The 288,358-nt window shown below is 45.8% G+C and overlaps 1 protein-coding gene across 1 annotated transcript; it reads right to left on the bottom strand.

Annotated features, from left to right (window-relative positions):
• Positions 1 to 76,568: 76,568 nt before the first annotated feature.
• DHX58 (DExH-box helicase 58) lies at positions 76,569 to 188,629 on the bottom strand. Its single transcript, XM_082271563.1, has 12 exons — positions 188,437 to 188,629; positions 178,808 to 179,012; positions 172,818 to 173,008; positions 161,501 to 161,617; positions 159,733 to 159,862; positions 154,939 to 155,130; positions 134,164 to 134,420; positions 127,752 to 127,901; positions 114,644 to 114,805; positions 92,043 to 92,230; positions 86,073 to 86,166; positions 76,569 to 76,781 (listed from the first exon to the last, which is right to left on the bottom strand). Exons 1-12 carry the CDS (start codon positions 188,602 to 188,604, stop codon positions 76,584 to 76,586), a joined length of 2,052 nt encoding a protein of 683 aa, XP_082127689.1. The 5' UTR covers positions 188,605 to 188,629; the 3' UTR covers positions 76,569 to 76,583.
• Positions 188,630 to 288,358: the final 99,729 nt, after the last annotated feature.

The following is a 288,358-nucleotide window of genomic DNA, read 5'->3' as shown; positions in this document are numbered from 1 at the left end:
GGTGGAACGCATATACCTTTAAGCCGCATGACATCATCACTGAGCGCCGCTCTGAGCGGCTATTTCAATCGCCGGCTTTCTCTCACAGGTTGTTCGTTCAAACCGCATGCTTAACAGCCTTGTCTTATGCTGCCGGAGCCTCCAGCTATTCTCTTTACCTGGAACAGACCGGAACCTCGCTACTGATCCCGTATCTCGCTACCGGATCACTCCCTTACTACCGGACCCTTCTACTTACTAACCTCACTAGTGATAAGTACCCCACAGGAGATTCCTTCATAACAAACTTACACTATCTACTTCTGCACATTAAGGACTGTTACTATCTATGTATTACTAATCCTATCATCTACACTGTTACATAGATTGCTAGCTCTTGAGTCTACTACCATCTATCCTTGCACTGGGTTAGTCTCTCCTGTATATGTCATCTGCTGTCCTTACCACCTGTTACTATGCATAATTACTAACCTATCTGCATTCTACCTATTACCATCTACCACTCTCCTGAACATTACTATCAAGTGCTTATCATTGCTATCACTGCTCACGCCTGTCCCTTCAGCACATCACCACTATACTGTCATATACATCCTATCACTCCAGGAACATCTTATAGAGTGTATGTGTATTTGTATGCTGAAGCAGGCAGGTCCACAGTGATGAGTCTGAAGAGTTGGATCTGGTAATTCAACACATCTCTACATGACTACTGAGTGGAGATTCTGCAGCTGCAAATCCAGCTCACTATAATAAAAACGCAGGAGCGTTACAGTGAGGAGCATTATCGGTTTATAGCGTGCACCTTTTGCTCTTGCCTCCACTCCTCGGGTCTTCACAAAACTGTTGGCCCTGGTGCTGGCATTGTTCAGCGGGGGATCGTGGTACTGGGGTACCTGGCCGATCTTCTTCTTACTGCTCTGATGGACAACATTGAGATTGCTCTGCCAGCTTGTTTTTGGTTGGATTCTGAACCTTCAGGAGTCTGCTTTGGTTCTGTCCATAAAAAAACTGGACTATCTGGGTCTTACTCTGGACTCAACCTCAGCCAGAGAGTTTTCTTCCTCTGGAAAAACTCCAGACATTGCAGGAGGCAATTCAGCTTCTGTTGTTCAGCAGACGGTCATCCCTCTGGGTTTGCATGCGGGTGCTGGGCCTGGTCTCTGCTAAAGAGATTCTGGTGAAATGGGACAAGGATCCACAGTCTCTAAAGGTGGCTTCATTCTCTGGCACTTCGACAGGGAAAATCCTTTCTCCCCCTGTACTGGACAGTTGTCCCCATGGATGCCAGCCTGTCCGGGTGGGGAGGCGCTCTCAGCACAGATGTGCTCAGGGGGTCTGGGGTCTGGACTCTGGCAGAGTCCAGACTGCCGATTTATGTTCTGGAACTATGAGCAGTCAGCCTTTGTCTGGGTCATTGGACAATTTGTCTTCAGGGGTGTCCGGTATGAATTAATTTGGACAATTGCACAGCTCACCTAGGTCACCAAGGGGGCACAATTAGTGTCCTGGTGGCTTGGTAAGTAGCAGGCATTCTAAGGTGGGCTGACCGATTTCGTTCCAGCCCTCTCAAACTTCTGCCACGACTTCTGTGCAGGAACAAAGCAGAAGGGATTCCGTCCAGACTGACCTCGCCAGCCTTGGTATGTTGATCGGGTACGGCTGGTCACCGATGCTCCTTGGGGACTTCTTCTCAGGGAGGATCTGCTGTCCCAAGGTCAATCTTCTATCCTGCTTTACAGTCGCTGGCTTTGACAGCTTGGCTGAGTTGGTGATTCTACGCTGTTGAAAGCTAGTAAATCTACTTCTAGGAAGATCTACCATCGCACGTGGAAGACGTACATTGCGTGGTGTGAGTCTCTTGGGATTTATCCTTGCTCCTTCTTGGTGGATTGGATCTTAACCTCCCTTATGGGGGGGGGGGGGGGGGGTTGAACAGTATTTGACCTTAAGTACCATTAAGGGCCAGGTATCGGCTTTGGCAGTCTTTTTCCAATGACCTTTGGCCTCACACTCTCTTGTGCGTACCTTTCTTCAGGGTGACATTTGGTTCTTTCAGTACGGGCTCTGTTGCGGCCCTGGGATCCTAATGTGGTGTAAAGACGCCTCCCTTTGAAAATATGGGGAAGGTTTTCCTGCTTGCGCTGCCTGGAAGGTAGCCTTTTTTGGTGGCTATCACCTCTGTGTGCAGGGTGTTGGAACTGGTGGTATAACCCTGTCGTTCACCTTATCTGGGTATTCACAAGGATAAGGTAGTGCTTCGCCCCTGTCCGTCACTGCTTCCTAAGGTGGTCTTTGACTGTTATTTGAATGAAGACAGTGTGTTGCCTTCCCTGTGTCCCAGGCTAAACATCCGAAGGAAATGACCTTGCATGCCTTGGATGTGGTCCGAGCAATTAGGGTGTACCTGGCAGCTATGGAGTCTTTTAGGAAGTCAGACTCTCTATTTGTGCTCACGGACAGACCTCACAAAGGGTTGTCCGCTTCTTCTTCGACCATTTCCATGTGGATCAGACAGACGGTGGTTCAGGCCTATGGCATCAGGGGTCAGGTTCCTCGTCTCCCTGTCAAGGAGCACTCTACTAAGGCGCTTAGTGTCTCCTGGGCTTTCTGTCGTCAAACGTCAGTGACACAGGTTTGCAAGGCGGCCACCTGGTCGTTGGTGCACACTTTTACAAAACTTTTATAAGGTGGATGTGTTGCCATCTGCGGATGCTTCTTTTAGCTGCTGTTTAGAGGACCTGGTCCTCTATTAGGGTGTATTGTTTTTTTCAGGTGAGATCCAGTTGTTTATGGTTGAGCTCCATGTTATCTGGTTGGCTATAGTTAGCCTTAGGAACTTTTTTTTCTGCTTTTTTTTTCCACCCCTCATGTTTAACACTGCTTTTGGATGTCCCAATGGTTAATAAGAATTAGGAGCTGTGCCCATCAATGAACGAAAGAGAAAATAGGATTTTTTATTTACTGTAAAATCCATTTCTTTGATGTTCATTGACAGACACAGCACCCACCCCTCTGTGGAGTTAACTTTCTTCTGACACTGCTTGTAACAAAACTGAGTGCCTATAGCTGAGAGTGGGTGTATACCCCCTGGGACTGCCCATAGGCGTAGTCAAGCTTTTTCCTACCTAGTGTCCTACTCCTGTAGGGGGAAGTATAACCCAATGGTTCAGAAGAATCAGGAGCTGTGTCCATCAATGAACATCAGAGAAATCAATTCTACGGTAAGTCAAAAATCCCATTTCTCCATTTACATGAAGGTCAGGTTAATATAACCCAACACAGAGTTTCCCCTCCATCAGAGTCTGCAGGGTATTATTTTACAGTACAAACAAGTGGTTACTGCCCTCACCTGTAACTGGTCTCTGCAGCAAGGAGCATTGGAAAGGCAAAGCATATGACAAGACACAAAAAAATTCCAAGCTCTCCTTACCGACCTGTCTGCGACCAACCAAATTGACCTGTCCAACAGTATGCGTCAAAAACAGGGGTTTAGTTGCACACATTTGCAAATACATGCATAAGCCACAGAGCCCGGACAAGGCACCCCATTTTCTGTAGTCCTAACTCAAAATTCTGTGAGTCTCCAACAATGGAAGCACATGCATTTAAATCAGGGGTGGGGAACCTACGTCCCGAGGGCCGTATGCGGCCCTCAAAGTCATTTGGTCAGGCCCCCCGTGCAGCTGAGTCTGTATCTCTCAGCTATCTGTCAGAACGGAGCCAATGCTTCCTGTATAGTTCCAGCTCCGTTCTGACAGTCTGAGTGAGTCACAGGTGGAGTGATATCAAATGCCCTCCGCCTGTCACCAATACAGGAAACATCGCCTTTTCCTCCAGCGTGGCACCGCTGCTAGCCAGCATTTCCTGCCAGCAGCACACACACAGCAGTACCAGCCAGAGCCAGCAGTACTCACAGCAGTATAAGCCAGAGCCAGCAGTACCCACAGCAGTACCAGCCAGAGCCAGCAGTACCCACAGCAGTACCAGCCAGAGCCAGCAGTACCAGCCAGAGCCAGCAGAACCAGCAGTACCCACAGCAGTACCAGCCAGAGCCAGTAGTACCCACAGCAGTACCAGCCAGAGTCAGCAGTACCCACAATAGTACCAACCAGCAGTACCTACAGCACAGTACCATCCAGCAGTACCCACAGCAATACCAGCCAGCAGTACCCACAACAATACCAGCCAGCAGTACCAGCCGTAGCCAGCAGTACCAGCCAGCAGTACCCACAGAACAGTACCAGCCAGCAGTATCAGCCTGAGCCAGCAGTACCCAAGGCAGTACCTACAGCACAGTACCAGCCTGAATCAGCAATACCCACAGCAGTACCAGCCTGAGCCAGCAGTACTAGCCAGCAGTACCCACAGCACAGTACAAGCCAGCAGTACCAGCCTGAGCCAGCAGTACCAGCCAGCAGTACCCACAGCACAGTACAAGCCAGCAGTACCAGCCTGAGCCAGCAGTACCCACAGCAGTACCAGCCTGCTGTACCCACCAGCAGTACCAGCCAGCTATACCCACCAGCATTTCCCGCCAGCAGTTCTTTTCAAAACTTACCATCACAAAGTCGACTGCGCTCCAGACTGATCGACGCAAACCTGGAAAACCAGTTGCGAGTAGCAACATCATCAATACCAGCTAACATCACACACCTCACCAAAGAGAAGCAGTTGCAGCCATCACATTAGGGGTGAGTTAATTACATTTTTGACCAAATATAACAGGCAAATTTTTAAGTTGATAATTTTGTACGGCCCCCGAATGATTTTATAAATGCCCAAATGGCCTTTGGCAGAAAAAAGGTTCCCCACCCCTGATTTAAATGGACAGGTGTAGGGCAGATATACCTGAAGGGAGCCCACCCCTTCTTAACGGCACAGGGGCACACTGAACACCAAGCCTATAGCACCATGGCAGCAAAGGTGTCAGTGCATTGCCTGGCCAATATAATCCATAGCACAAGCAAGTGTTTACTGCCCTCACCTGTAACTGGTCTCTGCAGCAAGGAGCATTGGAAAGGCAAAGCATATGACAAGCCACAAAAAAATTCCAAACTCTTCTTACCGACCATTTTTTTCCCCTTTGTTTTCACCTTATTTATAATTTTTGGTACATCTGTGTTTATTTTACTTGTCATCCTTTCACCTTGTCCCTCTCTAGGACCCACTAAACATATGTTTGAGACTTACTACCAATATTTTATTACGTTATATACCCTAATACACACTTCTCTTTTAGTATTGTTCAGTCTATATGTGTTTACACACTTCACGTACTGCATCTGATGTCCTGGGTTGCCCGTGGCTGCTTCCCCCTTTGACTGGACCTGGGCGGTTTATTCCCACCTCAGCCCCACGATGGACCTCTGTCTCGGCGCCTCCACTTCCCCTCGCAGACGCTGGGTCCACTCTTTGAGCCTACATGTAGGCAGTAAGGCTACTCATTTGACATCCTCCCTTTTATTTGTGGAGTACCATACATTACATCTCCTTTCTACATCTCAAACTTACATGGGATTATTTTTACTTGCTTATAGACACCTTGTTGCATCAAACTCCTGATGAGTGAACCTTACTAGGATTCACGAAATGCGTAGAGCGCCAAAGATGCCAAGATATATCTGTTCATTTGCAGACCAACTGTGGATTTTACTACAGAATTGTATAAACATTATTATACATGTGGTGTTTTATCATATATGTATTTCCCTATGTTAATTTTTACTGTATATGGTTGCATTATCAATGCAAATCACTCTAATGCATAATTGTTTATTATGGAATTTGTAAAAAATCATTATTTGTTCTTAAGTTGTATCTATCTAGTGACCTACCTCATTTAAAGTCCCATGACCATTGTCTTGTTTTTTTATATGTATTTGCAAATTTGTGCAACTAAACCCCTGTTTTTAACGCATAATGTTGGACAGGTCAATTTGGTTGGTTGCAGACTGGTCGGTAAGGAGAGCTTGGAATTTTTTGTGTCTTGTCATTTCCCTTTACTGTGCAAGGGAGAACTCTTCAGACCTGATGTAAAAACTGAACTTTGAGGACTCTGATGTAGAGGGGAACTATGGGGACTCTGAAGTAGGGGGAATGTTGTAGACTCTGGTGTAGAGGGGAACGCTGATTTAAGGGGGTCTCTAGTCATCAGAGTCATCCCCCACCTTAAATAAGGGTTCACAGAGCTTCCCTTAACATCAGGCTCCACAGAGTTCCCCTTTACATCACAGTCCACAAAGTTCTCTCTTACATCACAGTCCACAGAGTTCCCCTTTACATCAGGGTCTGCAGAGTTCCACCATGCATTGTAAAGGGGAGTCCTGCAGAGTCTGATGTAAGGGGGAATTTGGGGAACAGACCACCTTCTGCAGAGTGAATACACTAAGGTAAGGAAGACTTACTGATATAAGGGGGGACCTTTAGTTCAGCGTACCCTCCCCTTATCTTAGTGTATTCATTCCCCCTTACATCAGTGACCACCTCACAGACTCTGTGTTGCCACTGCAGGTTGGAGCTGCCTGTCACTTATCTCCTCCATTGCTGGCTCATGTGCAGAGCAGTCAGTCACGTCCTCTGGGCGGCTCCTCTCATCACCACCTCTGTCCTCTTCTCCAAGTTCTCCTCCTGAGTCCATGTCCAGTCCTCCAAAGAGTGACACAGCCCCAGCTGGGCAGGGAGCCTTACCTTACTCTCTGTACTCCCCATTCCACCGCCCACCTCCTCTCCCAACCATCAGTGTCCCCTCATCAGAGCAGCAGTGTAGTTTTATCATTAGTGGGTTTTTTATTTTTTGCTAAATAAACAAAAAAAGCCAGAAAAATTTGATAAAACACTTGTTTTTTAATTGAATTTTTTAATATTTATTGCAATTCTTTTTTTTTTTTTTTTCATTAGCCCTGTTGGGGGGCTTTGGTGAGATTTCAGGGGTCTGAACAAAGATCTCCCCTTTGAGATGGTCCCTTTCTCTGCAGCCCCAGCTGCAGTGAAAATGAATGAACAGAGACAGAGGCTCCTGTTCATTCATAAACCTGAAGCGTCGTAAACAGTTTACGATGCTTCAGTTCAGTTATAAATAGACAGAGCCTGTAATCACTGACTCTGTTCATTCAGAAAAGGAAGGGCTGGTAAACTACATATTTACTGGACCTTTCCTCCACTCTCAATTCCACCGCAGAAGCTGGTGGGATCTGAGAGGAGGGAAGCCGGCAGCGCTGCGGGGGGACGAGCGTGGACCAGAGGAGGACACAGGAGGACACCGGGGGGCCGGAGGACACAGGAGCACACAGGGCATCATAGGGGGACACAGGGGGACATACATGGGGTGATCGGTGTGGTGGTAGGGGCAGTTAAAAGCACCAATCTCCCTTTATGGCTTGCAATTAAGCAGCTGATGGCCACGGGAGAGAGAGAGGAGGAGAAGCAGGGACAGATCATCCATGGGAGCAGTGTGGGTAAGAGTACAGCACTGGCCATCACCCCATAGCAGATATCTTGATACCGCAGTTCCAGCATGCCCGGACAGACGTGCCGCTGATCTATTCCATCGGGAATTCGTTTTACAGATGAGCTGTTTTATTATGTGAGTGTTCCATCGTTGTTTCAGTCAAATAAATTTCCCATCAAATACTGCCCTTAGAGGCACTTTTCTGTTTTTTCTTAAGCATATTACTAAGGGTTAGGGTTTTCATAGTTCTAGCGTTAAGGGTGGCATGCTGCTAGGGATAGCATAGTGCTAGGGTTCCATTCTTGCTTTAGTTTTTTCCCTTTAAAGCATTTCTTCACCCTCAGAATAAACTTTCCTCCAATCCACCCCTCTTTCCCTCCTCTACTTGAATAGAGCTGTTTTTTTAATCTATATCTTTCATGAAAAATGTGTGCCCCTGTCCCCTATGATCTCTGGGCCTCCTAGGATATGCACATCACATATCCCAGGAGGCAAAGCTCTTCCATGAGGAACTTCATTACAGTCAAGCTGTTTTATCATGTCCATCATGTGAGTTTTGCATTGTTGTTTCTGCCAAATAAATGTCCCATAAAATACTGCACTTAGAGACACTTTTTTTTTTTTTTTACTTATGGATCAGCCTCACAGAGTCAACTCCACTCTCGAGAAGAGGTTCTGCCCTAAGTGCCTCACTGTTTTAGACATTCTCCTGGTCTACCCCCTCTGTCAGGACCCGGACTTGAACCTGGGACCTCCATGGTGTCTGGCAATGACTCTACTCACTGAGCTACCTGGAATGCTGGACAGCTCCCTGGACAAATCCTTGAATGATCCTGCTGTGAATCTTTATTGCCTTGAACCTTTGTCTTTGTACTTCCTGGTTGCCAGAATATTGTGCCTTCAACAGCCGATATCTCGCTTGTCTCTCCTGCCGCCGTCCATATCTTTGCTACCATCCGTTATCGACACTTGGCTTGTTCCTCAACTACTCTTCTGCTTGATCCCAACTGCAACTACTGGTTACCGACCTTTGGCTACTCCTTGACTAGGCTTCAGCTTAATCCCTATCTGCTACTGGATTCTGACTTGCTCACCTCCTGGTGGGGCGATCTTGAGGACCGCGACCTGGTGCTAACACGCAGCAAAATCCATCTCCACCTTCAGGAGCCCTGGTGAAGACCGGTTAGTACTTAGACTCCGCACCTCAGGTGAGCCTGCGTCATCTGCCTGGGTGACCTGCCAGTGTTCCTATCCTGCTGGTTCCTGTGTGACCAGTGACTACCATAGCTACTGGTCTTTGAGCCTGACCCCGGATCGTGACAGAATATTCTGGCCCAAAACATGGAGGCCGCTATAGCAAGCATCGTGACTCCTCTTAGGCAACAAATTGCTGAGCTGCAAGAATTTGGTGTTACCTGCCAAGAAAAAGTTACTAAACTAGAAAGTCTATTGGAAAGACAACAGGAGGAGATTCATGCTCTGCAGAGACTACTACTGGACCGAGGTGATACTATCACACATATGCCTCAGCCTTTACCATCCAAGTTTAATGGAGACCGCCATCATTACAGAGGTTTCCTAAATCAGTGTCGTTTATATTTTCAAACACACCCTGCTGCATTTCCTTCTGAGAAAAGGAAGGTAACCTTGATTCTCGAACTTCTGACTGGAGAAACTCTAGCTTGGGCCTCCCCATATATTGAACAGGACAGTGCCATTTTAAATAATCTGCAGACCTTTTTGACCGCAATGAATCAGGTTTTTGATGATCCCAACCGCTGTGCTACTGCTGAAGCAAAGCTGCATAGCCTGAGGCAGGGAAAACGTTCTGTCGCTGAGTACACAGCAGAATTCAGATGTTGGGTTGCAGATACTACTTGGAACCCTGCTGCGCAAAAGAGTCAGTTCCGCCGAGGGCTTTCTGAACAGGTAAAGGATGAGCTCGCTAGAGTTGAGACTCCTGATGATCTTGATGTCTTCATCCAATTATGTATCAGAATTGATCAGAGACTTACAGAAAGGAGGAAGGAGAGGCTGGGAATGTTTGCAAGTAAGAGTGGCATGTGTTTCTCTGCTACTCCATTTGTTCAGCAGGATTTCAAAGTTGCTCCTAATTCTAACACTCCTAAACCAATGCAGGTAGATGCAATTAAGAGATCCATTTCCATTCAGGAGAAAGAAAGAAGACGTTCTGAGAACCTATGTCTTTACCGTGGAGATTCTGGTCATTACGCAATTAACTGCCCTAACAAGGTTAGAAGAACAATTGCATCGGTTGATGTGATCACGCCTGAACAAATAAACTCCATTAGCCAGTCCATCTCCCCATTGGTCCAGGAAGAAAATAAAGTAAATTCTTCACTACCTCATTTTGTCCTCCCTATTAAACTTATCTCTGAGGGCATTGAGATTCCTTGCTCTGCTATGCTGGACTCTGGTGCAGGGGGGAACTTTATGGACATAGACTTTGCCAAAAACAATAAGATTCAGACAAGAAATAAATTAGCCCCAGTCGATATGGAGACAGTGGATGGTTCACCCTTAACTTCAGGACCTGTTACCCATGAAACAGTCCCTTTGGTTCTCCAATTTGAGGCTGACCATCGTGAGACCATCAGTTTTCAGCTAATTACGTCACCTAAATTTCCTGTGATCTTGGGCATCCCTTGGTTTTCCACCCATAATCCCTCAATCAATTGGGAAGCACGAGTTATAAATTTTACATCCCCCCCCATTGTGAGGAATACTGTAGAGAACCATGTCCAACTAGTTCTCCACAGATTAAGTAAACGCAGTTGGATGTGGTTTCAGCACAGTCATATCCCAAACTGCCTCCACAATATCATGAGTTTCAGGATGTCTGTGATAAGAAGAACGCCGACCAGTTACCTCCTCATCGCCCATATGATTGCCCCATTGAGCTACTCCCAGGTGCAGAAATACCTTTCGGTTTTCAATTTATCAGAACCTGAATTAAAGGTGCTCAGGGCTTGATGAGAATTTAGAGAAGGGGTTTATTAGACACTCAACATCCCCTGCTGGAGCAGCCTTGTTCTTTGTTGAAAAGAAAGACTCTACCTTACGTCCATGCATTGATTACAGGCACATGAATAAAATTACTATTAAAAACCGTTATCCTCTCCCGTTGATCTCTGAAATGTTGGAAAGACTTCGTTCTGCCAAGATTTTCACAAAGCTTGACTTGCGGGGGGCTTATAACCTTGTTCGCATCCGCCAAGGAGATGAATGGAAAACCGCCTTTAGAACCAGATACGGACACTTTGAGTCCTTGGTTATGCCTTTTGGTCTTTGTAATGCCCCTGCAACCTTTCAACACTTCATCAACAATGTTTTTCGAGATCTGTTGGACAAATTTTTAGTTGCTTATTTGGATGACATCCTCATTTTTTTCAATAACCTAGAGGAGCATCGCAAGCATGTTTGCACTGTCCCTGAAAGATTAAGGCAGAATCGACTTTATATCAAATTGGAGAAATGTGAGTTTGAACAAACCCAGATCCAGTTTCTGGGGTATATTATTTCACCAGATGGAGTAAGCATGGATCCTGAGAAGATTAGAGCAGTAGTAGATTGGCCTGTCCCTGGAAACATTAAGGAAATTCAAAGATTCATCGGGTTTGCCAATTTCTACAGGAAATTCATAAGAAATTTCTCTAAGGTGATAGCACCGATTACACAGCTGACAAAGAAAGGGGTGTCCTTTGTGTGGTCATCTAATGCTCAGGCTGCTTTCGCTAAGTTAAAGACTCTGTTCACTTGTGCACCAGTATTGGTACATCCCAATCCTGAGCTACCTTTTGTAGTGGAAGTGGATGCTTCTGACTCTGCTGTGGGTGCTATCCTTTCTCAACTAAGCGGTGAAAAGATGCAGCTTCATCCTTGTGCTTACTTCTCTCATGTCTTAATGTCTCATGTCTTCAGCCGAGAGGAATTACAACATAGGGAATAAGGAGTTACTGGCAATTAAGGAAGCCTTTTCCGAATGGAGGCATTTGCTGGAAGGTACTAAGCATCCTGTGACCGTTCTCACTGATCACAGAAATCTGGAATTCATTTGTTCGGCCAAAAGATTGTCTTCTAGACAAGCACGTTGGTCGCTGTTCTTTTCTAGATTTAATTGTATTATCTCGTATAGACCTGGGTCAAGAAATGGTAAGGCTGAGGCCTTATCACGGATGTTGTCGGGGCCTTCCCAGGAGAACAATGCTGAATGCACAATCCTGCCTCAAAAGAACTTCCTAGGTGTCACAAGTTCAAAGGCATTCTTGAGTCTCCTCAAAGAAGGGTACGAGAATGACTCACTCCTCAATAATCCTCCTACGGACATCGATCTTGAGTTCAAGAATGGCTTTTGGATTAAAACGCATCGCCTCTATGTACCTGAGTCTGCTCGGGTTGAAGTCCTCCTATTGAGTCATGACTCAAAACTTGCCGGACATTTTGGAGTTTCTAAAACAGAGGAACTTTTATCACGTTCCTTTTGGTGGCCTGGGTACAAGGAAGATGTTAAAAGGTATGTAGCCTCGTGCCTGACCTGTGCACGCAATAAGACACCGCGAGCTTCTCCTTTGGGGTTGCTCCAACCACTCCCTATCCCATCAACCTTGGGGGTCAATTTCTATGGACTTTGTGGTTGATTTACCTCCCTCAAAAGGAATGACCACTATCTTGGTGGTCGTTGACCGCCTCACCAAGATGGCTCACTTTATACCAGTTAAGTGGGTACCCTCTTCGGAACAAACTGCAGAGTTGATGGTTCGAGAAGTCTTCAGACTACATGGAATTCCTGAAGACGTTGTGTCAGATCGAGGAGTACAGTTTACTTCAAAGTTTTGGAAAAGCTTTTGCTCAGCTTTAGGAGTAGCAATCAACCTGTCTTCTGCTTTTCATCCTCAGTCTAATGGTCAGACTGAGAGGACCAATCAAACTTTAGAACAGTACCTTCGATGTTTTGTTAATTATCTTCAGGATGACTGGGTGGACTATCTTCCCACGGCAGAGTTTTCTTACAACAATTCTAGACATACACTCAACCTCTCAAAGCCCGTTTTTCTTAAACAATGGTTATCATCCAGTTTTTATTCCTGATCTCTCCCTATCTCAACTCCAATTCCTGCTGTAGCCAACAGATTAACTATGTTGCAAGAGATTCAGGAGAAATTAATTGAGACTTTGAAGGAGGCTCAGGAATGTTACAAGAAGGCTGCTGATAGACATCGCCGATCACTTCCTACCTTTCAAGTGGGGGACAAGGTTTGGTTATCAACCAAAAATTTGAAGGTCCATGTTCCATCTGCAAAGTTGGGACAAAAGTTTGTGGGACCTTTCCAGATTTCTGCTCAGGTCAACCCAGTCACTTTCCGTTTAAAACTTCCCGACAGTATGAGAATTCACCCGGTTTTTCACATATGACTGCTCAAGCCATTTAAGGAAAATCCTTTTCCTGGAAGAATTCTTCCGCCTCCTCCACCTGTTGAAGAACAGGGTGAAGAAGAATTTGTAGTGGAGAGAATTCTTGATTCCAGGATCTTTAGGAATAAATTACAATATCTGGTTCAATGGGAAGGATATGGACCAGAAGAAAATTCCTGGGAGCCAGAAGAAAATGTTCATGCCCCTAGATTAACAAGGGAGTTCCACCAGAGGTTTCCTCTTAAACCTGGTCCTAAGACGTCCAGCAGACGTCCTGGGAGGAGGGGAGTACTGTCAGGACCCAGACTTGAACCTGGGACCTCCATGATGTCTGGCAATGACTCTACTCGCTGAGCTACCTGGAATGCTGGACAGCTCCCTGGACAAATCCTTGAATGATCCTGCTGTGAATCTTTATTGCCTTGAACCTTGAACCCTTTGCTCCTCCCAGGAACTTCCTGATATAAGCCATGTCTTTGCACTTCCTGCTGCCAGAATATTGTGCCTTCAACAGCCGATATCTCGCTAGTCTCTCCTGCCGCCGTCCATATCTTTGCTACCATCCGTTATCGACACTTGGCTTGTTCCTCGACTACTCTTCTGCTTGATCCCAAACTGCAACTACTGGTTACCGACCTTTGGCTACTCCTTGACTACGCTTCAGCTTAATCCCTATCTGCTACTAGGCTATGACTTGCTCACCTCCTGGTGGGGCGATCTTGAGGACCGCGACCTGGTGCTAACACGCAGCAAAATCCATCCCCACCTTCAGGAGCCCTGGTGAAGACCGGTTAGTACATAGACTCCGCACCTCAGGTGAGCCTGCGTCATCTGCCTGGGTGACCTGCCAGTGTTCCTATCCTACCCCGGATCGTGACACCATGGCTTTTTCCCCATTACTATGAAGGATTTTTTCCTTGAACTCTTTATAGGAATATTGGACTGGCCCTCTAGTGGCATTGCAGGGGTTATCTACCTTGTGGGCTTGCATTGTATACTTGTTTGTCTTAGTAATATGCTAACCCTAGCCTAAATCTTAGAATTATGCTAACCCTAGCTCATATCCTAGAAGTATGATAACCTTAACCTTAGCAGAATGCTAAACCTAATCATAAAAAATAGCTCTATGCTAACCCTAAACCTATTCCAGTTGCATGCTAACCCTAACCCTAGCACTATGCCTATCTTAGCAGTATGCAAACCCTAACCCTAATCTCAGCAGTATGCTAATCTTAATGTCAGGAAAGGAATTACCATTCAGCAACAATAGAACGCTGGAGGCAGATCAGGTGTGTCACCACGCCCATCTCCCCAGCCCTGGCCCTATATAAAGCACTCTCTGGCTGTGCTTCAGTGCTGGTTTATCATCAGCTCTAGTACCTGTGACCTGTTTGTTTATCTGCGTTCCTGCTTTTGACCCGGCTTGCTCCTTGACCCATCTGCACTTCTCCTTGTTTGACCTCGGCTTGCCTGACGACTCTTTGCCTGAACCATACCTCTGCTGGATATTCTGTGTACCTACCTCGGCCTGGATTCCACGGACTCTCTCCTTGTCTTACCCCTCTGTACCTCCATTTCCTCGGACTGATTCACTGTGTATGACCCTCGGCCTGGCATTAACCTTTTGTCTCTTGTTTCAAGCAATGTTCCCTCTAATTTTTTACTGGGCTGAGCAAATAAAAAAATTTCTGAGCGCAGTGCTCCCCAACCTTTTTATCGCCGCGGACCGGTCAACGTTTGATCATTTTTCTGTGGCCCCCAATCAATGCAGAGTGCCCACAGCATTGCCCCCAATCAATGCAGAGTGCCCACAGCATTGCCCCCAATCAATGCAGAGTGCCATAGCATTGCCCCCAATCAATGCAGAGTACTACAGCATTGCCCCCAATCAATGCAGAGTACTACAGCATTGCCCCCAATCAATGTAGAGATGCCAGCGTGCCCCTTTTCAATGTAGAGGTGCCAGTGTGCCCCCTTTCAATGTAGAGATGCCAGTGTGCCACCTTTCAATGTAGAGATGCCAGTGTGCCACCTTTCAATGTAGAGATGCCAGTGTGCCCCCTTTCAATGTAGAGATGCCAGTGTGCCCCCTTTCAATGTAGAGATGCCAGTGTGCCACCTTTCAATGTAGAGATGCCAGTGTGCCCCCTTTCAATGTAGAGATGCCAGTGTGCCCCCTTTCAATGTAGAGATGCCAGTGTGCCACCTTTCAATGTAGAGATGCCAGCGTGCCCCCTTTCAATGTAGAGATGCCAGTGTGCCACCTTTCAATGTAGAGATGCCAGTGTGCCCCCTTTCAATGTAGAGATGCCAGTGTGCCCCCTTTCAATGTAGAGATGCCAGTGTGCCCCCTTTCAATGTAGAGATGCCAGCGTGCCACCTTTCAATATAGAGATGCCAGCGTGCCCCCTTTCAATGTAGAGATGCCAGTGTGCCCCCTTTCAATGTAGAGATGCCAGTGTGCCACCTTTTAATGTAGAGATGCCAGTGTGCCCCCTTTCAATGTAGAGATGCCAGTGTGCCCCCTTTCAATGTAGAGATGCCAGTGTGCCCCCTTTCAATGTAGAGATGCCAGTGTGCCACCTTTCAATGTAGAGATGCCAGTGTGCCCCCTTTCAATGTAGAGATGCCAGTGTGCCACCTTTCAATGTAGAGATGCCAGTGTGCCCCCTTTCAATGTAGAGATGCCAGCGTGCCCCCTTTCAATGTAGAGACTCTTCAGTCCCGAGTCTAGTAATGGTTCTGCCATTTTTTCAGTTTTTAATTAATGCAGAGTGCCCACAGCATTGTCCCCAAATCAATGTAGAGATGCCAGTGTTCCCCCCCCCCCCCGTGCACTTACCTCATGGTCACGGGCGGCAGCTTCTCTTCAGTTCATTCCCCGGCTTCCTGCCTCTCCTCAGTCCTCCTGACTCCCGAGTCCCGGCGCCTCTTCCTCGGCCAATGGCATGAAGTTGGCCTTTCGGCCAATCAGGAAGCGGGAGGACCCGCTCCCTGATTGGCCAGGAGGAGGATCCGTGTGACAATAGCGAATTTTCATTCGCTATTGTCACACAATGGGCGTGCTCTCGCGGCGCACGCTCTGCTACACGGCCGCCACGTCTGCGGCTGCGCGGTTTGAATAGGTGCTTGCGCGGGACCTTCATTCACACTGCGCGCCCGCGCATGCGCGCAGGCTAAAGGGAACACTGGTTTCAAGCATCTTTAGATCCTCTGGAAACGGTCCTGTGAGTCCACACCATACCATTCATCATACGGAATCCACCCGCATCCAGTGCTCCTTGGGACGTATCTCCTGTTCCACCTCCAGGGGTGATCCGCACTGAGCTGCAAAGGAAGCCCTCTCAGCACTTCGGCCTCCACCAAGGTAACTGACACTTAACCTTACACTATGCTAACCCTAACCTTCATCCTATGGAATTAAAAGGACAAAGGGGAAAAAGGGGAGGGAAGGGGATGATGGGAGGAAGGGAAAAAAAGGGGGAAGATGGGACTTTCATCCTAGCAGTATGCTAGCCATAACCCTAGCTCTATGCTAAACCAAACCCTAATCCTAACAGCATGCTAACCTTAAACCTGAAAGTATAGAGTAGGATATGGGACTTTTTAGATGCACAAACAGAATATTTTTTCATAAAAAAAAGTAATATTTATTTAGACATAATTGAGCTAAAAACCTTTGTACAAACATTTGGTATCATTGATTGAGTATATAGCATTTAAATAAACACAATGCTTATACTTTTGACATGTTTCGCTGTATTCGGCTTCTTCAAAAGAAAGCGTGATGGATTCACTGATGAAGCAAAAAAAAACAGAATCAGTAATGAACAAAAAGTATAAAGTACAATAAATTCATATTAAATTAGTTGGTAACATACATTAAATGAAAAACAGCAAAAACAAACACAAACAGAATAGCTGCAACCTTCAGACAGACATCAGTTCCCCCAATAAGCTCTCTACCTCCAAATGTTGCACCTCGTGGTGGGGCTAAAAACAGGTAGAAATGAGAGAAGTATGTCCACATAGGCCAAACGCATCAAACACCAGAGGAATCCCCCCATAAGACAGGATCTCCCACAGAGAGAGATAAATGGCTCCAAACAACCTGATAATGAACATACATCAGTGATACATAATAGGTGCACCGGTAATTCAAAGAACATTTTCTAACATTTATTTTAGAGTTTGTATTCTCAATGTTTACTCACTTATCCTAAATCAGATTCCAGTGTTGGGAGCCTCAATGTCCAGTAGATGGCAGGCCAGGCACTAGAGTAACCTATGTGAATTACACAGTACATTTAAGGGCATGTATTACAGCAAAGCAGCTGAAATGGAAATTTAGTATATTAACCCTTGCACTATGCTAACCCTAGCACTATTCTTTCCTTAACCATACAATTATACTAACCCTAACCATAGCAGAATGTTAACCCTACCACTATTCCTACCCTAGCAGTATGCAAACTGTAACCCTAGCACTATGCAAACCCTAGCAGCAGGCTAAACCTAACCCTAATCCTAGCAGTATACTAACCATAGCCCTAGCACTATGCAAACCCTAACCCTAGTACTATGCTAACTCTAACCTTGATCTTTGCAGTATGCCAACTTTAACCCTAGTGCTATGCTAAGCCTAACCTAATGCTAGCAGTATACTACCATAACCCTATCACTATTCTAATCTTAACCCTAATCCTAGCAGTATGCTATACCTTTACTGAAGCACTTTTCTAACCCGGAAGTAGTATACTAACCCTATACCTAGCAAATTTCTAACCCTAGCTCTACGCTAAAACTAACCCTAATCCTAGCAAAATGCTAACCTAAACCCTAGCAGTATGCTAAATCTAACCTTAATCCTAGCAGTAGGCTAACATATTCCGAGCACTATGCTAGCAGTATGCTAACCATGACCCCAGCACTATGCAAATCCTAACCCTAGTACTATGCTAACTCTAACCTTGATCTTTGCAGTATGCTAACTTTAACCCTAGTGCTATGCTATGCCTAAACCTAATGCTAGCAGTATACTACCATAACCCTAGAACTGTTCCAACCCTAACACTAATCCTAGCAGTATGCTAAACCCTTTGTCAGGATTCAGCAGCAGCAGATAGGGAGACCAGACACATATAGCTACACATGGAAACTGAGACCAAACAATGTCAATATCCTTAGGCCTCTTTCACACGGGCGTTCCGTATGTCCGTATATCACCCCATCCGTTTGCGGATGATATACGGACATAATGCATGTCAATGGGATTGCGGATGTCAGCGGATGACCATCCGCTGACATCTGATTTGCGTCCTTTCAGTTCTGTTCCATTTTTTGGAATAGAACAGAACCCTATTTTTTCTTCCATTTAAAAAACGGAACAGAAGCAAAATCGGATGTCAGCGGTGTCATCCGCTGACATCCGCAATCCCATAGACATACATTATGTCCATATATCATCCGCAAACGGATGGGATGATATGCGGACATACGGACCGGATGACACAAATGTCATCTGTGTCCGTGAAAAAAAAAAAAAAGTGCCGCAGCGGACTAAATAAACTGAGCGGCCGTGTGAAAGAAGCCTTAAAGTGAGATTTATTTACAGTTATACACACAAACAAGCATACACAGCAAACAGTGAACATAGGTAACTCCAGCAAACAAGAACCAACCCCAAAGACAAAAATAAATTATGAACCTAACAACTGACTATCTACAATATCTACAATATAAGGGACAAGGGTAACAGGGAAGCAAGGAAAAGGAGAATTCTTAAAAGCAGCCTGTGTCCCATTGTTGGAACACTGAAAGATACCTGAACGCCTAATGCCAAAGTCCCTGGTCCGTGCAGGTACCTGGATGCCAGAGTGTGCCATCACAACTGGACCTTCTCTCTCTCTCTTATTAGAGTCTGCTCTGTACTTTACCTGCCACTCCAGTCTACCCAGGGCATAGGTTACCCCACTTGGGTCCCCAAATAAACCAGGGATCACAGAGATGACGAATGTAATGATAAAATACACAGACCTAAACCCACTCAGATCTAAATTTGAGTAATGGAAAAATCGGTATATAGCATCTCACTGTTTCGTCACATTTGGACTGGGTACCTCCATGTAATATTTATGTACCACCCTCCTATACAGGTGCTAGGTAAAAGCATTGAATGCTCCTGCTGCTTATCAGGGGAGCCTGATCGTTAGTTAGGCCTGCTCTCTGTGCTCAGTGTGTATTCATCTGGTCTGAGGGAGTGTCCCTGCTGTGGCCAATGGGGAGGCTTGTTGGACAGTGGAGGAAGCCTGGCCAATGATACACAAGTTTTTGGATCTGTTCCAGTGGGTTGGCACCTGGAGAGGTACATCGTGGGATTGGGGATAAAAACGGAGAGCACATGAGGCAGGGGGTCTTTTGGCAGGAGCAAAGTCCCAGGAGGAGGTGGACGGCTGTCTCTCCTCCTGCAGGTGTGAGGAAGGTGGTTCAGGTGGTCGGCCTAGTGAACCAGGTGTGGAGCTGAGCTGCAGAGGACCCAGAGTGCTGACAATTGGAGCTGCTGGCAGAGTTATCCTGGGAAAAACAGTATCATGAGTACCAGGAGATCTGCCTAGGGGTCCGCCTAAGAGAGGGGACCACTCCAGAGAAGTCAGGGGATCAAGGAGCTAGCTCACACAAGGAGTGTATCAGTAAAGGGGGTGCCGTGAAGTTGACCCTGAAGATTAGGAACAAAGGGGGTGCCAGGAAGGGCCCTGAAGTTGTTCAGCAGTACAGTTCAGTTGCCTCAGAGTACAGATTACCTCAGGGAATTCATTCAGTTCTGCATCACAGTCCGTAACAAACTGAAACAGCGGCCTAGCTCTGACTAGCGTTCCTCTGCATTACCCTATTCAGCATTTTCCAGTTGTCCCAGTATATTGTGCATAGTGTATAAAGTTGGAGTATCCCACTCATTCCCTTCTCCCATCCAACTTCCAAATAAAACATAAAAACCAAAGCTACTGGACTGTTTCCTGACAGAGCCATAATCACTTGGAAAATGCCTAATTGTTATGCTGTTGCTAATGGTAACCCAGGGGAACCCATAACCAGCAGTTCTCATGGGAGTAGTGCTACATATACATGGAACAAAAATCTAGGGAAAACCACAAGAGGATACCCAGAAAAGATAGTTCTTAGAGGAGAACCATTAACGGTGACAGATGCAAACAATTTTATTGATTGAAAAAAATCTAATTACAGAATACAATATAAAATATTCCACCCAGACACCACATGTAAACCACACAGGCAATGTTGTCTAGGTAAGCACATTAAAAAGGGCTCCATTCACTTTCTCTCATATTCCACCGGTGTGCCTCATTGATATTCATATTAGGTATTTGGATGTGTGGGGGGGTCATTCAATTGTTCTAAGTGAAGGAGAAACCCCTTCTAACGTGGAACCCATTCCTCAAAGTCTAGAGATCCAAAAACAAAAATTAAAAGAGGCACCAAAAAGGATGGTATCAATAATGGAAAAAGCCTATGGCCAGTTTTTAACCTCCCTGGCGGTCTGATTATGTCCGAATCTTTGTGCTAAAAGCAATACATTGTTTTGCATGGAAATATGTTTTATATTTTAGGCCTGTAATTATTAGGAATAACCCACTTAAATCTGTCCAAACAAGAGTCTAGTAGATATCCCAGGTATGATAAAGTTTGAAACACGAAATCATAAATTATTATAACCTCCCTAGCGGTATTCCCGAGTATGGCTCTGGGTTAATATAGAGTACCGAAAGCGGTAACCCCGAGCCAGACTCAAGATTACCCTACAATAAAATTTACCTTCCACTGCGATCTCCTGCCGTCCTTCCCCGCCATCCTCCAGCCATCTTCGAGCCATTCTCCTGCTGTGTGCTCGGCCGATGCCGACACTTGTCTTCCGGTTCCCTTCCCTGCGAGCGTTGCGATGCAGGGGGGTGGAACTGGTGGCAATTTCAAAAATATAAATAAACCAAATGACATAACACAAAGCTGTGATCCTAACGGATTACACTGTATCATGCCATTTCACCACAGGATTTCACCTGGTGACTTTTCCAGTGCCCTGCCTGTGCTTTTCCAGTTCTTTGTTCCTGGAAAATTGAGAACGACCATGGCGTCCAAAAAGCATTCTTTTTGCGCTAAAGAGCTTTTAGACAAACTGCAAAACAACGACAGCGAAACTGAGTTACTTGAAGAACTGAGCGATAGCAATTTGTGGGAAAATTCGTCATCAGGGACGGAAAGTGATGTCAGCGACGATTCTGATGTCTCTTTCTGGCTCATAGCTCCTTTGGAAATTCTGAAGAATCTTTTGATATACTTCCCAAATTTTTTTCATTTTGTTGCAGAATGAATAGTTTCATCAAATTCTTCATTATTTTCAAACTACTCATTCTGCACCAAAACTAAAAAAAATGTGGGAAGTATATCAAATGATTCTTCAGAATTTCCAACGGAGCTATGTACCAGAAAGAGACATCAGAATCGTCAATATTGTCACTTTCCGTGGACAACGGGAGAATGGCTGGAGGACGGCGAGGAGGACGGCGGGGGATCGCAGGGGAAGAAGAGTTTTATTGTGGGGTAATCCCGAGTGTGGCTCGAGGTTACCGCTTTTGGTATATTGACCCCGAGCCACACTCGGGAATACCGCTAGGGAGGTTAATGATGAAAAAATATTGGGTAAATTGCCTGCAAAAGATTTAGTCATCAATTGTTGAAACCCAGATATTAAAGTTCAAATCTGTCCATAGTGCAGTGAACTTGATGGGCCTTATCACATTAATATGCCCCCAGCTTTAAGTGCGGTGACCGACCTGCTAAGATGATAGTTTACAGATACACTCTGAATTCCAGAGGAAAACTAACAGGAATTGTCTCATAGATCTCCCTGAGCTGAAAGGAATGTTTGCCTGTGGCCATTGTAATATGTGCAAATATGTGGATAGATCTAGTGTTTTTTCCGATTCTAGTGGCCTAAACAACTTTTTAGATAAAACAATTTATTAATTGTGCCACTTCAAGGGTTCTTTATATTTTAGAGTGCCCTTGTAAAAAACTGTATGTTGGGAAAACAAAACGCCAGCTGCGAGTGCGATTTGGTCTCACAAGTATTAGACTTAAAGAGGAAACCCCTATTGGCCTACATTTTGCTGAAGTACATGGAGGGCAGTGTTGTCAACCGCCTGTATATTTACAGGCAGCCTGTAAAAACAGGGCACTTTTCTCCTGCTACAGGCATTTACAGGCAGGGAGAAAAGTGCCTGTAAATGCCTGCAGCAGGAGAAAAGTGCCAGTGAAAAATGGCTGCAAACGGCTCAGTTCGGAAGTGCAGTTCCTGGAAATGCCGAGACGACCCGATCCTTTCCTGTATTCGGCCGGGCGGGCAGGGCTCTGGCCGGGGGGTGCGTCTGGCTGCTATCAGAAGCACGCCTACTCGTGACATGGCGCGAGTACTGAATGTCATGGCGCATTTCCCCCGCCACACCACCGCCAGCATTTAAAAAAACAGGAGCCAAGCAAAAGCAAGCTGAGCAGGCGGAATATGGAGCCTTGTGTCGTGGTGGAATGTTCAGTGTGACTCAGTGGCGGCTGGTGCTCAAAATTTTTTTGGGGGGGGGGGGCGCAAAAAGAAAAATGTAGTAGGTATTGCTTCGCGGCAAAAAACGCAGTAAAAAATTGTGTGACTTTGAGGTCATGGTACAGGCATGGCACAGATGATGGTATAGGCATGGCACAGGTCATGGCACAGGTGATGGTACAGGCATGGCACAGATGATGGTATAGGCATGTCACAGGTGATGGTACAGGCATGTCACAGGTCATGGTACAGGCATGTCACAGGTCATAGTACAGGCATGGCACAGATGATGGTATAGGCATGGTACAGGCATGTCACAGGTCATGGTACAGGCATGTCACAGGTCATGTCACAGGTCATGTCACGGTATCAAAAAATGGGGATAATGGGATGAGAGAGACCTCAAATTCCCCAATTATAGAGGTACTCAATGGGATGGGGGGAAGGGATAGAGTGCAAGCATTCTGGATTTCTGAAGTACCAATATCTAAAGGTTATGAAGTTATGATAACATTGTTTAAAAAGAAAACTCTTTATTAGTAAAAACAAAGCCAACAGGTATACAGAATAGCATTGATTGCCAATAATTACCCGCTTGCCGACTGCGCACATGATTAGGGTATTCCTAAGGCTTACTCCCTGTTAGCCCCAACCATATACTTAAACTAAACAAAATACCAGTGACGCCAGTTTGGAGAAAATTGGCCCGGTGGGCCATTTATTAACAACTAACCAAAAACACATATTAACATAACCATAAATATTCCAGTACCATAAATAAGTTGTTGGTCTTGGGAGGCACAGATTCCAATTAACCTGGTATCAGCGTAATCCGTTAAACGGTCCCCAGCCGCGCAACACCAGCTCAGGGACAACCCACTTGACCACTGATACCTCCTACACTTCCGGTTAATATCCACTCTTAACCGGGATACCAGAGGGCTCCATACCTAGATGGGTCACCCTAAACACTTTTATACCAACACTGTTTTATACCGCCTCCAAAGACCCCCAACCGCCACCGCTCGCAGGCGTGACACCTTACAACTGCGAGCCCCTCCACAAACGCAAGGCACGCTGGACACCCTCCTGAATGCCGAGTGACCACAAATCCGTGCCCACAGCATTAAGGTGAACCCCATCCCCCCGCAGATACCGCCAGGTATCCACCTCCAACTCCCGATGCCTGACCACCAACCCCCCGTTCCTAACGACAAAACGGCTAACCGCCGCATTAACCTTGATGCGGGCCTTGTTCAATTTGGCGACCGACCTGGCAAAACGCCAAGCCGTGCGGCCGACAATCTCCGACCAGATCACAACCGTGTCAGGAAATGCCAATCGCAAACGAAGAAAATCGTATTTTTTGTCCCGGATAAGGTGGCGCATGGACCTGACCCCCAAATCATTGCCCCCCGCATGCAACACCAAAATCCCAGGGGCTCTGTCCAACTGTACAAAACGGTTAATCTCCGGCAGGACCCTGCACCAAAGCAACCCCGGGACGCCAATCCACCGGACGGTGGCCTCCTCTTTTGTAAAACCCAACTGCCTCCCGTCATGCCTGACCTCAGCCCTCCTGGCCCCCCAATACACATACGAGTGTCCTAAGATCCACACGAGGCATGCAGCTCCCCCTGTAAAGAAAAGAAACAGCACCACGGCAATGAAACAGCAAAACAACCAGCCACCCCCCAAACCACACAAGTACCTAAACCAAATGAGGACGAACATACAAACGAAAACGAGAAGATTCCCACCTGCCTATCCGCCTCAACGTCGCTTCATCCACACCCCACCTGGCCGCCTCCGTAGCCGCCCCGATGCGGAAGGAGTGAGAAGCGTAACGACCGGCATCACGACCCAGCTCGGACAAGCACCTCCGAAACACAGCCACAAATTGGAACCTCGACAGAGCCGAACCATCCCTGTGCATCAAAAAGGAACCCGCCACCGACGGACGCACCCGCCTGAACTCCTCCACCACCGCAACCGGGCAAAGAGAGGAACCCCCCACCCGATACAGGCGCACATACACACCCCTGCCATCCTGGTCCGTCTTGGAACGTCTCAGAAAAATCACCACAGCCGAGGCAGAACAACTCACCTCCCCGTCCTGCAGTCCGCCATGCACATTCCTAGAAGGGCTAACCAATTCCCCAATGCGAAATGCCCCGTAAAAAGCCAAAACAAAAGCCGCTGTAAACAAAAGCGACTCATATACCGAGGAGCAGATGCTCCCCAACCTGCCCACCAACTCCCCCAGCAGGTGAAAGGAGACCGGCCTACGCCCATCCGGGCGCCTCACACCCCTCCTGTACCCCTTCAACGCCTGCCGTACCGCAAAATCCTTTGTAAAATCTTCCAACCCAGACATTTTGAACAAGAACGCCAAGCCAGCCAACTTCCGAGTGATGGCCGCCGCTGACACCCCTTGTTCAAAATTCAAGCAAACGAAATACAATAAAAGAGAACGAGATCCCATACTCACCCCCTCCACTCCTGTCCGAGTCAACAAGGCCCGCCATTCCCCCCATACCTTTGAATACGCCGCCCAAGTGCCGGCGCTCAAGGACCGTCTGATCAAGTCGGTGGCGATCCCAAAGCAATCGTCCAGAGCTCCGATGGACAAGGCTCCCCCCGTTGCTCCGCAGCCGGCGCCAACTCCCGAAACCTGTCCATCTGAAAACGAGACAAAGAATCCGCCACCGAGTTGGTAACACCTGGGACATGCACGGCGTACAAGTAAACATTTAACTGCAAGCAACGCAAGACAAGATGGCGCAACAGCCGAATCACCGGCGGGGAAGCACCCGACAAGCTGTTAATGACCTGCACCACCCCCATGTTATCGCAGTGCAAACGCACCTTTTTGTCACAGAAGACCTCCCCCCACAACTCCACCGCGACCACCACGGGGAACAGTTCCAACAGAACCAAGTTCCGCAAGAAACCTTCCACCCGCCAAGTCGCCGGCCAGCGCTCGGCGCTCCAACGGCCCCCCAAGTAGGCACCATACCCAGCGGATCCCGCAGCATCCGTGAACAAATCAATGTCCCAATTACTGACCGGACCCCGCAGCCAAAGCGAACGACCGTTGTAGGCTGACAGAAAAACGTGCCAGACCCGTAAGTCGTCAACCAGGTCCGCCGATAGCGTGACAAAATGATGCGGAGAGCGGATCCCCGCCGTAGCGGCCGACAAACGACGACTGAAGACCCGACCCATAGGCATGATCCGACATGCAAACGCCAACTTGCCGAGAAGCGACTGCAACCGCCGAAGTTGCACTTTTCAAGTTGCATCTCCGCTTTTATGTCCCGCAACTTGTCATCCGGCAAGCGACATTCCATTGCCAACGAGTCAATGACAATGCCCAAAAAACTGATCGTGGTCTTTGGACCTTCCGTTTTATCAGCCGCCAAAGGAATACCGAAACGCTCCGCCACATGTTGCATAGAAGCCAACAAGACACCACACAAGGGAGAAGACGGGGGGCCAATAAACAGAAAATCATCCAGGTAATGGATAACCGAATTGACCCCCGACACTTCCCGTACCACCCACTCCACGAATGAACTAAAGGTCTCAAAAAACGCACAAGAGATAGAGCAGCCCATGGGCAAGCAGCGATCGACATAAAAGGCATCCAACCACCTGCAACCCAACAACCGAAAGCTGCTCGGATGCACCGGCAACAAACGAAACGCAGCCTCAACATCCGTTTTGGCCAGCAACGCACCCCGCCCATAACGGCGAACCCAACAAATGGCAGCGTCAAAAGACGTGTATGACACCGCACAAGCACCCGGATCAATCCCATCATTGACCGAACCCCCTTTCGGAAAGGACAGATGGTGGATCATCCGAAACTTGTTCGGCTCCTTCTTCGGCACCAAACCCAACGGGGAAACCACCAAATCAGCCAAGGGCGGCGCAGCAAAAGGACCCGCCATGCGGCCCAAGGCCACCTCCTTCGCCAACTTATCGGACACCACCCCGGGGTTCAGCCGAGTCGAACGCAAATTATCCGCCAAAGGGGGAACACCATCAAGAGAACAAGGGATGCGGAAACCGACCGAAAAACCCTCCTCCAGCAAGCGGGCCGCCGCCCGGTCCGGATACCTACTTAGGAAAGGCCGCATCCTTTCCACCATCACCGGCGTCGTCCCTCTTGTGCTGAGCGTCCCCGGTACGGGGCTTACCCTGCTTAAAACAACGGGAGAAGGGGTGAGCGCCCCCACAACCGGAGCACTCATGCTTGAACTTGCAGGCAGTGCCAAAGCGGCACGTCCCTTCGTTATACTGCCAACAGAAACCCCGGCGTTTCGCGGCCGGCTGTCCTGGGGAAGAGGGACCGCCGACCCCGCTCGGAAAGGAAGACGGCACCGCCCGTGCAGAAGTCATGAGGCGCATCCACAAACTAATGTCCTTATGATCCCACCGTAACGACGGGCGGACCGCCTTCCGTTGACGGAACTGCTCGTCATACCGGAGCCACGCCACCCCCCCATACACCCTGTGGGCCTCCCCGATCGCATCCAGATAGCAAAACAAAGCGGAGCAATGCTCCGGATGCTTCTCGCCCACCACACTCGCAAAAATAGCAAACGCCTGCAGCCAATTGCTAAACGTGCGCGGAATTAAACGAAAACGCCGCCGTTCCTCATCTTCCTTCTTCGACTCCTCCGGCTTCACCCTATCCAGGTTAAACTTCTCCAACGGAAGCAACGTGAATATCTCGACGTACTCATCCTTCCAGATCTTCTCCCGTACCTCTGCCTTGAGGTGCGCCCCCAAGGGGCCCTCAAAACAGACGTACACCTCACACTTCGCGGAATCCGCCAAGCGAATCGCATCATCCTTACCTGACGCCTTGGGCTCCGCAACCTTGTCCACCGCCGGCACCGCAGGAGGCGATTCCACCGGCGCCACCACCCTGTCCCCCGAAGCCGCCGGGGCCGACCCAGCCCCCGCAGGTCCCGTGCCAGACGCCGCCGCGACCGGAGCCCCCACCGAGCCCCACGCTGCCACCGGCGCCGAACACCCCACACTCCCATCAAAACGCTGGACCAAGGACCGCAGGCCCGCCAGCAAGTCCCCCAGGCCCCCCGCCGCAACCGGCGCAGCAGGCCCCGGGACCCTCCCCTCCGCGACCTGCGGAGAGCCCATCCCCCCTGGAGCCCCCCCCACCACCGCGGGCCCCCCCCGGTTCCGCTCCACCCCCAACGCCCCCACCAACGCAGACAAAGCAGACCGGACAGACAAAGGGTGCAAAGATAAAGGCTCACCTGACTGGGACCCCGCGGCCGCGGGTCCCGCAGCCACAGCAGATGACGGACCAGGAGCACTTCCCTCCTCGGAACTGGACAGCTCGCCCTCCGACCGGACCTCCGGATCTTCCTCCACCACGACCGACCTGGAAACAGCAAGCGCAGGGGGGGCACTCCGCTCCACCTCCCCCCCCCGCCGATGACCGGAACTGACGTCTCCCGCCGACTTCCGCTGACGTTTTCTGCCGGGACCAGCATCCACATCCACTTCCGGGGCCACCGCCGCACCGGACGTGCGCGGTGTAGCAGTGCCGGCCGCTCCACCCGACTGGCCAGGGCGACTGCTGGTTCCTCTCCCCCGCCGAGCCGACCCGGGCGGCCGGTCATCACCGCCACGGGCAGCCGCTGCACTTCCTGCATCCGGACGAGCGGGCGGGGCCGGAGGCCCTGCACGAGAATGGCCCCGCCCACTGGAGCTCCGCCGACGCCGAGGATTCCTCCCAGAGGCCCCGCCGCCCACAGCAAGCGAACGCTGGGACGGCGGCCCTGGAGGGTCCCCACCGGGGCTCCCATCGTGGCGCTGAGCTCCAGGGGAGAAATCCGGGCTGTAGCGCTCCGGCGGCCGTGACCGCCGAGCGCGGGAATGCCGCTCCCCCACCTCCGCAATGTCCTCCTCCATGGCCGCCTCCAGGTGACGTTCCAGCCACCGGGTCCCACGAGACGCCGCCGCCTCCCGCAGCCGGGAGATAAAAGCCTCCAAGTCCCCCATCAAAGCCGGTAACCGCAGCAAGCCAGGGAGAAAACAGGGGATCCGATCCTTTCTACTTGCTGCCTACAGGGAATGTGCTGGAAGACCGTAAGTCCCCCCCACTTACCCTACTGTAGACCCCACCTATGAACTGCTCTGACCAATCCCTGACCTGACCTACATGGCCTGATGTCCTTAACCCCTGACTGCCCGTGGCCCAGTAAACCCCCTCATGAGGCCCTTCGCTTATTTTTTTTTTTTTTTTTTTTACTTCGGGCCTTGCTGTATATTTACTGCGGCAGTCGGCCCCGGCCAGGCAGAGTGACGTAGGTCTACGTCGCTCGCCTGTCACTCCTTCCAGAGCCAATAGCGGGCGGGCGCGCGCCCGCTGAGGCGCGCGCCCGCTGAGGCTCGTTCACGGAGGAGTGCGGGAGTGTGACTGGCGGACCCGATGTCCGCCGGTCACACTACGATCGCCGCTACAGCGGGAGAAAGACAGAGCGGCTTGTGTAAACAAGCCACCTGTCAGTTCTCCCTGTGTAAAAGTGAAGATCAAACAGTTCTACTATGTAGAACTGTTGATCTTTGTTTTTACACTAGTAGACCTGTCCCTGCACAGTTAGAATCACGCCCCTAGGACACACTTAACCCCTCCCTGTCAAATACTGTTAACCCCTTCCCTGCCAGTGTCATTTTTGCAGTAACAGTGCATATATATAGCACTGATTACTGCAGTAATGTCACTGGTACCCCCAAAAGTGTCAAAAATGTCAGTCAAGAGTCCGATCTGTCCGCCGCAATGTCGCAGTACCGCAAAAAAAAAATCGCAGATCGCCGCCATTACTCGTTAAAAAAAAAAACACCAAAAATGACAAAAATCTTTCCCTTTGTTAGTAAACGCGATAACTTTTGCACAAACCAATCAAAATACGCTTTTTGCGATTTTTTTTTACCAAACATAGGTAGCGTAAAACAAATTGGCCGAAAATTTTAAAAAATTTGATTTTTACATTTTTTTTTGGGGGAATTTCATATAAAAAAAAGTGAAAAATATTGTTGTTTTTGCAAAAATTACGCTCTTTTTTTGTTTATAGCGCGTGATCAAAAAAATCGCACAGGTGATCAAATACCACCAAAAGAAAGCTCTGTTTGTGGGAAAAAAAGGACGTGAAATTCGTTTAGGTACAGCGTCGCACGACCGCGCGATTGTCCGTTAAAGTCACGCAGTAAAAAATCGCAAAATAACCCCTGGTCTTTTAGCAGGAAAATCCTCCGGTGGTAAAGTGGTTACAAACAATCAAAGACACTGATAATGGTTTAAAATCCCCCCTTTCCCCCTTCCTCCCTGTCTTTCCCCTCCCTGTGTCTTTTCCTCTCCCCTTCCCTTCTTCCCTCCTTCCCCCCTTTTTCCCCTTCCCCCCTTCCTTCTTTTCTCTCTCTCCCCTTTCTTCTTTCTCTTCCCTCTCCCCCCCCCCCTCCCCTCTCACCCCCCTTCTCTTTTACCTATTCCTCTCCACTTCTCAGTTTCCTTTCCCACCCTTATATCTACACAATGACACTTTGAATTGTCATACTCATCCTTTTTTAAAGTTCTAATTATGTTATACTATGATTAAGGTCTCCCATACTCGCCGGTGAGACATGTTTCATCTTATAGAATCGGTCTAAAACTGTTGTTTCTCCTGAAGAAGCGGCTTAGCCCGCGAAACATGTAGAGAGAAAAACACAGTGGAGTCATTCCGACTACCCTCCACAGCGTTTGTCAATTTTAAACCATTATCAGTGTCTTTGATTGTTTGTAATTATTGGCAATCAATGCTATTCTGTATACCTGTTGGCTTTGTTTTTACTAATAAAGAGTTTGCTTTTTAAACAATGTTATCATAACTTCATAACCTTTAGATATTGGTACTTCAGAAATCCAGAATGCTTCCACTCTATCCCTTCCCCCCATCCCATTGAGTACCTCTGTAATTGGGGAATTTGAGGTCTCTCTCATCCCATTATCCCCATTTTTTGATATTGTCTAATGTCTGGAAGTAGGTACCGCCTTTATGTAGATTATTATAGGCATCTACTACCAGGTCATGTCACAGGTCATGGTACAGGTCATGATACAGGTATGTCACAGTCATGTCACTTACCTGCTCTTGGGCTGGCTCACTCGACCGGACCAACTGCTGTGCTGTGGGCTGCTGAAGACGGGAGACACATCGCTCCTGGGTCTGGAGGGACAGTACTGATGGTAGTAGGGAGTAGGTAGGGACTCCTGGTCTGGAGGGACAGTACTTATGGAAGTAAGGAGTAGGTAGGGGCTCCTGGTCCGGAGGGACAGCACTTATGGTAGTAGGGACTAGGGAGTAGGTAGGTGCTCATGGGTCCTGGTGGAACAGTACTTATGGTAGTAGGGAGTAGGTAGGTTCTCCTGGGGGTAAGTAATTACTGAATAGTCAGGACAGTTGGAGTAAGTAGCAGAAAGCAGACTCACGTGTCGGGTGGGATGGTGGAAGGGGCCCCGGGCCCCGCACAGCCGGGCAGGAGGATGTAGAGAATAGCCCATCTCCCTCACATGGTGCTCCCCCCGCAGGTTCAGGCCATGAGGGGGCAACACTGGACACCCCGACTTCTCCAGGCAGCTCCTCTTCTGCCGATCCCTCTCTGATTGCAGATTATCTCTGCATGATCCGATCCCTGATTACAGACGACCAATCATAACGTGAGGCCGCCCGGAAAATACTGGAAGTCTGCGCTCTGCAGGATCACATCCTGTCACTTCACCTCCTCTGTACTGCGCTCTGCTCTCTGCGTGCGACAACACTTTACTGCTCCCTTCTATTCTCAGCGGCGGCTTCTCCGGCGTGGCTGTGAGTCCTCAGTCCTCCGGCTCCCGCCTCCGTCCTCCCCAGCCAATGGCATGGGGTTTGCCTTTCGGCCAATCAGGAAGCGCGTATTAGACGCGCTTACTGATTGGCCAGGAGGAGGATCCATGTGACAATAGTGAATTTTCATTCACTATTGTCACACAATGGGTGGGCTCGGAGCGCACTGCTCTGCGCCCCGGGTCCACCCTCTTCTGAAGCCTATTAGAGCCTCTCAGGTGACAAAAAAATCCCATTGAACTCCATGCGTCCGGCACCCCGCATGAAGATTAGGGGGCTGGACGCATGCATAGGGGGGGCGGCGCCCCCAACACATAGGCCGCCACTGGTGTGAGTGCTGCAGGACAGACCGGACGGCATCTATCCACAATCACAGAGGGAATCACGCCACGGACACCAGCTCAGGCAGGCACAGGTCGGTCAGATAAAGACAAATTCTTTGTTCAGCTGCCTGTTAACACATATTGCAGCAGTAGATAGATTTATTTTGTGTAGATGGACCTGGGTTAATGTATATTTCAGTAATTTTACTAAAAAGAATGTTCGCTCTGCCAAAGACAAATATCAGAGTTAAAGACAGTATTAGAAATTAGTTTTTAAGCTACAATGTAAAACCATTTTTCATCAAACTTTAGGCTTTTAAATTAAAGCCCTTCTCTAGGTAATCTTAATCCACTCTCCCAAATGCTCCTTTCCACTCCCTGTACTAAAAAAAAAAAAAAAAAAAAAGAACTTTTTTTTTCTTATTTTTTTTTACCTACATCCAATGCCATACATTCCTCACTGGTACCTATACCAGGAGTGAAGACCAGCCACCCAGCACTGCTGTCTGTGTGCAGGCCAACTGGACCACTTGCAGTACTGTTTTTCCCAGCGAATAGGTAGGTACCCCCCCCCCCCCCCCCTTTCTGGGTCACCCTTGTAATCCAGCACTGCATTCTGCCTGTGCCCAGGCCACCTTGACCACTTGCAGTATGTTTTTTTTTTTCTTAATAGAATAGGTGCAGGTACCACCCCCCCCCCCCACTCCAACCTCCCCAGGCCAGATTGACCAGCAGGTGATTGGTTGCTAGGAAGTTGGGGCGATCCATCCTAGCAACCAATCACCAGCTTGTTCATGTAAAAAGTAATTCTGGCAGCTCCTACCCTCCATCCAGTACTGTGCAGTGTTGTCCGTATTTTTACTGGCAGAATAAAATATGTCTGTGACACTTGGCTTGGAACTGTGCATGCACATTTCTGGTCCGTAGTCGGCTGAGACCATCTGAGTGCCTGCTACAGTGTGTTCGGGCAGGGGGTGGGTCTGGTGGAGGGGGTGCCTGAGAGTGTCATGGTGCAAGGGAGCAGGACTGTCAGTGCTGTTTAGACTGGAGTGGACTGAAGGGACCACCTGGAATAAAAACTTGACTGTGCCAGTAAATTTTGGGTGTCGTGCCAGTAAATTTCAATCTGGTAGGTTGGTAACACTAATGGAGGGAATCCCAGGGGACCTAAAGTAAAAGGCTTCCTTGCCCTACATTTGCCGAGTCACAGGGGCGACTTTGATACGGTCCTGTTGAAAAAGGAAAAATCATGATTTTTAGACTTGATACTTTGACCCTTAAAGGGTTAAATATTGAAATGAGTCTAAAGATCTTTCTAGACCCCTAATATGCATCACTCCCCTTTGCTCTATAGTATTGGGAAATTTGTTGAACTTCGAATGGTATGTCTCTTTAATGCCACAGTGTAAGTTGAATGAATGCGCCCGCTGTGATTGGGGTAAGTTTGCCATGAATCACTAATAGGTATTATTTTCATTCTGCAGCTCTCTGTTTGTACCACTAGATAGTGCTATCTGACATTATAATTTCTTGATTAGATAAATGTGGGCTTCCCACTATAAATAGAGGTGAAGGAACAACGTCATCACGTCCTGACGATGCATATGTGACGTATGCGAAACGCGTTAACGTAAGCAGCACAGAGGACCCTGCGCTCCAAATCTACATTCCACCTACCAAACCCAGCCAGTTCCAGATCACGTCCAGCGCCGGCCGCGGACTTTAAACTAGCAGCTGAGTAACCAGACAGGACAGTACTGCCACGCCACTCACGGGACTCTTAATTCTCTCGGCAATTCATCCGAACCTGCATTCACGCACAGTCGGTACTGGAGAGGGGTTTGGATTACTTGGCAGAGATATGAGATCAGTCGGGTGCGAAAGAGTGGTAAGAAATCCCTAGACACTCTTGACGGCGCCATACCCTACGGCCTCCGGCTGCCATTGCCTACCTGCTATATTACAGCTTCGAGTAGTCAGCAATCACAGTGCTAGCATGCCTGTGTCACTATTCAGCCTTTGGGTATTCCCTAAACTATCATTTTAGCAGGTCAGTCACCGCACTTAAAGCCGGGGGCATATTGATGTGATAAGGCCTATCAAGTTCACTGCACTACTGACAGTTTTGAACTTTAATATCTGGGTTTCAGCAATTGATAATTAAACCTGTTGGAGGCACTTTACCCAATATTTTTTCATCATTAAAGACTGGCCATAGGCTTTTTCCATTATTTCCACATATGATGCCTCTTTTCATTTTTGTTTTTGGATCTCTAGACTTTATTTGGGGAACCAGTTCCGTATTAGAAGGGGTTTCTCCTTCACTTGGAATAATTGAATGACCCCCCCATACATCCAACTACCTAATATGATTATCAATGAGGCACACCGGTGGAATGTGAGAGAGAGTGAATGGGGCCCTTTTTAATGTGCTCACCTAGACAATGTTGTCTGTGTGAATTTGATGAGGTGTTTGGGTGGAATATTTTATATTGTATTCTGTAATTAGATTTTTTCAATCAATAAAAAATTGTTTGCATCTTACACCGTTGATGGTTCTCCTTTGACAACTATCTTTTCTGAGTATCCCCTTGTAGTTTTCCCATGCTTTTTGTTCCATCGCAGAGATGACCCCTGGGTCAGGACAAAGTTAAAATGGAACACTGTATTTTTCCCATAGGACCTCTACTACATGAGCTGTAACAACAGATGCAGTTCTTATGTTAACAGTGGATATCTGGACCTCCTAACCTAAGCATAACAGGATCAGCTGGCTGCGAAAAGAATGTAGGACGAGCAACAGTAGGGATCTTAACCCACACAGGCCACCCATTTAGGCCACATAACACTGGAACATCAGAAGCCTCAGACACATCAGCAGGTGGGAGTTTAACCCAGTCAACAGAGTCTGGCTTAACAGCACTTAGTGAATTGGCATAGTCCAGCTGGGCAGCGGCCCGGGTATCAGCATAGTCCAGCTGGGCAGCAGGCTGCACGTCACTCGTGGCAGGCTTGCCAACAGGTGGGAGGTCACCCGCAGCAGGCCTGCCAACAGCATAGAGGAGGGATGGACCCAATCAGCAGGCGGCAGCATGGAGGAGGGATGGACCCCATCAGCACGCAGCAGCATGAGGGAGGGATGGACCCCATCAGCAGGCGGCAGCATGGCAGAGGGATGGACCCAATCAGCAAGTGGCAGCATGGAGGAGGGATGGACCCTATCAGCAGGCAGCAGCATGAGGAAGGGATGGACCCCATCAGCAGGCAGCAGCATGAGGAAGGGATGGACCCCATCAGCAGGCAGCAGCACGGAGGAGGGATGGACCCCATCAGCAGGCAGCAGCACGGAGGAGGGATGGACCCCATCAGCAGGCGGCAGCATGGAGGAGGGATGGACCCCATCAGCAGGCGGCAGCATGGAGGAGGGAGGGACCCCATCAGCAGGTGGCAGCATGGAGGAGGGATGGACCCCCATCAGCAGACGGCAGCATGGAGGAGGGATGGATATATATATTATATTATCTCAAAATAAGGGTAGACTATTCTTACCTGCTAGAAGCACGACTGCTGCATCAAAAGACAGAAACAGGTAACATCTAAGCCCCGGGCTGCTCACTCCTCCTCATCCGCATTAAAGATGCAGGGAGGCTCCTCCAGTGTCCCCGGCCAGGCCTGGCCCATCACTCAGGCCCTCGGTAGAGGCCAGCGATGAAGAAAGATGTCGGCAGTCCGACTTCCATTAACTCTGCCACTGCCAATCCCCTCGGCCCTTAAAACAGCGCGGCCTACCTCCCCCCCCCCCCCTTTCAGGGCCGCTGTTAGAAATCATGGGGTACTGTACAGCCTATCTGGCAGGGCCCCCTCTTGGGCACCCAAAAGAGAATTATGAGGTGACACGTGGGTGTGACAAAATTGTGTTAAACCTGGTAAGAGCTTAAAATGTAGGCCTACGTATAGCCTGTGGGTGTCAGGTGCATGTAATGTACATAGTGCAGAATCATATAATGTACAGAGTGCAGGGCTCATGAGTAGGTAACACACAGAGTGCAAGGGTCAAGAATGCAGGTATTTGGTTTTTATTCATGGGTTCTCAGGGGGCTGGTGCCCGCCACCAAAGCAGCGCTCCCCCTGTGATCAGACACAGCGGGAGCCAATCATGACCGCCGGTAACGATGGCCGCCGGCCACCTGCGATTGTGCAGGAGCATGACAGAACGGCCGTCTGCCTATGCAAACAAGGCAGACCACTATTCTGTCGCAGAGGAAGAGTGAAATCTTGAGTCTCAGCTAAGCTGAAACACTCCCTAAGAGCACACTTAACCCCTTGATCACCCTTGGTGTTAACCTCTTCCCCGCCAGTGTCATTTATACAGGAACAGTGCATCTTTTAGCATTGATCACTGTATTGGTGCCACTGGTCCCCAAAAAGTGTAATTTAGAGTCAGATTTGTCCGCCTCAATGTTGCAGTCCCGCTAAATATCGCTGATCGCTGCCATTACTGTTAAAAACAATTAAAAAAATAAAAAGTTCCATAGTTTGTAGACGTAATAACTTTTTTGCAAACCAATCAAAATACACTTATTAGGACTTTTTACAAAAAATATGTGGCAGAATACATATTGGCCTAAATATATGAAAAAATTAGATTTTTTTTTCATTTTTTTTATTGGGATTGTTTTATAGCAGAAAGTAAAAAAAGATTTGTCGCTATTTTTATGTTTATAGTGCAAAATATAAAAACCGCAGAGGTGATCAAATACCACCAAAAGAAAGCTCTATTTGTGTGAAAAAAATACATGTATTTGGGTACAGCGTCGCCCAACCTCGCAATTGTCAGTTAAAGCAACGCAGTGCCGAATCGCAGAAAATGGTCTGGTCATTAAGGGGGAGCTGAAGTAGTTAAAGCGTCAGTTTTTTCAGATAATTTTGCCCATTTAATACTTTTTTCTGAGTGGTCAGGGGATAGTAAAAACAGGCAACTCAAAGTCTAGATCACAGGTGGAATCCCTCAAAATCACTTGTTCCCTCCAAACACTTGGCTTGCTGTTGTGGCTTATTAGCCCCATAAAAAATCTGCCACTCAGCTAAAAAAAAAAGCAGGATTTAGTAGAAATCTAATAAATACTTTTGCCCCTTTTAATAAATCATTGTAATGCCACCCATATTCCTGTCCTTTTAAACAGGGTGACTGACAGTAAGCTGACACTAATGCTGCACAGGTGTTAGGTTACATTCACCCTGGTAAAAGGGCAAGAATATGGGTGGCATTACAATGACTTATTAAAAGGGGGAAACATTTTTGGTAAGGAGCATAGACTGTACAGGAACAGGCGCTTCTACTACTTGGGCAAAACCGTCCCTCACCTCAGTCACTGCAGGTTGCCCAGGAACTCTGTTCAGAGCTGATCCATCCCACACCAAGACCGCGGGATGAAGATTTAAGGCATGTGATGGACAGCGCTTCCGATGCACCCATTGGCTGTGTTAGCAGCAGGAGGCGGTGCAGCCTGCAAGATTTAGCTGCGCTGACTCCTGCTGCCTCCCCAGCCAATGGGTATTTGAGGTTCTCTCTTTAGTCCCTCCCTCATGACATCACCCAGAATTGGGAGGACACAAAGTAAGATACAGGACGATTGTCCGGTCTTCCTGTCTTGGTGTGGGATGAATCGGCGCTCCCCTGTGATTCCTCCGCTCCTCCTCCCTCCCTTTGACCTAACAGCTCTCCATCCGCATCCCTCCGCAGCTCCCGTACGGCGATCCTCTGATTCCTCCGCTGCCATAGAATCTTAAAGCGCTGTGGCGCCAGGCCCAGGGAGGCTGAGTGCCTCGGTGCCCCCCATTCTGCCTAAGCTTGCAGCGCCTAGGGTTTTCCATCCGTCTGGATTTGACGGACAGGATCGGATCGGATCTCCGCTGGCGCGCTCCCACCCCCACTCAGCAGCGGGGATGCCGATGCACGGGGAAGGCGGCTCCGATTGCCACCTGACATCCACGATCGCTCCCCAATGAGAGAGAAGGACGAGCAGCTGTTGTAAACACAGCTGACCGTTCTTCTCTCTGCAGTGATTACAGAGCGCCTGTGATCCTGCTATATAGAAACACAGGTCTCTGTGATCATTTCACAAGCCACGCCCCCCACAGTTAGAAGCACGCACCTAGGTACACATTTAACCCCTTGATCACTGATTACAGTAGTAATGTCACTGGTCCCCCCAAAAGTGTCAAAAATGTCAGTCAGAGGTCCGATCTGTCCGCCGCAATGTCGCAGTCCCGCAAAAAATTGCAGATCGCCACCATTACTAGTAAAAACAAAAAAAACAATAAAAATGATATAAATCTTTCCCGTAGTTAGTAGACGCGATAACTTTTGCTCAAACTAATCAAAATATGCTTATTTCAATTTTTTTACCAAGAATATGTAACAAAAAACAAATTGGCCTAAAATAAAACATTTTGATTTTAAAAAAATTTTTGGGGGAATGTTATATAGCAGAATGTGAAAAATATTGTTTTTTTTTTTCAGAATTGTCGCAATTTTTTTGTTTATAGCGCAAAAAATAAAAATTGCACAGGTGATCAAATACCACCAAAAAAAGCTCTATTTGTGGAAAAAAAGAGACATCAATTTTATTTGGGTACAATGTCGCACGACCGAGCAATTGTCCATTAAAGTAACGCAGTGCCGAATCGCAAAATATGGCCTGGTCATTAAGGGGGAAAATCTTCTGGTCCAGAAAAGGTTAATGCAGTGGGGAAAGGAGAAGTGTCTCTGCTCGCCTACATAACCCTTATTTTAAAGGAAGGGAAAGACCCCACGACACCAACAAGTTATAGACCAATCTCCCTCTTAAATACAAATTTAAAATCTTCGCTAAAATTATAGCAGAAAGACCAAAACCTTTATTGCCAAGATGGGTACATAATGATCAGGTAGGGTATAGGAAAAAAAGGGTATCCTGGCCGTGCTACTGTCGGTAGATGCGGAAAAGACCTTCTACAGGGTAGATTGGAGCTTCATGAAAGAAACCTTGAGACAGCTGAGCTTTGGAGACAGGATGATGAAATGAATATCCACCTTCTATCTGCACCTAATGGCAAGAATTATGCCCCATACACACGTGCAGATTATCTGCAGACTTACCAAAACCATATAATATGAGGTCAAACCTAAACACTTTCAATTTGTATGCAATCCGGCAGGCCCTTACACTACATAGAAAAGGTAAGTCTGCAGACAAAAGTCTGCAGATAATCTGCACGTGTGTATGGGGCATAAGAGTGAATGGCAGTTTGTCTCTTCCCTTCGAGCTACACAATGGAACTAGACAAGGGTGTCTCACTCCCCAAAGCTGTTTTGGCCCTAGAACCCCTACTGGCAGCAATCCGTAATAATCCAGGCAGTAAAGAAGTGCAAGTGGAGAATAGAGAATATAAAGTGGCTGCATATGCAGATGATGTACTATTTTCTTGTCTCCAACACCAGGCTAACACTCCCGATAGTACTGGGGGAATTGGGGAGATATAGGAAGTTGTCAAATTTTAAAGTGAACATGGTCAAATCTGAGATATTGAATATTACAATACCAAAGAGAGAATAGGCAATCCAGCCTAATTTCCCCTTTGTATGGTGTCGAGAAGAATTGGGTTATCCTGGAGTTAAATTAGCTAGGTCATTAGCGACTTTATATCAGGCTAATTATATACGCATATTGAATAAGGTCAAGGAACAACTGAATTTCCTGAGGTTTAGACTCCTATCATGGCTGGGTAGAATAAATGTGGTTAAAATGAATATCCTCCCCAAGCTTATATGTTTGTTGGATCTGATCCAATGCATAATGTATGTTGGATCAGAGCGGCTGTAGGGAGAGCAGTGATCGGAGTGGGAGCCCCCAGACCTCTGTATTCCCCAGCCAGTTTAGAGGGGGGCGGGGGGCAGAGCATCGGTGGAGCTCCCAGTCTCGCTCCCTTGCTGTATCCTGTCTGTCTGTTAGCATTAGAAGTGCTGCCTGTGGGAGAGCAATGATCGGAGTGGGAGCCCCACCCCCAGACCTCTATTCTCCAGCCAGTTTAGAGGGGGCAGGGCCAGGAGCTCCACTGATCCTCTGACCCCGCCCCCTGCAGCCTACATGCTCGGGACTCGAGTTAGCAAGCAAGATCAGAGTGGGAGTCCCATCCAGATCCAGTGACCTCTGACATTGTATAATGAGCCCAGGTATGTCCTTACACTAATAGAATGCTTGCTTTTCTAAAACCCTGAGCTGTGTTATTTATAAACTGTAAAGGTGTTCATTGTTGAAAATTTTCTGACCCTCTCCTGTACCATGTCCGCAGCCTCTGACCCCCCTCCTGTACCATGTCCGCAGCCTCTGACCCCCTCCTGTATCATGTCCACAGCCTCTGACCCCCCTCTTGTACCATGTCCGCAGCCTCTGACCCCCCTCCTGTACCATGTCCGCAGCCTCTGACCCCCCTCCTGTACCATGTCCGCAGCCTCTGACCCCCCTCCTGTACCATGTCCGCAGCCTCTGACCCCCCTCCTGTACCATGTCCGCAGCCTCTGACCCCCCTCCTGTACCATGTCCGCAGCCTCTGACCCCCCTCCTGTACCATGTCCGCAGCCTCTGACCCTCTCCTGTACCATGTCCGCGGTCTCTGACCATCGTTTGTACCATATCTGCAGTCCCTCACTGTCTCCTGTAGTATGTCTGCAGTCTCTGACCATCTTCTGTAGTATGTCTGCAGTCTCTGAGGCTATCCTGTAGTACGTTTGCAATCTCTGACCCTCTCCTGTAGTAGGTGTATTAATGTGCCGCTTTACTTGCGCAATTATTTGGGATTGCTCCACTGCTCAGCCAGTGGTAATATTGTGCAATTAGCTGTAGCAATCAATAATCAGTGGACAGAGGTGATCCGCTGTAATCTCTAGCAACCAATCAGTGAGCAGCAATAATGTGCAGTAACCTTTAGCAACCAATTGGCAAGCAGAAATTATGTATTGTAACCTTTAGCAACCAGTCTGTGAGCAGTAAGGATAGACTGTAACCTCTGGCAACCAACTGTAATCACTGCATAATCTGCTGCAGTAAACTAATTTTGAGTCTACCTTCTATTTTTATGTATGTCCGAAGAACGGAGGTGGGGGGGGCCCCCCAAGAACATTTTTGCCCAGGACCCAATCAATATTAAAGATGGCCCTGCCATAGAGGATGCAAAGGTTGAGCACAGAGATATCCAGAACAGGTCAGAAGCACAGAGGTTAAGAAATGATAAGCTCAGAGTCCTGTCTACAAATGCTCGCAGTTTAGGTAAAAAAAAAATCAATGAACTTGGGTCAATAATGGCATCTGAGAATGTAGATTTAGTGGCTGTTATGGAGACATGGTTTAATGAAAGAAATGACTGGGACATAACCATACCAGGGTACTCTTTATACAGAAGAGACAAGAAGGCAAGAAAGATAGGCCCGGAGCAAAAAAAAAAATAGGCGCAGGGCCTCATGATAGGGTTGATAGGGGACACAGGAAAAGGAGGTAAGATAGGGTTAAATGGTGGGCTGTGGCTGGTGGTGCAGGAAGGGGATTGGATTAGGCCAGGTAGGGGTGGGGGCTCAGTGTGGCTGCATGGGGTGGGGCTCTTTCCGGTCAAGCAGAATCGTAGGATCAGCAGAGGAAGAAGGAGGAATCTGGGGAATCTGCTGTGCTGCCCCTGTTTTCGCTTAAGATGTCGGACTTGGACTCTTTGTTTGGGAGGCTGAGGGAGGCTGCCGCTTCGCGCGGCTCCTCCTGGCTGCAGGCGCAGGTCTCCTCCATGCTTGGCGGGGAGCCTGCGGCGGCCGGGGATGGGCGTTCCCGCGCTCGGAGGTCACGGCCTCCGGAGCGTTACAGCCCGCCGGTGTCCCCACGTGCTGAGCGCCTTTCCGGGAGCCCCCCTGTGGACCCTCCAGGCCCGCCGGCCCGGCGCTCTCCTGCCAGGACCGGCGGAGCGGCTGGGAGGAATCCCCCTCGTCGGCGGAGCATGTCCGGGCGGGGCCCTGCCCGTTCTTCCTCGCCGGCCCCGCCCGTTCGCCGGAATGCTGCTGGATCGGCGGCCGCCCCGACTGGTGAGGACCGATCGGTGGGGGCGGCTCAGCGTGGGAGAAGGACGTCGGCGGCCATCAGCCAGTCGGGCCGAGCGGCTGGTGGCTCCAGTCTGCGATCGCCCCCGTCGGGGGTGGAGGCGGGAGTGGCGGACGTGGATGGCGGAGGATCGGGGCCTAGCGGGAAGAGGCCCAGGCGCGACGAGGCTGGACGGTCGTCAGGTCTGCGGCTGGGGGGGTCTGGCGGTCGGCCTGGCCCCTCTGTGCTGGCTGCTCCTGCACCTGTGGAGGATCGGGACGATCGGGAGGAGCGATCAGAAGGGGAGCTGTCGGGCTCGGATGTCGGGGAGGTGCCGGTTCCTGTTCCAGCGGGGGATGCCGGATCTGCGGCGGCGGGGCCTAGCCCTGCCCGGCCTGGTGAGTCCTTTAATGTTCAGTCTTCCTTGTTGTCTGTGTTGCAGGCTTTGTCTGGGGGGTTGGGGACTGGGCCTGGACGGGGGGGGGGTCGGGGGGACGCCTCTGGGGCCGGGGGTCCCATCTGCCCCGGGGGGTGCGCCCGCAGTTGCGGGCGCCGAGGTCGGGCTGGAGGGTTTGCTGGCGGGGCTGCGGTCTCTGGTGCAGCGCTTTGACGGGGTGTCGGCCGGCGGTTCCCCGACCGCGGCTTGGGGTCGGGGGACGGCCCCTCGCTCGGCTCCGGCGGGCGCAGGTGTGCTGGGGGCGGCGGCTGCGGCTGCCGCCCCGGAGGTGCCTGTCTCGGCGCCGGTGGTGGCGCCGCCCGCGCAGGTGGGGGGGGATAAGGCTGCGGATCCCAAGTCCACAGGTAAGGATGCGGATGCGGTTCGGCTCGCGGATGCGGCGAAGTGTGAGGTTTATGTCTGCTTTGAGGGGCCCTTAGGGGCTCACCTCAAGCCCGAGGTCAGGGAGAAGATCTGGAAGGACGAATACGTGGAGATCTTCACGCTGCTTCCGTTGGAGAAGTTCAACCTGGATCGGGTGAAGCCGGAGGAATCCAAGAAGGAGGATGAGGAGCGGCGGCGCTACAGGTTGATTCCGCGCACGTTTAGCAATTGGCTGCAGGCTTTCGCCATCTTTGCGAGTGTGGTGGGGGAGAAGAGGCCGGAGCATTGCTCCGCCTTGTTCTGTTATTTGGACGCCATTGGCGAGGCGTACCGGGTTTATGGCGGGGCTGCTTGGCTTCGGTATGACGAGCAATTCCGCCAGCGCAAGGCGGTCCGCCCTGCTCTGCGTTGGGACCATAAGGACATTAGCCTGTGGATGCGCCTCATGACGTCAGCGCGGGCGTCGTCTTCCTTTTTTCCAGGGACGGCCGGACGTCAGAGTGCCCCGGGACAGCCGGCCGCAAAACGTCGAGGGTTTTGTTGGCAATTTAACGAGGGGACTTGCAAGTTCGGGTCCTCATGCCGCTTTAAGCACGAGTGCTCCGGCTGTGGGGGTGCGCACCCCCTCTCCCGTTGTTTCAAGCAGGGCAAGTCACGCTCCGGAGATGCTCAGCAGAAGAGGGATGACGCCGGTGATGGTGGAAAGGATGCGTCCTTTTCTAGGTAGGTATCCGGATCGGGCGGCTGCTCGCTTGCTGGAGGCTGGGTTTTCGGGGGGTTTTGTTATTCCTTGTGCCATGTCCGCCGTTCCCCCGGTGGCGGACAATTTGCGATCGACCCGGCTTAACCCCGGGGTGGTGTCGGACAAACTGGCTAGGGAGGTTGCGTTGGGCCGCATGGCGGGGCCTTTTCCTTGGCCCCCTTTGGCCGATTTGGTGGTCTCCCCTTTGGGGTTGGTACCCAAGAAGGAACCTGGCAAGTTCCGCTTGATTCATCACCTGTCCTTTCCCAAAGGGGGGTCGGTTAATGACGGCATTGATCCTGAGGCCTGTGCGGTGTCTTACACCTCTTTCGATGCGGCCATATTTTGGGTGCGTCAGTATGGGCGGGGTGCGCTGATGGCAAAGACGGACATCGAGGCCGCTTTTCGGCTGCTTCCCGTCCATCCCCAAAGCTTTCGTCTGTTGGGCTGCCGGTGGCTGGGTTCCTTCTACGTGGACTTGTGCTTGCCCATGGGCTGTTCGATCTCGTGCGCTTTCTTTGAACAGTTCAGCTCGTTTGTGGAATGGGTTGTGCGTGAAGTGGCGGGGGTAAATTCTGTCATCCACTATCTGGATGACTTCCTGTGTGTGGGCCCTCCTTCGTCTTCGTTGTGCGGGGTTCTGCTGGCCACTGTGCAACACGTGGCGGAGCGCTTTGGCATTCCGCTGGCGGCGGATAAAACGGAGGGCCCTATGACGGTGATTAGTTTTTTGGGGATCGTGATTGATTCCGAGAACATGGAATGTCGCTTGCCCGAGGACAAGCTGCTGGATCTTAAGTCGGAAATTTGCTTGCTGGTGGGGAAACGGAAGGTACAGCTTAGGCGGCTGCAGTCTCTCCTTGGGAAGCTGGCCTTCGCGTGTAGGATTATGCCGATGGGCCGGGTTTTCAGCCGACGTAGGTCGGCGGCCACGGCGGGAGTGCGGTCGCCGCATCACTTTGTGACGTTGTCCGCGGATCATGTGGATGATCTGCGAGTTTGGCATGTCTTCCTGACGTCATTCAATGGGCGGTCACTTTGGCAACAAGGCCCGGTCAGCAGCTGCGATCTCGAGTTGTACACGGATGCGGCTGGCTCTACGGGTTTTGGCGCCTTCCTCGGTGGTCGGTGGTGTGCGGAGCGGTGGCCGGCGGCGTGGAGCGAGGCTGGATTGTTGCGGAATTTGGTTCTGTTGGAACTTTTTCCGGTGGTGGTGGCGGTGGAACTATGGGGGGCGGAGTTCAGGGACAAGAAGGTCCGGCTGCATTGTGATAACTTGGGCGTGGTGCAGGTTATCAATCGGCTTTCCGGTTCGTCTGCGCCGGTAATCAGGTTGTTGCGCCACTTGGTCTTGCGTTGTCTACAGTTTAATGTTTTCTTGTATGCTGTTCACTTGCCCGGGGTGGAGAATTCGGTGGCTGATGCTTAGTCTCGGTTTCAGCAGGTCCGTTTTCGGGAATTGGCGCCGGAGGCGGACCGCCAGGGGGAACCTTGCCCGCCGGAGCTGTGGCACATTGTGTCGGGATCGCCGCTGGTTTGCTCCGGAGGTCGCTGAGTGATGTCACGTGGGTTGCGTATTCCAAGGTATGGAGGGAGTGGTCTGTCCTGCTGGATTGGGTCGGGGCGGATGCGGTGAGTATGTCTTCTCCGTCTCTTGTGCTGTATTTTCTGTGCTTGAATTTAGAGCGGGGGGTGTCGGCGTCGGCCATCGGCCGTAAGCTGGCGGGTTTGGCCTTCCTGTTTAAGGTTTGGGGCCTTCCGGATGTTACAAAAGACTTTGTGGTCCGCCAGGCTTTGAGGGGTTATAGTCAGGGTTCGCGTCGGCCGGACGGCCGTCGCCCGATATCGTTCGGGATGCTGGGGGAGTTGGCGCGGCAGGTGGGCTGCTCCTGCTCCTCTCCGTACAAGGCATTGTTGTTCAGGACGGCCTTCGTTCTGGCCTTTTTTGGGGCGTTCTGCATTGGGGAACTGGTGAGTGCTAATAGGAAGTCTCCTGGGGGCCTTTTGGTGGGAGAGGTGAGTTGCTCCGCTGATGCGGTGGTGATTTTTCTTCGGAGGTCCAAGACCGACCAGGCAGGCAGAGGTACGTATGTTCGTTTGTACGGGGTGGGGGGTTCTCCCCTCTGCCCGGTGGCGGTGGTTCGGGAGTTTCTGGGGGCACGCCCCCCGGTTGGGGGGTCTTTCCTAGTACACCTGGACGGGTCGTCTTTGTCTAGGTTCCAGTTCAGGGCGGTTTTGAATAAATGTTTGGCTGTGTTGGGCTACCGGCCCGGGGATTATTCTTCGCACTCCTTCCGCATCGGGGCGGCTACGGAGGCTGCCAGGTGGGGTGTGGACGATTCTGTGTTGAGGCGTATTGGTCGATGGGAGTCTAACCGTTTCAAGTTGTACGTTCGTCCTCATTTGTTGTGATTTGTGGTACGTCGGGGGGCTCTGTTGTGTGTCTGGTTTTGTCATGTTTTCTTGCTGTTTCATTACAGAGGGAGCTGCATGCCTGATCTGGATCGTGGGGCATTCTTATGTGTTCTGGGGGGCCAGGAGGGCTGAGGTGCGGCCCAACGGGCGCCAATTGGGTTTTTCTCGGGAGGAGGCTGTTGTCCGCTGGATTGGCGTGCCGGGTTTGCTCTGGGGTAAGGTCCTTCCGGAAGTGCATCGTTTTGCGCAGCTGGACCGAGCCCCGGGCGTCCTGGTTCTGCACACGGGGGGCAACGATCTGGGGGTCCGCTCCATGCGCCTGCTCATACGAGATATCAAGTTTGATTTTCTCAGGCTGCGCACCTCCTTTCCCGACTTAGTTATAGTTTGGTCGGACATTGTGGGGCGGTCCTCTTGGCGTTTTGCCAGGTCCGCTGCGAGTCTGAACAAGGCCCGCATTAAGGTGAACAAGGCTGTTGGTCGTTTTGTTTGCCGTAATGGGGGAGTGGTGGTTAGGCATGAGGAGCTGGAAGTGGACACGTGGCGTTACCTGCGGAGTGACGGTGTGCACCTGAATGCTGTGGGTACCGACTTGTGGACTCTTGGGATTCAGGACGGAGTTCAACGGGCTCTGCGAGTGTGGCGGGGCTCACAGGTGTAAGGGGTCACACCTGTGAGCTGTGGCGGTTGGGGGTCTTTGGAGGCGGTAACAGGTTTTTTGGTCAGTGCATAGGGTGACCCATCTACGGTATGGAGCCCTATAGGGTATCCCGGTTAAGAGGGGTTTAACCGGGATGTGTTAACAAAGGGTATCAGTGGAAAATGTGTTTGTTCCTGAGCTGGTGTCTCGCGGCTGGGGACCGTTGGGTTTTTGGATACTGATACCATTTTTGAATTGGATTTTGGTGCCTCCCAAGACCAACAACCCCTGATTCTCTTATGTGTACTGGAGTATTTATGGTTTACTGTTTACAATGTTTTAAATTGGTTGTTAATAAAATGGCCTAACAGGCCACAATTTTATCCAAAGTCGTTGTCAGTATCATTTGTTTAGAAGGATTAAGAAAGGGGTGGTTTATGATAAGATCAGGAGTGGGCATCGGTCATACCCTAATCAAGGAGGAGGAGTGGCCCTGTATGTGAAAGATAGCATTAAATCTAACCTAATACAAGTTGGTGAGGCCAACATAGAGTCAGTTTGGGTTACGTTGCAGTTTGCTAATCATGCAGTAACTCGTGTAGGTGTGATATATAGACCACCTGGTCAAGTTAAAGAACTAGATGATCTACTAGTTGAAGAAATAGCTAAAATGACAATGAAAGGAGAAGTTATCATTATGGGAGATTTCAATCTTCCAGATATAAACTGGAAAACCAAAATAGCAAGTTCTACCAGGAGTACAGATATTCTAAATTCCCTACTGGGAACCCAGAGGGAGGCCATTTTGGATTTGGTATTCACAAATGGGGATTCGGTATATGTCGTCATTGTAGGCGAAACCTTGGGATCTAGTGATCACCAGTCAGTGTGGTTTAATATAAGAACTGTGAAAGAGTCACACCACACAAAAACAAAAGTTTTAGATTTTAGAAAAACAGACTTTTCAAAAATGAAATTAGTCATAAATGAGTCCTTATCAGACTGGAACGGATTACATGGAGTCCAGGAGAAATGGGACTACTTAAAGGTGCATTATTGAAGGCAACAGAAAATTGCATTAGACTTGTCAGTAAAAGCAAAAAAAGGAAGAGACCACTGCGGCCCAAATCATTAAAAATAAAAAGCTAGCATTTTGTAATTATAAAAAAAACCCAGAGCAATGAAGATAAGGAAATCTACAAGATTAGGCAGAAAGAGGCCAAGCAAGTTATAAGAACTTCTAAAGCCCAGGCAGAAGAAAAACTAGCTCAGTCTATGAAAAAGGGGGATAAGACATTCTTCAGATATATAAATGAAAAAAGGAAATTAGAACAAGGAATAACTAAATTAAAAACAAAGGACGGAAGGTATGTAGAAGAGAATAAAGGGCTAGCCGACTGCCTTAATGAATACTTCTGTTCAGTTTTTACAGAAGAAAAAGAAGGAGAAGGCCCTCCACTTGAAAGGATGACTAATGAATTGTTTGCATGTGTCTTTACAGAGGAAGACATTCTAAGATTGCTGTCTAAAGTGAAGACAAATAAGTCACAGGGTCCTGATGAGATACACCCAAAATTATTAAAAGAGCTTAGTGGTGAGCTGGCAAAACCATTAACAGATTTATTTAACCAATCATTAGTAACAGGAGTAGTCCCGGAAGATTGGAAATTGGCAAATGTCGTGCCCATTCACAAGAAAGGTAGTAGGGAGGAATCGAGCAACTATAGACCAGTGAGTCTGACATCAATAGTAGGCAAATTAATGGAAACCCTATTAAAGGATAGGATTGTGGAACATCTTAAATCCCATGGATTGCAAGATGAAAAACAACATGGGTTTACTTCAGGGAGATCATGTCAAACAAATCTTATGGAGGTGCAGTAGACATTGCATATCTAGATTTTAGTAAGGCTTTTGACACTGTCCCACATAGAAGACTTATCAATAAACTGCAGTCATTGAGCATGGACTCCCATATTGTTGAGTGGATTAGGCAGTGGCTGAGTGACAGACAACAGAGGGTTGTAGTCAATGGAGAACATTCAGAACAAGGTCATGTTACCAGTGGGGTACCTCAGGGATCTGTACTGGGACCAATTTTGTTTAATATCTTCATAAGTGATATTGCAAAAGGCCTCGATGGTAAGGTTTGTCTTTCTGCTGATGACACAAAGATATGTAACAGGGTTGATGTTCCTGGAGGGAAACGCCAAATGGAAAAGGATTTAGGAAAACTAGAAGAATGGTCAGAACTCTGGCAACTGAAATTTAATGTGGATAAGTGCAAGATAATGCACCTGGGGCGTAAAAACCCAAGGGCAGAATATAGAATATTTGACACAGTCCTGACCTCAGTATCTGAGGAAAGGGATTTAGGAGTAATTATTTCAGAAGACTTAAAGGTGGGAAGACAATGTAATAGAGCAGCACGAAATGCCAGCAGAATGCTTGGATGTATAGGGAGAGGTATAAGCAGTACAAAGAGAGAAGTGCTTATGCTGCTGTACAGAACACTGGTGAGACCTCACTTGGAGTATTGTGCGCAGTACTGGAGGCTATATCTCCAGAAGGATATAGATACTCTAGAGAGAGTTCAGAGAAGAGCTACTAAACTAGTACATGGATTGCAGGAAAAAAAAAAAAAAACTTACCAGGAAAGGTTAAAGGACCTTAACATGTATAGCTTGGAAGAAAGAAGAGACAGAGGGGATATGATAGAAACTTTTAAATACATAAAGGGAATCAACTCGGTAAAGGAGGAGAGCATATTTAAAAGAAGAAAAACTACCACAAGAGGACACAGTTTTAAATTAGAGGGGCAAAGGTTTAAAAGTAATATGAGGAAGTATTACTTTACTGAGAGAGTAGTGGATGCATGGAATAACCTTCCTGCAGAAGTGGTAGCTGCAAATACAGTGAAGGAGTTTAAGCATGCATGGGATAGGCATAAGGCTATCCTTCATATAAGATAGGGCCAGGGACTATTCATAGGATTCAGATATATTGGGCAGACTAGATGGGCCAAATGGTTCTTATCTGCCGACACATTCTATGTTTCTATCCCCTACTTGCTGGAGGGGATGTAAAGCCCACGGAACATTTGCACACTTGTGGTGGGAGAGATTACTAAGACAATCCACCAGGTTACAGGAGTCCTGAGGTTGTCACGTGTCTGTAACGTAACGTGTAGGAGGAGCTAGTGACGCGAAGCATTTCTACACAGTCTGTCATCACCCACAAGCTATCTCTCCGGCGAGGGGAGAGATCAGAAGCATCGGCTGCATCTTGTTAATAGTAGCCGCGGTGAGAGTACTGGCTGTTTTTGGAAACTTGGACTGCAATTTACCTACTGACCTGTCAGGGGAACAATGCACCAGAAGGTTAACCCTTACCTAGTGAGAAGTGTTTTTAAGGAAATAAAGTCTTTGATACTTTAATTTGGACATTTCTTCTTTCTTGTAAACATTGAGCTGATTGCTATATGAAGACATCCAAGGAGATATAGGATATTTAAAGGCTTTGTCTTATACTGAAGGTGAGCGCGCATTTTAGCCACACACTTTGGTGGAAGATAATTCACCAATTTTTTTTTGGATGGATTTTGTGGAACACTGCACAGGGTTTTTTTACAGAGGTGGATTCGTTTTTTCCACCTGATATCACTTCACTTGCACAATTACACATGTCACAGCATGTTGGTTCATATGCACTGCACTGATTGATGAACCTTCTATGTCACTTATTATAAAGATAATTTACTTTTCTTGACAATATTACACTATATGTTTTTTTTTTTTTTTAGATACCTGGGGAAAATACGTCGAGAGGAGAAGTCTCCCCACAGAGAGGAATCACATAACAGTTTGTTACAAGCATTGACTCTAAGTGCCGGTTCACATATGTGCGGCTGCGGCGATCGCATGTAATGTCGGAGCGCACTGATCCTTCATTACATGCGATCGGCTGTGCGGTGCGAGTTCAGCCATACACTTTGTATGGCTAAATTCGCACTGCACCCGCATCAGTGCAATGCGATCCGATCCTGTGCGAACTGTAAAGATCGCACTGCGATATGCGATCAAACTGGGGGTGTCGTTAACATTTCATTGACACCCCCAGCGTATCGCATATGGCAGTGTGAACTGCCAGGGGTGCGTTTGCGATGCGGGAACAGGCTGCGAATTTGCAGCCTTCCCGCATCGCATAAGTGTGAACCGGCACTAATTGTTAGAGCTGCCAGCACCAGATTATCCAATCAATTAGTGGATGAACTTTTCACTGACCTTTTTCTTGAACTTTCCTTTTTGGACTTTCAATATTATTTATATTTTTTATCTTTGGACTTACATCTCTCAATTCGTTTTTTTATGCACTTTTTGGCATAGTTTGCACGTTTAGAAATTCACTGCAATTGGGAAGATTATATATATTTGTGCTTTATAAGTATTCAGCATTTGATTTTTCATATATATTTTGGATTATTATATTGTTTTTTTTATCTATTACACTTTCTGGTTTATCTTAATTTTATTTTAGCTTCATCACACCTATGAATAGCGCACTACCCTTTGCTTTTAGATTTCGCTTTGCAAGCTCTTAAGTACTTGTGTTGGTGAGTGCTGCAGTTCATTTATAGGTGTGGTATTAGCCATCCCAGCAGCGCACCTGTTCTCATACTTTATTCGAAAAAACGGAAGACTATATAAAGTTGCTGGATGGCTGAGTAGATCGGTGTATTGGCCTAGGAATATAAATAACCTAGACATTAGAGGTCCAGGCCAGGGCAAAAGGAGATAAAGTATAAGTGAGAGGGTTTTGGAAATGGTAGGAGAATTGGAGGGCATTTGGTTAAGAAATAGTTTTTTTATTTATAGTTTCTTCGAGAAGGGATGGAGGGGGTATTATGATGGTTATATTTATATATGCAATATTTATAGGCGATGTTAAATGTGAACGTGGTTGGAATGAATTGGAAATGTATATGCTAAAGGATAAACCAAAAAAAATATGAATATACAACAAAAGTATTGCACCCAAGCACCATATTCCCTTCCCACACTCTATAATAAAAAGTTAAAAAAATCCCACCCAAAAATTCAAAAACAATAATAAAACAGTTTATAGTGCACCAAGCACAATAGTATTGCACCCAAGCACCATATTTCTATTCCACACTCTATAATAAAAAGTTATAAAAATCCCCGCAAAAATCCCCCTCATGTCTGAAAGGCCAACAAGGAGAGGCAGACGCTAACAGGCCACTAAAAGAAGGCAAGCAGCCCGTGTCCACAGTTAAAAAAAGAGGTGGACACGGGACACATGGTGCATCCTCTGCAGGCGGGGCACGCTTGTCCTTTTTTTCCAGTGCTGGCCATTTTATTGAGATCGCCGTGCATTAAGTGCTGGTGATTGGCCAAAGCATGCACCTGACCTGCATGCTTTAGCCAATCACAGCATAATGTCCTGTCAGAGCCATGATTGGCCAAAGGTAGGGTGCCTTTGGCCAATCATGGCTCAGGGGCTAAGTCCACACCCCACACACACACACTATATAAGGCTGCTGCTTAAACGGCAGCTGTGTATATGTTAGGAGTGGAGATTAGGCAGGTAGTTAGGGGATTGTGTGTGTTCATTCAGTTTCATACAGTCAGTGTAGTGTAGTGTTGTGCTGATTCTTGTGTAATAAAAAAAAAAAAAAGAAGTATAGTGGTGCCACTGAAGTGTTGGTGTATACAACATGTATGTGTCACCACACTGATCCCATTTTTTTTTTCATTTTTATATTATATATATATAATTTTTTTTTTTTTTTTTCAGCTTTAGGTTCGGTTACTGCTCTATTAGTACTCCCCCTTCTGTGTCGTAGGGGCTATTCCTTCTGTGTCCGCAGTTATTTATTTTTTTGTGGCACAGCAGCACTAACAATGTTTAGGGCATAATTGCTGTCCCCCCTTCTCCGTCGCAGGTGCTATTCCTTCTGCATCAGCAGTGGTTTCCTTTTTTATTTTTTGTGGAGCAGCAGCACTAATATTTAGGGCATGATTGCTGTCCCCCCTTCTGCGTTGCCGGTGCTTTTCCTTCTGCGTCAGCAGTGGGTTTTTTTTTTATTTTTTTTGTGGGTAATAATTATATTATTAAATTATAATATATATAATATTAATATAATATAACTATTAATATTTAGGGCAAAATTGCTGTCCCCCTTCTGCGTCAGAAGTGCTATTCCTTCTGTGTCAGCAGTGGGTTTTTTTGTGGTTCAGTACGAATAATATTTAAGGCATAATTGCTGTACCCCCTTCTTTGCTATTCCTTATGCATCAGCAGTGGTTTTCTTTTTTTTTTTTTTGGCTTTATTAATTTTTTCTTCATAAAAAAAAAAAAAAAAAAAAAACCTATAATAAAATGGTTTATAGTGCACAAAGCACAAAAGTATTGCACCCAAACACCATATTTCCGTCCCACACTCTACAATAAAAAGTTACAAAAATCCCCCCCAAAAAAAATCGCCATCATGTCCGAAAGGCCAACAAGGAGAGGCAGACGCACACAGGCCATTAAAAGAAGGCTAGCAGCCCCTGTGTCCACAGTGAAAGTGGTGGTTGTGGACATGGTGCATCCTCTGCAAGCAGGTACGCTTGTCCTTTTTGTCCAGGTGCTGTCCGTTTTATTGAGCCACAACATACAGAAGAGTTGGTGGAGTGGATAACTAAGCCTCTCTTATCCTCCTCATCCTCTGTCACCCAGACTCATACTAGTTTGCCTTCCACTGCAGCTACCAAAGGGGTCTATTCCACAGGCTTCTTGCCCTCAGCTACTTCTTCAATAGCCCCACCATCATGCATGGAGCAGTCACCTGAATTATTCGATCATAGTGTCAGTTACATGCTGCTGGAGAATGCACAACAATTTTAATACTCCGCTGTTGGTTCCCAGGTTGAAGAATGGAGTAACGTGAGCCTAGAGAGAAGGGGTGCCAATAACAGACAAGAAATTAGCAGTCATGTTCCCCCCGGCAGCAGCATACTGCCAAGTTTGCTCCAGTGACGAGGAGGGAGGGGTGATGAGGTCACTGGCTGTACTTAGGTGCCTGAGAGAACAGAGGAGGAAAGTGAGGAGGAGGCACAACTCTAACGAGTCAGGATGTCCTCCAGGAGTCGGTTTAAGGGCAGCCACCCTATTGCATTACAACACAGAGCTCCACAGGTGCAGGGCACTTCTAACTCCCCGCTGACTTCTAAAAGTTAATTGATGTGGGCTTTTTTCAAAACGTGCAGCAGACTACAGCATTGCTGTTTACAATCTGTCTGAAGCGGATCAAGCATGGCCAGAACACCAGCAGCTTGGGCACTACATGCTTGACAGGACACATGACTACCTGCCATGCAGTCCGTTGACAACAGGACCTGAAAGACCCACATCATAAAGAAATGCAGACTTTTCCTTGCTCCTCATCTGGAATCTCTACCCCTACTATATCTAAGGTCTTCTCAAAAACCTGCACTGAGAAGGAATGATGGTATAGCAATGGGTGCCACGGGTACTTGCACCCAATCTGCTAGCAGTACACCACCAGGTAAATTTCTCTTACGTCCTCTGACAGTCGCCGCCCACTCATACAGTCTGCACTTCTGGGTATTGGTCTTATCCACAGGAGTAAACTAGGCATAAGATTTTGTTAAGAAAACATTCACAAAACCTTTGTATAGACACACCTACAGGGGGCTGCCCCTCTGGTCCAATACCTCCAGCTAGCAGTATTCCCAAATCAGTTTGTCTTTGCCTAGCATAGGAGTAGGCTGGCTTTTCCCGGCTAGGGCTGCAGTCTCAGCCTTTTTACTTCTTATTTTTTCTCTCTGAGAAAGTGTTTTTTTCTTTTATAATAATAGCTTTTTATTTGTTCCTGCGCTTAGTTAGTCAGACTTCGGAAGACTACAGCGTTTGCGGGCTGGGAATCACACTGGTATGCTAGGGCCTTATGGAATCCCAGCCTGCCATCGGGCGTTAGCAGGCTATGCGTACACCCAGGCCTCACAAATGACCATGTCCCTGTCCTCAGGGCAGAGCCTGCGAAGTGGCTACTTCGCCTGGGATGTCTCAACTGCGGTACGCCGCGTGTTGCTAGCATCCTTTTCGGCTGACGGCACCCCCACCCAGAGTGGGAGGCTTCCTGTCACAGAGCGGTACCCACGTTTCGCTGGACCGGTGAGTACCATGCTGCCCCTCTGTCTATGGCAATTGTCTGTCGGGGTGTGTATGTGGGCCCTCTGTTTATGGGGATTGCAGTGCACAGGGATCTGTGATATCCCCCTCATGTCTGTCAGTGCAGTCCCTGTGTGTCCCTTCCCGGTCCCTGAGGGCACTATGGCAGTTCTACCACTGTGTGGGGGGTTGCGGGGGTCCCTGAGGTGCTTCGGCAATGTTTTGGGGGTACAGACATGGTGTGTGGGGGCCGCAATCGGTGTAAAACCGCGGGGCCACCATTTTAGGTGTGGGCAGGCTGTTTGGCCTCATTGTGAGGGCAGCAGCCATTTTCTGCTATTCTTTTGGCGCCCTTCGGGCACCATCTTTAGTGTGGGCGCTATGCTTCTTTATGTGAACAGCGGCCATTTTCCTGGAGCCTTCTCCATAGACTTGTATTGGCAACCATTTTCTTGTGGCTCAGAGCTGTGTTCTGCCTCTAGTAGCGTGAGGTCACTTCCTTTCTTCTCACAGGCAGATCGATCTGACAGCGTGTGACAAGGTATAGGCACAATTTAGGGGATTTTATGGTGTTTCCTGGGCTGCATTCCTGCTGGCTTTCATTCTTTTGCAGTTTTTAGTAGCACGGGCATAGTTCCTCATTGTGGTGCATTTGCGGTGGGAACTGCGGTAATCGCCGATTCAAAGGGCCAGCGCCTTTTAAATTCTGAAGTGCTATGATGGAGTCCAAGGATAGCAAATTCCCCCCTGCTCTGGTGGAGGGTTCAGGTACTCCTGAATCCTCTGCTATAGTCTCACTTACTGCTGCACTTGCGACTTTAGCGTCAAAAGTGGATTTGTTAATGTCTGACCGGGCTTCTAGGAAAAGGCCCAGGTTTTCTCAGTCTTCTGATTCAGAGCCAGATATGGTTGCCACGGACAGTGTACCTCCTGAGGGGTCTCAGTCCTCTCGGTCGGATGTGGAGGAGGAGGATGAGGATTCCACCTCCGGTTCAGCAAGAGAACGCGCAGCAATGTCTGCAAAGCCCAGAAGTCGGGTCAGGTTTTTCCCTGCCCCGCTGAGTTTCACGAGACCGTGAATGAACAATGGCGCAATTTAAAGCGCAATTTTGTGGTGCCCAAGCGTTTTCAGTACCGTTATCCCCTTTGCGGTTCCGGTGCATTCGCGCTGGACTGTGGCTCCTAAGGTGGACCACACTGTTTCCAGGTTAAATAAAGCCACTTTAATAATGCCCGCAGAGGATTCTCCGGTGTTTAAAGACACGGCGGATAGGCGGGGGGAAAATCCTACCCGCCACATCTACATGGTTGCGGGTTCCTTAATGAAACCCGTGTTCGCTTCCGTAATGGTCTCTCAGGCTGTTGTGGAGTGGGCCAAGGTGCTTAAACACACACTTATTACTGACTCCGCCCCTCCTGCTACTCTGGAGATGGTGGATCAAATTATTCAGGCTATTTTATACGTATGCGACGCGGCCCTGGATGAGGCCCCTTTAGTCTCACGCCTGTCTGCAGTTGCTGTGATGATTCGTCGCATCGTTTGGTTGAAAAGCTGGTCGGCCGACCAGTCTTCCAAGAAGACGGTGTCTGACATCCATTATGCAAGGAATCGCCTTTTTGGGGACTCTCTGGATGAACTAGTGAAGGGGGGGGGGGGTCACTGGGGGTAAGAGCACGCTGCTGCCCCAGGTGTTCAGGGGGAAGATCCTTCCACGGTAAGCGGGGCCCTTAATTTAAACCTAACCAGGGGTCCTTTCGTGCCTTCAAGGCACAAGACAAGGGTAAGTCCTTCAAGGCCTCTGGTGGCCAGAAGAAGCCTTGGGCGGGCAAGCCTAAAGCCTCCCACACGGGCACGGCGGCCCAGTCCGCCTCGACCTGAAGTGGCGCCCTCACCCTTTTCAGGGGTGGGGGGACATCTGCGCTGTTTTCCCAAACCTTGGCTGGCCAAGATTCAGGACAGGTGGGTTCAAGAACTCATTCAGTCAGGGTACAAGATCAAGTTTCGATCACGCCCAGCAGACAGATTCTTTCCCTCAAATCTTCATTTTACCCCATATCGTTTCCAAGATCTCCATCGGGCAGTTCAGGATCTTCTCGCCCAGGGGGGTGGTTGTCCCGGTGCCACATCGGGACGGGTTTCGGGGTTTTTACTCAAATCTGTTCACAGTGCCCAGAAAAGAGGGCAAGATGCTTCCGATTCTATGTAACTATGATTCTGGACTTAAAGTTTCTGAACCGATTTGTGCGGGTCCAGAAATTCCAGATGGAGTCCCTCCGGTCAGTGGTGGCATCCCTTAAGTCCAGGGGATTTCCTGGCTTCCATCAAACTCAAGGAGGTATATCTACACATCCCTATATACGAGGGTCATCAGAGGTACCTCCGATTCGCAGTTGCGGAGGAGCATTATCAGTTTGTGGCGTTGCCTTTCGGCCTCGCTTCGGCTCCAAGGGTTTTTACCAAAGTGTTGGCTCCTGTTCTTACCTTGTTGCGGGTACAGGGGATTGCCATCCTGGGGTACCTGGATGATCTCCTTTTAAGGTCGAGTTCCAGTGCCACTATGTTGCGTGATCTGTCAACCACGGTTCAGACGCTCCAGGAGTTCGGGTGGACCATCAATTTTCAGAAGTCGACATTGTCCCCTTCTGTTCGTCTCCTTTACCTGGGGATGATTCTGGACTCCGCCCAGGTGAAGGTCTTTCTTCCGGAGGACAAACACCGGACTCTGCAAGACAAGGTCAAATCCCTCAGGGACAACGAGTTCTCCTCGCTCCGGACCTGCATGCGGTCCCTGGGCTTGATGGTGTCGGCTTTCGAGGTGGTACCATTTGCACAGTTTCACACACGATCTCTGCAAGCAGAGATCCTGACCAGGTGGGACAGGCTTCCTCACTCCTTGGAAATGAGGATCTCTTTGGGCCCTCAATTCAGATCGGATCTTCTGTGGTGGCTTCAGTCTCCGGCTCTGCGGGAAGGAAAGTCCTTTTGACCGTTGCTATGGACTGTGGTAACCACGGACACCAGCTGGGGTGGTGTTCTGGGCAATCTGTCTGCCCAGGGAACTTGGAACTTGGTTGGAGGGGGGAGTCCTCCCTTCCGATGAATGTCTTGGAACTGCGAGCGATCAGGCTCTGTTTGCTCCGTTGGTCGGGTCGTCTGCGGGGCTGCCCGGTGCAGACGGACAACGCCACTGCGGTGGCTTACATCAATCACCAAGGGGGCACCAGGAGTGCCTGGGCGGCCAAGGAAGTGGCAGAGATTCTGTCTTGGGCCGAGACGCAGGTCCCGGCAGTTCACATTCCAGGTGTGGAGAGCTGGCAGGAGGACTATGAGTCGCCAGACCCTGGACCAGGGGGAATGGTCCCTACCCCCGGAGATGCTGTGTGTGCGGTGGGGATCCCCGGATGTGGATCTGTTCGCGTCTTGGCTAAAAAACACAGTGGGAAGGTTCGTGGCAAGAACACGCGACCCTCTGGCGGACGCGTTGGTAGTGTCTTGGAATCGGTATCGCCTGATTTATGCCTTTCCCGTGATTCAGTTGTTGTCCAGGTTCCTTTGGAGGTTGGTCTCGGAACCGAGGTTGGTGATTCTAGTGGCCCCAGACTGGCCCCGTCGGTCTTGGTACGCGGACATCATGCAACTGGTCGTCGAGCCTCCCTGGCGGCTCCCACTACGGGACGATCTTCTGTCTCAGGGGCCGATCTTCCATCCTGCTTTACCGTCGCTGGCTTTGACGGTGTGGCTTTTGAAAGCCAGGTCTTGAGAGACAGGGGTCTCTCGTCGGCGGTCATTCCTACCTTACTCAAGGCTAGGAAGGCCTCGTCCGTAAGATTTATTATCGTACCTGGAAGGCTTATTTTGCCTGGTGTGAATCCCAGGGGTTCCATCCCCGCTCCTTTTCGGTGGCGAGGGTGTTAGCCTTCTTTCAAACTGGTGTGAAGGAGCGTCTGGCGCTGACCACTATTAAGGGCCAGTTATCTACCCTGGCCATTCTTTTTCAACACCCTCTGGCGTCGAATTCCTTGATCCGCACTTTCATTCAAGGTATGCGTCATCTGGCTCCCCCTAGGAGGGCACCCTTGCCTCCTTGGGACCTGAATTTGGTTTTGTCCGTTTTGCGACATCCTCCCTTTGAGAACCTCAGAAAATTAGGTTTAATGTTAAATATAAGGTAATACTTTTGGGTGCTAATGATGTGAACACAAGTTACTCACTAGGGGGAGAACCTCTAGGGGGGTCCTAGTAGATGACAGGCTCAGCAATGGCATGCAATGCTAAACTGCTGCAAGCAAAGCCAACAGAATATGAGTATGCATTAAAAAGGGGATTTACTCCAGAAATAAAACGATAATTCTCCCCTCTACAGACTCTGGTCTGGCCGCATCTGGAGTATGCCTTCCAGTTCTGGGCACCGGTCTTCAAGAAGTATGCGCTGGACCTGGAAAGAGTTCAGAAAAGGGCAACAAAGCTAATAAAGGGACTGGAGGACCTCAGCTATTGGGAAAGACTTGGAACTTATTCCCTCTGTAGAGGAGGCGCTTGAGAGTGGATATGATAGCGATATACAAATACCTTACTGGTGACTCTAGCATAGGGAAAAAACGTTTCAGTTAAAGGGAGTTTAAAAATACACGTGGCCATTCACTGAAATTGAAAGAGAAGCGGTTTAACCTTAATCTGCGTAGAGGGTTCTTTACTTTCAGAGCAGTAAGGATGTGGAATTCTCTTCCACAAGCACTGGTATCAGCAGAGAGCCTGGATAGTTTAAAAACTATTAGATGGGCATCTGAATGATCAAAACATACAGGGATATACGATTTACTATTGACATAAACACATGCACTCACACACACCACAGGTTAAACTGGATGGACTGGTGTCTATTATCAACCTTACCGACTATGTAACTATGTAAAGTGCCCCTTTACATTGGTTGTCAGAGGCAAAAACCTAATATAAGTGTCACGGAGCTTACCTTTGTCGAAGTCTGCAACGCAGAGATGTACGCTCACCCTTGCAGATATCCACAGTCCAAGGTGACCAGGTAAGAAAGCCACCTGGGCTGTGAATTTGTGCACGGGAGCTTAGCAGGGACGGTGCTCCAATAGGCAGGACCGGCAGGAATACAATGGGAAGGGAAGTCCAGGAATAATTGTAGTCACTGGATGACACAAGTCCGGATAAGGATCACAGGAACAACAAGGAGCAAAGATAAGGATGGAAGCCGGAGTCAGTCTGGAACACACGCTTGGGAAACAGGAACACAGGAACTATCTGGAACATAGATCAGCAATGAACTGACACTGCTCTAAGCGAGAGACAGTGTTTTATAGCTTGCTTAATTGAGCAATTAGCTTCAGGTGGACAATGATAGACAAGAGCACACTCAGGTGAAGTCCAGCCCCCTAGTGCTACAGGCAATACCGAATTAACAGGAGTGGATCCATATGAGCTGAAGTGTGGCTCAGGGGTAGGATAACAGCACAGAATGTCAAAGTACACAGGTTCAAATCCCATGTCAGGTACTTAACGGTGACCACGCCTGGCTGTCTGTAAACCATGGCGAAAACAGTGACAATAAGTGTCCCTGGCTAGCCACCTGACAACTGATCCCATGCTGCTGGCTCTGCCAGTAACATCCATGCTGGAGTGTGAAAGAATGCAGTCACTGTCAGCAGCTAGTATGCATGGCATTTCTTTTTTCTTGACCAAAAGTGTTGCTTACTATACTGTTACAGAGGATACAATATAAAATACACTTGTAGCAATATTTCCAGGCCTGGGGCCTGAAGTGGGTCTGCCATCGTTACCGGTAACACTTCCAACAATGACCACTCCGGCATCTTTGGTTCTTTGGTTTTATTGTATTTAGGGGATGGGAGAAGGGAATGAGTGGGATACTCCTCTGGCTCTTCTAGGCTTAACTGGGACTTTGTACAAAAAATGCTCACTAACGCTGTCTTGGTGCCAGCTGAATGCCGACCAGCGCTTCCTGACGCTTCAAATGCTGCTTGACTGAATTTGTGCTGAAACCTCGACTTTAACTTGGATTGTTAGCTCAGAAGCTCCAGGACTTTAGAACTCTTGACTCCTGATACTTAGTGTAGCTCAAAAGTCACTGAACAGCTCCCTTTAACTCTTCACTGGCTGAGGTAGCTCCTTGTCACCACTTGTGCTGCTGAAACTCTTAACTTTGTACACTTCACACTGTACACTGACTCTTCAGGGCCCAAACTGCAGGTACCCCCTCAAATACTTCAGGGTCCTCTGACTAGGTACCCCCTCTAATACTTCAGGGTCCTCTACCTAGGTACCCCCTATATAAGGGGTTGCTGGTGCCTCAGACCAGATCGAGTGGGACTTTATGGGCAAGTAAGAGGTATATAGAGCAATTAGCATTATATCACTCGAAAAGAATAGGTAGATAAATATTAAAATACAATAGTATTTAATCTGTAAATACCAGTAGTATATACAACAAGCATTAAGTGACAGTAGTGCTTGGAACAGAGGCCCAAGTGTGAGGAAAAGAAAGATGATTCCGTGGAATCAGTGACAATGGTGTTATCGGGTGACTAAACCAATGGATTTTTTCGTTGTCCCTTGAATGTTGAAATGGGACATAATCCCAGAAAAAATCCTAAATTGCTGACGCGTTTCGGCTCTCTTGTGGGCCACTCAGTCACTCAGTCTGTGGTCTATAGAAGTAATATAAAGTATAATATGTAAGGATAATTTAAAACAAATCCTTGAGATAATTTATTCTTAGTATTGAAAATAATAATTACATACATGGGTGCAGCCATTACTTCCGCGCAGAGGCCCCTGTATCCGTTCACAGTCACAGCGGGAATCGTGTAATGCAGGGCCTAGGATTATAATTGTATTGTTTCTTACAGTATAATTCAGATGGATCATGTAAATATATATGTATGTATTTTTATATATATATTCCTCCACTTACAGTTTGAATGCACTGGTGGGAGGTTGTTCTCTCCGGAATCCAGGGGGTTAATTCCCCTCTTTTTTGCCGGGCTCTGATCTAGAGTGTAATAAATAAATATTGTGGATAGTATTTGGGGATGAATCCAGACAGGAGCAAAACTGTCCAGTAAACCCCCTCTAATACTTCAGGGTCCTCTACCTAGGTACCCCCTCTAATACTTCAGGGTACTCTGACTTGGTACCCCCTCTAATACTTCAGGGTCCTCTGACCAGGCACCCCCTTTAACAGTTAGCTGACTCCTGGATCCCTAGAACCTTCTCCGGAGTGGTCCCCTCTGACACTAGGCAGACCCCCAGGGACAGTCCACAGCACTCACGACCTTTGTAGGCTTTCCTGGAACTGGAAACCCCTCTCTCTCTGCTGGTTCTCGGCACACCGGATCCCCTCTGCAGCTCAGCTCCACACTCTTTGGATTCCCAGGCCGCCACCCAGGACACCCGTCGCTTCCTCTGACAGGAGGAGAGACAGCTGTACTCTCCCTCCTGGGACTCTGCTTCCCACCAAAGATGCTGCGTCATGCGCCCCTTCATAACTTATACCCACTCCCAGAATCCTTTGCTGCAGAATCTGCTTTCTGGGGTATATACAGGCCTGAGTGTGTCTCTGGTTGGGTTTCCTCCACTGTCCAATGAGAATCCTCTCATGGAGCCAGTGGGGAGACCCCCCTCTCAGCAGACACACCTGGGAGACATGACAGCCAGCTGAAATCCTGGCCCTGCTGTTAGGCAGCCAAGGCCCACTGGACTTTACCTACTTACCTACTAGCACCTACCTTTAGGGTGCTACACACTGCTTAAAAAAAATAAAGGAATACTTTGAAAACACATCAGCTCTCAATGGGGAAAAACTCATGCTGGATATCTATACTGATATGAACTGGGTAATGTGTTAGGAATGAAAGGATGCCAAATCCTTTGATGGAAATGAAAATTATCAACCTAGAGAGAGCTGAATTCAAAGACAATTTGAAAATCAAAGAAGAAAAAATGATGCAGCAGGCTAGGCCATTTTGCTGAAATTTCATTGCAGCAACTCAAAATGGTACTCAGTAGTTTGTATGCTTGTATGTATGTCTAACAAGGTAGGGGCATGCTCCTAATGAGATGACGGATGGTGTCCTGGGGTATTTCTGCCTAGATCTGGACCAGGGCATCACTAAGCTCCTGAACAGACTGAGGTGTAATCTGGCAGCATCGGATGGACCGAAACATAATGTTCCAGAGTTGTTCTATTGGATTTAGGTCAGGTGAGCATGGGGGCCATCAATTCCTTCACCCTCCAGGAACTGGCTGCATACTCTCACCACATGAGGCCAGGCACTGTCGTGCACCAGGAGAAACCCAGGACCCACTGCACCAGTGTAGGGTCTGACAATAGATCCAAGGAATTCATCCCGATACCTAATGGCAGTCAGGGTGCCATTGTCTAGCCAGTAGAGGTCTGTGCGTCCCTGCATGGATATGCCTCCCCAGACAATCACTGACCCACCACCAAACCGATCTTACTGACTGATGTTACAGGCAGGATACGTTCTCCACGGCTTCCCCGGACCCTTTCACATCTGTCACATGTGCTCAGGGTGAACCTGCTCTCATCTGTGTATAGAAGGGGGGGAGGGCGGGACTTTAACCACTTGCCGACCGCTCACTCGAGCTCTACTGCGGCAAAGTGGTTAGTTATCGTTCAGCGACGTAGACCTAAGTAGCTGGACTCCTCCCCTTGTGGGCGGCACTCGCGCGCCGCCGGAGGCTCGCTCTCGCTGTATTCAGTCACAGCGGGAGTCGGGCCAGGGGAGGAGCAGCGGCGATCGCCGCTGCTCTTCCCCGATCGTCAGGGAATCGAGTTTGGAGATCCGCCCGCTTGTGTAAACAAAGCGGGCGGATCTCCTAAGTGACAGACAGTGACAGATTGCAGGGTTCAGCAGAGCTGAACATGCGATCTGTACCTGTGTCACTTAGTCACCTCCCCCCAAACACGTTAGTAAGCACCAGGCATACATTAACCCCTCCCTCTCCAATAAAATTAACCCCTTCCCTGCCAGTGTCATTTTTACAGTAACAGTGCATATGTATAACACTGATTACTGTATTAATGTCACTGGTACCCCCAAAAGTGTCTAATATGTCAGTCAAGGGTCCGATCTGTCCGCCGCAATGTCGCAGTCCCGCAAAAAAAAAAATCGCAGATCGCTGCCATTACTCGTTAAAAAAAAACCACCAAAAATGACAGAAATCTTTCCCTTAGTTAGTAAACGCAACAACTTATGCGCAAACCAATCAAAATACGCTTATTGTGATTTTTTTTACCAAACATAGGTAGCAGAAAACAAATTGGCCAAAAATTTAAAAAAATTTTGATTTTTAAATTTTTTTGGGGGGGAATTTCATATAAAAAAATGTGAAAAATATTGTTATTTTTTCAAAATTTACGTTCTTTTTTTGTTTATAGCACAAAAAGTAAAAATCACACAGGTGATCAAATACCACCAAAAGAAAGCTCTGTTTGTGGGAAAAAAGGACGTAAATTTAGTTTGGGTACGGCATCGCACGACCGCGCAATTGTCAGTTAAAGTCGCACAGTGCCGAAATCGCAAAAAGTGGCCTGGACGTAAGACAGCAAAATCCTCTGGTGGTAAAGTGGTTAAATGAAGCGCACGGTGGGATTGGCTGTGCGCCCCCATCCCTAATATCAATTGAAAAATAAAAAGAGGTTGGGACTTTGAATGAGAGACATGACGTAACGAAGCTAGTAAAGCAAAAATATCACATTTATTGATACATATAGAAGGAGTAAACATGATGTATTACAAGTATGAACTGGGATGATATGATAATGGAATGATAAAAAAATAATAATATAAATATAATAATTGACCCCAACAAAACCAGATTCAAGAGAACCAGCAAGACAATAAAACAATGGTAACAAAGTTGTAAAATGACATCATAACATCCATAGACTGATGCGTTTCGTGGACTATATTCACCACTTTTTCAGAGTCGGTGTATGATCCATATCTATAAAAGTAAATAAGTATATGCGTTTAGGTACATTGTATTGAATGGTGGTTATTGAGAATTGGAAGAGAAGGGGAGGGAAGGGGATGGGAAATAAAGTCCCCATAATCCCAAAACTTACACAGTGGCTCCAACAGTAACTGGTACTGGAGGTGGGGGCATAGACCCAGGCGCCTCCCACGGGAGGCTCTCATCTGTGAAAAGCACAGGGCGCCAGTGGTGGACCTTCCAATTCTGGTGTTAAATGGCAAATGCCAGTCAAGCTTCACGATGCCGGGCAGTGAGCACAGGGCCCACTAGAGGACGTCCAGCCCTCAGGTCACCTTCATGAAGTCTGTTTCTGATTGTTTGGCCAGAGACTTTCACACCTGTGGCCTGCTGGAGGTCATTTTGTAGGGCTCTGGCAGTGCTCATCCTATTGCTTCTTGCACAAAGGGGCAGATATCTGTCCTGCTGCTCCTAGAATAACTGCCTGTCTCCTGGAATCTCCTCCATGCACTTGAGACTGTGCTGGGAGAGACACAGCAAACCTTCTGGCAATTTAACCTTCTGGCTGTATTGATTTGCCATCATTAAAGGAATTGGACTGTCTGTGCAAACTCTATAGGGTCCAGGTATCGCCTCATGCTACCAGTAGTGACACTGACCCTAGCCAAATGAAAAACTTGTGAAAAACAGTCAGAAAAGATGAGTAGGGAACAAAATGCCATTCCTGTTTTGGAGTTTGTCTCATTGTTGCCCATCGAGTGCACCTTTTGTTAATTTCATTAACACCAAAGCAGCTGAAACTGATTAACAACCCCCTCTGCTACTAAACTAACCAAATCAATATCCCAGGAGTTTAATTGACTTGCCATACCCTGATTAAAAAGTGTTCCTTTGATTTTTTTGAGTAGTGTATATTGTGTCCTCAGCAACATGGCTATTAACAACACTTTTTATAGAAAACCATCAATTGTGAATGTCTGTTTGTGCCACTCAGACATGTGTCCCTCTGCTGATAAATTGGTAAAGAGACTCTTCATACTCTCATACTCTTCTTCACACTCTCAGTTACTAGGTTTTCATTTCAGTAAATCTACATTTATTCTTTCTTTGATTTGCCAATCTAAGGGAAAACACCTTTATTAGTTGCTCTCTGATTTGTATAGGTGTGCCCCCTTTTAAAAAGCCTGATTCAATAACCTATCTAGCTGTCTATTCAGCTTTGGCTGAGCGTTACAACTTACAAGGTTAGAATGGGTCTGGGCTGAAGAATTACTTGTTTGTGGCCAAGCTCTGTGACTTCCTGATCCCGCCTTTTGACTAATTGCAAGATATACCCAGTATATCTGGATGCATTAGTTACTGTGCTCTGATCAGGGCCGGTCCCACTGGGTCCATTGGAGAGGGGGCAGAAAATTGACTCCCAAGATTTTTTTTTCCAGCAGTTTTGTGTGTCATCAGTTTGCAGCGCGTTACTGGTGGAATTTCCCCATCTCATACTGCCGCCCGTAGTGCAAACTGATGAATATGAGGGGGTGGGTGTGGCAGACACAGGGGTGACAGGAGGACTGAGGACAGACGGTGGGTGTTTGGTGGACCGGTCCAGTGGTGAGTAAAGCCTCGTACACACGCAATGAATTTCCGCTGACCGGTCGTCCATCTTTTGTCCAGAGTGATGTCATGTGTTGGATTGCTTTCTATGTGTTCTTTATTCACTGAGCATGCCTAGTCTTGCTCATAAGATTTTTCCCCATCGAAATCTGTACTAATAAGACGAAAATCGGACGTGTTTTGATGGTCGACAAAAATTTTATAGCCTGCACACCAGGATTTTTTCGGCCACAAAGTCAGAGTCGGTTGTCGGAAGCACCATACTAACAAGCCGAAAATTGGCAGATCGGTCGTCGGACGAAATTTCCCGGCCGAATTTCTACTCGTGTGTACGGGGCTTTATGGAAGAAGATAACAGATTATATAATTATTTCAAAGTTTTAGATTTATATAAAATATCGGATGTAGGAGCTTTTTGGTGGGCGTGAGTTTTTTTTTTTTTTTTTGGGGGGGTGGGGGACAGAATTTCATTCTTGGAGCCAGGCAGCACAATATCTTGGGCAAGCCCTGGCTCTGATGTAACTTTTTGGTTCACATTCATTATTAGAAGCAGTCTAGGGCTTTATTTAGGATTGTTTGTGGTAGTGCAAACTTGGGGTAACTGATCAGAATTTTCTTATAAGTTTAATGCAGCCAGGTCAACAAAGAATGAATTCTGCTTTGGGATTCAACACTACACCTTACTTTTTGCCAGGTTAAATACCCAGGAAGTCTTTTTAAAGTGGAGTTCCGCCCCCCTTAAAAAAAATTAACAGTCAGCAGCTACAAATTCTGTAGCTGCTGACTTTTAAATAGTAGAACTTACCTGTCCAGGGAGCCCGCGATGTCGGCACCCGTAGACGATTTACGTAACGGCTGTCGGGTGCCGCCGCCGCCATCCAGAGTAAGGGAACCCGGCAGTGAAGCAGCATGGCAAGTCGCACTGGTGTGAAGCATTGATTATATAATATTATAAAACATTATTTTAAAATACTTTTTTTTAGAAATCGTTTCATCTTCGTTTCATCTTCAAAAAGTGTGTTCTTTTCCCATATTAGCCAGTCAGCTACCAACTGTGATTTATGAAGCGCAGGATTGAAATTTTCTATTCTACACTTTTTATAATCCTTGCATTCAAATCAATGGTATCTAAGTATACTGAGTTGTACTTAACTACTTGCTGACAATTGCGCGGTCATGCAACATTGTAACCAAATTACATTTTTATAATTTTTTTTCTCACAAATAGAGCTTTCTTTTGGTGGTATTTAACCACTTAAGCCCCGGAGGATTTGGCTGCTCAAAGACCAGGGCCTATTTTGCGATTCGGCACTGCGTGAATTTAACGGACAATTGCAAGGTCATGCGACGTTGTACCCAAATTAAATTGACGTCCTTTTTTTCCCACAAACAGAGCTTTCTTTTGGTGGTATTTGATCACCTGTGCGATTTTTACTTTTTGCGCTATAAACAAAAAAAGAGCAACAATTTTGAAAAAATAACAATATTTTTCACATTTTTTACATGAAATTCCCCCCCAAAAAATGTAAAAATCTAAATTTTTTAACATTTTAGGCCAATTTGTTTTCTGCTACATATGTTTGGTAAAAAAAATCGCAATAAGCGTATTTTGATTTGAGCAAAAGTTATTGCGTCTACTAACTATGGGAAAGATTTATGTCATTTTTATTGTTTTTTTTTTTTTTACTAGTAATGGCGGCGATCTGTAATTTTTTTTGCGGGACTGCGACATTGCGGCAGGCAGATCGGACCCTTGACTGACATTTTTGACACTTTTGGGGGTACCAGTGACATTACTACAGTAATCAGTGCTATAAATATGCACTGTTACTGTAAAAATGACACTGGCAGGGAAGGGGTTAACTTTATTGGTGATCAGTGGGTTAAATGTATCCCTAGGGGCATGATTCTAACTGCTGGGGGGGGCGTGGCTTGTGATGTAACCACAGAGACATACGATCCTTCATAGCAGGATCGTATGATCTCTGCTGTTACACGAGGGAGAATGACAGGCGGCTTTGTTTACATTAGCCGCCTGCCTTTCTCCCTCTCCAGGGGGAGATCGCGAGTGACCGGCGGACATCGGAGCCGCCGATCACTACTCGCGTGGGGATGTTAGTGAATGAGCGGAGGCGGTCGCTCGCCTCCGGCGGCGCGCGCTCGCCCCCTAGAGGCTCGTAGGCGAGCGACATAGCCCTACGTCGGCTTGCCTGTAGGGGGCTAACTGCCGCAGTAAATAGTCGTGTGGCAGACGGCAAGCGGTTAATAACCACTGAGTTTTTTAATTTTTTGCTAAACAAAACTTTTTTATATTTTGTTATAAAATTTTGCAAACAGTTAATTCTTCTTCTTCACTGTTGGGCACTGATGAGGTGGCACTGATAGGCTGCACTTATGAGCGGGCACTGGTAGGCATTAATCAGGAGGCACTGATGAGGCTGCACTACTGAGTGGCACCGATAGGCAGCACTGATTGGCAGAACTAATAGGTGGCACTGGTGGGCACTGATTTGCAGTACTGATGGGCAATAATAAATGACACTGGTGGGGATAAATGACTACTTTCGTGATCAGCTGTCATTGGCTGAAAGCTGATCACGTGGTAAAAGGCACACTGTGATTGGCCCTTTACCCTGCTCTGTGATCAGTGAGTCCCAAGTCCCAGAGACTGCCCGCATGCCCCTGAACATCCATGTACGCCCTAACGGCATTTGAAACCCATGCTGTAGCCATCTTTCGGCTATAGCTTGAGGGTCAAGTGGTTAAATATAGTCTCACGCAAGGCTCAAGGCTTCTTTTTTTCTTAAAATAAAAAAGATGTTACACTTTTCTGCTCTCTGCAATGATATTGCACAGAGCCGTTGTTTACCACCTCTTTGGACATCCCCTGCCAGTTCTGGAGGGAGAGAGGGAAGTTAGTTAGGCATTTTTTATCCTAATGAAGGGAATGCATTAAATTAACCACTTCCCGCCCGCCCTATTGCAAAATGACGGCGGGAATGTGGTTGAGTTATCCTGACCGGACGTCATATGACGGCGGCCAGGATAACAAGCTGCTGCGCGCTCCTGAGAGCGCGCACCGCAGCGATCGGGCATGTAATGTGTCCCTCGGACACAGCGCATACCCGATCAGGGTAAACAGCCAATAAAATTGGCTGTTTACCACGTGATCGGCTGTGTCCAATCACAGCCGGTCACAATAACATTGCAGGAGCCGGCGGTTAGGATGACAGGCTGCTGCGCGCTCCCGAGAGCGCGCACCGCAGCGATCGGACATGCAATGTGTCCCTCGGACACAGCGCATACCCGATCAGGGTAAACAGCCAATAAAATTGGCTGTTTACCACGTGATCGGCTGTGTCCAATCACAGCCGGTCACAACAATAACAATGGAAAGCTGATAGTACTGATCTAAGCTGTTCTCCTCACACACACCGATCGTGTGAGGAGAATAGCAGAGATCAGTGATCAGTGAGTACATTTACTGTGTAATTGTAGTAAAAAGTGCACTACACCGCCCCCCCCCCCCCAATAAAGAGGACCTGTCACCAGTGTCACTCACAGCCCATCTGGATCTGTCAGAACATCTGGATCTGTGGATCTGTCATCACATCTGGAACATCTAACAACCCGCCAGTACCCATCAGTACCACCAGTACCCGCCAGTACCCACCAGTACCCGCCAGTACCCACCAGTACCCGCCAATACCGCCAGTACCCACCAGTACCGCCAATACCGCCAATACCCACCAGTACCGCCAATACCCACCAGTACCGCCAATACCCACCAGTACTGTCAGTACCGCCAGGACCCATCAGTACCAATCAGTACCGCCAGTACCAATCAGTACCGCCAGTACCAATCAGTACAGCCAGTATGGCCAAAAGGTTTTTCACAGCACAGGAGGCATTTGAAATGATAGCCGAGTCAGGTGATGAGAGCGCCGGGGAGCTCGCATCATCCGATACTGGTTCGGAATATGAGCCAGTGGAGGATAGTGGATCGGACCTTGAATCCGAGGAGGAAACAGTCCGTCCTCCTAAAAGGATAAGGAGAGTAAGCCCAGAACACTTTCCGTCATCTAGCAGCACCAACACCGCCGCAGCTAGACCCCAAGAAGAGGAGCCCAGTACCAGCACTGGAATAACTAGTGCAACCCGAAGAAGCCGGGCCCAAACCCACCTTCCCGATGCCCTGGCAAACCCCGTATGGTTGCCTGCCAGCTCAGGAACAGCGATAATCCCCCCTTTCACCGCACAGCCAGGTGTGCAGCCCAACACTTCAAATTTTTCGCTATTGGATTATTTTTATTTGTTTTTTCCCCAAGACTTGCTGGAGTACATTGTGGACCAAACCAACATTTACGCAGGTCAATTTATTGCCTCCAACCCCGATTCTTCCTATGCCCGCCCGTTCAATTGGCGCCGTCTTACAGTGGACGAATTCAAAATATTTTTGGGACTTACACTCAACATGGGGCTTTCTAAGAAGAATGAAGTCCATGCCTACTGGTCCAGCCACCCCATCCACCACATGCCTCTTTTTTCCGCTGTCATGTCCAGATCAAGGTATGACATGATCATGCGCTTCCTCCATTTTAGTGACAATTCACAGTGCCCTCCCCGAGATCATCCCAACCACGACAAATTATATAAATTGCGCCCCCTAATAAATTATTTTTTACAAAAATTTGCTGAAGTGTATGTCCCAGACAAAAACATCTGTGTGGATGAATCCCTGATCCATTATACTGGCCGGCTGCACTTCAAGCAATATATCCCAAATAAGAGAGCCAGGTATGGGGTGAAGATGAACAAATTATGCGAGAGAGCCACTGGGTATGTCTACGCCTTTCGTGTCTATGAAGGCAAAGATTTCCAGCTCCAGCCCCCCGAATGCCCAACATACATCGGAACGAGTGGGAAAATTGTCTGGGACCTGGCATACCCCCTGTTCAAAAAAGGGTACCATCTTTATGTGGCTAATTATTACACCAGTCTTCCCCTTTTTCGCCACCTATACCTGGAAAAAACCCTGGCCTGTGGTACTAGCAGAAAAAATCGGAAGGGATTCCCACAACCTCTGGTCCAAAAAAACCTTCAACCGGGGGAAACCGCATTTATGAGGAATGAGGACGTGTTGGCCATGAAGTGGAGGGACAAGAAAGATGTCTACATCTTGTCCACCATCCACAATGACACCGTGGTGGAGATTCCCCGAAGACGTGGCCCCATTACAAAGCCTGAATGCGTCCACGAATACAATTTGTTCATGGGGGGGGGGGGTGGATTTAAATGACCAGATGCTGCAGCCCTATTTATCAACCAGAAGGTCCCGTTACTGGTACAAAAAAGTTGCATTTTACCTATTTCATTTGGCCATGTACAATTCCTTTGTCTGCCATCAAAAAACACCCGGAAACCCACACCTCCACTACCTCAAGTACATTGAAGAAATCATCACTGCCCTAATATACCAACAAGGACCGGCCCCAGCAAGCATTCGCTCAGATAGTGTGAGTAGACTTCACGAGCAACATTTTCCCTATAGTATTCCCCCCACAGAATCAGGAAGAAGGCGCCAAAAGAGATGTCGTGTGTGCAGCAGTAATGGAATTTGAAGAGACACAAGTTATCATTGTCCCGATTGTCCCTCCCAACCTGGCCTATGCATTGGAGATTGTTTCAAAATCTACCATACAGCCATAAGATTTTAGATCCCCTTAATTTTAAGACTGCCATTTCCCTTTTTGAAATACCCTTCCAGATCACCATGCTACCATGTTTCTACGTTACCAGACCCTGGCCTGTTTACTGACGATGCATTTGCCTGCCGCTTTGAAAACCAAGTTTCTGAAATCCATGTGTACCGACCTCAGCCTGTTTACCAACGATGCCTTTGCCTGCCGATTTAAACCAAGTTTCTGACTTCCAAGTGTACCGACCCAGCCTGCTAATCAACCACGCTTTTTGCCTGCCACTTGGACTGATCTTTTGCCCTTCTACTTCAGTAGACAGGGGTCTCACATATATGTGAGGGGCTTCAGAAGAGAGTTAGGAGTATGGAAAAACCGTTTTTGGTTTTCTGTGTTCCCATAACAGGGTCTGGAGTCCGGAGGCTTCAAAGCGATTTGGGTGGGAGAAGCCTCTACCCCTGTCCCCATTCTTTCCTGACAGAGGCCTAAGCGTGATGTTCCTTCCTGCTGCCTGGATCAATATTTTGTGGGGTTGAACATATCGCTGCATATAATGACCCAGGACTTTATAGACCACATCTCTGCCTGCTACCTGGACCAATGCGTGGCTGTGCTGACACTATCCCTGCTTGCTGCCTGTAATGACTATGGACAGTATCCCTGCTTGCTGCCTGTAATGACTATGCACAGTACTCCTGCCTGCTGCCTGTAATGACTATGGACAGTATTTCTGCCTGCTGCCTGTCCGATTGCTTTTGCTGTCACGGACCACATCCCTGCCTTCTACCTGGATGCTCTCCTCTGTGGACCACTACTAAAACCACAGGTAATCATTTATTTACCCTTTGCTCAGCAGAATATATTTTGGGGTGTAATTGGTATGTACATGCTATGTGTTAGAAATATGAAGGGCCTTCAAAAATGTAAGGTTGTCAGGAAATTAGATGTAAAATGCATGCTCCTAGAACGTCTGAAGGTGTCTACTTGGATGTTGGGTCTCGGTTTATGGCCAGGCGGTGTAAAGGTCCCACACATATGGTATCGCCATACTCCGGAAGAGTGGCAGAATGTATTTTGGGGTGTCATTTTTGCTATGTACATGCTATGTGTTAGAAATATCCTATAAATTGACAACTTTGTGTAAAAAAAATAGGTTTTCATTTTTTTCCCACATTTTCCAAAAACTTGTGGAAAAAAATGACATGTTCAAAAGACTCACAATGCCTCATAGAATATACATTGGAGTGTTTTCTTTCCAAAATGGGGTCATTTTGTGGGCAATTTCATTGTCTTGGTGCTCCAGGGCCTTCAAAAGTGTGATAGGTAGTCAGAACATTATGTGTGTAATTTATGCTCCTAGAATGCCTGGCGGTGCTACTTGGATGTTGAGTTTCGTTATGTGGCCAGGCTGTGTAAAAGTCTCACATATGTGGTATCGCCATACTCAGGAGGAGTGGCAGAATGTATTTTGAGGTGTCATTTTTGCTATGTACATGCTATGTGTTGGAAATATCTTATAATTGGACAACTTTGTGTAAAAAAAATGCGTTTTCATTTTTTTTCCACATTTTCCGAAAGATTCTGGAAAAAAATGACATGTTCAAAAGACTCATTATGCCTCATAGATTATACGTTGGGGTGTTTGCTTTCCAAAATGGGGTCATTTAGTGGGCTTTTTCAATGTGCTGGTGCTCCAGGGCCTTCAAAAGTGTAATAGGTGGTTGAGAAATGAAAAGTGTATTTTATGCTCAGAGAACGCCTGGAGGTGCTACTTCAATGTTGGACTTCTGTATGTGGCCTGACTGTAAAAAAGTCTCACACATGTGGTATCGCCATACTCAGGAGGAGTGGCAGAATGTATTTTGAGGTGTCATTTTTGCTATGTACATGCTATGTGTTGGAAATATCTTATAAATGGACAACTTTGTGAAAAAAAAATGCGTTTTCATTTTTTTTCCACATTTTCCGAAAGATTCTGGAAAAAAATGACATGTTCAAAAGACTCATTATGCCTCATAGATTATACGTTGGGGTGTTTGCTTTCCAAAATGGGGTCATTTAGTGGGCTTTTTCAATGTGCTGGTGCTCCAGGGCCTTCAAAAGTGTAATAGGTGGTTGAGAAATGAAAAGTGTATTTTATGCTCCGAGAACGCCTGGAGGTGCTACTTCAATGTTGGACTTCTGTATGTGGCCTGGCTGTAAAAAAGTCTCACACATGTGGTATCGCCATACTCCGGAGGAGTGGCAGAATGTATTTTGAGGTGTCATTTTTGCTATGTACATGCTATGTGTTGGAAATATCTTATAAATGGACAACTTTGTGTAAAAAAAATGCGTTTTCATTTTTTTTCCACATTTTCCGAAAGATTCTGGAAAAAAATGACATGTTCAAAAGACTCATTATGCCTCAGAGATTATACGTTGGGGTGTTTGCTTTCCAAAATGGGGTCATTTAGTGGGCTTTTTCAATGTGCTGGTGCTCCAGGGCCTTCAAAAGTGTAATAGGTGGTTGAGAAATGAAAAGTGTATTTTATGCTCCGAGAACGCCTGGAGGTGCAACTTCAATGTTGGACCTCTGTATGTGGCCTGGCTGTAAAAAAGTCTCACACATGTGGTATCGCCATGTGTGGCACAATGTATTTTGAGGTGTCGTTTTTGCTATGTACATGCTATGTGTTAAAAATATCCTATAAATTGACAACTTTGTGTAAAAAAAATAGGTTTTCATTTTTTTCCCACGTTTTCCAAAAACTGGTGGAAAAAAATGACATGTTCAAAAGACTCACAATGCCTCATAGAATATACGTTGGAGTGTTTTATTTCCAAAATGGGGTAATTTTGTGGGCAATTCCATTGTCCTGGCCAGTCAGGGCCTTCAAAAGTGTGATATGCAGTCAGAAAGTTATAAGTGTATTTATGCTCCTAGAACGCTTGAAGGAGCTCCCTGGACGTTGGGTCTCTGTATGTGGCCAGGCTGTGTAAAAGTCTCACACATGTGGTATTGCCATACTCAGGAGGAGTGGCAGAATGTATTTTGGGGTGTCATTTTTGCTGTGTACATGCTAGGTATTAGAAATAGTTTATAAATTGACAACTTTGTGGGAAAAAAAAGAAAAAACAATTTTTTTCTTCATTTTCCCAAGAATTGTGGGAAAAAATTAAAACTTAAAAAAACTCACCATGCCTCTTACTAAATACGTTGGACTGTCTACTTTCCAAAAAGGGGTCATTTGGGGGGTATTTGTACTGTTCTGACATTTTAGGGCCTCAAGAATGGAGATAGGCCGTTAGTACATCAGGTGTGATCAATTTTCAGGAATTGGTACCATAGCTTCTAGACTCAATAACTTTCACACAGACTAAATAATATACACTAATATGGGTTATTTTTACTAGAGATAAGTAGCAGTATACATTTTGGCCAAAATGTACGAAGAAAAATTAATTTTTTGCAAAATTTTTTAATGGAAACTAAAAAAAAGTGTTTTTTTTGCAAAATTTTTGCTCTTTTTCTGCTTATATCGCAAAAATTAAAAAACCCAGTTGTGATCAAATACCACCAAAAGAAAGCTCTATTTGTGTGAAAAAAATGATAAAAATTTTGTTTGGTTACAGTGTAGCATGACTGAGCAATTGTCATTCAAAGTGTGAGAGCGCTGAAAGCTGAAAATTGGTCTGTGCCGGAAGGTGTTTAACTGCCCTGTATTAAAGTGGTTAATGAATGTTACGTTAGCCATTACGTGTAATGTCTAAGATTTGGTTGGAATTCTTTGTAGAGTTCACAGATCGGTATTTGATCTTCAATGATTATAATTCAAAGTGCAATTTATTGTTAGTACATGGCATGCTGGGTAAAAAGAAATTGCTTACTAAACATAATAATTTTCCAGTTCATAACTTCAGTTCTTGTTATCTTGACAGCATACAGGCAAAAATATTGACTCCACTGGTATAGTGCAAAAAGACATCTCATTGTTCCATCCAAGTGACATGATTTGTTCCATTTGCAGTAGTTAAGTAGTAACTTGAATTAAATGACCTTTTGCCTTAAATTAATTTCACAGTGTGGATCAAGGCATGTTGAGTCAGTCCTGGGGAAAATATCAGCTGCAGGAAACCAAATAGCAATACTGGTGATTAATCCTTGGCCTTTAGCTTTTTGGGCACAGCTTTGAGTCTGAGGTCTACTTAAAGACAAACACATATAGAACAGTGAATTTTCTATGGGTTGATATTATTTTTAGTTCTGCCTGTGCTTTAAAAATCAGGTAAGCATGGACATTTTACAGCAACACAAAAATATTAAAATAAAAGAAGATCCAGATCATTGGTCCCCAAATATTGGATTATGAGATGTGGTTCTCCTGCCTTTGGTTAATGGTTTTGGCATCCTTTCTCCAGGCACAGAATTTTTTTTACAATACCTTGTCATTATTTATAGAGGTTAATGGGATGAGAAATATTGAATATCCCTGGTTGATACAATGGTATTTCATACCTTTGATAAAAAAATATATATATTTTATGGGCCATAAGCATAGAGAATGAACTTTGATACAAAACAGTTTTCTTCCCACACCCTAGTATGTCCTCTGACATGTTTAGTGTTGCTATGATGTTGTCCATAAAGCTTCATTCTCATCAGTCATCATCATCAGCATATTCAAGTAAATCGTTCTCTTCACAATACTGTGGGTAATTAAACAGCTCTATTGGAAAAGGCACATCCTTCCATTGTTTGTAGGGTTTACGCTCCTCGGGAGTTTCTACTACAAAATTCTTGATGCAGACAACTGGAAGACGCACTGCTTTGTAGATCATAATAAAGCCCCAGTTCCGCTGAAAGAAAGAGATTATCAGGTTAACTGAAGCATGTACACATATGGAAAGGCAACAATGTTGCCAATAAATATAGGAATACTAAAACAGAAATTTAAAGTCATTCAGTGTTTTTTTATAGAATTTCAAAACTGCAGGCACACATGAAGATACACTTAAAGATATTTGCACATATATTCACATACCTTGTAGAATTCTGCTGGTACATCATTATGGTCACAATAATTAATAATGAGGCAGGGAGGTGAGTGGGGGTGCTGCCAAGCTTACCTTTAGAAACGGAAGTCACTATTTTAATATTAGAGGTCCTAAACTTGTTGGCTCTTGCAAAGGCATACATGACATCTTCTTTACAAATATGCCTGCGGTTTAGAACCTTTAAAGCGGAGTTCCGGCCTCAAAATCCACTTTGGGCCATCCGCTTGCTCAGTGTCACCTAAAAAAGAAATGGATAGTCCTGATATTTTTTTTTTTTAATTACTTACCTTGATATTGAAGAATATATACTTACCTTTCTTCTACTTCCTCCCTCTGCGGCCACGCCGTCACTTCCTTCTTGCGTTGACTCCTGGGAGCTGAGCGTCATCACTCCCAGAAATCGATGCGCCTGCACCTGCCCCGCTCGTAAGTTCTGGTGGAGGCGCGTCATTCCCTACTAAACAGCTTCTGGGCATGCCCAGAAGCTGTGCGGGGATTACGCGCCTGCACCGGAACTGACGAGCAAGGCCGGTGCAGGGCATTCTGGCTTCAGCTGCCCACACCTGAGATGGCAGCGATGCAAAATAAATTTTCAAGGTAAGTATTTCTTCTAAAAGGTAAGTGCGACCTGGGACAGTTCAGAGGCTATCCATTATGAAATGTACTAGCCCTGACTGTCCTGGGGGTATTTTTATTGAAAAAACATTTCCGAGGTCGGAACTCCGCTTTAAAGTTAGCTCATGATCACCTTCATTTTTAAAATGAAAGTAAACCCTCCTATCGGTTTCAGCCAAGTAAACCTGCCATCTTGGCCTCTATTTAATCAATGGCCATGATGCTGCACTTGTGATCCTTTATGACACCAGCCATTGGATGGTTTGACAGTGTGGTTGAGAGCACAACTAATGTGACCGTTACATTCCTGCCACGTGCTGGAAATGTAACTGTTTTTGAAAATGTTAAATCAATGGGCTTAATTCCGCTTTAAGATAGAAGCCCAAGGTCTCAATATCAAGCCAGAGAGTGCTATAATATACTTAAGGTAAAAAACCTTCTGTGTGCAGGAGCTCCCAGCCCCCCTATTACTTACCCTAATTTCCTATGAACACTATTGAACACTTTGAGGGCCATGTTTGGCTAACCTTATACCACCTAGACTTTCAGAACTCCTTGTCTTTGTGCTGTGTTTAGGGTTGCGGTGGCCATCTGGAGTCCCTCAATAAAAGATGTATGCTACCAAGGTACATGGTGTGGGTTGTCCTGGAGATTTCATGCAGCATATATGTGCAGAGTAAGCTTTGGTAAAGTATTACAATTTATGCAATTGCGAATCTGTACTTAGCTTTTACCTGTATAATCATGTACACTGTCTATTACAGACTCTCTTGTTGTGTGCTCCTTAGGAAGCAGCATCGTAAGCTGTGAAAACACATTGAGCCTTGTACATCTTGTACTGTTGTGGACAGCACCAAGAGAAATTGGCACCATATAGGTGCCCACTGTTCTCCCTCCCCTCCCCTACTGGCTGCTGCAGGGGATGTGTCACAATAGAGAACCAGGAAGGGGTCGGTAAATATGTAATTTACCAGCTCCTTCCTTTTCTGAGTCATAGTCAGTGACATTGTAAAAAAATAAAATGATAAAAAATAATACAATTAAAATACCAAAAAATAAAAACCACTGACACCAGTGGGTGAACTTCCAGAATCGCAAAGGTCACACTTGCAACTGGGCCCTTGCATTCCACCACCGTGAGGCCCCAAGATGGCAGGAAGGGAAGGAGAGTAAAGGGCCCCAGGATCAGTGGGAAGAGCCCCAGGCTTGAAGAGACGGGGTCTGATAGGCCCTTTATGGTTTCTTGCATCGGGGCCCTGAAGGTTCTAGTTACGCTTCTAGGTTATATAATATATAAACACAAAAACTAAAATTTGAAACTACAGCTTACTTAGATGTGGTGGCTGTGTTTTTCTTTTTCAACTTTTCGATTTTAACATTTTATCTAGTAATCCTGCCAGTAACACAATTCCTGTTCTAGAGTGACAACACTCACTCCCTGCACTTTGTCTATGGAGGAGCAGCCATGTCACCCTAGAACAGATAGTGTTTTAAGACTACAGGATACTGCCGCATGTGGCTATTAAGCAAAAGAGATGATACAATGCCACATAGAAGGAAAACATATGAACGTCCATACGAATATAATGGAAAAGTAACTTCCTGGAGCGGTTAGTGGTTTCACAGGCTGGACGTGGTGAAAACAGAAAAGTCCACTGCATTGGGAGTGCAGGAACAGTAGCTGCTGATACAGAAACCTGGAAGTACTGGGGAACACTGGAAGCCATGAGAGCGTAGAATGGTTGTGAGGCAGTGGATGAACTGACAGGGACACAAAGGAGACAGGAATATGGACGTAGCTCCATAAACAGCACTGTGCATGTCCTTTTTTCTTATTTTGCCAGCCCAGGAGTGCAGTACAGAGGCACATGAGGAGACTGTAAGAGGCTATTATTATACAGGATTTATATAGCACCAACAGTTTACGCAGCACTTTACAACATAAGGGCAGAAAGTACAATTACAATACAATTTAATACAGTAGGGATCAGAAAGTTCTGCTCATCAGAGTTTACAATCTAAACAGGGGGTCTTTAAAAGGGTTTTTAGGGATCATCTAAAAGTGGACAGAGTAGGAGATAGTCAGACAGATTGGGGTAGGGAGTTCTAGAGAAAGGGAGAGGCTCTGGAGAAGTCCCGGAGGTGAGCATGGGAGGAGGTGACAAGGGAGCTAGAGAGTAGAAGGTCTTGGTATTTTGAGACTAGGTTAGTGATGTAGCTGAGGCAGAGTTGTGGATGGCTTGTAAATCGTTGTTTGTATTTTGAATTTATTTGTTGGGGAGAGCAGAAGCCAGTGGAGAGATCAGCAGAGAGGGTTAGCAGACACTTAGTGGTTGGTTAGGTGGAGTCTGGTGGCAGCATTCATGATGGATTGAAAGGGGAATAGCCTATGTAAAGGCAAGCCAATGAGGAGGGAGTTGCTGTAGTTGAGGCGAAAGATGACAAGGGAGTGAATTAGGAGCTTTGCAGTGTTATTGGTTAGGAAGGGGCGTATTTTGGAGATGTTTCAGAGGTTGAGGCGGCAAGCTTTGGACAGTGATTGGATGTGGGACCAAAAAGATAGTTAAGAGTCAAGGATAACACCTAGAACCTTGGCAAGTGGAGGCGGGTTGATATTTGAGCCATGGATCTTGACAGGGAAGTCAGCGGAAGGGGCACATGGGGGAGGAAATATTATGAACTTGGTTTTGGATAAATTGAGTTTGAGGAAGTGGTGTGATATGATATGTCAGTTAGCAAATTAGTATTGTGTGAGGAGATTGATGGAGTGAGCTGAAGGGTACAGAGATAGATTTGGGTGTCATAGCGTAGAAATGGTATTAAAAGCCATGGGCGGCTGACCCAGGGAGGAAGTGTACGTCAGGAATAGGAGAGATCCAAAAACAGAACCTTGGGGGACCCTAACAGAGAAAGGAAGAGGAGAAGAGTCAATAGAATTGTAAGTGACACTGAAAGTGCAGTAGGATAGATAGGATGAGAACCAGTGAAGAGTACCGTCACAAAGCCCAAAGGAGTAGAGTGGTCCCCCGTGTCAAAGGCAGCAGAGAGGTCCAGAAGTAGAAGTACACAATAGTGTCCATTGGTATTAGCCTTTAGTAGATCCTATGAAAGTTTCAGGAAAGTAGTTTCCATGGAGTTGAGGGAGAAATCCAGACTGAAGGGGATCAATAAGGTTGTTCTCAGTGAGATGGTCACCAGGGCTGTCTTACCGAATGGGCACGCTAGGCAGTTGCCCGGGGGCCCCACTTGCCTGGGGGGCCCCACCTGCCCAGCGACCCAGCCAAGCATTGGTCCTGATTCCCGTGTGCATCCCACTGCCGAACTTAGCAGATGGCAAGCGTCTGTTGGCCCTGCGCTGCTGTCAGTACACATGGGCCATGGAGAGGGAGCCCACTACTGCAGGAATGCCTGTCCGCCTCCACAGGAACAGGCACGCACAGGACAGTTGAGTCTGACTCCCATCCATGTGTGTGTTCACCGGACCCAGCGACCGAACTTGGAAGCTGTCATTAGCCTGGCACTGCTGTACCAATAAATATCGCCTTATCAATAATTTGCATTTTTATTCTCGTGGGTGATTGTGTAGGCAGGGCCCCAGTGCATTGCATTGCCCAGGGGCCTATAATGATCTTAAGACAGCACTGATGGTCACCTATTCTGTAGTAGACCGGAAGTTCAAGGAGTTTGGAGGATAAGGAGAATAAGGAGATGGGGCAAAGTGAGAGCTTTTGAAGCATGGAGGTGACTAGTGCATGTTTAAGAGCGTAGGGGAAGATGCCAGAAGTGAGGGAGAGATTTAAAGCGGAGTTCTGGCCTCAAAAAATTTTTTTAGATAAAAATACCCCCGGGACAGTCAGGGCTAGTGCATTTCAGCAACGATAGCCTCTGAAGTGTCCCCGGTTTCACTTACCTTTTAAGGGATGTGCAGGTGCGTCATCCCTGCACAGCTTCTGGGCATGCCCAGAAGCAGTTTAGCAGGGAATGACACGCCTGAACCGGAAGTGACGAGCAGGGCCGGTGCAGGCGCATTGACTCCTGGGAGCGATGACGTTCGGCTCCCAGGAGTCAATGCAAGCAGGAAGAGACGGCGAAGGCCACGGCTGAAGAGGGAGGAAGAGGAAGGAAGGTAAGTATATTTTCTTTAATAACAAGGTAAGTAAATCAAGCAAAATTTGAAATTATCCAATTCTTTTTCAGCTACATTACAGCAAGCGGATGGTGTAAAGTCGATTTTGAGGCCAGAACTCCGCTTTAAGATGTGAGTTTAGAGAGTGTAGGATAGAGTCAAAGGTTGACAGTAGCATTTGCAAGTTCACAGGGTCCAGGGGGCAGGTGGTTAGACAGACATAAGAAAAAAGATTAGCAACCTTGTGTATGGTAGCAGGGTTGAATGAGGGAAGTAATGACTGAACCTGTGGAAATAGACGGGGATTTACTAAGACTGGAGAGTGAAAAATCTGGTGCAGCTGTGCATAGAAACCAATCAGCTTCCAGAGTTTATTGTTAAAGCTTAAGGCTCCTTTCACACTATCCGTCCGTCGGACGGATTCCGTTTTTGTCAGCGGGGGATCGAGCCGCTGTGCGGAGACACAGCTGTCAGTTCCCCATGCATCTCTATGGGGGAAATCGGATGGGAACGGACCGTCGGTCCGTTCTCATCCGATCCCATCCGATCCGATCCGCTGGACGGATGGAAAATAGGGTTTCCATCCGTCCAGATTTGACGGATCGGGTCGGGTGTCAGCGGACATGTCTCCGCTGACATCCGATGCCCCATAGGAATGCATGGGGGGACCGTTCAGATCCGCCAAAAAAACGGACAGGCGGATCTGAACGGTCCGCCTGTGTGAAAGGGACCTTATTGAACAAGCTGAAGTTAGAAGGTGATTGGCAAGCATGCAGAGCTGCACTGATTCTGAGTGCTCTAGTTTTGCTAAATCTCCAGAGTGTTAAGTGGGGAAGGTATCTGCACAGTGGAAATCCCCTCACAAAGTGTATCAATATTCCTTTGTGATTAGGGATCTCCTGGGCAGTAAGTGTGTTAGTGTGTTAGTGGGTGGAGGCAGTGGAGGGTGAAGTAAAGAGTTAGGCCCCTTTCACACTTGCCGCTCCTTCGGCTGACTGTATCGCTGCAGAAACGCTCACCACACCAGTCACAATGCTGCACAGTGCACAATACAAATCCACTATAATATGCTTTCTATATTAGAAAGTATATTATAAGTGTATTACACCCCTATAGAGTGCACACCAAAGAACTGTACACCTATACAAATACCAGTCCTTAAAAGGACTTTTGTGGACCTATAACAGAGCGATCTGTGTCACTGACACTCTGTCCCTGCTCCCCACAGCAAACCTCTCCCTACACTGACAAAAGAGACAATAAAGATAGTACACCTATACCAAATACCAGTCCTTAAAAGGACTTTTGTGGACCTATAACAGAGCGATCTGTGTCATTGACAATCTGTCCCTGCTCCCCACAGCAAACCTCTCCCTACACTGACAAAAGAGACAATATAGATAGTACACCTATACCAAATACCAGTCCCTAAAAGGACTTTTGTGGCCCTATAACAGAGCGATCTGTGTCACAGAAAAATATGTCCCTGCTGCACACAGCAAACCTCTCCCTACACTGACAAAAAGCAGAATGTAAAATGGCAGCCAGCTCAGGTCTATTTATAAGGTAGGGGGTATGTCCATGTCTCAATTGGCTGTCCTGTTCCACCTGATGAATGTGTCATGGGTCAAAGTTCTCCCCAATGTAAACTAATATGGCCGCCAAGAACAACGCCATATGTTCGCAAGATCGGTGAACTGCGAACGAGCAAAGTTCGCCGCGAACCGACCGACGGGCTAACCGCAAGGCCATCTCTAATCACATGCAGTATTTGCCTGCCCGAGATTTGCATTCTCTGTGAGAAGGGGGGAGGAGTATGTTCACAAGGTGCCCGGGGACGCCAGTATCCGTGTTTAGAGAATGTAGGCGGTTCCCTGGGGGGTGGAGAGCTCCTCTGAAGGGCTTGGTAATGTTTACCTCTGCCGAATAGGCGGAGTTGTAGTGCTTATAAGCTGAGTCTTTCTTTGGTTTCCTATCCCCACTGACGAAGTGCCCACCCACAACAGGACGTAACACGTACGGGGGAAACCACGTGACCCGCGGCCATCTTGGGACACCTACTATGCGGAAGTACACCTGATCAGCTGTGTTTACTTGCTTGGAAAAACGCTGCCTTTTGTAAGTGTATTACTTTTAGTCCTTTTAATAAAATATTCAAACGGAGAGCTTTAGATGTCTGCTTCCTTTTTATGCATGTACAAACTGCAGAAGAACTTAAAAAGCAGTCATTCAGAGGTAAAGAGAGTGGAGTTTTAGTGATCTGATATGCTGTCTAACCCTGCAGGGTCTGATCTTGGAGGTGAGCAGCATATATGTATGTCATGGTGACGGGATCATAAGAACACTTTGATCATCACTTGCATGGATCATCAGCACCTTGACTGCACTCTGGGGAATTGTTTCTCTTACCTGACTCAGGACCTGTATTGAGAGGAGTCTGCTCTGTTCATTGACTTTGTGGACTATGGCTCCTTTCACACGGTCCGCTGAGCAGGCGGATGACAGCTCCGTCTCCGCACTATGAGCACTATTGTCGCTCTTTTTTTGTTTATAGCGCAAAAAATAAAAATTGCATAGGTGATCAAATACCACCAAAAGAAAACTCTGTTTTTGGGGGAAAAAAAATTAATTTGGGTACAGCGTTGCACAACCGCGCAATTGTCCGTTAAAGTCACGCAGTGCCAAATCGCAAAATAGGGCCTGGTCTTTGAGCAGCCAAATCCTCAGAGGCTTAAGTAGTTAAGGTACCTAATGTGAACGTACCACAACTTAGAGATCCCCAGAGGTACTGTGCGCTGACATAGTTCTTGGTGTATTTACTTGTGTACTGAAAGAGGTTAACTACATGTAGCACCCTCCTAGGTAGGTGCTAGGTAAAAGCATTGTTTGCTCCATCTGCTTATCAGGAGAGCCTGATCAGTAGTTTTGCTGTTACATGTGTCAATGTGTGATTCACTTGGTCTGAGGGAGTGTCCCCTCTGTATCCAATAGGGGAGCCTGTTGGACAGTGGAGGAAACCCAGCCAGTGACACACAGGCTTTTGTGGCTGTCCCAGTGGGAGGGCACAACAGTGGTGCGTCCTGGGATAGGTCATTAAAGCCAGGGGCACACGTGACAGGGCGTTTTTGGGCGGGAAGCCAGGTCCCTGGAGCAGGGTGACGGTTTATCTCTCCTCCTGTCAGCAAGGAAGGTGGTCACAGGGAGTCGGCCTAGTGGATCAAGTGTGTGATGCTGAACCAGAATACTGACAAGTGGAGCTGAAGGCAGAGCAAGCTTGCAAGGGGTCTGCCTAGGAAGGGGACCACTCCAGTGGAGAGTCAGTGGACAAGGGGCTAGCATCCACGGGAAGTGAGAAAGGGGGTGCCAAGTCAGGACCCTTAAGAGAAATTCAGTCAGGAACCTATTTTCTACTTCACTTCAGTGGCAAGGTGAAGCAGCGGCCTTACCGCACTCATACAGTTAGCGTCCTCAGAAACTGTGTATAGTTCAAGTTGGAGTATCCCACTCATCCCTTCTCCCATGCAAGTTCTAAAATAAAACACAAAAACCAAATCCCCTGGACTGTTCATTGTCTGAGCCAATTCTTAAAGAGATAAGTTTTACAGACTGTTGCTACGGGTAACCCAGGGGAATCCGCAGCTCCTAAGGGGGCAGTGCTACATACGCGTCTCAATGCCGTAAGGGTATAAAAAATATATTTATATCTAATATGTATCCAGAGTTTACCTACATTGAAAGCATCACATCTACCAACCCTTTAGTAATTTATGCCCCGTACACACGTGCAGATTATCTGCAGACTTTTGTCTGCAGACTTACCTTTTCTATGTAGTGCAAGGGCCTGCCGGATTGCATACAAATTGAAAGTGTTTAGGTTTGACCTCATATTATATGGTTTTGGTAAGTCTGCAGACAAAAGTCTGCAGATAATCTGCACGTGTGTATGGGGCATAAATTTGACAATGTTCTATTTGGAATTTAAATTCAACCTGCACTGCCTGACCCATTGCATATATGGTTTGCCACTACAGAGATGCCAGTGGCAGAATAGGAAGGGTTTGGTAGTTTTTTTACACCTATATGTAGATTATGTGTTGTATATATTTTAGTTTTTAGAACTGTCCCCCTATATAACAAAATATTTATCCTAATATGCATTTAATTGTCACTATCTTTTCATGTCTTTTTTTATGGCAATTTATTTAAGATCAAAATATAAAATACAAAACAAGCGATTAAGTTGGCAAATATATGGGGCACATACATGGCATGTAACTCAGATAAAAGAACTAGCATTTTCTCATTGTGAGCCTGATTAGAGCCTAAATAAATGCATACAAATACAGCACTACCTTGCAAAACTTGCATCTGATGGCTCCTCCAGGGACCCAATCCTCCATCTTCTTTCCCAAATTAATAGGTGCTGTGAATTCTTCATAATAGACTCTGAAAATGTGTATAAAAGGAGACACTGGTAAATTGAAGGACACTGCATCTTGTATGTACAGGTTCAGAACTACAGCTTGGCGACTATTGGGCCTGGGAGCAAGGAAGTCCAGCACATACCAACATTTCAATCCCGTCTCTTCTGCATCACCACAAGCAAGTCCTTTTTGATACCAGTGATCATCTACACTTAGCACAACACCAATGTAAGGGGGGAACTACTTCTGACACATTGACCACCAATGTAAGGGATTACTTCTTCTCGGTGAAGTATCATCCATGGGTGCGAGGTGATCCCTGCACATGATTCCCAAAGGCAGGGGGGCACTGTGCTCTGACGTATACTGCACCCATGGATGAACTTTTCCTGGTTGGTACCTGGTGAAATTTAAAAGGGGGAGGAAGCTGCGCTAAGTGACACAAACATAAATCAAGAGTCCAAAGAGTCCCAATGTTTGATAAAAATTGTAAATTGAATTGAAGAGTCCAAAATGATAATTTCAACCAAATATCCGTGCACGAGAATAAGTGAATTCACTGCTTACCAGAAGTAGCAGTAAAATAAGCCTTGAATAAGGGTTAGCCGAGCCAGATGAGAATCTGCGACGGGTTCCTCCTCAACAATGGCCGTCCCAAGATTATGATATTTTGGGTGTGGGAATAAAAAACAAATAAAACATAGCGTGATACTGTATAATCAAGTGAATCACTCCGAGTGTGTGAAAGGAAAAAGGAAGGTGAAAATATAGCCCACCACCAACACAAGCAGCTTACCAGATGCTGATGTGTGTGAGCAAATATGAGCAATCAAAAGGACGATAAAGGCTATAGATGAACCACCACCTTAACGTATTGCAATTACCAGATATATGATGAGTAAAAGCGAAACAATGTGTAACACATAGAGACCGTAGGATAAGCCACCACCTTGATATTCGTGCAATTACCAGATATTGGAGGTAGATGAGCATAGAGGGTAACGTCAAATGAGCTGAGAACCCGCTGAAAAGCTTCACCAAAACTATCTGCTTACCAGAAATACGCCAAGTAAATGACAAATCTCAGATCCAGATGTCCCCAGGGGATATCAATCTCCTATAAGCGAGCGGTCCCTGGTGGTGTAGAGGCGTACCCACAGATATGGCTCCAGTGATCATATGGAAATAATGATGGAGATATCCATAGTGTAAACCCGTTTATTTTAAAACAAAAAATAAAGTATTGCACTTACATGAAGAAAGTAAAATTGCGCTGAATCGGAGCTGCCGGCCGGACAGTTCCAAACACCCGTCTGAGCGTCTCAACGAGGTGACGTCAGCACGCCGCGACCGACGTACGTTTCGTCAAAGAATGACGTTCTCACCTTGAGACGTCACCTCGTTGAGACGCTCAGGCGGGTGTTTGGAACTGTCCGGCCGGCAGCTCCGATTCAGCGCAATTTTACTTTCTTCATGTAAGTGCAATACTTTATTTTTTGTTTTAAAATAAACGGGTTTACACTATGGATATCTCCATCATTATTTCCATATGATCACTGGAGCCATATCTCTGGGTACGCCTCTACACCACCAGGGACCGCTCGCTTATAGGAGATTGATATCCCCTGGGGACATCTGGATCTGAGATTTGTCATTTACTTGGCGTATTTCTGGTAAGCAGATAGTTTTGGTGAAGCTTTTCAGCGGGTTCTCAGCTCATTTGACGTTACCCTCTATGCTCATCTACCTCCAATATCTGGTAATTGCACGAATATCAAGGTGGTGGCTTATCCTACGGTCTCTATGTGTTACACATTGTTTCGCTTTTACTCATCATATATCTGGTAATTGCAATACGTTAAGGTGGTGGTTCATCTATAGCCTTTATCGTCCTTTTGATTGCTCATATTTGCTCACACACATCAGCATCTGGTAAGCTGCTTGTGTTGGTGGTGGGCTGTATTTTCACCTTCCTTTTTCCTTTCACACACTCGGAGTGATTCACTTGATTATACAGTATCACGCTATGTTTTATTTGTTTTTTATTCCCACACCCAAAATATCATAATCTTGGGACGGCCATTGTTGAGGAGGAACCCGTCGCAGATTCTCATCTGGCTCGGCTAACCCTTATTCAAGGCTTATTTTACTGCTACTTCTGGTAAGCAGTGAATTCACTTATTCTCCTGCACGGATATTTGGTTGAAATTATCATTTTGGACTCTTCGATTCAATTTACAATTTTTATCAAACATTGGGACTCTTTGGACTCTTGATTTATGTTTGTGTCACTTAGCGCAGCTTCCTCCCCCTTTTATAGTTTTTGATGTTTGTCACATGTTAAGTTGCTGCTACCAACTTAGATATTAGCGCAGTTTCTCCCCCTATACTTCTACCTGGTGAAATTTGACAGTCTGGGATGATCGGTGCGGCAGTGGAGGCAGCTACAAGCACTGATCTCCCTATATGACTTTCAATAAAGCACCCAAAAGCAGCTTCTCCTCCTCTCCCTCCCGCAGCTTTCAGCTTCTTCATTGAAAGCCATACAGGGAGATCTGTGCTTGTAACTGTCCCCACCACTGTACTGATCACTTCCAACTGTCCATCGGATTCCTTGCAACTTTGGCTCTGAGGAAGAGGGTCCTCCCTCAAAACGCGTAAGCCATACAAGGTTGTGAGGATGCCATCACGCTATCCAGCAGTAGAGAAGTGTAGCAGAAGCGAGAAGTCCTTATTTCCTACATGCTTGTACATATCCTATGTTTGTGAGTATACTGTACGCTACCTTCTTTGATTTTAATAAACATTTTTAGTGGTAATGTACAAGTTCGGTGCGCCCTTCTCTTGTCGTTTTCTTGTAGTGCTTTTTGGATACCCTTGGTCCTGAGGAGGGCAGCAAAACCGCTCCATTTGTGCCTAAAAAACCACCTAGATCATTTACCTTTCCGCACACAACTCGAGCGCAGGAGAGATATTGTTTTTTGGAAGACGCAGGCTAACCTGAGGTGTGGAGTCTAAGCACCAACCGGTGTTCACCAGAGCTCTTGATGGTGGAGATGGACTTCACTGCTTGTTGGCACCAGGTCTCGGTCCTCAAGGTCGCCCGACCATGAGGTGAGCGAGTTCGGATCCGGGAGCGGAGGAACCGATAGGGATTAGATGGAAGCGCAGTCACATGAAAGTCGTCAGCCAAAAGGGAAGTCGAGAGCCAGGAAGGTCGTCAGCCAAAGCCAGGTCATGCACGGAAGAACACGGAAAACAGAAGATAGCAAGCAGAGATGCACCTAGAAGCACAAACACACCAGCAAAGGACTGCAAGCCAACAGGTGATATATATATCATGTGTGCAACCTCATCACTAAGCGACGCCCAGGAAGCAGCAGGAAGTGATGAAACAATCAGAATCTATAAAAGACAGCAGTCAGCACATGTCAAAGATGGCTATAGACAGGAAGGCAAGGTAAGACCTTGACATGTACATAGTTCACATGCTGTTAAGGGTAGTTACCATTACATTGAAATTTTTCTTTTACAAAAGCCTTACCTCCCTCATTGCAGGAGCCCATTGACAATTTAACCTCTAGCTGTGTTTATACCTATATCAGTTGCCTTTTTGCTGCTTATTTAGTGAGGAGGCTACAGTTTATGCTGGCTAGATTTGAGTTCATTTCAGTACCTCAAATATCTAAGGAAACCCCCAGTCCCCTATGCTGTTATATTTTCGCTCACTGGTATGCGCTGTCTTATCTAACAATTACTTGACAACAATTACTCTAACACACTAACACACTTATTAATGTAAGCGGGTACTTCTTCTGACATACTGTGCAATAATATAAGTGGGCACTTCTTCTGACAAACAGACCATTAACTGCCTTGAAAGACGGCTACAGCGCGAACCTAAATTGCCAGGAGGGCGTACATTGACATCCTCTCGGCAATGAGCGGTCTGTGCGCCCCCTGCGGAGCAGCCCGGCTCGCAATGTGATCAGCGAGTCCATGGGACTCGCCTGATCACAGATCGGAGTAAGGGGGTGGGGGGGTGGTCCCGCCCCTTACCACGTGATCAGCTGTCAGCCAATGACAGCTGATCATGTGATGTAAACTGCAGCGGGCAATCAGCTGTTTTTTTCTCCTCACACTGTCAGTGTGAGGAAAAAAAAAGAACTCCGGCTGCTGTCAGAGGGACATCGGTCCGAAGAGGAGAGGACAAATTGTGCCCACCAGTGCCACCTACCACTGCCCACCAGTGTCACACCAGTGCCACCCACCAGTGCCCACTAGTGCCACCTACCAGTGCCCACCAGTGCCATCTGCCAATGCCCATTAGTGCCACCTACCAGTGCCACCTATCAGTGCTCACCAGTGCCACCTATCAGTGCCAATCAGTGCCCATCAGTGAAACCTATTAGTGCCCATGAGTGCTGCCCATTAGTGCCCTTCAGCGCCACCTACCAGTGCCCTTCAGTGCCACCTTATCAGTGCCACCTTATCAGTGCCCATCAGTGCCGCCTTTTCAATGCCCACCAGTGTCGCCTCCCAGTGCCCACCAGTGTCGCCTCTCAGTGCCCAACAGTGCAGCCTATCAGCGCCCATTAGTGCAGTTTATCAGTGCCGCCTCATCAGCACACATCAATGAAGGAGAAAAAATTACCTGTTTGCAAAATTTTATAACGAACTATAAAAGCTGTTTGGTTTTTTTTTGTTTTTTTTTTCAAAATTTTTGGTCTTTTTTGTTTGTTTAGCAAACAATAAAAACCCCAGTAATTATTAAATACCACCAAAAGAAAGCTCCATTTGTTTGAAAAAAATGATAAAAATTTAATTTGGGTACAGTGTTGCATGACCGTGCAATTGTCATTCAAGGTGCGACAGCACTGAAAGCTGAAAATTGGCCTGGGCAGGAGGGGGCCTAGTAGGCAAGTGGTTAATGTACAGTGGCACGTCTGACACACCAATTGCAAATGAAAAGGGGAATTTTTTCTACACTGACCACCAATGTAATGGGGCATTTACACCAAGAACTACTATAACGGGGTATTTATACTGGCTACAGATTGAAAGGGGACATATACACTGTCCACCAAGGTAAAACGTGTAAAGACTGGAGAGATGCACAGACCAAGACAGAGAAGGAATGAGTAAAATTACAAAGTGTGTACAACGATAAAAGAGCCTCTTGTTTGAGAGGAAACTCCAGGTTCCACTGAAATCTACTAAAAAAGGGGATGGGGGGGCAGGGGAACTATATCAGGCCAAATGCCCTCAAAATGAAGCGGGGGGGGGGGGTTTACCTTGCCAGTAGGGGCCTCATGGCAAAGCAACTTGTCCCATGTTAATGAAGACAAGAGCCTCTTCTCCACAACCCTTGACTGGTGGTTGTGCAGATCTGTGGGTAATGGGCTTATAGAATCAGGAAGCCCCTTTAAAAATAAGGGGGCCCCCAAATACCACCACCCTCTGACATGAAGGAGTAAGGGGTACTCATTACCCCTATTTTTATTTTAAAAAGGTCCCTTTAAGTTTTCCCGCTATGAGTGAAAGCAGTTATTTCTTCTATTACTATATTCTTCTTTGTACCATATATTTTCTTTATACCTGTAATGCAATTTCCACTTGTATATGCCTTGTGACCCAACTCTTTATGGATTGTTTAAAAATAAAACAAACTAAAAATATTACTAAAGGGCCAATCCATTTAAAACTGATTTTTTAGTTTCTGATATATGCTAGACATTTGCATTTATATGGTATGCAGTGGGAAAATTGCGCTACAAATATCACTTTTGGGTGGAATGATCCTTTCATACAGTATAAAAGTAATCAGATAAGCTTCAAATAACACAGGATAAACCCATTTCCCATCAATTATTTTCTAAAAATTAAATGTACACTTACTTAAAGGTAGGATTAATGTTGACATGGTGAGCACCTTCTACAACCCGAAAATCACTCCCGTGCCCAACTGCAATGGAACAGTTCCTGCAGTCGAATCGAACATCTTGAGGATTGAACTTCTTTTTCTGCTCCACCTTAGCTTGTTTCACCTTACGTTCAACAACAGATGATAACTGCAGATCCAAAATCTGTGGCAGAAAACCAGAAACTTATCAAATGGTTAAATACTTACTACTAAATTAACCCTGGCACTGCCTGGTACTACTTTGCTTTTTGTACAGAGGATGGACAGATTTAGTGTTTATCACATACATACATATTAGAAATTTGAACGTTTGCAAAAGACTAAGCCCCCCCCCCATCTTCCCTAGCCAGAATTACAAGATGCCATTCATTCTGTATGTCCTATCAAAGTTGCACAACTGTTTTTCATAATTATATTTTGTTAAAAATATCTTTAAAACCATAACTGGTGCATACTAATACAACCATCTTAAATATCCCTACTATACAAGATAAAACTGCACTAAGATAATAAATAACAATTATGTATAAATATAATTGTAGCCCAGGCTGCAATAAGGACCAAAAAACAAATCTGTGTCTTTCAGCAGAGAAGACATTTATACTAGGGGGACAGATTATCGGCAACACCGATATATCGAGGGCTAGGGCTGAACGATAGTCGATGTGATATCGACTATCGTGCTGCGAGCATGGGCGATAGTCACATCGCCAGAACACACGATGTAAGGCAGAGAAGTCGGGACTCACAGTGGTGGGAGAAGAACACAGCCTGACATCCGTCCCACATGTTCATTCTGCCCTGCAGCTAGTTCTCTTGACTGAGCGGTGAGCAGCGCGCCGTGAGCAGCGGCACAGCGAACCAATCACGCGTGCCTGCACACCTGATTGGTTCGCTGTGCCGCTACTCACGACGTGATTGGTTCGCTGTGCTGTGGGGCGGAAGTGTATTTTGGGAACTGGGAGTGTGGTTCCGATGCGAAGGAGCTGCCCGGGGGAGAGGACTACAACTCCCAGCGTTACCCCCACTTCCGTCTGCCCCCAGCCCGAGATTCCCCCTCCCTCCGGGAGAACCGACTTCACACACCGATCATGAGGGACAAACAGAAGAGGCGGAGGGAGAGCACGTGGGCAGAGGCCGCCAAGATAGTACCAAATGCGGGGGGGGGAGGTAACTGTACTATGTACACCGGGAAGAGGGGGGGGGACGGAGAGGTCTATATATCGATGTGAGGGGGGGCAATACAATGGGGGGGATATGAGATGGTAGGGGTGGTGTAATGTGAGGGGGGGGGGGTCTATATATAATGTGATGGGGGGTGTATACACACCATCCCCACTGTCAAACATGGTGGTGGCAGCATCATGGTTTGGGCCTGCTTTTCTTCAGCAGGGACAGGGAAGATGGTTAAAATTGATGGGAAGATGGATGGAGCCAAATACAGGACCATTCTGGAAGAAAACCTGATGGAGTCTGCAAAAGACCTGAGACTGGGACGCGGATTTGTCTTCCAACAAGACAATGATCCAAAACATAAAGCAAAATCTACAATGGAATGGTTCACAAATAAACATATCCAGGTGTTAGAATGGCCAAGTCAAAGTCCAGACCTGAATCCAATCGAGAATCTGTGGAAAGAACGGAAAACTGCTGTTCACAAACGCTCTCCATCCAACCTCACTGAGCTAGAGCTGTTTTGCAAGGAGGAATGGGCAAAAATTTCAGTCTCTTGATGTGCAAAACTGATAGAGACATAGCCCAAGCGACTTACAGCTGTATTCGCAGCAAAAGGTGGCGCTACAAAGTATTAACTTAAGGGGGCTGAATAATTTTGCACGCCCAATTTTTCAGTTTTTTATTTGTTAAAAAAGTTTGAAATATCCAATAAATTTCGTTCCACTTCATGATTGTGTCCCACTTGTTGATTCTTCACAAAAAATTACAGTTTTATATCTGTATGTTTGAAGCCTGAAATGTGGCAAAAGGTCGCAAAGTTCAAGGGGACCGAATACTTTCGCAAGGCACTGTATCTATATATAATGGGGGATGGTTAGATTATTATTCAGGATTTATATAGACAAGAGTATATACAGTGCATACACCTATCCCATATTACTACTGTATATACATGTGCAGTATAAATATCGCAATATATATTGGGGAAAAAATATCGCAATGTGATTTTTTTCCAATATCGTGCAGCCCTATCGAGGGCCGATATGCACTTTCCCCCGATATATCGGAATCGGCCCCGGAAGTTACCGATATTGCCGATATTGTGCGTGGCACACATGTGATGTCATTCTCCGGAGCACTGCACATGTTTTGCCTTCTCTACCTCCTCTCACGCCATTCTCCGGCGCGCTGCACACGTTCTGCCTTCTAAGACCGTCTCCCATGGCACCGAGCCAGCCACCCACCACAGTGTTCCAGCAAGCCAGCCACCCACAACAGGCCAGGGTGAGTGACACCAAGCCAGCCACCCACAACAGGGTGACACCAAGCCAGCCACCCACCACAGGGTGACACCAAGCCATCCACCCACCACAGGGTGCACCAAGCCATCCACCCACCACAGGGTGACACCAAGCCATCCACCCACAACAGTGTGATACCAAGCCATCCACCCACCACCATGTTTCAGCAAGCCAGCCACCCACAACAGGGTGACACCAAGCCAACCACCCACCACAGTGTTTCAGCCACCCACCACAGGGTGACACCGCATCAGCCACCCACAACAGGGGGACACCAAGCCAGCCACCCACCACAACGTTCCAGCAAGCCAGCCACCCACCACAGTGTTCCAGCCAGCCAGCCAGCCACAACAGGGTGACACCAAGCCAGCCACCCACCACAGTGTTCCAGCAACCCAGCCATCCACAACAGGCTGATACCAAGCCAACCACCTACCACAGTGTCCCAGCGAGCATGCCACCCACAATAGGATGACACCAAGCCAGCCACCCACCACAGTGTTCCAGCAAGCCAGCCACCCACCACAGGGTGACACCGAGCCACCGACAACAGGGTGACACCAAGCCAGCCACCCACCACAGTGTTCCAGCAACCCAGCCATCCACAACAGGCTGATACCAAGCCAACCACCCACCACAGTGTCCCAGCGAGCATGCCACCCACAACAGGATGACACCAAGCCAGCCACCCACCACAGTGTGACACCGAGCCACCGACAACAGGGTGACACCAAGCCAGCCACCCACCACAGCGTTCCAGCAAGCCAGCCACCCACGACAGGGTGACACCAAGCCAGCCACCCACAACAGGGTGACACCAAGCCAGCCACCCACCACAATGTTCCAGCAAGCCAGCCACCCACAACAGGGTGAAACCAAGCCAGCCACCCACCACAGTGTTCCAGCAAGCCAGCCAGACAAAACAGGGTGACACCAAGCCAGCCACCCACCACAGGGTGACACCACGCCAGCCAGCCACCCACCACAGTGTTCCAGCCAGCCACAACAGGGTGACACCAAGCCAGCCACCCACCACAGTGTTCCAGCAAGCGCGCCACCCACAACAGGGTGACACCAAGCCAGCCACCCACCACAGTGTTCCAGCAAGCCAGCCACCCACCACAGGGTGACACCGAGCCAGCCACCCACTACAGGGTGACACCAAGCCAGCCACCCCCACAGCGTTCCAGCAAGCCAGCCACCCCCACAGCGTTCCAGCAAGCCAGCCACCCACCACAGTGTTCCAGCAAGCCAGCCACCCACAACAGGGTGAAACCAAGCCAGCCACCCGCCACAGTGTTCCAGCAAGCCAGCCAGACAAAACAGGGTGACACCAAGCCAGCCACCCACCACAGTGTTCCAGCAACCCAGCCATCCACAACAGGCTGACACCAAGCCAACCACCCACCACAGTGTCTAAGCAAGCACGCCATCCACAACAGGGTGACACCAAGCCAGCCACCCACCCACCACAGTGTTCCAGCAAGCCAGCCACCCACCACAGGGTGACACCAAGCTAGCCACCCACAACAGGGTGACACCAAGCCAGCCACCCACCACAGCGTTCCAGCAAGCCAGCCACCCACCACAGGGTGACACCAAGCCAGCCACCCACAACAGGGTGACACCAAGCCAGCCACCCACCACAGTGTTCCAGCAAGCCAGCCACCACAACAGGGTGAAACCAAACCAGCCACCCACCACAGTGTTCCAGCAAGCCAGCCAGACAAAACAGGGTGACACCAAGCCAGCCACCCACACTGCCAGGCATCCGCCATTGACCCACAACAGGGTGTCAGCCAGCCACCCACACTGCCAGGCATCCGCCATCGACCCACAACAGGGTGCCAGCCAGCCACCCACACTGCCAGGCCTGCCAATGAGGAGGGAGAGACCCGGGAGAACGAGGCTTTCATGCACATCAAGGTAAAAAAACCTTGAGTGTTTACAACCAAATAACCACTTCAGCTTCGGAAGGTTTTACCCGCTTAATGAACAGACCATTTTTTTGCGATACAACACTGCATTGCTTTATGTATAAGCCCAAAAACAGCGCTTGCAATAATAATGAGATATAAATAAATAAATAACATCAATTCATATACAATGTGAACCATAAGGTGCTATGGTGCTAAATCATAAATATGTGCGTAAAGTGTTATAGTGCTGAATACAAGTATAATTAAATCCAATAATTATATGAAAGTGCATAAAGTGCTGATGTGCTAGATACAAAATATAATTATATGCAATAATTACAAAAAGGTGCTCAAAAAAAGTGCAAAGGTGCAAATGGTACTCAATGTCCACAATAATGACCCAAATGATTGGTCTCTTTTCAAAATGTAATCGTGCTCATATAAGGTGCTAAATGTCATTTTTATTTATTTTTTTACTAGTATTGGCGGCGATCTGCGTTTTTTTTTTTTTTTTGCGGGACTGCGACATTGCAGCGGACAGATCGGATCCCTAACTGACATTTTTGACACTTTTGGGGGACCAGTGACATTACTACAGTAACTAGTGCTAAAAATATGCACTGTAATAATATGTTACTGTAATAATGACACTGGCAGGGAAGGGGTTAACACTGTTGGTGATCAAGGGGTTACATTTATGGCTCATGCTTACTGATGTGTGTGTGGGGGGTTCTGTGACACAGACAGAGATCGCAGGTTAGCATAGCTATGCTGAATCCTGTGATCTCATCCTGTCTCTCACAGAGAAGATCCGCCTGCTTTGTTTACATAAGCAGGCGGGTCTTCTCACCGTTTCCACAATGATCGGGGGAGGGAGGCAGCAATCGCCGCCTCTCCTCCCCCGGCCCGACTCCCGCTGTGTCTAAACACAGCGGGAACGAGCCGCCGGAATCACATGAACTCCAGCGACGTAGGTCTACATCGCTGGACCCAGGAGAGCCGCACTGATGCAGTAGGATTACTGTGAGCAGTCGGCTAGTGGTTAAGCTTCAAAGGCAGCCGTATGGGTTATGCCTTTGATGCAGCTGTGATGTTATGCATCCCAAAATGTTTTGCTCGATAGGCTGCCCTACAGGCGAGAAATGTGGAAAATAAGTTCATGACCCTTTTCTAAAAATGTGTCACATCACACCACACAGTGCTGCAGCACCATGTGGTTTGGTGTGTGTTTAGCAGATGTGTGGGGTGCCCTAAACCATCAATGGCACTGCTGCACGTCTCCTAAAGGACAGTACGCTTCTGTGTTTGTCAGGAAAGCCACAATTTTGTGCACAATCCTGACATGCAAGCAGGTTCGCACTTTTGTGCGGTGGTTTGCCCGCAGTGTGATTATATGTGCAGTTTACCTGCAGATTTATGTGCGCTCCCAATGATTTCTCATGGACTGTGCATTTTCTGAACGTGCATCAAAGATGCAGCATGCAAGACTGTGATTTGCTTTCATGAAAACACGCGGTCTGAAATTTAAGAATTTAATGGAACCGAACCTACAATTGTGGGTAAACTGCACATACAATTGCGCTGTGGCCAACCCGCCGTGCACCGGTGTGAACCCACTATTAGGGATAGGAAAATAGTGAATCAATGAGGAGGTTGGGGTGGTAAGAATATGTGCTAATGAAGAGCAAAGTGATGGGGTGCAGAGAAAATTTGAATATTCTAGGCTGTGTGGGGACAGGACAGAAGAGCTAAAAGCAGACATCCCAAGTCTCCCGCGATTTGCGTGAGTCTTCCGCCTTTGGCCGGCTGCTCACAGACACCCGCAAGTGCTGTGCGATCTCCTGGCTGCCGCGGTAGACTTAGGATGTCTGCAGTCATCAGCAGGGCCTGCGCCAGCATAAGGCAGCTCAGGCGGCCGCCTTAGGGAGGCAGGAGAGAGGGGGCTCTAAAGCCGAGGGTCCCTCAAGTGCTTATGCTGGCACCGCCCTGCTTACACCTGCTCAGCACAGCCAACCCGTGACAGACAGCACAGAGCTGGGCGCCGCCCTGAGCTGCCTTCAGCTGCTGCCTCCACACTAGCTTTTACCAGCAACAAAGGTCCCGCCTCCTCCTCCTCTCTTTTGAAAGGCAGTCTTTCATTTCCTCACATCAGGCACTTTTTCTATTCAAGTACATTTGCTGCTTCTCTTCAGGAGAATCCCCTCCCACATGGGCGGTACCAGAACCGCCTCTAGTCCATCACACTCGTCGGTGAACTGGAGGTAAGTGAGAGAAGGGGAGGAGCCGAGTGAGAGCAGGGGGAGGGGACAGCAGGCCCAGTGCAGGACTGCAGGGATGGCACAGATCCTCAGTAGTGGTGGGAAGTTTGATTCTTTTAAGTGCATCGGTTCATTTGGAACTAGTCATTGAAATGAACCGATTCATGAATCGATTCTTCAGTTCACTTGCTGAAGCTCTGACTCAACCTGAAGTAATGTCAGCAGACTCAACAAGTGAACTGAAGAATCGATACAACAACCCCTCTGTAGTGTGTACCATATACATAGAACTAACCGCATTCTAATAAAGATACATTATATACAGAGATGTGTGTCCTGAAGAGCTAACACTCTAATATACAGAGAGGATACTGATACAGTATATAGAGAGATTTGTGTCCTGCAGTGCTGACGCTCTAATATACAGAGAAGATACAGTATATGGAGAGAGGTGTGTCCTGCAGAGCTGACGCTCTAATATACAGAGAGGATACAATATATGGAGGGAGGTGTGTCCTGCAGAGCTGACGCTCTAATATACAGAAGGATACAGATACAGTAAATAGAGAGATGTGTGTCCTGCAGAGCTGACACTCAAATATACAGAGAAGATACAGATACAGTATATAGAGAGATGTATGTCCTGCAGAGCTGACACTCAAATATACAGAGAGGATACAGATACAGTATATAGAGAGATGTGTGTCCTGCAGAGCTAACACTCTAATATACAGAGAGGATACAGATACAGTAAATAGAGAGATGTGTGTCCCGCAGAGCTGATACTCTGTACAGTATATAGCAGTAGTGTAAGCTTGGACACAGTGTGATCCATACAGACAATGATGGGTAGGTGGGGTATGTATAATATATTGTGGGGGGGGGGGGGGGGCAGCCAGGTGATGGGTGGGTAGGTGTTGTATGTATATTATATTATGGGGGGGGGGGCAGCCAGGTGATGGGTGGGTAGGTGTGGTATGTATATTATATTATGGGGGAGGGGCAGCCAGGTGATGGGTGTGTAGGTGTGGTATGTATATTATATTATGGGGGGGGCAGCCAGATGATGGGTGTGTAGGTGTGGTATGTATATTATATTATGGGGGGTGAATATTATATTATGGGGGGCAGTCAGGTGATGGGTGTGTAGGTGTGGTATACAGTATGTATATTATATTATGGGGGGGGCAGCCAGGTGATGGGTGGGTAGGTGTGGTATGTATATTATATTATGGGGGGGGCAGCCAGGTGATGGGTGGGTAGGTGTGGTATATGTATATTATATTATGGGGGGGGGCAGTCAGGTGATGGGTGGGTAGGTGTGGTATATGTATATTATATTATGGGGGGGGGGCAGCCAGGTGATGGGTGGGTAGGTGTGGTATATGTATATTATATTATGGGGGGGGGGCAGCCAGGTGATGGTTGGGTAGGTGTGGTATGTATGTTATATTATGGGGGGGTGAATATTATATTATGGGGGGGGCAGCCAGGTGATGGGTGGGTAGGTGTGGTATATGTATATTATATTATGGGGGGGGGGCAGTCAGGTGATGGTTGGGTAGGTGTGGTATGTATGTTATATTATGGGGGGGTGAATATTATATTATGGGGGGGGCAGCCAGGTGATGGGTGGGTAGGTGTGGTATGTATGTTATATTATGGGGGGGGGTGAATATTATATTATGGGGGGCAGCCAGGTGATGGGTGGGTAGGTGTGGTATGTGTATTATATTATGGGGGGGGTGAATATTATATTATGGGGGGCAGCCAGGTGATGGGTGGGTAGGTGTGGTATGTATATTATATTATGGGGGGGGCAGTCAGGTGATGGGTGGGTAGGTGTGGTATGTATATTATATTATGGGGGGGGCAGCCAGGTGATGGGTGGGTAGGTGTGGTATGTATATTATATTATGGGGGGGGGGCAGCCAGGTGATGGGTGTGTAGGTGTGGTATGTATATTATATTATGGGGGGGCAGCCAGGTGATGGGTGGGTAGGTGTGGTATGTATATTATATTATGGGGGAGGGGCAGCCAGGTGATGGGTGGGTAGGTGTGGTATATATTTTTTTATGGGGGAGGGGGCAGCCAGGTGATGGGTGGGTAGGTGTGGTATGTATACTATATTATGGGGGAGGGGGCAGCCAGGTGATGGGTGGGTAGGTGTGGTATGTATATTTTATTATGGGGGAGGGGGCAGCCAGGTGATGGGTGGGTAGGTGTGGTATGTATATTTTATTATGGGGGAGGGGGCAGCCAGGTGATGGGTGGGTAGGTGTGGTATGTATATTATATTATGGGGGAGGGGGCAGCCAGGTGATGGGTGGGTAGGTGTGGTATGTATATTTTATTATGGGGGAGGGGGCAGCCAGGTGATGGGTGGGTAGGTGTGGTATGTATATTTTATTATGGGGGAGGGGGCAGCCAGGTGATGGGTGGGTAGGTGTGGTATGTATATTATATTATGGGGGAGGGGGCAGCCAGGTGATGGGTGGGTAGGTGTGGTATGTATATTTTATTATGGGGGAGGGGGCAGCCAGGTGATGGGTGTGTAGGTGTGGTATGTATATTATATTATGGGGGAGGGGCAGCCAGATGATGGGTGTGTAGGTGTGGTATGTATTTTATATTATGGGGGGTGAATATTATATTATGGGGGGGCAGTCAGGTGATGGGTGTGTAGGTGTGGTATACAGTATGTATATTATATTATTGGGGGGGGGCAGCCAGGTGATGGGTGGGTAGGTGTGAAAGGTATATTATATTATGGGGGGGGGCAGCCAGGTGATGGGTGTGTAGGTGTGGTATGTATATTATATTATGGGGGGAGGGCAGCCAGGTCATGGGTGGGTAGGTGTGGTATGTATATTATATTATGGGGGGGGGGGGGGGGTCAGCCAGGTGATGGGTGTGTAGGTGTGGTATGTATATTATATTATGGGGGGGGCAGCCAGGTGATGGGTGGGTAGGTGTGGTATGTATATTATATTATGGGGGGAGGGCAGCCAGGTGATGGGTGGGTAGGTGTGGTATGTATATTATATTATGGGGGGGCAGCCAGGTGATAGGTGGGTAGGTGTGGTATGTATATTATATTATGGGGGGGCAGCCAGGTGATAGGTGGGTAGGTGTGGTATGTATATTATATTATGGGGGGGGCAGCCAGGTGATGGGTGGGTAGGTGTGGTATGTATATTATATTATGGGGGGGGCAGCCAGGTCATGGGTGGGTAGGTGTGGTATGTATATTATATTATGGGGGGGGGGGGGTCAGCCAGGTGATGGGTGGGTAGATGTGGTATGTATATTATATTATGGGGGGGGGCAGGCAGGTCATGGGTGGGTAGGTGTGGTATGTATATTATATTATGGGGGGGGGGCAGCCAGGTGATGGGTGGGTAGGTGTGGTATGTATATTATATTATGGGGGGGGGGCAGCCAGGTCATGGGTGGGTAGGTGTGGTTTGTATATTATATTATGGGGAGGGCAGCCAGGTGATGGGTGGGTAGGTGTGGTATGTATATTATATTATGGGGGGGGGCAGCCAGGTGATGGGTGGGTAGGTGTGGTATGTATATTATATTATGGGGGGGGCAGCCAGGTCATGGGTGGGTAGGTGTGATATGTATATTATATTATGGGGGGGCAGCCAGGTCATGGGTGGGTAGGTGTGATATGTATATTATATTATGGGGGGGGGGGGGGTCAGCCAGGTGATGGGTGGGTAGGTGTGGTATGTATATTATATTATGGGGAGGGGGGAACCAGGTCATGGGTGGGTAGGTGTGGTATGTATATTATATTATGGGGGGCAGCCAGGTGATGGGTGGGTAGGTGTGGTATGTATATTATATTATGGGGGGGCAGTCAGGTGATAGGTGGGTAGGTGTGGTATGTATATTATATTATGGGGGGGGGCAGCCAGGTGATGGTGGGTAGGTGTGGTATGTATATTATATTATGGGGGGGGCAGCCAGGTGATGGGTGGGTAGGTGTGGTATGTATATTATATTATGGGGGGGGGGCAGCCAGGTCATGGGTGGGTAGGTGTGGTATGTATATTATATTATGGGGGGGGCAGCCAGGTGATGGGTGGGTAGGTGTGGTATGTATATTATATTATGGGAGGGGGCAGCCAGGTGATGGGTGGGTAGGTGTGGTATGTATATTATATTATGGGGGGGGCAGCCAGGTGATGGGTGGGTAGGTGTGGTATGTATATTATATTATGGGGGGGGGCAGCCAGGTGATGGGTGGGTAGGTGTGGTATGTATATTATATTATGGGGGGGGGGGCAGCCAGGTCATGGGTGGGTAGGTGTGGTATGTATATTATATTATGGGGGGGGGCAGCCAGGTGATGGGTGGGTAGGTGTGGTATGTATATTATATTATGGGGGGGGCAGCCAGGTGATGGGTGGGTAGGTGTGGTATGTATATTATATTATGGGGGGGGGGGCAGCCAGGTCATGGGTGGGTAGGTGTGGTATGTATATTATATTATGGGGGGGGGCAGCCAGGTGATGGGTGGGTAGGTGTGGTATGTATATTATATTATGGGGGGGGCAGCCAGGTGATGGGTGGGTAGGTGTGGTATGTATATTATATTATGGGGGGGGGCAGCCAGGTCATGGGTGGGTAGGTGTGATATGTATATTATATTATGGGGGGGGCAGCCAGGTCATGGGTGGGTAGGTGTGATATGTATATTATATTATGGGGGGGGGGGGGTCAGCCAGGTGATGGGTGGGTAGGTGTGGTATGTATATTATATTATGGGGAGGGGGGAACCAGGTCATGGGTGGGTAGGTGTGGTATGTATATTATATTATGGGGGGCAGCCAGGTGATGGGTGGGTAGGTGTGGTATGTATATTATATTATGGGGGGGCAGTCAGGTGATAGGTGGGTAGGTGTGGTATGTATATTATATTATGGGGGGGGGCAGCCAGGTGATGGTGGGTAGGTGTGGTATGTATATTATATTATGGGGGGGGCAGCCAGGTGATGGGTGGGTAGGTGTGGTATGTATATTATATTATGGGGGGGGGGCAGCCAGGTCATGGGTGGGTAGGTGTGGTATGTATATTATATTATGGGGGGGGCAGCCAGGTGATGGGTGGGTAGGTGTGGTATGTATATTATATTATGGGAGGGGGCAGCCAGGTGATGGGTGGGTAGGTGTGGTATGTATATTATATTATGGGGGGGGCAGCCAGGTGATGGGTGGGTAGGTGTGGTATGTATATTATATTATGGGGGGGGGCAGCCAGGTGATGGGTGGGTAGGTGTGGTATGTATATTATATTATGGGGGGGGCAGCCAGGTGATGGGTGGGTAGGTGTGGTATGTATATTATATTATGGGAGGGGGCAGCCAGGTCATGGGTGGGTAGGTGTGGTATGTATATTATATTATGGGGGGGGCAGCCAGGTGATGGGTGGGTAGGTGTGGTATGTATATTATATTATGGGAGGGGGCAGCCAGGTGATGGGTGGGTAGGTGTGGTATGTATATTATATTATGGGGGGGGCAGCCAGGTGATGGGTGGGTAGGTGTGGTATGTATATTATATTATGGGGGGGGCAGCCAGGTGATGGGTGGGTAGGTGTGGTATGTATATTATATTATGGGGGGGGCAGCCAGGTGATGGGTGGGTAGGTGTGGTATGTATATTATATTATGGGGGGAGTGTACTCGGTTCTGAGACTCATGATTCTTTCAAGTGTACTCGGTTCTAACTGAGACTGACTCATATGTGATGATTCTGTGACTCAGTAACTGGTCTGGTGTACTGAGTACTTGGAGCTGTGATAGGTTGTTTCCAGCATGTCAGTGTGCAGTGAGCCGTCTGATTGGTTACAGGGAGGGGTGGAGCTCTCTCACTCTAGGATCATATTACCAGACCTGTCTCTCCTATTGAGTGAGTGACAAGTGAAATGTTTCATAGGGGTCAGTTCAGTCAGATGATCCGACTCCTCCAGTTCACTGAAAAGACCGATTCCTTCATGAACTGGACATCACTAAGAGATATTCAGTGAATATAAAGCACAGTCACTCCTGTCAGTGAGGCAGCAGCAGCGACTGAAGCCTCCAGTGCATCCCCCCCCCCCCCTCACCACAGATTAAGACACCACCAAGGGCAAGAGTCCCTCCCGCCCACCCCTTGTACTGGCCCTGCATAGTTCTATGTGTTTCCACACACACGACAAAACATGCCGTGGTTTCCAATGCATAGGGGTGCCATTAGGAATTGTGCATCTGCTCAGGGTACAGGTATGGGTTGCTGTAGGTATGGGAACGCGTGTGGTTTACAAGCAGTCCTGCACACACATAGATGTGAACCTAGCCTTATTTTGTGGGACACAATCCTCAGGTAACATGTCACCCTTGCGTGTCGGTGAAACTACAGGTGGCAAATCAACTTTGCAGCTGATTTGTAACAGTATAGGAATGCAAAACCTGTTTAAAGCGAACAAAAAGCTCAGTTACACAGGCCTTTAATATATTGATTCCCATGACAATTTGCTACATGTCATTGGTAGTCAAAGGGTAAAACTGACTGTATAGTTGTTTATATTTTTAATATATATATATTATTACAGGTACTTATATGTAGCCGTCCATTTACACTGTGCTTCACATATCATTTGCACAGCAGTCCCCTTCCCTCAAGGAGCTTACAATCATACATATGTACAGTATATATATATATATTGTGTGTGTGTGTATATATATATATATATATATATTTGTAAAAATATAGGCTTGATCGGATTATTTTGTGTGATTAAACAAAAACCTTTGTTTCCATATATCGTTTGAGATTATATACTGTATGTACATCGGGGCAGTCATATTTGCTTATTACATACATAGGCTTTGTTTCCTGCTTTTGCTGTACCTTACTGTTCGTTACCACAATGCAAGTGTATGCCATGGCCAACTCATAGCAGACATGTTTTATGAGGCTAATTTATTTTCTCATGAGGGGAGTTCCGCTTTAGGGACTCGTCCCCCGCTCCTATTGTAGCTGCTGACTTTTACTTTTTCCACAGGAGATTGAAACTGCTTTAACCTCCCTGGCGGTATTCCCAAGTGTGGCTCGGGGGGGGAATTTTAGTGCCATTAGCGGTAACCCCGAGCCACACTCGGGGTACCGCCAGGGAGCATCGCTGGATCCTGGTAGAGGTTACTTACCTTGTCCCCGGGATCCCGCGTTGTGTCCCTGCTGCATACGGTGGCTGGATTTTCCGCCCGAAGCTGTGAGCCCCGGCTTCCGTCTCCTGCAAGCGTCACGTCGCAGGGGGGTGGAACCTGTGGCAAATTCAAATAGTAAAACACACAAACACACTGATATATAGTAATCCTATTGGATTACATTACTAAATAAAATAAATTGACATTAGTTTGCCCCCCCAGTGCCCTTTCCTGCAGTTTGACTGTACTTTTTATATATATATATATATATATATATATATATATATATATGTATATCTATATATGTATATACGTGTATATATATATATATACATACGTATATCTATATATATATATCTATATATATATATATAGATATATATATATATAAATAATATATGCATGTGTATGTGTGTATATATATATATATATATATATATATATATATATATATATATATACATACAGTGCCTTTCGAAATTATTCGGCCCCCTTGAACTTTGCGACCTTTGCCACATTTCAGGCTTCAAACATAAAGATATAAAACTGTAATTTTTTGTGAAGAATCAACAAGTGGGACACAATCATGAAGTGGAACAAAATTTATTGGATATTTCAAACTTTGTTAACAAATAAAAAACTGAAAAATTGGGCGTGCAAAATTATTCAGCCCCTTTACTTTCAGTGCAGCAAACTCTCTCCAGAAGTTCAGTGAGGATCTCTGAATGATCCAATGTTGACCTAAATGACTAATGATGATAAATAGAATCCACCCGTGTGTAATCAAGTCTCCGTATAAATGCACCTGCACTGTGATAGTCGCAGAAGTCCGTTTAAAGCGCAGAGAGCATCATGAAGAACAAGGAACACACCAGGCAGGTCCGAGATACTGTTGTGGAGAAGTTTAAAGCCGGATTTGGATACAAAAAGACTTCCCAAGCTTTAAACATCCCAAGGAGCACTGTGCAAGCGATAATATTGAAATGGAAGGAGTATCAGACCACTGCACATCTACGAAGACCTGGCCGTCCCTCTAAACTTTCAGCTCATACAAGGAGAAGACTGATCAGAGATGCAGCCAAGAGGCCCATGATCACTCTGGATGAACTGCAGAGATCTACAGCTGAGGTGGGAGACTCTGTCCATAGGACAACAATCAGTTGTATACTGCACAAATCTGGCCTTTATGGAAGAGTGGCAAGAAGAAAGCCATTTCTTAAAGATATCCATAAAACGTGTCGTTTAAAGTTTGCCACAAGCCACCTCGGAGACACACCAAACATGTGGAAGAAGGTGCTCTGGTCAGATGAAACCAAAATCAAACTTTTTGGCAACAATGCAAAATGTTATGTTTGGCGTAAAAGCAACACAGCTCATCACCATGAACACACCATCCCCACTGTCAAACATGGTGGTGGCAGCATCATGGTTTGGGCCTGCTTTTCTTCAGCAGGGACAGGGAAGATGGTTAAAATTGATGGGAAGATGGATGGAGCCAAATACAGGACCATTCTGGAAGAAAACCTGATGGAGTCTGCAAAAGACCTGAGACTGGGACGGAGATTTGTCTTCCAATAAGACAATGATCCAAAACATAAAGCAAAGTCTACAATGTTAGAATGGCCAAGTCAAAGTCCAGACCTGAATCCAATCGAGAATCTGTGGAAAGAAATGAAAACCTCTGTTCACAAACGTTCTCCATCCAACCTCACTGAGCTCGAGTTGTTTTGCAAGGAGGAATGGGCAAAAATGTCAGTCTCTCAATGTGCAAAACTGATAGAGACATACCCCAAGCGACTTACAGCTGTAATCGCAGCAAAGGGTGGCGCTACAAAGTATTAACTTAAGGGGGCTGAATAATTTTGCACTCCCAATTTTTTAGTTTTTTATTTGTTAAAAAAGTTTGAAATATCCAATAAATTTCATTCCACTTCATGATTGTGTCCCACTTGTTGATTCTTCACAAAAAATTACAGTTTTATATCTTTATGTTTGAAGCCTGAAATGTAGCAAAAGGTCACAAAGTTCAAGGGGGCCGAATACTTTCGCAAAGCACTGTATATATACTTTAACTTATTTATAGTTATTTATTATATTATAATTTATGATTTTGTGTTTCAAACTTTATCATACCTGAGATGTTATAAAGAAGAACGCACAGTAAAAACAAATCATATGTAAATAGTTGGTTTGGGCTGCTCGTCCTTAAGAATTAAATGCAAAATAATTGTACCGCTTTCAGCACCTAAAATCGGAAACAATCATACCGCTAGGGAGGTTAAGCAGAGAAAGGCAGTAAGTAATCTACTTTACACTGCATCTAGTGGCTAAAAAGCAAGTCTTTACATTTACTGTAGCACCCTCCTAGGTAGGTGCTAGTTAGTGAGAGAGTATAATTTTTGGCTCTGTCTGCCTATCAGAGGAGCAGCAGCCACATCTATATAGCTTTCTGTCTAGCAGAGAGCAGGATCTGTTAGCGAGGTCTGCTCAGTATGCTCAGTATGTGATTCATTGAGTCTAGAGGTCTAGAGAGTGTTTCACACTGGTCCAATAGGGAGGTATGTTGGACAGTGAGAGGAAATCTGACCAATGGGGTACATAGGCTTTAATACAGCCCTGGTGATAGGCAGAGACAGACTGTCTCGGTGCATTCTGGGATACTGTATAAAAGCCAGGAGCACATGCGTTGCAAAGTCTATGGCTGGTGAGCAAAGTCCCGGAGGGAGGTTGGCGGCTGCCTCCTCCTCTGTAGCAGTGGCACATGGCATCCAGAGGTCATCCTGAGGGCCAGAGAAACAGAGCTGAACACAGAGGTCCAGGAAAGCTGACTGAGGGGGAGACACTAGAAAAGCAGTATTGTGAGTACAGGGGATAGTGTCAAGGGGTCGGACCTGAGGGGGGGGCCACCCCGGAGTAGGATAGTCAGTGGACAGGTGTCAGTGGTCAAGAAAGAGGATACTAGGAGAGTGTCCAGAAAATAACTTTAGTTCATCAAGTCATCTGAAAAGAGGCTTAATCTTAAATCCATCTAGTGGCAAGGTGGAACAACAGCCTGGCTGTATCAACAGATGTCCTCCAAACTTTGTGCATAGTTAATCTGGAGTATCTCACAAATCCCTTCTCCCATCCCTAATTCATAAAATAAAAACAAAACCACAGCATACCCCTGGATTAATTATTGACTGAGCCAAGAAGTAAAGTAAAGACTGTGAATGTTAGAGTTGTTAATGGTAACCCAGGGGGACCCAAGTGTGGAAATCCAGCAGTCCTCAAAAGGACAGTGCTACACTACAATAGCTAAATACATAGTTGATGAGGTTGGAAAAAAAGACAAAAGGTGTGTGTGCGTGTGTGTGTCCCTGCATGTATTTTTAGGTGTGTGATCAACAAGCACTCCCTGGTCCAAATCCATTATAGATTATTTCAGGGGAGCCAATTACAATGTGTATTTTGCATGTGTATTTTCGGCACCCAAGTGCTTTACGTTTTTTAATATTGAATCTCATCTGCCAGGTAGCTGCCCAAACTCCTATTTTGTTTATGTCTTCCTGCAATTAGACTATATACTATGCTAAAGTTATTTCCCTGTAGAATTTGGTATCATCAACAAACCATATCAATGAGCTTTTAATTCCAACCTCTATATCATTAAAAACATAATGAACAGCATTGACCCCAAGACAGAAACCTGGGGAACATCAGTAACAACTTTACACCATTCAGAGAATTACTAATTTATCACTACTCTCTGGATCATCCAGGTTTATCATGCACTTTCTCATAGAATGGTTGGTCTGAAAAGAACAGTTCCATGTGGTTGTCACTTGATACTCTTATCACAGACAAAATTCTGTACACAGTATTCCCTCAAATTCCTTACATACTATTTATGTTAGGCTGACTGGTCTGCAGTTTCCTGGTATACATCTCAGTAGATTTTTTAATATTGGCACCATGTTTGCTCTGTTGCAGTCAGTTGGTACCATTTTCAGTCAGTAAGGTGTCTTTGAAACATAGCAGCTTGGTTATAATTGAGCTAAGTTACCTCAGGAACCACAGGTGTAAGCCACCTGGACCTGGTGATCTATTTATAGTAAGTTTTTCTAGTCTGTCTAGTTTGTTTTAAACCTGATTGTCTGTCAGCTGCAGACGTACATTCAAACATTGTTATTGGTAATTGTAATTATTCATTTTTTTAGTATAGTTCCAAAAATCAAACCCATCATTTTTTTTGTATTAAATAAAGAGGAAAATGTATTTAACCACTTAAGCCCCGGAAGATTTTACCCCCTTCCTGACCAGGGCCTATTTTGCGATTCGGCACTGCTTGACTTTAACAGACAATTGCGCGGTCGTGCGACGCTGTACCTAAACGAATTTGACATCCTTTTTTTCCCACAAACAGAGCTTTCTTTTGGTGGTATTTGATCACCTGTGCGATTTTTTGATCATGCGCTATAAACAAAAAAAGAGTGACAATTTTGCAAAAATAACAATATTTTTCACATTATTTTATATGAAATTCCCCTGAAAAAAATAGAAAAAATCTAAATCTTTTAACATTTTTGGCCAATTTGTTTTCTGCTACATATGCTTTGTAAAAAAAATCACAATAAGCACAATATTTTGATTGGTTTGCGCAAAAGTTATTGTGTTTACTAACTAAGGGAAAGATTTTTGTCATTTTTGTTGTTTTTCTTTTAACGAGTAATGGCGGCGATCTGCGATTTTTTTTGCGGGACTGCGACATTGCAGCGGACAGATCGGACCCTTGACTGACATTTTTGAAATAATTTTGGGGGTACCAGTGACATTACTACAGTAATTAGTGCTATAAATATGCACTGTTACTGTAAAACTTTATTGGGGAAGGAGGGGTTAAGTATGTCCCTAGGGGCGTGTTTCTAACTGTGATTGGACATGGCTACTGGTGTAAGAACAGAGATCAACGGTCCTACATAGTAGAACCGTGTGATCTCCATTTTTACACAGGGGAGAATGACAGGCGGCTTTGTTTACATTAGCCGCCTGCCTTTCTCCCTTCACGGCGAACGATCGCGAGTGACCGGCGGACATCGGGTCCGCCGGTCACACGCACTGACTTGTTAGGGAACAACGTTTTTGATCATTGGTATTATTATGCGATTCATGTATTAATTTGTAAACATTTGCATTTTATTTACTCTCATTGATAATTTGTCGTATTTATTATCTATCCCTCCCTGGGGATTTGTATTATACACTGTTGTGTGTACTATGCGATTCACGGCTTTTTGATATATTTCTTTTGTGATTATCCATTCATTGGAAAGTAGCGCCGATTTATTTCCTATTATTTTACACATACCTACCTGCTGCATTATCGGTCCAATGCTGCAGCTGTCCACCAACTCCAAGCCTGAGAACTGAGCAATCAGGTCATCGCTGGCCTGTTCTGGTGACTGTTAGTCACTGCTCTCTGCCCCTCCAGTACTCACTGAAGCACTGTGCAGGAGAGGGGGCAGGAGAGGCTGGCTCAGGCTCCAAGGGTATGCTGAGAGGCTAAGCCAGCTGCCTGTAAGGCATCTGGGTGGATCCCAACATTATTGTTGGGATCCTTTCTGAGTTCTATGTGGCTGGAGTGCACTCCAGTGACCCACAAGAGAAGTAGGACCAATAGAGCTTCTCCATGCTTCTCTTTTAACACATCTGCAAATGATCAGTACCTATGCAATGGCTCAAAATGCATAAGCCACAGGTATAATAAGTGTAGCAGCTTATAGCTTCTAACTACACTGTGTCTGCTAGATAGAGGATCACTACCTTCTGATTTTACCTTTTATAGAACTGCCTTCTGGCAAGGTAATATAAGTATTTGCCTAAGGCAACAAAGTATCAGAAGGGTGAAAAAGCTACCATTGCTTCAGTATTTTACAACACAATTAATTCCTTTATAGGGAGGAAAGAAAAAAAAAACAGAACAGAGAAATTAAGATGTCTGGTAATAGGAAAGCCAAAGATGAGTGCAAGACTAAAATTTGACTCCGTATGTAAAGCAGAGTGGCAGCATAGTCCCTACTCTATAAGTACCCATGTAAAAATATTTGCACACTGTTGTTTTTAAAGTTCAAATAATACTATCTATGTAGATCTGGAACAGGCTACAAACAGTACAGCTTTTCAAAGAGTAAACTTAATTGGCACAATTGGGTGTTACTAAAAAGGTATCATTCACCGTGCTGTAGGGCTATAATATACTTAGGTGCATGTTTGGACAAGAGCAAGTGCCAGGAACAAAAGAGCTGTGCTGTGAATAGACCAGGTCTCTGATAATCTATCTCTATGCACCCACCCCATGCTGATAACAGAGGGACGGAGCAGCAGAAAGACATGGGACTTAGGACTTTGGAAAAGAGATAAGTAAATATTACAGATATATGTGCCCAGGTCAAATTTCATGAATGGGGTTTACATCCACTTTAATAACATAGATCTTATAAATATTGAGCCAATGACACAAATTTAAAGTATCAGCCACTGGTTTTTACCCTCAACCACAAAGTATAAAAGAGACCTAAAACAAAACCTGTTGGGGGTACCTGAGGACTGAATTTTGGAACCACTGTCCTATGCTATATGTTCTTTTTATAGATGAATAATTGAATCATTATTATTGATAAATGTATTTTATAGCTATGTAATTACATGTGTAATAATATATTGCAGCAGCGATCCCTAACCTTTTTGGGACAATGGACTAGTTTTGTGGCAGCCAAAATGGTCCCTTGGGGGACCATTTACATCAGTGTCCACGGTCCCTTTTATTACAATTCCCTCTTTAAAGCAGTCCTCTCAGTTGCTCCTCACATCACATATCACATTAATGTAAAGGGGACTGCACTGTAGAGTGGCACTGTAATGATTACAGTGTCCCTTTACAGTGCAGTCCCCTTAATATCACAGTGCCCCTAGCAATTACAGCCTCTAATCACAGTGTAAAAAGTGAAATAAGATGATGATTCCTACTTGTGTTTGAGTGTCGTGAAGGTGGATCCATCAATCTCCAAATCCTAACATAACGAATGAATCTGAAATGTATTTTGTTCCATTCGTTATGTTATCATTTGGAGATTCTGAGGAATCCACCTCCATCCAACCCAGAGTGCATAAGTAATCTCCTGAAATAATGACTTCTTACATAGTTTATTACATAGTTCCAAAATTAGTCAAGTTGAAAAAAAGACCATCTAGTTCAACCAATAAAAGGGGAAAAAATATATACAATCCCATATACACAATCCTATACCCACATTTGATTCAGAGGAAGGCAAAACAAAAAAAAACCCCAGCAAAGCATGATCCAATTTGCTCCAGCGAGGGAAATAATTCCTTCCTGATCCCCCGAGAGGTGATTGGATATTCCCTGGATCAACTTTACCCTATAAATGTTAGTATCCACTTATAATATGTACATTTCGGAGATAATCCAAGCCTTTTTTTTTTTTTTTTTTCCCAAAACCAAGCCTTTTTTAAAGCAATCTACTGAGCTGGCTAGAACCAGCTCTTGAGGGAGTCTATTTAACGTTTTCACAGCTCTTACTGTGAAGAAACCTTTCCGTATTTGAAGATTACATCTCTTTTCCTCCAGACATAAAGAGTGCCCCCTTGTCCCGTGTGAGGACTTGAAAGTGAAAAACATTTTTAATAATACCTTATTTTAGGCCCAGTGATCGGGTCTCTGTGCTTCTCTATGCAATGTAGGCGGATAATGACTGGCAGAAGGCGCTAGAAGGGTGCTGTACATAGCTTTCTGAAAACATTGCAGCACCCTGCCTCAATATTCCTCACAATGTCTCAACTCTAATGCAAGCAGTGGGCTGGCTCTTAGGAGAAGTTATAGAAATATCAAAATGCCTGTGGGTGTGCAGGAGAGGGCTGGGCCAGGGGGCAGGGGGGTAAAATGCCCCCCAGGCCACTCTGATGCCCTGCAAAAAGGCTTCACCGCTTCTGCCACAGACATGCCTAAAGGATTCCTAGTGAAGAGAAGTACAAAGCCCTCGCCGCTGGCCTACTGAGTGTGGGATGAAGGCAAGGAAAGAGCGCAGACCCCCTCCCCAGCATGGATGGTGTAAACTGTGTCTGAGCAGAGGCCGGTTCCATGCCCCACTGGAGATTCTCCTCCCTCAGGAGGCCTCGACAGAGCTGTCCCAGCTCCCCCCAACTGCCCCCGCTGGCTAGGTCAGGAACCCAGATTCGCGCTGTGAGTAGAAAGTATCTGGAGTGGAGCTTCAGCCTGGAATGAGGGTCAAGAAAAGGTGTGGAAGAGGGAGAGTGGGAGGGGGGCCGAGTTGCTGCACCATGGGCCTCTGGTTTGTACTTGCCCCCTGGGCCGAAAGTTGCCAGTCAGCCTCTGTTCCAAGGTAGGCTGTATTTGCACGTAGAGTAGACCATTCTGTGGTTCTGAGCTTCCATGACTGAAAGAACTGAAACCCAGTGAACGAAAGTGGTGGGCCAAGGTTAGTAAGACTGGAGATAAAAGGGCCAGATACTGTAGGCCTCAAGCCAGGAAATGAGGTCTGGAATAATCTGCCCTTATGGATGTAAGAGGCAACCTTACCAAAGCCACATAACATAGCGTAGAGCAGTATTCCATTACTCGCCTGCTACATGTAAAGGTACTTTTTGTTTTGGATTGGAATAGAAAATGACAGAAACACTGATTTCTGGTATCATCACTCACCTTTTGGTTATACTCTCTCTCTGGTATATTTTGCACATGCTCAATAGCCCTTTTCATCAGATCCTCCAAGAATTCATTGGTCCTCTCTCTTCGGCTCTCCTTTCCTCCAAATTTGGCCAGAAATGAATAACAACTGTCCTCAGCCCGAGCTCTGCCTCTAGCCTAAAGAAAGGCACAGTAGTATTATGCCCAGAATGTATCAATACCTCCATTTTCTAACAACGATATTGCCTATTTCTGTTGACTATTAGAGAAAAAAACATGAATCTTTCATTTCCGTATTCCCATCCTGTGTGGGCAATTTCAGACTGAGCACATGGTGTAAAAATGCGTAAGTGTGGGTTACCAAATAATCCATAGATCCAGAAATTAGGTAATTGGAGGTATATGAAAATTTCAGGTTTTCCTGTAATAGGTAACCTTGCCTCTAGCAACCTGCTAATCCCCCTAAATGTGTTTTAATGGTATGGGGGCCCCAGTTGCCATGCAGTAGGAATATTTAGGAAATAGAAAGGGTGTGGCAAAAGTCAGTTACCTATATTTTTGCATTTACTGATCATTTTGACATGCTCTTTTTCTTAAAGAGGTAGTAAACTCTTTTTTTTTTTTTTTACCTACAGGTAAGCTTATAATAAAGCTTACCTGTAGTTTAAATAAATATCCCCAGCACATGCACCGTTTAGGAGATATTGTAGTGAGGAGCAGCTGGTGACGTCACCGGCGCATGCGCTCTGAAAGCTCTGTGCCGTGGCTGTGACTCCCGCACTCACGTACGGCAGTGACGCCTTTGTGGCTCAGCCAATCAAGCAGCAGCAGTCTGCGACCCAGAAGTGTGCAGACGGAAGCCTCTGCAGCGGTGACAGCGTGCCCCTGAAGGGCTTTGTTTCAGGGTAAGTCTTTCATTGCACATTGCAGGGGCTGTGTCATATGCGACGCAGGTCCAGATTCTGTGGATTGCTCATTCATCACTCAGCACTGCAGCTCTGTGTGATCTATCAGCTGTGCTATATATCTATAAAAGCAGCAGCTGCCACACAGCCGCAGTACTGAGTGATCTGTTATGAATGAATGATCAGCGCTGTTTGTTCATTCATAATAGTAAAAGATCATTCAGGGTCACAACTATGTGTGTCTATCAGTGGCTGAATTTACCTTATAGAGGACTGGCAGATACTTTACAAAAAGCCACTGACCTAAGTGATCTTTTACTATTATTAAAGCAGAGTTCTGGCCTGAAAATCGATTTTGGGCCATCCGCTTGCTGAGTGCAACCTGAAAAAGAAATGGATACTGCAGATTTTTTCTTTTTGGTCACTTACCTTATTATAGAAGAAAATATACTCACCTTCCTTCCACTTCCTCCCTCTGTGGCCCACGCCGTCTCTTCCGGTTTGCGATGACTCCTGGGAGCTGAACGTCATTGCTCCCAGGAGTCAATGCGCCTGCACCAGTGGTGTACCTAGAGCATTTGGCACCCGGGGCGGATCCTATATCTGGCACCCCCCCAACTTTAAAATGTAAAAACACCCACAAAAAATTGTAATGTTTTCAAGAATATGTTTTGCACAAATTTCACAGCCCCCCATCACAGTGCCCCTTGCAGTCTGCCCTCCGTCTCTGCAATCACAGTTCCCCCTTTTGCACTCTCTGCCTCCCCTGCACAGTCCTACCTTCAGCATAGATAGATAGCTAATATTCGCAATGTGTTTAAGTTTGAGTAAGAGATTGGAGACTTGCTAAAGGAGATATTCAGAGACTACAGACATGATACAAGAGATGGTCAGAGACTGAGGACATGATACAGGAGATGGTCAAAGACTGAGGACATGATACAGGAGATGGTCAGAGACTAAAGACATGATACAGGAGATGGTCAGAGACTGAGGACATGATACAGGAGATGGTCAGAGACTGAGGACATGATACAGGAGATGGTCAGAGACTGAAGACATGATACAGGAGATGGTCAGAGACTGAGGACATGATACAAGAGATGGTCAGAGACTGCAGACATGATACAGTAGATGGTCAGAGACTGAGGACATGATACAGTAGATGGTCAGAGACTGCAGACGTGATACAGGAGATGGTCAGAGACTGCAGACATGATACAGTAGATGGTCAGAGACTGAGGACATGATACAGTAGTTGGTCAGAGACTGCAGACGTGATACAAGTGATGGTCAGAGACTGCAGACATGATACAGTAGATGGTCAGAGACTGCAGACATGATACAGTAGATGGTCAGAGACTGCGGACATGATAGAAGAGATGGTCAGAGACTGAGGACATGATACAAGAGATGGTCAGAGACTGCAGACATGATACAGTAGATGGTCAGAGACTGAGGACATGATACAGTAGATGGTCAGAGACTGCAGACGTGATACAGGAGATGGTCAGAGACTGCAGACATGATACAGTAGATGGTCAGAGACTGAGGACATGATACAGTAGTTGGTCAGAGACTGCAGACATGATACAAGTGATGGTCAGAGACTGCAGACATGATACAGTAGATGGTCAGAGACTGCAGACATGATACAGTAGATGGTCAGAGACTGCAGACGTGATACAGGAGATGGTCAGAGACTGCAGACATTAGTACAGTAGATGGTCAGAGACTGCAGACCTGATACAGTAGATGGTCAGAGACTGCAGACATGATACAGGAGATGCTCAGAGACTGCAGACATAATGCAACAGATGGTCAGAGACTGCAGACATGATACAGTAGATGGTCAGAGACTGCAGACGTGATACAAGAGATGGTCAGAGACTGAGGACATGATACAGGAGATGGTCAAAGACTGAGGACATGATACAGGAGATGGTCAGAGACTGAAGACATGATACAGGAGATGGTCAGAGACTGAGGACATGATACAGGAGATGGTCAGAGACTGAGGACATGATACAAGAGATGGTCAGAGACTGAGGACATGATACAGGAGATGGTCAGAGACTGAGGACATGATACAAGAGATGGTCAGAGACTGCAGACATGATACAGTAGATGGTCAGAGACTGAGGACATGATACAGTAGATGGTCAGAGACTGCAGACGTGATACAGGAGATGGTCAGAGACTGCAGACATGATACAGTAGATGGTCAGAGACTGAGGACATGATACAGTAGTTGGTCAGAGACTGCAGACGTGATACAAGTGATGGTCAGAGACTGCAGACATGATACAGTAGATGGTCAGAGACTGCAGACATGATACAGTAGATGGTCAGAGACTGCGGACATGATAGAAGAGATGGTCAGAGACTGCAGACATGATACAGTAGATGGTCAGAGACTGCAGACATGATACAAGAGAGGCTCAGAAACTGCAGACATGATACAGTAGATGGTCAGAGACTGCAGACGTGATACAGGAGATGGTCAGAGACTGCAGACATTAGTACAGTAGATGGTCAGAGACTGCAGACCTGATACAGTAGATGGTCAGAGACTGCAGACATGATACAGGAGATGCTCAGAGACTGCAGACATAATGCAACAGATGGTCAGAGACTGCAGACATGATACAGTAGATGGTCAGAGACTGCAGACGTGATACAGGAGATGGTCAGAGACTGTAGACATGATACAGTTGATGATCAGAGACTGCAGACAGGATACAGTAGATGGTCAGAGACTGCAGACAGGATACAGTAGATGGTCAGAGACTGCAGACATGATACAGGAGATGGTCAGAGACGGCAGACATGATACAGGAGATGGTCAGAGACTGAGGACATGATACAGTAGATGGTCAGAGACTACAGACATTATACAGTAGATGATCAGAGACTGAAGACATGATACAGTAGATGGTCAGAGACTGCAGACAGGATACAGTAGATGGTCAGAGACTGCAGACATGATACAGGAGATGGTCAGAGACGGCAGACATGATACAGGAGATGGTCAGAGACTGAGGACATGATACAGTAGATGGTCAGAGACTACAGACATGATACAGTAGAGGATCAGAGACTGAAGACATGATACAGTAGATGGTCAGAGACTACAGACATGATACAGGCGATGGTCAGAGACAGCAGACATGATACAGGAGATGGTCAGAGACTGCAGACATGATACAGGAGATGGTCAGAGACTGAGGACATGATACAGTAGATGGTCAGAGACTACAGACATGATACAGGAGATGCTCAGAGACATGATAGAAGAAGGAAGAGCACTAGGGGGGCCGGAGAGCACAGACAAACCAGAAAGCACTGGAGGAGCTGAAGGGCACGGTGGGGGGGGGGGTGACTGGAGAGAATTAAGAAGGACTGCAGACATGATACAGTAGATGGTCAGAGACTGCAGACGTGATACAGGAGATGGTCAGAGACTGTAGACATGATACAGTTGATGATCAGAGACTGCAGACAGGATACAGTAGATGGTCAGAGACTGCAGACAGGATACAGTAGATGGTCAGAGACTGCAGACATGATACAGGAGATGGTCAGAGACGGCAGACATGATACAGGAGATGGTCAGAGACTGAGGACATGATACAGTAGATGGTCAGAGACTACAGACATTATACAGTAGATGATCAGAGACTGAAGACATGATACAGTAGATGGTCAGAGACTGCAGACAGGATACAGTAGATAGTCAGAGACTGCAGACATGATACAGGAGATGGTCAGAGACGGCAGACATGATACAGGAGATGGTCAGAGACTGAGGACATGATACAGTAGATGGTCAGAGACTACAGACATGATACAGTAGAGGATCAGAGACTGCAGACATGATACAAGTGATGGTCAGAGACTGCAGACATGATACAGTAGATGGTCAGAGACTGCAGACATGATACAGTAGATGGTCAGAGACTGCGGACATGATAGAAGAGATGGTCAGAGACTGCAGACATGATACAGTAGATGGTCAGAGACTGCAGACATGATACAAGAGAGGCTCAGAAACTGCAGACATGATACAGTAGATGGTCAGAGACTGCAGACATGATACAGTAGATGGTCAGAGACTGCAGACGTGATACAGGAGATGGTCAGAGACTGCAGACATTAGTACAGTAGATGGTCAGAGACTGCAGACCTGATACAGTAGATGGTCAGAGACTGCAGACATGATACAGGAGATGCTCAGAGACTGCAGACATAATGCAACAGATGGTCAGAGACTGCAGACATGATACAGTAGATGGTCAGAGACTGCAGACGTGATACAAGAGATGGTCAGAGACTGAGGACATGATACAGGAGGATACAGGAGGACTGCAGACATGAGACAGGAGGACTGCAGACATGATACAGGAGATGGTCAGAGACTGAGGACATGATACAGTAGATGGTCAGAGACTACAGACATGATACAGGAGATGCTCAGAGACATGATAGAAGATAGAAGAGCACTAGGGGGGCCGGAGAGCACAGACGAACCAGAAAGCACTGGAGGAGCTGAAGGGCACGGTGGGGGGGGGGGGGGGGTGACTGGAGAGAATTAAGAGGGGGTTTGGAAAGCATTGTAGGGGGGTTGGAAGGTGCAGGGGGTGGAGAGCACTGGGGGGACAGGGAGCACTTGGGGGGCGAGCAGGGAAAACCAGGGGGGTGGAGAGCACTGGGGGGACAGGGAGCACTTGGGGGGATGGGCAAGGAAAATCAGGGGGGTGGAGAGCACTGGGGGGGACAGGGAGTACTTGGGGGGCGAGCAGGGAAAATCAGGGGGGTGGAGAGAACTGGGGGGGGCAGGGAGCACTTGGGGGGGTGGGCAGGGAAAATCAGGGGGGTGGAGAGCATTGGGGGACAGGGAGCACTTGGGGGGCGGGCAGGGAAAATCAGGGGGGTGGAGAGCACTGGGGGGGCAGGGAGCACTTGGGGGGTGGGCAGGGAAAATCAGGGGGGTGGAGAGCACTGGGGGGGACAGGGAGCACTTGGGGGCGGGAAGGGAAAGCCAGGGGGGTGGAGAGCACTGGGGGGGTCAGGGAGCACTTGGGGGGCAGGCAGGGAAAACCAGGGGGGTGGAGAGCACTGGGGGGGGGGACAGGGAGCACTTGGGGGGCGGGCAGGGAAAACCAGGGGGTGGAGAGCACTCAGGGGGGGATTAGGAGCACTGGAGGGGGTTAAGAACACTGGGGGGCCAGCAAAAGAAGTTGTATAGGAGGGGGATGGGGCAGCTGCATATAGATGAATTGATCTTTCCCTATTCTTCCTGCAGGAGTGAGAGGAGGAGAATCAGTTGTTCAGCAGGCAGCTGCAGGAAGAATAGAGAAAGATGAATTCCTCTATATGCAGCAGCCCCATCCCCCTCCTATCCAGCACACACACTTGGGCAATGGGCACTTTTCTTCCTTCTTCCCGCTGAGGCTCCGCCCCCTTCTTCCCGCTGAGGCTCCGCCCCCTTATCCATGCCGCGGCTCCGCCCCCCACTAGCAGCACGGACTGAAGGAGCTGCCACTGCAGCTGCCTTCACACTGCGGGATCTGTCTGAACACACCGGGCAGGACACCGGCTGACACCCCCCAGTGAGTGGCACCCGGGGCAGGCCGCCCCCCCCCCCATTGGTACGCCACTGGCCTGCACCGACCCCGCTCGTCACTTCCGGTGCAGGCGCGGCATTCCCTGCTAAACGGCTTCTGGGCAGGGATGCCGCGCCTGCACCGGAAGTGACGAGCGGGGCCGGCGCAGTGCATTATGGGAATCCGAAGTCACGGAAAAGGACACAAAGAGGGAAGCTGCGGCTTCAGCTGCCCACACCTGAGATGGCAGCGCTGGAGAAGAACTTTTCAAGGTAAGTATTTCTTCTTATAGGTAAGTGCGACCTGGGACAGTTCAGAGGCTATCCATTATGGAATGTACTAGCCCTGATTGTCCCAGGGGTATTTTTAGCTAAAATTGAACCCCGGAAGACGGAACTCTACTTTAATAAACAAGCAGCGCTGATTGTTCATTCATACTAGTGGCAAATCATTCAGTTCAGAGAGGGGACAGGGCTCTGTGCTGGCTGTACCTCTCCTCCTATAATTTGGGCATCAAAAGAAGGTGGAGCTACAGCCAGCATATAGAGGTGTATTTTGGAGACAATGGGGCCACCAATAAGAAGGGGGCCAAGTGCTATATGCACTTGGTCAACAGGGAAGTTAAATTTAAACATATTTAATAATAGTTCCTTTTTTTTGGTACATTTCACTTGTGTATCTCCGACTCTTATGATGGTGACAAATTTTCTTTACCCTCTTGCCTACTGGGCACTTTCACCCCCTTCCTGCCCAGGCCAATTTTCAGCATTCAGTGCTGTCACACTTTGAATGATAATTGTGCGGTCATACAACACTGTACCCATATGAAATTTTTATTTACTTTTGAAAGCCAATTTCTTTTGGTGGTATTTATTGTTACTGGCTTTATTTATTTTTATTATTTGCTAACCAAACCAAAAAAAACACATTTAAAACAAACAAAAAAAAAAAAAAACTTTCTTCGTTTCTGTTTTAAAATTGATAAGGCGGCACTGATGGGCACTGATAGGCTGCACTGATGGGCACTGATATGCTGCACTGATGGACACTGTATGGCACTGATGGGGCTGTACGATAAGCAGCATTTGTTTATATGTGATGAGCTGTGATTGGACACAACTGATCACATGGTAAAGAGCCGCTGTGATTGGCCCTTTACCTAGAACTGTGATCAGCTGTTTTCGAAGGACACCGCAATCACAGAGCACCCATGATGTGTGCCCCAAGGGCATGCAGCTGGGCAGGGTAACCATGCAGGATAACTGGGCTGTATCTATCTTTCGGCCATAGCATGGTCAGCAAGTAGAGTGACCACTTGTCCTGGATTACCCAGGACAGTCCTGCATTTTGCAGGTCTGTCCCGGGCACCTTCATTCTGGGAAATAACAATGTCCTGGAATGAAAATAACACAGCTGATGCAGCCATTCCCAATCCTGCATCAACTGCCGATGAAGTCATCCCGGTGCGCAGCGCGGCACCCTGCCTCTCCTGGAGAAACACAGCAAGGAGTGGATAAAGCCCCCTCCTAGTTGGGCGCTTCCACAAAGGAGGAGCTGTTGACCTTAGCCAGCTCTGTTTTCCTTCCTTCTGCCACTGATGTCACCCCCAGGCGGGTGGCCGTTCCTTCAGTGCACAATGCGCTGATGAGTCATCGGCTGCATTAAAAGTAAATACTGTATCTCCTATACGGTGCAAGTTTAGGAGATATTTACAGTACCTATAGGTAAGCCTTATTAAAGGCTTACCTATAGATACAAGTTATAAGAGAGGGTTTACAACCTCTTTAAATACTAGTAGGCTGAATTTAGTTCTGTACATGTGCATTTACTGCATTGTGCATGGATTTGTACATATCAAGTAGGGGAAGCTCGTTTTAGATTCGTCTTGAGGCCTCATTCTTTCCAATTTTTACTTCAGATCCCACAAGTCATTTGTAATCCTTTTGTAGTCTAAATTATGTTTTTTTTATGCAACTTTAGTGCCTTCATTATAAAAAGATGTGGTTAATATATGTTAGTCTAACATTGAAAGAACTACACTCTGTTAACAAGGCTTAGGAGTGTGTCCATGGGAATGTTTGACCATTCTTCCAGAAGCGCATTGGTAAAGTCAGGCACCGATATGGACGAGAAGGCCTGGCTTGCAGTCCAAGCTCTAATTCATCCAAAGGTGTTCTATTAGGTTGAGGGCAGGCCAGTCAAGTTCCTCCACCCCAAAATTGCTCATTCATGTCTTTATGGACCTTGTTTGTGCACCGGTGCGCAGTCATGTTGGAATAGGAAGGTGCCATACCCAAACTGTTCCCAAAAAGTTGGGAGCATGAAATTGTCCGAAATGTCTTGGTATGCTGATGCCTTAGAAGTTCCCTTCACTGGAACTAAGCTGCCAAGCCCAACCCCTGAAAAACAACCCCACACCATAATCCCCTGTCCACTAAATGATTTGGACCAGTGCACAAAGCAAGATCCATAGCGATGGATGAGCGAGTTTAGAGTGGAGGCCTCCAAAGAGTCCTGACCTCAACCCGATAAAACCTATTTGGGATGAATTAGAGCGGAGACTGCAAGCCAGGCCATCTTGTCCACATCAGTGCCTCACCACACAAAGGCGCTTCTGGAAGAATGGTCAGACATTCCCATAGACAAACTCCTAAACCTTGTGGACAGCCTTCCCAGAAGAGTTGAAGCTGTTATGCAGCTGAAAAAGGTGGGCCAACTCAATATTGAACCCTATGGACTAAGACTGGAATGCTATAAATACATTTTGTAATATAGAGTATGTGGCACTTGGACAAATCATGTCTCAGGGTCTGATCAGGAAGCCACAGCTGTTCACTGTGAATGGCTGCAGCTTTCCCATCAGATCCTGAGACAAGAACGGTATACCGCGGCTGGGGTGGGAGAAATTTAGATGGGGCAACTGATTTTAGTCTTGCCTTGGGCAGCACAAAACCAAAATACACCACTGCATATACTGTACACCAATGTCTGTAATTTTCTGTCTGCTTGACTGGTCTGCTTGACTTGTCTATTTGTCTATTATGGACTGTGTTCATTAATATCTACAGCTGACCTTTACAGGGTAAAAGTATAGTTTCACTTTAGTGATAAGGCATCCTAGGAGTAGGCCTGTTATTGCATCCTATGTATACCATAGTGAAAGCTCCTATAAGCAGTGTTGGGACTGCATAGTTGAACACACCGTAGCACCAGAACTGTGGTGTAAATAGCTCCATTCACAAATATAGACAAAAGTTTCATTATTCCATGTAGTAAAATGCTTGGTAAAATTATAGTTATTGCTCTTTTATAGTAACATAATTTTAAAAATGGTTGGAAAAAACACAGGTCCATCGAGTTCCATTTTCAAATGTGTTATGCCTTCATATAGGCACCCAAAAGTCCTACTAAGAATTCTGTATGATGTTTTACTAGGCTGAAATTTCAAAGGCATAGGCCATAACAGGTAGTGTGTGTGAGATTTTTATTCTTACAATTCCCATAGCTCTGTATAATCTGCTTCCTAAAGAAGACAACTAACGTTTTTTGAAGTTGTTGACACTCTCAGCTAGTATCTTTTTCAGGGGAATTTTTACTGCTCTAACAATTACGAACTCTTTCCACAATCTAAAGTTTAAACCTCCTTTCTTCTAACCTCAAATCAAGGCCTTGTGTCCTCTTCAGTGAACTTACATTAAACTGATTATTACAGCTCTTATGGTTGCCATTCACATAAAGGGACTGTTCAATACAACATTTGTTATGAGGAAAGGTCCATAACTTTCTGAAATCAAATCAGTAAATAGGTGGTTCCATCAGTAAATTATAACTTTATGAACTATAGTAAGAAAACAGTAGTGATTGAGCCTGGAATAACATCTGATTAAATAAGACCAAATAGATCCATTTCTTTCTTGTTTGTTCTTTGTTTTCTGTACCAAAGAATTGTCTGAAAATTATTAAATCAGTAACTGAGGGATTACGTAAAAGACAGAAAAAACAAACAAAATTGCCTTTAGGCACTAACTCAAGCGCTCACAATGGACAGCTGGAAGAAATGAGTCATGCACATACAGTGGCTGCAAAAAGGTTGTGAGGCATGAGAAACTGTCAACTCTTGAAATAACAGAAAAAAGGTTGCAAAGGATTAGCGACTGTCATGGAATTTCTCAAAAATGAAAAGCACAAGTTCCAGTGTATGATCCACATTGATATAACGTGTATGATCCTCTTGATATAAAAGATCGGGGGAACATCCACAGAGAATTGCAAACAAGTGACCAAGGCGCTGGACCAATAATTCTAAAAGTTTATTTATTAAGCATTAGGTAAAACTTACACGGATGTCTTGGATTCTCCAATTTCCTTAAGAATTGCTGTGATCTACCCCCTGGACAGGTATCAACTTTTCTTGATGACTTCTCTGCCTGGCTACCCTATTTCCTATTTTCTCTCTTCTGAAATCCCCACAATTATTCTTGGTGACTTCAACGTCCCTCCTGCTACGTCTAAACTTCCTAAGTCTAACAAATCGTTCAACCAATATAAATCTGCCTTTCAAAAATACAAATCTTGCCTCCACACTACCAAGCAGACCAATTTTATCACTCTCATTAACACCTCCCCGTCAACTCTTCTTTACCTTTAACTCTCTACTTCGTCCTCCACTGCCTCCACCCACTAACTCACTCACTGCCCATGAGATTGCCAATCACTTCAAAAAAAAGATTGATTTAATTTGTAATGAAATCTCCACTCTACAGATATACCCCCCCCCACCCCCCACTTACCACCTCATGTCCACAGGTACAATCAACACTCCCCTTATTCAATTCTGCTATTATAGACAAGGTTGCTAAACTTATTTCTAACGCCCTTCTAGCCACCTGTCCCCTAGACCCAGTTCCCTCTCAAATACTGCCGTCACCCTCCGGCTCTATCTCTAACCTACATCTTCACTCTCTCCCTCTCTTCTGGCATCTTCCCCCAAAACATGCACTAGTCATCCCCATACTTAAAAAGCCTTCCTTGGTCCCCGCCAATCTTAACAACCTATGTCCCATCTCCTTGTTCCCTTTTTCCCCCAAACTCCTTGAACGCCTGGTCTGCAACCAAGTAGACCACCTCATTAAGAATAACCTTCTTGATCCCCTTCAGTCTGGATTTCATCCTCAGCACTCCACAGTAACTGCTCTCCTAAAACTCACAAACGACTTACTACCAGCAAAAACCAATAGACACCAATAGACCCTATTCTGCACTCCTACTTCTAGACCTTTTAACTGCCTTTGATACAGTTGACCACCCCCTCCTCATAAAAAAAAAAAAAGTCTACGTCTTCACACATAAAACCAAATAAAACGTATTGAAAAAAAAACGACTTCTTTGGTCTCCGTGGCTGTGCTTTTCGCTGGCTTCAATGTCACTGACAATTCTACTTCCTCCTCTCCTCTTCCTTTCTCTGTCGGGGCCCCTGGTTCTGTTCTTGGTTCTCTCCTATTCTCAATCTACACCTCCTCCCTGGGTCAGTTGATTTCCTCCCATGACTTTCAATATTAAGTCTGACGACACCCAAATCTTTCTCTCTACTCCTCAGCCCATCAGTCTCCTCACGCATCACTAATTTACTAACTGACATATCAGTCTGGATGTCACACCACTTCCTCAAACTCAACCTGACCAAAACCGAGCTCATAATATTCCTTCCCCATGTGCTCCTTTCACTGACTTCTCTGTGAAGATCAATGGCACAACCATCAACCCATCCCCGCATGCCAGGGTGCTAGGTGTTATCCTGGACTCTGAACTCTCGGCCTCACATCCAATCGCTGTCCCAAAAATCCAAAGTCAACATCTCAAAAATACGCCACAAAGCTCCTATTTCACTCCCTGGTTATCTCTCGCCTCAACTACTGCAACTCCCTCCTCATTGGCTTACCTTTAAATAGGCTATCCCCTATTCAGTCCATCATGAATGCTGCTGCCAGACTTATCCACCTTACAAACTGCTCAGTGTCTGCTACACTTCTCTGCCAATCCTTCCATTGGCTGCCACTCACACAACAAATTAATTTAAAATACTAACAATAACTGACAAAGCCATCCACAACTTGGCCCCCAGCTACATCCCTATCCTAGTCTCAAAATACCAAGCAAATTGTTCTCTTTGTTCCTGCCAAGACCTCCTGCTCCCTCCTTGTCATTTCCTCCCATGCTCACCTCCAGGACTTTCCCCAAGACTTTCCTATACTTTGGAATTCCCTACTCCAATCTGTCTGACTATCTCCTACTTTATACACTTTTAGGCGATCCCTGAAAAAGTTTCTCTTCAGAGAAGCCTATTATCCTGCCTCCACCTAACAACTGTACTTTTTTTTCTCTATCAGCTCATCCCCAACAGCTTTTACCTTTTGTTTCACTTGACCTTCTCTTTTAGATTGTAAGCTCTAATGAGCAGGGCCCTCTATTTCTATTTCCTTCTGTATTGTATTGTAACTGTACTGTTTGCCCTAACGTTGTAAAGAGCAGCGCAAACTGTTGGCTCTCTATAAAGCGTGTTTAATAATAATAATAATAATTTTCTGCATCACCCCTGCTGCAGTGATATCTTACCTGCACCATTGATATTTCGTTAGTCATAAGACCATAACGTACAACAATATTACATTCTGGGATATCAAGGCCTTCCTCCGCAATGCTAGTCGCAATGAGCAGGTTTAGCGAGCCTTTACGAAACATTTTAATGACATCCTGTTGCTGATTCTGTGAACACAGATAATGAATACAAAATATTACTTGAAACAAAGGCAATTTAAAAATTGATTTAGCCATGGGATTACCATAAGAGTTAAAATGTTTTATTTGCAAAGCAATATCAGCATGAAGATGCTGGAATAATGGGATTTTTGATTTACAATCCATTTCTCTGATGTTCATTGATGGACACAGCCCCTGATCTTCATAACCATTGGGTTATACTGCCCCATACAGGAGAAAAAAAATTCTAGCTAAGCCTATGCGCAGTCCCAGGGGGTATACGCTCTCTCCCTGCTATAGGTACTGAGTTTTACTACAAGCAGTGTCAGAAGAATTACAACTCCACAGAGGGGTGGGTGCTGTGTCCGTCAATGAACTTCAGAGAAATGGATTTTATGGTAAGTCAAAAATCCCAGTTTCTCTTTCGTTCACTGACGGACACAGCTCCTGATTTTCATAACTATTGGGATGCCCCAAAGCAGTGTTAAAAATTAGGGGAACAGCAAAAAAAAAATTCCCCAGGCTAAACAGTAGCCAACCAGGCAACAGGAGCTTAACCAAAACAACTGGAGCCCACCTGAAACAAACCATACACCCTCAAATAGGATTAAGTCCTCTAAACAGCAGCCTGCAAAACCTTGCGGTCAAAAGAAGCATCCGCAGGTGACAACAAATCGACTTTATGGAACTCTGTGAAAGTGTGCACCGACGACTAGGTGGCCGCCCTGCAAACCTGCATCACTGACACCTGATGACGGCAGGCACTAAGTGCCAAATAGAGTGCGCCTTGACAGGGAACGGAGGAACCTGACCCCTGATGGATCAGGCCAGAATAACCGTCTAGAAATGGTCGCAGAGGAAGTGGACAACCCTTTCCGGGGCCTATCCGCGAGCATAAATAGTGAGTCTGACTTCCTAAAAGACTCTGTACCTGTCAGGTACACCCTATCTGCCCAGACCACATCCAAGGCATGCAAGGCAATTTCCTTCAGATGTTTAGGCCTGGGACACAGGGTAGGCAAAACAATGTCTTCATTCAAATGAAAATCAGAGACAATCTGTGGGAGGAGGACAGACAGGGACGAAGAACCACCTTATCTCTGTGAATCACCAGGTAAGGTGAACGACAGGATAACGCCGCCAGTTCTGACACCCTGCACACAGGGGTGATAGCCAACAAAAAGGCCACCTTCTGAGACAGCGAGAGCAAGGGAATCTCCCGAAGATTCTCAAAGGAAGGCTTCTGGAGGACCGAAAGCACCAAATTGAGGTCCCAAGGCGGCAAGGGAGACCGCACTGGAGGAACCAAATGTCGGATACCCTGAAGAAAGGTACGATCTGAGGAGTGTGTGGCCAAGGGTCGTTGGAAGAAGACCACCAAAGCCAACACCTTGCTTTTGATGGTACTCAAGGCCAATTTCTGTTCAACCACCTGTTGAAGGAATATCAAAATCTGAGCCACCGAGAAGGAGCACAGATGAACCTCAAGAGACTCACACCACGCAATGTATGTCTTCCAGGTACAATGGTAGATCTTCCTAGAAGTAGATTTCCTAGCTTTTAACAGCATAGAAATCTCGGACTCAGATAAACCTCTATCCATCAGCACCTGCCGTTCAACAGCCAAGCCGTCAAAGCCAGCGACTGTAAAGCAGGATGGAAGATTGGTCCTTGGGACAGCAGATCCTGCCTGAGAGGAAGCTTCCAAGGAATGTCGGCAACCAGCCACGGTGAGGCCAGTCCGGAGCCACTAAGATGACCTAAATGCCTTCTGCTATGATCCTGCATAGAAGTCTTGGCAGAAGTTTAAGAGGAGGGAAGGCGTAAATCAGATGATACTGACCCCACGGGGCCACCAGAGCATCTGTGGCACCTGTCAGAGGATCCTGTGACTGAGCCACAAACCTCTGCACGTTTCTGTTCAGCCGAGAAACCAACAGATCCCAACGCCTGCCGAGTGCCAACTAAGGTAATCCGCCTGTCAGTTTTCCACCCTGGGAATGTATATGATGGAGAGGGCTGGAAAGAACCATTCTGCCCACCTTAGAATGCCGGTTACCTCCAGAGATGCCAGGACACTTTTTGTGCCCACCGGGTGATTAACATAAGCCATGGCCGTGGCACTGTCCGTTTGACTGTGCACTGGATATCCCTGAAGACGATCCGTCCAATGGCTCAGGCACAGTCTGATCGCTCGGAGTTCCAATACATTGATCGGTAGTCTGGACTCATCCAGTGTCCAGATCCCTTTAGCAGAGTTTTTGCCAACGACACCTCCCCAGCCGAATAGGCTGGCATCCGTGATGACCACTGTCCAATACAAGGGAAGGAAACATTTGCCCAGCCGAAGCGCCGGAGAACGAAACTACCATATCAGGGACTCCCTAGTTCCCCGGCTCAGCCAGATCTGATTGTTCAGAGTCTGCGGTGTCTTGTCCCATTTGACCAGAATCTCCCTTTGCAGGGTCTTCGTATGGAACTGTGCAAACGGAACCACATCGAAGGTAGACACCATCAGGAACAGCACCAGCATGCATGCAAGTCTGGGGGGATAACCATCTGCTTGACAGCAGGGGACGAAATTGCAGCCTGCAATTTCTGGACTTTGTCCAGAGGAAGGAGCCCTCTGGCTAAGACCTAGTCCAGAATCGGACCCAAATAGTCCAGCTTTGTGGATGGAACCAGAGCAGACTTCTGAAATTCAGAATCCACCTGAACTCCCTCAGAGTTCGTATAGTGATTTCAAGATTTTCCACCAGAGCAGTTGGGGCCCCTGCTCGCAGAAGGAGTTCGTCCAAGTAGCCCAGTACCGCTATCCCCCGTTGGCATAATGCTGACACTTTTGTGAAGACCGAAGAGCAGAGGCGAGACTAAAGGGTAACGCCACAAACTGATAATGCTTCTCTCCCACGGCAAAGCGGAGGAAGCTTTATTGGAATGTGAAGGTAAGCATCCTTGATGTTGATAGAGGCAAGAAAATCCCCCTGCTGCAGGGAAGCCACCACTGTGCGAATGGATTTCATCCTGAGCTTCTGTACTCCCACAAAGCAGTTCAGCACCTTGAGGTCCAGGATTGGACACACCTTGCCTTCCTTCCTGGGAACTGTAAACATGTTTGAGTAAAAACCCTGCAAACAATCCAAAGTCAGAACCGGGACAATCACCCAACAGGTCTTGTACTGCCCCGAACAGACCCTATAAATACTCTGGGGACAGGCGCAAGTTGGAAGGAAAGAACCTTGCCAGGGGAGTTAAACCCAATCTTGTAGCCGGACCGAATTACTTCATGGACCTACTTGCCTTGTACCAGGGAAGTCCATGGAAGCGGAAACCAACAAAGACATCCCCCCACCCCTGATAGGGGTGAAGGCACACCTTCATGCTGAAGGAGCCTTGTCCACGGGTCTGGAGAGCCCGCTCTTGACCTGCCAGACCAGGTTCGTGTGGATCCTCTAGAAGAGGCCATGAAAGGCTTCGAGCCCTTGTCAGTCAACCCTGAGGGACAAAAAAAACTTCTTATGAGCCGAGGAGGGCCCACGGCTACAGCGAGGTTCCTTGCTCTTAGTAGCCTGGGGAAGAAATGTACTCTTTCCCCCTGTGAGACCTGATTTCATCCAGGCTAGCCCCAAACAGGCAATCCCCTTGAAAGAGGAGATAGGTCAAGGCCTTTTTTGAAGTCTGGTCCGCAGACCAGCATTTAAGTCAAAAGACACATCGAAAGACCACTGCTAAAACAGGGAGCCGAGCCACTAGGGGAGCCTGTCTGCCATAAACTGCAGCCCCTGGACAACCAGCTGGTCTGCCAGCTCAGCAAAGGCGGGGGAGATGTTCTCCCTCTGGGTCACGGCGTAAAAGCTTAGCCCACTTGGTCAGAGTTTCCGACACCAGGGCAATGGTGAATACCGGCCTCAGTGCTGAACCAGCCAGAGTGTACATATTGTGGGCAACAGCCCCTGCCTTCCTGTCAGCCGACCCTTAAAGGCCGGGGACTCTTCAACCGGGATGATGGTTGCCTTGTTCAATCTGGAAACTGGAAGGTCCACCACCAGTGGAACAGTCCACTTCTTAATAAGAGACTCCTAATAGGGGTAACACCTAGTAAATTGCTTAGGAACCCCAAGAGAACACATTAGTTTTCCCCACTTTTTAGCGAAAAATCTGTCAAAGTAGGCGGGGAAAGGAAACACCTTTGCCGCGCTGGATGGCATGTGAGTGCCAAAGGGAACCTGCACCTCCGTCGCAGTTGCAGCTGCGTCCTCAATCTTCAAGGTCTCATGCACAGATAAAATCACTGCTTCCACTATCTGAGGATTTTGGGCGCGTGGTCGCAGACCCAGCAGGGTGACCCATGTCCCCGGCGGTCAAATCAGATTCAGGATCTGATTAGATAGATGAGGCAGGGGAAGGCGAGGGGGGTGCTTTTTGCTAGACTGTTGCTCGAAAACCACTTCCACCAGGGACAGAAAGGACTCCAGGACCGCCGTCAGTGCATCGATGGATGGTTGGGACCCGGAGGTCTCCGCAGCCTCAGAGAGGGGGGGGGGGTCAGGTGGGGAGATGTGCTCCATAGACTCCATGAGTCACCAGGGGGACCCCACAAAAAGTGTAAAACACTGCAAAGGGACAACCCCCACCGCGCTGGCAGCACCACCTGGTCACCAGGCACAAAGCACCAAGCGATCCTCAGCAGAGAGGGAGAGAACCCCTAGACTCACCACCCAGCAGAAACAGGCACCTGCAACCAGGATAATCTGCACTTCATGTGCGGCGATCAGGAAGTGAAGGGATCCAGGAGTCAGCACCAGGGGATGAGGAGGGGCTCCCACTGCCGAAATCGCCGCCAAGAGGGCTCCACTGTCATGGCTGCCTCTATTTTCAATGGCAAAATGGCCACGGACTACACAAACATGGTCCCTGTGCATAAAAACACACAGGCTACAGGAAAATGGCCACCACATGTGGCACCACAAGGCTCCCAGAGACCCAGGAGGGATTCTTAGGCCTTAAGAACAGGCTTAGGCAGGGCACCCCAAACCAGGTAAACCACCCCCCCCCCCCCGCACAGCTGATCGTCGGGTCACCAGTGGCGCACCCCCCCCCCCCGACCTCCATCGCCAGCATAGCGTCCTGCCCCTACCCGAGGAGGTGGACAGACCACCCACACAGCCCCATCATAAGTGGAGGGGGGGTAGGATGGGGGTCAGATGAAAGGGAGTGCCTAATGGAAAGGAGGGGCACCCGGGAGTCCGACCGTCCCAAGGAGGTGCCCACGTCCACCCCAAAACCCTCCAGGGGGAGAGGGGGACAGCTACTCACCATACCAGGAACCAGGCGGGCACCACTCCAGACAGAACCCCTTGCCATTGAATTGGAGGGCTGTCGGCCAGGAGGAACGCTGTGACTTGAGCCAAAACCCGGTCGCATGCAACCTCATGAGGCGTTTGACTCACAGGCCAGCCCCTGTCCAGTGGGACTATGTTGCAGCCTACCTAGCGTGGAGCTGGGCTGCGAGGTCTGTGCGTGCTCGCTGCCCAGAGTGGGGTGACCACTGGATCTAGATTAAAAATTTAATCTAAAAGGAAACAATTTGCCAGGACCAGAGATCCCAGGAACTAGGTGCTTACTCCTGACTAGGCAGAAAAAAACTGAGTACCTATAGCAGGGAGAGGAAGTATACCCCCTGGGATTGCCCAAAGACATAGCCAGATTCTTTTTCTGTCTAGTGTCCTACTCCTGTAGGGGGCAGTATAACCCAATGGTTATGAAGATCAGGAGCTGATCCTGTGTTCATCAATGAACGAAAGAGAAAACACATTACCATGATGATCTGATTACATTACTATGATGATGCCATAATCACTATAGGTAATATAGCTACAGCAGTAGTCAATGGGGTCTATTTTTAAAAAAATATGCTGTACAAATGTCTTAAGCACACAGCTGTCACGAATAATTGCCATAATGTATTTACTATATTTACTTCCTGTAATCGCCAACTACATCTAGTGGCCATAATGCTGTGTTTTCCAAACTGGGGTAGTTCAGGAAAATGCTGCACTATGACTATTAATTTAAGCTAAATATCATATGTAAACATACTGCACAAATTTCAGTGAATGATTTTATAAATAGATTCATATTTTTTGGCAATTTCTCAGTCCTGTTCTGCCTAATGCTATAGTTAGGACTGCTAATATTTTTATTTTTCCTGTCATGTTAAGGGAACAATGCAGTCAGTTTCTGCTAGTAGACATAAATACTTCAATACCTGTGTCATGTGCTTGGTCTGATTGCTGAAGCCAGCTCCAGTTAGTGCTGCACTCTTTATATTCAGCTCTTTGAGAGTGGAATTGCTAGTGATCCAGTTGTGCAGGGAGTGGGTACTTTCTCGAGTGCGAGTGAAGATGATCCCACGGGAACCCAGCGAAAACTGAAAGTGCTCCTTGAGAATCTCTTCAAGCCTCTTTAACTTGGGATTTTCATTTTTCTGGTCTCTGCTCAGTTCTAGCAATTGGTCGTTGTTATCTGTAAAAGCAAAAATAAATAAATGACCCTTTTTCCAGCATGTCTGTAAGTGGGTTGAAATGATGCCAGTGAGCTGCTGCCCCAGAACAGGAGTGTAAGGGTTAATGTCTTTACCGGTTCTTTGGTTTTATTGAGTTATTTTTGGATATGACCCACTGGTCCTGTGATGTAAAAGAAGGACAGCAGAGAGCCCTCTCAAGCACAAAGACCCAGAGTGCATTAGAGACCCCCGTAAGGGAGAAAGTCGGAGAACTGCAACCAGGAGGAGTGGAAGAATGTCATTTACTACTGCTGTGATGTAAAACATCAGGACCTGAGGTTTGTCCCCGAAGAAACCAACACTGGAAACTGACTCTTTTGGATCCTTTGATCGTGCATTGACAGCCTGAGTTAGACTTAGGGATATAGGAGAAATATTGTTCTTACATGTTGAACTCAACAATGTCTTTTCTAAGTTAAAGCTTTGAAACCTTATTCCCACCAGGTCTGGAGTTGTTCGGGGGGTGTGGTGCAAGTGACCAGCGCCATTATGCAGTTCGGGTCACTGAGGTACTTTGGGGTCATTGGTACCAAAGTTGATATAGTGTGCAGGTACCTGAGTAACGGAGATTTACCAAGCGACCTCTCAGTAAGCCTGTGCCTGGGGCAAGTAGGATAGCCTCTTGCACGAGGGAGTTGTTGGCACTCTCTCTGAAGGCCCGTACACACGTACCGATCGTCGGCATACAAACGTCGGTGGACGAAGGATCTGCCGATTGTACGCGTGTTAGTATGGTGCCTCCGACAGATGTCTGCGCACAATCCGCGGACAAAAGTCTTTCGTGCAAACATGAAAATATTTGTATGCCGACACCAGAACGGACGATTGTTCGCCTGTCAGTACACAATTCGGCCGACAGACCGCAGATTTGCAAGACTGGGCATGCTCAGAAAATAGAAAACACAGGGAAAGTTAACCATTACATGACATCACTTCTGCAGTCGGCGGACAAAATTCTTGTGCTGTCCTTGTGCTGTCTTTGCACTTTTCAGCAGACACCGACATCCCGGGGAGAAAAGAGGAACATTTGTAAGCCGACCATCGGTACGTGTGTACGGGGCTTAAGAGTGGCTTGTCTACCATAGCAACAGAAGCGGCCTCCTGCCGCAGAGGTCCCCAACCTGTGACAGGTACAGAGGAGTTAAAGGAGGTAAAGTGCATGCATGGAGTCTGCGCCTCATGCCGGTGCTGGCAGTGGGATGGCGGTAATACACTGGACATTTGATTTGGAGTATTCCCCTATGGCGTCCTCAGCCTTGTCCCAGAGCATTGATGGAAATGGCACAGAGGAAAGGCTGATTTCTTTTTATAAATTCTTTTTATGAGGAGGTAAGAAAAACCTTAGACAAAGGAGTGGATGTGGACTTAGAATACTTGGATTTTGCAAAAGCGTTTGACACAGTTCCCTACACACGCATAACGTCTACAGGTTTAGAAAAATCAGTTTGTGTTGTGATAGAAAACTGGCTAAAAGACTGTATTCAGAGAGTAGTGGTTAATGATTTATGCTCTGAATGGTGTAGGTCTGTTAGTGGTGTACCCCAAGATTCCGTGTTGGAACCCTTACTTTTTAATATATTTATAAATGATAAAGGGTCTGGAATTAAAAGTACCATTTCAGTGTTTGCAGGTGACACCAAGCTATGAAGTGGAATAACATCCTTACAGGATGTCTCCAACTTACAAGCCAACCACAATGCACTGTTTAATTGAGCAACTATGTGCAGAGGCGTCACCATAGTTGGTGTCAACTGGTGCGGTAAAACATGGTGTCACCTTCCCCCCCTTCCTCAACACCATACTGTATGTTATATACACTGGTCTGTATATAATGTACAGTATGGTGTCATCAGGGTACAGACTGGTCTGTATATAATGAAAAGAGAGATATGGGAAAGAGAGAGAGAGAAAGAGGGGAAAAAGAGTTGGTAGAGGGAGAGGGAGGCAAAGATAGAGAAAGTGAGGTGAGAGAGGAGAAAGAGTGAGAGGGGAGAAAAAGAGAGGGAGGAGGGAGGAGGAAGGGGGAAAAGAGAGAGGAGGGGGAGAGAGAGAAAGGATGAGGGGAGAGATAGAGAAAAGGGGACAGAGAGCGGAAGGAGGAGAAAGATAATGAAGAGGAATAGGGAGAGAGAAAAAAGAATGGGAGGGGGGGCAAAGGTGGAAGAGAGGGGGCAAGAAAAAAAGAGGGACCGAGGAAAAGGGGAGAGACGGTGGGGGACCCCAGGAGGAGAGAGAGTGGAGAAAAAGAGGAAGAGATTGAAGAAATAGAGAGGGGGAGAAAAAAATGAGGGGGGAGCTTAAGAGGGGAGACAGGAGGGTGAAAGGGAGGAAGAGAGGGGGAACAGGAGGGGAGAGAGAGAGAGAGATAGAGAAAGTGAAGGAGAGGAAAGAAAGAGGGAAATGGGGGGGGGAAGAGGGAGGGGAGAAAGAGAGGGAGAAGAGAGAGAAAAGGAGGGAGGGGGAGAAAGAGAAGGGAAAGAGAGAGAAAGGGAAAAGAGAGAGGGGAGAAAGAGAGTGGGAAAAGAGAAAGAAGGGGAGGAAGAATGAGGGGGGAAAGAGAGGGAGGGGAGGTAAGAGAGTGAGGGGGAAGAAAGAGAGAAAAGGGATGACAGAGGGAGGATGGGGAAAGAGAGGGGGTGGAGCAAAAAAGAGGGGAGAAATTAAAAGAGGATGGTGGGGGAGAGATTGGGGATGAAAGAGCAGAGAGAGTGTGTCTGGGGGGGATGAGAAGGGTAGAGAAGGGTCATGCCCATTAGGCAGCTATAGCAGCCATTGTTTCAGATCTCCAGCTGCTCACAGAACCCCTTTCACAGCACACTGCAGGCATTGCATGCAGGGGTTCGGAGAGTGTGTGTGGGATGGGGGGGGGGGGGGTTTCGGCAGGCACAACTTGGAGGTGGATTGTGGGATTGGACAGGTGGTGGAGTGAGGGAGGGGCTGAGAACAGCAGTGACAGGACGGGATACTGACACTTACAGCCCGACTCGCAAGCTGAGTCCCTGTCCGCCCATAAAACTTACTGAGGGAGTCGGAGCAAGGCAGAAGAGATACTGCACTGCACTGGCCGCCTGCACCTCCTATAAGCCACGGCTCCTACCTCTTCTGGGGCCCCACTGGCGGGCAGCTCAGGCTTATGGTAGCGCCAGCCCTGGTGTCACCCCTTTGGTGGGTGTCACCCAGGTGCGGCCCACGCCCCCATAGGGACTTTACTGTCTATATGGCAAATGAGGTTTAATGTTGATAAATGTAAGGTTATGAAATAATATAAAAATGTCTGCGCTGTACACCATACATAAAATCGTATTAAATAATTGCAACAGCAGCTACACAAAACGATTCTGAAATAATCTAAACAAATATATAATATAGGGGATGTAGCGCTAATCAGGAGAATAGATAAATAAAGTCCATATAAAGTAATCTGTATCCACGTGACAGTATGAAGCCACACCGACAATCTTGGAAATACAATAGGTGCAATAGACCCACCACCAAAAAAGGTCTCCAAAACACCCTTACCGGATCGATAGACCAAAAGGTCATAAACAGCAGATAATATGTAACTGTAAAGCATTGATCTGAAGCACCAACTTCTTGATATCCTGCATTCCGTCACTGGTCTGCGATAGTGATCTCACAGAAAACAAAGCAAGACAATGCCTCTCATGGTGTAGTATTTCATCAATCGTTTATTCAAATAAAAGAGAGAGACTCACATTTCAGCAGAGTGGCAGCAGCATGCTTGTGTGTGGTGTCACTGGCGTGGTTCTGTTTCCAACCAAGCAGATGGCCGTCGTCCTCCTCAATTGCGTATGCGTCTGACCTTATGCCTATGGGATCCAACCAACGCGTTTCGTCACACGCAATGATGTCATCAGGGGCGTGGCCTCATAGCGGAGGGACATAGCTTTATACTGGCGAAAGGAGACGGATTGGTTGATACGGAAAGCCGGAAGCAGAAACCACAATTCAATGCGTTCCACAGACCGGAAAAAAGATCACATGCTGAAACTGATAAATATATTGTGATGTTCAACTTAAACCTAGGTGAGGGCCAAATTAACAGCAAATAATTGTGTGGTTTTGCTTCTTGACCACGAGATGGCGCTGTCACTTAGTTTCGCATGACCGTACCTATAATACAATATGCATAAATAATGAGACATATGTCCTTAAAAATTATTTGCTGTTAATTTGGCCCTCACCTAGGTTTAAGTTGAACATCACAATATATTTATCAGTTTCAGCATGTGATCTTTTTTCCGGTCTGTGGAACGCATTGAATTGTGGTTCCTGCTTCCGGCTTTCCGTATCAACCAATCCGTCTCCTTTCGCCAGTATAAAGCTATGTCCCTCCGCTATGAGGCCACGCCACTGATGACATCATTACGTGTGACGAAACGCATTGGTTGGATCCCATAGGCATAAGGTCAGACGCATACGCAATTGAGGAGGACAACGGCCATCTGCTTGGTTGGAAACGGAACCACGCCAGTGACACCACACACAAACATGCTGCTGCCACTCTGCTGAAATGTGAGTCTCTCTCTTTTATTTGAATAAACGATTGATGAAATACTACACCATGAGAGGCATTGTCTTGCTTTGTTTTCTGTGAGATCACTATCGCAGACCAGTGACGGAATGCAGGATATGAAGAAGTTGGTGCTTCAGATCGATGCTTTACAGTTATATATTATCTACTGTTTATGACCTTTTGGTCTATCGATCCGGTAAGGGTGTTTTGGAGACCTTTTTTGGTGGTGGGTCTATTGCACCTATTGTATTTCCAAGATTGTCGGTGTGGCTTCATACTGTCACGTGAATACACATTACTTTATATGGACTTTATTTATCTATTCTCCTGATTAGCGCTACATCCCCTATATTATATAAATGTAAGGTTATGCACTTGGCGGCTAAGAATATGCATACATCATACATAATAGGGGGAGTACAACTGGGGGAATCAATGGAGAACGATCTGAGTGTTCTGGTAGATCATAAGTAGGGTTGAGCGGACACCTAGATGTCCGTGTTCGACGGGTTCGGCCGAACTTTAAAAAAAAGTCCGGGTCCGTGTCCCGGACTTTTACCGAACTTTTCCCGGACACCGAACCCCATTGAAGTCAATGGGGACCCGAACTTTAAGGCACTAAAATGGCTCTAAAACACCAAAGGAAAGGGCTAGAGTGCTGCAAATGGCAGCAAAACGTAATTAAGAGCATGGCAAGTGCTCTGCAAACAAATGTGGATAGGGAAATAACTTAAAACAACAAAAAAAAACAGAAAAATAAAACAATGTTCTTCTTCATCTCTGAAGGACGAGGCCCATATGGAGTAGGAGGGAGGTTGAGGTGGTGGTGGATGTGGCGGTGACATAGGCGTGCGCACAGGGTGTGCTGGGTGTGCCTGGGCACACCCTAATCACCTAGGGCACATAGCATTGCCAGTGAGGAGATGGGAAAGATCTCCCTGGGACCTGCTCTGCTCTATTTCTCCTTGCCTACAGGTACATGGCCCCGATACATTACTCTCCCTGCTGGCAAACACATGCATGTGTATTTCAACTTTGGGGTGCACACCTTAATGCAATAGGCTGCGCACACCTATGGGCGGTGTAGGTGGAAGCGGCGGTGGAGGAGGACCAGGGCCGGATTAACAGCATCATGGGCTTGGTGCTGAGGATTTTGAAGGGCCTTAGGGCCGTGCCTTGCCATGCACCCAGAGGAGGAAGGGTGCAGCCATGCATGCCTAATTCAACATGGGATGCTGTCTCTGAAGCCCATAAACACATCCATGCATCGCCAACTGTCCCTCCTTGTCCGGCCTTCACGCTGTGTGGGGAGGTTCTGAGGGTGCTGCCTGGGGAAGCGAGCATAGAAGCCAGACTTCTGTGTTTACAAGTGACAGAAGAGCGGTAACAGTGAATATGGCCAACCCGGGGCCTATATAAAAGGTAGGGGCCTGGAGCTGCAGCTCCAATAGACCCTACATTAATCTGGCCCTGAGGAGGAGGACGAGGTAGCCAACACTGCTTCTTTTCACAAATTTTAAATGAGGGTACACCCCAAAAGAGTGAGAAAGAGCAAAAATGGAACAATGGGTGGGTAAGGTCGGTATCCATTGCTATTCTGCATAAGGTACGGAAAAGTCCCGTGGGATCCATGCCTGGTTCATTTTAATGAACGTGAGCTTGTCCACATTGTCTCTGGACAGGCGGCTGCGCTTGTCTGTTATAACGCCCCCAGCCGTGCTAAATACCCGTTCAGATAATACACTGGCTGCAGGGCACGCCAGCACCTCCAAGGCGTAAAGGGCAAGCTCAGGCCATGTGCCCAATTTGGAGACCCAGAAGTTGAAGGGGGCAGACCCGTCATTCACTACATGTAGGCGTGTGCACACATACTGCTCCACCATGTTGGTAAAATGCTGCCTCCTGCTAAGACGTTCCATCTGAGCTGCTGGTGCTGCTGTTTGTTGTGGCGTGCTGACAAAGCTTTTCCACATTTCGGCCATGCTAACCCTGCCTTCTGAGGTGCTGGCGGTGCCCTGGTTGCGTTGGCGACCTCCTCCTCCTCCTCCTCTGCCTTGTGCTTCCACTGTGGCCCCGCTGTCAGATGGGAATGCCAGCAGCATGGCGTCTACCAGCGTGCGCTTGTACTCGCGCATCTTGCGATCGCGCTCCAGTGAGTGAATTAAGGACGGTACGTTGTCCTTGTAACGGGGATCCAGCAGCGTGGCCACCCAGTAATCAGCACAAGTTAGAATGTGGGCAACTCGGCGGTCGTTGTGGAGACACTGCAGCATGTAATCGCTCATGTGTGCCAGGCTGCCCAGAGGCAACGAAAGGCTGTCCTCTGTGGGAGGTGTATGGTCCGTGTCCTCTGTATCCCCCCAGCCACGCACCAGTGATGGCCATGAGCTGGCCTGGGTGCCACCCTGCTGTGAACATGGTTCCATCTCCTCCTCCAGCTCCTCCTCCTCCTCATCCTCCTCATCCTCCAGAACTGTGCCCCTGCTGGACAATTGCGTCCCTGGCGTTTGCGTGTGCAGGAACCCACCCTCGGAGCCCCTTGCGAATGACTGCCCTGAAAGCTTTGGAAATGTTACCTCTTCATCCTCCTCCTCCTCCTCATCCTGTGCCACATCCTCTTCCATCATCGCCCGAATTGTTTTTTCAAGGAGGCATAGAAGTGGGATAGTTAAGCTGAGAACGGCGTCATTGCCACTGGCCATGTTGGTGGAGTACTCAAAACAGCGCAACAAGGCACACAGGTCTCGCATGGAGGCCCAGTTATTGGTGGTGAAGTGGTGCTGTTCCGCAGAGCGACTCACGCGTGCGTGCTGCAGCTGAAACTCCACTATGGCCTGCTGCTGCTCGCACAGTCTTTCCAGCATGTGCAAGGTGGAGTTCCACCTTGTGGGCACGTCACATATGAGGCGGTGAGCGGGAAGGCCGAAGTTACGCTGCAGCGCTGCCAGGCGAGCAGCAGCAGGGTGAGAACGCCGAAAGTGCGCACAAACGGCCCGCACTTTCTGCAGCAGCTCTGACATATCGGGGTAGTTTTTAAGGAACCTCTGCACCACCAAATTCAGCACATGCGCCAGGCAAGGGATGTGCGTCAAACCGGCTAGGCCCAGAGCTGCTATGAGATTTCGCCCGTTATCGCACACCACCAGGCCGGGCTTGAGGCTCGCTGGCAGCAACCACTCATTTGTCTGCTGTTCCATGCTCCTCCACAACTCCTGCGCGGTGTGTGGTTTGTCCCCCAAACAGGCAAGTTGTAAAACTGCCTGCTGTCGTTTACCCCTGGCCGTGCTGAAGTTGGTGGTGAAGGTGTTACGCTGTCCGGATGAGGAGGCGGTAGAGGATGAGGAAGCGGAGTAGGAGGAGTTAGGAACAGGAGGCAAACTGAAGCGCCCTGCAATCCTCGGTGGTGGAAGGACATGCGCCAAATTGCTATCCGCCTCAGGCCCATCCGCCACTGCATTTACCCAGTGTGCCGTTAGGGAGATATAACGCCCCTGACCGTGCTTACTGGTCCACGTATCCGTAGTTAGGTGGACCTTGGCACAGATGGCGTTGCGCAGTGCACACCTGATTTTTTCCCCCACTTGGTTGTGCAGGGAAGGGATGGCTTGCCTGGAAAAGTAGTGGCGGCTGGGCACGACGTACTGTGGGACAGCCACCGACATAAGGTTTTTAAAACTGTGCGTCTCCACCAGACGGAATGACAGCATTTCAAAGGCCAATAATTTTGAAATGCTGGCATTCAGGGCCAGGGATCGCGGGTGGGTAGGGGGGTACTTCCTCTTCCTCTCAAGTGTTTGGGAGATGGAAAGCTGAACGCTTCCACGGGACATTGTGGAGATGGTTGTTGGTGACCCAGGTGGTGGTGTTGCTGACAGATCGTCTGTTTGCGGGGTGGCAGGTGCCGGTATCACTACAGATGTGGCTGGAGCGGCCGAGACTGCAGCAGAAGAGGAAGCAGGATGAGCCAGAGACGTTTCTTGGTTTTGAAGGTGTGTACTCCACTGCAGCTCGTGCTTTGCACTTAGATGCCTGATCATGCAGGTTGTGCTCAGGTTGAGAAGGTTCATGCCTCGCTTCAACCTCTGATTGCACAGGGTGCAAACCACTCGTGTCCTGTCATCAGCACATTTTCTAAAGAACTTCCACGCTAGAGAACTCCTTTGAGCTGACTTTGGTGCGCTCGTTCCCTTGCTGCGTTGGGCAGTAGCGGGCGTAGTGTCTAGGGCACGGCCGCTCCGCTTCTGCACCCTGCTCCCTCTTCTGCTGTGCTGGTGGCTCTGTGCGACCACCGCCTCTTCCTCCAAACTACTCAGTTCACCTGCATGACGTTCATTCCATGTGGGGTCGAGGACCTCATCGTCCTCCACATCATCTTCCACCCAGTCTTCACCCCTGCCCTCCTTGTCGGTCTCCACAATGCTGAACGCCGCAGCAGTTGGCACCTGCGTTTCGTCATCATCGGAGACGTGCTGCGATGATCCTTGCATGTACTCATCTTGAGGAATAAGTGGTTGGGCATCGCTGCACTCAATCTCTTCCACTTCTGGGGCAGGGCTAGGTGGATGGCCCTGGGAAACCCTGCTGACAGAGTCCTCAAAAAGAATAAGAGACTGCTGTATGGCTTGGGGCTCAGACTGCTGGCCTGATTTGCAAGGGGGTGAGGTGAAAGACGGTTGGACATTGGCTGCAGGTGCCAACTCTGACCTTTCTGCAGTAGACTGGGTGGGAGACAATGTGAAGGAACTGGAGGCACTGTCAGCAGCAAACCAATCTACTATCGCCTCAACTTGTTCTGGCCTCATCACTTCTAGGGGCGTTTGATGCCCTACCAAATACTGATGCAGGTTCTGTCGCCTACTCACACTTGAGGAAGGTGTTTCACTTGTGCGTGTAGCTGGCACAGATCGACCATGTCCTCTCCTTGCAACAGGAGCTCTACCAGCAGCACCACGACCCAGGCCACGGCCCTTATTTGACGGTCTCCTCATATTTCTGTAATTTAAGATCTTGCCCTAGAAAGGTTTTTATTGAATAGCGGAATAGAAAATATGATCCAAAAAAAGTGTATGTATATCACACGTACACAACCACACTAGGCCCCAATTACTATTGTTTGTACCCCTAAAAGGCTAGATGAGGAGTAGGGGGAGTATGGAACAGGCAGCACCCTCAAACCTTCAGAAGTATGAGATGAACCCCAACAACTTGGAAAGGTGGATCTCTCTCACACGTACCGACACAGACTATCCCGCAATTCAATTGATCCTCAAAGGTTTTTATTGAATAGCGGAATAGGAAATATGATCAAAAAAAGTGTATGTATCTCGCACGTACACAACCACACTAGGCCCCAATTACTATTGTTTGTACCCCTAAAAGGCTAGATGAGGAGTAGGGGGGGTATGGAACAGGCAGCACCCTCAAACCTTCAGAAGTATGAGATGAACCCCAACAACTTGGAAAGGTGGATCTCTCTCACACGTACCGACACAGACTATCCCGCAATTCAATTGATCCCCAAAGGTTTTTATTGAATAGCGGAATAGGAAATATGATCAAAAAAAGTGTATGTATCTCGCACGTACAGAAACACACTAGGCCCCAATTACTATTGTTTGTACACCTAAAAGGATGGATGAGGAGGAGGAGGAGTATGGAACAGGCAGCACCCTCAAAGCTTCAGAAGTATGAGATGAACCCCAAAAACTTGGAAAGGTGGATCTCACACGTACCGACACAGACTATTCCGCAATTTAATTGATCCCCAAAGGTTTTTATTGAATAGCGGAATAGGAAATATGATCAAAAAATGTGTATGTATCTCACACGTACAGAAGCACACTAGGCCCCAATTACTATTGTTTGTACACCTAAAAGGATGGATGAGGAGGAGGAGGAGTATGGAACAGGCAGCACCCTCAAAGCTTCAGAAGTATGAGATGAACCCCAAAAACTTGGAAAGGTGGATCTCACACGTACCGACACAGACTATTCCGCAATTTAATTGATCCCCAAAGGTTTTTATTGAATAGCGGAATAGGAAATATGATCAAAAAATGTGTATGTATCTCACACGTACAGAAGCACACTAGGCCCCAATTACTATTGTTTGTACACCTAAAAGGATGGATGAGGAGGAGGAGGAGTATGGAACAGGCAGCACCCTCAAAGCTTCAGAAGTATGAGATGAACCCCAAAAACTTGGAAAGGTGGATCTCACACGTACCGACACAGACTATCCCGCAATTTAATTGATCCCCAAAGGTTTTTATTGAATAGCGGAATAGGAAATATGATCAAAAAAAGTGTATGTATCTCGCACGTACACAACCACACTAGGCCCCAATTACTATTGTTTGTACCCCTAAAAGGCTAGATGAGGAGTAGGGGGGGTATGGAACAGGCAGCACCCTCAAACCTTCAGAAGTATGAGATGAACCCCAACAACTTGGAAAGGTGGATCTCTCTCACACGTACCGACACAGACTATCCCGCAATTCAATTGATCCTCAAAGGTTTTTATTGAATAGCGGAATAGGAAATATGATCAAAAAAAGTGTATGTATCTCGCACGTACACAACCACACTAGGCCCCAATTACTATTGTTTGTACCCCTAAAAGGCTAGATGAGGAGTAGGGGGGGTATGGAACAGGCAGCACCCTCAAACCTTCAGAAGTATGAGATGAACCCCAACAACTTGGAAAGGTGGATCTCTCTCACACGTACCAACACAGACTATCCCCCAATTTAACTGATCCCCAAAGGTTTTTGATTAAATAGCGGAATAGAAAATATGATCCCAAAAAAGTGTATGTATATCACACGTACACAACCACACTAGGCCCCAATTACTATTGTTTGTACCCCTAAAAGGCTAGGAGTAGGGGGGAGTATGGAACAGGCAGCACCCTCAAACCTTCAGAAGTATGAGATGAACCCCAACAACTTGGAAAGGTGGATCTCTCTCACACGTACCAACACAGACTATCCCCCAATTTAACTGATCCCCAGAGGTTTTTGATTAAATAGCGGAATAGAAAATATGATCCCAAAAAAGTGTATGTATATCACACGTACACAACCACACTAGGCCCCAATTACTATTGTTTGTACCCCTAAAAGGCTAGGAGTAGGGGGAGTATGGAACAGGCAGCACCCTCAAACCTTCAGAAGTATGAGATGAACCCCAACAACTTGGAAAGGTGGATCTCTCTCACACGTACCAACACAGACTATCCCCCAATTTAACTGATCCCCAAAGGTTTTTGATTAAATAGCGGAATAGAAAATATGATCCCAAAAAAGTGTATGTATATCACACGTACACAACCACACTAGGCCCCAATTACTATTGTTTGTACCCCTAAAAGGCTAGGAGTAGGGGGAGTATGGAACAGGCAGCACCCTCAAACCTTCAGAAGTATGAGATGAACCCCAACAACTTGGAAAGGTGGATCTCTCTCACACGTACCAACACAGACTATCCCCCAATTTAACTGATCCCCAAAGGTTTTTGATTAAATAGCGGAATAGAAAATATGATCCCAAAAAAGTGTATGTATATCACACGTACACAACCACACTAGGCCCCAATTACTATTGTTTGTACCCCTAAAAGGCTAGGAGTAGGGGGAGTATGGAACAGGCAGCACCCTCAAACCTTCAGAAGTATGAGATGAACCCCAACAACTTGGAAAGGTGGATCTCTCTCACACGTACCAACACAGACTATCCCCCAATTTAACTGATCCCCAAAGGTTTTTGATTAAATAGCGGAATAGAAAATATGATCCCAAAAAAGTGTATGTATATCACACGTACACAACCACACTAGGCCCCAATTACTATTGTTTGTACCCCTAAAAGGCTAGGAGTAGGGGGGAGTATGGAACAGGCAGCACCCTCAAACCTTCAGAAGTATGAGATGAACCCCAACAACTTGGAAAGGTGGATCTCTCTCACACGTACCAACACAGACTATCCCCCAATTTAACTGATCCCCAAAGGTTTTTGATTAAATAGCGGAATAGAAAATATGATCCCAAAAAAGTGTATGTATATCACACGTACACAACCACACTAGGCCCCAATTACTATTGTTTGTACCCCTAAAAGGCTAGGAGTAGGGGGAGTATGGAACAGGCAGCACCCTCAAACCTTCAGAAGTATGAGATGAACCCCAACAACTTGGAAAGGTGGATCTCTCTCACACGTACCAACACAGACTATCCCCCAATTTAACTGATCCCCAAAGGTTTTTGATTAAATAGCGGAATAGAAAATATGATCCCAAAAAAGTGTATGTATATCACACGTACACAACCACACTAGGCCCCAATTACTATTGTTTGTACCCCTAAAAGGCTAGGAGTAGGGGGGAGTATGGAACAGGCAGCACCCTCAAACCTTCAGAAGTATGAGATGAACCCCAACAACTTGGAAAGGTGGATCTCTCTCACACGTACCAACACAGACTATCCCCCAATTTAACTGATCCCCAGAGGTTTTTGATTAAATAGCGGAATAGAAAATATGATCCCAAAAAAGTGTATGTATATCACACGTACACAACCACACTAGGCCCCAATTACTATTGTTTGTACCCCTAAAAGGCTAGGAGTAGGGGGAGTATGGAACAGGCAGCACCCTCAAACCTTCAGAAGTATGAGATGAACCCCAACAACTTGGAAAGGTGGATCTCTCTCACACGTACCAACACAGACTATCCCCCAATTTAACTGATCCCCAAAGGTTTTTGATTAAATAGCGGAATAGAAAATATGATCCCAAAAAAGTGTATGTATATCACACGTACACAACCACACTAGGCCCCAATTACTATTGTTTGTACCCCTAAAAGGCTAGGAGTAGGGGGGAGTATGGAACAGGCAGCACCCTCAAACCTTCAGAAGTATGAGATGAACCCCAACAACTTGGAAAGGTGGATCTCTCTCACACGTACCAACACAGACTATCCCCCAATTTAACTGATCCCCAGAGGTTTTTGATTAAATAGCGGAATAGAAAATATGATCCCAAAAAAGTGTATGTATATCACACGTACACAACCACACTAGGCCCCAATTACTATTGTTTGTACCCCTAAAAGGCTAGGAGTAGGGGGAGTATGGAACAGGCAGCACCCTCAAACCTTCAGAAGTATGAGATGAACCCCAACAACTTGGAAAGGTGGATCTCTCTCACACGTACCAACACAGACTATCCCCCAATTTAACTGATCCCCAAAGGTTTTTGATTAAATAGCGGAATAGAAAATATGATCCCAAAAAAGTGTATGTATATCACACGTACACAACCACACTAGGCCCCAATTACTATTGTTTGTACCCCTAAAAGGCTAGGAGTAGGGGGAGTATGGAACAGGCAGCACCCTCAAACCTTCAGAAGTATGAGATGAACCCCAACAACTTGGAAAGGTGGATCTCTCTCACACGTACCAACACAGACTATCCCCCAATTTAACTGATCCCCAAAGGTTTTTGATTAAATAGCGGAATAGAAAATATGATCCCAAAAAAGTGTATGTATATCACACGTACACAACCACACTAGGCCCCAATTACTATTGTTTGTACCCCTAAAAGGCTAGGAGTAGGGGGGAGTATGGAACAGGCAGCACCCTCAAACCTTCAGAAGTATGAGATGAACCCCAACAACTTGGAAAGGTGGATCTCTCTCACACGTACCAACACAGACTATCCCCCAATTTAACTGATCCCCAGAGGTTTTTGATTAAATAGCGGAATAGAAAATATGATCCCAAAAAAGTGTATGTATATCACACGTACACAACCACACTAGGCCCCAATTACTATTGTTTGTACCCCTAAAAGGCTAGGAGTAGGGGGAGTATGGAACAGGCAGCACCCTCAAACCTTCAGAAGTATGAGATGAACCCCAACAACTTGGAAAGGTGGATCTCTCTCACACGTACCAACACAGACTATCCCCCAATTTAACTGATCCCCAAAGGTTTTTGATTAAATAGCGGAATAGAAAATATGATCCCAAAAAAGTGTATGTATATCACACGTACACAACCACACTAGGCCCCAATTACTATTGTTTGTACCCCTAAAAGGCTAGGAGTAGGGGGAGTATGGAACAGGCAGCACCCTCAAACCTTCAGAAGTATGAGATGAACCCCAACAACTTGGAAAGGTGGATCTCTCTCACACGTACCAACACAGACTATCCCCCAATTTAACTGATCCCCAGAGGTTTTTGATTAAATAGCGGAATAGAAAATATGATCCCAAAAAAGTGTATGTATATCACACGTACACAACCACACTAGGCCCCAATTACTATTGTTTGTACCCCTAAAAGGCTAGGAGTAGGGGGAGTATGGAACAGGCAGCACCCTCAAACCTTCAGAAGTATGAGATGAACCCCAACAACTTGGAAAGGTGGATCTCTCTCACACGTACCAACACAGACTATCCCCCAATTTAACTGATCCCCAGAGGTTTTTGATTAAATAGCGGAATAGAAAATATGATCCCAAAAAAGTGTATGTATATCACACGTACACAACCACACTAGGCCCCAATTACTATTGTTTGTACCCCTAAAAGGCTAGGAGTAGGGGGAGTATGGAACAGGCAGCACCCTCAAACCTTCAGAAGTATGAGATGAACCCCAACAACTTGGAAAGGTGGATCTCTCTCACACGTACCAACACAGACTATCCCCCAATTTAACTGATCCCCAGAGGTTTTTGATTAAATAGCGGAATAGAAAATATGATCCCAAAAAAGTGTATGTATATCACACGTACACAACCACACTAGGCCCCAATTACTATTGTTTGTACCCCTAAAAGGCTAGGAGTAGGGGGGAGTATGGAACAGGCAGCACCCTCAAACCTTCAGAAGTATGAGATGAACCCCAACAACTTGGAAAGGTGGATCTCTCTCACACGTACCAACACAGACTATCCCCCAATTTAACTGATCCCCAAAGGTTTTTGATTAAATAGCGGAATAGAAAATATGATCCCAAAAAAGTGTATGTATATCACACGTACACAACCACACTAGGCCCCAATTACTATTGTTTGTACCCCTAAAAGGCTAGATGAGGAGTAGGGGGAGTATGGAACAGGCAGCACCCTCAAACCTTCAGTATGAGATTGTGTTCACTGTACCCCACAAAGATTGAGTTCACTGCACCCCACAATGATTGTGTTCACTGCACCCCACAAAGATTGTGTTCACTGCACCTCACAAAGATTGTGTTCACTGTACCCCCCAAAGATTTTGTTCACTGCACCCCACAAAGATTCTGTTCACTGTACCCCACAAAGATTGTGTTCACTGCACCCCAAAAAGATTGTGTTCACTGCACCCCAAAAAGGATGTTGTTCACTGCACCCCAAAAAGGATGTTGTTCACTCCACCCCAAAAAGATTGTGTTCACTGCACCCCACAAAGATTGTGTTCACTGCACCCCAAAAAGATTGTGTTCACTGCACCCCAAAAATGATTTTGTTCACTGCACCCCAAAAATGATTTTGTTCACTGCACCCCAAAAAGGATTTTGTTCACTGCACCCCAAAAAGGATGTTGTTCACTCCACCCCAAAAAGATTGTGTTCACTGCACCCCAAAAAGATTGTGTTCACTGCACCCCACAAAGGATTTTGTTCACTGCACCCCAAAAAGATTGTGTTCACTGCACCCCAAAAAGGATGTTGTTCACTGCACCCCAAAAAGGATTTTGTTCACTGCACCCCAAAAAGATTGTGTTCACTGCACCCCACAAAGGATTTTGTTCACTGCACCCCACAAAGATTGTGTTCACTGCACACCAAAAAGGATTGTGTTCACTGCACCCCAAAAAGATTTTGTTCACTGCACCCCAAAAAGATTGTGTTCACTGCAGCCCAAAAAGATTGTGTTCACTGCAGCCCAAAAAGATTGTGTTCACTGCAGCCCAAAAAGATTGTGTTCACTGCAGCCCAAAAAGATTGTGTTCACTGCAGCTCACACACAGAAAAATGGATGTGGATCACTGACACCTGCCTATCTCCAATCCCACACCACACAGCAATATCGATTGTAGTTTGTAGAACACAGTTTCCCTAAAATTCAGCAGACTCTGTCCCTAACAGGATTGAGAAGAGATCGTAGATCAGGATTGAGTGCAGATTCACCCCACCCCCCACACAGCAATATCGATTGTAGTTTGTAGAACACAGTTTCCCTAAAATTCAGCAGACTCTGTCCCTAACAGGATTGAGAAGAGATCGTAGATCAGGATTGAGTGCAGATTCACCCCACCCCCCACACAGCAATATCGATTGTAGTTTGTAGAACACAGTTTCCCTAAAATTCAGCAGACTCTGTCCCTAACAGGATTGAGAAGAGATCGTAGATCAGGATTGAGTGCAGATTCACCCCACCCCCCACACAGCAATATCGATTGTAGTTTGTAGAAGACACTGACCCTATATAATTCAGCAGACTCTATCCCTAAAATGCCTACAACTCGCCCTGCCTAAACACTCCGACCTGTCCCTCAATTCTATCCGGACACAAATGGTTTTTTCCTGCCTATCTTTCCCTAATCAGCAGCCAGCACGTTGATGTGTGCTCTCTGTCCCTGAATCTAAGCAGCATAATGACGCCGCTGCGGCTGCCTCGAACTTATAAAGACTTGGTCACATGCTTCAGACGGCCAATCACAGCTACTGAGACATTTGCAGGCATGGCTGGGATGGCTTAAGGCACACCAGTTAAACGATTGTTGATTGGCTGTTGAAAGCCCGCCATGAAAAGAGCGCCAAAGCATGCAAAACCCGGAAATAAAACGACCGAACACGGATTTTTACCCGAACATACAGTAAAGTGTCCGTGTCCGTGTTCGGGTACAAAAAATCCAATTATTTGGTACGAACACGAATAATACAGTCCGTGTTCGCTCAACACTAATCATAAGCCTACAGGTAACTGCTTGCCAACCGTATACTGTAAATATGCAGTATACCTAGTACATGATCCAGCACTTCCGGGTTGGGGATGCGCAGGCTGTGATTATTCACAGCGGGAGCCGATCAGCAGGTACCGCAGACTCGATGTCCGGCAGCACCCGCCGATTATTTGTTACACAAGCAGAACGGCATTCTGCCTATGTAAACAAGGCAGATTGCCATTCTGTCAGCGGGGACGACATTGATCCTGTGTTTCTGATAAGCAGGAACATGGATCTCTGCCTTCCCCTAGTACAAGCACCTCCTACAGTTTAGTAAAGCGCTGTCTGGGAACACATTTAACCCTTTGATCGCTCCTGATGTTAATCCCTTCCCAGCCAGTCATGAGTACAGTCATAGTGCATATTTTTTAGCACTGATCACTGTATTGTTGTCACTGGTCCCCAAAAAGTGTTAAAAGTGTCAGTTAGTGTTCCGACTGTCCGCCGCAATATCGCATTGCAGCTATACGTCTCTGATCACCGCCATTACTGGAAAAATAAATAAATAAATAAAAATTTAATAAAAATATCCCATAGTTTGTAGACACTATAACTTTTGCGCAAACCAATCAATATACCCTTATTGGGATTTTTTTTTTACCAAAAATATGTAGCAGAATACATATTGGCCAGAACTAATGATGAAATTAGATTTTTTATTTTTATTGGATATGTTTTATAGCAAAAAGTAAAAAATATTGTTTTTATTTTCAAAATTGTCAGTCTGTGTTTGTTTATAGTGCAAAAAAAAAAAAAAAATGCAGAGATGATTAACCGCTTAAGCCCCGGAAGATTTTACCCCCTTCCTGACCAGGGCCTATTTTGTGATTCGGCACTGCGTGACTTTAACGGACAATTGCGCGGTCATGCGATGCTGTACCCAAATGAAATTTACGTCCTTTTTTTCCCACAAACAGAGCTTTCTTTTGGTGGCATTTGATCACCTGTGCGATTTTTATTTGAAATTCCCCCCAAAAAAAATTTAAAAATCAAAATTTTTTAACATTTTAGGCCAATTTGTTTTCTGCTACATATGTTTGGTAAAAAAAATCGCAATAGGCGTATTTTGATTGGTTTGCGCAAAAGTTATTGCATTTACTAACTAAGGGAAAGATTTTGTCATTTTAACCACTTAAGCCCCGGAAGATTTTACCCCCATTCCGACCAGGGGGTATTTTGCGATTCGGCACTGTGTGACTTTAACGGACAATTGCGCGGTCGTGCGACGCTGTACCTAAACAAATTTGGCGTCCTTTTTTTCCCACAAACAGAGCTTTCTTTTGGTGGTATTTGATCACCTGTGCGATTTTTTGATCACGCGCTATAAACAAAAAAAGAGCGTCAATTTTGCAAAAATAACAATATTTTTCACATTTTTTTATATGAAATTCCCCCCAAAAAAAATGTAAAAATCAAAATTTTTTAACATTTTCGGCCAATTTGTTTTATGCTACCTATGTTTGGTAAAAAAAATCGCAAAAAGCGTATTTTGATTGGTTTGCGCAAAAGTTATCGCGTTTACTAACAAAGGGAAAGATTTTTGTCATTTTTGTTGTTTTTTTTTTTAACGCGTAATGGCGGCGATCTGCGATTTTTTTTTGCGGTACTGCGACATTGCGGCGGACAGATCGGACCCTTGACTGACATTTTTGACACTTTTGGGGTTACCAGTGACATTTCTACAGTAATCAGTGCTATATATATGCACTGTTACTGTAAAAATACACTGGTAGTGAAGGGGTTAACTTTATTTGGGAGGGAGGGGCTGTGTGTGTCCCTAGGGGCGTGCTTTCTACTGTGATTGGCTGTGGCTTCAGCTGTAAGGACACTGATCAACGGATCTACATAGTAGATCCATGTGATCAGTGTCTTTGCAGCGAGGAGAATGACAGGCAGCTTGTTTACACAAGCTGCCTGACATTCTCCCTCTCCCCCGCCGATCGCCGAGTGGCCGGCGGACATCGGGTCCGCTGGTCACACGCGCGGGTGGGTCTGTGACCACGCGGGAGCGGGAGCGCGCCTCCGGGGGCGCGCGCTCGCTCCCTAGACCCTCACAAGCAAGCAACGTAGCCCTACGTTAGTTTGCCTGTGAGGGGCTGACCGCCGACGTAGATAGTCGTGCGGCGGTCGGCAAGTGGTTAATTTTTTTTTAACGAGTAATGGCGGCGATCTGCGATTTTTTTTTGCGGGACTGTGACATTGCGGCGGACAGATCTGACCCTTGACTGACATTTTTGACACTTTTGGGGGTACCAGTGACATTACTACAGTAATCAGTGCTATATATATGCACTGTTACTGTAAAAATGACACTGGCAGGGAAGGGGTTAACTTTATTAGAAATGCAGTGACTATGTGTGTCCCTAGGGGCGTGCTTCTTACTGTGCAGGGATGTGGTTTTTCATGTAACAGCAGAGATCTACGGTCCTACATAACAGGACCATATGATCTCTGCTGTTACAAAGGGGAGAATGACAGGCGGCTGTGTTTACATTAGCCGCCGGCCTTTCTCCCTCTGTAACTGACGATCGCAAATGAGCGGCGGACATCGGGTCCGCCGCTCACACACGCGGGGGGGGGGGGGTCTGTGAGAGAGCAGGAGCGCACCTCCGGCAGCGCACGCTCACTCCCTAGAGCCTTACAGGCTAGTGACGTACCCCTACGTCACTTTGCCTGTGAGGGGCTGACTGCCGCTGTATATAGTCGTGCGGCAGTCGGCAAGTGGTTAAATACCACCAAGAATCCTCTATTTATGGGGAAAAAGGACATACATTTTATTTGGGTACATCGTTACATGGCCACGCAAGTAGTTATAGTAACGCAGTGCCGTATTGCGAAAAAAGAAACGGTCATGAGGTGGGTAAAACCTTCCGGAGATGAAGTGGTTAAAATACATACACCTGACATAATATAAATAACGTACAAATACATTAATGCTCTTTACCATTGAATAACTGATAGAGAAAGACATCAGTGGGATCCTCTGATGCCCTGATGAACTTCTCTTCAAAGTAGAACCTGTCCATAAATTCATAAGCATCCTTCATTCTGACCGTGTCATGAATAAAGAGGGCATCATTGTATTTACGAAGGTGCAAAGCACACGTCCTTTTCTTTCTGTCCGCCTTCACTGCTCCTGAAATACAAGACCACCAAAAGGCTCATAAACACCAAGGCTTTTCACAAACCATCGATTCGATAACATTTTTCCTATTCTTAGCTATAAGTTGCTATTAAGTGATAAAATGCAGATCAGTTACAGCAGGTAATTACCCAATAATTATTACCCAATAGGGGAATTGTATAATGCCAATCACATACTGTATATGATAAATATTAATACACAGGTTTTTAATGGATTATTTCTGATTGAAGGGTATCACCGTTACCTTACCGTTCCTTCCACACTAGATGGGGTCATGCCCCCCCCCAGAAACCTCTCTTTGAAACCTGGCAGTGTTAATTGAGAAAATAATTTAATAACATAATGCATGCCTAAATCAAGGACATGTAGCAGGAGAACTGTCAGCATTGTCACAATGTGTTTAAGAACTAGTGTGCTATGGAGAGAAGTTGCCAGAGAAGAGCAGAAGTGCGGGGAGTAAACCTTTAACAGCTAACTCCACTTTTGTGGGAAAAAAAATATAGCAAATAAAAAAAAATAGTGTGAACAATTGTTACAAAAGACATAATGTAGTTTAATGTTAAAAAAAAAATGACATTTTCTTTTCAATCTGTAGTACTGTAATTTTCTGTAAAATTCTATGAAAAATTGTAACCTGGAGGCATCCTGTACACTTCTGGTACATAATGCCCCCAGAAATGTCATTTCCTGCTTGTGTGATTGGCTCATTGATCTTTCCAGAAGTCTGGACTAAGATACAAGTCAAATTTTAGGTACCCCTTATAATAGGAATTTCAGTTTTGGTGAGATACTTCCCAAGAGTTAAATACCTTTATAGAGATGCAGACACTGCAGCTTTCCTTATTAGAACACTGAGAGTGCACCAGGTGAATATAATAAATTAGACATCTCATTCAGACTCAGGCCGGGTTCACACTGCTCTGACATGGAAGTGGATCGAATTCCGATCCGACTTTGCCCTATGACTTCATGTCCAACTTCCATGCGACTTCAATGGATGGGATCCGACTTTGATCTGACAATACCAGGCCCTACGGTCTGGTATAGATTTTTAGGGGAACCCCCCGCCAAAAAAAAATGGCTTGGGTTCCCGCCCAAATCTATACCATGCCCTTATCCGAGCACACAGCCTGGCAGGTCAGGAAAGGGGGGAAGGGGGGAGAAGAGCGCGCCCCAACTCTTGAACTATACCGGGCCACATGCCCTCAACATGGGGGGTTTGTGGTTTGGGGCAGGGGGGCTCTGCAACCCATACCCCAAAGCACCTTGTCCCCATGTTGATGGGACTCTCATAGGGAACTATTGATTTATACACGTCATGCGACATGTGCTCTCAAAGTTGGAGCGTATTGTCGCACCAGTGTGAATCAGGCCTCGGTCTGTAATCAGTCTGGTGTAACAAAACAGCTACAGTAAATCTTCAGAAAAACAAAAGTTGTTTGGATCAGCAGCACTTTGAGTCAGTCAGGCTTTACTGTAATTTACAGTGCTGTCTCCTCCTTCGTGCGTATAAGAAGGGAGAACAGAGAAAATCTCATCAGCATGTTGCTCCTTCATCGTCCAACTAAAGGAGAATCAATTAGGGATCGACTGATTATCGGCGACACCATCAACAGGTGAACATGCTGAAATGTTCTGCTTTCTGCAGTATAATATTGTGCTACCTAACTGGTACCCACAACATATTAAGGTTTCCTTTTATGAAATGGAGATGAGCAGTGATCCTGCTGATCACAGCTCATTTCCGATCATTCTCAGTTTATGAAACAGAAATGATCGGGGGAGAACATGTTCTCCGCTGATCATCTCTTCACACGGGAATCTGTCATTGACAGACACAGAAACAGCCAGGCTATGAAGCTGCGATCCCCGCACTTCACTGGCGATCTGGGCCAGAATTCACACTCCCGGATTCACCAGCCTGGAGCTTGTGAAGCGGGGAGTGAAGACAGAAATCCTCTCTCCCCCCCTCTCTATCCCCCTTTCATCCTCCTCTCTCTCCCGCTTTCATCCTCCTCTCTCTCCCCTCTTTCATCCTCCTCTCATCCCCCTTTCTCTCCCACCCCCCCCCTCACCTCCCCTTTCTCTCTCTCTCTCCCCTCTCTCATCCTCCTCTCTCCCTTCTCATTCATCCCCCCGTCTCTCATCCACCCCCTTACTCCCCTTCCCCCCTCTCTCATTCTCCTCTCTCCCTTCTCATCTACCCCGTCTCTCATCCACTCCCCTCACCCCCTATCCCCCCTCTCTCTCCCACCCCCCCTCACCCCCTTTCTCTCTCTCTCTCCCCTCTCTCATCCTCCTCTCTCCCATCTCATCCACCCCCCTCTTTCATCCACCCCACACTCCCCTTCCCCCCCTCTCACTCCCCTCATCTTCTCCCCTTCCCCCCCCCTCTCTCTCTTAACCCCCCTCAACTCCCTATTCTGCCTCTTTGCTCTCACTCCTCTCTCTCAAACCCTTTTCCCCTTCTCTGTCTCTCTTACTCCCCTTCCCCCTCTCTCATCACCCTCTCTCCCTCACCCCCCACATCTTCTCCCCCTCTCTCTCTCGACCCCTATTCCACCTCCCCCCCCCTTTCTCTCTCAACCCCCCTCAACTCCCTATTCTGCCTCTCTCCTCTCACTCCCCTCTCTCAAACCCTTCCCCCCCCTCTCTCACCCCCTCAATCTCTCCTCCCCTCACCCCTCTCTCCTCCCCTCTTTCACTCCCTACCCCTCTCGCTCACACTTCTCTCTCACACTTCCCCTCTCTCACCCCTTCTCTCTCTATCACCCCCCTCTCTATCACCTCTTCTCTCGTTTTCCAACCCCCCCTCTAGCTCACCCTCTCTCCCACACCCCTCTCTCTCTCATCCCCTCTCCCTCACCCCCTCTCCCCTAGCCTCTCTATATACTACCCTAGCCTGTCCGTATACTACCCTAGCCTGTCTATATACTACCCTAGCCTGTCTATATACTACCCTAGCCTGTCTATATACTACCCTAGCCTGTCTATATATCACCCTATCCTGTCCGTATATTACCCTAGCCTGTCTGTATATTACCCTAGCCTGTCCGTGAACTACCCTAGCCTGTCCGTAAACTACCCTAGCCTGTCCATATACTACCCTAGCCTGTCCAGATACTACCCTAGCCTGTCCATATACTACAATAGACTGCCCATATACTACCCGAGCCTGTCTATATATAGCCTGTCAATATACTACCCTAGCCTGTCCATATACTGCCCTAGCCTGTCCATTACAACCCTAGCCTGTCTATATATAGCCTGTTAATATACTACCCTAGCCTGTTCGTATATTACCCTAGCCTGTCCGTTTACTACCCTAGCCTGTCCGTATACTACCCTAGCCTGTCCGTATACTACCCTAGCCTGTCCATATACTACTGTAGCCTGTTCATATACCTGCGGACCATGGCTTTCGTGAAGAAGCGAGCTGGTGCCACCACTATTTGTCTTCAAGCCGGGTCCAGAGGCGCAGGTGCGGGCCTGCAGACAACGAAATAGGTGGAGAGGCGCAGCAAAAATCTCCAGCCCCGCCGCTGCCGCCGCCACCTCCACCGTATACATAGGCAGGGAAAAGGGGGTGGAATCAGGGGCGAAGAAAAGGGGGGGGGGGCAAAATGGGGTTTCGCCTAGGGTGTCAAAAATCCTTTCACCAGCCCTGGTAGTACTAGTGTGTCCACTCCAATCCACTGTCTACATTTGTCTAGCTTTTTTTTCTAGCAGCTTTGCACTGACTGCAGTAAATCATTGAAGTAAGTGCACTACTGCAGCAGTAGTCCACTGACTCCAGTCCAATCCACTGTCTAGCTTTTGTCTAGATTTTTTCTAGCAGTTTTGCACTGACTGCAGTAGTTACAGTGAGTGCACTACTGCAGCAGTAGTACACTGACTCCAGTCCAATCCACTGTCTAGCTGTTGTCTAGCTTTTTTTCTAGCACTTTTGCACTGACTGCAGTAGTGATTTAAAATCATTGCAGTGGGTGCACTTCTGCAGCAGTAGTCTACTCACTCCAATCCACTGTCTAGCTGTTTGTCTAGCCTTTTTTCTAGCAGTTTTGCACTGACTGCACTGTAGTAGTGATTTAAAATTATTGCAGTGAGTGAGTGAGTGCACTACTGCAGGAGTTTATGCATCATTCACAATCAGATGATGTGAAACTGATGTCTCTGCAAAGTGCAGTTTTTCTATCAGTTTTCATGCAGTTAAGGTGTGAAGAACGAGCCATTAATGTTAAAAATGTTAATAAAAAACCATTAACATGTTCAGTAACAGATTTGTGTCGAAATTTGTGTTTATTTTGCAAAACTTTAAATGTTCAAAATATCTGAGCATATCGGCCGATACCGATATGCATTGGCCAAAATATCGGAATCAGCAACGAAAAACCAATATTAGTTGATCACTAGAATCAATTACTAAGCTGTATTTCTTAAGTGCACTGGAGAAAAGTTAGATAACCTATATGGCTATGTCAGAATTGTCTAGATCAAACAGATTTACAATCATTTGGCAGGTAAGACAGTTCACATATATGGGACTCAACAGTGTAGTTCACTTTTTGCCAGAAGTTCAGATTTAACATTTACCTTCCTTCTCCATTTCAACCACTTTCTGTTCATATGTCTGTGTGCCAAAGTCAGTTGTAATAAAGTCATTTTCACCAAGATATTCATGTATGATTTTCATGAGGGACTTCAGCTTTTCCCCAAAGGGATCCTAGACCAGAGCAAAATGTTTTATTATGCAACATTACTAAACTTGTAAGTTCATAATACAAGTCAGTTAAAATGATCAATTGCTGAAAAAGATAGCAATACATTTTGCAGCCTGTATGCATCTTTTACCATCAGATACAACCATCCGCATTCACATGAGACAACTTAGGTTCTCTCTCTTCAGATCAATAGTAAAAATGGAGTAACTAATTGTCATCGTGTCATCCATTTTTGGTCATAATCTCATGCAAGATATAAAGAGAGAAATTGTACAATTATCGTTTATATCTGTTCTTTCTGCCTTCTGATCTCCTACAGTATCTCACAAAAGTGAGTACACCCCTTACATTTTTGTAAATATTTTATTATAGCTTTTCACGTGACAACACTGAAGAAATGACACTTTGCTACAATGTAAAGTAGTGAGTGTACAGCTTGTATAACACTGTAAATTTGCTGTCCCCTCAAATTAACTCAACACACAGCCATTCGTGTCTAAACCGCTGGCAACAAAAGTGAGTACACCCCTAAGTGAAAATATCCAAATTGGGCCCAAAGTGTGAATATTTTGTGTGGCCACCATTATTTTCCAGCACTGCCTTAACACTCTTGGGCATGGAGTTCACCAGAGCTTCATAGGTTGCCACTGGAGTCCTCTTACACTCCTCCATGATGACATCACAGAGCTGGTGGATGTTAGAGACTTTGCGTTCCTCCACCTTCCATTTGAGGATGCCCCACAGAGGCTCAATATGGTTTAGGTCTGGAGACATGCTTGGCCAGTCCATCACCTATAGCCTCAGCTTCTTTAGCAAGGCAGTGGTCGCCCTAGAGGTTGCTGCAGAAGTTGAATGGGTGGGGGGTCAGCCTATCAGTGCTCAGACCATACTCTGTATACTGTATCAAATTGGTCTGCATGGCTGTCGTCCCAGCAGGAAGCCTCTTCTAAAGACGATGCACAAGAAAGCCCGCAAATAGTTTGCTGAAGTAAAGCAGACTAAGGACATGGATTACTGGAACCATGTCCTGTGGTCTGATGAGACCAAGATAAACTTATTTGGTTCAGATGGTGTCAAGCGTGTGTGGCGGCAACCAGGTGAGGAGTACAAAGACAAGTGTGTCTTGCCTACAGTCAAGCATGGTGGTGGGAGTGTCATGGTCTTGGGCTGCATGAGTGCTGCTGCCATTGGGGAGCTACAGTTTATTGAGGGAACCATGAATGCCAACATGTACTGTGACATACTGAAGCAGTGCATGATTCAAATAGCAATCAAACATGTTGCAGACAGTAATCCAAGTAAGGACTTTCAACCTGTGAACAGGGGATGGGGGTGTCACTTAAAACACTTAATGTACTCCATCACTGCTTTTTAAATAAGTAAAGCACAGGATACTAACTGATCCTTTATAATTTCTCCTTATGTAATCAGTGATTACACATTAGCAAATGTAGTCATGGTGCAAAAGGGTTCTGTACGATGTACTGTACGTTTTTGATGCCTGCGCAGAAACTCTGTTTCTCCATTGACAGAAGACGGTATAATCTCTGAAATCATTGGCTCGCGTATGGCCACTATAACTTAACAAGATGCTGCAGGCTATAATGAATGACTCAATAAAAAGATTTGTTGATAATTACCACAGCCCTTTCTGGCACTAAGTCATATTGTTTGACAGGCTGCCTGGCTTTACTTTCTAGATCTTCGGTGTTGAGTTTGGCTGACATTATCTTCCACGTGTCCAGATTAGCACAAATCTGAAGAATATAAAAGTAACAGATACTTAAGAAACATAATGAGCCTCAATGTAATATTGCCACAGTCCTGGTTTCAAACTGTCACAGACTAAGCTTTGGGAACATCAAGTGGTGTAGCACAAATATGGATGGGACAGAACTAAATGGCGGTTTTGTGGGGCTAAAGTGTAGCTAAACCCATAAACAGAAATGCAATGTATTGCAGTTTACCAGTGATTAGATGTGGTGGCTGCATTTTTTTTTTAAGCTTTTTTCCCCTGTATGTTACGTTACTGATTCTGCCACTAACACTTTTTGTTTTAAAGTGACAATGCTCACTCACGCAATGTGTCAATGGATAATGCAGCATTGTTACCCTAGAACAAGGGTAGGCAACCTTTTGAGTATAGTGTGCCGAAAAATATTTTCAAAGAAATTGAGAGTGCCGCCTACATAAATAAAGGCTAACTTCCCACACTCAATCACGAACAGGAATTTTTTTTTAAATTAAATGCTGTAAACGACATAAATAATTGTGCAAAATGAATATTGAGCTTTGCGCCTTCACACGTCAAATAAGCCCAATTCCTGCACTATAGACTTCATATTACCACATTTCCTGCACCTTCACACCTCAGATCAGTGCCAACTGCTGAACCTTCACACCTCAGATCAGCACCAACCCCCTGAACCTTCACACCTCAGATCAGCCAAATTCCTGCATCTTCATACCTCAGATCAGCACCAACCCCTAAACCTTTACACCTCAGATTATCCCAATTCCTGCTCAATCGCACCTCAGATCCCCCCAATTACTGCACCTTCACAGCTCAGATCAGCTCCAACTTCTGAACCTTCACACCTGATATCAGCCTAATTTCTAAGCCTTCACACCTCAGATCACCCCAATTCCTGTATCTTCACACCTCAGATCAGCTTCAACTCTTGAACCTTGACATCTCAGATCAGCCCAATTCCCGAACCTTTACACCTCAGATCACCCCAATTCCTGCCCCATCACACCTCGGTAGGGATGGGCACTGTGTTTGAGTTGAACGTGAGTTCGACTCGAACATCAGCTGTTCGTGTGTTCGCTGAACACACAAACAAATGGGGTGGTCGGCAGGAAGTTCGCCCGCCGATGAGCGCCCCATAATGCACCGCGCTCTTGATTGCTGATGATTGGCCAAAGCATGCACCTGACCTGTATGCTTTGGCCAATCACAGCACAATGTACTGTCAGAGCCATGATTGGCCAGAGGCTTACACAGAAGCCATGTATAGTGTGTGTGACAATAGAGATTAGGCAGGTAGTTAGTGAATAGTGTGTTCAGTCAGTTTAGTGCAGTCAGTGTAGTGTACAGGCATACTCCACATTTAAAATGTATGGATATGTTGTAGTCCCAGGTCTCATTTCAGTGCTCTCCAAATTTGGTGTCCCTGTCACTTATGGTTCGAGAGCAGTGCCGTGTCAAGCTGATCAAGATTTCCCATAGACGCCAATGTTAAAGTGGAACTTCACTCTCCCAATCAACATTTATTAATTTTAATCCTCATGCTGCTAGCATTAGTAAATAGATAGGAAAGTATATCATAATTACTTGTTTTATACTTTTTTTTTACATTTCTTCAGTTACTTCCTGGTTTCTATACCTAGGCAAATTATGTCATACATTCCAGGAGTCTTCAGGAGGGGAGGAGAGGAGGAGGGGTTTTCTCAGCTAAGCACACTTCCTGCATGCAATCATTTGCCCATACTTAAGATGGCCATGGTCAGAAATGCTGGGGGTGTTTTTCAAAGTGATTTCTCATCAAAATAAAGCATAGAGACATAAATGGATGGGGGAGCTTGCTTTGAATATGAAAAAATTAATTAAACAGCATTTTTAGTTTGTGATACTCAGATGCAGTGAAGATCCACTTTAAAGAGGGAACCAGTGCCATGTCAAGCTGACCAAGATTTCCCCTAGACGCCAATGTTAAAGACAGGGATCAGTGCGATGTCAAGCTGACCAATATTTCCAATAGATGCCAATGTTAAAGACGGGGAGCAGTGCCATGTCAAGCTGACCAATATAGCTAAAAATAGGTCTGTCCAATAAAGCTAAAAATAGGTCTGGGCAGGAAGGGGAAAAAGTGCCCTGTATTTAAGTGTTTTTTTTTTTTCCAAAAGCACCCACCCCCCCCATGTTCAGGGCATGTGGCCTGGTATGGCTTGGGGGGGGGGGGGTCGCTCGCTCACCCCCCCCCCTTTCCTGACCTGCCAGGCTGCATGCTCCGATAAGGATACCAAGGAAGAACATGACAACAGTCCTGTTGTGTCTGTCTGACTTGGCGATGAATAAAGAGCTTTAACGAGCACTTCTGTAGCTGTGGTGTGCGGCCATGTTCTTCCTTGGTATCCTTGTGTTCTGCGGTGGTGAGCTGAGGCGAGCACCCACAGTGATGTGCTGAGTCTTTTATTGGCCTGAGCAGTGTGTGCATTTTCGTGGGACCACGCTCAGATAAGAGCCTGGTATGGACCGGGGAGGGGGGGGGGGCCCTATGTCATTTTTCTCATTTATTTTTAATCTATAGTGCCAGGAGCTGACAATACATTACAGCCACGAGCAAGTTTAAATTACATTTTTTACATTTTTTAAAAATGTCAGTATTGCTGCAGCAGCCTCCATACATTATACAGATGGGCCACTTTACAGGCACAATGAGGGGACCCCCAGGCACGATATTCAAAAGGAATTTTTCATATTGTTTCACTTTAAGCATCATTAAAATCACTGCTCCTTTAAAAATGATCCTTTTTAAAAAAAAATATTTTTTTGCATTGATACATGTCCCCCAGGGCAGCACCCAGGTCCCCATACACTTTTTATGGCAATAACTTGCATATAATCCTTTAAAATAAGGACTTTTGATTTGTTATGTTCGTGTCCCATATACTTTAATAGTGTTCGCATGTTCGCTAGATCTTTTTCCTTGTTCGAGAAGATCTGGTGTGAACCGAACAGGGGGGTGTTTGGCCCATCCCTACACCTCAGATCACCTCAATTGCTGAACCTTCACACTACAGGTCAGACCCAACTCTTGAACCGTCACACCTCAGATTACCCAAATTCCTGCACATCACACCTCAGATCACCCAAATTCCTGTCCTATCATACCTCAGATCACCCCAATTACTGCTCCTTCACACCTCACATCAGCCCCAATTCCTGCACCTTCCCACCTCAGATCACTCCAAATCCTCCACATTCCCACCTTAGATTAGTCCAAATTCCTTCACCATCAGACCTCAGATCAACCCCAACTCCTGCACATTTATGCCTCAAATCAGACCGATGCCAGCGTTATAAACCTAAGAACACCCCAATTCCTGCACCTTTACACCTCACTTCACCCCAGTTCCTGCACCTATACACCTCAGATCAGCTCCAATTCCAGAACCATCACACCTCAGATCACCCCAATTCCTGCACCATCACACCTCAGATCAGCCCTCGTTCCTGCATCTTCACACCTCAGATCAGCCCTAATTCCTGGGCAGTGTACAGGGGTCAACAGGGTGGATGACAGGGCTCAGCAGGGCAGAGGACTGGTGTCAGCAGGTGTTGTGGAAATTTTGATTTCAGTTTAAATAGTCATTATGTCTCCCAGTGTCGGTTTTACCAATAATCGATATTCACAGTGATTATTGCTTTAACTGTCATTGAAAGACTTGTTAGTGATAAGATGGCTGCCATTTCTGTTCTTCTCTGCACATGGCTGTGTTTGTACATAAGCCCTGCCCATTGTACTTTGTGATTGGTGGTTGTGAAGCCACTCCCTGTAACTTCCTTTTGTCCACTTGATGTAAATAAACCTGCTCTGCCCTGCCCTCACACAGAACACATCAGAACTCAGAAGGAGGCACACACACACACTCACACTCTCACACACACACCCACACACCCACACACCCACACACCCACACACCCACACACCCACACACCCACACACAGACACAAGCTCACATAACAGCTCACATAACAGCAGCTAACACATCATTCATCCATGAAGAGACACATAAACTCTCACACACAAACACTTACTCATACACATACACACACATACATATCCAATGGAGAGAGACCTGGCAGATGGCATCGAAATGACCCAGCGCGTTTGTTCCTTTCTTTATCGTCGAGTGCTTGGTAAATCGTTATGCAAAAGAGCGGGCCACTTGTACTTTTCAGTACAAGCCTATTTATTGTCCACGACATATGGCGAGCTTGGTAGGCCTAACAGTTCCTAGCGTTCTCAGCGGAAAACAGGAGGGAAGTGAGTCCAGTTTTGTTACAACAAAGGCGCCGTGTGGTAAGACATTTCATTTCAGTTTTTGAAAATTTGTTGTTGTTCTAAACCAAGGCTTACTTTCTTTGTCCGCTGTGGAAGCTAGAAACAAAAGCTTAGCAAAAGAACCTTTTCATTTGCAGCGTTCGCTCTTTTATATAACAATGGGGTTATTTCTATTAATATTTGTGGCTAGGGATCAGGTCTGTTAGTTTCTCAGTTAATACATCCTGGGGTTGTGATATATGTGTTAAATATTGCCTTGTAACATCTGTTGTAATATCAGCTTTGTTCGATGAGATAACAATATATTCCGCAGATTGTTTGGTGTGTGTGCTGGATTGGTTTTTGGCGGGAACTCGTTTATTAGTGAAACTGGTTTTTGCTTTGGACTCTGATGTTTGAATTGAGCATAGAGCAGACGGTTTTGGACTGAGTTTCTGTTTTTAAGTAGCAGATTGTATTGTGCAGCCCCAAAACCAGCATTTCCACCAGGATAGCTATTGTCTCTGAATACAGCTGTAAAACCTGTTTTTCCTGTCTTTTGTTGTTGTGTACAAAGAAGCACATGGTTGCTCAAACTCTTTGTTTTGTGCAACTCTTTTGTGTGGGCCATGTGCTCGGATGGCAGCCATTTTATGATGTCATTTCCTTTGTGTGGACCATGTGCTTGGCAGCCATTTTGTTAAATGGAGTTGAGACTCATGTGGCTGAAATGCTATTTTGAGCTTTAAAACATTTTTCTCTTTTTTGGTAGTTTTAAATGGCAACTTTGTGATGTTATTTTTGCGCTGTATTTCAGTTTAAAAGTAATGTTTTTTTTTTTTCATTTTAATTGAAATCTGGCATCTAGGCAGTTGTTTTTCTAGCTAGCTTTGTTCATCTTTTTGTTCATATTTAGCACAGATATATATATATATATATCCAACCCATCAGTTTTTGTTTTTGTCTGTTTTTCAGGGGTAACTATTTTTTTGTTTTGTAAGTTTTTGGTTAAGCTGTTTTTATGGTGTATTTTGTCTCATTTTTGTTGTAACTAAGTTTTTTTCCAATGATAAGAGTACATTGTGGAGTGACTGATATTGAATTCAGTTTTCAGGGTTGTTTTGTACTGAGCGGTGGTTTCTCACAGAGGTAGTTTTCGGTACTGCAGGTTGGATTTTAGGTAGAGAGGTTATATCTTCCAGTGTGCAATCAGTAACCGGCATCTTGATTTAAATTTTCAATGCAACATCAAGGAATAGACTGAAGTCAAGGTTTGTATAGGGTGGACTTTCATTGTACTTTCGGGGGTTGTTTGGCTGCACGGGTTAGGTCGAAACGAACGTGTGTACTTTGAGCCGTCTACGTGAAACGGGTGATTGCGACACGCTTGTTTCAGCCTTCAACGTGTGAGGAGTAGATACCGAAACCCGCCCCACATTAGGCCGTGTAAACAAAAACGGAAGTTGGGGAACGTGTGGGGGTTGATGAGCTGTATAGCCGTACGAAGCCACCGGGTTGACGTCTTCTAGCTGACCGGCGCGGGAGTCCGGAAGTAGGCCAACACTGTCAAAGTTGGCACCTGACAGCGTTGCTCATAAACCAGGTGCAAAGAAAGCGATTCGAATCGTCATGGTTAATGGTTTATCCATGCAATGGGGGGTAACACAGGTCCCCCAGGCTAGCCAAACAGTTTCACGGTACATGAAGTCTGAGTTTGGGGCTCGGGCCATGAGACCCCTCAGGAAGGGGAATAACCAAGGGAAACAGTTGGTAGATCCCTTTTGGAAGGTGTTTTTGATGTCTGGAGATGGGAGGAGTTCGTTATTGAATTCAGAACTAGGCTCCAGGCGACAGAGATGCAAAGTGTAGCACAATTGTGGCTTCAGAGATCTATTATGGTCAATCAGCAAGGCGTGCATGAGGCGGGTTCAGTCCGGAAGAACCACATTATGTACACTTGGCCTGATGAGATAGCCGAGTCCAGCGATCTGGTGAGAGAAGTGGAGGAAGCTCTTCCTGGGCTAACTTTAATAAGACGAGCCAGATCCGCTGACCCTGAACCTGTCACTGTCTCTGCACTTTAATCTCCGTTTTCTTCAGTTCACGGTGCAGACTTTGGTACTGGTAATGCCCTCCCACCTCACAGTGTCTCTATCTCTCAACAGCCTGTCATAACAGCTGAACCCTTTCCTTCTAACTCTTTGGCAAACTAGAAGTTCTTTTAACAGGTCTGCTATGGATGTGGAAAGTCAGGGTACATCAGGCATAATTGTCCTACCAACCCGGCTGGTCCGTGGGGTAAGTGGCAATTTATTCCGGAGGATCCGGAAAATTCAAGGTAGGTGTGGTCAGAAACGACTATGACTTATCATAAGGCATTGATAAACCGGTGTCAGCTCACATCCTAGAGGATTTAAAATATCCCCTCCCTTGCCTCGCTGACACTGATGCAGCCAACACGGTTTTAAGATCTCAAAAACCTAGAGGCAAGGTTCCCCTTCCAGGGAAGACAACTCCCACTGTAGGTCTCACAGGCCAGACAGTGTCAGTGACTGAACCTCTCCATTGCAGGCTAGGCCAGCTTTGCAAGGAGAAGCTTGTTTTTTTTTTAGGTCATTGCATTTCTCTAGGTACCCAACATCTAACCACTCAGAGAATACAGACATTGAAGGACCCCCAAAGTCCTCGTAACCTTAAACGATGCACTATTTTGGAACCCTGCGTCTCTTCTTCCTGTTAAGGATGAAGAGAAGGGGGGAGAAGGCCGTGCAGAAAAATGGTAATTTTCAAAACTTTATCTCGCTCTCTTTCTTTCTCCTTTTCTCTCTCTCTCTCTCTCATCAATTTCCAACTTTAGTAGGGACAACATGATTGTCTTTCTTTGATGGAGTGGCAATCAGCGGCTGTCAGTCCAGTGAATGAGACCCCCATTCCAGTTGCTAACCTTTTTGTCGATGGTTCCAGGTACTACACCCCAGATGGTAAGACATAGAGATCAGGGGATCAATTTCTATACAGATTCGAGATACGCTTTTTGGACTAGCACATGATTGTGGTCCTGTCTGGAAGGCAAGAGGGTTCTTGACTAGTTTGGGGAGGTCGGTGAAACGTGCGGGGTTAATAGAGCTGTTCATTGCCTTTTGCTTGCCACACGTGATAACCATTCTGAAGGGAAAGGCTCATACTACTGAGACGACTATGGAAGCCAATGGAAATGCCTTGGCAGATAGAGCTGCTAAGGAAGGTGCTCTGAGCCCTGTGACAGAGACCCTGATGCTAGCCATCCCCTCTGAAGAAGCTGCAGTCCCAAGCGGAAGTGCAGGAGAAGAGGAGATGGATGGTTTTGGGGACTACACAGGGTCCAGATGACATCTGGGGTCTTGATGGTAGATGGTGTTTACCCAGATCCCTTTTTCCAGTGACGGCCCACTCGACTCATTACCTTGGGCACCAGTCAAAGATGGTTATGTGTGCATAGGTGGAGGAGCATTGGATTGGCCCTGGCTTTACTACCGCAGCCGAGAAGGCACCCACCCAAACCGGAATATCCCTTTTAGCGCATTCAGATAGACTATATCACTTTGCCGGGGAACGAGCGTGTCTTGGTCTGTCCGGATATGTTTTCTGGGTGTCCAGAGGCTTGGTCCGTGCACAATGCCATTGCCACTGCCACCACGAAAAAGATCCTGTCTGAGATAGTTTGTCGCAAGTGGGCTGCCTGGAACGATCGAGTCAGATCGCGGATCACACTTCACTGGTCAGATCTTTTTAGAGGTATGTACGGCGCTTCAGGGATTAGCGGTAAGGTTGAACGGCTGAATAGAAAGAGCCACGGCTCGAATGTTTTCTCATTACTCTTTACCCCAACAGGAATGCCCCATGGGTTATCACCCTACAAAGTTTTGTTTGGGAGTCAACCAGAGCCTGGATTGTGCTTTCCTCAGCAGCTGTCATTTTTACATTCTCAGCTGACGGGGTGGGTGCAGTCCTGGCAACGGGAGCTCCAAAAGGTCCATCATAGGGTTCGGGAGTCTCTCCCGGACCCTGACACGATAACCGGTGTACATTCTGTCCAAGCAGGTGACTGAGTAAACGTCAAGGGACGGGATTGGAGCGGAGGAATTACCAGGTTCAGCTGACAACGCTGACTTCCTTGAGGTTCTGGATCCATGCCAAACACTGCAAAAAGCTGCTCAACTCCATCCAAGAATGATAATGAGGAGTATCGTTTTTTATTTACATATTTAGCAAGTGTGTTTTAGCAAGGGTAATGCATTTTCAGCTGGCCAAGACGGCAAACAGGTCTAATGGCTGGGTGTGCTCCGGGCTCCCACCTAGCTATTACACCCCAGCAATGGCAGACGTTCGTATCATCATGAAGACAACCAAGAGACACTTGTGCACAGAATTTAATGACACATTCCTAGAGGGTAACATCAGTTATAGTTTTAATGTTAGCTCTGGCTCCTGTTCTTTTCTGGTCAATACAATTTGGGTATCGGGACAATCAGGTAGTCCACGGCTGGGCTTTAATTTTAGTTTTGGCACTGGAACTAGATTTGTAGGATCTACAACCTGTAAGACAGGTATAGCAGTTATCTCACCAATGAAACTCCGGGTGTTTTTAGTGTAGGAGAAAATGGTACTAGATTTTCTGTTAGCTTCCAAGGGGGGTTTCTGTAGGGGAAGACTGCTGTTCCAGTATAGCAAACACCAGTGATAAGGTCCAAGCCCATATGGATAAAGTAACTTCATTGCAAGGCAGAACCAGAGCTATAGCTAACGAGGGTTGGAAACCTTTTAATGCTTTGGGAGGTTCTGGGGATTTTTTTGTTCTCCATTGGATCTTGGTTGAAGGAAATAGAAGTATATATACTTATGTTGTTCTTGTTTCTATTCCTCCTATATGGTCCTGTTTTCTGGTCAACCGAGTCACCAAAGATCGAGCAGATGACCTCGTCCTGATTGCTGAGACAAGACGCCCCAAGATTCCGCCCCTGCATCCGACGCCAAGGACTTCAGCCTGACCGCTGGTCAACGCATCCCATCGTCTCATGCCCTCCCTCTGAACGGAACCCAAGTGTTGTTTCCTTTCGATGGATTGTTTTTACCCGTTATCTTTTTCTTTTTATAAACTTTTTGAAATGGATTGTTTTTATCGTGAGAAGAACTGTTCTGTTTTTTTGGAAGAAGAAGAAGATTCATCAAGGGACACATGGGAGCATATGACAAAGAGGAGGGACTGTTGTGGAAATTTTGATTTTAGTTTAAATAGTCATTATGTCTCCCAGTGTCGGTTTTACCAATAATCGATATTCACAGTGATTATTGCTTTAACTGTCATTGAAAGACTTGTTAGTGATAAGATGGCTGCCATTTCTGTTCTTCTCTGCACATGGCTGTGTTTGTACATAAGCCCTGCCCATTGTACTTTGTGATTGGTGGTTGTGAAGCCACTCCCTGTAACTTCCTTTTGTCCACTTGATGTAAATAAACCTGCTCTGCCCTGCCCTCACACAGAACACATCAGAACTCAGAAGGAGGCACACACACACACTCACACTCTCACACACACACCCACACACCCACACACCCACACACCCACACACAGACACAAGCTCACATAACAGCTCACATAACAGCAGCTAACACATCATTCATCCATGAAGAGACACATAAACTCTCACACACAAACACTTACTCATACACATACACACACATACATATCCAATGGAGAGAGACCTGGCAGATGGCATCGAAATGACCCAGCGCGTTTGTTCCTTTCTTTATCGTCGAGTGCTTGGTAAATCGTTATGCAAAAGAGCGGGCCACTTGTACTTTTCAGTACAAGCCTATTTATTTTCCACGACACAGGGCAGAGGACTGAGATTTGCATGGCATAGGGCACGAGTAAGCAGGGCAGAGGACTAGGGTCAGCAGGGCAGGGCTCAGCAGGGCAGAATACAGAGTACTGGGGTCAGAAAGGCATAGGACGAGCATCCGCAGGGCAGATGGTGGGGGTCAGCAGGGCAGAGGATGTATGTCAGTAGGGCAAAGGATAGGCATCAGTGGAGCAGAAGACGGTGTCAGCGGGGCAGAGGATGGGTGTTAGCAAGGCAGAAGATGGGTGTGTCAGCATGGTGGAGGGTGTCAGCAGGGCAGAATGGGGGGTATCAGCTAGGCAGAGGATGGTGTAATTGCTGACAGGAGACGCTCAGCTGCTCATCCTGTGGCAAGGCTGACTGTAGTCCAAAGATGGGAGGAAGAGCTTACCAAGGGACAACATCCATGGGGGGGAGGGGAGAGGGGGTGGCATGGTGCACCACCCCTAGGTCTGGCCACCCGCTGCTTTAATTTTGGCTTTATGTAAGCCAAATGACATGGACAGGAATGGAGACAGACAGCCAATGAGGTGATCCCAGCCGTGCTCCCTCTTGTGTATCCAGCTGTAACTGCCACCCGCCTTTGCTGATGCGTGGGAGGTGGGTTTCCCAGGCATTCCTCGTGTGCCAGCATAAATGTGGCTGTGTGCCATATCTGGCACGTTTTCCGGGGGTTTCCGACCCCTGCCCTAGAACAGGACTACAATAACCTCCACCCTTTTCTATAACAGATGGGGAGGGGGGTTCTTTAGTTCTCAGGAACAGTGGGAACAATGTAACTGTTATAGTGCAGCACAGGCAGGGAGTTCAGACAGTAATCAGCTGAACAGATCTCTGGAAGGATCAGCGGGGTTTTTTTGCACTTAATAAGCAAATATAACAAAACACTTTCAATTGTATATTTAATAGACAAAAAAGGACCAAATATGAGAAGTTATTGTAAAGGTTAACTTAATAAAATCAAAATGTTTGTATATAAAACTACTGGCTAGGCTAGTGTGCTGATGTTTTCTTCTGTATCTCACCTGTAAAATGTGATCCACAGCATCCTCAAAGCTGCTAGCTCCACCAGTCCCAGGGGATGCAGTAAGTCCCAGGATTTGTGGGAGATTCCTTTCATGTTTCAGCTTTTTCTGAAGATAGATCTGCATCACCTTATTATAAATGCCATCTTTGTGAGTGTGGTGGCACTCGTCTATTATTAAGAGCGTGAAAGCTGAAAAAACAGTAATAGTTGTCAATTTCCCTTCTCTATGAAGAATCAAATTATATAAGTGATACTATATCATGTGCTACCCATTAAAATGGGAATACAAAGTATATCAATAGTGTATCTCCTAATAATGTGTATGTAGGAAAACATTTATTATCTGACTAGCAGTTTGTTGGCAATATGGCATTTACAGTATATGGACATGTGATATGTTTTTCACATTTACCATGTTTGGGCGTTATATTTATGGTATTTACATTCATTGTTAGGTCAATGGTGTCACAAGCATCCCTACCCTTTTGAGTACGTTGCTTGCAAGGCAGGGAATCCCCCACAGCTCATTGGCCCAGCAATGACAGGTAACTTATTGGTTTGGAAAAAGTAGGGTTCCGACAACACACCCAAGTTTATCATTAGTCCGGACAGTGGGTTGAATGAAAAAAAAGTGCAGACTCCCCCATCCACATGTTCCAATACTATTGTATTCTGACAACAGGAAGCCTTTTCCACCATGAAAATTCAATGATCGGTGTTGCTGGCTATAGCTGGCAGCACTGATCGTTCGGAAAATAACTCAGGTTTGGTTGTACAGAAGGCGATCGACAGATGGACTTTTGTACAACCAGGGTGTCCATACATGGACTGAAATTTAGCTGTCCCTGCTGAACCGAACAAATTTCAATCCATATATGGGTGGCTTAAAACTTTAAATGTGTGTGTGAATAAAGCAGGCACACCCACCCATTCAGTCTGTTTGAGTAGAATAGAGGAAATTGGTGCAATAGTCTGTCCATATAACAGAACCGGGGAAGAAAGTGAAAAGATGATCGTTAAAATCCTTTCCATGTACTATACATAACGTAAGGAAGATCCTTTTTTTTTCTTTAAACCTTGTTTATGCAAGTGACTGGTGGGTTGGTTGGTAAAATAAGGCAGTTGAGCTGTGGGCTTACCACCCTACAATTGCTTACCTAAAAGATAACATGCAACTGATTGGGGTCTCACACATATTGCGGCCCTACTGCTTTAGCTTTACCCCATGTCGCATTCTGAGGGCAGTACCAGCACCACCAAATGTGTCTCATTCAAAGGATCTGGACCATGATTTAACTGCAATCCAAACATGTTGTTCAGGGGTTGCAGCATTTACATTCTGCTGTAACAAAAAAAGTGGGCATTTAGGAAACAGCAGTATCTCCTTCTGAATGCCTGCTGGTTGCAGCTCTTTAGACTTTAAGTTGCCACTTAAGCCATGTACACACAGGCTGAATGTCGGGGGACCGCTACCTATCAGATTCGGCAACTGGAAGTGACGCTCGGACTAGAACAACTTACTGCCCATGCGTCATGCGTTCCAACATGGCTGCTATGCATTTCAATAGGTTTACTAATGGGACAGAACAAGAAGCAGCGGCGGACATCTTCTTACACCCACGCAAGTCTTGAATTTTACATTTATTTTTCACCTTATAGACTGAATAACAGTATTACATTTCTTTTATTATTGTAATGTAGTAAATATAGCGAGAAATCTGCAGGTAGAAGGTGGCGACGGCCATCTTGGTACACCATTCACTGCTTAGCGACAAACTGATTATATAGTGAAATAGACTATTTCACTCGGTCGCGGTGAAATAGTCTATTTCAGTATACAAGGTGAGTTTACTGGTAAAATAAATGTAAGATGTAAGACTTGCGTAGGTGTAAGAAAATAGGAAACACATATTGGAACACATAGCAGCCATGTTGGGGCATGAGCAGTAAGTTGTTCTAGTCCGAACATCACTTCCGGTTGCAGAACCTGATAGGTAGCGGTATTCTGATAGAACTCCGGTTCAAAAGGTCTCAGCCCGTGTGTATGTCGGTCTGTATCGAAGTGCATTATGGAAAACCAGCAACTGACATAGAGCGCTGATCGAAGTATTGAGGTGGCGGGGGGCTGTTTCTTGTCAGAACACGACAGCTCAGCAGGGGAGTTCGCTGTACTAATGTCAGATGGTTAGTACAGCGGCTCCGACCGGAGCCACTGGGTTGTATGGAAAAATTCTTATAGTTTGTACCAGGCTTTAGATGGATGTATAAGTTCAAATGAGATTTATCTAAGACTACGCTGTCTACTCTGCTAAAGAGAGATAGAACAAAAATGTATCTTCTGGCAGGATCATTCGGTAATAAAACTAAAGCCCCGTACACACGATCAGATTATTGAACGATCTGTCGTCCGTTTTTTGTTGCATGCTAGTCTCATGTTGAAAGTGAAGAGGTTATTTTCATACGAAATTTCCCGTATGACAGAATTCTACTTCAGAAGTGATGTCATGTGTTGGATTGTTTTGTATGTGTTCTTTCGTCTCTGAGCATGCCTAGTCTTGCTCTTACGATTTTTTTCGGACGAAAACTGTACTAATTGAATGAAAATCGGACGTTGTGTTGATGTATGATAAAAATGTTATAGCCTGCACATCCAGTTTTTGTCATCCGAAAATTCGTAATCGGCTGTCGAAAGCACCATACTAACAATCCGAAAATCGGCAGATCACTCGTTGGATGAAATTTCCCTTCAGATTTTCGTATCGTGTGTACGGGCCTTAAGGTGAGCTGTGAGCTAGATAGGGGCAGACCAGTGGATGTGGTGTACCTAGATTTTGCTAAGGCGTTTGATACAGTTCCCCATAAGCGCTTAATTTATAAAATAAGGTCTGCAGGTATCGACAGCAGGGTTTGCTCTTGGATACGGAACTGGCTAAAAGGGCGTATCCAAAGGGTGGTAATAAACAGCGCATACTCAGACTGGTCTGAGGTAGTAAGCGGGGTCCCCAAGGCTCAGTCCTAGGACCAACCTTGTTCAATTTATTCATAAACAGCATTGAGGATGGGATCAGTAGTTCAATATCAGTTTTTGCAGATGACACAAAATTAGGCAGGACAATAACAGCACAGCATGAAGCAGATATCCTACAGAATGACCTGGACAAAATAACGGAGTGGGCAAAGACATGGCAAATGAGGTTTAACGTGGAGAAATGTAAGGTTTTACACTTGGGGACTAGAAACATAAAAGCACAATACACGTTAGGAGGGGAACCCTTGGGAGAATCAAAAATGGAGAAGGATCTGGGAGTCTTGGTTGATGATAGACTAGGCAACAGCATGCAATGTCAAGCGGCAGCTGCCAAGGCTAGCAGAATATTAGCATGCATAAAGAAAGGGATGTATTCCAGAGATAAAACTATAATCCTTCCACTTTATAAAACTCTGGTCCGACCTCATCTGGAGTATTCGGTCCAGTTCTGGTCACCAGTCCTCAGAAGGGATGTGTTGGAGCTGGAGAGAGTCCAGAGAAGGGCAACTAAACTAATTAGGGGATTGGAGGACCTTGATTATGAGGAGCGTCTGCAATCGCTTGATTTATTCTCCCTGGAGAAGAGACGCCTGAGGGGGGACATGATAGCAATTTTTAAATATCTAAATAGGGATCTAGGCTTAGAAAAAAAGCTGTTCAGTCGAAGGGATTGCATGAGAACTCGGGGGCATACAATGCGATTAGAGGAGAAGCGTTTTAACCTCAGGCAACGTGGGGGGTTCTTTACTGTTAGGGCTACAAGATTGTGGAATTCTCTACCACATGAGGTGGTTTCTGCGGGTAGTATGGTGGCTTTCAAAAGACTCTTAGACGTACATCTCAAGGATCAGAACATTCAGGGGTATGCAAGATGATTACAGCCACACACATCTACACAGGTTGAACTGGATGGACTTTTGTCTTTATTCAACCTCACCAACTATGTAACTATGTAACTATGTAAGATGGAGGATGGGACTCAGAAGGACTAGGGATGATCCAACTTTTGAAAAGTTGGGTTCGACCAGAACATCCGAATTTCCCGAAAGTTTGGCTCGTATTCCAGAACCCCATTGAAATCAATGGGACCCGAACTTCGGGAATCAAAAAACACCATTTTGAAGCCCTAAAACCCAATAAATGCCCCTAAAAAGTGCCTAGGGTTCTGGGTCATGCCCCAGGGACTATGAATCAGGCAAAAAAAATTCTTAAAAATTGTCGTTTTTGATAGAGAGCCAATTATTGAAAAAATTATTGAAAAAAAAAAAGAGATTTCTTTGAATATAGTGTGTGGGGGGTCTAAAAAGTGTACCTGTGAAGTTTCAGCTCTGTAGCATGCCCAGAACCAGAAATAAAAACAGATTCTTTTTCTTAGAATTTCAGTATCGCAGGGATGGTGTTACCCTCCTTTCACACCTGGGCGTTTTTGTTTCAGGCGTTTTTCAGGCGTTTTATGAAGGCGTTTGGAGGCAGGCATGACATCTGAACTTCTAAGTAGGGGTATATATATATATATATATATATATATTTATATATATATATATGTGTGTGTGTGTGTATGTATATATATATATATATATATATATATATATATATATATGTATGTATATATATAAAAATATATGTGTGTATATATATATATATATATATATATATATATATATATATATGTGTGTGTGTATATATACATATATATATATACACACACATATATATATATATATATATATATATATATATATATATATGTATACCCCTAACCCAAAATCTGCATAGTGGGGTCACCCTGACATGGCAGAGTGGGGTCACCCTGACATGGCAGAGTCAGCTAAACTACACTATGGTCACCCTGACATGGCAGAGTTCGGTCACCCTGGTATGGCAGGCAGAGTCAGCTAAACTACACTATGGTCACCCTGACATGGCAGAGTTCGGTCACCCTGGTATGGCAGGCAGAGTCAGCTAAACTACATTACGGTCACCCTGACATGGCAGAGTTCGGTCACCCTGGTATGGCAGGTAGAGTCAGCTAAACTACACTACGGTCACCCTGACATGGCAGAGTTCGGTCACCCTGGTATGGCAGGCAGAGTCAGCTAAACTACACTACGGTCACCCTGACATGGCAGAGTTTGGTCACCCTGGTATGGCAGAGTCAGCTAAACTACACTACAGTCACCCTGACATGGCAGAGTTCGGTCACCCTGGTATGGCAGAGTCAGCTAAACTACACTACAGTCACCCTGACATGGCAGAGTTCGGTCACCCAGGCATGGCAGAGTCAGATCACCCTAAACTCCGGTCACCCTGACACTTAAAAATATCCCTACAAAAACTAGATTATTGAATCTAACTATAGTGGTATATAGTACCCTAACTACACTGCATATCCCTTTCCTCACACTAAAAGAACAGCTCCATACAGCAGAAGATAATTGCAAAATGACACTGGAGCTTTACAAGCAGCAGGAGAAACACAAATGCTTCCACTCTCTTCAAAAGCCTCTGTATTACAGTGCTAGAGGTTAGGCGGGGCTATATTATATACTGGGGGGCTTATTCACTCCTGACTGGCCTCTGGACCCCGTAGTCACTCCAATCATGTTCCTAGCAGACTCCTGCCCTCTTTATTGGCTTTTACTGATGTTTCTGGGCCAATCACGGGCTTTTAAAGCCCACTTCCTGACCCATTGCATTTTGGGCAGTTCTGGTGACCGAATTTCGAACTTTTACCGTAAAAAAGTTCGGAATTCGGCCGAATTTCAAACACCCAATGTTTGGGTTGAACCAATGGTCGACCCGAACCGTTCGATCATCCCTAAGAAAAGACTGCTGTGGTAATGACAGACTGCATTTTACAAAATATATACAGTATTTGATCTGCTCATGTATTTTCTTTTAATAAATGTTTTGCCATATTATGTACCGGCCCTGTAGTTTATCTTCAAAAATCTTCTTACCTGTTATTTCCACGTGCTTTTCTTCAATTGGGCTCTGGAGAGAGTTGTATAGGATTTGAGCAGTACAGATGACAATATCATTTTTTTTTACAAAATCTGCAAAGAAGCCCTTCTCATCTGTATCACCACTTATGGGAACAATTTTGTATTTGTCCTTAAGGTGCGGCTGAAACTCCTTGCTGTAATGCTGTTGTACAAGATGCACCTAGCAGATTTGAGGGGAAAAGTGACCATTAGAATCACCAAGATATATTCATCTGTGAATTCAGTCTCTCATTTACAGGCTAATATGGGAGTCAGCAACCTGTAGATGCTGATCTACCAGTAGATTGTGGCAAGGTGACTGGTAGATCGTGGTCAGCCACCTTGCCGCAATCTACTGGTAGATCGTGGTCTGGGCTTGCTGACCCGTCATCCTAGAGCATCAGAGTGCAATGCAGAGGGACTACTTGTAAAGTTGGAACTGTAGTAGGGAGCAAGAGCCAATTCATCCTCTTTAGTCCTGGCTCCTGTCCCATGCGGAGTGATATCAACTGCACTCCACATCTTATCCCGGAAAGTGGTCTCCAGAGTGGTGCCAGCAGCAGGAAAGAAGAAATCTTCAGGTCAGTAGGGCTGCTTTCACACTGATGCCCTTCAGTTTACCCACACCTCGGGTGCAGCGCAGTGTACCTGCAGCTATATCCCGTGTGTTTGGTGACTGGCTGGGAGGAGAATCAGTGTGATAATAGCGAATATTAATTCGCTATTGTTACACAACTGGGTTGGGCTCAGTGTGCAGTGCTCTGCGCCCCGAGCCCACCCTTTTTTGAAGCCTATTAGAGCATCTGGCTCTAATCACATGCTTGAAAAAAAAAAAAAAACCCATTGGAATCCATGTGTCCGGCACCCTGCGTGTAGATTAGGGGGCCGGACGCATGGATAGGGTGGGCGGCGCCTCTGCACCCCCAATGCATGGGCCGCCACTGGTACCTAGACTTGTTATAGGCTTGCTTATGGGTACAAACAGTACAACCTCTTTAAGATTGCCTGTCCCTGGGCAAATGTCATGACAGAGCTCTGGGAGGGGGGGACAGGGGGAGCTAAGTTACTGAGAGAAATACTTGATTCATTTCACTGCTTCTGCTGTGAACTATGAGAATGAATTGCTTCACAGTACATGCAGCTACAGAGCTTAGAGAGGGTTTTTAAAGCTCATGTACTGCTTGTCATGAAAGTGTAAATACTTAATTGTCCACAGCCACACCATGTCCACTAGGACTGCACGATATTGGGAAAAAAAGAACATTGCGATATTTCGTTTTCAACGATATATATCGCGATATTTCTCTGGGTGGAATGCAGAAGACGGATTAGGCAGAGTCGGGACTCACAGTTGTGGTAGGAGGTAGAAGAACACAGCCCGACATGACATCTGTCCCACACGTTCCCTCTGCCGCCCTGGAGCGCGGCACAGCGAACCAATCACATGAGTAGCGGCACAGGGAACCAATCAGGTGTGCAGGCACGTGTGATTGGTTAGCTGTGCAGCTGCTCATGGCGCGCTGCTCCCCGCTGAACGTGTGGGATGGCTGCCAGCACTGCGAGTCCTCCCCCCGAGACCCGACTTCTCCCTGCCTCTCTGCCTAATGGTAAATAGCATGTCTTCGGCGATATGTATATCGCCCACGCCCGCAGAACGATAGTCGATATCACATCGACTATCGTTCAGCCCTAATGTCCACCGATCACCCTGAAAGTAGTATTAAATCCAAATGCAAACATGTATTATATTGCAGCCTATCGATTGTTAGATGTGATGTTTTCTTTTTTTAGGCTTTCTGCTTTTATTTTTACCTGGTGATCCTGCCGGTAAGTCTGTTTGTCAACAGAACAAGCTGTCCTGAAGGTGTAGCATTTAGAGGTTTGAGACAAACCATTTACCACTGACTGGTGATTACTTTGTATATGCAAAGACGGTAAGCGCTAGAATTCTGAACAACAAAACTCAAAATCAAATCAATTTAACTGTTTGTGCCACAAAAAATGAATATAAAAATATTTAATATGCAATAGTCCTAACCCCTTCACGTTGACCGTACGCAAATATGCGGCCTCGCCGGACTGAGCTTTTTGCGGTGGGACTGCATATTTGTGTATCTCCATTTTTGCTGAGAGTGCGCCGCACGTTGCGCTCCCAGCTCAGAGACCGGGGTTCCACCATTTGCCCCCCGGGTCTCATTCTAATGATCGGGATCCGGAACGTCCTATTCCAGGTCACCTGATCACTGTGATAGCCTCTGATTGGCTATCACAGTGATCAGTCACTGTGAAGCCTGCCCCTCTGAATGATCGAGACAGAAACATTGCATCTTTCTCTGTCCTTGCAGAGAATGAAAAAAAAAAAAGTGTGTGTGGAAAAAATAAATAAATTAGAAATTAGAAAAAAGAAAAAAACAACAAAACTAGAACAATAGTTGGTGTTTGGGTCAAGGCCAGGGTCAGTATTTTCTGGACAAGATTTTTTTTTTTTTTCTAAATTCGTCTCAGTGTCGGTGTGTTTTAGCCAGGATAAAAAAAAAAAAAAAAAAGCAAAATGAGCACTATTGTTTCTAGGCTGTACTATGGGTACAAAGAACAACTAACATACACATATGTGGTATTGCTACGATCGTCAGGAGCATGAGCATTTATTTTGGATTGTTCTTTGGTAGTAGGTTATGGTAGTAGCAAGAAATATACAGTTACATTTTTTTTTTCTACTATTTTGGGCCAGTTTTTCTTAGGAAAAAAAAAAATCTGGAAATTTCCATTACCATTTACCACCAAATGAAAGCCCAATTTGTCCTGAAAAAAACAAAAAAAACAAAACAAGGTATAATTCACCAGGATGCACAAAGAAGTTGTGATGATTTGTACAGTTTGACTAACACCAGAGCTGCATGATTCTGGAAAAAATGAGAATCACGATTTTTTTTACTTAGAATAAAGATCACGATTCTTGGCGTAACATCATCTTTTACATTATAAAAAAAAATGTGCTAACTTTATTGTTAAGTTTTTTTTTAATTAATTAAAGTGTATTTTTCTCAAAAAAATGTGTTTGAAAGACGCAAATACAGTGTGACATAAAAAAATTGCAACGATCGCCATTTTATTCTCTAGGGTTTCTGCTAAAAATTATATATAATGTTTGGGGGTTCAAAGTAATTTTCTAGCAAAAAATACTGATTTTAACTTGTAAGCAGCAATTGTCAGAAAAAGGCTTAGTCTTTGAGGTTAAACTGCCCTCACTTAAGTGGGGTACACACTAGTAGAAAATCGGCCGAAAATCTTCGTCCAAGGAAAGATCGTACAATTTTCGGTTAGTGTGTACACAACCTTCAGCAGCCGATTCCGACATTCTCAATGAAAAAAAACGGAGTGACAAACTCCAAAATGTTCATCATCCGTCCTCAGCACTACCAAATTTCGTTTAGTGGGTATGCAATAGGTCCGTTAAAAATCGGATACGAAAGACCGCGTATGATCGGAAGTTGCTGACGACCCGGAAGTTTATCAATAAAAAAACAAAATTCGTATCTATATTTGTTGCACTAATATGAACTGAGCTCTCACTCTCTCTCTATCTATCTGTCTATCCACACATACAGTGTACAGGGGATATATAAAGTCTATACACCAATGTGGCCTCAGGGGTCACACGTACACACGTACTTACATCCCACTCTACGATCAAACGCCCCAAGAAAAAAAAAGAGATCGGACAAGAAATTTTGTGTAACATTATGTACTGTCAAATAAAAACGGTTATGACCGCTGATCAAGAGCTAGAAAAATCGGACGATATTTCGTCCGATTTTTGTTCAGTGTGTACGAGCCTTTAGTGCCGGTTCACACTTCCGCATGTGCGGCGATCGCATGTAATATCGGAGCGCACTGCTCCTTCATTACATGCGATCGGATGTGCAGTGCGAATTCAGCCATACACTTTGTACGGCTAAATTCCCACTGCACCCGCACCAAACACGCACATGAGGCATTTTTTCAGCCACATCAGGATCGGATCGCACAGTGGTTCACACTTGTGCGATCCGATCCTGTGTGAACTGTCAGATCGCACTGCGATATGCGATCAAACTGGGGGCGTCGTTAACATTTCATTGACACCCCCTGCGTATCGCATATGGCAGTGTGAACTGCCAGATGTGCGTTTGCGATGCAGGAACAGGCTGAAAATTCGCAGCCTTCCCGCATCGCACAAGTGTGACCCGGCACTTACAGACGGAAGTTCATTCTTTTGATCTAAAAGAACGAAATTATACATTGTAAAGCACTGTGTTTATAGTTATCTAGCAGCCTTAACAATGTTGATAAACATTTGCCGGAGACTCTTTTTTTTTTTTTGATAGCTGCGAGTGAGCAGAATACGGCTCTGTAAGAATCGAGGACATGCAGTTTTAAGATCATGAGGGCGGGTAAATCGAGATCGCGATTTTTTAATGATTAATCGTGCAGTTCTAACACATGTCAAAGTTGCAAAATTGGGCTAAGCCATTCAGAGTTGTTTTACCCTTAGGCGCAAAGGGGTTAAACTTCACTTTAAAGTGCCAGTAAGTGCCAGTTCATATTGGTGCGATGCAGGAACCCTGCAAATCCACTGCGGGTTCCTGCATCGCACCCCACTCGCAGGCAGTTCACACCGCCATATTCGAACTGCTGGGAGTGTCAATACAAGTGCGAACACCCATACGATCCAATTCTGGTGCAGACCAAAAAAAGGGTCCTGTGTGAGTTTGGTCCGAGTGCGATGCAAATTCAGCCATACAATCTGTATAGCTGAATTTGCATCGTACAGACATCGCATGTGATTTGCACAGCTATAAAGTAAACCGGCACTTAAGGTGAAACAGCCTATATAAAAGTGATGCTTCGTGCTCCACGCTCCATGCATCAATAAAGTGCTTCACTGTGCTCCTCTGTAATCCCAATCCTAACTCTTTCCTGAGGACGCTGATGATGGCGAAACATGTTGAGGCGGATTTACGTAAACAACAACGTCACTTCCTGTGACGTCAGTTCAGGTCGGGGTATCACACTCCGCCAGGGGGAGTCACTGCATCAGCGGCTGGCTGAAGCAGTACACTGCTGGATTCTACTGGGTGCTGGTTCTAGGCACCATAACATGTGAGTGCATATGTTTCAGAACTCTCTGTATGCTTATGGGGTTTTATTAATGGAGTTGCGCGATGATCTTGTCTTTTGTGGTTTTCTACCCGGTTTTCACTCATGAAAAGAGGGAGAGGTGGAAACAGGAATCTGGATTTTTAATCAAGTGCTGTCAGACCTACTTTCGCTATGTATCCTAACATCTGGTGAGTCCCGGCTTGGAAAGAGTTAGGATTGGGATCACAGAGGAGCACAGTGAGGCACTTTATTGATGCATGAAGCATCACTTTTAGATAGACTGTCACCTTTATAGACACCTTTAAGTGAAGTTTAGGGACTAATGCACTTTAAATATTTGTATATTCATTTTTTGTGGCACATATAGTTACAATGATCTGATTTTGAGTTTTGTTGTTTAGATATCTAGCATTTACTGTCTTTGCATATAGTTTTGTCACTTTGTGCTTCTCATCACAAATATTGATCTAGCAGCAGAGATATCATACTCATTTCATATTAACAAAATTACATGATTGCGTGATTACAATTGTAAGCTGTAATATTTTACTATTTTGTTTTTTAGTTTAATACCACTTTAAATGACAAAGGGGAAATGTATTTTAAAGGGGTTATAAGGCTTAATTTTTTTCCCCTAAAAATAATAATTATGATATACTTACCTGCTCCTCTTCTGAGGTCCCCTGTTGTTGCTCTTCCATAGCAAGACAGCTGCTATGGGAGAACTCATGCAGGCATGTTCCCAAGCAGGGCTGTGTGCATCTATAGACACACACAGAGCAGCCTGGCACCCTGCTCCCTCCTCACAGGATTTGACTGATAGCAGCAGAAACCAATGACCCTCCCTGCTGCCAAGTCTCCTGTGAGATGAGAGAGAAGGGAGAAGAGCTTCTGCAGACAGGCACATTGCTGAATCGAGAGAGGGCTCAGATAAGCGTTTAACACCTTTCACAGCTAGCAACACAATTGTATACAATTGATGGCATGTGATCTGGTCTGATTGGCCACAGTGATCACATGATGCTGGCAGCGGGCTGGTATAGTGATCAGTCATCGGCTATGTCTGGTGGACGCAGCCGGTGACAGATTGTGCCGCTGTGTGGCCCCTTCTGAGAGGACATTATATGACATCCAGTCAGAAGGAGGAGAAAAGTCCTGCCTGGGAGTCAATCTGCTATAGACTGGACGGGACTTTACTCCTCCTTTCTGACTGGATGTCATATAATGTCCTCTCAGAAGGGGCCGCGCAGTGGCATGATCTGTCACTGGCTGCGTCCACCAAACATAGCCGATGACTGATCACCATATCAGTCCGCTGCCAGCATCATGTGATCACTGTGACCAATCACACCAGATCACATGCCATCCATTGTATACAATTGTGTTGCTAGCTGTGAAAGGTGTTAAACGCTTATCTGAGCCCTCACACCAGACCAATCACACCAGATCACATGACAACTGTAAACAATGGATGGCTTCCTTTCATGCCATCAATTGTATACAATTGTGTTGCTAGCTTTGATTAGTCACATTGATCACACAGTACAGACAGGGCCAATCACAGCCCATCTGTGCCATGTGATTAGCTTTGGACAATCACAGCCAATCACAACAAAAGACACTGAATTAATCAGTTTAATTCAGTAAAAATGGTTGCCTATAATGTACCAATAAAATTCACTGGTATAATGTGTGAAAAAAAAAATCCTGATCACTTCTCCAGAGAAGCTCAGTGTTACTATGGTAACAATGTATTGCTTTGGTCACAGTATGTTACAAAAAAAAAAAAAAAAAAATCGTAAAAAAAGAAAAAAAGTCATAAACTAGAAATAAAAATGAATATATATATATATTTTTTTTCATACTGTCACCAGTCAGTGTCCTTGATCACTGCCACACCAGTTATATGGTATGATGCTGTACTGCACTGGTGACAAAATGTAAAAAAAAAAACAAAAAAAAAAAAAACAGATTTTGATAAAAAAAAAATTCAATTACTTAATTTTCTAAAGAATTGTGACAAAAAAGTACAATTTCAAAAAACTTGCCATTCCTCTTACTAAATAAATAATACATTGGACTGTCTACTTCCCAAAAAGGGTTATTTGGGGGATATTTGTGCTGGCCTGGCGTTTTCCAGCTTCAAGAAATGAGATAGGCCGTGAGTACATCAGGGACTGATCAATTTTCAGATATACAGTGGATTGCGAAAGTATTCGGCCCCCTTGAACTTTTCGACCTTTTGCCACATTTCAGGATTCAAACATAAATATATGAAACTGTAATTTTTTGTGAAGAATCAACAAGTGGGACACAATCATGAAGTAGAACGAAATTTATTGGATATTTCAAACTTTTTTAACAAATAAAAAACTGAAAAATTGGGCGTGCAAAATTATTCAGCCCCCTTAAGTTAATACTTTGTAGCGCCACCTTTTGCTGCGATTACAGCTGTAAGTCGCTTGGGGTATGTCTCTATCAGTTTTGCACATCGAGAGACTGAAATTTTTGCCCATTCCTCCTTGCAAAACAGCTCGAGCTCAGTGAGGTTGGATGGAGAGCGTTTGTGAACAGCAGTTTTCAGTTCTTTCCACAGATTCTCGATTGGATTCAGGTCTGGACTTTGATTTGGCCATACTAACACCTGGATATGTTTATTTGTGAACCATTCCATTGTAGATTTTGCTTTATGTTTTGGATCATTGTCTTGTTGGAAGACAAATCTCCATCCCAGTCTCAGGTCTTTTTGCAGACTCCATCAGGTTTTCTTCCAGAATGGTCCTGTATTTGGCTCCATCCATCTTCCCATCAATTTTAACTATCTTCCCTGTCCCTGCTGAAGAAAAGCAGGGCCAAACCATGATGCTGCCACCACCATGTTTGACAGTGGGGATGGTGTGTTCAGGGTGATGAGCTGTGTTGCTTTTACGTCAAACATAACGTTTTGCATTGTTGCCAAAAAGTTCGATTTTGGTTTCATCTGACCAGAGCACCTTCTTCCACATGTTTGGTGTGTCTCCCAGGTGGCTTCTGGCAAACTTTAAACCACACTTTTTATGGATATCTTTAAGAAATGGCTTTCTTCTTGCCACTCTTCCATAAAGGCCAGATTTGTGCAGTATACGACTGATTGTTGTCCTATGGACAGAGTCTCCCACCTCAGCTGTAGATCTCTGCAGTTCATCCAGAGTGATCATGGGCCTCTTGGCTGCATCTCTGATCAGTCTTCTCCTTGTATGAGCTGAAAGTTTAGAGGGACGGCCAGGTCTTCGTAGATTTGCAGTGGTCTGATCCTCCTTCCATTTCAATATTATCGCTTGCACAGTGCTCCTTGGGATGTTTAAAGCTTGGGAAATCTTTTTGTATCCAAATCCGGCTTTAAACTTCTCCACAACAGTATCTTGGACCTGCCTGGTGTGTTCCTTGTTCTTCATGATGCTCTCTGCGCTTTAAACGGACCTCTGAGACTATCACAGTGCAGGTGCATTTATACGGAGACTTGATTACACACAGGTGGATTCTATTTATCATCATTAGTCATTTAGGTCAACATTGGATCATTCAGAGATCCTCACTGAACTTCTGGAGAGAGTTTGCTGCACTGACAGTAAAGGGGCTGAATAATTTTGCACGCCCAATTTTTCAGTTTTTTATTTGTTAAGTTTGAAATATCCAATAAATTTTGTTCTACTTCATGATTGTGTCCCACTTGTTGTTGATTCTTCAAAAAAAATTACAGTTTTATATCTTTATGTTTGAAGCCTGAAATGTGGCAAAAGGTCGAAAAGTTCAAGGGGTCGAATACTTTCGCAATGCACTGTATACCATAGCTTGTATACTCTATAACTTTCCTACAGACTAAATAATATACATTGATTTTTCATTTCTACTAAGAAAATGTAGCGGAAAACATTTTGACCTACATTTATGAAAAAAGGTTATTTATTTACAAAATGTTAGAACAGACACAAAGAAAAATGCTGATTTTTTTTTTCTTTTTGAATTTTCGGTCTCTTTTGTTTATTTAGCAAAAATTAAAAAACTCAGTGGTGATTAAATACCATCAAAAAAAAGCTCTATTTGTGCGAAAAAATTTACAAACATTTAGTTTGGGTACAGTGTTGCATGACTGCGTAATTGTCATTTAAAGTGCAACGCCGCTGAATGCTCAAAATTGGCCTGGGCGGGATGGGGGTAAAAGTGCCCGGTATTGAAGTGGTTAAGGGAGGGCTGGGGGGGGGGGGAACTCTTGAAAGGTTTTTTTTACCCTAATGCAGAGAATGCCTTAAAATTAAAAAAAAATAATCTTTTGCCTTTATAACTACTTTAAGTCAGAGAGAAAATATATACAAAACCAATATACTGTATATTCCCTTTAAAATCCAGGGTTTCATTTTGGACCCAGTGCAGACATATACAGTATGTAGTGTACCATACAATACAGAATGTGAAATTATAGTTACCTTGTTCACAATCATGGCTACTTTGGCATTGGGTACCATTTTCAGATGCCTCATTGCCACGTACACGGCTGCTCTAGTTTTTCCAGCTCCTGTTGGGAGCCAGATGATGACATTCTTGCCCTCCAAAGCTGGAGTAACGACTTCCCACTGGTAGCTCCGCAGCTCCATCTCTAAAATGAAGCTGTAATCAGAGAAATGTATGGTAACATAAAAAGACAAACAAATGATACAACTTTGCTTTATGTGGACAGTAGTGGACAATAGTGATTTCTTTTTATCTTCATCCCACTGATTTAAAACAACAGACCCCCTGCAGTAATGATTGGTAGTCACAGACCATGTGATCTAGGCTGCCTAGGCAAGGAGCTGAGGAACAACAGATTTTTTTCATTCATCGCAAAAACATAGGCGTGCACGCACGGTGTGCCAGGCGTGCCTGGGCACACCCCTATCACCCTGTTGCACAGATTCCCTCTATTTAGACCCCTGATGTTTCACCAAAGCCCCCTAATGGAGCTCCTAAAAAAAATTGTAAAAAAGATTTAAGAAAACTAAAATTGTGAAAAAAATTAAATATAAATGTAGTGATGTGGTAATTTCTTTGCCCATTTTTCAAGTGTGTATTCCTGTTATGCAGTGTTTGTTTTGCCCTTTTTCAATATGGCTGCTATGCTCTCTTTCTCTCTGCAAGAAGGATGAGGTAATCAAAAAGAGCGGAGCAAGGATTGATGGGTAAGACTGGACAAGGAGAGCACATGTTGTAGACACAGCAAATTCCTGCTGAGAGAAACAGACTGTAAGTGCTGTAACATCCCCTCACTGAGACATACAGAGACTGCTAATGATTTCATGTTCCTATAGGGAAATATCTTCTGTTGTATGGTTCACTGAATGTTATTTTTTAAATACATGGACATTTAAACACTATGCTGTGTGCAGGGCAGTCTTTAATATTGATTGGGCCCTGGGCAAAAATTTTCTTGGGCCCCCCCACCTCCGTTCTTGGGACATACTGTACATAAAAATACCAGGTAGACTCAAAATCAGTTTACTGCAGCAGATCATGCAGTGATTACATTTGGTTGCCAGAGGTTACAGTCTATCCTTACTGCTCACAGACTGGTTGCTAGACGTTACAATACATAATTTCTGCTTCCCAAATGGTTGCTAAAGGTTACTGCACATTATTGCTGCTCACTGATTGGTTGCTAGAGATTACAGCGGATCACTACTGTCCACTGATTACTGATTGCAACAGCTAATTTCACAATATTACCACTGACTGAGCAGTGGAGCAATCCCAAATAATTGCGCAAGTAAAGCGGCACATTAATACACATACTACAGGAGAGGGTCAGAGATTGTAAACGTACTACAGGAGAGCCTCAGACTGCAGACATACTACAGAAGATGGTCAGAGACTGCAGACATACTACAGTAGACAGTCAGGGACTGCAGATATGGTACAAGCGACGGTCAGAGACCACGGACATGGTACAGGAGGGGGGTCAGAGGCTGCGGACATGGTACAGGAGAGGGTCAGAGACTGCGGACATAGTAAAGGAGAGGGTCAGAGACTGCGGACATGGTACAGGAGAGGGTCAGAGGCTGCAGACATGGTACAGGAGGGGGGTCAGAGGCTGCGGACATGGTACAGGAGAGGGTCAGAGGCTGTGGACATGGTACAGGAGGGGAGTTAGAGACTGCGGACATGGTACAGGAGAGGGTCGGAGGCTGCGGACATGGTACAGGAGGGGGGTCAGAGGCTGCAGACATGGTACAGGAGGGGGGTCAGAGGCTGCGGACATGGTACAGAAGGGGGGGTCAGAGGCTGCGGACATGGTACATGAGGGGGGTCAGAGGCTGCGGACATGGTACAGGAGGGGGGTCAGAGGCTGCGGACATGGTACAGGAGGGGGGGGTCAGAGGCTGCGGACATGGTACAGGGGGGTCAGAGGCTGCGGACATGGTACAGGAGGGGGTCAGAGGCTGCGGACATGGTACAGAAGGGGGGTCAGAGACTGCGGACATGGTACAGGAGAGGGGTCAGAGGCTGTGGACATGGTACAGGAGGGGGGACAGAGGCTGAGGACATGGTACAGGAGGGGGGTCAGAGGCTGCAGACATGGTACAGAAGGGGGGTCAGAGGCTGCGGACATGGTACAGGAGGGGGGTCAGAGGCTGCGGACATGGTACAGGAGGGGGGTCAGAGGCTGCGGACATGGTACAGGAGGGGGGTCAGAGGCTGCGGACATGGTACAGGAGGGGGGTCAGAAGATGCGAACATGGTACAGGAGGGGGGTCAGAGGCTGCGGACATGGTACAGAAGGGGGGTCAGAGACTGCGGACATGGTACAGGAGAGGGGTCAGAGGCTGCGGACATAGTACAGGAGGGGGGTCAGAGGCTGCGGACATGGTACAGGAGGGGGGTCAGAGGCTGCGGACATGGTACAGGAGGGGGGTCAGAGGCTGCAGACATGGTACAGGAGGGGGGGTCAGAGGCTGCGGACATGGTACAGAAGGGGGGGTCAGAGACTGCGGACATGGTACAGGAGAGGGGTCAGAGGCTGCGGACATGGTACAGGAGGGGGGTCAGAGGCTGCGGACATGGTACAGAAGGGGGGTCAGAGACTGCGGACATGGTACAGGAGAGGGGTCAGAGGCTGCAGACATGGTACAGGAGAGGGGTCAGAGGCTGCGGACATGGTACAGGAGGGGGGTCAGAGGCTGCGGACATGGTACAGGAGGGGGGTCAGAGGCTGCGGACATGGTACAGGAGGGGGGGTCAGAGGCTGCGGACATGGTACAGGAGAGGGGTCAGAGACTGCGGACATGGTACAGGAGGGGGGTCAGAGACTACGGACATGGTACAGGAGGGGGGTCAGAGGCTGCGGACATGGTACAGGAGGGGGGTCAGAGGCTGCGGACATGGTACAGGAGGGGGGTCAGAGGCTGCGGATATGGTACAGGAGGGGGGGGTCAGAGGCTGCGGACATGGTACAGGAGGGGGGTCAGAGGCTGCGGACATGGTACAGGAGGGGGGTCAGAGGCTGTGGACATGGTACAGGAGGGGGGTCAGAGGCTGTGGACATGGTACAGGAGAGGGGTCAGAGGCTGTGGACATGGTACAGGAGAGGGGTCAGAGGCTGCGGACATGGTACAGGAGGGGGGTCAGAGGCTGCGGACATGGTACAGGAGGGGGGTCAGAGGCTGTGGACATGGTACAGGAGGGGGGTCAGAGGCTGTGGACATGGTACAGGAGGGGGGTCAGAGGCTGCGGACATGGTACAGGAGGGGGGTCAGAGGCTGTGGACATGGTACAGGAGGGGGGTCAGAGGCTGTGGACATGGTACAGGAGGGGGGTCAGAGGCTGTGGACATGGTACAGGAGAGGGTCAGAAAACTTTTAACAATGCACACTTTACAGTTGAATAACACAGCTCAGGGTTTTAGAAAAGTAGGCATTCTATTAGTGTAAGGACATACCTGGCCAGCTGGGCTCATTATACAATGTCAGAGGTCACTGGATGGGACTCTCACTCTCATCTTGCTTGCTAACTCCCGAGCATGTAGGCTGCAGGGGGCGGGGAATAGAGGTCTGGGGCGGGGCTCCCACTCCGATCATTGCTCTCACTACAGGCAGCGCTTCTAATCCTACCAGACAGGATGCAGCAAGGGATCGTGACTGGGAGCTCCACTGATGCTCTGACCCCCGCCCCCCCTCTAAACTGGCAGGGGAATACAAAGGTCTGGGAGCGGGGCTCCCTCTCCGATCACTGCTCTCCCTACAGCCGCTCTGATCGAACATACAGGATGCATGGGGTGGGGATCAGAGCATCAGTGGAGCTCCCAGTCCCGCCCCCTCTCTGCTGGCTTGCTCGGGAATGCAGCCTCCGTGCGCTCTGCATCATCCAATGTGCGGGTTCAAGCGGCAGCTGCTTTGGGCCCCTCAATAAAGATTGGGACCTGGGCAGTTGCCCCGGTTTGCCCTGCGGTAAAGACGGCCCTTGCTGTGTGGATTACTGTCTATATGGATGATATATTTCTCAATTGGGATTTCACTTGCTAATTGCAAGCCCTGATTGAGTGGAAGCACTGGCGCTTGTTGCAAATCTTGCCCTGATCACACAGATTATATAGACTCTGCTCCTGAATACTGCACTGGTGGCATCATCATACCCCAGTAGCCGCCGAGAGTGAACAAAATAGTGCTACATTTGTTCACCCAGAAGGTAAGCTGTGTTCCACGGGCCCCCCAACCAAAGTGACTCCCGTCACATCTCTCCCCTTTCGGAAGGAGACTAATGGCACTTTTCCACTGCAAGTACCGGCTAGTACCGGCTCGGCTCTACTCGGCCCTGCTTGGCCCGGTTTGCTTTTCCACTGCGGTACCGCATGGTATAGTGTCTGAACGGTTCGGTACGGTATAGGTTTGCTTTTCCATTAAAGTAGTACTAAAGTTAAGTGGGTGGGATAACAACGGGGTGGGTGTGATTCTCTGACCAATCAGTGGCTAGTAGTGACTGCATGCAAAGGATTGTGGGATATGGTACCAGTTTGGTACCTGTTGGAACCACAATCGAGTAGGTACTGTTTTTTCAGAACCGTACCGTACCGTACCGTTCGGTTCCATGCAGTGGAAAAGCAAACCTATACCGTACCGTACCAAACCGTTCCAACCCTATACCATGCGGTACCGCAGTGGAAAAGCACAAAAGCGTGCCGAACCGGTACGGTTCCATGCAGTGGAAAAGCACCATATCACAGGAGGGGACCCCAAACGGGTTGACTTTGAAGGTAGTCTGTAGTTCCAGTCCCCCAATGTCTGTACCCACACAGTACCCCAAGAAAATTGTCCTGAACGGAGCATTACTCACCCAGCCATCCTCTGCTTCCCTCGTAGAACATACTCACTGCGGGGGATAAGCGTGGACTGGCCCTTCTCCCTGGAGTCCTTACAGCCACTGGAGAGAAGACAGGGTGGCTGGGCTCCCTCCCTCATGCTGTTGGGGACCTGGGCCGACTGTCCAGCATCCCTGTGATATAGAGGTGAAGACCGCAGTCCCATCCACTACCACAGGAGCTCCATCTTCTGTACATTGAGGGCAGAGGCCAGCCGCACTCTGCTCTGTTGCCAGCTCTTCTGCTGGGTTGGTGTCATAATTCTGGGGCACCGTCTGCTGCTGGGAAGGGGAGTCAGCTGCTCCATCTTCCTTACCCTCATCTGGCGGTTGGGACAACTTTTCTCTGGTACTGTCTCCCAGATGCACAGATACTGGCTGGGGAGGGAAGACAGTTTCCTCCACTCTGACTGACTGTTGGGGAGGGATCACCACCTTCTCACCCTGGGCCTCTGGAACTGCCACAGGTGTGGGGCAGAGGTCTTGGACCCTTTGTCCAGTTGTCAGCGCTTCAGCTGGAGAAGATTCTTGTAACTCCACAGATGCTGCTGGCAGGAAATCCCATGTCCCTGTCAGTGGTGTAGGAGAAGGTCAGCTGCCTCTTCTCTCATGGAGGCTGAAGCTGCTGTTGGTGTTGGGCAGTGCTCAGTGATGTTAGGCCCCGATGCCTGCTGTTCCGCAGGAAAGTAAACTGTAAAGTCAGTGGCCTTGCACACATGTTCTTGGGTCACCAATTGTTGCAGGCAGAGGTCAGTAGCGCTATGCCTGGATGCCCCTCTTCTGCTGTAGGCTTACTGGGATGTTCCTCCTCAGCAGAAAAGTCTATTAAATACCCAGCCTCTGGAACTGCTGAAAGTCCAGGGCATAGACTGGTGGCACTTGGGCCCAGTGCCAACACTTTGGTGGGTGATTCATCATCCATATCATCCTCCGATGGAAAGTCAATTAAATCTGTAATCCATGGTAGGGAATGAAGATGGCTTCTTCTTCTCCCATACCTTTATCCAGTGGCTGTACAGACGCATTCCTCCATCCAAGCTCGTCCTCTGCAGAAACAGGTTCGTCAAGGTGAGTCAGCACTTGCTGCATCCGCCATAAGACCTCCGCATCCAAAACCGTGGGTGCAGGTGAGAAAAGCACACTATTGCTGTGCCACATTGTCGATTCTTTAGTCAGGATTTCTGGACTGTCAGTTGGTACTTCTGGATATTCCCAGGCAAGGGGAGCCCAGGCCCGGTGCTGAGCAGAGTCTAGCAGCCGTCTGTAGGCGATCTCCAGCTCCCATTCCTGATTGGCTAGAAATTCCAAATCTTCCAGTGCCCAGTGCACTTCCAAGACATTCAGCATCTGTTCTCTGTATTCCAAGATTTCCTCCAAACGCCACTCCAAATCGCTCCCAAAGTCAGGGTCCTCAGACAGCCTCTCTAATAACAGCCCCAGGCCGCCTGCAAGATCCTGGTACCTGCGGTACCCTTCCAGCCTATTATTTGTACATTACGTTCCACCATATAGATAGGTGGAACGCATCTAATACCTGTCCCTTTAAATTCCATGACCTCATCAGTGAGTGCCGCTCTGAGCGGCTATTTCAACCGCCGGCATTCACTCACATGTGTTCGTGCAAACCGCTTGCTACAGCATTACCTAACGCTGCCGAATCCTCCAGCTATTCCCTAATACCTGGATTGACCGAAGACTTGCTACAACATCTTGTATCTCGCTACAAGATCATTACCTCACCGCCAGAACCCTCTCCTTACAAACCTACCAGTGATAAGTACCCCACAGGGGAATACCTTCCTAATCTACTTTCACTACTACTCTGCTTACTAAAGACTATTGCTACTCTAAGAACTATACTGTTACATCTAACATCTGCACCGCTACTTAGATTGCAAGCTCTTGAGCCTATTACCATCTTGTCACTGCACTAGCCTAGCATCTCCTGTACACTTCATCTGCTCTTCACTACCACCTGTTACCTGTACATGATTGCTATCCTAAGTGCTTACTATCACCATCTGTTACCTCTTACCATTGCTATCACTATCCACGCCTGTCCCCTCAGTATCACCTCTATACTTTCACATATAAACATATCACTCCAGGAACATCTTTAATGAGTGTCTATGTTTGTGTATGTGCTTGCTGAGACAGGCTGATGCACAATGATGAGTCTTGAGAGTTGGATATGGTAGTTCAACACATCTCTACATGACTACTGAGTGTAACTTCCGCAGCTGCAAATCCACACCACACAAATAAACGCCGGAGCGTTACAGATTGTACGAACCCGAAAAATGGATTCAGCGGAAATAGCTACACATGTGATACAACTATCACAAAAGGTAGATTCATTAATTCTTTCACTTACTGAAGTGAAAAATGAAAACCAGACCTTGAGACAGCAGATAGCCCGTGTTTCACAGCTCACTGCTGCCCAACCCCGTGAGCCCAAAATAAACCCTCCACAAGTGTTTACGGGTGATCGGAAAAAATTCAGTGAATTTAAAAACGCATGTCAATTGCTTTTTAATCTAAAACCTCGTACTTACACTACAGACCAATTAAAAGTCTGCACCGCTATATTATATATGTCAGGTGATCCACGGGCTTGGGCAGACTCTCTTATTGAGAAAAATGACCCTCTTCTCAACTCCTATCCTACGTTTTTAGCAGAGCTCTCTAGCCTATATGAAGACTCTAATAGGCAGAGTACTGCTGACAGCCAATTGAGGGCTTTAAAACAAGGAAGGAGACCTGTTGATGATTTCGTAGCAGAGTTCAAGAGATGGACCCTTGATTCAGGGTGGAATGATGCATCTCTTCAGATAACCCAAGTTCAGGCTTGGGTTATCTGAAGCCATAAAAGACGAGCTCGCCCGAGCGGATTTACCTGGCACCTTGGATGCCTTGATACAACTTAGTATCAAAATAGACAGACGATTGCGAGAGAGGAAGGCTGAGAAAATGGGAATCCCATTACCCAACCCTTCTCGGGAGTCGTCCTTCGATCCTACTCCTATGGAGGTAGGAACCATCCGCCCACCAATATCGTCTACTGAAAAGGCCAGGAGAAGAACAGAAAATCTCTGTATGTACTGCGCCTCCGCCGAACATTTGATAAGCGTTTGTCCCCTTGTCCACAAGAAAAAAGGGTGAGTGTTCACAGGTCTTGCTGGGGGGATTAACGACTTCTTTTAGTAATCCCTATCTCTTTATTCGTTTGATCCTACAGTGGGACCAAATTAGGATCACCACCAAGGCCATGATCGACACAGGATCTTGTGGGAACTACATTGACACTAGTTTTGTTGCTTTAAATAAAATACCTATTATTTCAAAACCCAAACCTGTCTCTGTTAGTTTGATTAACGGTATTCCGTTATCTTCTGGTCCAATTACCACTCAGACACAAGCACTCCTTCCTACTGCTAACGAGTCTCATGTTGAGACCACCACGTTTGATGTGTTACCCTCACCACCAGAGGCGTAACTAGAGCCTTCAGGGCCCCGATGCAAGAAAACATGAAGGGCCCCCCCAGATCCCTGGCAGGGGCCCTTCCCTTCAAGCCCAGGGCTCTTCCCACTAATCCTGGGGCTCTTTACTCTCGTTGCATGGCCTTTTATTATGGTCCCGCAGCAGGATCCTTTCACAAGATCTGCAGTGGGCTCCCTTCCTGCAATCTTGGGGCCTCCCCACAGTGGTGCAATGCCAGGGCCCGGTCGCAAGTGTGACTTTTGCAATCCTGGAAGTTCACCTACTGGTTTGCTACTGGGCCCCCTGGAGCATGGGGCCCGGTAGCAATCGCAACCCCTGCAACCCCTGTAGTTACGCCCCTGCTCACCACATTTTCCCATTATTTTGGGACTTCCCTGGTTACATATACATCAACCAACTATTGATTGGAAGACACGGTCCCTAACCTTCCCTTCTCACTATTGCGAGACCACGTGTAACCTCCAATCTCAAAAGAAAATCCTGTCCATGGTGTCAGAGGAAATTACACCAACCCCATGCTATCAGGATTTATCAGAAGTCTTCCTTGAGAAAAATGCTCAAGTGTTGCCTCCCCATAGGGACTACGATTGTTCTATTGACCTACTCCCTAATAGTAAGCTACCTTTCGGTCATGTTTATCCTCTTTCTCAGGATGAACTTTCTCATCTCAAGGAATACTTGGATGAGAACTTAGCGAAAGGATTCATTAGACCCTCTACTTCCTCTACAGCTGCAGGACTTTTCTTTGTCCGCAATAAGGATTTAAGCCTTCGGCCTATTATTGACTATAGGCAATTAAATATTATTACGATAAAGGATCGCTATCCCTTACCTCTCATCCCGGAACTGATTGAACAAGTGCGTGGAGCCACTTACTTCTCAAAGTTAGACCTTAAAGGGGCTTACAATCTCATCCGCATCCGTAGTGGGGATGAGTGGAAGACGGCATTCAGAACTAGATACGGACTATTCGAATATCTAGTGATGCCGTTTGGGTTGTGTAATGCTCCCGCAGCATTTCAGCGGTTCATAAACGACATCTTCCGAGATCTACTCGATGTCTGTGTCGTAGTATATCTGGACGATATACTCATTTACTCTCAATCCTTGTCTGAACATAAAAGACATGTAAGACTTGTGTTGTCCAGATTGCTCGCACACAACTTGTACGTAAAACTGAAGAAATGCCTATTCCATAAGGAAGAGGTGTTATTCTTAGGATACATCATATCCAAGAACAGCATCAAGATGGATATGAGCAAGATATCCTGTATTCTGGATTGGCCTGTACCAACAACTCGTAAGGCCTTACAACGATTTCTTGGATTCTCAAACTTCTATAGGAAGTTCATCAAGAACTTCTCGTCTATTGTGAGACCACTCACACAACTTACAAGTGTTAAGCAAACATTTAAATGGTCTGAAGAAGCAAATAAAGCGTTCAGCTTGTTGAAATCAAGCTTCATTACCGCTCCCATACTACGCCATCCAGACCCATCCCTCCAATACATCCTGGAGGTAGATGCGTCAAATATGGCTGTAGGAGCAGTTCTTTCCCAACGACCTACGAATACTTCACCACTTCATCCAGTTGCCTTCTTCTCTAAATCACTAAGTAACCCAGAGGTGAACTACCCAGTGGGTGAAAAAGAGTTACTTGCCATGAAGTTGGCACTGGAGAATTGGCGGCATCTACTTGAGGGCACCCGGTTGCCAATACTCATATATACAGACCATAAAAACCTCCAATATCTCCAGACCAACAAGACCCTTTCCCACCGACAGGTATGTTGGTCGCTATTCTTCCTAAGATTCAATTTCTTAGTGACCTATACACCTGCAGACAAAAACAAGAAGGCAGATGCGTTATCACGGTTAACCGAAGATAACTGTGCCGAAATTCCTTCATTACCTATAATACCCCATGACCGTATTATTGGTGTTGTTCGTCCCTTAAAGGAAGAGATTCTGCACAGTCTAAGACTGGATTCACCACCACCTCAACTAAGTACTGATGCAGAAGGCTTCCGCTACTTTAACGACAAACTCTACATACCTCCCGGTATGCGTACCAAAATCTTGGAGTTATCCCATGACGTACCTATGGCAGGACATATGGGTATGACTAAGACATTTAATTTGCTCACTAGGCAATTTTGGTGGCCTGGGATGAAGACGTCTGTACAAAAATTCATTTCTTCATGTGACATCTGTGCAAGGTCCAAAATTGACACTACAAAACCTTCTGGTTTACTTTGCAGTCTACCAATACCCAAAGTTCCATGGGAAGTTGTTTCTTTAGACTCCATAGTGGAATTACCACCGTCCAAGGGATTCACTACCATCCTAGTGTCAGTGGACCATCTGACAAAAATGGCACATTTCATTCCCATTCGCAGACTACCTTCATCTAAGGAAACAGCGGAATTGCTAGTAAAATATGTGTTCAAACTACATGGAATTCCAAAGACTCTTTTATCTGACCGGGGCTCGCAGTTCATCTCTAAGTTTTGGCAAGCTCTATGTCACATACTGCGCATTGAGCGAAAACTTACTTCCCCCTATCACCCGCAGACCAACGGACAAACTGAAAGAGTCAACCAGTGTATTGAACAATATTTGCGTTGCTACACCTCATACCTACAGGATGATTGGGTGGACCTCCTCCCTCTGGCAGAATTTGCTTATAACAATGCAACCCACAGTACTACTAAGCAAAGTCCGTTCTACCTGAACTATGGGTTCCATCCTACAATTCTTCCACCACGCATCCTACCATCAAGTAACCCAGTAGCCTCTGACTATCTCACCCAAATAAAAGATTCTTTGGGCTTACTTAACACCACCATCTCACATGCTCATAGCCAACAAAAGAGGTACTATGACCTCCGCAGAAGACCTTCACCTCAATATGCTATTGGGGATCTTGTTTGGCTATCTACGAGGAACTTGAGGTTGGACCTCTATTCCTGGGACCTTTCCCAATTGAGAAGCTCATTGGGGAATCTGCAGTTCAACTCACTTTACCGGCAGATCTTAAAATACACCCCACGTTCCATGTATCTCTATTGAAGCCACATACACCCAACCAAGGGATTAGACCTACCATCGTGCCTCCACCTCCAATAGAAGTTGAAGGTGGAGAAGAATTTGAGATTAAAGAAATTTTGGATTCTCGTATCCACAGAGGAAAGCTCCAATATTTCATAAGATGGAAAAATTATGGTCCCCAAGATGACACCTGGTTGGATGCTTCTGACGTCCACACACCCAGGCTTATACGAAGGTTCCACTCCAAATACCCGGAGAGACCAGTGTTATAGGCTTTCCGGAGCCGGCCTTAGGGGGGGGGGTACTGTAAGATCCTGGTACCTGCGGTACCCTTCCAGCCTATTATTTGTACATTACGTTCCACCATATAGATAGGTGGAACGCATCTAGTACCTGTCCCTTTAAATTCCATGACCTCATCAGTGAGTGCTGCTCTGAGCAGCTATTTCAACCGCCGACATTCACTCACATGTGTTCGTGCAAACCGCTTGCTACAGCATTACCTAACGCTGCCGAATCCTACAGGTATTCCCTAATACCTGGATTGACCGAAGACTTGCTACAACATCTTGTATCTCGCTACAAGATCATTACCTCACCGCCGGAACCCTCTCCTTACAAACCTACCAGTGATAAGTACCCCACAGGGGAATACCTTCCTAATCTACTTTCACTACTACTCTGCTTACTAAAGACTATTGCTACTCTAAGAACTATACTGTTACATCTAACATCTGCGCCGCTACTTAGATTGCAAGCTCTTGAGCCTATTACCATCTTGTCACTGCACTAGCCTAGCATCTCCTGTACACTTCATCTGCTCTTCACTACCACCTGTTACCTGTACATGATTGCTATCCTAAGTGCTTACTATCACCATCTGTTACCTCTTACCATTGCTATCACTATCCACGCCTGTCCCCTCAGTATCACCTCTATACTTTCACATATAAACATACCACTCCAGGAACATCTTTAATGAGTGTCTGTGTTTGTGTATGTGCTTGCTGAGACAGGCTGATGCACAATGATGAGTCTTGAGAGTTGGATATGGTAGTTCAACACATCTCTACATGACTACTGAGTGTAACTTCCGCAGCTGCAAATCCACACCACACAAATAAACGCCGGAGCGTTACACCGCCGTAGCAAAAGCCTTCCATTGGGCTGTCGTACGCTGTCCATGGGCAAACTTGGGTTAAATACCAGCGGAGGGCTCTAAAGCTCTCCTCCAACCACATCTCCGCCTGGACCAGCCTGCTTAACTCAGCTTTCCATTCCTTGTGCAGTATCTCCCCAAAAACACCATTCGCACTTCGTACTGTGACCAGTACCTTTCCTGGAAGGAGGGGAGGATTTTTCCCTGGTGTTGCTGCTTACGGGCTAGCGCTTCCTTCCAGAGTTCCCAGCGGATTACATCATACCATCCTAGCAGACCTTCTCTGACACTGGTCCCCTGTGCTGTATCTGCATCTCTCGCAATCTCTTTCCGAATTCCTCTTCCATGGCGGCTGATATCTGTACCTCTCCTCTTCTGCTATCCGGACTTTGGATCCCGGTGGAGGTTTGGATGTCCCAGACTGCAGGAAGCATCCCACCGCTTGCCACCAATGTACAGTATGGAGCACAGGAATATACACCCCTTGCCTTGGTATGGGGTACAGGAATATACACCCCCTGCCTTGGTATGGGGTACAGGAATATACACCCCCTGCCTTGGTATGGGGTACAGATATATACACCCCCTGCCTTGGTATGGGGTACAGGAATATACACCCTCTGCCTTGGTATGGGGTACAGGTATATACACCCTCTGCCTTGGTATGGGGTACAGGTATATATACCCCCTGCCTTAGCATGGAGCGCAGGCATCTACACCCCTGCGTTGGTATGGGGTACAGGTATATTTACACCTTACCTTGGTATTTAGCACAGGAATATACACCCCTCTCTTGGTATGAGGTACAGAAATATACACCCCCTGCCTTGGTATGGGGTACAAGAATATACACCCCCTGCCTTGCTCCACTAACAAGCACCTGGATGGGAGGATACCTGGTGGAGGAGTCTTGGGGATTGGTCTATTTCTTGTGGGGGGGACCTTCCCTCTCTCATTTATACCTCCACACCTGACAGGTACTGCCATTCCCTTTGCATATGTGGGGAGGTGGGCTTGCTGTATGTCGGTGTGGAGGTGACTTTGCACTCTTTTTTTCTTTTAAAAAACTCTGAACAAGCACTACCTTGCAATAATGCTTCTTATGTCTTCTCTTCCCCTGATTGGGGATTTCTGTTCCTTTTTTTCTCATTATTTATAGGAATAAGCCTTGGTCTCAGCTTTTTTCCCTACTACTGGGTTCTCATTTTGGAGGTTAGTCCTTATCTGGATTATGGGTGTAACTGATCCATAACTTGCCTCTTTTTTTCAAAGTAAATATGTATGTTGCATATATATACACACACTTCGGTGTGTGGTGTGTGTTTTGTTTTTCATTATCACATGTCACTTTCTGTTATTTGCTCTGGTTTTCTCTTTTTCTACTTTCTCCTCCTTCCCCACTAGGATCCTCTCCATCCTCCTTTTGCTTTGCCCCTTGTGGTTCCTGGTCCGGATTCATGTACCTGGTTTGTCCGGGGTTTTCCCACCAATACAAAGCTAATGCACTTTATACTCCTCTATGAACCTTGGCGTATTCTTTAGTGAACCACATGCAGATGTAAGTGCTCCGCCTGTATATGCAATATGTTTTTTTCTATGATTTGTTGTTTTTCTATAATGTATCAGTTTTTTTGTTTGGACTATCAGTTTGCCTGTTTATTGCACATACAGGTATGCTTCATAAGGAGCCTGTGGACTAATATACCCCCTGAGGAAGACTTTCTTAACCGCTTGCCGACCGCCGCAAGTAGATTTACTGCGGCGGTCAGCCCCTGCCAGGCAGAGTGACGTTAATTAACGTCACTAGCCTGGGAGGGTCTGGGGAGCGAGCGCGCGCCGCGGAGGCGCGCTCCCGCGCGGTCACGGACCCCCCCGCGCGTGTGACCAGCGGACCCGATGTCCGCCGGTCACTCGGCGATTGTCGGGGGAGAGGGAGAATGTCAGGCAGCTTGTGTAAACAAGCCACCTGTCATTCTCCTCGCTGTAAAGACACTGATCACACGGATCTACTATGTAGATCCGTTGATCAGTGTCCTTACAGCTCAAGCCACAGCCAATCACAGTAGAAAGCACGCCCCTAGGGACACACACAGCCCCTCCCTCCCAAATAAAGTTAACCCCTTCACTACCAGTGTATTTTTACAGTAACAGTGCATATGTATAGCACTGATTACTGTAGAAATGTCACTGGTTACCCCAAAAGTGTCAAAAATGTCAGTCAAGGGTCCGATCTGTCCACCACAATGTCGCAGTACCGCAAAAAAAAAAATCGCAGATCGCCGCCATTACGCGTTAAAAAAAAAAACAACAAAAATGACAAAAATCTTTCCCTTTGTTAGTAAACGCGATAATTTTTGCGCAAACCAAAAAAAATACGCTTTTTGCGATTTTTTTTACCAAACATAGGTAGGATAAAACAAATTGGCCGAAAATGTTAAAAAATTTTGATTTTTACATTTTTTTGGGGGGGAATTTCATATAAAAAAATGTGAAAAATATTGCTATTTTTGCAAAATTGTCGCTCTTTTTTTGTTTATAGCGCGTGATCAAAAAATCGCACAGGTGATCAAATACCACCAAAAGAAAGCTCTGTTTGTGGGAAAAAAAGGACGCCAAATTTGTTTAGGTACAGCGTCGCACGACCGCGCAATTGTCCGTTAAAGTCACGCAGTGCCGAATCGCAAAATACCCCCTGGTCTTTTAGCAGGAAAATCCTCCGGGGCTTAAGTGGTTAAAGTTGAAACGCGTAGGGGTCCAAGTCCTCAATCAGCAATTTCTGTTGCTCCACATGTGCTGTTCAAGTATTCACCTTATGGATATTATGTAAAATGTGAAATGTTTTTAGAGATGTATATGTTGTAACTTCATTATTATGGATCATGATGTTTTTGTACTATTACTAAGATATTGTTCTTTTTTATTGATGTGTTAAATAAAGAATTAACTTTTTTATATAATTATATTGTTCTTTACAATAATTACACTGTTTGTGGCATCACAATATCCCTTTCCCTGCTTTTCTGTCAAATCCCGGTTTGGGACTTGCCAGTGTATTCAACATTGTTGGGATGGATGCCGCAAGTTGTTTCATGTGAGTGGGAGTGAGCAATTTTTACACCCCCTGCCTTGGCATAGGGTACAGGTATATACACCCCCTGCCTTCGTATGGGGTACAGGTATATACTAGAGATCGACCGATTATCGGCAACACCGATATATCGGGGGCTGATATGCACTTTCCCCAATATATCGGAATCAGCCTTTGGATTTACCGATATTGCCGATATTTTCGTAACATCATTGCGTATGTTGCGCGCACACGTTCTGTCTTCTAACACCGCCTCCCATGCCTGCGTGGCCCATACGTGGCGTCATTTCACCGTGCACAGCACATGTTCTCTCCCTTAAGACCGCCTCCCACACCTCAGACAGCCTCGTGTGCATCCAGCTGCAGTCCAGTCACGGTGCTCACGGTGTCAGCCATCCAAAGGCCCTGGCCTCAGCCACCCACCACAGGGTGCCAGCCGCCAACCATCCAACCCACAACAGAACAGGGTGCCAGCCAGCATCCAGCCACCCACCCCACAACAGGGTTCCAGCGATCAAGGAAACTAGCCACCCAGATGACACCTTGCCAGCCACCCGCCACAGTGACCAATGACCACACAGTGTTCCAGCAAGCCAGCCACCCACAACAGGCCAGGGTGAGTGAGTGACTACAAGCCAGCCACCCACACAACAGGGTAACCCCAAGCCAGCCACCCACCACAGTGTTCCAGCAAGCCAGCCGCCCACCACAGTTTTCCAGCAAGCCAGCCACCCACCACAGTGTTCCAGCAAGCCAGCCACCAACCACAGTGTTCCAGCAAGCCAGCCACCCACCACAGTGTTCCAGCAAGCCAGCCACCCACCACAGTTTTCCAGCAAGCCAGCCACCCACCACAGTGTTCCAGCAAGCCAGCCACCCACCACAGTGTTCCAGCAAGCCAGCCACCCACTACAGTGTTCCTGCAAGCCAGCTACCCACAACAGGCTGACACCAAGCCAGCCACCCACCACAGTGTTCCTGCAAGCCAGCCACCCACAAATGGGTGACACCAAGCCAGCCACCCACCACAGTGTTCCTGCAAGCCAGCCACCCACCACAGTGTTCCTGCAAGCCAGCCACCCACTACAGTTTTCCAGCAAGCCAGCCACCCACCACAGTGTTCCAGCAAGCCAGCCACCCACCACAGTGTTCCAGCAAGCAAGCCACCCACAACAGGGTGACACCAAGCCAGCCACCCACCACAGTGTTCCTGCAAGCCAGCCACCCACAACAGGGTGACACCAAGCCAGCCACCCACTACAGTGTTCCAGCAAGCCACCCACAACAGGGTACCAGCAAGCAAGCCACCCACACTGCCAGGCATCAGCCACCGACCCACAACAGGGTGCCATCAACTCGGCAAGCCACCCACACTGCCAGGCATCAGCCACTGACCCACAACAGGGTGACAGCAGCCAGCCACCGACCCACAACAGGGTGCCAGCAAGCAAACCCCCCACACTGCCAGGCATCAGCCACCGACCCACAACAGGGTGCCAGCCAGCCACCCAAACTGCCAGGCATCAGATACCGACCCACAAGGGTGCCAGCAACTCAGCAAGCCACCCACACTGCCAGGCGTCAGCCACCGACCCACAACAGGGTGACAGCAGCCAGCAACCCCACAACAGGGTGCCAGCAAGCAAGCCACCCACACTGCCAGGCGTCAGCCACCAACCCACAACAGGGTTCCAGCAAGCAACCCACACTGCCAGGCGTCAGCCACCGACCCACAACAGGGTGCAAGCAAGCAACCCACACTGCCAAGCATCAGCCACCAACCAACAACAGGGTGCCAGCAAGCAACCCGCACTGCCAGGCCTCAGCCACCAACCCACAACAGGGTGCCAGCAAGCAAGCCACCCACACTGCCAGGCATCAGCCACCGACCCACAACAGTGTGCCATCCAGCCACCCAAACTACCAGGCATCAGCTACCGACTCACAAGGGTGCCAGCAACTCAGCAAGCCACCCACACTGCCAGGCGTCAGCCACCGACCCACAACAGGGTGACAGCAGCCACCAACCCACAACAGGGAGCCAGCAACTTCAGCAAGCCATTTTTTTAAATCTTTTTTTGTGTCTTTCAAATTGAAATGGAGATGGATGATGAGAGAAAACGTAAAAGTGTGGTCTGGGACTATTTCTAGTCTCAACCTTCTCCAGGAAAAGAAGCAGTGTGCAACACATGTACAAACAACATAAGCATGGGATCAGTAACTGCAAAAAACAAAAATACATCAAATCTTTGGGCCCATCTAAAAGTTCATCATATTGAATTATATCATGCAGCACAGAAAAAATAAAATGAATATCAATGTGATTTTGAAATACCTCCTCCACTATCCCCGGCAAAAATAACATATGTTTCTGAAAAAAAACAGGTGTCACTGTTTAGATTCAGATGGAAGATTCCCAACTGCTGGACAGAGTAATCACAGAGATGATTGTCACTGATAACCAGCCATTTACAATGGTGTCTGACTCAGGATTTAAGAGGTTGATGACTATACTTGAGCCAAGCTACACACTGAAGACTGAGAAGTATTATCGAACAGAAATGCCGGGAGAGATTCCCCAAAAAGGTCGTGGACAAAGTAAAGGCTATGCTGCAACCAGAGAATGCTGGCGACTGACGACTGACTGCTGGTCAGGACAAACAGAGTCAGAGTCACTAATGATTCTTACATGCCACTTCATTGACAGGGGATGGACAAAAAGGCAATTGGTGTTGAATACAAAAGTTATGCAAGGATCCCACACTGAGTACAGTAGAGAAATGTTTCTAGGCATGCTTGAAGACTGGGGAATCAACAAAGACCGAGTGATGCTTGTGCTACTTCGAGACAGTAGAAAGAAATGCGGAAAAGAAATGAGGCTTGATGATATGTCATACTGTACCTCAGTAAAACTAAAAGACAAATAGGCAGCGCTAGCAGGTAAAATCTATAAATAAGTGCTGAATGGTAAAAAATAAGGTATGATGTGATGAAAATTGTACTAAAAATTAAGTGCATATAATTCAATTATAAAATCATGAATGCATAATTACTACAACGAATATGGTTAAATGTATGCACAAATCAGAAAATTCATAAAGTGCAACAAAAAAATATATAATCCAGTGTCCACAAATTTTAAATAAAGTGCAAAATGTGTTTAAGGTGCAGTCCAAATTTATATTCTTCCAAAGAAGTTTATGGTGCAAAAAAGTGCTCAAAGTCCAAATAAAGTGCCCAAGTGCTCTTCAAAGAAAGTCCCCCTGTGGGGATGCACTCACCAAATTTGGGGTGTAAATGAGCCTTAAACATATATAATCTTCCGCTTAGAAAGTCGGGGCAGCCATACGGAGATTAAAGGTTTCCCTTGTCCGGATGGATGGATGGCTGCAATCCTTTACTATGGGCTCCTTATTAGCTCCTCTCCACTCTCAGCTGACAAAATCCACTTATATAAAAAATAATCCCAAGATAAAATGCAGCAAGATCTAAAATGGGGAGTAATACATCCGATCCAGTGCCCGAGAACGAAGGACTAGAGATCGATCAAAAATCTCAGATCCCAGATATAATAGTAGAATGGGGGAATGCCCAAATGGTTAACAAGGGCACAAACTCACAGCTTAACAGACAAATTCACATCATCTTAGCTTAACCTCTGCAGCAAATGTTACCCGGATGTAGAGTCTACATCCGAGTCTACATCCGAGTCTACATCTGAGTCTACATCCGGGTAACATTTGCTGCAGAGGTTAAGCTAAGATGATGTGAATTTGTCTGTTAAGCTGTGAGTTTGTGCCCTTGTTAACCATTTGGGCATTCCCCCATTCTACTATTATATCTGGGATCTGAGATTTTTGATCGATCTCTAGTCCTTCGTTCTCGGGCACTGGATCGGATGTATTACTCCCCATTTTAGATCTTGCTGCATTTTATCTTGGGATTATTTTTTATATAAGTGGATTTTGTCAGCTGAGAGTGGAGAGGAGCTAATAAGGAGCCCATAGTAAAGGATTGCAGCCATCCATCCATCCGGACAAGGGAAACCTTTAATCTCCGTATGGCTGCCCCGACTTTCTAAGCGGAAGATTATATATGTTTAAGGCTCATTTACACCCCAAATTTGGTGAGTGCATCCCCACAGGGGGACTTTCTTTGAAGAGCACTTGGGCACTTTATTTGGACTTTGAGCACTTTTTTGCACCATAAACTTCTTTGGAAGAATATAAATTTGGACTGCACCTTAAACACATTTTGCACTTTATTTAAAATTTGTGGACACTGGATTATATATTTTTTTGTTGCACTTTATGAATTTTCTGATTTGTGCATACATTTAACCATATTCGTTGTAGTAATTATGCATTCATGATTTTATAATTGAATTATATGCACTTAATTTTTAGTACAATTTTCATCACATCATACCTTATTTTTTACCATTCAGCACTTATTTATAGATTTTACCTGCTAGCGCTGCCTATTTGTCTTTTAGTCTTCCCCGGTTTTTTACTTGGTGAGCAGCAGCTTCAGGTTAGATAGATATATATATATAATTTTATAATTCACTAATATTTATTCATCACAGCGCGGGTATTAATTTATTGTTTTATACTGTACCTCAGTGTCATGGCACACAACACCCTCCAACTTTCAAATGATAGTCTGTCAAGCCAAAGAGCTTTGATTGATATATGTTTTGAGAAGCATGAACAGATTAAAAATGTGCTTGCAAATCTTTTGAATCCTTGATACAAGCACAATGCTTTCTCTTCTGATGATGTATTGGCAAAGGCAGTGCTGTATCTTGGCCTAGGCCAACAAGGCCCAGGCCTAGGGCGGCACTTTGCAGGGGGGCAGCAAAAAAAAAAACAGCCTCCTCCCGGTTCCCGCATGAAAAGGGTCTCCGCCGCCTTGCGCTACACTTTTAATATAGCGCCAGTCTTATGGGGTGAATTGGGCCAGAGGGCAGAGTCCAGGAGGCAAATTGGTCTGGGACCCCCATAAAGTGGTCAGTGAAGAGGCTGCACTGATGGGCAGTAATGAGGCGGCACTGATAAGGCTGCACAGATGGGCACTGATGAGGCTGAACGTATGGGAACTGATGAGGCTATGCTGATGGGCACTGATAGACTTGTGGTCTGTGGTCCACAGATGACAGGGTGGGTCGTAAACAGTAAAGGGCATGGCCTTTAAAGGAAGGGGTGGGTTATATGTAAATTAGGTTGTGCACAGGTTTAGTCAGGCCTAGGGCAGCACAAAACCTAAATACACCACTGGGCAAAGGCAAAACAATGGCTGACAGAAGATATTCAACAGTAGATGCAGGAGGTTCCTGCAGAAAAGACAAGTCCAGATCACTATTTTTATATTATGAAAGCGCAGCATGCTGTAAAAACAGAAAAATGTCTAAGAATGCGTCAACAAACAGAAAAGAATCTTCTTCATCGTGGTCGAATTGATCAGGACATTTTCAGTGTTTTATCGGGGCCTCATGCAGAGGATTCAATTTCTTCTGAATCTGCAATAATGAGCCTGGATGATGAACTGCATCTCTATTTGAAGGAACCAGTAATTGACAGAAGAAGTGATCCTCTTCAGTGGTGGAAAGAAAATGAGGCACGCTACAAAAGACTTGCTTCCCATGCTAGAAGATATCTCTCTCTCTCTCCTCCTGAGCATGTCTATGAAGTGGCAGCATTATATGAACAAAACACAAGCCCTTTAACAGGTGACCATGGACATGCTGAAATGTTCTGCTTTCTGCAGTATAATATTGTTCTACTTAACTGGGAGTATTGAAAAGAGTAGTGTCCACTCAAATACACTGTTTAGCTGTTGCCTAAATTTTTTTCTAGCAGTTATGCACTGTGAGTGCCCTACTGCAGAGGTAGTCAACTGACTCCAATCCAATCCACTGTCTTGCTGTTGTCTAGCTTTTTTTCTAGCAGTTTTGCACTGACTGCAGTAAATCATTGCAGTGAGTGCACTACTGCAGCAGTAGTCCATTGACTTAAATGTACAAATATATCGGCCAATATCGAAATGTAATCGCCAAAATATTGTTATCGGCAACGAAAAACTATATCGGTCGATCACTAGTATATACACCCTGTAGTATGGTAAGCAACGGGTTAAGTTGCTGTCTGCAAAATGTTACAATTATGTATATGTCTGGGAGCTGGGTGTGGCTGAAGTTAGTTGCATGCGTGATGTTCAGTGAATAAAGAAGCAGCCTGTACAGCCTGGTCTGTGTTAATACACTACATTTTGGCAACGAGGATGGCTAGCTTTCTGGATTTACCGGCTATCGGACCGTTTGATGTGTCTGGAGACCACACTAGTCTCTCACAGCGCTGGGACAAGTGGAAGAAGGGATTTCAGCTCTATGGTATAGCCACAGGAGTGACTGCACCTGCTCAGAAGAGAGCCATGCTGCTGCATCTAGCTGGACCTCAAGTTCAGGACATTTTTGAAACCCTGGGAGCAACAGGGGTTGATTCAGACTATGAGACAGCCATGAATAGACTGAGTGAGTACTTTGAGCCAAAGAAAAATATTCCCTATGAAAGATATAAGTTTAGCTTCTTTAGGCTGTGCAAGAAGCGGGAGAAACCACAGACAGTTATGTGACTAGGCTGAAATATCTGGCAAAGTCTTGTGATTTTGGGACTGTAACTGAGGAGATAATCAGAGATCAGGTCATAGAGAAATGCACATCTGTGCACCTCAGGAGGAGATTATTGAGAGAACCTAGTCTCACACTTACTAGTCTGCAGGAGATTGCAAGAGCCATTGAACTGTCTGAGCTCCAGGCTCTGCATATTGAAACCAAGGACACTGCATCTGTCAATACAGTCTCCAAACCTACCTATAATAATAGGAATATCTGGAGTAGGAAAGAGAGTTTTCCAAAGAGGACTTTACATATTACCTGCAGTAAATGTGGCAGAGAGGGACACACAAGTCAGGACTGCACTGTGGTACAGAATAAAATGTGCTATGCTTGTGGAAAGACAGGTCATTTTGCAGCTGTGTGTAGAAGTACAACCAGAGATAACAAAACCAAAGGACCATCAGCACAAGTAAATGTTATAGCTGAGGATAAAGAGAGTGCTCCTGACTGTGAATTTATATTCTCCCTGTGTTCTCTGCAAGCTGGGACATTAACCATTAAGATTGGAAATACAGATGTGTCAGTGTTGATTGACTCTGGAGCTACATGCAATGTTATGGACTTAGCTTCTTGGCACAGTCTTAATAGCAGAGAAAACCACCTTAAATTGTGTAACACCACTAAACAGATTTATACTTATGGCTCCAGTACACCACTACAACTTAAAGGCAAATTTTATACCTCTGTTCAAACACATGAGACTGGTCCTCCATTGCAGACCGAATTCTATGTTGTAGATGGCACAGGGTCGCCTCTGCTTGGTCGTCAAACCGCAATGGCACTAGGGGTGTTAAAGATTGGCTGTGATGTAGGCAGCGCAAGAGTGAATATGCTGTCTCCTGCTATTTCTGCATTGAAAGAGGAATTTAAAGATTGCTTCTCTGGGTTTGGAAAATTAAAGGATTTTCAGTTGGAGCTTCACATTGATCCACATGTAAAGCCTATTGCACAGCCTGTACGCAGACTTCCTTATAGCCTGAGATCACCTGTTGAGCACAAACTGGCAGAGCTGTTAGACCTTGACATTATTGAACCTGTGGAAGGACCCACTCCGTGGGTATCGCCGTTAGTTGTTGTACCAAAGGGCACAGATATTCGGATTTGTGTGGACATGAGATGTGCTAACCAAGCTGTGCAGAGAGAGAGACATCCAATTCCCACTATTGAAGATGTTCTACATGCAATGAATGGGGCAAGTGTCTTCAGTAAACTGGATTTGAAATGGGGTTATCATCAGATTGAATTGACCCCAGCATCTAGAGTCATCACTACATTTGCAAGTCATAAAGGTCTTTTTAGATACAAGAGGTTGATGTTTGGCGTATCGTCAGCACCGGAGGCCTATCAACATGTGATTCAGCAAGTGCTACATGGTTGTGAAGGCACGCATAACATTTCTGATGATATAATTGTGTGGGGAACAAACACACAGGAGCACGATGAACGTCTCCGTGCAGTGCTAAATCGCTTGAAGGAGAAAGGGTTAACATTAAATGAGAAGAAGTGCACATTTCAAATGAATAAAATGACTTTTATGGGCCATGTGCTGTCTGACAGGGGCATTGGTCCGGAGGACTGTAAAATTAAAGCTGTGTCTGATGCCAGAAGTCCTGAAAACCCTGCAGAAGTACGCAGTTTTATTGGGCTAGTGAATTACTGTGCCAAGTTTATTCCAGATATGGCGACTGTCAGTGAACCTCTGAGATTGTTAACTCGCAAAGCAGTCCCTTGGAAGTGGGGCCTTTTGGAACAAGGTGCATTTGATGAACTTAAGAGACGGCTGACTTGCGCCTCAACTTTGGCTTATTTCAATCCTACTGCACACACCCAAGTTATTGTCGATGCTAGCCCTGTGGGGTTAGGCGCCATCTTGGTTCAGAGACAATGCACAGGCGATTACAGGCCTATTCAGTATGCAAGCAGATCCCTTACTGATGTAGAGAGACGTTATTCTCAGACCGAGAAAGAAGCTTTGGCTGTTTGGGGATGTGAAAGGTTTCACACCTATCTCTACGGTCTTGATTTTGTAATCATCACAGACCACAAGCCTCTGGAAGTGATATATTCGCCACGCTCAAAACCATCCGCCAGAATTGAAAGATGGGTTCTCAGATTGTTACCGTACCGATTTACAGTGCGGTACAGACCTGGCCCGACTAATGCGGCAGATGCACTTTCCAGATTGCCTCAGTCTTCAGCACCTGTTCATAACCTAGCAGAAGAGTACATTCGTTTTGTGGCTACTAACGCCATGCCTCAGGCATTGACACCGCGGGAGGTTGAAGAATTGTCATCTGTGGATCTGGACATTGCTCGATTGAGAAAATGTGTAAGACAAGGGGTTTGGGTGGATTGTGACCCAAGCTATCACAGAATCAAACAAGAGCTGAGTATTGCTGGACAACTAGTTTTACGTGGCAATCGTATTGTGATGCCTAGAGACTTATGGAAACGTACATTACATTTAGCCCATGAGGGCCATCAAGGCATTGTACGCACCAAACAACGATTACGTGAGAAAGTCTGGTGGCCAGGAATTGACAAGGATGTGGAACGTTTGGTTTCTTCATGTCGAGCATGTCAGTTGGTGGGCAGCAAACCTAAACCAGAACCAGTAACTCACACTGTTCTACCTGAGGGACCATGGGAAGATTTAGCCATTGATCTGTGTGACATTCCATCTGGACACCATCTTTTAGTTGTTGTGGACTATTATTCAAGGTGGCAAGAGGTGGTAGTTCTCACCAAAGCTACATCATCAACTGTAATTGAGGGGTTGGAGAGCATTTTTGCGTCTCATGGGTTGCCTAAACGGATTGTGAGTGATAATGGTGCCCAATTTACTTCTCAGGAATTTCAGGACTATCTGAAATCAAATGCTATTGAACATCATCGTACAACTCCATACTGGCCACAGGCTAACGGGGAAGTGGAACGCCAGAATCGAACCTTGCTGAAAGCTTTGCGGATTGCTCATTTAGAGAGAAGAGACTGGAAAAAGGAACTGTGGCATTTTCTTTTGGCTTATCGCACAACTCCGCATACTGTCACTGGAGTTAGTCCTGTGGAACTTCTTTGTGGTCGCAAATTCAGGACAAAATTGCCAGATATTGGGGGTCCTCCTACGAGTCAGAAACCTTTTCGGCATATTGATGAGGAAAGGAAGATCCGGGCTGAACAGTATGCAAACCACCGCCGCCATTGTCAAACTAGTGGCCTTCAACAGGGTGATAAGGTGTTGCTTCAAAATGATCGGTTTAACAAACTGGCTCCGTCCTTTGAACCTGAGCCTTACGTTGTAAAGGAGAAAAGAGGTACTCAAGTGGTTTTAGAGGATTTAGATGTACACACAAAAGTGCGTAATTCCTCATTTGTGAAGAAATTTATTGAGTCAGAAGGTCAAGTATCGGACGACGGCGAACAGGCAAAGAGTAGTGATGATACTGCCAGTGATCCAGACTTCAATCCACAACCATCCACATCGGAATGGCCAAGAGAAAAACGAGCAACTAATCCACCGGCCTACCTTAAGGACTATGTGTATAGTCAGGAGTTTATAGTTTAAATTTCTAGTTGTTCATCCATGCATTTTGTTAATCTTATTAATACGTTGTGCATGTTATGTTTTATTCAAAGAGAGGAGGGAATGTAGTATGGTAAGCAACGGGTTAAGTTGCTGTCTGCAAAATGTTACAATTATGTTTATGTCTGGGAGCTGGGTGTGGCTGAAGTTAGTTGCATGCGTGATGTTCAGTGAATAAAGAAGCAGCCTGTACAGCCTGGTCTGTGTTAATACACTACACACCCCCTGCCTTGGTATGGGGTACAGGTATATACACCCCCTGCCTTGATATGGGGTACAGGTATATACACCCCCTGCCTTGATATGGGGTACAGGTATATACACCCCCTGCCTTGGTATGGGGTACAGGTACATACACACTCTACCTTGGTATGTAGCACAGGTATATACATTCCCCTGACTTGGTATGGGGCACAGGTATATAAACCCCTTGTCTTGTTTTGGGGTACAGGTATATACACCCCCTGCCTTGGTATGGGGCACAGGTATATAACCCTTGTCTGGGTTTGGAGTATAGGTATATACACCCACTGCTTTGGTATGGGGCACAGGTTGCAGGAAAACAGGGCGTACTTTGTTCAGGGTCAATGTACAGATGTCTTTGCTACTCACCTGACCTCGGCGTGGTGTTTTCCTGTTCTTTATTCTTCAGAAAGACAGCAGTCCCTGTCACACAGCTCAGTCTGCAGTCACACTGGATCTCACCCTGGTCCTGTCACACAGCTCACTCCTCGGTCAGACTGGATCTCACACTGGTCCTGTCCATACAGCTTAGTCCTTGGTCATACTGGATCTCACACTGGTCCTGTCACGCAGTTCAGTCCTCGGTCAGACTGGATCTAACATTGGTCCTGTCACACAGCTCAGTCCTCGATCAGACTGGATATCACACTGGTCCTGTCACACAGCTCAGTCCTCGGTCAGACTGGATCTAACATTGGTCCTGTCACACAGCTCAGTCCTCGGTCAGACTGGATATGACACTGGTCCTGTCACACAGCTCAGTCCTCAGTCAGACTGGATCCAACACTGGTCCTTTCATACAGCTCAGTCCTCGGTCAGACTGGATATCACAATGGTCCTGTCATACAGCTCAGTCCTCGGTCAGACTGGATTTCACAATGGTCCTGTCAGGCTTTTTAAAGCAGACTGGTTTCCTTTTTACCTAAAAGGAAAGTGCAGCAAAGGTTTCCTTCAGGGTTTCTGTGAAGTCCAACAGACGTGCCTCGAATAAACGACTTGTGGTTGCTGTGACACCAAGGAGATCTCCCAGAATTACCCCTTCCTAGTCACAAGCTAGAAGCGAAACTGAAACTGGGACTTTCCATCGTCACCGACCTTTTCTGGAGAAACAAAACAATGGATGATATTTATGTAAAATATGTAGGTGAGGAGATGAGGATATGTAGGTATGAGGTGATTTACCAGATATGATTAAAGATGAACTCCAGATTTGTTAGGGCCACAAAAGAAAACACTAGAAAAGTGACCCCATGGGGTAGTCACCCCTTATCATCCATTTGTTTTTAAAAGAATTGTATTGTTAATGGAGAGTGATTGGTGATTAGTGATTGTAGTGTAAGGTGACCAGATTTTTGAAATGAAATCAAATTATATATGCAGTGTATGTGGTATTTGTTTATGAAATGATTGTATGATATATACGTTATTTCTCACATTTGTCCAGGAGATTAAAATAGATACTTCTTAGAATTTTTTATGACTACCAAATGTTATGAAGCTAAGATAGAGAAAAAACAGACTGCAGAGTTCAGGAGTGCATTACATAAAGAATGCAGGGCTAAGAAGCGCGCTACATAAATAATGCAGGGCTAAGTAGCATTTGGGAGCATGCTACATAAAGTTTGCAGGGCTCAGGAGTGCGCTACTTAAAGAATGCAGGGCTCAGGAGTGCGCTACATAACGAATGCAGGGCACAGGATTGCGCTGCTTAACCTCTTGCCGACCGCTGCAAGTACATATACTGCAGCGGTCAGCCCCGTGCAGGCAAAGTGACGTATGGGTAAAGTGACGTCACTCATCTGCGAGCCAATAGGGGGCGAGCGCGTGCCATCGGAGGCACGTTCCCACCCCCGCTCGCTCACTGTGGTCCCGGTGCGTGTGACTGGCGGACCAGATGTCTGCCGGTCACTCGCAATCGTCCGTTACAGAGGGAGAAAGGCAGGCGGCTAATGTAAACAAAGTATGCGTAATGGCAAAATGTGGGTGTGGCCAACGTTGTAATGGTGGGAGGAGCTTAAGGGGTGTGGATACTCTCACTAATGCCGCCCCAGCTCCCTCACCTCTCACAAATGCCTCCCCAGCTCTCTCACCAATGCCCCCACCCTAGCTTACTCAGCAATGCCCCTCCCCCCCAGCTCTCTCACCAATACTTCCCCTCCTCTCATACTAGTGCCCTCCTCCTCTATTACTAATGCCCCCAGCGGTCTTACCAATCCCCCCTCTCTCTTACTAATGCCCCCCCCAGCTCTCCCACTAATGCCCCCACCCTAGCTATCTCACCAATGCCCCCCCAGCTCTCTCACCGACTCCCCCCTCCTCTAATACTAATGCCCCCAGCTCTCACTAATGCCCCCCCAGCTCTCTCATCGACTCCCCCCTCCTCTAATACTAATGCCCCCAGCTCTGACCAATGCCCCCCCAGCTCTCTCACCGACTCCCCCCTCCTCTAATACTAATGCCCCCAGCTCTCACCAATGCACCCCCAGCTCTCTCACCGACTCCCCCCTCCTCTAATACTAATGCCCCCAGCTCTCACCAATGACCCCCCAGCTCTCTCACCAACTCCCCTCTCCTCTCTTACTAATGCCCCCAGCTCTCTCACCAATCCCCTTCTCTCTTACTTATGCCCCCCCCTCAGATCTCTCACCAATCCCCTCCTCTCTGACTAATGCCCCCCAAGCTCTCTCACCAATTCCCTTCTCTCTTACTAATGCCCCCCCTCAGATCTCTCACCAATCCCCCCTCCTCTCTTACTAATTCCCCCCACAGCTCTCTCACCTACTTCCCCTCCTCTCTTACTAATGCCCCCCCCAGCTCTCCCACCAATTACCCCCTTCTCACTTACTAGTCCCCCCCCCCCCACCAGCTCTCTCACAAATGCAGAGTAATATGACTTCCTGTGCTTTTTAAGCACAGTGCTGCTGCCAGCTCCGAGTGTCAGGACTGTAGCAGGGAGCCGAGGAGGAGTTTTAACAGCACTTCACTCAGCTCCATGCTACAGCCCTGACAGACGCGATAATAGACACCTCCAGCATCCCCAATGCGACAGCAATGTGGGAAGTTGTGGCTCCGGGATCCAGGGCACCCACCAGCAAATGTGGGCCATGTCCCCCTAGGTGCCTGGCGCGACATACAGTAGCAGGTGGAGTGCTTCTGTGTGACAAGGAGTTCCTCTTACCTTTCCTGAGCCGCTGAGAAGGGGGATGGGGCAGTTCAGAGCCAGCATTGGGGCCACAGAGGCAGGATCAGGGGCGTGAGAAGCAGGATTGGTGCCAAAAGATGTGGGCTCGAAGCCATGAGAGGCGGGATCGGTGCCATGAGAGGTGGGATCGGTGCCATGAGAGGCGGGATCGGGGCCGTGAAAGGTGAGATCAGGCCACTGGGAGGCAGGATCAGCAACTGAAGATGGGGTAGGAGCTGAAAGATGCTTGCAAATTATGTCATCAGTTGCTAGGAAGCCAGTCCTAACAACTGGTGACTGCATTGAGGAGGGGGGAGCAGAGATTGCCCGATCTTCTCCCAGGAATCCTCACATGGTGCTGCGTGGGAGAGCACACATTGTACCCATTGTGGCTACCACTGCTGAGGGTAGCCCAGTTTTCCGGGACTCCAGCCCAAATCCACGGGACCCTGGGATTTAGTTCATATCGCGGGACGGTCCCACAGAATCCGGGACGTTTGGGAGGTATGCTAATGTTAGGCACACAGTTAACCCCTTAAATGCCCCTAGATGATAACCCCTTCTCTGCCAGTGTCATTAATACAGTATCCATGTACAGTAATATCCCTGATCTATGTGTAGCACCCTCTAGCTTAGTGTGCTAGTGTAAATACGTTTTTGGTAGTATAGGTAAATGGTTAAACTTGGTTGGCAGCTAAGCCTGTGTGTTTTGAATCTGGGTGAGAGTAACTGACTCATCAGGCAGCATCTCTAATACCTCCCCTACTTTGCTGGAACTTTATGAGGGCCCCAACCAATCCCCAGCCAAATGGACTGACAGGGGGAAGGACCTCTTATATACTCTGGGTCAGGCGAGCAGGGGCAGTGGCGTTCGGGTGGAAGATGTGGATGGAGCACTGAGGAGGCTGACGGAGGCCCTTGAGGGTAATCCCCTAGTCTGGGGAGATTAACCTCTGGAATTAGGCTTGGGTGCAGGAGGGATTCTCTGACAGCACAAGGAGGAGTCCTGTCAAGTGGAACAGGAACAGGTGTGAGGACAGCAGGAGCCAGAGAGCACGTCCAGGAGATCTCCAGGGAGAAGACAGCAGGGTGGCTGATGAGATTGGCTGGTGAGTCGGGGAGGACTGAGGAGTGGCAGTCTGGGATGCCTGTAAAGTCAGTCTGGGGGGACTGTGGAAGATTAGGCAGGAGGACTAGTGAGAGGGGCAGCTGCAGCCAGGTGGGCTTGCAGTGCCTGAAGAGGTGGTGCTGGGAACAGTAGCCACAGGAAGGTAACTGGACACTGGGACTTTTTCTACACACCAAAGGGGCCCGCAGTCTCTGCCTGTAAAGTGCTTTTACTCAGTCTGGCTGAGTGCCTTGTCAGATCCCCCAAACCAGCTGGGCCTGAGTGTTTCTGCAAGATTTGTGCAGGGGGCAGAAGAGGAGTCTATATATAGAGTGTATATGGATGTGTCCCTGAAGAGTTTCTTTTGCTGAAAAGTGGGCAGCCCATAATACTTCTATCGCCATCCAAGTTTAATATCCCTAATAAATGTAGCGCTACCCCCACAGGAGCCGCCTAAGAAAATGGGTCCCGCACTCTGCCCCTCGACCGCAAGAACAAGCTCTGGCACACCTGGTAATTTCCGAGTGTATACCTTTAAATGACACACTGACACACTATGAATGAGTTTTACTTTTACTCAGAGGGAGAACTTGCAAAATATACATTAGTCAACTGGACCCTAGATAAACCGCCAACCAACACCAAAACAGACAGTGAGAAACAGGTTTTAATAACACCATATGATACTAATAAACACAGTCTCAGGGAATATGCATTTGAACCTCTCAGAAACTATATATTATTACTGTGAAGCACTCTGGCTAAAGGGGAACCCTGGGCCGGTCTATTATTACTGTATCCTAATGAGAGATGAGATAATCTAGATACCAGTAACATTTCCACTTTAAGATCAACAATATAGCAATGTTCTACTTGCAAGGCCTTGCTAAGATCTTCACCGGCAGTTGGAGCTCATTAAATGAACAGTTCCCAGTATGACTCTGTGTATAGTAAGCAATGCAGAATAGTTGATTATAATCCTGAAAGATCTGATGGCTGATTCAATTGAAAAGTGTCTGTATTGAGTGTAACAAGAACTGTAAAAAAAAGCAGTCTGAACTCTGAGCAGGCGCCATCTCACCAAATTCTGATGTCCGTAAATGAGAGTCTTAGAAGGACAGGCGATGGCAATCCTCCACGCTTTGTGGCCTCAGGATGGCTGCGCTCTTGTGTCTCAGTGTGTCCCACCGACCTCACACGATCAGCGATGCTGCAAGGATGTCTGTGATGCTGCGATGAACATCCGTTCCCTCCAAGGCTGAGTCTGCAGATAGCAGGCTGCGGCCTACTGCACACCTCCTATCTCTCCCTCTCTCTCTCTCTGTTCAGCACAGAGATGTGCACACGATGGATCCCAGGAAGCAAGAGAACGTGGCCTGTTCAGCAGATCCCTTTATAGTCTCTCCCACAATCCTCTCCTAAAGCCCAAGGTTTGCTGGGAAGTACAGTTCCTACACAATCCAGCAAAACAGTCATAGCATTACAGAGGACAACAATCCCCACGATGCCTTTCTCCCAGTTTCAGGAGTATGATGCATGAAACCTGAGACCAACACTAAAGGAATACAGAAACAGTCTAACAGAACAGAAAGTAAGTCTGCATTATCAGGTAATTGTATACTGTGTATACCATAGTTTGTAGAGCATATTTAAAAGGAGAGCATATTTAAAAGAAGAAAAACTACCACAAGAGGACACAGTTTTAAATGAGAGGGGCAAAGGTTTAAAAGTAATATGAGGAAGTATTACTTTACTGAGAGAGTAGTGGATGCATGGAATAACCTTCCTGCAGAAGTGGTAGCTGCAAATACAGTGAAGGAGTTTAAGCATGCATGGGATAGGCATAAGGCTATCCTTCATATAAGATAGGGCCAGGGACTATTCATAGGATTCAGATATATTGGGCAGACTAGATGGGCCAAATGGTTCTTATCTGCCGACACATTCTATGTTTCTATGTTAGATGCTATAACTTTCACACAAACCAATTATTATTCATTTATTGGGAATTTTTTTTTTTTATCAGACTTGTAGCAGAATACATTTTGTTGTAAGTTTATGACGAAATTAGATTTTTTTTTATTGTATATGTTTTATAAACAGAAAGTAAACAATATGTTTTTTTTTTTTTTTTCATTTATACAGTAAAGCCTTGGATTGCGAGCATAATTAGTTCTGGAAACATGCTTGTAATCCAAAGCACTATCAAAGCAAATTTTCCCCATAAGAAATTATGGAAAGTCAAATGATTCGTTCCACAACCGTTTTTTCATAAGTCATTCAGTTTATAGCCCATATTAAAATATTTCAGCAATATGATAGGTTGTGTAACCATAAAATGTCCATCCACAAATGGCGCCTCCACAAGGGGAATAGAAGCAAAATCCAGCAGGAGCTACAGAGTATAAAAGAGAAGAGAGGTGCCTATAAGTGCAGAAATACGGTTACATTTAATGAAGGTACAACATTTAGCAACTCACATTTTTGATGATTAAAGAGGCACATCTAAGTATGCAGGCATCCGGGGTAAAGCTGTCCACATAGACCATCTTCCTCACCGCCGTCAGTCTGCAATCGTGTTCGGGAAGACTACCTTGCAGTAGAGCGCTCTGAAAGTGAGGCTTGAAGCGCACGTGGAGCGCAGTGTGGAAGGGATGACGTTGAAGGCGGTACAGAGGATGGTCTATGTGGACAGCTTTGCTAAATGTTGTACCTTCATTAAATGTAACCATATTGCTACACTTGAAAGCGCCTCTCTTCTCTTTTCTCAGTTGTGACATGACGCTACTTCAGGGGAGGGCTGGCAGCCTTAGGCCTAGGGGGCAAGTCAAGTCAAGTGGCCCATTGAACCATCAAATCAGCTCACCATCCATGCCCACCTGGTTTTATAATTGAGATTGATGTTATGAAGCAAGACAAACATGATGCAATTGTAATGTTCCGGTACCTATGGTACCCTTGTTCCTATATTTCTCCTCTCTTTGCGTCCCATCTTGTATAACAAAGGACGCATACACCTTTAAGACCGGATGACATCACTGCCGAGCGCCGCTATGAGCGGCTATTTCAATCGCCGGTTTGCTCTCACTCATCGCTCGTTCAAACCCACATGTTCATCGCACCTACGCCTGAGAAGTCGGAGCTGCTGACATACCTTCCTTGCTGAACTAAAGCCGGAAACCTCGCTGGTGATCCGTATCCCGCTACGGGATCACCCCTCTCCAATGGACACTGTTATTCCTAACCTATCTAAGTGATAAGTACCCCGCAGGGGATTCTTACTAACCAATCTCCTACTGTCATCTACTGCAATTACCAAGACTATCTGTATCTATCTATTCACTATCATCTGCATAAGACTGTTAGCTCTTGGGACTACCTTGAACTATCCTTGCACTAGGTTACTCTGTCTAAAGTATACTCCATCTGTGTCCTCTTACCATCTGCACTATACTTGACATCAGAACCTATCTGCTTACCATCACCTGCAACTCTCCTATACTACTTCTAGTGCTCACCATACAATAGCCTGTCTCTCATCTATATATCCTCATATACTCTATCCCTCCATTAAACATCTATTAATATACAGTGGGTACGGAAAGTATTCAGACCCCCTTAAATTTTTCACTCTTTGTTATATTGCAGCCATTTGCTAAAATCATTTAGGTTCATTCTTCTTCCTCATGAATGTACACATAGCACCCCATACTGACAGAAAAACACAGAATTGTTGACATTGTTGCAGATTTATTAAAAAAGAAAAACTGAAATATCACATGGTCCTAAGTATTCAGACCCTTTGCTGTGACACTCATATATTTAACTCAGGTGCTTTCCATTTCTTCTGATAATCCTTGAGATGGTTCTACACCTTCATTTGAGTCCAGCTGTGTTTGATTATACTGATTGGACTTGATTAGGAAAGCCACACACCTGTCTATATAAGACCTTCCAGATCACAATGCATGTCAGAGCAAATGAGAATCATGAGGTCAAAGGAACTACCCGAAGAGCTCAGAGACAGAATTGTGGCAAGGCACAGATCTGGCCAAGGTTACAAAAAGATTTCTGCTGCACTTAAGGTTCCTAAGAGCACAGTGACCTCCATAATCCTCAAATGGAAGACGTTTGGGACGACCAGAACCCTTCCTAGAGCTGGCCGTCCGGCCAAACTGAGCTATCGGGGGAGAAGAGCCTTGGTGAGAGAGGTAAAGAAGAACCCAAAGATCACTGTGGCTGAGCTTCAGAGATGCAGTCGGGAGATGGGAGAAAGTTGTAGAAAGTCAACCATCACTGCAGCCCTCCACCAGTCGGGGCTTTATGGCAGAGTGGCCCGACGGAAGCCTCTCCTCAGTGTAAGACACATGAAAGCCCGCATGGAGTTTGCTAAAAAAACACCTGAAGGACTCCAAGATGGTGAGAAATAAGATTCTCTGGTCTGATGAGACCAAAATAGAACTTTTTGGCCTTAATTCTAAGCGGTATGTGTGGAGAAAACCAGGCACTGCTCATCACCTGTCCAATACAGTCCCAACAGTGAAGCATGGTGGTGGCAGCATCATGCTGTGGGGGTGTTTTTCAGATGCAGGAACAGGACGACTGGTTGCAATCGAGGGAAAGATGAATGCGGCCAAGTACAGGGATATCCTGGACAAAAACCTTCTCCAGAGTGCTCTGGACCTCAGACTGGGCCGAAGGTTTACCTTCCAACAAGACAATGACCCTAAGCACACAGCTAAAATAACGAAGGAGTGGCTTCACAACAACTCCGTGACTGTTCTTGAATGGCCCAGCCAGAGCCCTGACTTAAACCCAATTTGAACATCTCTGGGGAGACCTAAAAATGGCTGTCCGCCAACGTTTACCATCCAACCTGACAGAACTGGAGAGGATCTGCAAGGAGGAATGGCAGAGGATCCCAAAATCCAGGTGTGAAAGACTTGTTGCATCTTTCCCAAAAAGACTCCTGGCTGTATTAGATCAAAAGGGGGCTTCTACTAAATACTGAGCAAAGGGTCTGAATACTTAGGACCATGTGATATTTCAGTTTTTCTTTTTTAATAAATCTGCAACAATGTCAACAATTCTGTGTTTTTCTGTCAGTATGGGGTGCTATGTGTACATTCATGAGGAAGAAGAATGAACCTAAATGATTTTAGCAAATGGCTGCAATATAACAAAGAGTGAAAAATTTAAGGGGGTCTGAATACTTTCCGTACCCACTGTATATATATAGTATATAACAGGCTGTACACGGTGATGAAGTCCTGAGAGTTGGATATGTTGTTCAACAGATTCTCTACAAGGCTACTGAGTGTAATAATTCTGCAGCTGTAAATCCATCCGCAAACAAAAACGCATGAACGTTACAGCAATGTGGTAACCTAATTTAATGTTATTAGCGACAAAAATACATGACATCACGCCAGGCGGGGCCTAGGAAGCTCCTGTCGGGCAGAGATCACTTTGCCTGACAGGGAAGTGACTGTAAGTATTGTGCCGGCCAGTTGCAGGAGCGTACTCCACACATTCATACCGGTCCACTGCAGCTCTGCAAATATAACATTGTGTAGTGGCAACCAGCAGCTGTTTACAGTGTCTGGATCATACATTAACCCAGCCCTGAGTGCAGCCTTTTTACCCAGCATCAGAGCGGCCCAGGGGGCAATTGCCACCCTGCCCCCCTTCCCAGTCCTCCCCTGCGCTACTTGTACATCAAGGGATCACTTGTTTATCAAGTAAAGATTACTAGAGATATATTCATATATGATTAAAAACTTGAGTCGCTCCAACTTAGAAAAAGGTTCCTGCACTACTGTTGGTGTGACTTGGGCACAATTTGCATTGACTCCTGTTAACCACTTAGAGACCACCCTATAGCAGTTTTACTGCTACAGGGCGGCTGCTGTGTGCAGGATGATATAATCATGCACTTCTGGGTAGTGGGCGCGATACTTGGAACAAAAATGAGCTGCATGGTCAATTTGCCAGGGAGAAGCCTTTACTGTGCCAATGTCTCAAAAAAAGTCTGATCACAATATGTCTAACACCTTGACATGGCTCACTGGGCTTTTTTGACTTATTGGCACAGTAAAGGCTTCCTCCTGGCAAGTCGACCATGCAGCCAATTTTGGTTCAAGTAGTGTCATATTGTGCTCCTTGAAATAACCACACTGTCTTTTTCCAGAGCAGCCTCTATTTCTCCTGATGTTACCAGTGGGTTTTTCTTAGTATCCTCAATAACTCTTCTGGCAGTTGTGGCTGCAATCTTTCTTGGTCTACCGAACCTTGCCTTGGTATCAAGAGAACCCAGAATTTTCCACTTCTTAATAGGTGACTGAACAGTACTGACTGGCATATTCAAGGCTTTGGATATCTTTTTAAATTCTTTTCCCAGCTTTATAAAGTTCCATTACCTTGTTACGCAGGTCTTTTCCAAATCAGGGCCATGTGGGCAATTTCCATTATTATTATTTAAAAAGGAGCCAAACAACTATGTAATAATAAATGACTTCATATCATCACTATCCTCAAACGTTTTTGGGATGATCAGTCAGATTTTCAATATCAATGACAAAATGTATTGATTTCTGCCAGGGTATGCAAACTTTTGAGCACAGCTATAAATATATCATATTATCAATTTACCTACTTTCAGCTTGTCATAGTTCATTCCTGGCCGGTTCTTCTGCATGCCCAAGAGTCTGGTGACCTACAAAAACAGAGCATCAGCGTCAAAACACACTGTTTGAAAGGGCTAACAAGCCTTTAGGCAAAAAAAAACATTTTTCTCTTCTTGATGCTATACAAGCTTTCTCAGCTGTGACATATGGAAAAGAACAAACAAAAAATTCAAATATTTACACAAGGTGGAGTCGCAAAGGATAGTAAGTATATTGTGAAGACGAGTGCAAGATTTGAGTCAGCTATCCATGCTGTAAATATACACTCACCAGCCACTTTATTAGGTACACCTGTTCAATTGCTTGGTAACACCAATTACTAATCAGCCAATCACATGGCAGCAACTCCATGCATTTAGACATCTAGACATGGTGAAGACAACTTGCTGAAGTTCAAATCGAGCATCAGAATGGGGATGAAAGGGGATTTAACTGACTTTGAATTGCTAATCTACTGGGATTTTCATGAACAACTATCTCTGGGGTTTTACAGAGAATGGTCCAAAAAAGAGAAAATATCCAGTGAGGGGCAGCTGTGCGGACTAGAATGCCTTGTAGATGTCAGGAATTCAGAAAAGAATGGGCAGACATTAGTTTGAGATGATAGAAAGGTAATAGTTACCTAAATAACCACTTGTTACAACCAAGGCATGCAGAATACCATCTCTGAACGCACAAAACAACGAAGCTTGAAGCAGATGGGCTACAGCAACATAAGAACACATCTGGTGCCACTCCTGTCAGCTAAGAACAGGAAGCTGAGGCTACAATTCACACAGGCTCAACAAAATTGGACAATAGAAGATTGGAAAAACCTTGCCTGGTCTGATGAGTCTCGACTTCAATTGCGACAATCAGATTGTTAGGATAGAATTTGGCGTAAGCAACATGAAAGCATGGATCCATCCTGCCTTGTATCAATGGTTCAGGCTGGTTGTATGTGGGGGCAGGGGGGGGCAATGGGGCAATTTCTCTCCCCGAGAAAATATTACTTACTCCGAGCCCGAGGATCCCGGTCACCTCCTGCTCTGGGATGGCGTTTCGGCAAGCCCAGATTGTGGGTTCCCGACCCGCCATCCCCCGAGCATCAGTGTGAAGAAAGGAGCCAGCACTAGAGGAAGAGGAGCCGATGCTTCCTGTATAGCGCTGGCTCCTGTCACAAGCGGAGTGATACCAAATGTATACACCGCCTGTGACAGGAGCGATACAGGAAGCATTGGCTCTACTCTCTACTAGGGATGCACCGATCCGATATTCGGCCCCGATCCGGACAAAATAGCTGGTCGGAGATCGGTAAAATTTAGCCGTCCCACGGGCCGATCCGGTTTTTGCTGAGTAACGGCTTGGCCATCCCTTACTAGGTACAGTAATAATATGGGACGGGAGCCGCTACTTCCTGTATAGGTCCGGCTCACAGGCGGAGTGATATCAGATGCACTCCACCTGTGAATGGAGGAGCCACACACATGAAGCAGCGGCTTTGCTCTGTACTGCAGCCGCTTGCTTTGTGTGTAGCTCCAGATCGGTTCCGTATTGATTTCACAACGCCAGATATCGGTATCGGTATCGGCTCCAAAAAAGTCGGATCGGTGCATCCCTACTCTCTACTGCAGCCGCATGCTTCCTCCAGCGCCCCTCCTGTCACGCTGATGCTCAGGAATGGTGGGTCGGGAACCAGCCAGCAATACCCACCAACAGTACCCGCCAGCAGTACCAGCCAGCAGTACACACCAACAGTATCCGCCAGCAGTACCCACCAACATTACTCGCCAACAATATCCGCCAGGAGTACCCACCAACAGTACCCAACAACAGTACCCGCCAACAGTCCCCACCAGCAGTACCCACCAACAGTACCCACCAACGGTACCAGCCAATGATACCAAATGTATACTCTGCCTGTGACAGGCGCAAAACAGTAGCATCGGCTTTGCTCTCTACTGCAGCCACATGCTTCCTCCAGCGCCCCTGCTGTCACGCTGATGCTCAGGAATGGTTGGTCAGGAACCAGCCAGCAATACCCACCAACAGTACCAGCCAGCAGTACCAGCCAACAGTACCAGCCAGTGATACCAAATGTATACTCCGCCTGTGACAGGAGCGATACAGGAAGCATCGGCTCCTCTCTACTGCAGTCACATGCTTCCTCCAGTGTCCCTCCTGTCACGCTGATGCTCAGGAATGGTGGGTCGGGAACCAGCCAGCAATACCCACCAACAGTACCTGCCAGCAGTACCAGCCAGCAGTACCCCCCAGCAGTACCCACCAACGGGACCTGCCAGCAGTACCCACCAACAGTACCCACCAGCAGTACTCGCCAGCAGTACCCACCAATGGTACCCACCAGCAGTACCCGCAAACAGTACCATCCAGCAGTAGCCACCAGCAGTTCCCATAAGCAGTACCCACCAGCATCAGCCAGTAGTGCCCACCAGCAGTGCCTGCCAGCAGAACCCACCATCAGTACCAGCCAGCAGTATCTGCCAGCAGTACCAGCCAGCGGAACCCACCAGCAGTACCAGCCAGCAGTACCAGCTAGCAGTACCCGCCAGCAGTACCCACCAGCAGCAGCCAGAAGTGCCAGCCAGCAGAACCCACTAGTGGTACCAGCCAGCAGAACCCGCCAGCAGTACCATCCAGCAGTACCAGCCCTGTAGTACAGCCAGCAGCAGCCACCAGCCATACCCCACTGGGGGACAACAGCAGCCAGCGTCACCTGCAGGAATCCTGAGTAAGAAGTGAAGATTGAGGTCAGTTGAGGTGCAAGTAAACCACAGTGCATCCGTGTGAAAACAGTCTTGGGCCCCTTTTACATGATCAGTCTAATCGGGTCTGCCTGTCTGTTTTTTGGGTGGACCCAATTGACCCCTCCATTCACCTGTATAGAGCGGCAGATGTAAACGGACTTGTGTCCGTTTACACTTGCCTATCTCCAATCTGATCCACTTAAAAAAACAGAAGGGGATCTGTCCCCTTCTGTCTGGGTGGATCAGATCAGGAGCCCATAGAATAGATAGGGCTTTGTCCGTGTCTGCTCTGCATATGCTGAGTGGACACGCACATGTCATCCACCTGCTTCGCTCATTGTGGCCTGCAACCAGTTACCAATGTGCTAAAGTGGCCCTCTCTCCTCAAAAGGTTGGACACCCCCACTGTAGGGACATGAGTCCCGGAGTTTGCGCATAAGGTCATAAATGAGAATATTTGGCCTGGCATGGGAAGTACCTCTTTTCTGTGTAAAAATATAAAGTGGATCTTCACTGCATCTGAGTACCACAAAGTAAAAATGCTAATTAATTCATTTTTAATATTTAATGCAAACTCCCCCATCCATGCATGTCTCCATGCTTTATTTTGATGAGAAATCACTTTGAAAAGCATCCCCCAGCATTTTATGGCTGTGGCCATCTTAGGTATGGGCAAATAATTCATGCAGCATTTACTTCCTGCCCTTAGCTCAAGTATGCATGCAGGAGAGTGTGCTTAGCTGAGAAAACCCCTCCTCCTCTCCTCCCTTCCTGAAGACTCCTGGAATGTATGACATAATTTGCCTAGACATGGAAACCAGGAAGTAACTGAAGAAATGTAAAAAAAAGTTTAACACGAGTAATTATGATATACTTTTCTATCTATTTACTAATGCTAGCAGCATGAGGGTTAAAATTAATAAAAGTTGCTTAGAAGAGTGAAGTTCCACCTAATGAAGTCAGAGGAATGAGTGTGAAGTAGTTGATAAAGAATTGATTGGTGCAAAAAGTCTGTATTGTGATTCATATCAAAACATGTTACATTCTGTGAGAATGTGGGTATCTTTGTGATCCCCAGGGAAAGTGGATGCTGTGAGATTTCCATACACATACTTTTTGCTCATTTTTAGTTAAACTTGGGTGACTCTTTTGCAGTAAAGCTTTTTTTTATTTTTTACCACAGGTTTATACAACTTTATTAGATCTGGGCAGTTTGTTTTTGAGTAGTGATGGGCTTAACGTTCGTGTCGAATGTAAGCTTGGCTCAAATATCAGGTGTTCGTGTGTTGGCCGATGAGCGCCCCATATTGCACTGTGCGCTTGCAGTGCATTAAGTGCTTGTGATTGGCCAAAGCATGCACCTGACCTGTATGCTTCGGCAAATCACAGTACAATGTCCTGTCAGAGTCATGAGTGGCCAAAGGCAGGGTGCCTTTAGCCAATCATGACTCAGGGGCTAAGTCCATGCCCCACACGATATAAAGCTGCTTATACGGCAGCCGTGTGTAGTGTGTTAGGAGTGGAGATTAGGCGGGGTAGTTAGTGGATTGTGCTTTAATGTTTAATGCAGTCAGTGCAGTGTAGTGTAGGGCTGATTCATCTTGTGTAACACCGTGTAGTGCAGTCAGTGTAGTGTAGTGCTGTGCTGTGCTGATTCTTGTGTCACACAGTTTACTGCAGTCAGTATAGTGTGTAGTACTGTGCTGATTCTTGTGTAACAAAATGTAGTGCGGCCACTGAAAGTGTTGGTGTATACAACACGTCTGTGTCACCCCACTGATCCCATGTTTTTTTTTTTTTTTTTTTATTTGTTTTTTTTTTTGCACCATCAGTTTCTGTTGCTGCAATATTTTTACTCCCCCTTCTACATCGCAGGTGCTCTTACTTCTGTGTTAGCAGTGATTTTTTTTTTTTGGAGCGCAGCAACACTAATTTTATTTAGGACATAATTGCTGTCCCCCCTTTGGTGTCGTAGGTGCTATTCCTTCTGCGTCAGCAGTGGGTTACTTTATTGTTTTTTTTTTTTTCGTGGCACAGCAGCACGAATAATATTTAGGGCATAATTGCTGTCCCGCCTTCTGCATCGCAGGTGCTATTCCTATTGCATCAGCAGGGTTTTCTTTTTTTGTGGCACAGCAGCACAAATTTTATTTAGGCCATAATTGCTGTCCCCCCTTTTGCGTCGTAGGTGCTGTTCCTTCTTCATCAGCAGGTGTTTTCTTTTTGCTTTCTTTTTTATTACGTTTTTCTTAAAAAAAAAAAACTATACTAAAACAGTTTATAGTGCACCAAGTACAAAAATATTGCACCCAAGCACCATATTTACTTCCTACACTCTATAATAAAAAGTTATAAAATTCCCCCCCAAAAAATAAAAAAGAATAATGAAGCGGTTTATAGTGCACCAAAAAAAAAAACAAATCCCCCCCCCCCCCCCAGAAAGGCAGATGTCCACAGTGAAAAGTGGTGGTCACGGACTTGGTGCATCCTCTGCAGGCGGGGCATGCTTGTCCTTTTTTCCGGTGCTGGCGGTGTTATTGAGCCACAACTTGCAGAACAGTTGGTGGAGTGGATAACTAAGCCATCCTCATCCTCCCTATCTTCTGTCACCCAGGCTCATACTTGTTTGCCTTACACCGCAGCTGCCAAAGCGGCCTATTCCACAGGCTCCTTGTCCACAGCTACTCCTTCCGTAGCCTCACCATCATGCACGGAGGAGTCACGTGAATTATTCAATCATAGTATCAGTTACATGATGCTGGAGGATGCGCAGAAATTTGAATGCTCTGATGTTGGTTCCCAGGTTGAGGAAGGGAATAACGTGAGCCTAGAGAGAGGGGGGGTGACAATGACGGACAAGAAACTAGCAGTCATGTTTCCCTAGCTGCAGCATACTGCCAAGTTTGCTCCTGTGATGAGGAGGGAGGGGGTTGACTGACCGTACTTGGGTGCCTGAGAGAATAGAGAAGGGAAGTGAGGAGGAGGAGGCAGAACAACTCCAATAAGGCAGGATGTCCTCCAGAGGCCAGCTTAAGGGCAGCCACCCTATTGCATCACACCACAGAGCTCCACAGGTGCAGGGCGCTGCTAACTTGCCGCTGACTTCCAAAAGTTCGTTAGTGTGGGCTTTTTTCAACACATGTGGAGCAGACCACAGCATTGCTGTTTTCAATCTCTGTCTGAAGTGGATCAAGCATGGCCAGAACACCAGCCGCTTGGGCACCACATGCTTGACAAGACATATGAGAACCGGCCATCCAGTCCGTTGGCAACAGCATATGAAAGACACACATCATAAACAAATGCAGACTTCTCCTTGCTCCTCATCTGGGATCTCTACCCCTACTATGCCTCAAGTCCTCTCAACAACCTGCACTGAGAGGGATGATGGTATAACAATAGGTGCCACAGGTACTTGCACCCAATCTGCTAGCAGTACACCACCTGTTGATTTGACCAGCAGGCACATTTTCGCCACCCCAGTTGCCAAATCGTAAAAAAAAAATACTGTCCCAGCCATCCACATGCTCAGCATCTAAATGCTAGCTTGGCTTAATTGCTAGCACTACAACAGCTGCTTTTTCATCTGGTAGACTCTGCCCCCTTTCATGAATTTGCAGAATGTGCTGTACCCCAGTGGAAGGTTCCAAGAAGAAATTTCTTTTCACGTCAAACCATTCTAGCTCTGTACCATCATGTGGAAGGCAATGTTGTGGCCTCGTTGGACAGAGCAGTCAGCAGGAAGGTTCACATTACTGCTGACTCATGGTCCAGCAGGCATGGTCATGGACGTTACATTTCCTTCACGGTGCACTGGGTAACTCTGCTGGCAGCTGGAAAGGATGCAGGACTGGGTTCAGTGCTGGAGCTTGTTCCGCCCCCACACCTCAAAAACATTGGTGGTGATTATGCCACATCTGTCTGCTCCACTCTCTCTTCTTCTTCTTCCTCTATGGCCTCTTCTGCTGAATTGTCCTCTTAACTAGCAGAGCTCCCTAAGTGTTCAAGGGGCTACGCAAGCAGTCAGGCTAAAAGATGTCATGCAGTGCTTCAGTTGGTCTGTCTAGGGGACAGGAGCCATGCCAGGGCAGAGATTCTGTCAGGTCTGCAGTGGCAGGCTCAGAGGTTGTTGACACCATGGCATTTCTTGAACAGGTACCCGGGCTTACAAGATCTTCTGAGGCAGGCCAGAAAAGTCTGTAGCTATTTCTGGCGGTCCTACAATGCCAGTGCTTGGCTGGCTAACATTCAATGGGAATTCAACCTGCCCACCAACCACCTCATTTGTGACATGCCCACCAGGTGGAACTCAACATTGGCAATGCTGCAGTGGCTGCACATGCAGCAGAGGGCCATCAATGAGTACCTGTGAGAGTATGGCACCAGGACAGGCTCAGGGGAACTTGGCTTCTTTTCACCACGCCAGTGGCTGCTGATAAAGAATGCATGCACTGTCCTGTCACCATTTGAGGAGGCCACAAGGATGGCGAGCCGCAATGATGCAGGCATCAGTGACACTGTCCCTCTAGTCCTGATAAGTGTATGATAAGTGTATGATAATAGGTTTGCGTGAAAGTTTTAGAGTCTACAAGCTAGGCTACGTATCATTGAAAATTGATCAATTCTGATGTACTGACTACCTATCTCATTTCTTGAGGCCCCAACATGTAAGGACAGTACAAATACCCCCCAAATGACCCCTTTTTGTAAAGATGACAGTCCAAGGTATTTAGTAAGAGGCATAGTGAGTTTTTTGAAGTTGCAATATTTTTTTGCCCACAATAGATGAATGAAGTTGTAATGAAGATTTTTTCCCCCACAAAATTGTCATGTTAACAAGTTATTTCTTACACATGGCATAGATAAATTTGCAATTACACCCCAAAATATATTCTGCTACTCCACCTGAGTATGGCAATACCACAGTCTGACCACATACAGAGGCCCAACATCCAAGTAGCACCGTCAGGCGTTCTAATGGCATAAATTACACATTTAATTTCCTGAGTACCTATCACATTTTTGAAGGCCCTGGAGCACCAGGACAAAAGAATTACCCAAAAAATTACCCCATTTTGGAAACAAAATACCCCAATGTATATTCCACGAGGCACAATGAGTCTTTTGAATGTGTCATTTTTTTCCACAAGTTTTGGAAAATGTGTATAGAAAATGAAAACCTATTTTTTTTTTACACAAAGTTGTCAATTTATAAATATTTTTTAACACATAGCATGTACATAGCAAAAATGACACCCCAAAATATATTCTGCTACTCCTCCTGAGTATGGCGATACCACATGTGTGAGACTTTTTTACAACCTGGTCTCATACAGAGGCCCAACATCCAAGTAGCACCATCAGGCGTTCTAGGAGCATAAATTACACATTTCATTTCCTGAGTACCTATCCATTTTTGAACGCCCTGGATAATTTTTTAGCCATGTGAACAGATGTGCGCTGATTCCTGGAACAGATGTGTGACAGATGTGGATCACTGGGATGTGGCAGATGTTCACTTTGACAGATGTGGCATATGATGTGCGCCAGATGACTACAGATGTGATACATGGTCACTGACAGATATGACTGATGATGTGCGCCAGATGATCACAGACAGATTTTGCAAATGATGTGTGCCAGATGTGGCAGATAATGTGCGCCAGATGATCACAGACAGATGTGCGCCAGATGTGGCAGATGATGTGTGCCAGATGTGCGACAGATGATCACAGACATATGTGCGCCAGATGTGGCAGGTGATGTGTGCCAGATATGCAACAGATTATCACGGACATATGTGGCAGTTGATGTGCACCAGATGTGGCAGATGTGCGCCAGATGTGGCAGATAGTCTGCGCCAGATGTGCGCCAGATGATCATGGACATATGTGGCAGATGATGTGCGCCAGATGATTACAGACAGATGTGGCAGATGATGTGCGCCAGAGCCCAGATGTGGCAGATGTGTGCCAGATGTGCGCCAGATTATCACGGACATATGTGGCAATTGATGTGCACCATATGTGGCAGATAATCGGCGCCAGATGATCACGGACATATGTGGCAGATGATGTGCGCCAGATGATCACAGACATATGTGGCAGTTGATGTGCACCAGATGTAGCAGATGTGCGCCAGATGTGGCAGATAATCTGCGCCAGATGATCACGGACAGATGTGGCAGATGATGTGCACCAGATGTGGCAGATGATGTGCGCCAGATGATAACGGACAGATGGGGCAGATGTGCGCCAGATAATCACAGACAGATGGGGCAGATGTGCGCCAGATGATCATGGACAGATGTGGAAGATGTGCGCTAGATAATTTGCGCCAGATGATCACGAACAGATGTGAAAGATGTTCACTGGGACAGATTTTATTGGGACAGATGTGTGACAATTGTGTTTTATTGTGGGGGCACTGTGCTTGGGGAAACTTTTGGGGACACTGTGGTTGGGGACACTTTTGGGGGCACTAGCACAGAGTGATCAGTGAGTAAAGAGCAGTAAAGCAGCTCTATACTCACTGATCGCCGCCTGCCAGCATTTACAGGTAAAGTTGATCCAGGGAATATCCGATTGCCTCTCAGGGGATCAGAAAGGAATTTTTTCCCCTGCTGTAGCAAATTGGTTCATGCATTGCTGGGGAGTTTTTCTGCCTTCCTCTGGATCAACTGTGGGTATAGGATTGTGTATATATATATATATATATATATATATATATATATATATATATATTTTTTTTTTTTCCCTTTTTCCCTTTTATAGGTTAAGGCTGAGTTCCACTCATTTTTGTGTTTATTGTTTATTAAAATTAAGCAGGTAAAAAAAAAATGTAGCTGCTGACTTTTAATAAACACACACTCACCTGTCCTATGGTGCAGCGATGTGGTCGCCCATAGCCTCGCTTCTTTCCCTCTGCTCCCTGTGGTGCCTGCATTGCAAGTGTGGGCACCCAGCTGTGACAGCTTGTGACTTCACAGCCAGATGCGCACTGAGCATGCGCAAGCCACGCAGCCTAATCCCTATTGTTCGGGCAATCTTCTGGGACCTTTGACGTGTCCCAGAAGATTGCAGGGAGGGAGGGGGAGAGAAGAATTTGCGCTCGAGCCGCCTAGGCTGTTTAAGGGGAAGTGGGAGCAGGTACCTTTGAAAACTAGGTACCTCTTCCCCCCCCCCACCCCCCCAAAAAAGAAAAAAATGACATGCCAAATGTGACATATTTTGGGGGAAAGAACCTCCGGTTTAAACTTGATCGACTTGTGCTTTTTTTTTTTTTTCAACCTGACAAGATGCCAGTGGCAGGATAGGAAATACATGGCTGCACTGGATGACTGGACTGATGGACCCAAAACTTGCCAGATGGTTGGTGGGCACCGCAGATATGGTTTGGGAGTTTACATTTGTACACCTATATGAAAACTGTTATGGGTTGTATACAGTTTTTAGTACTGCCCCACTAAAGAATAAAATAAAATATTTATCTTAACATACATGTAATTGTCACCATCTATTCATGCTTTTTTTTTGGCAATCATCTAAGATCAAAATATAAAATATAAGACAAACAATTGAGCTAGTAAATCAACCCAGGAATGTTAACATTTAAAATGCTGGCAATCTATGGGGCACATGTTCTGCATTCCTTATCTTGTACCTGCTTTACATGCCAAAAAATTACTATTATTATTATCCTGTATACAGCAATAATAATGATATATGGCGTGTAATCCAGCTACAAGATAAATATGGAATGCAGAACTAGCATTTTCTCATTGTGAGACAGATTAGAGCTTAGATAAATGCATACAAATACTGCACTACCTGACAAAACTTGCATCTGATGGCTCCTCCAGGGACCCAATCCTCCATCTTCTTTTCCATATTAATAGGTGCTGTGTATTCTTCATAATAGACTCTGAAAATATGTATAAAATGAGACACTGGTAAATTGAGGGACCTGAATCTTGTATTTCCAGGGACAAAACTACACTTTGGCTGTTATGGGGTCTGGAAGCGAGGAAGTCCAGCACATACCAACTTTTCATTCTGCCAAATATCTTGGTGATGCCAACATTTCATCCTGTCTCATCTACATCACCACAAGCAAGTGATTATTGATGCCAGTGACCATCTACACTGAGCACAACACCAACGTAAGGGAGCACTTCTTCAATGTCTACGAATTTAAGGGAACACTACTTCTGTTGCACTGACCATTCATATACTGAATATTAATGTAAGGGGGAATTTCTTCTTCTGCAATAACACGATCTGCATTAAAGTAAAGGGGGACTTCTTTTGACACACTGATAATTAATGTAAGGTAGCACATCCTTTTGATACACCTGCTACCAATGAAAAGGGGAATTTCTTTCTACACTGACCACCAATGTAATGGGGGCATCTACACCAAGATCTAATGTAACAGGGCATTTTTGCTGCCAACAAATTGAAAGGGGCTGACCACTTCCATTTACACTGAGCTTTTAGTAATAAGATTGTTCACTTTCAGAGTAAATGGTGTGAAAACAAAGGGATGCACAGGCCACTACAGAGACAAAATGAGTAGAAGTATAAACAGTGTACAATAATAAAGGAGCCTGGTGTTATAGATGAAAATTGCCAGGTTCAACTGAAATCTCCCTGGGGGAGAGGGGGCAGGAAAGAGCATCAACATTTTGCAGCATGTGACAGCCAAGCAACTGGCATTTTTAAAAGGAATTTTCAGTAATGGCAGCCTCCATGATTCACTCATAAAAAATGCTGTGAGCGATGGCCGCTACTTATTTTGTTACGTAGGCAGATCATGCATTATTCAGCTTTCTTTCCTTCAAAGGAAAGAAAACTGCTCGATTTCCCCATTAAACCAAACTTTGTTGATCGAGAAATCAAGTACCGTATATACTCGAGTATAAGCCGACCCGAGTATAAGCCGAGACCCCTACTTTTACCACAAAAAGAAGGGAAAAATCATTGACTCGAGTATAAGCCTAGGGTGAGAATGCAGGGCGGCGGGCATGGTGCAGGAGAATGCAGGGCGGCGGGCATGGTGCAGGAGAATGCAGGGTACTGGCATGGTGCAGGAGAATGCAGGGTACTGGCATGGTGCAGGAGAATGCAGGGTACTGGCATGGTGCAGGAGAATGCAGGGTACTGGCATGGTGCAGGAGATTGCAGGGTACTGGCATGGTGCAGGAGAATGCAGGGTACTGGCATGGTGCAGGAGATTGCAGGGTACTGGCATGGTGCAGGAGATTGCAGGGTACTGGCATGGTGCAGGAGATTGCAGGGTACTGGCATGGTACTAGAGGATCCGGGGTTGTGGGCATACTACAGGAGATGCAGTGCTGTGGGCATGGTACATGTGGACCATGCCCGCAGCACTGCATCCCTCGTAGTGTGCCCGCAGCCCATGGCAGGTAGTGAAGCTGTTTCACTTACCTGTTCCAGAGGCGCCTTCATTTTAAAAATGGCGCCGCCCGGCGCCGACACGTCATTGTGCACGCGCCGCCGCCGCTCGTATACTTTCGGTTATTCCCGGCCTCTCCCGAGCGGCGCCGGGAATAGCCGAAATTACACGAGCGGTGGCGGCGCGTGCGCGGTAACATGTATGCGACGGGCGGCGCCATTTTTAAACCTTAAACCCGTCGGAGAGGACATTTTTTTCCTTGACTCGAGTATAAGCCGAGGGGGACGTTTTCAGCACAAAAACATGTGCTGAAAAACTCGGCTGATACTCGAGTATATACGGTAATCTTTTTTCCCTCACATAGTGCTAATGTGTTCCGTTGATGGAGAGCATGAGGAGCCTTCCTCACTGGCAGAATACAATGATCCGCTGGAAGTGAGCGGGTGAGAAAAAAAACATTTTACCAGCCTGTCCATAGACAGATCAAAATTCAACTGGTTCCTGCTCACCCAGCTGACTTTTGATCTATCTATGGCCGGCTTTAGTCTTCCTTGTACATTTTCTTTATGCCTGTAATGTAATTTCCAGTTGCATATGCTAATATTTTAGTTTCTGTTATATGGTAGATATTTGCAGGGCTTTTTTTCAGCGGGAACGCAGTTCCGGCAACTCCAGCACTGAATGTATGTAATGGCAAGGGGTGCTGGGCTTTGCTACGGGTGTCTTTTGATGCTGGTTGGTGGGGGATCTATTGTTGCTGGAGGTGATATATTTTTGCGGGGGGGGGGAGGTTATTGTTGCTCCTGGGGGACCTATTGCCTCTGGAAGGGATCTATTTTTACAGAGGGGGTCTATGTTGCTGGGGTTGGTCTTATGTTGCTTGGGGGGGTCAGTTGTTGCTGAGAGGGATCTACTGTTGAGGGAACCATCTATTGTAAGTGGCTGCTGGAGGGTCTATTGATGCTGTCTGTGGGGAGATATGTTGTTGCTGCTGAGGGTCTATTGTTGTCTGGGGGTATTTTGTTGTGGCTAGTCAATTGTTGCTGGTGGGATCTACTGTTTCTGGGGGGTCCTTTGTTGTTATTTTTCTTCTTTTCTTGTTATCATTAACAAATCCCATACAAATCACTTAGTACAACAAATGATACTTGATTCTGTATTCTCTAAAAGGGGCAGTACTGGGAGGTGGGTAGAGGGTGGAACCTAGGAACGGTGCTCGGAGGTAGGTAGGGGGCGGAGACAAGGGGTAACCCCGAAAGTGGGAGTTTCTGCACCTATTCTCTAAGAAAAAAAGCCCTGGATATTTGCATTTAGATCTTTCAAGGTATGCAGTGGCAAAATCACATTAAGGCCCCTTTCACACTTATGCGACACGATTTTACTGCGATTTTTACGCGACTTTGCCATGATTTTGACACGATTTTGAGCAATGGCTCAGGGCTATATACCTCAAAACGCATTATAATCGTGCCAAAGTAGTGCAGGAACTACTTTGAAGTCGGTGCGACTTCAAAACGCACTGATATGAATGGGGCTCATTGAAAATAATGGAAAACAACTTGTCATGCGATTTTGCGGTCCAAAATCGCGGGACAAATCTCAATAGTGTGAAAGGGGCCTAACTGAAATATTACTTTTGAGTGAAATGATACTTTCATAAAACACAAAGCAATCCGATAAGCTTCATGTAACACATGGTAGACCTATTTCCCATGAATCATTTTCTATAAATAAAATGTATATTTACTTAAAGGTAGGATTAATGTTGACACGGTGAATGCCTTTGACAACCTGCAAATCACTACCATGCCCAAATGCAATAGAACAGTGCCTGCAGTCCAACTGAACATCTTGAGGATTGAACTTTTCTGCTCCAACTTAGCTTGTTTCTGTTGATGTCCAGTGACAGATGATGACTGAAGATCCGATATCTATGCCAGGAAACCAGAACTGTATCAAATGGTTAAATATTTGCTCCTGCATTAAGCCTACCACTGCCTGGTACTACCTCCCTTTTTGTACAGAGGATGGACAGACCATATTAAGTGTTTATCACGTACATTTTAGAGATTTGAATGTTTGTGAACGACGACTCCTTCCCCAGCCAGAATTAAAGATGGTGCCATTCATTCTGCATTTCCAAGCATAGTTGAACAACGGTTTATCACAATTATAGTTTGATAAAAAAAATACCTTTTAAAATCATAATTAATGCATATTGATACAACTATCTCAGAAATCTCTGCTATAAAAGAATAATAAACTCCACAGAGTTAATAAATAACAATTATTGGGAATTGCAAGCACACACAACCATCTAGGTGGCTTGAAATAAAAAAGTCTGGTGCGCTAAACGTGTATCATCTGAAACCAGTGGATGTGATAAAAAACATACCTAATAAATAAATCAATAAATATAGTTGACTGAAGACAAAAGTAAACTTAGAAAAATAATTAATGGTGAATAATATTTATCCCCTTTGGGAATGTGCAAGGTCCCAATGTGAACAATTCAAAGTCAAAATTAATAAATGGTGCATTAAGTCCAAATAGTCCAACTTATAATCAAAATGTGCTGGATGTTATAAACGTGAAGAGTGATAGGTGGACTGGTATTGAAGAAAACGAAGGTGCAACCTTTTTTAGCTTTAAACAAAGATTAGATATACTGCACGATGAAGGTCTTTCTCTCTTTCTGTTAAATCCCGTATGGGGAAATTGATCCTGGATGCTCTGGGCTGGAGATTATTGTGAAAGTGCATGGTGCTTTTATCTGGTGACTACCTGCTACACATACCTGTGAGGAATATATTACAAGGCTGGTTTACATCAGTTGTCTGGTGAGTAGGGGACCGAGAGGGGAGCACCTGATTATATCACTGAGCACCGGCACTTTGGATATTTAAGTATACAGACAAGTACTGAGCACTTTTTGGAGGATTTATTTATTTATATGGAGCTCAGCATTGGACACTTTTGAAGAGAATTTATTTATTTATTATTTAGTATTTTTTTATATGAGCACTGGACACTTTATTATACTCATGGTGATATGTACTAATTTTGAAGAGTATATACTTATATAATATTTCGTATGAGCACTGGGCACTTTATATATGTATGTTAATATATTTTTATGGTGATATGTACTGATTTATGATATTTAATAGCACATTTATATTAGTGGTGTTATCATATAGCACTTGGATAGAATATACTGCACATATATTTTTTTGTGATTACTGAGATAGTAACATCCAGCACTTTATTTATTTAATCAATTAATTAATTTAGTGGAATAATTTAATTATTTTTACACTGTGTTTGGCATATTTATTGAGCAGCGCTGATACATATTGTATTTATTGGTTATAAAAAGGTACCCCCCTTTTTTATCAGCAGCAGCTTATGTAGACCAATATTTATATACCTATTTATTTCCGAAGCGCTGGCATTTTTTGCATATACTAGTTACAAGTAGCTACCTCAGTCAGTGAAGGGCTGGAGAGAGTCATACGCAGGACTTTTGACGGAGTGTCAAGAGTCAAGGATCATTACAGTCCTGGATCTTCTGAGTTAACCAAGGAAGTTCTAGCACAAGTTTAGCATAACAGTATTTTCAAGCGTCAGGAAGTGTTGGTCGGCATTCAGCTGGCGTCAGGACATCGCCAACGGGCATTTTTTCTGTACAGTGTCCCAGTTAAACCCAGTTAAGCCAGAGGAGTATCCCACTCATTCCCTTCTCCCATCCCCATTATAAAATAAACAACACAAACCAAAGATGGCGGAATGGTCATTGTCTCAGTTCTCACACTTGGGTTTTCAACTTAAATGTGTTGGAAGTGTTTCCGGTAACAATGGCAGACCCACCTCAGGCCCAATGCCTGGAAATATTGCTACAAGTACTATCACATTTTTAAAGACAGTTACTCAGTCATGCAACACTGTACCCAAATGAGCGATGTTTAATCACCACTAGGTTTTTTATTTTTTTGCTAAATAAATGAAAAAAGACCAAAAAATAAAAAAAAAAAAAAAATGTTTTCTTAGTTTCTGTTATAAAATACAAAAATAAGTACCGGTAATTTTTTTTCTTCACTGATGTGCAGTGATGAGGCTGCACTGAGAGGTGCTGATGAGGCTTCCCCGATGAGGCAGCACTGATGATGCTGCACTGATGAGGCGGCGCTGATAAGCTGCAATGATGGTCACCGATGAGGCTGCACTGATAATCAGGGTACTGTTTACTGTAAAATAATGTATTCATTGCTCCCCTTCACAGATCCAGCTCTCCTTCCCTTACACATGGTCTCTGTGTGAGCGAAGGAGAGCCGTTACCTGGCAAAGATCGGTTTTGTTTACATCTGTGGGCGCTTGTGATTGGACTTAGCAATCACGTGGTAAAGGGGCGCTGTGATTGGCCCTTTACCCCGATCTGTTATGTGCTGTGTTCAAAGCAGGCAGAGACTTCCTGATGTGCACTCCAGGGATGCCCTCCAGGGACTAGAGAATGGCTGTGAGGCCATATATTGAGAAAAGCATGGGTGGGAAGTTAAGAAGCCCTTTGATGACAGTGTGCACAGAGTTGACAGATAAATGGATTTTTGTAAAATCTTACGGTAAAATCCTTTTCTCTTAGCTCATTGACAGACGTAGTCCTCGGTGATTCAGCACCTTCGGGTTATGTTGCCTCCACAGGAGTAGGACTAGACAGGAAATAAAATGCTCTGGCCACACCCTAGGGGCAGTCCCCGAGGGTATATCCTCTCTCTCTCTGCCACAGCAAATCAGTTATGTCACAAAGCAGTGTTTAGAGAATTTAACCCAACCCAACTCCAAAACAGAGGGGCGGGTACTACGTCTGTCAATGAGCTAAGAGAAAAGGATTTTACGGTAAGATTTTACAAAAATCCATTTTTCTCTATCGCTCATTGACAGACGTAGTCCTCGGTGATTCAACACCTTCGGGACGTCCCAAAGCAGTACCACAAATGAGGGGTGGGAGAAATGGAAATTAAATCCAATCTAGAAGGCCCAACCGGTGCCAACTAGAAGTTTTACAATGCTCATCCTCAATGATGAGACTCAACAAAAATCTTTCAACAGAAAAAACCCTCAAAGGTAGACCTCCGGTCTCCTCAAATTGCGGCCTGCAAAACCTTGCGGCCAAATGAGGCATCCGCCGATGCCATCACATCAATTTTATAAAATTTTGTAAAGGTATGTACCGACGACCAGGTGGCCGCCTTACATACCTGGACCACTGACGCCTGATGGCGAAAGGCCCAGGAAGTACTGAGCGCTCGAGTGGAGTGCGCCCTAACAGGGAACGGAGGACTCCGACCCTTAATAGAATAAGCCTGTACCACCGTCTGTCTAATCCATTTGGCGATAGTCGCGGCAGATGCAGGCAACCCGTTTCTGGGGCCTTCAGTGATCACAAAGAGTGAATCCGTCTTACGGAACGTTTCCGTAGCCTTCAGGCATACCCTGATTGCCCGAACCACATCCAAGGAATGCAACGCGTGTTCCCGATGATGATTGGGCTGAGGACACAAGGAAGGTAGTACAATATCTTCATTCAGATGAAAATCTGAAACCACCTTAGGAAGAAAGGATGGCTTAGGATGAAGTACTACCTTATCCCTATGAATCACTAAGTATGGGGACTGGCATGATAAAGCAGCCAGTTCTGACACCCTGCGTGCAGAAGTGATAGCCACCAAGAAGGCCACCTTCTGGGATAAAGTAAGCAAGGGAATCTCCCTGATGTTTTCAAAAGGAGGTTTCTGTAGAACCGACAAAACCAAATTAAGATCCCAGGGCGGTAAGGGCGCGCGGACTGGTGGAGCCAGGTGCCGCACCCCCTGGATGAAATTCCGCACCAAGGACTTGGTAGCTAAAGGTTTCTGAAAGAAGATTGCTAATGCTGAAACTTGACCCTTGATGGTGCTCAAGGCTAGTTTCTGCTCAACCCCTTTTTGCAAAAAGGCCAATATTCGAGTCACCGAATAGGTACATGGAGGAAATCCTAAAGATTCGCACCACGCGATATAAGTCTTCCATGTGTGATAATAGACTCTGCTGGAAGTCGCTTTCCTTGCTTTAATAAGGGTAGGAATGACTGAAGCTGACAACCCTCTGTCCTTCAGTACTTGGGTCTCAATGGCCAGGCCATTAAAACCAGCGACTGTAAAGCACGATGGTAGATTGGTCCTTGAGACGGCAGATACTCCCTGAGACGAAGTTCCCACGGAACGTCCGCGACTAGCAAGTCCAAGTCGGCCAGGCCGGCTTGACGAGGCCAGCCTAGCATTTCTAGGACCACTGGCGCTGACTGGATCTGAACCAGGCGTCCCTAGAGCTATCTGGCCCCGACCATCCGAGAAAGTCTGGTCGTTTTCTGTTCCCACACATTTATCAGACACCTGATTCCTATCAGGAACGGTGATCTTTCCTGGTTGAACCTCAGGGACCGAAGTCACCTGGCTAGAGGCTTCTTGGTCTGTCTGGTCAACCAGATCCGATTCCTGTGGGGAATTGAGACTAATCTTAGGAAAAGGTAAAGGAAAAGATCTGTTCAGGGAACGGTGACTACCGCTCCCTGTAGTACGTACTTAAAGGGAAGAATCGCAGTAGTCGATGCTCGATCTAATGTCCTGAATACCGGTGAAAACGTCCCCCCACCCTCAAACCGGGTGGGGGCGCACCTTCAGGCTATGTAATCCTTTGCTTCGGGTTTGGCTGAGTCGGTCCTCTGTTTGTCCGACCAGCCCTTCTTGAACCCTCCTGGAGGAGTCTTGCCTTTCCCGCTTGTTCCAGCCGGGCGTGCGAACCCTTTATGGGCGGTGAAGAAAGGTCCTCGCTTGTTACGAGGTCCTTTAGCTTTAGCAGCCTGTGGCAAGAAAGTGCTCTTGCCCCCAGTGGCATCCTTAATGATCTCATCTAGGGTGGCCCCAAATAGGCGATTCCCCTGAAAGGGGAGATTCGTCAAGGTCTTTTTGGAACCTAGGTCTGCTGACCAGCATTTTAACCACAGCACAAGTCTGAGGATTACCGCTGACATAGATGCATGCCCTAATAGGGGGGTAGCATCCAAGGCTGCGTCACAGACAAACTGTATCCCTTGTATAATCTGTTCCATCAAATCAGATGTTCCCTGGGGGATATCTTTTCCCCTCAGGTCTTGGCGTACCAATCTCGCCCATTCCGTTAGTGTCTGGGAAACTAGACCAATAACAATTACTGGTCTAAATGCTTCCACCTTTCGATCCACCGGATCCTTAAAGGACGAAATGTCCTCCACTGGGATAACCGTGGCTTTATTCAGCCTGGAAATAGGTGGATCCACCACTGGTGGTACCGTCCATTTCTTAATGAGGGATTCCTCAAACGGATAGCGTCTAGCAATACGCTTGGAAATAGTAAAGGTACGCTTAGAATGTTCCCATTCTTCTTTAATTTTATTACCAAAACACTTGGGTACTGGAAAAACCTTCACCGTTTTGATGGGCTTGTTAGTACCAAAGGGAATCTCTGTTTCAGTTGCCTCTGCCGGTAAAACCTCAAGTCTTAAGGTTTCCCGCACCGCCACAACTAGTGTGTCCACCAATGCTTCTTCCCGAATTATGGCGGAAGAATGAACGTCCTCCTCACTGTCTGAGGGAACTTTACCTGAGACAACAGCCCTTGCAGAGGGACCTGCAGCTGCAGTGACCATCTCTGAATCTGAGTCAGAGGTGTCAGATGATATAGGGGTAGGCGGGGGTCGCTTTCTTGACCCCCGTCCCTGACAGGCCGTCTCCACCCGAGCCACCAAAGACTCCAAAACTGATGTAAATGCGTCTATACTCTGTGCACCGGCGGGTCCCGTGGTCCCCTCGAGGGAAACAGGTGGGGGTGCTTGTGTGGCAGGGTCCATGATAATTCCAGTTACTACCCGGAAAATTCAATCCAAAAAAAAAACTTTTTTTTTTTTTTTTTAATCCCCCAGCGCCACAAAGCCCCTCAGTGTTAGCTGCTCAGGGACCCCTATCGAGCGAGAGAGAGAGAGATAGACCCCCAGGCTCACCACTTGATGCTCAGAGTTTTCCACTGCACTTGTCTCAGCACTGTCTCGAATCGACAGGAAGTCTCTTGGCTGGCTGCCCGGGAAGAAAGGAGGCGGCTCCGCCCCTCCATACGCCTTCCGGCGCCTCCCCTAGCTCCACGAGGTGTTTGGATCACCTCAAACATGGCCGCCCCCATGCTGGAGACACGAGGCTACGCCAAAATGGCGGCCTCGTGCGATCCAGCAAGCAATGGCAGCGGTTGTACCGAATAGCGGCGTGACTACAGAGCATCACAACACCTTCTCTACATGGGGAATTAGCCTGGTCGGCGGTACCGGACCCTGGCGGACCGCATGGCCGTCGGAAGGCCTGCTATTGCTGGAGACCTGACTTGGAAAGCAGTCTACATGTCCATGGCTTCTGACTGGTAGGATACTTATATTATCACAGTAAGATTACCGTACTGCCACTGATTACAATCTTTTAACATATTTACAATTAGATTGTCAGCTCCCAAACCAAGCCTCCTGGCTTTTTGCACATAAAAATCACACTCAAAGTAGGGGGATCTGTGCCATGTTATAGGATAGAGGGGAACTCATCCTTACCATACAGAGAGGGGCCCGCGTTCACCACAAGACCCGTCAGGGGGAAAGGGGGAACATACTACTCACCATACCGGAACCAGGCGGGCGCCAACTCCTGACAGTACCCCTCTCCACCGGGGCGGGAGGGCTGTCGACCAATACGGACGCCGTGACTCATGGTCCTTGGCGTTTCAGCGAGACGTTTAACTTGCAGGGTCAGTCCCTCCAGTGGGACTATGTCACGGCCGACCCAGCGCGGAGCTATGGCCTGCACGCGCTCATAGGCTGAACTGGGGTGACCACCGGATCTCAACATCCAGCCCGTCGCCCAGTTCAGCTTTCTTGCTTGAAGATCTCACAGGAACACTGGAGAAAAAAAGCTGTCTAAAAAATCTTTTTAAGAAAAAAAATCCTGCCAGGACCGAAGATCCCAGCAAGGTATCTAGGTCCTTACTCCTGACTAGACAGAAAAAAACTGATTTGCTGTGGCAGAGAGAGAGAGGATATACCCTCGGGGACTGCCCCTAGGGTGTGGCCAGAGCATTTTATTTCCTGTCTAGTCCTACTCCTGTGAAAGCAACATAACCCGAAGGTGCTGAATCACCGAGGACTACGTCTGTCAATGAGCGATAGAGAAACTCTTTTTGAAGACATCTCAGTTCTAAATAAACCTTTGCTGTTTTCACTGCATAGGTAAGATGTGGGCCAATAGTACTCAGAATCCCAGATCTCCTTCTTCCTCTATCACTTGATGATGCATTGAGCATGAACCCAGAAGTGCCCACTTGGCTTCTTGAGAGTTACAGCCAATGAGAAGAGAAAGAGGAGAAGACACTGTTCATTTGCATAAGAACAGGGGCCGTGGTGGGGGAAGCCCTGCTTTTATTTTTGTAACTTTGTTGTTTTAGGGCTTGTGTCGGCAACATCGGTTTGACATTAGTTTGAGACACTTCTGAATTTATTCATAATTCATTGACCGGTGCATTTGACCTGCAGTTGACCTCTTTATGACCTGCAGTGCACCTCCTTTGGATCTGCATTTGACATGCTTTAAGCAGGTTTTGTATTTCTAGACTTCTAGGTCATGTATGACCAGAATTGTGGACGCTCTATGCTATAGTGAGCGTACAAGGAGCCACCTTGTATACACCAGTGCACCTCGCAAGGGGTAATAAACTTTGCCGCAGGACAGCTTCTAGGTTGCAGACCTGTGCAGACAGCAACTGACACAGAAAGCATTGAGACCACCAGAGGCACAGGGAAGGTTGCAGTGCTGCCCCAGGAACAAAGGAGAAAGTCACTGGTAGGATTGCCAACCACTTGTAAATTTATGGACAGTTTGTAAAAAATCAGCCAATTTTCACTCTATCTGCAAATGTCCATTATAGGTAACGGCTACCCATAAAAATTATGGCAGCAGGCCAGCTTTAGAACTGCACATGCGCAATTCGGGAATGGGCTGAATGGTGTTCATTGATCTTCAGGCCGTGGGGCTGGTCTGCACCTGCACTGGGGTCCTGCGAGAGGAGTCCTGTGAGTGGTGCACGGCACTTTGGGTATGTATAAAAAGCTCACCTGATGCCCCACTTTCCCACTGTTAGTGTCTGGAACCCCTGGTCCCGCTGTTCTTATGCTCGTTTTGTGTCTACAGGCCTGGGAGAGTGGTTTCTGGAAATAACACAGACGGAGACAGATGTATAGTGAAACCAAGCTCTCAGTTTATTATAGGCTCGTTGCGGCTTATATAGTAAAGATAAAGGCATATAATCATAGGTATAGGGCACATGTTACGTTCTTATTGGTTAAACAGCTTCAGGAGACAAAAGGTCACCTTGGGGAGTAATACCATATAAGACATATATCTCGTGTGACTAGAATCACCTGACACAGCCTTATCGCGAACTGCAGAAATTTTCCATGGTACGTAGGCACTTTTCATATCTTGTGTAACTAAGGTCACATACACACACAAACACACAGCTTATAAGACATTAATGCATACAAAATGGGGTAGGGACATACAAAATGGAGGACACATAGAATTTGATATCTCCCCATCTCCCATAATCCCCTCTTAAAATCATTAACCCTTAATTGATTTTCCCTTGTCCCCCTGTATATCATTGGAATATATAATTCTTAGGGATATTATCAGGAGTCCTAAACCTCCTAGGAATATAGTACCACGATTGGCAGATTAATTTTCTATATCCCTGCTGCTTGAAAGACCAGATCATATATCATCCTTTAAACAATAAGGTTCTTTTTTTCTTTCTGTTTATACCTCTTAATGTACTCAGTATATTCTTTAGGGTTATTAGTCGAGGGGGTCTGGTAGCCTGGGACTTGGTGGGATAGCATAGAGACATTTTTCACCTTTGGTCGGGAAACTCTAGCAATAATACACATTACGAGTTTGAAGCATGCATATAGGAATAATAAAAAAAGCAAAACCATTATAACAGTCATAGCGATATTTTTCAACCATGAGGATATTCCTCCAAATTCAAAATTCCCACTACTAAAAGGACTCCATGTCTTAGCAATATTCCTAGCTTCCTGTTGCAACTTGTCTACTTCTTTCCGGTGCTGTGCAATAATATCATAATAATCGGGTATCTCAACAGATGTATTGTGTATCCATGTGCAACATTCATAATCCTCCGTAACTTCACATAACCCAGTAAGAGCAGCACTCATGCTTTCTATGGCTAGGTCATGGAGCTCAAGTTGTTTCTTAATTGCCCTCACTTCTATATTTAATTTGGTAATGTCCCCTGAGTTCTTATCTAGGATGTCATCGAGAATTTTAGAGTAATTATTCAACCTTTTCATCATGTCTATTCCCCATCCGGTCCATGAGGGGAACCAGGCCCATACCATATCCTTTTCAAGGAATAATTCCCTTTTATTGCGGTGTTTGAGGGGGTACCTAGGATACATACTAGCTTCGAGGAGATTTCCTCCTTCGTTGTCTCCCACTACACCCATGATGGGAACTAGGGATGCGAGGTAACACCACCCTTGGGGTTCAATGGGGATCCAAGGGTGACAAATCTTTCCACAACAAATATAAGTACTGTTTCCCAAAGCTAGGGGACGTTTGTGAAGTAGTACCATTAATTGATCATCATAACTGGACCAAGCTAAATTTGACAACAACTGTCCTACTGGGGAAGAGGAAGTGGAACTGGAGTTAAGAAAGTTCATTAGAGTGGCGTTTAGGGCTGGTTCTGAGGTGTGCCAGAAGGAGCTGTCCATCGAGGTCATTGAGAAATTAATCTTAGTTTGCTGGCACACTTCAGCTCCCTTGGTGGAGTTTCCCAACCTAAAACACCAGTCTGGGGAATGACTCCTACCAATAATTTGGAAAGTGAGGGTATCATTTGAGAGTGTTCTCGTGACATTGGTGAGGACAACAGGAGGTGTACCATTTAGGAAAGGGGTGAAGTTTAAAGGTATCGCTATTAGGGGGATTCTAGCGGTGCTAGGATGGAGTTTACTACATATCCAACATTTTTCATATCCGGACTTCTGGGCATATGCATATTTAAATTGCAACAATGACATTTTATCTGTAAGACTTTTTGAGCTTTCATCTCTCTTTTGTCTGTTATGTGCATTACTCTGTGTTGGGGTGTTGGAAGCTCTGCAAATGGCCTGTAGCCCTACCAGGTCTTCTGAATGATAAATACAGCTAGTGGTAACCCATACTACAGAGAAGACTGAAAATGATACGAGTCCTATAAGTAGCCAAAGTTTTCCAGAATCTGGTGCTATTAGGAATGTCATTCTTCTACAGGGTCAGGGCCGCCTGCCTCTGAATCCCCCTTTTCTTGACTATCCTGTTCGAGGTCAGGGCCGTCCGCCCCCGTTAGTACCTCTCTTGCTTCTGGACCTTCCTGTTCAAGGTCAGGGCCGTCCGCCCCCGTTAGTACCTCTCTTGGGTCTGGATCTGGACTTGCTTCTGGGGGTGGAGCCTCCTTCACCAATTTCACTCGAGTAGCATGGATCCAGGCTTGTTGGTTCTCTACAAGGACAGCGATTCTGGTCACTGCGACTACCTTTGTCTTTTGGTCCAAAACGAAATCCAGCCTTGGTCTTGTGATGCTACTTCATCTCCTTCCCTCAAGTGATGGGTTGATACCTGTGAAAAGAAAAGAAAGGTGCGAGCAACTTTTTCGTTCCACTTGATTCAAAATTCCAATTTACTTTTTCTCAACTCGTCTTTGATTGTCCTATTTATCCTTTCCACTGTACCTGAATTCTGGGCAATGCAAATAGGAGCACTATTACGGGGTATACACGGTTTCCCCTCTTTGCAAATCAATCCTGTTTCAGGATTCCTTTGCAAAACAGGATAACACCAGTCCTCCAATTCTAGATGTTCATGTTTGGCCTTATGTGTTTGTTTGTGTTGTTCCTAATACAGGTGATGCACCTAGCAACATATGCTTTCACTAATTTAGGCCTGTAAATGCAAAAAAAACTTCAGTAATACTTCATATGTTCTTTCCCACCCCCTGTGTCCTATTCCATCATACTAGGCAATAGACAGTGGGGCGCTAGCTGCGGGGATACAAGATCTCCCCTCTTTTAGAAAAAGGCTATTCTCAACTTTTTCTAAACCATCACCTAATTCCTTAAACCTGTTCTGTAGCATGCATTTGTAGCTCTAATAATGTGTGATCTTTCGGCCTGACTTTCAGCTCTACAACCAGGAACCATCTACAAAAACATCCTCTGCTCCCTCTATGGCTGTCTAGATATATTATGTCTATACAATCATGTTGTTGTGTAACACACCCTTTAATCCCAGTAACCCATTTAAAACTGGGGCCTACCTAGGGCAAAAGATGTGGCCATCCCTATTACCATCTCACAAGATGCTATGTTTGGAGTCACCTCAGGCATGCCTTAGACCTGGACTGTGACCATCTTTGGACAAAAACTATAGGGCAAAGTCCACCACCATACTCTGGGCAAGTACACCTGTCATGGTCTTACAATTGTCCCTTGCATTAACACAAAACATTTTTCCATAATTTGGGAGGCCCAGTGCAGGCGCTACAACCATAGCATTTTTCAGATACATAAACGCATTCAACATTACTTGTGACATTTCTGGACCTGTGGCTTGTCTCAAAATTTTGTCATAAAATAGGAGCAGTCGGATCCATTGTAATCAATGATCCTGGTTTTGTGGGCGGGCAAGACCCACTGTGGGCTGGCAAGACCCACGTGACTGACTCTCCTTTTCCCCCTCTGTGAGAACAAAACCAAGGTAAACAACACTTTCCTGATACCATTGTCATTTTTCCTTTGACACTTTGTGTCCACATACATGTACTTTTCTCAATGAACTCACTCGCTCTGACTGGCCTCCACAGAGTGACTACATATGTTATCCACATATTGTAGCGGGACTGACTCATGAGCAGGTGTCCATCCCCTCTTGCGTGGTCTGGAGAACTATAGAGCAGACAACTAAAACTGTCTATTTAGCCCTGAGGCACTTCTACACCAGGTCAGTTACCTGGACTGATTAACAAAACAAGAAACAAAGATGGCTGTGTCTCCTCGTCCACTAGGACGGTAAAAAAAACGCATTACTTCAACCAATCACTGTAAAGTGGGTAGCATCGGATGGTATGGCTATCAGTAGAGATGGCACATCAGATACCACTTGCATACTACATACTTCAGTCAGATAAAACTAAAACTTTTTGGCTCTGTGCCAATCTTACTAAAAAAAACTTTTTTATTTTTTTTTTTTTCCTTCTGCCAATCTAACAAAAACCTGTCCAGGGGTTCCCCTCCCTCAATAGAGGACTCCCCTAAAATATCACCCAAAAACTGAAATCAGATAAAAAGTTAATCTGATTTGAAACTTTTGGCTCGGTGCCAATAGGGTCCAATGGTCACACTAATTGCGGTAACCCTTTCTGTCCCAAAATAAATTCCATAACTTATAACAGGAATGAAAATATTTAAGTTTGAACCCTTTCTTGGCAAGTAGCTAATTCTCAAAATTTTGCACCAGAGCTCCCTTTTATATTTAGGGACACAAGGGACCCATTTGTAAAATGTAATTTCTCATTATCTATAATTCTATAAAAAATAACCTCAAAATATCTTGCCGACTACGGCGAACTATGTTTTGCCTGATAAAAACTGTATTTGTTCACTATTATTACTCTTCCCAGAGGTTCCTATGCTTTATGCACAAATGTATAAATGGCAAAACTCCAAAAATCCCATAAAAAGATAATTGCATATGTTTGGCAAGCTGAGACCCATAGTCCCACGAGCTGGAACACGTAGTCCTATCAGGCTCCGCGCAAGAATTGACCCCCTCCCTAGGAATGTGGGAACCACCTTTCCCTAGAAATGTACCAACGTCAAAGCCAACATCGCAGTTTCAAACAATTATGTATGTCTAGCTTGGAAAATGAATATTCAGAACAACAAAAAACAGGGGCGCCATGTTATCTCGTGAGGTAACACTATTTTAAATGTACCTTCGGCCAAGAGTCTGTCTAATGTATGCCTGACTTCATACTCCCTAACAAACTAAGTGGACACCTAGGTATTATTCTGAAACCGTGCCAAATGATTGAGTACTCTCCTGACTCTTCTATAATTGGTAAAGGGGGGGGGGGGGGTTTCTAAATGTCTTGGTGGGGATCCCATTGAAGGTTCGGCTTCTAATGTCTCTCCATTCCAGAATTCTTGTGATATGGAACTGCTAATCACTCCACAATCCACGAGAACTAGAAGATTCATGCCATCTACACAAAGTGAAATCATAGGCAGTTGTTGGTAATTGAGAGACACACGGGGAAATGCCGAGTCCCCGCCTTCTGGGCACCATCATTGTTGCGGATATTGGGGCTGCTAGTTAATGTTAAACTTAACTCTAGGCTTCTGTTGCTGTGGCTGGTCAGCTGCAGGTGAATCACCGACACAACGTTCCTCAGAATGGCAGTCCCATTTGAAGTGATTTGAAGTGATTTTGATCCCCACAGCTGAAACAACCATTCCTCTGCTGGGGTCTATTATTAAAAGGGGCCTATTCTGAGAATGCTCTGCTCTGCCCCTGAATCCCCCCTTGCCTCTTCCACTTTGACAACGTCCCTGATAGGGTGTCTAAAAATATGTAGCAACGGGCTGTTTCTCTCTGGGGAGATCAAAACATCCCGCCGCATCCTTTTCTGTTAAGGCTTTCTGGAAACCATCCATGTCTTTGTTTGTCCAGTCTGAAACTTGCTGTTTCACAATCACCATGTATTGGGACTTTAAATTATTGATAAATGTCTGAATCATGAGGCTGTGCCGTTCCTTGGTGACACTTAAACCGGCCTCCTGATTCCATACATTTTTAAACCTTGTCCAAAATTCCAGGACGGTTTCACTTGACTTCTGCTTACAGGTGATTGCTGTGGCAAGTGAAGGATATAGACTAGCAATGGGGGCACCAGGGGCATACGAGGGTGGACATCCCGAATGACCCAGATGGGATTTTTCTGTATTTGAGCAGAATCTCTGTTTCTCCACGGCGTGGAGACCTGAAGCTTCTTTGCCTTTCAGGTTACTTTTCGGCCTTTTTGTCCTCTTGTCTGTTTTATTAATCTCTGTCCAGATTGCTAAATTATCGACCCACGGGTCTGTATATGTATATCCACCCGATACCCGGGTGACACACGCTTTGCATGTCTCCCCCCGGTTCAGGTGGGGGGATGTTCTTAGACTGACTTTTCCCCATTCCCAAGGATATCACAAATATCTCTCCCTGACAGAGAATACGTACAGATTATAAAGCTTTCTTTTCTGTGATATACCTGACTCTTAATATCTTCTAGGCTAAAACCTTTAATACATTTCACATAACAATGTATATTAATTCTTAATACTCTAACTTAAGGTAGACCGTTCTTCTACCTTAATTTACTTCCAGGAATATTACTCACCAAATATTCCTGGCCATTTACATAACAAGACAATAAACAAATACCAATATTCTCTCACTCAATAAGACATGTCTCTATAATTTACACATTCACATAATTACTTGTTACCATGGTAACCCTTTATGGTTTCAAAACCCTCCTTCAAGCCACTGATGTATATAAATTAAACCCATATACTTTTGGACTCGGGTGTCCCTTTTAGGACAAAAAGAAAAAAAACCCTTTCCGAGTCTTGACCAATACCTCCCGGTTACAGTGGCTATCAAGAAAGTTTTCCTACCATTATAGACAAACAATACAAATTATCTTATACTTCTATGCGACAGAGAAGGAAAGCTTAAAGATTTTTCAGACACAAAACGAGCAAATTTCTAACACTTCTTAAGTCTTATTATACATATAAGTCGCGCTAAATATTAGATGGAGATGTGAAGTCCATAAAAGTCCAAAACAATATTATTGATAAATTCCAGGACCAAACTCCCTTAAGGGTATGTGCTTACCAGATGAAGGTAAGGAAAAGGCAGTCTCGCTGCGTGGAAACTTGTCACCTTGACAGTAGATCCAAGCTTCTATGATCGATCAACTCAGTGGACATGGGATCATGAAAAGCAAAAAAAAGTACCGCAATAGCGTAAAACCCAACAAACAAATTGTGACTATCACCAAAGGTGTGGGTAAATGAAAATTGTGATGTGATATGACCTCCACCACAATAAATGAAATAAATAAATCATGCAAAAATATAGGGAACTTAGGGTGAATAACCCCTACCAGAGAGGTTAAGGGTTGATGCCTTGAGTGATTAATGTGTATCGGTTGGAGTAGCCTCTTACCAAACAAAAAAAATAATGACACAGTGAAGAAAACGTTGAAAAAAAGGTAATCGTGCTGAACCACCACCAGCTGAATTCGCCTCTTACCTTGGATAGATATAGATTAGCCAAAGTGCACTAAACAAATCCAGTGTACCACTCAGGAGCCAGCAATTTCACACCTGTGAGAGTTGCCTCTTACCACATATGAAGTTGTATCAAGCCTGTAGGGTAAATCAAGTGGCCAAAGACCGACCCCAAATTGAATCCAAGCCTGTGTATATACGAATAACCAGGGGATCCGACCAGAGGTGTAGGTAACTGGGTCTCAGAAGTTTCAGCAATATAGGATATCACCACTGTTCGTCATCCCCACAATTGACAGCATTAGGGCCGCTCGGGGGGCTCCAGGGCGGAGTGAATCTCCTCAGCAGAACTCCACACACAGAAGGCTTGGGGGAACGGGATGGGCAGAATGCTGGGAGCGCGCGAAACCCCTCCTACTCCACACTGTGCCACGCCCGCCACTGACTTCTTAAGTCTCCCTGAGACTAGCAAATTTCTAACACTTCTTAAGTCTCCCTGAGACTAAATATTTCCCTGAAATATTTCAATTATGGGTCTGTTGCGTGTGTTCCCGGAACACACCAACCCCCTTGGTTCACTTTGATATGATTTTAGTCAGTGTCCCGCCCCGGAGCCACACTACAATCGGCTGTATAGAAAAGGATTTTTCTACTTACCGAATGAGCGTGGTTGTCCGCGAGGGATGACTTTCATATCCCGGACGAGCCCCCAGCTGTTAGTGTCTGGAACCCCTGGTCCCGCTGTTCTTATGCTCGTTTTGTGTCTACAGGCCTGGGAGAGTGGTTTCTGGAAATAACACAGACGGAGACAGATGTATAGTGAAACCAAGCTCTCAGTTTATTATAGGCTCGTTGCGGCTTATATAGTAAAGATAAAGGCATATAATCATAGGTATAGGGCACATGTTACGTTCTTATTGGTTAAACAGCTTCAGGAGACAAAAGGTCACCTTGGGGAGTAATACCATATAAGACATATATCTCGTGTGACTAGAATCACCTGACACAGCCTTATCGCGAACTGCAGAAATTTTCCATGGTACGTAGGCACTTTTCATATCTTGTGTAACTAAGGTCACATACACACACAAACACACAGCTTATAAGACATTAATGCATACAAAATGGGGTAGGGACATACAAAATGGAGGACACATAGAATTTGATATCTCCCCATCTCCCATACCCACCAATTGTCATTTCTATCACAGAAGCTGGGGGGTGGGCACCTCCTCCATGTTCCATGCTGCTTGGTAAAACATACTCTGCCTGCCTTTCTGCTTTGCCCTCTGCCTCTCTCTACCTGCAGTGCCTGCTTGTGCCTCCGACTGCCTACTGCTGCCGCCCAAGTTACCCAGAAGATTACTAAGGCCACAAGAGTCTGATTAATTATTTTTCTGCCCTAGATGTAGCATTTCCCCCTTGAGGACTGCTGCATATAACACACTCGGGTCCCCCTGGGTTACTGTTAGCAACACTGGCATTCACAATTTAACACTTTACTTCTTGGCTCAGTCAATGATCAGTCCAGGAATATGTAGTTGTTTTTGGCGTTTTATTTTAAATAGGAATGGGAGAAGGGAATATTGGGATACTCCAAATTAACTGTTCACAAGATGGAGGACTTCTAATTCTCGATACAGCCAGGCTGTTGATTCACCCTGCCACTTAGGTGAATTTGGGGTTAAGTCTGTATCCAGATGACTTGATTAATTAAATTCTCTTCAGGACACTCTCCTAGCATCCTCCTTCTTTACCGCTGACACCCGTCCTCTGACTATCCTACTCCGGGGTGGCCCCCTCAGGTCCGGCCCCTTGACACGATCCCCTGTACTCATGATACTGTTTTTCTAGGGTCTCCAGTGTCTACCCTTAGTCAGCTTTCCTGGACCTCTGGATTCAGCTCTGTTCCTCTGGCCCTCAGGACGACATCCTGGTGCCACTGCTACAGAGGAGGAGGCAGCCGCCACCCTCCCTCCGGGTCTCTGCTCACTAGCCAAAGACCCCGCAGCACATGTGCTCCTGGCTTTTATACAGTATCCCAAAATGCACCGGGACAGCCAGTCTCCGCCAATCACCAGGACTGTATCAAAGCTTATGTACCCATTGGTCAGGTCCCCCCCCCCCCTACTTTCCAACATGCCTCCCTATTGGACCAGTGTGAAACACTCCTCTAGACTCAATGAATCACATACTGAGCACACTGAGCAGACCTAACTCATAGATCCTGCTCTCTGCTAGACAGAAAGCAATATAGAAGATTTGCCTGCTGCTCCTCTGATAGGCAGGCAGAGCCAAAAACTATACTTTCTCACTAGTATCTACCAAGGAGGGTGCTACATAGAAAACAGTCAACAAGGTATTGAAAAGCCAGTTGTATGGCTCTACAGCCACCAACACCATCAGATTGGACAACCTGATCTTCAAAACAGTAAATGGTTATCATTAATACTAATACATCACACATTTTGTTCTTGCAGCCTGCTGTATGAGGCAAGTGGGCAACACAGACAACATGAATTTTATTTTATTTTTTTGACTCCCTCTTTCAAGACTTCAAACCAATGTTCAGACGTGATGCATCTCAAATTGTAGCTAACATTTTTCACTAGATTCCAAAAGAGCAGCTTCCATTAACACCTATAACTTTCCTGACCTTTGTCTCAGCCATCTGCAGTACACAAGACCACACTTTGCAGCCTGGAAGCTAGCTAGGATAGTGAAATACAGGTATTGTGCTTTTGAGTGCTGGTGATTGTGGTTGCAATGGTTTTATTTTCTTCTTTGGGATCTTTGCTAGCAGCTTTTTAAAACACCTTTTCTGTCACTTTTTAACTTCGTCCAGCTTACACTATAGCCAAATGACAGCTACAACACAGGCTTCCAGCCAGCGGCGGCTTCTCAGAATCTCCGGCGTGACGGCGACTGCGCAGTGGCGACTCCTGGTCCTCCCGGCTCCCAGCCCCCGCCTTCGTCCTCCAGAGTCCCCCAAGCAATGGCATTGGGTAGGTCACTCATCGATTACTGAAGATCCGATCAAATCACGCGGCGGCTCTCGCTCTCCTGTCCAGTGTGTGTCCACTCCTCTCTCTGTGCTAGGCGGGAATGAAGGTGATTGTGACGCCGGGGCGGTGCAAAGCCCCACGCGTCATGTCACCAGGTCCATGTCCTCCTGTGATTGGTCCAGGCCGGAGTCTGGACCAATCACAGACTGGACTTCAGTAAAGTGGGGTGTGTCGGGGCACATTGCTCTGCGCCCCGATGACCCCCAGAAGAGCGCCAATCGGCGCCTCTGTTTCCAGCACGTGGGATCAAAACCCCCCCCCCCCCCCCATACCCAGCTCTAAGTCCGGCGCCCCTAGTGGGCAAAAATTGACAATTTTTTTTTTTAATCTTTTTTTTTTCTTCTTTTTTTTTTGGGGGGGGGGGGCGGCGCCCCTGCGCCCCCTATCGGCCGGCCGCCACTGCTTCCAGCACTGGTAGGACGTGCTTGGATGTCCTCCCAGAACCCTGCCTCCTGCACGTCCCGCTTGAGCACGCATTCGGTGCACTCTGTGACCGCTGGGGGGGGGGTGAATTAGATTATAATGGGGCAGACAGGTCCGACAGGAGTCAGTCCCAATTGGTGGGTGGAATGGGAGAAGATGAGGAGGGCTATGGTGGGTGATGTGAATGTTCCCATGTTAAAAACAACTATTGGAAATTGTACTAAAAAAAAAAATATGAAAAATAAGTGTGCAATATGTGACAACGTATTAAAGTGTTTGTTCACGAATGCCAGAAGTCTGTAAAGCAAAAAAGCTGAGTTGGAAGCTTTAGTGCAAGTAAGGAACTATGATTTGACAGGTATTGCTGAATCTTGGCTTCATTCTTCACATGACTGGGCTATTAACCACTTCCCGACCACAAGCCACCTATTTACTGCCGCAGGGTGGCTCTCCTGTGCAAACCGACACAGACTTACGTTGGTCGTGCACGGGAAGCGCTCCCGCCCCCTCTCGACAGCGGGGAAGTCGATGCACGGGTCAGACGGCTCTGATTGCCGGCTGACACCTGCGATCGCTCCCCGCTGGGAGAGAAGGACGGTCGGCTGTTGTAAACACAGCCGACCATTCTTCTCCCTGCAATGATCCCAGAGGTCATGTGATCCTTCTGTATAGGATCACATGTCTCTATGGTCATTTAACAAGCCACGCCCCCCCCCCCCCCACAGTTAGAATCACTCCCCTAGGCTTACATTTAATCCATTGATCACCCATAGGGTTAACCCCTTCCCTTCCAGTGTCATTATTACAGTAACAGTGCATATTTTTAGCACTGATTACTTTAGTAATGTCACTGGTACCCCCAGAAGTGTCAAAAATGTCAGTTAGGGGTCCGATCTGTCCGCCGAAATGTCGCAGTCCTGCAAAAAATCGCAGATCGCCGCCATTACTAGTAAAAAAACAACAAAAATGACATAAATCTTTCCCGTAGTTAGAAGACGCAATAACTTTTGGGCAAACCAAATCAAAATATGCTTATTGCGATTTTTTTACCAAAAATATGTAGCAGAAAACAAATTGGCCTGAAATGTTAAAAAATGTTGATTTTTTAAATTTTTTTTTGAGAATGTCATATAGCAGAAAGTGAAAAATATTGTTTTTTTTTTTCAAAATTGCCGCTATTTTTTTGTTTATAGCGCAAAAAATAAAAATCGCAGAGGTGATTAAATATCACCAAAAGAAAGCTCTATTTGTGGGAAAAAAAGGACATCAATTTTATTTGGGTACAGTGTCGCACGACCGCGCAATTGTCCGTTAAATTAACGCAGTGCAGAATCGCAAAATAGGGCCTGGTCATTAAGGGGGCAAATCCTTCCAGTCTTAAAGTGGTTAAAAACCACTTCCCGACTGCAATACATATATTCTCATTGCGTTTGGCAAGTGGTTTACCTGGATTACGGCTAAAGATATCAGCCATAACCTCGGTATTTTGTTTTTTTTTCAGCCAGCAGCTGGCTTTCTCCAGAAAGCGTTCTGAGCGGCTCATAAGCCACTGGAACGCTTGTAGAGTTGGCAGGAGAGGACAACCCCCTCCCGCCTCTCGGCAGGAGGCTTTTGGGGCTTACCGACTCTATCAGCTCAATGATCTGGCGGTGCGGCCAGCTGGTCAGAGGCGATAAAAGACTAGATCATCTTTAATCACCTCTTTGGCATTGGAGGACTTTTTTTTTTTTTTTATCTTTTGCTTTTAAAGGTAAAGGAGAGATTTGAGGTATTTTTGACCCCAGATTTCTCCATAAAGAAGACCTGTCATCATTATGTCTATTACAAGGGATGTTTACATTCCTTGTAATAGGAAAAAAGTGGTTAAAAAAATATAAAAATGAAGAGACGATGTAAAAAAAAAAAAATTTAATAAATAAGAAAAAAAAAACCTGTGGCAGCATACTGTATGTAAACGGTGTTCGTACCACACATGTGAGGTATTGCCATGAACATTAGAGCGAGAGCAATAATTCTAGTGTTAGACCTCTGTAACTCTAATGCCCCATACACACGAGCAGATTATCTGAAGACTTTTGTCTGCAGACTTACCAAAACCATATAATATGAGGTCAAACCTAAACACTTTCAATTTGTATGCAATCCGGCAGGCCCTTGCACTACATAGAAAAGGTAAGTCTGCAGACAAAAGTCTGCAGATAATCTGCACGTGTGTATGGGGCATAAACAAGCAACCTGTAAAAAATGTGAAATCATCGCCTATGTAGATTTTTAAGTACTGTAGTTTGTCGCCATTCCTTGAGCATGCACAATTTTAAAGCGTGACGTGTTTGCTAACATCCTGACGTAACATAATTTTTCATATTTTACAAAAACATTGTGGTATATATTGTTTTGTTTTATAATTTTTTAAGTGTATTTTTTCCACAAATCCCAAAAAATTGCATTTGAAAAACTGCTTAGCAAATACTTTGTGACATACAAAATTGCAACAATGGCCGTTTTATTCCATAAGGTGTCTGCTACAAAAAATATACAGTGGGGGTTAAAAGTAATTTTCTAGCTATTTATGGCTTTGCGCTCTTTTGGAGAGACATGGTAAAACAGAAAGGTGAGGGTGTGAAAAAAGGATCTATTCGGTGGAGAGTGTGATGAGGCTGACGCATTATGGGTAGAACTGCATATGGATGTGTGTACTACAAAGTTAATCATTGGAATTTGTTATAGGCCACCCAGTGTTAATGAGGAGGTGGAGACCTGGAGTAATGGCACTGCTGGAACAGTTAAATGGGAAACCTGTATTAACCACTTGCCGACCGCCGCACGACTATTTACTGCGGCGGTCAGCCCCTCACAGGCAAAGCGACATAGGGCTACGTCGCTAGCCTGTGAGGCTCTAGGGAGCGAGCGCGCGCCGCCGGAGGCGCGCTCCCGCGCAGTCACGGACCCCCCCGCGCGTGTGCCCGGCGGACCCGATGTCCGCCGGGCACTCGCGATCTTCCGTTACACCGGAAGAAAGGCAGGCGGCTAATGTAAACAAAGCCACCTGTAATTCTTCCCTGTGTAAGAATGGAGATCAGACGGTTCTACTATGTAGGACCGTTGATCACTGTTCTTACACTGGTAGCCACAGCCAATCACAGTTAGAAACACGCCCCTAGCACACACTTAACCCCTCCCTCTCCAATACAGTTAACTCCTTCACTGCCAGTGTCATTTTTACAGTAACAGTGCATATGTATAGCACTGATTACTGCAGTAATGTCACTGGTACCCCCAAAAGTGACAAAAATGTCAGTCAAGAGTCCGATCTGTCCGCCGCAATGTCGCAGTACCGCAAAAAAAATCTCAGATCGCCGCCATTACTAGTTAAAAAAAAACAACAAAAATGACAAAAATCTTTTCCCTTAGTTAGTAAACGCAATAACTTTTGCGCAAACCAATCAAAACACGCTTATTGTGATTTTTTTTTTACCAAACATATGTAGCATAAAACAAATTGGCCGAAAATGTTAAAAAATTTAGATTTTTACATTTTTTTGGGGGGGGGGGGGAATTTCATATAAAAAAATTTGAAAAATATTGTTATTTTTGCAAAATTGACGCTCTTTTTTTTGTTTATAGCGCATGATCAAAAAATCGCACAGGTGATCAAAAACCACCAAAAGAAAGCTCTGTTTGTGGGAAAAAAATGACGTCAAATTCGTTTAGGTACGCGACCGCGCAATTGTCCGTTAAATTCACACAGTGCCGAATCGCAAAATAGGCCCTGGTCAGGAAGGGGGTAAAATCTTCTGGGGCTTAAGTGGTTAACCTATTACAAGACCATTTTATGGTACTGTTCATAGAGGCCCCGACTAGCAATGATGCTCTGCTAGACTTGGTAATCTCAAACTTTGCAGAGCTTATTACTAATTTTCATATAAAAGAACATCTGAGTAGCAGTGGCCATATCATGATTTCATTTATTGTTAGCTGTACACACAAGCACATACTGGGAAGATAAAAACACTTAAAGTGTTACCAAACCCACAACAGTAAAATCAGTCTGTATATGCAGTAAAACATGCTTGTTAAGGCCCGTACACACGTACCGATCGTCGGCCGACAGAACGTCCTACAAATGTTCGCGGCTGGCGTGTTTGTTGTTTGTCTGTTGAAAAGTGCTCAAAACTTGCCCAGGACATTTGTCTGCCGACAGAAAATGACGTCACTACGTTCCACGCACGTTCGCCGCTACAAAAGAGGAAGTGAGTGTTTGGCCGTGACCCTTCTGGGCATCTCGCGCTGATTTCGGTAGCATTTGTTTGGTTGACGACATTTTCCGAGACATCGTTCGAGAATTTATTATGGCGACCGTGAATTCGACCGTTGCTGTCGTTAGTGTGAGTTTTGGCTCTGAGACGACGTACGAGCAATAGGAAGAAGAAGCGGACCTCCTGGACGAAAAATTGGTTGCTTAACCGTGATCAATTTTCTCATATGTCCTTGCTGAGGGAGCTCCAGGAAAATAATCCTGATGACTTCAGGAATTATTTGAGGATGACGGATCCCATCTTTCACCGTCTTCTTGCCCTGGTGTCCCCCTATATTCTGAAGCAGGATACTTGTATGCGGCTTGCAATTACTCCTGAGCAAAGGTTAATTGCGACGTTGAGGTATCTTGCAACAGGGAGAAGCCTGCAGGATCTGAAGTTCACCACAGGCATCTCCCCCCAAGCACTTGGAGTCATCATCCCTGAGACCTGCTCTGCCATCATCAAGGTCTTGCAGAAGGACTATATCAAGGTATGTTTGATTTTTTACATTACATGTATTACTAGTTTCACCCGAATTATGATGTTTTTGGATGTACAGCAATTGACACAGGCCATTATTTGTAAACTACCCTCTGTCCGCATGCACATAGTAGTAAAGATGTAGATTATCTTAACCATTTGTAAAATTACCCACTAACCACCCCACCATTCTCTCCTATGTGTCCCTAAACGCATTGCCTGTTAACAGTATGTCGAATTTTTAAAATTGTATTGCTTTCCCTCAAACAATTATTCCTTGGCCAATGTTTTAGTACCTAGTTTATGATTTATCTAAAATACATCAGTCCATCCATTCCCACCTATGATTGTGTATGTTTATGTAATGATGTTAAAACCTTCACTGACCACAAGCCCTTATTGATGTATAAATGCCCAGTTTTACTTACCCATCCCCCACCCACATGCTAAATGTCAAAGTCAGCATATACCAAAGCTCAAGCTCAGAGGTCTTCAAACTATGGCCCTCCAGTTGTTCACAAACTACAATTTCCATCATGCCTAGTCATGTCTGTGAATGTCGAGAATTACAAGGCCTCATGGGATGTGTAGTTCTGCAACAGCTGGAGGGCCGTAGTTTGTAAATCTCAGCTCTAGCTGGTGAGTATAATGGGCCATACACACTAGAAGATTGTCAGAACAATTTATCCTTCCGATTTACCAAAACCAAATAATATGAGGTCCAACAAACACTTTAAAATCCTATGCAATCTGGCAGGCCCTTGCACTACATAGAAAAGGTAAATCTGCACGAAAAAGTCTTCAGAGAATCTTATAGTGTGTATGGCCCTTTACAATATAAGAACAATAGGAGGTTGAAAATAAATGTATGTAGATGTTACATCCCCAAATCCAAACGTTTGCCTTCCTGTTGTTTATTTTTTTAACAAGTTGCATAAGCATTTAACAGACAACTGTGTGTGTAATTAATAATGTGATGTGCTCAAGCACTAATTTTTTTAATTTTTTTTTTCCCCACAGTTTCCTTCAAACGCAGAGCAATGGCTGGAGATTTCTGATCAATTTCTGGAGAAATGGAATTTTCCCAATTGTGGGGGTGCTATTGATGGGAAGCACGTCCGCATTGTCCCCCCTCCGAATTCCGGCACATTTTATTATAATTATAAAGGTTTTTTTAGTATAGTCATGCTAGCCATAGTTAATGCAAACTATGAGTTTCTTTTTTTGGATATTGGCAAAAATGGCCGCAATTCGGATGGGTTAGTTATTGATCAGACGGAGTTCGCTCGTCGTCTAAAGAACGGCACTCTGAACCTGCCATCCAGTGAGCAAACTGTTGAGGGTATGAGCTTTGTGTTTATCGCAGATGAGGCTTTTGCGCTTGGGGAGCATCTCATGAAGCCCTACCCTCAGAGGAACCTCACCCCCGACCAAAGGATTTACAACTACCGGTTGTCCAGAGCTCGCAGAGTTGTGGAGAATGCCTTCGGGATAATGGCCAACCGGTTCCGGATATTCCTGACGTCCATAAACCTGGCACTGTACAAAGTGGATAATGTGGTCTTGTGTTGCTGCATTTTGCACAACTTCCTACGCAGGAATGTACACAATTATGTTTTGCAGCAACTGGATACTGACCCTGCTATGCCAGGTACAAGTGGAGAGGCCCAACCTTCTGACCAAGTGGAGTCCATGACGTCAATGCAAGTTGGACGGTCAGCATTGGCATCACACAGGGCCCGTCAGATCCGCCAGGAATATCTGGACTATTTCGTGGGGAGAGGAGCTGTGTCCTGGCAGCAATCACTGTCACACACACATTAATCTTGTTAAAGATTTGACACACAAGATAAATGTCAGAGATATCTTATTTTTAAACACATTAAACCAAAATTGCAATGATTCTGTATTGTGGATTCTAATCATTTGGGCACATATGCCAAACATAATTATTTGGGTTAATCATGTGTTATATATGTGTGACTTTGGAAGGGTTAATACATTCATCAGTGTGTTTCTTTACTGTAGTCTCTCACCAGCTGATCCAAAGTGATGATGGCCATGTGTTATTTTTGAGCCAGTGGTGTAAATACAAGGGCCTTCTGCACCCCACAAAATTTACACAAACCCTGTCACATTGAGAACTAGGTCACACCCAAGGTTCATCTAATGTCACCTTACATTGGTGGTTCTTGTCCAGAAGTTGCCCATACTATATATTTAATATAATACATTAGGGTATTAACAACGTACCTACACCTGTTATGTTGTGTTCATTTATGACATCCTTCTCACTGCCCACCAATGTTAGGATATGTCAGTGTTATGTGAAACTTGATCATTGTTCATCTCAAAGTGTTATATATATATAAGTAATGGAAAGTGAACTAGAGCAACGAACAAGCAATACACTATAGATTACACTGATCTCCCTACACTGATTTCTACTGCCAATATCAATGCCATATTGAATCCTAGGACTGCTAGTACCTTGAGTGTTGAGTCACACTTATGCGATGCGGGAAGTCTGCGACTTTGCATCCTTCCTGCATCGCATAAGGGTGACCCGCCACTTACTTTTTCCACAGGATTGTATTACACAAGTCTGAAGCACTGTGCCATCCAATCCTGATACATCAGAAATAAAGGGTCATGTGCGACTTGTGTGCGTGTTCAGTGTGAATGTAGCCATACAAAGTGTATGTCTCAATTCGCACTGCACTCGCACAAAAGTCGCACATGATGCATTTATTCAGCTGCATCAGGATAGGATTGCACAGTCGTTCCCACTTGTATGATCCGATCCTGTATGAAATGTCAGATCGCACTGTGATATGCGTATAAACGGTTGGGATCTTTAACATTTCATTGACACCTCCAGCAACTCGCATATGGCAGTGTCCAAAATGCTTTCATTAACATGTAAATATGGGAATAGGACAGCCATCATACATTTAATGCTTCTTAACACAGCTTTAGATCTCGACCCCCCAACGAAAGTCAAATAAAGAATGGAACACACATTGTTGAATGTACAAAATTTTTTTTAAGAAACATTCACAGGGTTAGGGTTAGGGTTAGGGTGTTTTCAAGTGTTTTTCCCAAACGTGGGTACACTCTTAACAACTGAGTGTCATCAAGATATCATAAAAGATTACAAAACATTTGTAATAAAAGGAACCAATAAAAACATAAAAAATGTATTTAAAATTTTTTAAAATTTGGCAATCATGTCCACAAAATCACGCATTTTGGATTGCAATGCCGTTGCTGTTTCCTTGATTTGCTCGAGGTCTGAGCAACATTGGAGTGCCTCACGTGTTAATTTTGCTAAAGTGCAACTATGTAAAACATGATCTGTAAAAAAAAATACAACAGAGTCAATGTGAATCACCTACATGAGGTCATAATAGAGAAACATTTGGTGTCCAGGTTATTTTTAATTACTCTCGAGTTAATACCTACCCTGTTCTTATGCTCTTTTGCCCTATGCTCTTCTTCTTCCTCCTGTCCTCCTCTGATCCTGTTGCTGATGATTCTGCCGGTCTCCTGAGCTTACTATATATTCATTAGGGGTGTGAACGCATGATGACGTCATTGTGAGGGCATGGTCGTAATGTATATATATTGAGCTGCAGAGAACAGAGACGGGCAGAATGCACGGCAACAGCATTGGAGGAGGACAGGAGGAAGAAGAAGAGCCTAGGGCAAAAGAGCAGACAACATAAGAGCAGAAGATTGGACAGCAGAAGAGTGGAGAGGAGAAGATCCAAAGAGCAGAGTGGAGAAGACCGGATGAAGATATTTAAGAACATTTCATAAACGTCTCCTGTCGTTATTCACATACACTTCCATTTATGTGGTTAATGTGTAGGGGTACTATGTACCCCATACCCATTCACACAGTGATTGGTGTCCGGGATCTGGGGGGGGCCACCCTTTGTTGAAGGTTGCTTCCAAAGTCCTAGGAACCCCCTGGCCGCAATACCCCCGAAAACCACCAGACAGGGTTGTGGGGATGAGGCCCTTGTCCTCCTCTACATGGGAGCAAGGTGCTTTTGGGTGTGCGGTGCAGAGGCCCCCTGGCCTAAAGTAACAAACCCCCCCATGTTGAGGGCATGTGTCCTGCTGTGGTCCAGGGGGTGTTTGGTCCGCTTGCTCGTTCTCTTTCCTGGCCTGACAAGCTGCATGCTTGGATAAGGGTCTGGTAGGGGTTTTGGGGGTAACCCACGCTGTCTTTTTGTTGTGGGCATACCCTCAAATTCAATACCACACACAAAAGGCCTGGTTGTGAACTTGGGGGGACACCCACGGTGGGTTATTCAATTTTTTGGTGTAGTTCCCCCTCAAAATTCTTCACAGCGCAAGTGGCCCCGCAAGTCAGAGCATCCTGATCCGACTTACGGTGCGACTTCCATTCAAATAAAGAGGCTCCCATAGGGAACTAGTGTTGACAATTGGAGGCTAAAAATAACACTGATAAAAATCATTATGAAAAAACCTACGTGGGCACACAACTGGCTCTCTGACACTTGGTCCGGGATCCTCAACATTTTGGGAAGTGGCTTCCACGCTGCTTGGCAAGTTGCCAGGAGATCTGGGTTCTGAGCTGGCTGGGGATGCCACATCCTGGCATGACGCAACATCTGCAATGTAAATTTGTAAGGGAATACAAGAATATAAGGTTAAACAATCATTGCAAATACACATATTTCTATGATCCCACTACACAAAAATCTGTGCCTACCAACCTTCTTGTTGCTCTGGTGTCTGGTCACTTGTTGGCTCCACCAGGATTATTTCCGGAATAATGTCTTCATCTACATAATACAAAAAAGTTGCCATATCATAAAAGTCACAAGAGGTACATTTGTTAGGACATGGTGCCCTGCTTGATAGCTCTTTTAGTAACAAATATGAAGACATGTACATGGTTATCTACTAAAAATATGGTACATTAATGTTTGACAGTGCATAGGAACCAATTACCTTTAGTGGAATCTGTGCCACCATCTGGGCCCATGTCCTCATCTTCTTCCACAACTGCCGATGGAGCTGCCAAACCTCTCCTCCTCCTTTCCCATAGTTTGGCACGGAGTTTTCGTTTTTCTCCTATTAAAAGGTTTGATTAATAATCTGTGATTAATAAGAATGTTTGCAGAGAAGATTCGTGCAGGAAAGAACGTTCGTTGCAACACAATACATATATTTTTAACTATGGCTTCCTGACTTTTAATGTCATATACTAAAACATCAACAATAGATCGATCTAATCACGACATGACAACTAAAATGAGTAATCTAACTTTTTACATAGACATTATAATCTAGACATGTTAATACAACATACACCAAATTATAAAAAACATATTGCATGTTTAAAAAAATAAATAAAAAATAAAACTTACTTTTTTTCAAAATTCGATGGATTTGGGAAAGCTGATCCTGCTCACGGTGTTTCAGGTCGGACCACCGTTTCCGAATCTGATCTTTCGATCGCTCCACACCGAATTTTGTTTGCAAACAGGCCACCACCTTATCCATGATGCCATCTTTCCTGGCATTGGGCCGATCGTAATTTGCCAACTTTCCATCATAGTCCATTTTTTCTAAAATGGAGACCATCTCCACCATTTCTGCCTTTATCATGGGTGTAGCCCTTGATTTTCGGGTGGCCCAATCACTTCTGCCCACACTAATTGAGCTCCCAGATCGTTGAGACATTATTCTTGATTACAAGATTTTTCCACTGCTTCAGGTGTGAGTGTCGCATGTAGGCCTGATCTTCAGCACGTACACACCCCTGCACAAGCCCGCCACTGGAGGAGGAGTTGACGCCTGCGCTGTATTTAAAGGACGCCAGATCGTTCGGCCGACGATTCGCTAGCGGACATATCGAGGGTTGGAGCACGATCGAGCGGCGAATCACGACTTTTCCCCACAAACAAAGGTACGACTATTTTAATAGAAAGTGTGTGTTTTGGGCCCTATACAGCTTTTATTAGGAATATCTTTATTATGTGCCAAAATACATGCTATTTTAATATGTTTTGTGTTGTGTTGTGTCTTGCAGGCATATACTGTCCTGCAATATGGTGGACAATTACACCAGCCACAACTTTCTAATAAGTTTTATTGACGAGTACAGGCAACTGCCGTGTTTGTGGCAAGTGAAGTCGGCGGATTATAAAAATAAAAAACTAAAAAAACAGGCCATGGACCATTTGGTGGCCTTCCCGTCTGTCCTGGGGCAAATTTGGAGTATGTAAGGCGAAAAATCAACAGCATTCGCAGTGCCTACAGGCGGGAGGTAAAAAAAATAGAAGATTCCACCCAGTCTGGAGCAGGTGCACAGAAGATACATGTACCACGGCTGTGGTACTATGATAACTTGCGATTCCTGTCCGACACCTTGGAATCCAGGCCATCCATATCAACACTGCCTTCTACTTCAGCAGAGGGCTCAGTGTCAGTTGATCCAAGCCAGGATGAGGATTTCCTGGAGGAGTGTGGCATTTCACAATATATTGTCTGCTAAAATTTAATCATGTAACAAAATTATAAGCTAAACCATAATTGACCCTTTATGTAAACGGCCATAGCAAGGGGTTGGCATGACAGGCAACCGCCAGGGGCGCAGGCCAAGGGGGGTGGGTCACAAAAACATTGGCATTGGTTTATTGTTTTTTTGAACAATCCACTCAGCCTGCACACCCCAGAACCCCCAGTTTGCAGGCGGATTCATGCAGGTGTAAAACATTGAGAGCTGCTTCATGCAGGTGTAAAACATTGAGAGCTGCTTCATGCAGGTGTAAAACATTGAGAGCAGCTGAGCCAAAAGACCAGGAGACTGAGACTGCCTCTCACTGCATCCCCAGCACACCTCCGGTCTTACAAACAGTGCTGCATCCCCAGCACACCTCCGGTCCTAACAAACACTGCTGGAGCCTCAGCATTCCTCTGGCTCAACCTTTTTTAATACAAAACTAACAGCTCCTGCAAATGATCCATCCATCCTTGCTTCCATGTCTCTGGTCTCTCACTCTGGGTCAGCAAGGCAGGTGGCTCCCTTATTCCTGTTTACCTGCACCGCTTCACCCTCAATGCCCTACATCAAAGCCCTCTGCAAGTTCAGGCCCCTCTCTCTCTCACACCCCCTCTTTCTCTCCCTCTCTCTATCTCTCACCCCTCTCTTTCTTGTTTTTCACACCTGAGACAATGATTGCCCACTAGAGAGCTCTACACTGGGCAAACAAGGGACAAATGAGAAACATTTAATGCCCTTTAATTTTTTTTGGGGGGGTGGGTTACATTTTTACATTGATCTTGGGGGGGGGGGGGTTGTTGCCAAATACAGCTCCTCAACAAGGGCACTGGAGACCCTAGATACGCCACTGTATGTAAAGTCTGCTATTTGATCACAATAATATAACAAACATGCATTTTTATATACACTATAACATTCTAATCAATTGTTCATTTCATCAACAGGGAAGTATGACTGAGGAGGAGCCAGGGTGCAGCCAGGAGCCTGGGGAGCCTGGGGAGCCCGAGGAGCCTGTGGAACTATTTCCACCACCACCTCCTCCTGCCAAACGGAGGCAAAAGAGAAAACATATTGATGACATCACCGATGAGTTTATACAGGAGGCCACCATAGACCTACGTCGTAAACCGGAGGCCAATGAATCATTTGGCAACATGACGGGCAAAATTTTGGATAAGGTGGACCTCAGCCAGTGTCAGTATGCCCGAAAAATCATCCTCGATGTGCTGCAAAAGGCTGAAAACGGCATCCTTACTGAGCACAGCCATGCATGCCAGGAGCACCCGTGCCCTCCACCTCCACCTCCACAACAGCCACCACCTCGCCAAATGGAACATGGCCAGTGGAAATATGGCCAGCAGGATCCAAACCTGCCCTCATGGCAGGGGATTACAGTTACCACCAACTTTAATTTGTGTAACCCCCTATTATTTATTTTACCCCTGTTTGGCAGTTTCTATTTTAATTTAGTCCAAATGGACCTTTTTTATGTTTAGTTTATTATACGGAGAGTATTAATGTTTTCATTTCTTTTTTTCTGAGATACAAAAAATAAATAAAATTGAAAATAAAAAATGGCCTATCTGAATTTGTTAACATGTTTAATATTGTGCATAACCTGAAAAATATGTTTTAGACATTAATTCATACAAGAATAAAGGGTCATATCAATAGTTAGATCTTTGCTGTTAAAAAAATAATAATGGTGAAGAGTTCAAATTATTTAATTATAAAATTTGATATTACAGATAGAATATACAAACATTATCTTCATCATAACAGAACACATGCCTTTTTATTAGAAAAGTATGGCATTATGAGCAGCATCTTCCTTCTTCTCACATTTATCAAGATGAGCATGTGCTCCGCATTTCACCTATTTCTTGGACTGCCGCGAGCCGAAAGTTCTTTCTGAATAAAATGTTGAGTTTACTAGAGAAGATTCTTCCGGGACCTCATTTGGTTTGATCATGCGTGTTGGGATTTGTAGCTGTGTGTCGGCTGATTTCTGTACTGACTGGCGAACAATCTGCCGTTCTGGTGTCGGCATACAAAAATTTCAATGCCTGCAAGACAGATTCTTGTCCGCAGAATGTGCGCTGACGGCTGTCGGAGGCACCATACTAACAAGCGTACAATCGGCAGATCTTTCGTCCGCCGACGTTTGTATGCTGACGATCGGTACGTGTGTACGGGCCTTTATACTCACTGTGGAACCTAATGGGTAATCCTCTGCATTTTGTAAAAAGGCTGTTTGATCCTGTCTCCCCTGACCCTACCCTTCTTCCACAGCCCCAAAACCATCTCTAAATAGAACAGAGCCTTAGGGGAAAGCTGCACTTGCCATTTGGTGTTTATTGCTAGAGAGTTTTTATTCTTGGGAGAGGGCATGTGATCAGCACAGGGCCAATCAGCACTGTCCAGACTTAGAATCAGGGGTCTTGCAGCCTCAAAGGACGATCCTCTCCAAAGTGCCAGACACCATCGAATGTGAGCATTTGCCCACTCAAGTCGGTTACGACGATGAACTGCAGTCAGGTGGAGACCCCGATGAGGACAATGAGCCTGCAGATGAGCTTCCCTGAGACGTTTTCTGACAGTTTGTGCAGAAATTCTTTGGCTATGCAAACCGATTGTTGCAGCAGCTGTCCGGGTGGCTGGTCTCAGCGATCTTGGAGGTGGAGATGCTGGATGTGAAGGTCCTGGGCTGGTGTGGTCACACGTGGTGTGTGGTTGTGAGGCCAGTTGGATGTACTGCCAAATTCACTGAAACGCCTTTGGAGACGGCTTATGGTAGAGAAATGAACATTCAATTCAAGGGCAACAGCTCTGGTGGACATTCCTGCAGTCAGCCAATTGCACGCTCCCTCAAAACTTGTGACATCTGTGGCATTGTGCTGTGTGATAACACTGCACATTTTAGAGTGGCCTTTTATTGTGGGCAGCCTAAAGCACAGCTGTGCAATAATCATGCTGTCCAATCAGCCTCTTGATAAGCCACACCTGTGAGGTGGCGGGATTATCTCAGCAAAGGAGAAATGCTCACTAACACAGATTTGTGAATATTGGAGAGAAATAGGCCTTTTGTGTACATAGAAAAAGTCTTAGATCTTTGAGTTCAGCTCATGAAAAACGGGGGCAAAAACAAAAGTTTTTCGTTTAAAATTTTGTTCACTGTATATTTGCCTACCTAATAGTATTAAAAAATATAGCAGTAGGGTTTATTTATTTGGTAAAATGGAACTCCAAATTTATATTTGTTTCTTATTTTCTAAAAGGAATAGTGAAGAGTGATGCTTGGTAAGGACAGTGCTAACATCCTATTATATAAGCAAGGTCCCTTATTGGGATTGGGCTATAACTTCTTTTGTCCTAGCTGATTACAATATTTAGTAATCCTGAGCTTTATGATTAGTTTGACTAAAGTAATATTTTTTTTCTTAATTCCAGGCGCAGCTAAAACGTTTTTATATGTAAAGTTATACTTTGTAAGCTTTATTCCTTTTAATTTTTATTATTCAAGCTTTTTCCTAGTTATACTACTACAAGTGGCAAAGTCAGTTTTTGTATTAGGGTCACTCTGCATTATTATGATATAATTAACAATAAAATGTGTATATAATTATTCTTAAGAAAACTCTACTTAACCACTTAAGCCCGGAAGATTTTACCCCCTTCCTGACCAGGCCCTATTTTGCGATTCGGCACTGCGTGACTTTAACGGACAATTGCGCGGTCGTGCGACGCTGTACCTAAATGAATTTGATGTCCTTTTTTTCCCAAAAACAGAGCTTTCTTTTGGTGGTATTTGATCACCTGTGCGCTATAAACAAAAAAACAGCGTCAATTTTGCAAAAATAACAATATTTTTCACATTTTTTTATATGAAATTCCCCCAAAAAAAAAGTAAAAATCAAACTTTTTTTAACATTTTGGGCCAATTTTTTTTTTTTTACCATATGTTTGGTAAAAAAAAATCGCAAAAAGCGTATTTTGATTGGTTTGTGCAAAAGTTATTGCGTTTACTAACAAAGGGAAAGATTTTTGTCATTTTTTATGTTTTTTTTTTAACGCGTAATGGCGGCGATCTGCGTTTTTTTTTTTTTGCGGGACTGCGACATTGCGGCGGACAGATCGGACCCTTGACTGACATTTTTGACACTTTTGGGGTTACCAGTGACATTTCTACAGTAATCAGTGCTATACATATGCACTGTTACTGTAAAATTACACTGGCAGTGAAGGGGTTAACTTTTTTTTTTTTTTAGAGGGAGGGGTTATGTGTGTCCCTAGGGGCGTGATTCTAACTGTGATTGGCTGTGGCTTGAGGTATAGGAACAGTGATCAACGGTCCTACATAGTAGAACCGTATGATCACCATTCCTACACAGGGGAGAATAACAGGCGGCTTGTTTACATTAGCCGCCTGCCTTTCTCCCTCTCCACCCGACGATCACGAGTGACCGGCGGACATCGGGTCCGCCAGTCACACGCGCGGGGGGATCCGTGACCACACGGGAGCGCGCCTCCGGCGGCGCGCGCCCGCTCCCTAGACCCTCACAGGCTAGCGACGTAGCCCTACGTCGCTTTGCCCGTGAGGGGCTGACCGTCAACGTAAATAGTCGTGCGGCGGTCGGCAAGTGGTTAACTAATAACATTTTGCAAGCTATGTACTTGGGTGCAATATACATGAGACATTTTGGGAGGAGGGGCTCTCCTGAATAACACTATATTAAAAATTGGGATTATTGAGGGATTTACAGTGGGGATCGAAAGTTTGGGCACCCCAGGTAAAAATTTATGTTAATGTGCATAAAGAAGACAAGGAAAGATGGAAAAATCTCCAAAAGGCATCAAATTACAGATTAGACATTCTTATAATATGTCAACAAAAGTTAGATTTTATTTCCATCATTGACACTTTCAAAATTACAGAAAACAAAAAAATGGCGTCTGCAAAAGTTTGGGCACCCTGCATTATTTATAGCTTGCACTGCCCCCTTTGCAAGGCTGAGACCTGCCAGTGTCATGGATTGTTCTCAATCATCATCTGGGAAGACCAGGTGATGTCAATCTCAAAGGTTTTAAATGCCCAGACTCACCTGACCTTGCCCCAACAATCAGCACCATGGGACCTTCTAAGCAGTTGTCTAGAAAACTGAAACTGAAAATAGTTGACGCTCACAAAGCTGGAGAAGGCTATAAGAAGATAGCAAAGCATTTTCAGATGTCAATATCCTCTGTTCGTAATGTAATTGGGAAATGGCAGTCATCAGGAACAGTGGAAGTTAAAGCAAGATATGGAAGACCAAGAAAAATATCAGACAGAACAGCTCACAGAATTGTGAGAAAAACAATTCAAAACGCACGTTTGACTGCACGATCCCTCCAGAAAGATCTGGCAGACACTGGAGTTGTGGTACACTATTTCACTATAAAGAGATACTTGTACAAATATGGTCTTCATGGAAGAGTCATCAGAAGAAAACCTCTTCTATGTCCTCACCACAAAAACCAGCATTTGAACTTTGCAAATTAACATATAGACAAGCCTGATGCATTTGGAAACAAGTTCTGTGGACCAAAGAGGTTAAAATCAAACTTTTTGGCCGGAATGAGCAAAGGTACGTTTGGAGAAGAAGGGGCACAGAATTTAATGAAAAGAACCTCTGTCCAACTGTTAAGCATGGGGATGGATCAATCATGCTTTGGGGTTGTATTGCAGCCAGTGGCACAGGAAACATCTCACGAGTAGAAGGAAAAATGGATTCAATAAATTTCAGCAAATTTTGGATGGTAACTTGATGCCATCTGTGAAAAAGCTGGAGTTAAAGAGAGGATGGCTTCTACAAATGGATAATGATCCTAAACACACCTCAAAATCCACGGGGGATTACATCAAGAGGCGTAAACTGAAGGTTTTGCCATGGCCTTCACAATCTCCTGACCTCAACATAATTGAAAATCTATGGATAGACCTTAAAAGAGCAGTGCGTGACAGACAGCCCTGAAATCTCAAAGAACTGGAAGACTTTTGTAAGGAAGAATGGGCAAAGATACCTCAAACAAGAATTGAAAGACTCTTGGCTGGCTACAAAAAGCGTTTACAAGCTGTGATACTTGCCAAAGGGGGCAGTACAAGATATTAACTCTGCAGGGTGCCCAAACTTTTGCAGAGACCATTTTTTGGTTTTCTGTAATTTTGAAAGTGTAAATGATGGAAATAAAATCGAACTTTTGTTGACATATAAGAATGTCTAATCTGTAATTTGATGCCTTTTGGAGATTTTTCCATCTTTCCTTGGCTTCTTTATGCACATTTATACAAATTTTTACCTGGGGTGCCCAAACTTTCGATCCCCACTGTATACAGTAATAGCATGCAATGCAAATCTGCAAACAACCAATTAGGTATAATACTTTTATTGTATAAATATATAAATATTTATAGATATATAAAATGGGATCAATCTTGTTATTTTATTAAACATCGGTTTAGCCTTATCTCAGATATGTGGCTTATTTTGGTCACCAATTAAACGTAAGTGTTACATTTATTGATGCAGGGAAAAAAGTTTTAGGGAGACATGAGCACAATGTGCTGATGTGTCAAATGTAATTAAATAAACTATAAGGACATCCTATTTACTCTATGGCCCCTGTAAAGGACATATACATTTTAATCTTAAGTCCCGGTTCACACTTTGTGATGCGGGAACGCTGCGAATATGCAGCGTGTTCCCGCATCGCATCCGCACCTCTGGCAGTTCACACTGCCATATGTGATATGCAAGGGGTGTCAATTAAAAGTTAACGACACCCCCAGTTGAGATCGCATATCGCAGTGCGATCTGCAAGTTCGTACAGAATCGGATCGCACTAGTGTGAACCACCATACGATCCGATTCTGCTGTGGATAAAAAAAAAAGGGTCATGTGCGTGTTTAGTGCAATTGCGGTGCAAATTCACCGCACAGAGGGCCTGGCCTCTCCTGCCAACTCTACAAGCGTTCCAGTGGCTCATGAGCCGCTTTCAGGAGAAAGCCAGCTGTTGGCTGAAAAAAAACATACCGAGGTTATGGCTGATAGCTTTAGCCGTAATCCCGGTAAACCACTTGCCAAACGCAATGAGAATATATGTATTGCAGTCGGGAAGTGGTTTTTAACCACTTTAAGACCGGAAGGATTTGCCCCCTTAATGACCAGGCCCGATCGCATATAATTTAGAAGAAGTGCGCTCCGAATTACATGCGATCTCTGTGATCACACTAATGTGAACCGGCCCTAAATGTAGAAAGTTTTTTACTGACAACAGAAACTATTTAATGTATAAATGTGAAGCTTTCTTTCTACATAAAAAGTGGCATTTTTTGCTAGTGATGGTCCACTCAAAAATTTAGATATCTTAAGTTTGTAGGATGTTGATTAAGTGCCGGTTCACACTACGTCGCTCCGACTTCGGGGGCGACCTGTGAAGTCGCGTGCAGCGCGAATTGCACGGACTTCATAAAATGAATGTCTATGCAAGTCACTCCAGGTCGCCCCGAAGTAGTACAGGACTCTTTTTCTAAGTCGGAGCGACTTGTGTCGCTCCTATTAGAACGGTTCCTGTACTACACAATGGACCGCGACTTGTCAGGCTGACAAGTCGGACTAGTGTGAATGGAGACTTAGGCATTGTTTCTTTATTGGTAATAACACTGATTAATGTTTTCAGGTTTATGGTCTTCTTCCAGTTAAGTTGGGATATAGTAATGCACATTTTCTTAACCTCTGTAGACTTAATAGACTGTGCAAGTCACCGTGTAATATTATTTTATTTCTCTTTGATTAAGAACATTATCATAATGTAAGTAAGTAAAATGTAGTTCTACAGAGTCTATATGTGTGACTGCATATAGACTATATAGGGATGAAAGAACAATGCCGTAGATATAGATATACTTTAACCACTTTAGCCCCGCTCACTGTGCCTCTACTGCGGCACAGTGGCTCGTTCCCGTCCAGCGACGTAGACCTACGTCGCTGGACTCCTCCCCTTGTGGGCGGCGCTCGCGCGCCGCTGGAGGCTCGCTCCCGCTGTATTCAGTCACAGCGAGAGTCGGGCCAGGGGAGGAGCAGCGGCGATCGCCGCTGCTCTTCCCCGATCGACGGGGAATCGAGTTTGGAGATCCGCCCGCTTGTGTAAACAGAGCGGGCGGATCTCCTATGTGACAGGCAGGGACAGATTGCAGGGTTCAGCATAGCTGAACATGCGATCTGTCCCTGTGTCACTCAGTCACCTCCCCCCCAGACACATTAGTAAGCACCAGGCATACATTAACCCCTCCCTCTCCAATAAAATTAACCCCTTCCCTGCCAGTGTAATTTTTACAGTAACAGTGCATATTTATAGCACTGATTACTGTAGTAATGTCACTGGTACCCCCAAAAGTGTCAAAAAATGTCAGTCAAGGGTCCGATCTGTCCGCCGCAATGTCCCGTGAAAAAAATCGCAGATCGTCGCCATTACTCGTTAAAAAAAAAACACCAAAAATGACAGAAATCTTTCCCTTAGTTAGTAAACGCAATAACTTTTGCGAAACCCAATCAAAATATGCTTATTGTGATTTTTTTTTACCAAACATAGGTAGCAGAAAACAAATTGGCCAAAATTTTTTAAAAATTTTGATTTTTACACTTTCTTTGGGGGAATTTCATATAAAAAAAATGTGAAAAATTGTTATTTTTTCAAAATTTACGCATTTTTTTGTTTATAGCACAAAAAGTAAAAATCGCACAGGTGATCAAATACCACCAAAAGAAAGTTCTGTTTGTGGGGAAAAAAGGACGTAAATTTCATTTGGGTATGGCGTTGTACGTCCGCGCAATTGTCAGTTAAAGTCGCACAGTGCCGAATCCCAAAAAGTGGCCTGGACGTAAGACAGCAAAATCCTCCGGTGGTAAAGTGGTTAATAAATGTCTGCTCCTTTTAAAGAAAATAGAAGTTTTTTTATACGGTCATGCAAATGTATGAAACAACAGCTAAGTGTCTCTGATGGGGGAAGTATTTCCCAGGATCGATGTGTACACAGCACTGATATCAGACAATGGTACCCATTTTTATGAAAAAGTCGTTCCATTCTGTTCTATGCTTAGCATAGACGATAGAACCTTGTGTCCACACTCAAATTCACTGGTGGAAAGGATGTATTGGCTGTTGTAGACCAAATCAAATACAATTTACTAGGCTATATGAAACTTTTTTTTCACAAAAGTGACAGAGGCAATTAAGGTCACTCTCACACATGCTGTCCGTTTGTCCGGTTTTTCATCCATCCGTTGACGGATGAAAAATGGACATCAATGCATCGCTATGGAAAAACGGATGTAAATGAATGATCATCTGCATCCGTTATCATCAGTTTTCTTAAACTGATCAAAGCTCTATTTTTCTTCCGTTAAAAAAAAAACACAGATTGGATGAAAAACTGATGTAAACTGACAAACGGTCAGTTTTTTTATCCGTTTTTGCATTGGTAGTGGATGTAAAAAAATTGGATGAAAAATGGATGAAAATCGGATAAAAAACAGATGAAAAACTGATGAATACTTCATCCATTTTGACGTGACTGAACTGATGAAATGAACGGTCCCTATGTGTGAAAGGGGCCTAATAGTTGCTTAAGACTAAGGCCCCTTTCACACGGGCGGTGCACCCGACGGACTCCATTTTGCTCAGGCAGATGACAGCTTCGTCTCCGCTTACTTTGCAGAGACGGAGCTGTCAGAGCCCTGCTCTCCTCTATGGGAGATTAGATGAAAACAGAACGGCTGTCCGTTTTTATCCAATCCCATCCGATCTAATCCTCCAGATGGGTGGAAAATAGAGTTTCCATCCGTCCGTATTTCATGGACAGGATGGGATCAGATAGCAGCGGGTGTCAGTGGAGATGTCTCCGCTGACATCCGCTGCTCCATAGATGTACATGGAGCATTCGATCAGGTCCACCTGAAAAACTGACAGGCAGACCGGATCGGAAAGCCCGTGTGAAAGGGGCCTAAATGCTGTACTGTGGGAGATAAAATGTTTATGTGTTTAGAAACCAAACTGCACCAATTTAGTTAATTTTTTAAACAGATTCCTGCTTTAGATGAGATTAGTCCGTCTGCTGACAACTTAAAAATTGACTGCTGCTTAGGGGCTCTGGGCTTCAGTGAAATGGCCGCCTTCAGCAATAACAAACAGGAACAATGCTGGAGGTAATTTACAGCACACACTAATTTACACTTTTATGAACTTTAAGATTTCACATTTATTTATTAATTTAACCCCGTATGGTATGCTGAGTTTTACGTATGATCATTGTACATGCAATTTCAGCACTTGCACTTTTTGGCGGATTTGCAGCATTAATGTTTTGCACAGATTGTGAATTATTATGTTAAATTATGTTGTTATTATGTTGAATTTGCACATTATTGTTTATCATGCATTTTGCACAATAGGAGCAGATTTTGCACATATAGCACGCACGTTTATTTTGTGGATACGGACTGATGGGGAAAAGGGAACAGCCATTTTATTTATCAAACATGTATTTATGATTAAGCAGATATATTGGATGTATATGTTGTGAGAAGTCATATTGTACAGGACATTGAATTTTTTTATATATTATTTATGTATAGTATGTGGTGACTACTTAGTTTCAAGTGCACATATAGAGTAGTGCCACACTTTTATCCCTCTAAATATTTTATCAATTGGTATTACCTAGGTGGCAGTTAGATTGGTAGTAATAGTTCCTACCACTGTATAAAACGTACAAGCAGATTTGTTATAGAAGTTAATACCTGGAGGTATCCTAGAGCAGCGCCAACACCCACTTCCTTTTTGTTTATATCCAATATGGAATGTATGTTTCTTGCTACATTATTTTTTATCACGTTGTTAACCACTTACCGCAAAGTGACGTAGGACTACATTGGCAAACTTTGCGGTGTTATACCGGGATGATGCATCCCAGTACTGTGGTTTACAGCCGATGGTCGGCTTTCCGTCCGTAACGACCGATGCGGCTCGCGAGCCGCTCGATCGTTACCCGGGTGAGCGGGAGGGGACGTCCCCCCCCTACCGCCGCCTTCCGTGACTTTGAACGGGCCTCCTGTCCCACCGGGAGACCCGAGCACCCAGCCGGCACGTCCGCCGGCTGGATGGAGTCCCGATCAAAGCCAGAAATGGCTTTGATCGGGTCTCCGATGAAGTAACCCAGAGGCGGCGTCCATGACGTCACTTCCGGGTTACTGTGCTGCAAAAGGCGGCAAAATTTTAAAAACGGCTGTATGCAAAAACACGTTTTGCATACATGGAAGTGTAGTGGAGGGGTCTGTGGTCTTTTAGACCCTCGATCCCTCCATAAAGAGTACCTGTCACTGCATATTGGTGTCACAAGGGATGTTTACATTGCTTGTGACAGCAATAAAAGTGATCAGATTTTTTTTTTTTTAAAAAACCTGTAATAAAGTTAAAAAAAAAAATAAAATAAATAGGAAAAAAAAATTTTAGCCACCCCCGTCACCATTAGCTCGCGCACAAAAAAAAACGTATACGGAAGTCGAGCCACAAATGAAATCGCTGTTCAAACCACACATGTGAGGTATCGCCGCGATCGCCAGAGCAAGAGCAATAATTAAAAAAAAACGAGCTACACTCTAACTCTAAACTGGTAACCGTTAAAAAAATTTAAATCGTCGCCTATTGAGATCTCTATTGACCATAGTTTGTCGCCATCCCACGGGTGTGCGCAATTTTAAACCGTAACATGTTGGGTGTCTACTTACTTGGCGTGACATCATCTTTCACAATATACAAAAAAAATTGGCTAACTTTACTGTTTAGTATTTTTTAAATGCAGTGAAATGTGATTTTTCAAAATTTTTCCAAAAAAATGGCGTTTTAAAGACCGCTGCGCAAATACCGCATGACAAAAAATATTGCAATGACCGACATTTTATTCTCCAGAGTCTTTGCTAAAAAAATATATATAATGTTTGGGGGTTCTAAGTAGTTTTCTAGGAAAAAATACTGATTTTAACTTGTAAACAAAAAGTGTCTGAAATAGGGCTGGGGCTTAAGTGGTTAAGTTCCACTTTGGGCAAATGTTTAATCACTATAAACAGATCGTACGATATTGATGCCTCATAAGATTAATTATGTTATATATATCCTGATATTTGCATGATGTGGGGATAAAAGAAAGCAAGGTGTACGTGTGTACAGATTTATTTATTTTTATTTTATTTATTTATTTGTCCAACGGGGTTAGAAAAGAGTTGGAGAGTCATTTTTATTATGTTTTCTTTTATTTCTAAATGTGATGTTTTTAATAATTAATGTTTTAAAACATGGGAGAAGTCAACAGTAAACCAGAGTAATTAAAAGTAGGCTACTGACTTAAGCCCCGTACACACGTACCGATCGTCGGCCGACGATCGGCCGTCTTTTGTCCCCGGGCTGTCGGTGTCTGTTGAAAAGTGCAAAGACAGCACATGAATTTTGTCCCCCGACTACAGCCGACTGCAGAAGTGATGTCATGTAATGGTTAACTTTCCGTGTGTTTTTTCTTCTCTGAGCATGCCCAGTCTTGCAAACCTGCGGTCTGTCGGCCGAATTCTGTACTGACTGGCGAACAATCGGCCGCTCTGGTGTCGGCATACAAAAATTTTAATGCTTGCAAGACAGATTCTTGTCGGCCGAATGTGCGCTGACGGCTGTCGGAGGCATCATACTAACAAGCCGACAATCGGCAGATCGGTCGTCGGCCGAAGCTTTTCGGCCGACGATCGGTACGTGTGTACGGGGCTTTAGATAGTATAGTAGTGACTGACACAAAAGACCCATGCTGACTGTTATAGTAATACTGAGCTATAGTATGTGCAGGGATGGACAAAAAGTGAAATGGTTTTGGACTTAGTAGACTTTGTGGGAAGTCAATGAAATTAAAACTAAGAAAATATCTGGACTGACTATATTAATGGTGACATGACCAGGGTAATAGTGACTGGTAGGTGGAGTCAAGGTTAAGAAATGATATGAATTTTACATTTATTGTATGGGAAATAGTATAGGTTGGGAGCTAGGAAATAAAATGTAAAAGAATCATCTATATAAAATACTTTATACTGAAAACATGTACTTCAAGGGGTTAATACTGATAATGTGGAGGAATATTCTAAGACTATTGTATTATGATAAAACTATATAGATACAGTATGATATTTCATTGGATGTTGTAGAAGTAAAAGGATTACACTTAATTAAGTTAATAAATAAAATAATAGCGTAGGAGCCATTGCTTTGTAGGTTGCCCTGAAATGCTTACCAGAGGCCTATTGTATCCTGAGAATGACAATTTTGTTATTTTTTTTACTACTATAATTTTTGAAGTGTATTCTATAGCCAGACAAATATCAGATGATCGCAGAAGACCTGATGCAACGTTAATTGCTACAAAGGAAGGATTTCATGCAATAAAGGAGGAACTGGAAAATCTAAAACTTGTATCTTTGCAGAACAGGTATGCACTGAACTTGTATCTGACAGCAGCTTGTGCTATGATACTGGACCAGCAAATGATGATGAAGAAGGAGATCTCTCCAAAAACATCAAGCACTTGGCTAAGCTGAAAGTCATATGCAGGAAAGGCAGAGCCTTATGGGACTGAGTCTGCTGAATGTTCCCTGGAAAGTGGAAACACTTACTTGGCTTTTATTCACCAGCTAAACTGATTGTTCCTCTTCTCTGTTATCCCTAATGTGCTGAGATGCTGTTGTCTGGTGCAGAAGTTTGTGGCAAAGATGATCATGATGCCCCTGAGATTGATACCTATTGTCCACCGATCCACATATGGAGAAGACTTTGCAGCTACAGAAGAAGATACAGTGTGTTTTTGATGGGACTGATTTTTTTGGACTATTTATGTGATAAGTGTCGGGTACATAGGGTCTATGAAGAGCATGATGGGTGATCTGTAATGTAATTGCTGTGAGGCTTGTGTAAAGCCTCAACAGGGGGGAAATATGTTGTAGAATTTCATATTAACCCATGTATTTCATATTATTCATATTCATTTGCATATGTAATTTATATAATATAATTATAATTATTAAGATATTATTATTATTATTATAGTAGTGGTGGTATTATCATCAATATTATTGATAATTCAATATTAAAGCAATAGTTAGAGCCGGTTCACACTGAGACAATCTGACTTTGAGGGGCGACCTGTGAAGTCGCGGTGCACATCGTCCACCTCGACTTCGGCGCGACTTGCAAGGACTTCACATAATGGAAGTCAATGCATGTTGCTCCCAGGTCGCCCCAAAGTAGTACAGGACCCTTTTTCTAAGTCGGAGCGAATTGTGTCGCTCCTATTAGAACGGGTCCTGTGCTAATCAATAGCGAGTGACCGAGCGCGACTTGTCAGGCTGACAAGTCGCCTGACAAGTCGCGCTAGTCTGAATGGGGTCTTATTAGTCTTTAGTAATGTATACTATATTATTTCATAATATAGAAAGCTACATCTAAAAGTTGAACTCTAGATTACCTCTCTGCTTCATACTGATATTTTTTTGTAAGACAGTCACAAGTTTACTGAGTGAAAGTTTACTAGGATAAAGTATAGACAATTGCAGACATCTCCCTCTGTCACAGAGCCTCCCTCTGTCACAGCCTAAAGAATAAATTAACATGAAGACAATCACAGGTAACAGTTCCGAATAAAGTACAAACATTTCCCTAACATCCCTAGTCCCTAACTCATGCTTGTGGCTGCCCCAGCATACCTGCATAGGAAAGAGTTCATACTTGGCTGAGTTCATAGATGAAATCTTCAAAAAGGATTTCAAGTTTCAGCAATCCTCCTACATTGCAGAAGGCTCTTGGACATAGGCTAGAAGCAGCTCGGAATCGGGAACAGGAACACTCTCCCCTCACTTTCTCTTAGGATCTGGGCCCTCGTCCCTTTTATAGCACACAGGACGGGAGAAAAACTCACTAAGAAAAACCTGGGAGTGCAGTTAACCCCTAAATTCCTGCTGGGGCAGCAGAGATCACTACCTGCCTACATATAGGCTGCTAAGGTATACAGTGTCTTGCGAAAGTATTCGGCCCCCTTGAACTTTGACCTTTTGCCACATTTCAGGCTTCAAACATAAAGATATAAAACTGTAATTTTTTGTGAAGAATCAACAACAAGTGGGACACAATCATGAAGTGGAACGAAATTTATTGGATATTTCAAACTTTGTTAACATATAAAAAACTGAAAAATTGGGCATGCAAAATTATTCAGCCCCCTTAAGTTAATACTTTGTAGCGCCACCTTTTGCTGCGATTACAGCTGTAAGTCGCTTGGGGTATGTCTCTAGCAGTTTTGCACATCGAGAGACTGAAATTTTTGCCCATTCCTCCTTGCAAAACAGCTCGAGCTCAGTGAGGTTGGATGGAGAGCGTTTGTGAACAGCAGTTTTCAGTTCTTTCCACAGATTCTCGATTGGATTCAGGTCTGGACTTTGACTTGGCCATTCTAACACCTGGATATGTTTATTTGTGAACAATTCCATTGTAGATTTTGCTTTATGTTTTGGATCATTATCTTGTTGGAAGACAAATCTCCGTCCCAGTCTCAGGTCTTTTGCAGACTCCATCAGGTTTTCTTCCAGAATGGTCCTGTATTTGGCTCCATCCATCTTTCCATCAATTTTAACCATCTTCCCTGTCCCTGCTGAAGAAAAGAAGGCCCAAACCATGATGCTGCCACCATCATGTTTGACAGTGGGGATGGTGTGTTCAGGGTGATGAGCTGTGTTGCTTTTACACCAAACATAACGTTTTGCATTGTTGCCAAAAAGTTTGATTTTGGTTTCATCTGACCAGAGCACCTTCTTCCACATGTTTGGTGTGTCTCCCAGGTGGCTTGTGGCAAACTTTAAATGACACTTTTTATGGATATCTTTAAGAAATGGCTTTCTTCGTGCCACTCTTCCATAAAGGCCAGATTTGTGCAGTATACGACTGATTGTTGTCCTATGGACAGAGTCTCCCACCTTAGCTGTAGATCTCTGCAGTTCATCCAGAGTGATCATGGGCATCTTGGCTGCATCTCTGATCAGTCTTCTCCTTGTATGAGCTGAAAGTTTAGAGGGACGGCCAGGTCTTCGTAGATTTGCAGTGGTCTTATACTCCTTCCATTTCAATATTATCGCTTGCACAGTGCTCCTTGGGATGTTTAAAGCTTGGGAAATCTTTTTGTATTCAAATCCGGCTTTAAACAACAGTATCTCTGACCTGCCTGGTGTGTTCCTTGTTCTTCATAATGCTCTCTGCGCTTTAAACGGACCTCTGAGACTATCACAGTGCAGGTGCATTTATATGGAGACTTGATTACACACAGGTGGATTCTATTGATCATCATTAGTCATTTAGGTCAACATTGGATCATTCAGAGATCCTCCCTGAACTTCTGGAGAGAGTTTGCTGCACTGAAAGTAAAGGGGCTGAATAATTTTGCACACCCAAATTTTCAGTTTTTTATTTGTTAACAAAGTTTGAAATTTCCAATAAATTTTGTTCCACTTCATGATTGTGTCCCACTTGTTGTTGATTCTTCACAAAAAATTAAAGTTTTATATCTTTATGTTTGAAGCCTGAAATGTGGCAAAAGGTTGCAAAGTTCAAGGGGGCGAATACTTTCGCAAGGCACTGTAAATCTGGCCCTGTTGTTGCATTTATGATTTGTAAAACCATAGTTGTGATGCATTGCTCCTCATAATGAATGGCACCCTAAACACTATGGCAGCTGTGTCCAAACTATGGCCCTCCAGCCAGTGGCGTACCTAGAGCATTTGGCACCCGGGGCGGATCCTATATATGGCACCCCCCAACTTTAAAATGTAAAAACACCCGCAAAAATTTGTAATGTTTCCAAGAATATTTATTGCCCAAATTTCACAGCCCCCCCATCACAGTGCCCTTTGCAGTCTGCCACCCATCTCTCTAATCACAGTTCCCCCTTTTGCACTCTCTGCCTCCCAAGTGGGGGCAGACAAACTGAAAGCTTCCTCTGGTGCAGTATTTTAAAAGGTTTATTTACAAAAAAATGTAGCGACTTACATTAAAGCTTCCAATAGCCGGTGTATGTGGATAACAGTTTTGAGCGGTCCGTGATGCCGCACTTCCGCATTCAGCCTCTGCGTCTCTACGCGTATGCGGAAGTGCGGCATCACGGACCGCTCAAAACTGTTATCCACAGACACTGGCTATTGGAAGCTTTAATGGAAGTCGCTACATTTTTTTGTAAATAAACCTTTTAAAATACTGCACCAGAGGAAGCTTTCTGTTTATCTGCCCCCACTTGGGAGTACACAGGATACAAACAACTCCCCCCTCACCCCTGGAAGGCGGAAGGATCCTATTAAAATACCCCCTCCCAGCACCCCCCTTGGATGTGCGCAGGATCACTGGAAAAATATTTTTCAAATGCTGTAACCTTACAGCAGTAAGGTAAGGTTGTAGCCCACCCAGAAGCTTTGCATATCTTCTTTGTCACGGTTCACTGTTTGGTGCCTGGAATCACCCACCAGATCCTATCACCCGAGTCCGCGCCACCGTCACTTTATGATGATTGATGCTGCAACATATCACTGAATGGACTTGTTTTATTAGCTAGATTTTGATGATTTTATAACCTATATTAACCACCTCCCCCCCAGCCACTGCACATATACGGCCGGGTGGGAGTCTCGTCCTTCTGATCGGACGTTCCCGAACGTCCTGCAGAAGGAGCTAGATCGCGCCGCCGCGGGCACGCACAGCAGCGCAATCTCGATGTGCCTGTGTCCCTCGGAAACATAGCAACAAGTTGTGGCAGGAGGGCCCTGTGATTGGCCCTCCTGATCACATGACGGCTGTGTCCAATCACAGCCGTCATGTAATGTAAATACAGCCGTTGTAACGGCTTTGATCTCTTCTTCTCCTCAAACAGATCCTGTCAGTGTGGGGAAGAAGACGATCTGTGCTGCAGCCTGGGGATCAGTGAGTTTTTCTAATTACTCACTGATCACAGGGGGGGTCTGTGCTGGTAATCAGAACATTGATTACCAGTGCAGCCCTGGGGGAGGTGCCACTAGAGCCACCAGGGATGCCCACCCATGACCACCAGGGATGCCCACCATGGCCACCAGGGATGGCAATCAGGGCTCAGAGAGCCTGCCAG

This window comes from Pelophylax lessonae, assembly GCF_965119305.1.
Source record: "Pelophylax lessonae genome assembly, chromosome: 11".
NCBI classification, from domain to species: Eukaryota; Metazoa; Chordata; class Amphibia; order Anura; family Ranidae; genus Pelophylax; species Pelophylax lessonae.
The sequence above is the reverse complement of the archived record's forward strand: the minus strand, read 5'-3'. Positions and strand labels throughout refer to the sequence as shown.

What these genes read in the sequence shown, in the direction of transcription:
- DHX58 (XM_082271563.1), bottom strand. Translation starts at nt 188,604, where the DNA reads ATGGAGCTGCGGAGCTACCAGTGGGAAGTCGTTACTCCAGCTTTGGAG. An exon ending in TCTCTATCAGTTATTCAATG is followed by an intron (nt 134,421 to 154,938) that starts GTAAAGAGCATT and finishes TTGCTTTTACAG; the next exon opens with ATAACAACGACCAATTGCTA. An exon ending in ACGAAATATCAATGGTGCAG is followed by an intron (nt 114,806 to 127,751) that starts GTAAGATATCAC and finishes GCCTTTCTTTAG; the next exon opens with GCTAGAGGCAGAGCTCGGGC.